General features: G+C 43.1%; 1 protein-coding gene across 1 annotated transcript; it reads right to left on the bottom strand.

The window, feature by feature from the left end:
* Positions 1-40,118: 40,118 nt before the first annotated feature.
* Positions 40,119-190,198, bottom strand: NBDY (negative regulator of P-body association). Its single transcript, XM_039475655.2, has 3 exons — positions 189,856-190,198; positions 186,648-186,787; positions 40,119-40,383 (listed from the first exon to the last, which is right to left on the bottom strand). Exon 1 carries the CDS (start codon positions 190,089-190,091, stop codon positions 189,885-189,887), a length of 207 nt encoding a protein of 68 aa, XP_039331589.1. The 5' UTR covers positions 190,092-190,198; the 3' UTR covers positions 40,119-40,383; positions 186,648-186,787; positions 189,856-189,884.
* Between the last annotated feature and the right edge of the window lie 75,106 nt (positions 190,199-265,304).

The following is a 265,304-nucleotide window of genomic DNA, read 5'->3' as shown; positions in this document are numbered from 1 at the left end:
CATATGTGTGTGCATTTGTAGAACAAATTTTAGCTACAAGATCCACTATATACACATATATATATGTATAAATATACATATATACATATGGATACATGTATATTGAAAATGAAAGTATGCTTCACAGTGTGGGATTTTATATATATACATGCACATACACATGAACATACATATATGTACACATATACAGTCTATGCATGCACATACATATATACATATACATACATATGTGTGTGTGTGTATATATATATATGAAATAAAAACATTGAAACAGAAAGGGATGTTGAGGGACATGACCTAGAGCATAACAAGCTGGAAATTGTAGTAAATGCTGCAGGAGTAGTAAACAGTGGAAGTGGAAAAGAACCCAGTGTTACGGGACTTTTCCTTAGTTCAGCTAAAGACAGGGTTCTTTGTCCTGCAGCCACAAAAATTCAGGCTCGCAGACAATTTACGTGGTAAGACAGGGTTTTATCGGGAAAAAAGGAAGAAAAGGGGGAAACAGAGTCTCGCAAAGCCAGAGTCCCTCCGCTAGAGTGCTTCCTGCCCACTGTATGAATCCCAGGATCCACCCAGGAAGAGGAGCAGCCCAGCTCCTTCCCACTGCAAAGGGTGGGAACTTCTGTGGCTCCACTCCAGGGGGCAGGCTGATTGGAGTTTCTCTAGGGACCCCCTGCCACCTGTCTGTCTCATTTCCCACTCTAAAGAAGTACATCTAACTGCCATTAGATTAAGGATAAGGACAAAGACTGATCTTAACTGCTTCCTGCTGACAGGGTGTGCTGTTTTGGGGAAACAGCAGTCAAAGAGTCAGAGCTCCCTCAGAGGCCTATCCTAAGGGTTCCCAGCAGAAAGGGCCGTTGTCAGATGCTTGGGTTGTGTTTGTGTGACTGGGGTTTGATGGCCTAAGGGCAAGAAATTAGAAATCAAGTTATTAGAAATCATGTATCAAAACGAAACAAGGGGGAGATAAGGACAGCTCAAAAATTCGAAGGCCTTTTTCTGGTTTGCAAAAGCAAAGGAGGGACAAAAGCCCGACTGATAAAAACAACTTTACCCTTTTGCTGGCTTGTTGGTCTTCTGGGTTCCCTTCCCCTGAGCCCAATCCTGAGCCAACCAGTTTAAGGCTTAGGAAATTAATTCTTTCCAGTTTGGAGGATGCATCTGAGGGGAGTGTCCCATAGTACGGAGACACAATTACCTATCAGTGAAGAGAGGACTATCATTGAAGAGAGGACCGAGAAGGAGAAAGGAATAAAAAATGGCACTTTTTAAAGGAGTCCCAGGGGTTTAGGATGCATTTGAAAGCGGTATAGACTGAAGATGAATAGCTACCCATCCAGAAAGAGGGGAGCAGGCATCCCTGGTTCCCCTCACTTCCTAGCAGATACCTGGGGGTAAGTGAGGGAGAGAGTGAAGAGCATCCTCTTTTCCTCTTCCATCCTTGCATCCCCGAGTCCCGGTTACCTTGTCAGGTCCCGCTATGAGTACCAAAGCAGCTTGCACCCATGAAGCAGGGGGCCTAGAAAATAGGAATTATCTATTCTCGTCTATGTCTCTTTCCCACCTACTGTCAGTAGCCTTGGATTTCCCTAGACCTTATTTATGCCATGGATATTAACGTGGCCTTTATCCATGAAACAGGAAGCTTGGGGTTGGCTTATTTGGCAGGAATCAGCCACGCTCACTGGTGCTGTGCCTTTTAACCTCTATCGTGATTTGCCTCTGGATCTCAGATCCAGTTTTCCTTCCTAGGGTTTTAACCTGAAGCTTGGTATTGAGTTTGGGACAAAAATGTGTCTCAGGGCCGTGTTGCATGGACTCCTTAGCCGAATGCTAAGGTGCAACTGTGGAACTGAGTCTTCTTCCAGCAAGGGAGAGAAAGGGATGTCTTGTGACACACCCAGATAACTGGTAGCTATAGTTAGGCTTGCTAAGATTTGGGTGCATGGTGCTTGGCTTTGGTTATTTTTCTTGGTCTTACTTTCCCAAAAAGGAAACCCTCTCATGATGCACATTCTATTTATTCCTATCACCTGGCAGAATTTGAAGGATAATTGCTCAGAAGTAGGATACTGATTCACATTTTCACATTACCAAATCCTCTTGTTCTTTCTGAGCTGCAGCTGGAAATTGCTTGTTGGTTCACAGGAACAAGCAGGGTTAGTCTAAAGTATAGGGGAAAACAAAAAGAACTAGTGAGTTTAGAATTTAATGACAAATATATGATAAGTTTTAAAACATGATTTCTCTCTCAAGTTTTCATTTTTGTTAAAAGATCATAGAACTGAATGGTTTGAAAAATAGACTTTAGTCTTATACATGGCCTGATTATCTGCATAAACTGAAGCAAGGATAATTATTTCTACATAGGCTTTATAGATTGGCCTTAATGGATGTTTGTTCCACAAGGAATCTTAAATAAGACCTTTTAAAACTGAGCCCAGCCATAGGTTTATATCCTTAAATACCTGTGAGTTGGGTGATCCTCTCCTTGTAAGTTCCCAAGATAAACTTGGAGCTCCTGGCCTCTTAGAAAGTGATATTCTTTACTGACCACAGGTCAGGAATCCTGTACAGAGACTGTGTAGATGAGTGTATGAGGCCAGTTTCCCCACGGGGTTTTATTGGCTCTGCAAGTTGAGATTGACTCCTTAAAGGAAAGCATACCCTTCCAGTTAAAGCCTTGGTAAAATTAACAGTTTTTCCAGCCGGGCGCGGTGGCCCAAGCCTGTAATCCCAGCACTTTGGGAGGCCGAGGCAGGTGGATCACGAGGTCGAGAGATCGAGACCATCCTGGTCAACATGGTGAAACCCCGTCTCTACTAAAAATACAAAAAACTAGCTGGGTGTGGTGGCGCGTGCCTGTAATCCCAGCTACTTAGGAGGCTGAGGCAGGAGAACTGCCTGAGCCCAGGAGGTGGAGATTGCGGTGAGCCGAGATCGTGCCATTGCACTCCAGCCTGGGTAACAAGAGCGAAACTCCGTCTCAAAAAAAAAAACAAAAAACAGTTTTTCCAGTTGTGTCCTGTTGCAAAAGAAAACAATTATTATTAGTATTATTAGTATTTCTGAGATGGAGTCTTACTCTGTTGCCCAGGCTGGAGTGCAATGGCTCTATCTCGGCTCACTGCAATCTCTGTCTCCCAGACTAAAAGAATTCTCTTGCCTCAGCCTCTCAATTAGCTGGGAATACAGGCGCCACCACCATGCCTGGCTAATTTTTATATTTTTAGTACAGATGGGGTTTCACCATGTTGACCAGGGTGGTTTGAACTCCTGACCTCAAATGATATGCCCATCTTGGCCTCCAAACATGCTAGGATACAGGCGTGAGCTACTGCACCCACCTGGCCTGAAAAATGGATCTTCATTGCACTGATGCAAACAATTATATTGTCATAAGTTAAGAATACTCAGTTTCCAAGTTCTGCAGGAACCAGGCAGAGAGAAGCAAACATACTCCAAATTTTATTCATAAGAGTATAGCTTACTTAATTATTAAAGGCTATAAATCATTCAAAATAAGTTTCTTTGACTCTGAAAACAAGGATTAGTAATATTCCAAGCGAAAGTCAGAAAGGTTGCTTCAGCTGAGTTCAATTTAGTTAACTCTTGTTTTCCTTTTATTTGTGAACATTTCAGCTCTTTATGAGTCCTGTACATCTTCCTTTATTCCAATGTTACAATCTCTAAAGTTATCACAAGCCTGTATTTGAGAGTACTGGTTAAAGTTCTATAACCATGTTTGAAAAGGATTAAAACATGACAACAATTGCCTGTGAATAGCAAAATGTCCAAGGTAGTTACAGTTAGAAACACAATTAACAAAAAATTTGATTATCTTCGTTGTTTACAATAACTTCAAAACCTTAATTATGATTTATAGCACGTAGACATTAGAATTTTAGAAATCTCATACAATTTTGGAACATACATTAGCATTATTCACAAAAATACAACCTAAAGATTGAACATCACTTTGGCAATCCTATGTACCTAAACATATCAAATAATCCTGTTTACCTCTCTTTTCTGCACACATCAGGGGCCCTCTAAAGTATTCAAAAAGCCAAGTGCCCAGGAAGACAATTTTGAAACTGAAGTTTGATTTTGAGATGCCTTTTAAATATGTTTAAAGCACTCGATATTATGAAATAGAGTTCCAGATTTCAATAAACTATTTTCCAAAAATGATGACAGAAATTTTAAAGAAGCAAAAACATTTTATAACCCTTTTTAATTTTGTTAATATGTTCACACAGAGAACCTCTTCTGCAAGATTAATTTCCACAACTTTTCCACCACTTGTTTGAACCTTCAGCTTTCTCTATCTAACTCAAAGAATCCTTTAACCCTAGGCAAAAGTTTACATTTCCATGCCTACTTATAACCTTCTTATATAAAAACACATTACTGTTCTTATATCCTTTCCATGGAAATTTATTTTTGATAGTTTCAATTACATGTTATAGCCGTAATTCCTAGCAATTTTTTTTAATTTTTATTTTTTTGAGATGGAGTCTCTCTCTGTCACCAGGCTGGAGTGCAGTGGTGCAATCTTGGCTCATTGCAACCTCCACCTCCCGGGTTCAAGCGATTCTCCAGCCTCAGCCTCCTGAGTAGCTGGAACTACAGGAGCCCAACATCACGCCTGGCTAATTTTTGCATATTTAGTAAAGACTGGGTTTCACCATGTTGGCCAGGATGGTCTCAATCTCCTGACCTCATGATCTGCCCACCTGGGCCTCCCAAAGTGCTGGAATTACCGGCGGGAACCACTGTGCCCAGCCAATTTCTAGCAATTTTTAACTTTAAGGTAAAACTTGGTAAGTTGCTTTAATTGTGAGCTAAATGCAGCCAAGGTTTGCCTTCTTAGTTAAGGGTGTGATTAGTTACATGTGTCCCCAGCCTTACCAATTGTGAAGCCCTGAAGTCAAGTAGTTTTCAAAATCAAAAAAGCAGTTTGTTACCTCAAAACACTTAGCAAACCTTGCATCTGACCTGCATTTTACCAACAGTCTTTAGGGCTGTTTTTATTACTTCTGTGGCTCCACCCCATTATACAGGCCCTTGGAGTTTCTCTAGAGATCCCTTCCCACTTGGCTGTCTTACCAGGTCTTGAAGGTCTTTAGTTGTCAGACTGAAAAAGTGGATTTTATTCAAAAGGGAAGCATTTTAAGAGTGTCCTGCAGGGCAGAGACCTCCTGGGGTGCAGTCTGACCTAGAAAGTTTGAATTCACACATTGCTTTTCCTCTTCTGTTTTGTGACACCATCAATTATTAGTATCGCGACAGGCGCGGTGGCTCAAGCCTGTAATCCCAGCACTTTGGGAGGCCAAGGCGGGTGGATCACGAGGTCAAGAGATCGAGACCATCATGGTCAACATGGTGAAACTCCGTCTCTACTAAAAATACAAAAAATTAGCTGGGTATGGTGGCGCGTGCCTGTAATCCCAGCTACTCAGGAGGCTGAGGCAGGAGAATTGCCTGAGCCCAGGAGGCAGAGGTTGCGGTGAGCCGAGATCGCGCCATTGCACTCCAGCCTGGGTAACAAGAGCGAAACTCCGTCTCAAAAAAAAAAAAAAAAAAAAATTATTAGTATCATATCAATTAGTATCATACTAATATATTAATAGTCACAGCTTTTTTGGATGGCGCCACCACAATGGACACATGAATATACGGATGGATTTTTCAGATGCACTAGCAGAGCAAATACCAATTTTATACAAAAAGTCAGCAGAGCCAATTGGAGAAATGTGAAGGAATGCTTCTAACTCCTTTATTATATCCTAATCACAAAAGCAGACAGGACAATAGATAAAGACAAAAGCAAATGCAAGTTATCACAGTCTGGTCCTATACAGCTACTAGGACAAGAGAGGAAGGAGAAAAGCAGGCCTAGGTCAGTTTAAAAATGCCATGTGAGTCAGGTAACCTTGAAAACAATCATAGGCTTTGTGTCAGCAAGGCTGAAGCCGCCTTTGCAAAAATTGTAACTGAGGAAATTATGACAGTTAAAGAGATCAGACCTAACTCACTCTCACTCCATCTCGCTTCTAACCTTTAAGCTGTCCTTGTTCACTCCTGGGCATAGGCCGAACTAAGCTTGGGAAGGAATTTAGTTTATAGTTTAACTTTTAAAAACCATTAATCGCCCTTTCCTGAAGGAGAAAGCGAAACAAAACAAATCACCCCTTCTCGCCTGAGGACCAGTCTAAGTCTGCCTTAGTAGGACTAACAAATCAGCTATAAGATTAGAAATTATGGTTTGGGGCCATGAAGTCTCTGGGTGCAAGAGTGTGAACCTCCCCAAATTGCTCCTGGAATAACATCACTATTGTAAAACCTAATATCAATGTTTGAGATATTTTGCAGACCCTGCACTCCAGGCACCAGCTGACCCCACCCAGACTGGTAATATGGCTCAACCAGTTCTGTGATCACCCAGGAACAGAAGGCAGCAAGAGAAACTCACTTCGATCCCTTATGAGTCCCTCCCCACTTCCGGAACTCCTCATAACCAAATTATCCTTAAAAACTCTGATCCCAGCCAAGGCTTGGGGAGAGTGATTTGAGTAATAATAAAACTCCAGTGTTCCACACAGCCTCTCTGCGTGAATTACTCTTTCTCCATTGCAATTCTGTCATGATAAATCGGTTCTGCCTAGGCAACAGGCAGGGTTTCTAGGCGGGCAAAGTGATCACGTTGGGCGGTTTCAAGGCTCCTTAGGGAACTCTATTTTAAGTACAAAACCGGTAGGGCGCGGTGGCTCACGCCTGTAATCCCAGCACTTTGGGAGGCCGAGGTGGGTGGATCACGAGGTCAGGAGGTCGAGATCAGCGTGACCAACATGGTGAAACCCCGTCTCTACCAAAAAAAAAAAAAAAAAATTAGCCGGACCTGGTGGTGCATCCTGTAATCCCAGCCACTCAGGAGGCTGAGGCAGGAGAATCGCTTAAACCCGCGAGGCGGAGGTTGCAGTGAGCCAAGATCGCGCCACTGCACTCCAGCCTGGGCAACAGAGTGAGATCCCTTATCAACAACAATAACAACAAAAATAAAAAACAATCTGATACACAAAACAGATTTGTGCCCAAAGGTAATTGGCACAGTTACTTGGACTAGTACTGCCTCGGAATAGCTCATCATGAAGGAAGTCTCTAGGTAAACCAGAATCTGTCTATCTGATGGAATGGCACATGGGCAGTTCCATAAACCTTGGGAGGAAAAGCAACACTATAAAGTGAAAAAGGAAGAACCCGAGGTGTTTGCTGAACTAAGGAATGACAGGTATCTTGACCGGCTAGCCTTTTAAGTGTGCCTTTCCTCTGCGAAGACTGTTGAGAAGCCCGTTGCCTTCTCCTGCTTGCTCTGCCCTTCCCTCTGCCGGTCGCAGCTAGTAAATTCAGGGGCGGTTGGTTCGTGGCCGCCCGCAGGCAATCTGAACTTGGGTGAACATTTGCGCCGCCGGGGATCACAAACCCTCTACGCTGGAGAAGCCTGAAAATGGGTAGTTTTCAAGGGACAAAGTCCAGATTTTCCCTAAATATTTCAAAGGAGCCCATATCCCCAGTTTAAAACAAACAAACAAACAAACAAATAAATAAACAACAAAAACCTTGCCCTAGAACCAATAGGGAGGAGGCCGGGATGGGGGCAGAAGGGAGAGAACTAACAAATTAGCTCGGATTCCGGCCTCTCTCCGCTTTTTTCCAACTAGGAATCGCGGGAACCTTCTGGCAGCAGATGAGGCCCTTAGGCCCGCCCCTGCTTCCTTTTCCTCGGCGCGCTGGCCCACGGGAAATCGGCTTTCAACCGGTGCACTGGGCTCCATTGTGTCGTAAATTCCCCAGGTAGGGGCAAAGGCCAGCCGACAGTACCCTCAGAGAAACACCGTCTGATTGGCTGAGCCCCAGCGTTTGCACGGGGGATTGATTGGTTTGTTCTTGTGTTTGGACGATGAGGATGGAGGGTGTGTGAAGACGTGGGCGGGGTTTGTTGAGTGGATGGGCGGGAAATAGAGGTGGAAATAGAGCCCGAGGTTGTGTTTGCTTGGTGCCCAGGGTATGGGGGTTGGGGGATAGTTTATTCTTTTATGGGCAAAGATGACCTCAGGAATGAAAGCCCTGGGTGTGGCTAGATGGTAAGGGTAGACTGGTGCTCTGCAGAGCCAGTTGCTAGCCGGTAGAGGCGGCTTGGGTTTGGAATTACTGCCTAGGCCATTTGCTGTAGAAATGCTCCCCCACTCGTGGTGGGCAGTGAAGGGTCGGAAGAACCGCGGTTTTATGTTTTGTCGTTTTCACTTTCCCCTATGTCTGTTTTTGCATAATGCTTATGGCTGGTGATTTTGGTTGCGGAAAAGAATGACTGGTCTGCAGTGCTACAGTAACTGGAGACATAAAATTCTTAATGTTTTCTGTTGTCTCTTTAAAAGTCTCTGTATGAGCCTTGATGCTGAGGTCTATTGCGTGTGGGAAGTGTGACTGCCTTTACTTTCATTACTATTAATATTTCCCTGGATCCTAACTATGGCGCAGGAGATAGTGAAAGAAAAATATTTTTCTTTCTTGGAATTTCTCAGCTTTGTCCATTGTGCGGGAAAGAGCTGAGAAGGTGGGAAAAGCCAGATGGTCACAGAAATCACTTTAACTTAGTAGATTGTTAGGACTGGAAAGGTGATTAGGGAAGCACATTCGCGGTAATCTATGAAGACGAAAAGTAATGTGTGTTTAAAATTCCTAGCAATTGCTGCACTAACGGGATCATAGGAGGTTGAGGTCACAGACGAGGAAGGAAAAAGGAAATGAATGTTGTAGAGGAGGCTTCATATTAAAATAAGTGTCAGTTTCTCATTTGATTTTGATACAAACGTGTAAGGCAGAATGTTGGAATTATCACCAAGTCTGGTGTGATAAAAGAACTTTTGTCTGAGGAACGGGATTTATTTTAAATTATCAGTCCCAGAGAGGTATTAACATGAGACAGCAATCACATCCTAGTGCAGTTTCCTTTGGAGCAATTTCATCTCTTGAAACTGCTATTGCCACTGGTAGCTATAAATTAACCTAATAATGCCACACCCTACACCTAAACAACGTATAGCCCATCAATAGTATGTATCATTTAATGTAAATTCTTGGTAAACAAAACAAAACAAAAAACAGGAACCACTTCTTTCCATTTAAAAATCCACTGGTAACTGGTGTTAATAGGGGTTTATATTTAGGGCAACTTGAATCTGTGGTCCTGGATTGCAGTCCTTAAGCTTGGCCCAAATAAACTATTCTGTTAATTTTGCCACAGCTTCTTCATTTTAGGTCAAGGGTGACTTCACCCTTTGTTATCTCAATACTACCCTACCTTGCACAGTTTCAGAGGCACCAGCTGTCAAAAGGAAATTTGTAACACTTTCACTGTGTTTTTTCACCTAGATAAGAGTAGTGTTAAGTCAGTACACATGTGTGTAAGACACTGCAGGTAGCATGAACAGCATGAACAAAAAGGTACGAAGGCCAGATAGTATAGGCCATCCTTTGGAATGGCAATTAAGTCACTGGAGTTGGAAATTCAGGAAACGAGTGATGGGGAAATCAGTTGTTTAAGATGAACCCAGGGTTCACAGCCACAGCACCATTCTTGGAAGCATAAGATACTTCTGGGGAAAAGGAAGAAAAGAAAGAGAGACGGAAGAAGTTAAAAAAAATTCATGGGGTTTATTTATTAATAACCTTTCATTCTCTTCACTCAGCACATTGTCTTATCAGCCTGTGTTCACTTATCGATCAGTAGTTATTTATGAAGAACTGATCATATCCTCTATTCTGTCTTGGCTGCAATGGAGGAAACAAGACAAATATTCAAGAAAATTGTAAACTGGCTGGGCACAGTGACTCATACCTTTTATCCCAGTACTTTCGCAGCCAAGGAGGGAGGATGGCTTGAGGCCAGGAGCTTGAGACTAGCCTGGGCAACAAAGTGAGACCTCATCTCTAAAACAAAAATTAAAATTAAGCTGGATATGGTGGCAGCTGCCTGGTGTCCCAGCTACTCAGGAGGCTGAGGCTGTAGGATTGCTTGAGCTCAGGAGTTGGAGGCTTCAGTAAGCTATGATCACACCACCGTACTCCAGCCTGGATGACAGAAGGAGACCCTGTCTCAAAAAAGGAAGAAAAAAAAAAGACAAAAGAAAGTTGGTGTCTTTGAGGAAGTGATTATGTGATTTTGGAGGCGAAACTTGCACATCTGAAACAACTTAAGGAATTGTTACCTGCACCGCCCCCCCACCCCCCACCCCGTGACGTTAGCAGCTCAGTTAGGGTCCAGAAAAGGGAACAGTAACATGGGATTATAAATGAAAATATATCTGAGACAGATCTTAATCAATTTAGAAGGTTAATTTTGCGAAGGTTAAGGACATGCCTGTTACACAGCCTCAGAAGGACCTGATGGCATGTGATCAAGGTGGTCAGGCACAGCTTGGTTTTATACATGTTAGGGGGACATGAGACATTAGTCAATGTATGTAAGATATACATTGGTTCAGTCCAGAAAGGTGGGACAACTGGAAGCAAGGAGGGGGTCTTCCAGATCATAGGTAGATAAGAGACAACCAATTACATTCTTTTGAGTTTCTGATTAGCGCAATTTACAGGAATAGTCATTTATGCCTTAATCTGGCTTAGGAAAACAACAGGACAAAGGAAACAATCATCTGATTGTATGCATTTGTCTCATATGAACAGAGGAATGACTTTGAGTTCTGCTTTTCTTTGTCCACGAGGAATTTTCCTGTTGGCATATTGTCAGAATGGTACACAGCTTTTTAGAAATCTTTGCAGCTGTCTTATTTAGGAATAGAATGGGAGACAGGTTTGGCTGATACAGTTCTAAACTTGACTTTTCCCTTTCACTTAGTGATATTGGAGAGATTTATTTTCCTTTTATAGGATCGAGTAGTCAAAGAAGCTGAAATAACCTGAGACAGTAGATGACTAGGCTTAGGAGGGAGACAGCTCTTGGAGGGAAGAGTATGGATCAAACAGTAAGAAAAACAATGGCTGATTTTCTGGAAAACTGGTGGTATGTATGAGATGTAGTGGCCATTTTCCAATCTACAGCAAACTTGGTTGAAACTAGTGCAAGAACAAATCAGTGGCTCAGAAGGATCAATCCAGAAATAGACTCTAGATCATAAAGAAGCACTCTATCTATGATAGAAGAATGTATTAGAAACTAATCAGAAAAGATTGTTTGTTTGCTTGTTTGTATTTTTATTTATTTTTTTATTTTTGAGATTGAATTTTGCTCTCGTTGCCCAAGCTGGAGTGCAATGATGTGATCTCGGCTTACTACAACCACCACCTCCTGGGTGATTCTCCTGCCACAGCCTCCCTAGTAGCTGGGATTACAACAAGCATGTGCCACCACACCTGACTAATTTTGTATTTTTAGTAGAGACGACGTTTCTTCACATTGTCATGCTGGCCAGGCTGGTCTCAAACTCCAGGCCTCAGGTGATCTGCTTGCCTTGGCCTCCCAAAGTGTTGGGATTACAGGCGTGAGCCACCGCACTGGGCCTAAAATAGCTTATTTAATAATCTGTGCTGAGGCAGTTGGATAGCTACTTGAATGGGGGTGCATTTAAATTTTTTCATCATATACACACAAAAATAAATTATAAATGGTTCACAGAATTAAATGTAGGGAAAATATTTTCAAGCAAAATGGTAAAATGTCTGGAAAGTCCTTTTTTATTTTATTTTTTTGAGATGGAGTTTCATTACTGTTCCAGGCTGGAGTCCAATGGCGCCATCTAGGCTCACCACAACCTTAGCCTCTCCGATTCAAGCGATTCTCCTGCCTCAGCCTCCCAAGTAGCTGGGATTAGAGGCAGGTGCCACTGCCCAGCTAATTTTTGTATTTTTAGTAGAGACAGGGTTCCTCCATGTTGGTCAGGCTGGTCTCAAACTCCCGACCTCAGGTGATCTGTCCACCTCGGCCAACCAAAGTGCTGAGATTACAGATGTGAGCCACCGCACCAGGCCGAAAGTCCTTAAAATAATCCACAAGTTCTCATTCATAGGTGGGTGTTGAACAATGAGAACACGTGGACACAGAGAGGGGAGTATCACACACCCAGGTCAGTTGGGAGGTGGCTAGGAGAGGGATAGTAGGAGGGAGGGTGGGGAGGGATAACGTGGGGAGAAATGTCAGGTATAGGTGATAGGGGGATGGAAGCAGCAAACCACCTTGCCATGAATGTACCTATGCAACAGTCTTGTATGATCTGCACAGGTACCCCAGAATCTAAAGTACAATAAAAAAAAAAATAATCCACAAAAGTGAAAAAGAGGAAGACAGATGAAACAGAAATGGCATCCCCTCAAGTGTCTGGGTCCCTGCTACCTTACTAAACTGCAGTTCATTAATTCTCTTAGTAAAAGGCTTAGAATTCTCTTAGAATTACCCCATGACATACTATCTAGTGAACGAAACAGCATACATGCAAAGAAACAAACATTTTCAGTAGGAAAAAATACCCATAATCCTATCTCTATCACCATTGTTTGCTTGGGCTACTTCTCTAATTCTCTCCCCACCCTTAAAAAAAAAAAAAAAAAAGATAGAGAGCCGGGTGCGGTGGCTCAAGCTTGTAATCCCAGCACTTTGGGAGGCCGAGGCGGGTGGATCACGAGGTCAAGAGATCGAGACCATCCTGGTCAACAAGGTGAAACTCCGTCTCTACTAAAAATACAAAAAATTAGCTGGGCATGGTGCATGCCTGTAATCCCAGCTACTCAGGAGGCTGAGACAGGAGAATTGCCTGAACCCAGGAGGCGGAGGTTGTGGTAAGCCGAGATCGTGCCATTGCCCTCCAGCCTGGGTAACAAGAGCGAAACTCTGTCTCAAAAAAAAAAAAAAAAGAATTATTTTAGTATGGATAGTGTGCCACTTACTAATGTAACTACATTCTTATGAGCATTGGGATATAAATTAGCTATGTCTTGCCATTTTGTCTTACTATTCATTATTTTTTCTCAAAATGTTACTTCAAATAAATTTTCATCTTCCTAGAAGAGTTGACATATGCTCCCTATTAAGTTTTTGAATCTCTCTGTGTGGAAGTTAGATACTAGGACTTGGAATGACCTTTAGAAATAAAACACAATTTGTACCACATTTGGATCCAGGATTTGACATTTTTTGGATCACACACCTAACCCAATCTGTATTGCAATTCAGTATATGGGGCTTTAACCAAAATTGTTTAAACAAAATGAAAACACATGTAATGCATGCTTGCTTTTTGTTCACAGAGCCAGTACTAAGTATGAAAATGTTGCCTTCTGGTTTCTTTTTATTTTTATTTATTTATTTATTTATTTTTGAGATGGAGTTTCACTCTTGTTACCCAGGCTGGAGTGCAATGGCGCAATCTCGGCTCACCACAACCTCCACCTCCTGGGTTCAAGCAATTCTCCTGCCTCAGCCTCCTGAGTATCTGGGATTACAGGCACGTGCCACCATGCCCAGCTAAGTTTTTGTATTTTTAGTAGAGACGGGGTTTCACTATGTTGACCAGGATGGTCTCGATCTCTTGACCTCGTGATCCACCCACCTCAGCCTCCCAAAGTGCTGGGATTACAGGAGTGACCCACCGCGCCCGGCGCCTTCTGGTTTCTATATGAATTGAGTAATAATAGTAGCTCAGAGTTGTTGAACATATACTATTTGCCAGGCACACATATATTTTCTCATTAACACCTAACAGTGAAGTAGGTTCTGATAGTGTGTTTGATGACAGATGTAGGAATAGATGATGAGCATATGAGTCCTGGGATGGAGGTCAGCGTCAAATACTAACTTAGCATTTGAGTTATACCAAAATGTTAAGGTATGTCTTATTGCTACACTAGCAGTATGTACAGCAGGCTACAGGAACATATACAATTATATTTTGAAAAAAACTTAGGTGAGCAATCATGGGTGTTTTTGTGTTTTTTTTTGTTTGTTTGTTTTGTTTTCGTTTTTTGATTTTTGATATGTGTGGACTTTTTGTTTGGGAAGGATTTCTATTTAAATAACAAAAATGAAAATTACAAGGAAGAACAAATACACTGTTTTCTCACCATCCAGAAGAAGTGATTGTTAACATTTTATCTTACTTGACTTGTTTTTGTAAATATGAGAAAGAAAACATAAGTTCGCATTTAACTTGCCAGCCCATTCCCATTTCTCTCTCTTCACAAAGACAAGAATTGTCATAAATTTATGATTCTTTTTACAAAAACATGTACATAGCAACATATGAGTCTATGAGCAATATATGATACAAGGTAAATACTTTTAAAATAATATACATTATAGTTCTTCTGTATCTTGTTTTTTGAACTTAATATTGCCTTTTATGATTTATCCATATTGATAACTAGAGAGCTACATGATTTATTTTTACTGCTGTCTTATATTTATTTGTATGTTTTATTTACACTCCAATATCCTGTTCATGGACATTTGGGGTTTATTGGTTATTCTTTAGTTTGTTTTTGTTTTTTGGCTAGTATGAACAGTAATTGCTATGAACATTCTAGAACATATCTCCTACTGTACATGCACATTTTTCTTATATATGACTAAGTTATATATAACTTATATAACTAAGTTATATATAAGTTATATATATAACTTAGTTATAACTAAGTTATATATATATATAAGTTATATATATATATAACTAAGTTATATATACATATATAACTATATATAACTTAGTTATATATGAATAACTATATATAACTTAGTTATATACGACATATATAGTTATATATAACTATATATTTTTTCTTATATATAACTATATATAAATATATATAACTATATTTTTTTCTTATATATAACTAAGGAGAGGAATTGCTAGGATACATATATTAATTCTTGCTGAACACTCTCACACTTAGTTCCAAATATATATACATATTTTTTTTTTTAACTTGTATTTTTGGCTCAGAGATACATGTGCAGGTTTGCTATGTAGGTAAATTGTGTGTTGTGGGGATTTGGTCTACATATTATCTTATCTTCCAGCTAATAAACATAGTACCCCACAGGTAGTTTTTCAAACCTCATCCTGTTCCCACTCTCCACCCACAAGTAGGCACCAGTGTCTGTTGTTCTCTCCTTTGTGTCCATATGTACTAAATGTTTAGCTCCCACTTATGGATGAGAACATGCAGTATTTAATTTTCTGTTCCTGCATTAGTTTCCTTAGGATAATGTTCTCCAACTCCATCCATACTGCTGCAAAGGACATGATCTTATACATTTTTTTATGCCTGCATAGTTTTGCATGGTGTGTATGTACCACATTTTCTTTATCCAGTCTACCTTTGATGGGCACTTAGGTTGATTTCAGGTCTTTGCTTTTGTGAATAGTGCTGAGATGAGCATACAGGTACATGCATCATTATGGTAGAATAATTTATATTCTTTTGTGTGTATACCCAATAATGGGATTGTTAGGTCAAACGCTGATTTTGTTTTAAGTTCTTTGAGAAATCGCCAAACTGCTTTTCACAATGGCTAAACTAGTTTCAGTTTTGCCAACAGTACATAAGCATTTATTTTTCTCCACAACCTCACCAGTATCTGTTATTTTTGAATTTTTAGTAATAGCTATTCTGACTGGTATGAGATGGTATCTCATTGTGGTTTTGATTTGCATTTATCTTATGATTAGTGACGTTGAGCATTTTTTATGTGCTTCTTGACCACATGAATGTCTTCTTTTGAAAGGTTTCTGTTCATAGCATTTACCCACTTTTTAATAGGGATTTATTTTGCTTATTAGTTTACGTTTCTTATAGATCCTGGATATTAGACCTTTGTTGGATGAATAGTTTGCAAATATTTTCTTTTATTCTGTAGGTTGTCTATTTGCTCTGTTTATAGTTTCTTTTGCTGTGCAGAAGCTCTTTAGTTTGATTAGGTCCCATTTGTCAATTTTTTGTTGTTGTTGTTGTAATTGTTTTTGGCATCTTTGTCATGAAGTCTTTGCCAGCTCCTATGTCCAGAATGGTATTTCCTAGGTAATCTGCCAAGTTTTTTATAGTTTTTGGTTTTAGATTTAAGTTTTTAATCCATCTTGAGTTAATGTTTGTGTATAACATAAGGAATGGGTTCAGGTTTAATCTTCTGCATATTTCTAGCAAGTTATTCTAGCACCATTTATTGAATAGGGAGTCCATTCTGCATTGCTTGTTTTTGTGGCGTTTGTCAAAGATCAGACGGTTGTCAGTGTGCGGCAATATTTCTGGGCTCTCTATTTTGCTCTGTTTTTATGTCAGTGCCATTCTGTTTTCGTTACCATAGCCTTGTAGTATACATTAAATCTGGGGAATGTGGTGCCTCCAGCTTTGCTTTTTCCTTGGCCTAGGATTGCCTTGGCTATTCCAGCTCCTTTTTGGTTCCACATGAATTTTAAAGTATTATTTTTTCTAATTCTGTGAAGAATGTTATTGATAGTTGGATAGGAATAGCATTGAATCTGTAAATTGCTTTTGGCAGTGTATTAGTCCATTCTCACACTGCTATAAAAAAAGCCCAATACTTGATAATAAAGAGATTTAATTGACTAACAGTGCCACATGGCTGGGGAGGTCTCAGGAAACTTACAATGATGGCAGAAGGAGAAGAGGCACATCTTTTACATGGTGGCAGGCAAGAGAGAGTGGATGTGTGAAAGAGGAACTGTCAGAAATATAAAATCATTGTATCTTGTGAGAACTATCTTGCTATCATGAGAACTACATGAAGGACACTGCCCCCATGAACCAATCACCTGCCACCAGGTTTCTCCCTCAAAACATGGGGATTATGGGGATTACAATTCAACATGAAATTTGAGTGAGGAAACAAAGCCTAACCATGTAATTCTACCCCTGGCCCCTCCCAAATCTCATGCTTTCACATTTCAAAACCAATCATGCCTTCCCAACAATGCCCCAAAGTCTTAACTTATTTCAGCATTAACCTAGAAGTCCAAGTTTGAAGTCTCACCTAAGACAAAGCTAGTCCCTTCTGAACAGAAGTCTGTGAAATCAAAAGCAAGTTAGTTACTTCCAAGATATAATATGGGTACAGGCTTAGGATGAATGCTTCCATTTCAAATGGGAGAAACAAAGGGGCTACAGGCCCCATGCAAGTCTGAAAACCAGCAGAGTAGTCATTAAATCTTAAAGCTCTAAAATGATCTCCTTTGACTCCTTGTCTCATATCTGAGGCATGCTGATGCAAGAGATGGGTTCCCATGGTCTTCAGTCGCTCTGCCTCTATGGCTTTGCAGGGTACAGACCCCTTCCTGGCTGCTTTTACTGGCTGGTGTTGAGTGTCTGTGACTTTTCAGGCACACAGTACAAGCTGTTGGTGAATCTGCCATTGTGGGTTTTGGAGGATGGTGGCCCTCTTCTCACAGCTCCACTAAGCAGTGACCCAGTGGGGACTCAGTGTGCTGGCTGCAACCCCATATTTTCCTTCCACATTGACCTAGCAGAGGTTGTCCATGAGGGCTTAACTCCTGCAACAAACTTCTGCCTGGAAATCCGGGAACTTCCATACACCCTCTGAAATTTAGGTGAAGATTCTCAAACCTCAACTTTTGACTTATGTGCACCTGTAGTCCCAACACCACATGGAAGCCACCAAGCTTGGGGCTTCCACCCTTTGAAGCAATGGCCTGAGCTGTATGTTGACCCCTTTTAGCCATGGCTGGGACATAGGACACCAAGTTGTGAGGCTTCACAGAGCATCTTATTATATAAGATAATAAGTGCTATAATGTCTGATTTTAAGAAAGTGGCAATGTCTCAACCAAACCATCTTCAAAAAATTATCTATATTTACATGTACACACACACACACACACACACACACACAGACACACAGTCAGGTAATGTAGAACATTTTTTTCAACCATGGACTACAAATATGATGGTGGTCCCGTAAGATTATGATGGCGCTGAAATACTTCGGTCACCTAGTGACATTGTAGATTTTATAATGTTGTAGCACAACCCATTACTCATATATATGTAATAATGCTGGTGTAATAGAATTTACTGAGCTGCCAGTTGTATAAAAATATGCTACGTGTAATTATAGCACATAATAATTTACAATAAGCAACTATGTTACTGGTTTGTGTATTTACTGTATTATAACTTTCATTATCTTAGAGTGTATTACTTCTTATTTTTAAAAAATTGTATTTTTAGTAGAGACAATGTTTCACCATGTTGGCCAGGCTGGTCTCGAGTTTGTGACCTAAGCTATCCAGGAAGCTGAGGTAGGAGACTTGCTTGAGCCCAGGAGGGGGAGGCAGAGTTTGCAGGAAGCTGAGATCATGCCACTGCACTCCAGCCTGGGCAACAAAGCAAGACTCCACCTCAAAAAAATAAATAAATGAATAAATATTAAAGCATAAAATGAAATTAAAAGCTTAACTGTTAAAAAGCCTCAGGTGGGTCCTCAGGAGATATTCCAGGAGAAGCATTGTTATCATAGAAGGTGATAACCTCATACATTTTATTACCCCTGAAGATATCCCAGTGAGACAAGATATGAAGGCCTGAATCTGTATAGGCCTATATTAATATGTGTTTATGTCTTACTTTTTTAATACAAAAAGTATGAAAAGTAAAATTTTAAAATGAAAAATGGGAAAAAGCTTATAGAATAATGGTATAAAAAAGAAAATATTTTTGTACACCTCTACAACGTATTATGGTTTTAAGTAAGGTAGTATTACAAGAGTCAGAAAATTTAAAAAAATAAAATATTTATAGAGTAAAAATCTTTTTTTTTTTTTTTTTGAGACAGAGTTTCACTTTTGTGACCCAGGCTGGAGTGCAATGGCGCGATCTCGGCTCACCACAACCTCTGCCTCCTGGGTTCAGGCAATTCTCCTGCCTCAGCCTCCTGAGTAGCTGGGATTACAGGCACGCGCCACCATGCCCAGCTAATTTTTTGTATTTTTAGTAGAGACGGGGTTTCACCATGTTGACCAGGATGGTCTCGATCTCTTGACCTCGTGATCCACCCACCTCGGCCTCCCAAAGTGCTGGGATTACAGGCTTGAGCCACTGCGCCCAGCCATAGAGTAAAAATCTTACAGTAAGTTAAGGTTAATTTACATTTTTTCTTCGTTAGTGTCCATATATACATATGTGTGTATATATGTATACTCTTTAAGTTATATATATATATATATATATACTCTTTAAGTTATATATATATATATACTCTTTAAGTTATATATATATATATATACTCTTTAAGTTATATATATATATATATATATATACTCTTTAAGTTTTATATATATATATATATATATATATATATATATATATATTCTTTAAGTTCCAGGGTACATGTGCAGATTACGCAGGATTGTTACATAGGTATACACATGCCATGGTGGTTTGCTGCATCCATTCCCTCTGCTCACCTACATTAGGTATTTCTCCTAATGTTATCTGGCCCCAATCCCCTCACCCTCTGCTATCCCTCCCCCAGGACCCCCTACCCACCAAAAGGGCCCAGTGGTTGATGTTCCCCTCCCTGTGTGCATGTGTTCTCATTGTTCCACACCCACTTATGAGTGAGAATATGCAGTGTTTGGTTGTCTGTTCTTGTGTCAGTTTGCTCAGAATGATGGTTTTCAGTTTCATCCATGTCCATGCAAAGGACATGAACTCAACCCTTTTTCATGGCTGTGTAGTATTCCATGATATATATGTGCCACATTTTCTTTATCCAGTCTATCATTGATGGGCGTGTGGGTTGGATCCAAGTCTTTGCTCTTGTACACAGGGCTGCAATGAACATACTTGTGCATGTGTCTTTATAACATAACAATTTCTAATGTTTTAGGTATATAGTCAGTAATGGGATTGTTAGGTCAAATGGTATTTCTATTTCTAGATCCTTGAGGAATCACCACACTGTCTTCCACAATGGTTGAACTAATTTACACTCTCAAAAACAGTGTAAAGGCATACCTATTTCTCTACATCCTCTCCAGCATCTGTTGTCTCCTGATTTTTTAATGATTGCCATTCTAGCTGGCATGAAATGGTATCTCAATATGGGTTTGATTTGCATTTCTCTAATGACCAGTGATGATGAGCATTTTTTATATGTTTGTTGGCTGCATAAATGTGATCTTTTGAGACTGTCCGTTCATCTCCTTTTGATGGGGTTGTTTTTTCTTACAAATTTGTTTTAGTTTTTCGTAGATTCTGGATATAAGCCTTTTGTCAGATGGGTAGCTTGCAAAAAATTTTCCTATTCTGTTGGTTGCCGGATCACTCTAATGACTGCTTCTTTTGCTGTGCAGAAGCTCTTAAGTGTAAATAGATCCCATTTGTTTATATTGGCTTTTGTTGCCATTGCTTTTGGTGTTTTAGTGATGAAGTCCTTGCCTATACCTATATCCTGAATGGTATTGCCTATGTTTTCTTCTAGGGTTTTATGGTGTTAGGTCAAATCTTTAATCCATCTGGAGTTAATTTTTGTATAAGGTGTAAGGAAAGGGTCCAGTTTCAGCTTTCTGCACATGGCTAGCCAGTTTTCCCAACACCATTTATTAAACAAGGAATCTTTCTTCATTACTTGTTTTTGTGAGATTCGTCAAAGATCAGATGGTTGTAGGTGTGTGGCATTACTTCCAGGCTTCTGTTCTGTTCCATTGGTATATATCTCTGTTTTGGTACCAGTATGGTGCTATTTTGATTACTGTAGCCTTGTAGTTTGAAGTCAGGTAGCGTGATGTCTCCAGCTTTTTTTTTTTTTCCCCAATAGGATTTTCTTGGCTATGCAAGGCTCTTCTTTGGTTCCATATGAAGTTTAAGGTTGCTTTTTCCAGTTCTGTGAATAAGATCAGTGGTAGCTTGATGGAGATAGCATTGAATCTATAAATTACTTTGGGCAGTATGGCTATTTTCACGATATTGATTCTTCCTAACCATGAGCATGGAATGTTTTTCCATCTGTTTTTGTCCCATCTTATTTCCTTCAGCAGTGGTTTGTAGTTCTCCTTGAAGACATCCTTTACGTCCCTTGTTAGTTGTATTCCTAGGTATCTTATTCTCTTTGTAGCAGTTATGAATGGGAGTTCGCTCATGATTTGGCTCTATTTGTCTGTTGGTATATAGGAATGCTTGTGATTTTTGGATGTTGCTTTTGTATCCTGAGACTTTGCTGAAGTTGCTTATCAGCTTAAGGAGATTTTGGGCTGAGACGATGGGGTCTTGTAAATATACAGTCATGTTGTCTGCAAATAGACAGTTTGACTTCCTCTTTTCCTAATTGAATACGCTTTATGTCTTTTTCATGCCTGATTGCTCTGGCCGGAATTTCGAATACTATGTTAAATAGGAGTGGTGAGAGGGTGGCACCCTTGTCTTGTGCTACTTTTCAATGGGAATCCTTCCAGGTTTTGCCCATTAATTATGATATTGGCTATGGGTTTGTCATAAATAGCTTTTATTATTTTGAGATACATTCCATCAATAGTTAGCCCTTTATTGAGAGTTTTTAGCATGAAGAGCTATTGAATTTTGTCAAAGGCTTTCTCTGCTTCTATTGAGATAATCATGTAGTTTTTGTCTTTGGTTCTGTTGAACCAGCCTTGCATCCCTGGGATGAAGTTGACTTGTTCGTGATGGGTAAGCTTTTTAATTTGCTGTCAGATTCAGATTGCGAGTACTTGACTGAAGATTTTTGCATCAGTATTCATCATGGATATTGACCTGAAATTTTCTTTTTTATTTATGTCTCTGCCAGGTTTTGGTATCAGGATGATGTTGGTCTCATAAAATGAGTTAGGGATGATTCTCTCTTTTTGTATTGTTTGAAATAGAAGGAATAGTACCAGCTCCTCTTTGTACATATGGTAGAATTCATCTGGTCCTGGACTTTGCTTGGTAGGCTATTAATTGCTGCCTCAACTTCAGACCTTGTTATTGGTCTATTCAGTGATTCAACTTCTTCCTGGTTTAGTCTTGGGAGGGTGTAAGTGTCCAAGAATTTATCCATTTCTTCTAGATTTACTGGTTTATGTGCATAGAGATGTTTGTAGTAATCTCTGATGGTGATTTGCATATCTGTGGAATTGGTGGTGGTAAACCCTTTATTATTTTTTATTGTATCTATTCAATTCTTCTTTTTTTTTTTTTATTAGTCTGGCCAGTGGTCTATCTATTTTGTTTATCTTTTCAAAAAACTAGCTCCTGGATTCAATGATTTTTCTGAAGGGTTTTTTGTGTCTCTATCTCTTTCAGTTCTTCTCTGATCTTAGTTATTTCTTGTCTTCTGATAGCTTTTGAATTTGTTTGATCTTGCTCCTCTAGTTCTTTTAATTTTGATGCTGGGTACCAATTTTAGATCTTTCCTCACTTCTTATGTGGGCATTTAGTGCTATAAATACCATCTAGACACTGCTTTAAATGTGTTCCAGAGATTCTGGTACGTTGTGTCTTTGTTCTCTGGTTTTGCAGAACATCTTTGTTTCTGCCTCCATTTCATTATTTATTCAGTAGTCACTCAAGAGCAGGTTGTTCAGTTTCCATGTAGTTGTGCAGTTTTGAGTGAGTTTATTAATCCTGAGTTCTAATTTGATTGCACTGTGGTCTTGTTGTTGTGATTTTCATTATTTTGCATTTGCTGAGGAGTGATTTACTTCCAATTATATGGTCAACTTTAAAGTAGGTGTGATGTGGTGCTGAGAAGACTGTATATTTTGTGGATTTTAAGTGGAGAGTTCTGTAGATGTCTGTTAGGTTTGCTTGGTCCAGATCTGAGTTCAAGTCCTGGGTATCCTTGTTAATTTTCTGTCTTGTTGATATGTCAGATATTGACAATGGAGTGTTAAAGTCTCTCATTATTGGGGAATGCTGGGAAGATGGCCGCCTAAGAACAGCTCAGGACTTCAGCTCCCAGTGAAAGTGCAGAGAGTGAGTGGACGCCATATTTCCAGACAATTTTTATTGCCCACAGACCAGGAGATACCCAGGCAGAGAGGTCGCCAGCACCGCAGTTCTGGCCGGTGAACCTGTTTTGGCCCCCGTGGGGCTGATTTGGCCCGCGCGGCTGCTGTGACCACGCCCTGTCACGGCGGTTCTCCGTACAAAAGCCACTGGTCTGGGAGCCCTCTTAGCTGGTGATCGGAGCCCTGAGACGGCAGAGTTGCCCATTCATCTGAAATAGCGAGCCAGGCCAGGAGATTCCTAGGCAAAAAATCCACCAGGAGTCAGCTCCGCTATTTGAGCTGACTCAGTGAGTCGCAGCACAGGAGATCCCCGTGCCTTTTCAACAAGCGACTGGAACGCGGGGTCGTTCAACTTAAAAGAAAAGACTCTGAGTCAGGGAGCCAGGTGATAAGGCTCGGTTGGTCCCAGCCCCGGGGAGGGATGTCCGCCATTACTGAGACTCTCCACCGCTACAGAGGCAGGCCACATCGCCAACGCAACCCGCCATTGCTGAGGCAACCTGCCACAACAGAGAGAGTCCTCCATAACAGAGGTGGGGCCACCATTGCCGAGACAATTCTAACTATGCCCATATAAACAGGACTGCAGGGAAGAGCACAGGGCAGCTGGGCGGAGCCCACAGCAGCTCAGTAAAGCCTCTGCAGGCAGGCAGTGGCTAGGAGTGCTGCTATCTGGGCGGGTCAGACCTGAAAGAAAAATCAAAAAAGGCAGTAGTGCAACGGAAACTCATAAAGCCCCAACTCCCCAGGACAGAGCACTTGGGAACAAAAAGTGCTTTATGAGTTCAGCTGCAGCAGACCTAAATGTACCTGCCCAGCAGCTCTGAACGAACAACAGAGCTCACAGCTCAGGACTTAAGCCCCAATAAAAGATAGACTGTCTCTTCAAGTAGCTCCCTGACCACCATAGACCCAAAGACTCGCCTCATAAAGGAGAGAACGGACTGACAGTAGGCGAGCATCTTTCTGGGACAAAGATAGCAGAAGAGGAAACTGGTAACAACCCTTACTGTTCTGCAGCTGCTGCAGGTGATCCCCAGGCAGGCAGGGCCCAGAGAGGACCTCAGCAGTCCTACAGCAGAGGGGCCAGACTGTTAGAAGGAAAGCTTCAAAAAAAAAAAAAAAAGAAAGAAAAAGACAAAGAAAAAAAAGAAGTAACTTCAGCATCCATGAACTAGAAGCTCACTCAGAGACCCAATCTGAAAGACAGTAACTACAAAGACAACAGGTGGATAAACCCACAAAAATGGGAAGAAACCAGTGCAAAAAGGATGAAAACTCCCAAAACCAGAACACCTCTCCTCCTAAAAGGGATCACAACTCCTCACCAGCAAGGGAACCAGACCGGATGGAGAAGGAGGGTGATGAAATGACAGAATCAGACTTCAGAAGGTGGGTAGTAAGAAACTACAGTGAGCTAAAAGAACATATTCTAACCCAATGCAAAGAAACTAGGAACCTTGAAAAAAGATTGGACGAAATGCTAATGAGAATGGATAGCATAGAGAGGAATATAAGTGAATTGATGGAGCTGAAAAACACAACACGAGAACATCGTGAAGCATGCACAAGCTTCAACAGCCGAATTGACTAAGCAGAAGAAAGGATATCAGAGGTCGAAGATCAACTCAATGAAATAAAAAGAGAAGGCAAGAACAGAGAAAAAAGCACAAAAAGGAAGGAACAAAATCTTCAAGAAATGTGGGACTATGTGAAAAGACCTAATCTACATTTGATAGGTGTACCTGAATGTGATGAAGAGAATGAATCCAAGCTGGAAAATACTCTTCAGGATATTATCCAGGAAAACTTCCCCAACCTAGCAAGGTAGACCAATATTCTAATCCAGGAAATACAGAGAACACCACAAAGATATTCCTCAAGAAGAGCAACCCCAAGGCACATAATCGTCAGATTCACCAGGGTTGAAATGAAAGAGAAAATGCTAAGGGCAGCCAGAGAGAAAGGTCGGGTTACCCACAAAGGGAAGCCCATTAGACTCACAGCAGATCTCTCAGCAGAAACCCTACAAGCCAGAAGAGACTGGGGGCCAATATTCAACATCCTTAAAGAAAAGAACTTTCAACCCAGAATCTCCCATCCAGCCAAACTAAGCTTCATAAGTGAAGGAAAAATAAAATCCTTTGTGAACAAGCAAGCACTCAGAGATTTCATCACCACCAAACCTGCTCTACAAGAACTCCTGAAAGAGGCTCTACACATATAAAGGAACAACCAGTACCAGCCACTCCAAAAACACACCAAATGGTAAAAGAGCATCAACACAATCAAGAATCTGCATCAACTAACCAACAAAACAGCCAGGTAGCATCAAAATGACAGCATCAAATTCACACATAACAATACTATCCCTAAATGTCAATGGACTAAATGCCCCAATCAAAAGACACAGACTGGCAAATTGGATAAAAAACCACAACCCATCAGTGTGCTGTATCCAGGAAACCCATCTTACATGCAAGGATACACAAAGGCTCAAAATAAAGGGATAGAGGAAGATCTACCAAGCAAATGGAGAGCAAAAGAGAGCAGGAGTTGCAATTCTCATCTCTGATAAAATAGACTTTAAAGCAACAAAGATCAAAAGAGACAAAGAAGGACATTACTTAATGGTAAAAGGATCACTGCAACAAGAAGAGCTAACGATCCTAAATTTATACGCACCCAATACAGGAGCACCCAGATACATAAGGCAAGTTCTTAATGACTTACAAAGAGACTTAGACTCCCACACAATAATAGTGGGAGACTTTAACACCCCATTGTCAATATTAGACAGATCAACCAGACAGAAAATCAACAAGGATATCCAGGACCTGAACTCAGACCTGGAACAAGCAAACCTAATAGACATTTACAGAAGTCTCCACACCAAATCCACAGAAAATACATTCTTCTTAGCACCACATCACACCTACTCTAAAATTGACCACATAATTGGCAATAATTCACTCCTCAGCAAATGCAAAAGAACGGAAATCATAACAAACAGTCTCTCAGACCACAGTGCAATCGAATTAGAACTCAGAATGCAGAAACTACCTCAGAACCGCACAGCTTCATGGAAACTGAACAACTTGCTCTTGAATGTTTACTGGATAAACAATGAAATGAAGGCAGAAATAAAGATGTTCTTCGAAACCAATGAGAATGAAGACACAACATACCAGAATCTCTGGGACACATTTAAAGCAGTCTCTAGAGGAAAATATATAGCAATGAGTGCCCACATGAGAAGAAAGGAGAGATCGAAAATTGACACCCTATCATCAAAATTGAAAGAGCTAGAGGAGCAAGATCAAAAAAACTCAAAACCTAGCAGAAGACAGGAAATAACTAAGATCAGAGCAGAACTGAAGGAAATAGAGACACAAAAAACTCTTCAAAAAATCAATAAATCCAGGAACTGGTTTTTCAAAAAGATCAACAAAATAGACAGACCACTAGCCAGATTAATAAAAAAGAAAAGAGAGAATAACCAAATTGATGCAATAAAAAACGGTAAAGGGGATATCACAACAGATTCCACAGAAATCCAAAACATCATCAGAGATTATTACAAACAACTCTATGTACATAAACTAGTAAATCTGGAAGAAATGGATAAATTCCTGGACACCTGCATCCTCCGAAGCCTAAACCTGGAAGAAGCCAAAACCCTGAATAGACCAATAAAAGGTGTGAAGTTGAGGCAGCAATTAAGAGCCTACCACCCAAAAAAAGCCCAGGTCCAGATGGGTTCACAGCTGAATTCTACCAGACATACAAAGAGGAGCTGATACCATTCCTTCTGAAACTATTCCAGACAATCCAAAAAGAGGGAATCCTTCCCAAATCATTTTATGAGACAAACATCATCCTGATACCAAAACCCGGCAGACTCAACAAGAAAAGAAAATTTCAGGCCAATATCCATGATGAACATAGATGCAAAAATCTTCAATAAATTACTGGCAAACCGATTGCAACAGCATATCAAAAAGCTCCTCCACCATGATCAAGTAGGATTCATCCCGGGGATGCAAGGCTGGTTCAACATATGCAAGTCCATAAACGTAATTCACCACATAAACAGAACCAAAGACAAAAACCACATGATTATCTCAATTGATGCAGAGAAGGCCTTTGACAAAATTCAACAGCCCTTTATGCTAAAAACCCTCAATAAACTAGGTATTGATGGAACGTATCTCAAAACAATAAAAGCTATTTACGACAAACCAACAGTCAATATCATACTGAATGGGCAAAAACTGGAAGCATTCCCTTTGAAATCTGGCACTAGACAAGGATGCCCTCTCTCACCACTCCTATTCAATATAGTACTGGAAGTTCTAGCCAGAGCAATCAGGCAAGAAAAAGAAATAAAGAGTATTCAAATTGGAAAGGAGGAAATCAAATTGTCTCTATTTGCAGATGACATGATTGTATATCTAGAAGACCCCATCATCTCAGCCCAAAATCTCCTGAAACTGATAAACAACTTCAGCAAAGTCTCAGGATACAAAATCAACTTGCAAAAATCACAAGCATTCCTATCCACCAGTAACAGACTTAAAGAGAGCCAAATCAAGAACGAACTGCCATTCACAATTGCTACAAAGAGAATAAAATACCTAGGAATACAACTAACAAGGAACATAAAGGACCTCTTCAAGGAGAACTACAAGCCATTGCTCAACAAAATAAGAGAGGACACAAACAGATGGAGAAACATTCCATGTTCATGGTTAGGAAGAATCAACATCATGATAATGGCCATACTGCCCAAAGTAATTTACAGATTCAATGCTATTCCCGTCAAGCTACCAATGACCTTCTTCACAGAACTGGAAAAAAGCACCTTAAACTTCATATGGAACCAAAAGAGAGCCCGCATAGCCAAGTCAATTCTAAGCAAAAAGAACAAAGCAGGAGGCATCACACTACCGGACTTCAAACTATACTACAAGGCTACAGTAATCAAAACAGCATGGTACTGGTACCAAAACAGAGACATAGACCAATGGAACAGAACAGAGGCCTCAGAGGAAATACAACGTACCCACAACCATCTGATCTTTGACAAACCTGACAAAAACAAGCAATGGGGAAAGGATTCCCTGTTTAATAAATGGTGTTGGGAAAACTGGCTAGCCATGTGCAGAAAGCAGAAACAGGACCCCTTCCTGACACCTTACACCAAAATTAACTCCAGATGGATTAAAGACTTAAACATCAGACCTAAAACCATAAAAACCCTAGAAGAAAATCTAGGCAAAACCATTCAGGACATAGGCGTAGGCAAGGACTTCATGACCAAAATGCCAAAAGCAATGGCAACAAAAGCCAAAATAGACAAATGGGACCTAATCAAACTCCACAGCTTCTGCACGGCAAAAGAAACAGTCAGTAGAGTGAATCGGCAACCAACAGAATGGGAAAAAATTTTTGCAGTCTACCCATCTGACAAGGGGCTGATATCCAGAATTTACAAAGAACTAAAACAGATCTTCAAGAAAAAAACAAACAAGCCCATTCAAAAATAGGTGAAGGATATGAACAGACACTTTACAAAAGAAGACATACAGGAGGCCAACAAACATATGAAAAAATGCTCGTCATCATTGGTCATTAGAGAAATGCAAATCAAAACCACATTGAGATACCATCTCACACCAGTTAGAATGGCGATCATTAAAAAATCTGGAAACAACAGATGCTGGAGAGGATGTGGAGAAATAGGAACACTTTTACACTGTTGGTGGGAATGTAAATTAATTCAACCACTGTGGAAGACAGTGTGGCGATTCCTCAAGGACCTAAAAATAGAAATCCCATTTGACCCAGCAATCCCATTACTGGGTATATATCCAAAGGATTATAAATCATTCTACTACAAGGACACGTGCAAACGAATGTTCATTGCAGCACTGTTTACAATAGCAATGACCTGGAACCAACCCAAATGCCCAACGATGATAGACTGGATAGGGAAAATGTGGTACATATACACCATGGAATATTACGCAGCCATCAAAAACGACGAGTTCACGTCCTTTGTAGGGACATGGATGAACCTGGAAACCATCATTCTCAGCAAACTGACACAAGAGCAGAAGATGAAACACCGCATATTCTTACTCATAGGCGGGTGTTGAACAATGAGAACACATGGACACGGGGAGGGGAGCACTACACACTGGGGTCTGTGGGAAGGGGGGAAATTGGAGTGGGGCGGGGGGGGTGGGGAGGTGGGAAGAGGTAGCATGGGGAGAAATGACAGATACAGGCGAGGGTACGGAAGGCAGAAAACCACACTGCCATGTGTGTACCTATGCAACAATCTTGCATGTTCTTCACATGTACCCCAAAACCTAAAATGCAATAAAAAAATAACAATTAAAAAAATTCACAGGATTAGGCAGATTAAAACACTAGAATATCCTTGCATTTAAGACTTAATCACCCACATTGTAAGAGTCTAGAAAATATAACTTACACCATTGCTTTGAGAAATAGATTTGTGAGGGGATCCCCAGCATCCTTGAAGAGCTCCATGATTTCTTTTCTCTGTAGGACAGACCTTATGGTGATACCTGCAATCACTCAATTGGAAAACTTAAATGCAATAGGTATAATTGTATCTTGAGATAGCAGGAGTGAAGTGAGGTCACACCATCATTAAAAGGAAGGTGGGTGTAATTGCTGTAATGAATAGCAGAGTAAAATCCCCAATAAGAATAATCTAACTCATGCAGACTGATGGTGTTGGCTGGTTGATTGTTGTAGTCCCATAAGTGCAATAGACAAGAAAGCTACTAAATCTTTACTTGATCTGTATTAGCAGAAAATGTCCAGGTCAAATAAACAAAAGCGTAATTTGAATCATAAAAGAAAAAACAATTAATTTTTAGGTTTCAGTCAGTTTACAAACCCAGAACTCCTTGAATAAAGGGGTGGCTCCCTAGTCAGAGTAAGGACCTATGAAGGTCAGGTGATCAATGATCTCTTTGCTGAGATCTATCTTGCAGTGAGACCAGTGGGTCACTTAACCCATTCTGTTATTATTTCTCTACTTCCAGAATGCATAATTAGAATAGAAATAATGAGCAGCTAGAAGAATCTGAACACTGGTTTTTTTTTTTTTTTTTTTTTTTTTTTTTTTTTTTTTGAGATGGAGTTTCGCCCTTGTTACCCAGGCTGGAGTGCAATGGCGCGATCTCGGCTCACCGCAACCTCCGCCTCCTGGGTTCAGGCAATTCTCCTGCCTCAGCCTCCTGAGTAGCTGGGATTACAGGCACGTGCCACCATGCCCAGCTAATTTTTTGCACTTTTAGTAGAGACGGGGTTTCACCATGTTGACCAGGATGGTCTCGATCTCTCGACCTCGTGATCCACCCGCCTCGGCCTCCCAAAGTGCTGGGATTACAGGCTTGAGCCACCGCGCCCGGCCTGAACACTGGTTTTCTAATCAGACAAGTGAAAGCTATTATAGTGAGAAAGGCCAAAGAGAAGCAATTAGAGTTGTCTATACCAAGGAAAATAGTAAATCAAAAGCAATACTGCATCTCTAGAAGGATCGTAGATATTAATGCCACCGTCAAAACTTGAAAGATTCAGACGGTGATTTCTACCACATTCCCCATTCAACTCTTCTATTTCACCTGTGCAGAAGACAGATAGATCTTGGAATTTTACAGTAGAGTATCATAAACTTAAGTAAGTGGTGATTCCAATGGAAGCTCCTCTACAAGATGTGGATTTACTGCTTGAGCAAATTAACACATCTCCTGGTACCTGCTAGGCAGTTAATCTGGCAAATACCTTTTCTCCAACCTGTCCATAATGTCCACCAGAAGCAGTTTTCTGTCAGCTAGAAAGAGCAGTAATAATCTTTATTGTACTATTTCAGAGTGTCTTAACTCTCTAGCATTATGTCAAAATTTTGTTTAAAGGGATCTTGATTACTTTTCTTTTCCACAAGATATTACACAGACCTATTACATTGAAGACATTTGCTGACTGGACTTAATGATCAAAAAGTAAGAAATACTTTAGACTTACTGGTAAGACATTTACATTTCAGAAGGTAGAAAATAAATCCAACTAAAATTCAGGAGACTTTAACCTCAGTAAAATTTCTAGGGGTTATGTGGTGTGGTGCATGCCAAGATGTCCTTCCTAAGGCAGAGAATAAGTTGTTGCATCTGATTTCTTCTGTAACCAAGAAAGAGGCAAATTGCCTAGTGGGTTTATGTAACTGGTCCAAACTACCCAGAAGAAGTTGAACTACTATACACTAGTGGAGGTAAGAAAGAGTATTTCTGGAATACAGAAGATCTTCTAGGGTGTCTCTTAATATTACCACACTCTATGATTAAGGGTCAGTGTAAAACTACAATGACCCAATCCAGGCAGAACAACAAATGGCCCAAACCCTTTGGGAATGAAGGTTTAGATCACTCCAGCAGATAAGGAATTACAACCAGCTGAGGTGCTTGCTAAAAGCAAAGAGAATACAGAATGGGTTGTAGAAATAGGTTGTTTAAAATACCAGCTACGACCACATGACCTGTTAAGAAAATAAAGACCGTAATTGTCATGAGTATTTCCTTTCTATGTGTTAAAAATAAGATTATATATATATAATATATATATTATATATACATATAATATATATACATATAATATATATACATATATTAAGCAAATATATTTGTTTCATTTATATATACATATATTAAGCAAATATCTTTGTTTCATTTCCTGTCTTATTCTTTTATCATGTAACAAAAGACATAGTGACTTTATATCAGTATGTAAGCGTTGTTTTTTTTTTTTTTTTTTTTTTTTTTTTTTTTGAGACGGAGTTTCGCTCTTGTTACCCAGGCTGGAGTGCAATGGCACGATCTCGGCTCACCGCAACCTCCGCCTCCTGGGTTCAGGCAATTCTCCTGCCTCAGCCTCCTGAGTAGCTGGGATTACAGGCAAGCACCACCATGCCCAGCTAATTTTTTTTGTATTTTTAGTAGAGACGGGGTTTCACCATGTTGACCAGGATGGTCTCGATCTCTCGACCTCGTGATCCACCCGCCTCGGCCTCCCAAAGTACTGGGATTACAGGCCTGAGCCACCGCACCCGGCCTTGTAAGCGTTGTTAATTTACATTATCGTATTTAAGTTAGAGAATATCAGGAGAAAAGTAAACAGTGAGTTTACCTCTCTTTATAGGAAGGGATTAATATGTTTATATTTTCATATGTTTATGTGTTAACAATTAGCATATTTTTCTTTCAGATTAAATAACTCCCTTTAGCATTTCTTGTAAGATAGATCTGGTGGTAATGAACTTCTTAAGGTTTGTTAGTCTGAGAATGTCTTTATCTCTTCTTCATTTCCGGAGGATAGCTTTGCTAGTTATAACATTCTTTTTTTTTTTTTTTTTTCTCAGACGGAATTTCCCTCTTGTTACCCAGGCTGGAGTGCAATGGCACGATCTCAGCTCACCGCAACCTCCGCCTCCTGGGTTCAGGCAATTCTCCTGCCTCAGCCTCCTGAGTAGCTGGGATTACAGGCACGCGCCACCATGCCCAGCTAATTTTTTGTATTTTTAGTAGAGACGGGGTTTCACCGTGTTGACCAGGATGGTCTTGATATCTTGACCCCGTGATCCACCCACCTCGGCCTCCCAAAGTGCTGAGATTACAGGCTTGAGCCACTGCACCCGGACAGTTATAACATTCTTGGTTAGCAGGATTTTGCTTTCGTTTTTGTTTCTTTTTTTTTCGCTTTTTTGTTTGTTTATGTTTACTACTTGGCATATATCGTCCCACTCTCTCCTGGCCTGTAAATTCTCTGCTGAAAGATTCACTTTTAGCCTCACTGAAACTCCCTTCTATGCTGTTTGTTTCTTCCTCTTGCTGCTTCCAACATCCTCTCTTTGTCCATAATTTGTAACAGATTCAATATAATATAACTTAGTCTTCTTTAGACTGAATCTCATTGGACACTTTTCACCTTCTTGTTCTTGGATATTTATTTTTTTCACAGATTTGAAAAGCTTTCACTGTTGTTTATTTAAATAAAATTTCTACCCCTTTGTCTTTTTCTGCTCCTTTAAATCATATCACATAAAGTCTTCTTTTGATGTTGCCCTATAAAATCTTTCATCTTTCGCCAGGCGCGGTGGCTCAAGCCTGTAATCCCAGCACTTTGGGAGGCCGAGGCGGGTGGATCACGAGGTCGAGAGATCGAGACCATCCTGGTCAACATGGTGAAACCCCGTCTCTACTAAAAGCGCAAAAAATTAGCTGGGCATGGTGGCACGTGCCTGTAATCCCAGCTACTCAGGAGGCTGAGGCAGGAGAATTGCCTGAGCCCAGGAGGCGGAGGTTGCGGTGAGCCGAGATTGCGCCATTGCACTCCAGCCTGGGTAACAAGGGCGAAACTCCGTGTCAAAAAAAAAAAAAAAAAAAAAAAAAAAAAAAAAATCTTTCATCTTTCTTTCTTTCTTTCTTTCTTTTCTTTTTTTTTTTTTTTGAGATGAAGTTTTGCTCTTGTTTCCCAGGCTGGAGTGCAATGTCGTGATCTTGGCTCACCACAACTTCCACCTACCAGGTTCAAGTGATTATCCTGCCTCAGCCTGCCAAGTAGCTGGGATTATAGGCATGTGCTACCACACCTGTCTAATTTTTTGTATTTTTAGTAAAGACAGGGTTTCTTCATGGTGGTCAGGCTGGTCTTGAACTCCTGACCTCAGGTGGTCTGCCTACCTTAGCCTCCCAAAGTGCTGGGATTACAGGCATGATACACTGCATCTGGCCTTCTTAATTTCTTTTTTTTTTTTTTTTTTTGAGACGCAGTTTTGCTCTTGTTACCCAGGCTGGAGTGCAATGGCGCGATCTCGGCTCACCGCAACCTCCGCCTCCTGGGTTCAGGCAATTCTCCTGCCTCAGCCTCCTGAGTAGCTGGGATTACAGGCATGCGCCACCATGCCCAGCTAATTTTTTGTATTTTAAGTAGAGACGGGGTTTCACCATGTTGACCAGGATGGTCTCGATCTCTCGACCTCGTGATCCACCCGCCTCTTCCTCCCAAAGTGCTGAGATTACAGGCTTGAGCCACCGCGCCCGGCCTCTTAATTTCTTTTTATTCTTTTCTGCCTGTATATTTTCAAACAACCTGTCATCTAAATCACGGGATTCTTTCTTCTGCTTCATAGGTTATGCTGTTCATGTTCTTTATTTCATTTTTCACTTTATTCATTGTATTTTTCAGCCACATAATTTATGGGCTTTTAAAAATAATTTCAGTCTCTGTTAAACTTCTCATTCAGATTATTTATTTTCTGAATTTATTGAATTATTTATCTTTTTTTTTAAATTTGCTAAATTTTCTTAAAACAATTATTTTCAACTCTTTTTCATACAGTTCACATATCTCTATTTTGGTTTCAGCTAATGGGAGATTGTATTCTTGTGATGATGTTATGTCTCCCTGGCTTTTCCTATTTCTTATTGCCATATGTTTATTTCTACACATCTGAAGAGCCTGTTCTAGTACTTGCAGACTGGCTTTATCAGGTAAAAATCCTTCAGCGGTCAGTCTATCCAGGGATTCTGTGCAGGCCATCTGGTAAAGTTTGAGGGTGAGCTTGCTTCTGGAGTCCTCAGGCATGTAGTTCTTGTACCTGGGTCAGCAGGCAGCTGGGTATGGTGGCTGAGTCTGTGGTGTTGGGCCTGATACTTGAATCCAATTGAGTAGACTTCAACAAGGGGGAGGTTTGCAGGGAAGCACCTGGAGTCTGGGTCCATGAGAGCAGACATAGAACCTGTATCTATGATGATCAACCTCAAGCCTAAGTTCACAGGGGCTGACCTGGAGCTGAGGTGAGACTTAACCCTGAGTCTGTTGGGGCTGGCCAGGCACTTTGGCATCTGTTTCTACTGGGATGAGTCTGAAGTCTGAGTCCACAGGAACTAACTGACACTGGACCAGTCAGGAACCTAAGGATGCAGAAGTAGGTGTGGATCTTGGATCCGCAGAATTAGGTCTGGATCTTGGATCCACAGAAGCTGACCTGGATTCTGAGTCTACAGGGGTGTTCTTGGAGCCTCAGTCAAAGGGGTATGGTCAGGCATGACTGTATACAGGAATAGGCCTGAACCCTGGGTCTGCTGAGACATGCCTGGACCCTGAGTCCTCTGAAGTGTAAGTCCACAGGAACAAGTTTAGAACCTCAGGCTGGCATATTGCTAACTCTAGTGTGGAGCCTGGGTCTGAAGGGGCTGGTCTGGAGCCTGGGAATATGGGGGCAAGCTTGGAGTCGTGTCCGATGATATCAGTCTAGAGACTGAGTATGGAGTTGCTAGCCTAGATTCTAGGACAGCATATCTGGCCTGGGTCCTGAGGCATTGGGTACTTGTCCTGGTATATGGGTACACAGGGGCAACTCTGGAGTCTAAGGCCATGAGTGCCTGTCCAGCACTGAGGTCTATTTGAAAGGGCCTAGACACTAGATCAGCTGAAAGGTGAGACCATAAGACCAGCCTGGCACTGGGAAGGCATTGAGCATGTCTTCATGGGTTGCCACCGGGTGTTTGAGGCCAGTATGTTAACCTGGAACTGGGACAGATCTTTAGTCTGGTGCTGGTACCAGTCTAAGTCCTGGAGCCACTGGAGCCAACCTGGTGCTAAGGCAGTCTTGGAGACAAAGTCTATTTTGCAGGTGCCAAGGTGGGTCTGGAGGATCAGTCCGCATGTACCAGCCTGGAGCCTGGGGCTGTGGGGGCCTCTCTGGTGTAAGATTTTACTGGAATGGGCCCAGTTTGGGGATCTGACAGTCCAGTGCCCAGTGCTCAGTTTTGTTTTGTTTTTCTTCCCCTCATAGATGGATATCTTTCTCCATGCTGTGCTACTTAGAGTTGGGGGAGGGGTGATGTGGGTAATGTAAAACTGTAATTTCGTCACTTTTTTCCCCACTTTAGAAATGGAGTCTTGCTCTGTTGCCCAGGCTGAAGTACAGTGGCAGGATCTCAGCTCACTGCAGACTCTGCTTCACAGGTTCAAGTGAATCTCCTGCCTCGGCCTCCTGAGTAGCTTGGATTACAAGCACCTGCCACCATGCCTGGCTAATATTTGTATTTTTAGTAGAAACGGGGTTTCACCATGTTAGCCAGCCTGGTCTCAAACTCCTGACCTCAAATTATCCACCCTTTCTCCACTCTCAAATGCATTTTTCTTTATTTACTACACCCAGGTGCTGTAATGTCTCACCTGCTTTTTTTAGCTCTTGTAAAGGTAATTTTGTGCATGAACAGTTGTTCAGATGGATACTTCTGTAGGGTGATGAGTGTTGAAGAGTCCTATTTTGCCCTCTTGCTACATAGGAATTTAATAGTTTGGGAGAGGCTGCCTTGAGAGCTGCTAGCCAGACATCTATTATTTTAAACACCATGAGATATGCACATATAGTACAATACATTATTTAAAGTGTACAATTCAATGGTTTGGGATATTTATAGATATGCATAGATATGTGTAAATATCACTACTGTCAATTTTATGCATTTTCATTAACACTGAATAAAATCAAGCACTCCTTAAACATCAATTCTCAATCATAACTTAAGGAAAACACATCCTTAAGCAAATAGCAATTTTTTCTGACACTATAGATTTGCCTCTTGTGAACATTTTATTTATATGAAATTATATATGTTACTGTGTGACTGGGTTCTTTCACATAGCATAATGCTTTTGCTTTTCCAAGACCACCAGGCAAGATTTTTTGTTTTCCTTTTTCTTGTCTTTTTTTTTTTTTCTTTTTTGGCATAATGCTTTCAAGGTTTATTCTGGCAGTATATATGTATACTTTCCTGTTTATGGCCAAACTAATATTTCATTGTATATATACATATATTTATATACATTTTGTTTTCCTTTCACCAGTTGAAGTGCATCTGAATTGTTTCCATGTTTTCCTAGTATAAATGTGTCTGCTCTAAACAGTCCTGTACAATTTTTGTTTGAACACCTGTTTTTTAGTTATTTTGGCTATGTATCAGTAGTAAAATTGCTGGGTAGCATGTTATTTTTATGTTTAACTTACAGAAGAACCACAGAATTGTTCTGCCCCATGACTGCATCATTTATCATTACCACCAACAATGCCGTATGTTCCTGTTTCCCCACATTCTCTCTAACATGTATTATTTTGCTTTTTTATTAAAAAAGAAAAACTATCCTACTGGGTATAAATTGGTATCGCTTTGTGGTTTTGATTTGCATTTTTTTGATGACTAATGGTGTTGAACATTTTCTCATGTGCAATTTGTGATTTGCATGTCTTCTTTACAGAAGAATCTATTCAGATCCTTTCATCGTTATAAAATTGGTTTATTGTTTGTTTTACTATTTAGCTGTAATTACATTTTATTTTAGTTTAGTTTAGTTTGGTTTTTGAGAAAAAGTCTCGCTCTGTCACCCAGACTGGAATATGCAGTGGTGCGATCTCTACTCACTGCAACCTCTGCATCCCAGGTTCAAGTAATCCTCCCACCTCAGCCTCCCAAGTAACTAAGATTACAGGCATGCACCACCATACCCGGCTAATTTTCTTTTTGGTATTTTTTAAAATTAAATTAAATTTTTTTGAGATAGAGTCTCACTCTGTCTTCCAGGCTAGAATGGAGTGACATGACCTCCGCTCACTGCAACCTCTGTTTCCCAGGTTCAAGCAATTTTCCTACCACAGCCTCCCAAGTAGCTGGGACTACACACATGTGCCATCATGCCCGGCTAATTTTTTTGTATTTTTAGTAGAGATGGGATTTCACCAAGTTGGTCAGGCTGATCTCAAGCTCCCTTACCTCAGATGATCCGCCCGCCTTAGCCTCCCACAGTGCTGGGGTTTATTGTTTTCTTTTGTTTTGTAGTAGAGACAGAGTTTTACCATGTTGGCCAGGCTGGTCTTAAACTCCTGACCTTAAGTGATCCACCCACCTTGGCCTCTCAAAGTGCTGGGATTACAGGATAAGCCACCGTGTCTGGCTTTTTAGATACAAGTCATGAGATATATTATTTGCAAAAATATTCTGGCATTCTGTAGCTGTCTTTCAACTTTCCTGACTGTGTTCATTGAAGCAGAAGTTGTTTTTCTAATTTTAATTATATCCAATTTATCCATTTTTTTCTTATCAAATTGTGCTTTTGGTGTAAAAATTTAAAATCCAGCCGAGCACGGTGGCTTAAGCCTGTAATCCCAGCACTTTGGGAGGCTGAGGCGGGTGGATCACGAGGTCAGGAGATCGAGACCATCCTGGTCAACATGGTGAAACCCCGTCTCTACTAAAAATACAAAAAAAAAAATTAGCTGGGCATGGTGGCGCGTGCCTGTAATCCCAGCTACTCAGGAGGTTGAGGCAGGAGAATTGCCTGAACCCGGGAGGCGGAGGTTGTGGTGAGCCGAGATCGTGCCATTGCACTCCAGCCTGGGTAACAAGAGCGAAACTCCGTCTCAAAAAAAAAAAAAAAAAAATTAAAAATCCAATGCATAATTCAAGGACACATAGATTTACTCTATATTTCCTCCTAAAAGTTTTGTAGTGTAAACCTTATATTTGAGTCTTGGGCTTATTTTCAGTTAATTATTGTATTTTTCATGAGGTAGGGGTGTAATTTTCTTTTTGATTTATTTATTTTTTGCATATGGGTACCAAGTTGTCCAAGCACCATTTGTTGAAAATAGTTGGTTCCCCTTTTGTCTTGCCTCCCTTGTCAGAAGTTAATTGGCTGTAAATTAACTTCTGTGAGTGTTTATATCTGGACTTTAAATTTTATTTCATTGATCAATATTTATATCCTATGCCAGTGCCAGCTTTGTAATAAGTTTAAAAATTTGGAAATGTGACTCTTCAAACTTTGTCTATTTCAATATTGTTTTGGCTATTCTGGGTCCATTACATTTTTATATAAATGTTAGAAACAGGTTGTAAATTTCTTCAAAGTAAGCAACCTTAATTTTGACAGGGCTTGCATTGACTATTTAGATTATTTTGAAGAGTGCTGTCATCTTTATAATATTGTGCCTTCTGATGCATAAAATGCCTTTTATCAGATGTCATTTTGAAGAAGTCTGTGATTACTGCTTTTGATGTTCAGGTTGGCTCAAAAGTTTTAAAACTCTAATGTGTGATTAGTAATATTATACCATCTTTAAATAATTATCTGTAATTTATTAACTGTGCAGAACATAACTCTAGAATATACATAAATGTCACCATACCTTCATTTGTGGTTTTTGAGATCCTTTAATTCGGATGCCAGGGGCTAATTTCAGAAGACTGTGTAAAATACTCAGGTGTCATAATCTCTCTAAATATTCATTTTACAATGTCAGCTTTAATTACTTATTTGAACAAATTGTATATTTTAATTTATAGGCTAAGTTTATCTGACATTTTCAGATATATGCTTTCTAATCTGTTTATTTTTTATTACAATTCAGAGGCAGAAGTTTTATTTTTTATATCCCTGGCAATCATTATAGTCTATAATTTTTTTCTGTAAATCTCTAATTCCTGAAAAATTTGTGAACTATATGAAATATTAAAAGCTGCTATCTAATGTTTTTCCATTATACTTGCATTTTTTACCCTAATATTTATTACTGTTTTTAATTAGGATATTCTATTTGTACAGTACTAAGCATTTTAGAAAGAAAGTAGAAAATTATTTTTTAAAAAGCACACCAACCATTTTAATCAGGGAAATAGTTAAGATGTAAAATAATATGATGAGGATTAGAATAAAAAGATGTAGATTCCATGAAAAAATTGGCAGCAAAGAAAGTGTACTGGAAACTTAATTCTTTTTTAGATTAATCCTTCCTCTCTTTTCCTTATATTTTTCACTAAAATAAATGAATAAAAAGACATAAATAAATGAATAAATGTAGGAAGAAGGTCATATTTTGATACCAATTTTAGTAATGCTTTATATATGGCATTCTTATAAAATATTTACTTAAAATTCACAATTTACTAGATGTAGTCATATAGATCTAACGCAGCACTTAGAGACAAACTTTATTGAGGCCTTCATGGATTTATAGGAATATAAAGTTATACAACAAGAACTGGATGTCACAAAAAGAATGCACTGGTTGGCTGCTGCAGGACCATCTCACAGGTGTTATTTGCTTTGGTAAATTCATCATGATCCAGGCCATGGCTGCAAATCTTAGAGGTTTCACAACCCGATCTTGCCCACATCCTAGAATTTATCCAGATTCATGAGGTGAAATCACGCTGATTACATCATAAGCCTGAAAGATACAGAAACAGAAGGAAAGTTTATTGATTTATAATGAGAAATACCATTATCATACAAGTCAGATATGTCTGTTGAGCAGAAAACACCCCAAGTTCCCAATTAAGCAGGTTAAAGAGAATGCAAAATTATTAGATGAGTTCTTAGTAAACATTAAATCAAAGGCATACAATGCTGAGTAACCTTCATCTTGTTGGTATCTAATGGATTTGAAAGCAGAATAATTTATCTGTCAGGTGGACCAGCTGTTTCTATTATCCTAGTCATATTTCTCCCCCCAAAAGTGCAGGAATGTCTACCACTGTTACTCTTGTTTCACTAGGCTTCCAAAACTGATCATTCAGCCCCATGGTTCCCTTATAGCCCCTTGACAAACTCCTATATTCCTTGGAAATTTTATATGTATTTATTTACACAACTAATACATGAATAAAATATAACTTTATATAATTCAAAGAACATAGACACAAATCTTCTTACCACTAAACTTTTAACATTCTTCAATCCTTCTATTTCCAGAAGAAAACATAGATATCATTTCTGTCTAGACCTTTTTCTATTTAAATGTACACATACATAGTATTTATAATAATATAATAATTCAGATTTGGAGCTTATAATATAAATTAAACCATAATAATATACTTCGGTAATTTATTTTTATTCACTTATAATGTGTTAATAATTTTTAATATAAAAATAGTCTCAATAGTTCAGTGGCTTCAAAATACTGCATTGTATTACAGTGTAATTTTAAAATCATTTTTTTGAAAGATATTTAACATACATTTAAGATATTTACAAACAATATTTAAGATATTTACAAACAATAAAGCCAATTTGTTCATATATACAATTATTTCCATATATTATACAAATAAAACATAAGTCAAAATTTATAAACATTAAAATAATGATACAGATACAATACTTTAAAAATGTATAATTTTACAGATAGTAGATATTTAATCAAATCCTTTCTAAGACAGAATTCTGGAGACTTTTGATTGTGGCAACTATGATGACCTAACATTAAAGTCAACTACATTTATTATGATTATTAGCCATATATTTTTTGTCTTCTAAGAATTGTCTGTTCTTTGACTATAATTCTATCAGGCTTTCTTTCTGTATTAATATAAAGGAGTGCATTATATATTCTAGGAACTAGTGACATCCATTATATATCTTTTAAATGGAACCACACTATATATAAATAGTCTTTAAGTTTATTTATGATGCTTTTCTTCATATAAAGTTTGCATGTTTTATAAAAGAAGATCATATTTAGAAATATAATACAAAGGCATTGAAATGAGGAAAACAATATAAAATGTATAAAAGAGAAGATTAATAATTTTGTCCAAAAAACAATTCCAAATCCACGGAGGTTAAAAGATGTTAGAAATATAGAATAAATGCCTCACAATTTTTTCCCATAACAATCAAAGACACATGTACTTACAAACATGCAAAACTTTGTTTGTTGTTACAAAAAAATGAGTTTGTATTAGACACATTACTCCAGACATGTTTTCTTTATTTAATAATATCTCATAGTAACCACATAAATATTTTAAAAGTATCTGCACAAAATTCCACCAAATGTTTTCACCAAAACTTAGTAATTCTCAAAATGAACAGAATTGAGACAGTTTCCAATTGTTTTCACAAATATGCAAATATACTTTCAGCTGGTATAAAAAAAATTGAACAATTTGTGGATTACTATTTAAATGTTGCAGTAAACAGTTGTCCACACATCAATGTATAAGAGACAAGCTAAGCACCTCAATAAGAAATACCTGTTATCATAGTTTAAATTTCTATGAATGATAAAGGAAACATGGCATATATTTGATTTATTGTACCTTAATAGAATTATAAAGTTGACAATTTTTTAAGAATTTAGTGATCCACTTTTGCACTGTTGGTGGGAGTGTAAATTAGTTTGACCATTGTGGAAGACAGTGTGGTGATTCCTTAAGGACCTAGAACTAGAAATTCCATTTGACCCAGCAATCCCATTACTGGGTATATATCCAAAGGATTATAAATCATTCTACTATACGGACACATGCACACGAATGTTCATTGCAGCACTGTTTACAATAGCAAAGACCTGGAACCAACCCAAATGCCCATCGATGATAGACTGGACAGGGAAAATATGGTACATATACACCATGGAATATTATGCAGCCATCAAAAACGATGAGTTTGTGTCCTTTGTAGGGACATGGATGAACCTGGAAACCATTCTCAGCAAACTGACCCAAGAGCAGAAAATCAAACACTGCATATTCTCACTCATAGGCAGGTGTTGAACAATGAGAACACATGGACACAAGGAGGGGAGCACTACACACTGGGGTCTGTTGGGGGCAATGGGGGAGAAACGGGGTGGAGAGGTGGGGAGAGATAGCATGGGGAGAAATGTCAGATATAGGTGAAGGGGAGGAAGGCAGCACATCACACTGCCATGTGTGTACCTATGCAACAGTCTTTCATGTTCTTCACATGTACCCCAAAACATAAAATGCAATTAAAAAATTAATTAATTAATTAATTAAAAAAGAATTTAGTGATCCAAAACTTTTTACTCATGATAATCTCCTCATTCTGATACAGAAAAAGAAATTTTCACTTAAATGAATCTCTATAAATGGTCATTGTATATGCATTATTTTAATAATCTTTGCAACATAGGTTTAAATCTATTTATCAGATATTATACTATGTTTTGGTTTGAAATTAAGTGTTTTTAACATTTTTATTAAAATATTTTATTATCAAAGAGTAAAGAATTTATTGATGACTTTCCAGTTTTCCTGATTCCTCAGAAACATCTATTTAAGCCAAGTCATATAGTCTATGAAATCATGAATTTATATTAAAATGAGTTGATTTATCACTGCTTTAAGAATACATTTCTCGCCAGGCGCGGTGGCTCAAGCCTGTAATCCCAGCACTTTGGGAGGCCGAGGCGGGTGGATCACGAGGTCAAGAGATTGAGACCATCCTGGTCAACATGGTAAAACCCCGTCTCTACTAAAGGTGCAAAAAATTAGCTGGGCATGGTGGCGCGTGCCTGTAATCCCAGCTACTCCGGAGGCTGAGGCAGGAGAATTGCCTGAACCCAGGAGGCGGAGGTTGCGGTGAGCCGAGATCGCGCCATTGCACTCCAGCCTGGGTAACAAGAGCGAAACTCCGTCTCAAAAAAACAAAACAGAAAAAAAAAAAAAAAAAAAAAAAAGAATACATTTCTCAATGTAGTAAAAATTGTGTATAAGATATGATGAAAATGCAATAAATATTGAATGTGGTAAAGTTTAAATATATATATTACAAAAATACATTCACTGTTAGCTATTCCTATGAGACATAAAATATGAAATTTCTTACTATCACATTTGATCAATCTAAAAAGGAAATACCCCAAAATATGATCAAGAGACTAAGGTGAACAGCAAAAGAAAAGATGTGGTTCAGAACGTGGGTCACTTAAACAGGAAGCAAGAGAAAACTAAAACATATGATGCAAAAGGGAAATGATCTTCCCCAAATAAAAACATAATAATCCCTCATTGGTATATAATCAACACTAATAAAACTAAGTTTTTTAAATGCCCTGAAAAGCCACAAAAAAGTTACAGAGTAAAATAAATGGAGAAAAAATATTTCATATAACAATAAAGCCATTCAATAACCACTCCAAAACGACTCAATGGAAAAAGACACAAAAACAACTAAAATAAAAAAAGATAAAACATTACTATGAATTCACCACTTGGGAAAAGAAATTAATCACCTAAAATGCCTAACTTTGGTCCAGAAAAAAAAAAAAAAGAAAGAAAGAAAATACCAAAATCAATTCAAATCTCAAAGTACTAAATAAAAAAGTAAAACAAGAGAAAATGCTAAGGGCAGCCAGAGAGAAAGGTCAGGTTACTCACAAAGGGAAGCCCATTAGACTCACAGCAGATCTCTCAGCAGAAACCCTACAAGCCAGAAGAGATTGGGGGCCAATATTCAACATCCTTAAAGAAAAGAACTTTCAACCCAGAATTTCCTATCCAGCCAAACTAAGCTTCATAAGTGAAGGAAAAATAAAATCCTTTGCAAACAAGCAAGTACTCAGAGATTTCATCACCACCAAACTTGCTCTACAAGAACTCCTGAAAGAGGCTCTACACATATAAAGGAACAACCAGTACCAGCCAGTCCAAAAACATACCAAATGGTAAAAGAGCATCAACACAATCAAGAACCTCATCAACTAACCAACAAAACAGCCAGGTAGCATCAAAATGACGGTATCAAATTCACACATAACAATACTATCCCTAAATGTCAATAGACCAAATGCCCCAATCAAAAGACACAGACTGGCAAATTGGATAAAAAGCCAAAACCCATCAGTGTGCTGTATCCAGGAAACCCATCTTACATGCAAGGATACACAAAGGCTCAAAATAAAGGGATAGAGGAAGATCTACCAAGCAAATGGAGAGCAAAAAAAAGCAGGAGTTGCAATTCTCATCTCTGATAAAATAGACTTTAAAGCAACAAAGATCAAAAGAGACAAAGAAGGACATTACTTAATGGTAAAAGGATCACTGCAACAAGAAGAGCTAACGATCCTAAATATATACGCACCCAATACAGGAGCACCCAGATACATAAGGCAAGTTCTTAATGACTTACAAAGAGACTTAGACTCCCACACAATAATAGTAGGAGACTTTAACACCCCATTGTCAATATTAGACAGATCAACCAGACAGAAAATCAACAAGGATATCCAGGACCTGAACTCAGACCTGGAACAAGCAAACCTAATAGACATTTACAGAAGTCTCCACCCCAAATCCACAGAATATACATTCTTCTCAGCACCACATCACACCTACTCTAAAATTGACCACATAATTGGCAATAATTCACTCCTCAGCAAATGCAAAAGAACGGAAATCATAACAGTCTCTCAGACCACAGTGCAATCGAGTTAGAACTCAGAACGCAGAAACTACCTCAGAACCGCACAGCTTCATGGAAACTGAACAACTTGCTCTTGAATGTTGACTGGATAAACAATGAAATGAAGGCAGAAATAAAGATGTTCTTCAAAACCAATGAGAACGAAGACACAACATACCAGAATCTCCGGGACACATTTAAAGCAGTCTCTAGAGGAAAATATATAGCAACGAGTGCCCACATGAGAAGAAAGGAGAGATCTAAAATTGACACCCTATTATCAAAATTAAAAGAGCTAGAGGAGCAAGATCAAAAAAACTCAAAACCTCACAGAAGACAGGAAGTAACCAAGATCAGAGCAGAACTGAAGGAAACAGAGACACAAAAAACTCTTCAAAAAATCAAGAAATCCAGGAGCTGGTTTTTCTAAAAGATAACAAAATAGACAGACCGCTAACCAGATTAATAAAAAAGAAAATTGAGAATAACCAAATTGATGCAATAAAAAACAATAAAGGGGATATCACCACAGATTCCACAGAAATCGAAAACCATCATCACAGATTATTACAAACAACTCTATGCACATAAACTAGTAAATCCAGAAGAAATGGATAAATTCCTGGACACCTGAATCCTCCCAAGCCTAAACCCGGAAGAAGCCAAAACCCTGAATAGACCAATAACAAGGTCTGAAGTCGAGGCAGCAATAAAGAGCCTACCACCCAAAAAAACCCCAGGTCCAGTTGGGTTCACAGCCGAATTCTACCAGATATACAAAGAGGAGCTGCTACCATTCCTTCTGAAACTATTCCAGACAATCCAAAAAGAGGGAATCCTTCCCAAATCATTTTGTGAGACAAACATCATCCTGATACCAAAACCCGGCAGAGACTCAACAAGAAAGGAAAATTTCAGGCCAATATCCATGATGAATATAGATGCAAAAATCTTCAATAAAATACTGGTAAGCCGATCGCAACAGCATATCAAAAACCTCATCCACCATGATCAAGTAGGATTCATCCCGGGGATGCAAGGCTGGTTCAACATACACAAGTCCATAAACGTAATTCACCACATAAACAGAACCAAAGACAAAAACCACATGATTATCTCAATTGATGCAGAGAAGGCCTTTGACAAAATTCAACAGCCCTTTATGCTAAAAACCCTCAATAAACTAGGTATTGACGAAACGTATCTCAAAATAATAAAGGCTATTTATGACAAACCAACAGCCAATATCATCCTGAATGGGCAAAAACTGGAAGCATTCCCTTTGAAATCTGGCACTAGACAAGGATGCCCTCTCTCACCACTCCTATTCAATATAGTAATGGAAGTTCTAGCCAGAGCAGTCAGGCAAGAAAAGGAAATAAAGGGTATTCAAATTGGAAAGGAGGAAATCAAATAGTCTCTATTTGCAGATGACATGATTGTATATCTGGAAGACCCCATCATCTCAGCCCAAAATCTCCTGAAACTGATAAACAACTTCAGCAAAGTCTCTGGATACAAAATCAACGTGCAAAAATCACAAGCATTCCTATCCACCAGTAACAGACTTAAAGAGAGCCAAATCAAGAATGAACTGCCATTCGCAATTGCCACAAAGAGAATAAAATACCTAGGAATACAACTAACAAGGAATGTAAAGGAGCTCTTCAAGGAGAACTACAAGCCACTGCTCAATGAAATAAGAGAGGACACAAACAGATGGAGAAACATTCCATGTTCATGGTTAGGAAGGATCAACATCGTGAAAATGGCCATACTGCCCAAAGTAATTTACAAATTCAATGCTATTCCCATCAAGCTACCAATGACCTTCTTCACAGAACTGGAAAAAAGCACCTTAAACTTCATTTGGAACCAAAAGAGAGCCCGCATAGCCAAGTCAATTCTAAGCAAAAAGAACAAAGCAGGAGGCATCACACTACCAGACTTCAAACTATACTACAAGGCTACAGTAATCAAAACAGCATGGTACTGGTACCAAAACAGAGATATAGACCAATGGAACAGAACAGAGGCCTCAGAGGAAATACAACATATCTACAACCATCCGATCTTCAACAAACCTGACAAAAACAAGCAATGGGGAAAGGATTTCCTGTTTAATAAATAGTGTTGGGAAAACTGGCTAGCCATGTGCAGAAAGCAGAAACAGGACCCCTTCCTGACACCTTACACCAAAATTGACTCCAGATGGATTAAAGACTTAAACATCAGACCTAACACCATAAAAACCCTGGAAGAAAATCTAGGCAAAACCATTCAGGACATAGGTGTAGGCAAGGACTTCATGACCAAAACGCCAAAAGCAATGGCAACAAAAGCCAAAATAGACAAATGGGACCTAATCAAACTCCACAGCTTCTGCACAGTAAAAGAAACGGTCAGTAGAGTGAATCAGCAACCAACAGAATGGGAAAAAATTTTTGCAGTTTACCCATCTGACAAGGGGCTGATATCCAGAATTTCCAAAGACCTAAAACAGATTTACAAGAAAAAAACAAACAAGCCCATTCAAAAATGGGCGAAGGATATGAACAGATACTTTACAAAAGAAGACATACGGGAGGCCAACAAACATATGAAAAAATGCTCATCATCACTGGTCATTAGAGAAATGCAAATCAAAACCACATTGAGATATCATCTCACACCAGTTAGAATGGCGAACATTAAAAAATCTGGAAACAACAGATGCTGGAGAGGATGTGGAGAAATAGGAACACTTTTACACTGTTGGTGGGAGTGTAAATTAATTCAACCATTGTGGAAGACAGTGTGGCAATTCCTCAATGACCTAAAAATAGAAATCCTATTTGACCCAGCAATCCCATTACTGGGTATATATCCAAAGGATTATAAATCATTCTACTATAAGGACACGTGCACACGAATGTTCATTGCAGCACTGTTTACAATAGCAAAGACCTGGAACCAACCCAAATGCCCATCGACGATAGACTGGATAGGGAAAATGTGGTACATATACACCATGGAACATTACGCAACCATCAAAAACGATGAGTTTGCGTCCTTTGTAGGGACATGGATGAACCTGGAAACCATCATTCTCAGCAAACTGACACAAGAGCAGAAAATCAAACACCGCATGTTCTCACTCATAGGCGGGTGTTGAACAATGAGGACACATGGACACAGGGAGGGGAGCACTACACACTGGGGTCCGTTGGGGGGAAATGGGGGAGGGACGGGGAGGTGGGGAGGTGGGAAGAGGTAGCATGGGGAGAAATGACAGATACTGGTGAGGGGAAGGAAGGCAGCAAACTACACTGCCATGTGTGTACCTATGCAACAATCTTGCATGTTCTTCACATGTACCCCCAAACCTAAAATGCAATTAAAAAAAAAAGTAAAACAACAAATTGAAAAACACAAAAGATAAAAATAACTGAAAGTGATATCAATTATGTTAAAAATAATGTAAAGCAGTGAAAGTAAAAACAGAAAAAGAAAGACAAAAGAATCAGACTGAAAAGAAGGAATGAAAATGAATAGGAGTGAAGTGACAAAGATACAGCAGCGATATCCTCATGAAAAAACATGCAACCAAGAAGCTTTGTGATTATGGGATCCTTTCTGAGTATAAGTTTTTAAGCAGTTTGGCCAAGAAAGCTCCAGTTTCACACCCACTGCTGGGACCTATCTGATAACAGATTTCCTGCATTTATTCTCAAAAGAAGGCCCAAGTTACCCAATCAATGGCATGACGACCCAGGCCTAGAGACAGGAAAACTCGCAGTTCAGAGCCTGTATGGGAGAGCCTGTGGACAGTTTTATGCCTTGTGGGGGTGCGTGTGTATGTGTGTCTGTGTGGGATAACAGTTGGGCCCGCACCCTTGTGTCTATGTGAGGTTTCTTGTGTGTGTTGTGATTATGTTTCTGGGTGTGGGGTCCCTGCTTGTGTGTTTTTGATTATGTTTCTGGGTGTCGGGTCCCTTCCAGTGTGTGTATGTGTGTCTGTGTCTGTGGTCTGTGGATATCTGCCTGTGTGAGTGAGAGTGGGCAAATGGGCACATGACAGAGACAGCCTGTCTGTACACACTGAAATGCAGATTGTTGTGGTCACAGGGCTGGCCTGGAAAGAAAGGCAACAGGACACAACTTGCCGAGGCTCCCACTGGCTCATAATTGGACATTTACATCATCCACAAGGAGAATGGGGAAAAACAGCAAGCCAAGAGGTACTGGGAAAGCCATAAATTCATGACGACATTTTACTTAAAAGTAACACCTCGGGCCGGGCGCGGTGGCTCAAGCCTGTAATCCCAGCACTTTGGGAGGCCGAGGCAGGTGGATCACGAGGTCGAGAGATCGAGACCATCCTGGTCAACATGGTGAAACCCCGTCTCTACTAAAAATACAAAACATTAGCTGGGCATGGTGGCATGTGCCTGTAATCCCAGCTACTCAGGAGGCTGAGGCAGGAGAATTGCCTGAACCCAGGAGGCGGAGGTTGCGGTGAGCCGAGATCGTGCCATTGCACTCCAGCCTGGGCAACAAGAGCGAAACTCCGTCTCAAAAAAAAAAAAAGTAACACCTGGGTGGCTTTTTGAAGCACCAAAGAAACTGAACTGGTGACCTTCATTTCTGCTCCTTTAAGAACAAAAGTGAAGCTTCCTTCCAGGCTTAGTGCTGCAAAGGGGCACACCCATCACCAAGAAGCAGTAGAAGAAGCAGTCTCCATAGAACACTTGTCCCTTCAAGAGCCAAAAGTGAAAGAAAAAAAAGAAGAAGAAAGGAGGAGGATGAGGAGAAGAAGAGGCGGAGGAGGAAGAAGAAGGAGAACAACAACAACAAGTGGCAGCTTCATGTTACTGCAGCTGCCCTGAAAGATCTAGTTCAGGGATACATCACTGCTTGATGACATACACAAGTGGCAAAGGACACAAGTGACGTCCCAGTGAAAGGACACACCACTGAAAAGCTTCTTGTCATTGGGATCCTTTCTGATTGGGATCAAAGGGCCGGATCCAGAAGTAGGCCTGGATGAGCAAAAGAGAAAAAAAGGGCCGGGCGTGGTGGCTCAAGCCTGTAATCCCAGCACTTTGGGAGGCCGAGGCGGGTGGATCACGAGGTCGAGAGATCGAGACCATCCTGGTCAACACGGTGAAACCCCATCTCTACTAAAAATACAAAAAATTAGCTGGGCATGGTGGCTCGTGCCTGTAATCCCAGCTACTCAGGAGGCTGAGGCAGGAGAATTGCCTGAACCCGGGAGGCAGAGGTTGCGGTGAGCCGAGATCACGCCATTGCACTCCAGCCTGGGTAACAAGAGCGAAACTCCGTCTCAAAAAAAAAAAAAAAAAAAAAAAAGAGAAAAAAAGGTGCAGGCAACATACTGCAAGGGGCCACCAAGCCCCTAGTCCATAAGGCCAAGGCAGGGAGGGACCCTGGAAATGAGACGAGAGATTTAAAAAGTGGAGAGAAACCGGACACCAGGAAAAGCAAGTAATCAGCCACCTATGGCAATAGGGAGAGAGGGCAGAAAGAGGAGGAGGATTCTGATTATGCACCTCAGGGGTCAGCCAGGGTCTTTCTAATTTCCTTGGGGAAAATAAGCATGTTCTCCCTAATGATGTGCCCATGCCCAGCTGACCAGAAGTGGACTAAAAGACAGTGAAGACTAAAAATGTGAAGGGAGAAAAACTCCAACAGTACACAAAAAATACAACTGAGCAATAAGGATGAGAACAGGTGGACAGGTAGCAACCCAAGTGGCTTCCTGGGGCCTCACAGAGGTGGAAGAGCCACCAGCCAGGAGAAAATGTCAGCCCCTTAGGCCCAGGTCAGCACCACATTGGCACAGAGGCCTGTCAAGCCTGGAGGCTGCCCTGCTCTCTACTACCCCTATCCCCACACACCCCATCCCACACCATCCACCAGCAAATATTGGAAAGCCACACAGATAGGGACAAGAAAGACAAACAAGAGAGATCCTGGAAGCTTAGAGTTGCCTAGACAATGGGACCGGGTTTGAGAAGTGGTGCCTGGGCATATGCTCGTGAGTGACTATGGGGGAGGATACATGTATGTGGCTAAGGATGTATGGAAGCACAAATGAAGACAGGAAAAAGGTTAGACGTGATCGGAGTTAAATGTTAAGAACAAGGTCCTCTGACATTCAGACTCCCAATGCCAACCCTAAGAATGCAGTCCAGATCTTTCTTCATTCCTTTCTTCCTGCGTTTTTCTTAGGCAGGCAGCAGAGGTGCCCCCATGGTGATTACTACATATGAGAAAAGGATCGACAATAGTTGACAAGTGACTGAAAGTGGGTGACTCCTGTTCCACGGTAATGTTGCCCTTCTTCCTGGAATGCCCGGACAGTGCAAGTCCATGCATGAAATTGATGTTTCTGAGAGTGGGGCATACAACCCGAGTGTGGGAATCATAACCCATGGGGTGAGAGGGGAGACCCCCTTGCCTCCTTCAGTTTCACCTCCTCCTCTCCCCTTCCAGATGGGAAGGAGGGTAAAGAAGAAAAAAAATGAAATAAAATACTAAGGAGCTGGGAAAATGACTCCCTTTTTAGTTCCCAGTGTCTCTGCTATCTGTTAACCTTGAAAGAGCTGCAAATGAATGCTATCTCTGCAGGCTGGAGCCCGGCACTGGGTCATACCCCCACATCTCCATGGACCAGTCTCCCTACTGGAATCACCTCTACCAACAGCTTGTTTCTTTTGTCTTGTCTCTGTAAGCCCCCTCCCCTGCCGGTCCCCACTCACTCTCCATATGAATTAGCAAATCAATGAAGCCAAAAGACTGTAAGGTTGGACGTCCAGCAAATGGACAATGACATAGTTCCATCTCAGTTTCCCCTTTAGCATTGTAAGCCTATAAAAGGGGAGAGAAGCTGCAGCTCGGGGAGCTCAGTGAATGAGGCTGTAGCCCACACAGCTTCCAGCTGAATAAAAAGCCACTTCCTTCCTCAGTTCCATGTTTGAGAGGTTTGTTCCCTGCCACTCCTGCTACAGGGTAAATTTTCTGTCCTATGAAGCTCTGGCCATTCTCAGTGCGACCTACACATCCAGAAAGACTTGTAACAAATGAAGACAGAAAACATTTGCAATATTCTGTGTTGTGTTCCATGCTGCTCTCCAGTCACTGAGTGGCCTTGGTAAGACATGCAACATTTAGAGCAATGTGGCCACAGCTTTGCTTCCCAACATGGGCTCTCTATAAAGGACCCATGCCCGCCTTTCCCATTTCTGCCTGGAGACCCAAAAGGGGGGGCATAATTGGTCCTTCACTGTCTCATCCATTTTCCAGGCTGAATATCTGACAAGCAACATAATTCAGCTTGAGGAGCCCAGATGGCTTTGTATCAAACCAAGGCACAGCCACCTCACCACCTACACAGACATGCCAGCCTCAGCCTTTAGTTCCATGTCCAGCACAGGAACACAGAGGAGGCCCTGGTGAAAATAAATATGGCCAGGGCCTGGATATCCATGTACTTGGCAGAATGGCCAAGGTGCCCAGGGAACTAACTGGTGAGCTACCACGTTCAGTGAGTATGCATGCTCCATCAGATTTGCCACTTAGAATACCCTCCCACTCCTGGGTATGGATGAGTGCCTAGGCTCCAGTGAGAAAGGTAGCTGCTGAAGGCCTTAGACAGGTGTCCGACCTGTTGAGTCCCATCCTGAGAGACACCTGGCCTGACTCCCTTCTACTAGAAGGGTGAACAATCTGTGGATGCCTGTTGGACTTGGCTGCTTTTGATCCAAGCTTTCATCCCTTCCCCAAGAGTGTGCTGCCTATTGACAAGTGCGTTGTGCACAATCAGGCAGCTCAGTCTCCTTAGGAGGCTTGTACAGATTCAGAAAAGGAATTTGTAATGGCCCACAGGCAGGCCCATGCATTCACACACCTCTCCCCCTGTACCCCCTCACACTGTCCCCAGTGTGACCTACCAGACCATGCCACAGCCCCAAGGGTGACATTTCTTGAGGATAGTCTTTTCTGGTTCACTGGGACTTCTGCCCAGAGAAGAATCCAGAGGGAAGGAGGGAGGCAGAGAGCCCTCTGACTGTCAGTTTTCCCCAGAGACCACGTAGATAGGAGCCCTGCTGTGGGTGAGGTGGATGCTCTTTGGCTGGTTTCTTTCTGTCTTTGTTTTTTGTTTTATTGTTGTTTGTTTTGTTCTGTTGGCAGCAAAAGGAGAAAGAGGAATACAAGATGGGGAGAGGGAAATAAGTGACTGCCATTTCTGGAGCCACACTTCCATCCAGTGGCAGTTGCTTCTGAACACTACAGGCTGAAGGGACACTTGCTTTCTGACAGGCACAGACTTTAGCAAGAATATGTTGGACTGGGTGGACTCTGACTAAGCCAGGGTTTTCCCCTCCGTGGTTCAGAGCCCTTGAAGAAAGTTTGCCTCCCATTTGGACCCCATGGAGATGGAGAAGCAGCTATACTAGAGGTCCAGGGACAGAGCATCCAGGCAGCCCCAAGACCAGTCAGCCCAGGGGGAGGAGCTGCCCAGGCAGCCATCTAGAGATGGGCTTAAGGGAAGCCACTGGCCACTGATGGCTGGGACTGGGTTTGTTTACTCTGGTCTCTTGTATGGGGAGTTCTGGGGTGCCCTTGGCTGGGGCCACACTGGGTCCAGAGGTCCTCTATCCTCTCCCTGAAAAAAGAAGTTTCGGGGTGCTGTGGGTGGGATGACATGCCTGGTAATTTCTGGAGATGGCCAAGGAAACCCATGGTGGGCCGCCCCTGCCTGCCCTTTTTTTGGAGAAGGCTGTGGAGCCTGGGCACCATTGTGGGAATGAGCAAAGGGCCAGCCAGGAGTTCCTTTCTCATCCAGCTTCAGTCATGTCTTCTGTGCTCCTGAGATTTCTCCGGCACTCGTTCCCAGCTGCCTTCTGTTTTCAGAAACAGATTCCACTCAATGGCAGTATGGCTTTACAGATGCCAACTATAACCTTAACCCTTCCCCTCCAATCCGGCAGCTTCTGTCCTTTCCAATGTAAAAAAGAGGAAGGAGAAATTTAAAAAGACAGGGAGAATAAAGAGAAACCAGCCACCTGGTCTCAGGTTAACCAGTTATGACCTAGAACCAGTAGGCTGGAGACACTGTGGGAATCCCCTTCATGCAGCCAAACTTTGACTTTTTTTTTTTTTTTTGGACCTCTCCAGGTTTCATGGCTCATGCTCATACAGAAAAAAAGAAGACAAAGGGTGCATAATCATGACCACTGTGAAACCAGAGGAAGACTGGGATCATAGGGATGCTGCCCCAGGACAAGGTGCTGTCTTACACAAGGTTTTGTTGCAGGACCGTTGGTTCTCCCAAAGCCTGGAGCTCCAGGTAGAGTTTACCACCTTGGGTTGACACGTAGAGGTCGCCAGAACGGGCAGATGGCTCAATAGGCAGTCACAGGGCTTGAAACAGGAATCTCTCTCAGAGGTGATACTCAGCAACTCACTCAAGTCTGGCTCTGTGTGGGCTGTCCTGGCTTTCGCACAGGGAGTAGGGGGTAAGAGGAGGGTGGCTTAGGGTAGCTGGGGAAGGCCACCACACAACACTGATTCCATGACATCACAGAAGGCCAAGGTTCCCAAGGGGACTCTCTCTGCCTCTACCCCAAAGTGTTGTCCCTTTTTAAGCAGGATGACCCAGGAGGCTCCAGTTTCACACTAGCTGCTGGGGCCTATCTGATAACGAACTTCTCACATTCATTCTCAGGAGAAGGCCCTAGTTGCCAAATCAATGGCATAATAATCCATTCCTGGAGCCAGTAATCCCATTGCCTATGGCCAACTGAGAGCCCCTATGGAGAGTTCATGGGCAGTCTCATGCCTGTGGCAATGTGTGTGCATGTGCATGTGTGTGGGAGAATGATTGGGTCCACATCCCTGGACCTGCGTGAGGGTTTTGTGTGTGTGTGTGTGTGTGTGTGTGTGTGTGTGCTACTGTACCTGTTTGTGTCTGTATATGTATCTCCCTGTGCATGTATGTTTGTGATTGTTTGTGGTTGTGGGGTGAACAAAGATGAACAAAAGAAAACTGGGAGGCTGAAGTACCCTGTGAGTGTATGCAAGTGTGTCTGTGTCTGTCTTCTCTGGGTGTCTGCCTGTGTGAGTGGGCAAATGGGCACATGGCAGAGAGAGCCTGATGGCACACACTGAAATCTGAATTGCTGTTTTCACATGGCTGGGTTGAAAGGAAAGGCAAAGGGGGACAGGTTGCTGAGGCTCCTACTGGCTCAGAGTTACACATTTAGAACATCCACAAAGAACAGGGAAGACCGGTGAGCCATGAAGAACAGGGTAAGGGGTGGGTTCATGATGACCTTTCATTAAAAGTAACACATGGGGGCCTTGGTGGAGCACTAGAGGGGTTGAACTGGTAACCTTCGTCTCTGCTCCTTTAAGAACAAAAGTGAGGCCGGGAGCGGTGGCTCACGCCTGTAATCCCAACACTTTGGGAGGCCAAGGCGGGTGGATCACGAGGTCAAGAGATCGAGACCATTCTGGTCAACATGGTGAAACCCTGTCTCTACTAAAAATACCAAAAAAAAAATTAGCTGGGCATGGTGACGCGTGCCTGTAATCCCAGCTACTCGGGGGGCTGAGGCGGGAGAATTGCTTGAACCCAGGAGGCGGAGGTTGCGGTGAGCCGAGATCGCGCCATTGCACTCCAGCCTGGGTAACAAGAGTGAAACTCCATCTCAAAAAAAAAAAAAAAAGAACAAAAGTGAGGCCTTTCTCATTTGTGTTCTGCAAAGGGGCATTCCACATCACAAGGAGCAGAGGAAGAAGCAGTCTCGGTGTAATGCTTGACCGGCCAAGAGCTGAAAGTGAAAAGAGAGAAGAAGAAAGAGGAGTAAAAGAAGAAAGAGAAGGAAGGACAAGAAGAAAGAAGAGGAGGAGGAGGAGGAGGAGAAAGAGAAAGAAGAACCAGAAAGAGAATAAGAACAAGAAGTGGCAGCTTCATGCCACAGCAGCTGTTCTGAAGGACCTAGTTCAGGGGTACCTCACTGCATGGTGACATACACAAAACGTGGCAAGGAGAAACCAATAATGTCCCAGTGAAGGAACACAATGCCAAGAAGCTTCTTCTTGATGGGATCTCTTCTGAGTGGGATCAAGGACTTTGATCTACAAATAGACTTAAAGACGCTACAGAAGACAGAGGTGCAGGCTGAACCATGCCCTTCAGATGTCATCAGCACACTGCAGGGGGCCATGAGCTTCTAATCTACAAGGCCTAGGCAGGGAAGTATCCTGGAAATGGGTGGGAGGAGAGATGAAAAGCTGGGAGGAAATGAACACCAGAGAAAAGATGTAATGAGCCACCTATGGCAATACTGAGAAAAGGCAGATAAGGGAGGGGAATGCTGCTTACTCCCCCAAGGGTCAGCCGGGGTCCTTCTGACTTCCTTAGGAAATGTAGGCTTATTCTCCCTACGGGCATTCTGTGCCAAAGACCCTGCTTTTGCAGGCTGATTCTGACATCCCAAAACCGTAAGTGAACAAAAAGTAAAGACAGTGAACAAGAAAAAAGTGAAGCAAGAAAAACCAAAAGTACACAAAGAATCAGCATGAACAATGAGGATAAGAGCAAACTGAAATGCAGGATGTTCCGTATGCAAAGATGGCTGCCCAAATGGCCTCCTGTGCCCTGATACAAGAAGAGCCACGTGCCAGGAAAAAGCATTAGACTCTGAGGCCAGGATTTGTACTGGGTCTGCACAAAGGCCTGAGGAGCCAAGAGGCTTCCCTCCTCCCCACTTCCCCTACCCCCATACCATCCCACACTCTCCGACAGTAAATATTGAGAAGCCAGATAGAAAGGGAAAACAAAGATGAACAAGAGAAAACTGGGAGTCTGAAGAACCCTGCCCATTAAAAGTTACCTAGACGTGGAGATCTAAGTGTGAGGTGAGGTGCCTGGGCAGACACCTTTTAGTGAGTATTGATGAGGATACATGTATGTGTCTGAGGACATAGAGCAGTGCAGATAGATACAGGGAAAAAAGTGAGATGAAATGGGACTTAAATGTTGAAAACGAGGACTTCCCACACTCAGAGTCACATTGCCACCCCTAAAGATACAGTCCAGATCTTCCTGAGTTCTTTTCTTTCTGTGTTTTCCCTAGGCAGGCATCGGTCCCCTTCGGAGGATGCCTGAGCAGATTCATAGAAGAATCTGCAGTGGCCCACATGCAGGCCTACAGAACCACACATCCCTCCTGCTGTACCCCCTCATACTGCCCCCAGTGGGACATCCCCCTCTGAGTCCACAGAAAAAGAGTAACATTTTTTGAGGATAGGCTTCTCTGGGTCACTGGGACCCCCTGCCCAGAGAAGAATCCAGAGAGGAGGGAGGCAGAGATCCCTCCTACTGTTACAGGTTTCCCTGAAGTAACCATGTGGGTGAGGAGCCCTGCAGTAGGTGAGGTGAATGCTCCCTGGGCAGTTTCCTTCGTTTCTTTGATTTTTTGTTTTTTGGTGTTTGTTTTGTTTGGTTGACAGCAAAAGGAGAGAGAGGAATACAAGGTGAAGGAAGGAAAGGGGTGACCGCCATTTGTGGAGCCACAGTGCCGTCCAGCAGGTGGTTCTTTCTTTTTATTTTTAATTGTATTTTAGGTTCTGGGGTACATGTGTAGATCATGCAGGATTGTTGCATAGGTACATACATGGCAAGGTGGTTTGCTGACTGCATTCCCCCATCACCTATATCTGGCATTTCTCCCCATGTTATCACTCCCCAACCTCCCAACCATACACTGTCCCTCCACTAGGTCTCCCTGCAACAGATCTCAGTGTGTGATGCTCCCCTCCTTGTGTCCATGGTTTTCATTGTTCAGCATCTGCCTATGAGTGAGAACATGCGGTGTTTAGTTTTCTGTTCTTGTGTTAGTTTGCTGAGAATGATGGTTTCTATCTTTATCTATGTCCCTACAAAGAACATGAACTCATCGTTTTTTATGGCTGCATAGTATTCCATGGTGTATATGTACCACATTTTCTTTGTCCGGTGTATCATTGTTGGGCATTTGGGTTGGTTCCAGGTCTTTGCTATTGTAAGCAGTGCCACAATGAACACACATGTGCATGTGTCTTTATAATAGAACAATTTATAATCCTTGGGTATATACCCAGTACTGGGATTGCTGGCTTAAATGGAATTTTTATTTCTAGATCCTTTAGGAATTGCCACACAGTCTTCCACAGTGGTTTAACTAATTTACACTCCCACCAACAGTGTTAACATGTTCCTAATTCTCCACATCCTCTCCAGCATCTGTTGTCTCCAGATTTTTTAATGATTGCCATTCTAAGTGGCATGAGATGGTATCTCAATGTGGTTTTAATTTGCATTTCTCTAATGACCAGTGATGATGAACATTTTTTCATATGTTTGTTGGCCTCATAAATGTCTTCTTTTGAAAAGTGTCTGTTCATATCTTTTGCCCACTTTTGAAGGGATTTGTTTGTTTGTTTGTTTGTTTCTTGTTAATCTCCTTTAGTTCTTTGTAGATTCTGGATATTAGCCCTTTGTCAGATGCATAGATTGCAAAATATTTTTCCCATTCTGTTCGTTGCTGGTGTACTCTAATGATTGTTTCTTTTGCTGTGCAGAAGCTCTTAAGTTTAATGAGATCCCATTTGCCTATTTTGGCTTTTGTTGTAATTGCTTTTGGTGTTTTAGTCATGAAGTCCTTCCCTATGCCTATGTCCTGAATGGCTTTGCCTAGGTTTTTTTCTAGGGTTTTTATGATGTTAGGTTTAATGTTTAAACCTTTAATCCATCTGGAGTTAATTTTAGTGTAAGGTGTAAGGAACGTGTTCAGTTTTAGCTTTTTGCACATTGTTCAGAAGGTGTTTTAGAACAGGACAACAGGCTACAGGGACACTTGCCTTCTTCCAGCACAGATAGCAGCAAGGATGTGCCAGGCTGGGTAGACTGTGTCCAAGCCAGGGTTTCACCCATTGGGGTTCAGAGCCCTTAAGGAAGTATACCTGCCATTGGAACCTTGTGAAGAAGCAGGTAAATTACAGGCCTGGGGACAGAGCAGCCAGGCAACCCCAAGACCAGTAGCCCAGTGGGCAGAGCTGATCCGTCTTGGAATGGGTTTAAGGGAAGCTACTATCCACTGATGGCTGAGACTGGGGTCATTTACTCTGACCTCTTTTGTGGAGAGTTCAGTGGTGTCCTTGGCTGAGACCATGCAGGGTCAAGGGGCTCCCTATCCTCCCTGCAAACAAAGAAGTTTTGGGATGCGTGGCGGGGCAACTCATGCCAAGCAGTCTCTGGAGACTGCCAGGGGAACTCATGGTGGGCCACCTCTGCCTGTCCGTTCTTACAGAGAGAGCTGTGGAGGAAAGGTGCAATTCTGGGAATGAGCATAGGCCATGGGCCAGCCAGGAGTTCTTCTCTCAACCAGCTTTAGCCTGAGAGCTTCACCCTGCCATCTGTCTAGTGCTCTTGGGCTTTCCTCAGCACCTGAGCTCAGGTGCCTCTCATTTCCAGAAACAATTTTGACTTGATGGCACTATGGCCCCACAAACTCCAAGTACAATTGTAACCCTGTTCCTCCACCTCGAGGGTCTCTGACTTTTCCAATGTGAACAAATAAATAGAAAGGAGAAAGAGAAAAAGATGAGGGAGAGAAAGGAATCAGCCACCTGATTCCAGGTTGACCACCAAAGTCGGAAGTCCAAGTGACCAAGAACCAGTAGGCTAGAGACCCTGTGGGAATCCTGTTTAGGAAGCCAGCCTTTGGCCTTCCTTTGGCCCTCTCTAGGTTTCATGGCTCCTGCTCCTGCAGAAAATAAAAGACAAAGGACACATAATCATGGGCACTGGGACACTACAAGAGGCTTGGGATCACAGGGCTGTGGTTACAGGACAAGGTGTTGGTCACCCAGCTGACTTACACATGGTTTTACTGCAGGACTGGGTGTCCTCCCAAAGTCTGGAGCCCTAGGTAGAGTTTCCCACCTTGGGCTGGCACATGGAAGTCACCAGAATGGGAAGATTGCTCAAGCAGGAGCCATAGGACTTGAGGTAGGACTATCCCTTAGAGAGCACACTCAGCAACTCATCCAAGTCTGACTCTGTACAGGCTGTCCTGGCTTTCACACAGGCAGGGGTGAGAGGAAGGTTGCTTAGTGGGACTCAAAAAGGCCACCACACACCACAGATTCCCATGACATGACACAGGGCTAAGACTCCCAACAGGTCTCTCTCTGCCTCTACCCAAAAGGGGGGTTTGCTTTTAAGCAGGTTGACCCAGCATGCTTGTTTCACACTCTCTGCTGTGGCCTATCTGATAACAGACTTCCCGCATTCATTCTCAGGAGAAAGCCAAGTTGCCCAATCAATGGCATGAGGACCTAGCCCTGAAGCCAGAAATGATTGCCCATAGCCCATTGCTTGTCAGCGAATGAGAGCCCATAGGAGAGACTTTATGGGTAGTCTCATGCCTGTGGCTTTGTGTGTTTGTTTGCCTCGGAGTGAGAGAATGCTTGGGCCTGAACCCCTGTGCCTTTGTGAGGTTACCTGTTTGTTTGTCTGTGTGTGTGTGTGTGTGTGTGTGTGTGTGACTATGTGTATCACTGTGCTTGCATGTGTGTGTGTCTGCATGTGTGTTTCTGCCTGCATCTGCATGTATCTCCGTGTGTGTATGGGTTTGCAATTTTATTTCTGGTTGTGGGGTTTCTTGTGAGTGCGTCCATGTGTTCTGTGTCTGTGGTCTGTGGGTTCCTGCCTGTGTGAGTGAAAGTGGGCAAACTGGCACGCGGCAGAGACAGCCTGACTGTACGCACTAAAATTCATATTGTTTTATTCACATGGCTTGACTGAAGAAAAGACAATGGGGGACAACGTGACAAATTGCCAGGCTCCTACTGACACAGAATTATACCTTTAGAAGGTCCACAAAAAGAAAAAGAAAGAATGGCAAGCGAGGAGGTATAACATTTTACTTAAAAGTAACACTTGGGCAGCTTATAGGTGAACAAAAGAAACTGAACTGGTGACCTTCACTGATGTTTTTTTTTTTTTTTTTTGAGACGGAGTTCCGCTCTTGTTACCCGGGCTGGAGTGCAATGGTGCGATCTCGGCTCACCGCAACCTCCACCTCCTGGGTTCAGGCAATTTTCCTGCCTGCCTCAGCCTCCTGAGTAGCTGGGATTACAGGCACGTGCCACCATGCCCAGCTAATTTTTTGTATTTTTAGTAGAGACAAGGTTTCACCATGTTGACCAGGATTGTCTCGATCTCTCGACCTCGTGATCCACCCGCCTCGGCCTCCCAAAGTGCTGGGATTACAGGCACTGATGTTCTTTCAAGAGAAAAAGTGAAGCCTTTCTTGAGGCCTAGTGTTGCAGAGGAAAATCCTCAATCACCGAGGAGTAGAAGAAGAAGCAGTCTCCTAGAACACTTTTCCGGTACAGAACTGAAAGTGAAAGAAAAAAACAAGAAAAAAAAAAGGTGAAAATGAAGAAAGAAAGAAAAGACAAAGGACAAAAAAGAAGAAAAGAAGAAGAGAAACAGAAACAGAGATACAACAAAGAAATAAAAAGAAGACCAAAAAAGAGAAGAAAAAAAAGGGAGGAGAAGAAGAAAAAGAAGAAGGAGGAGGAGGAGGAGAAGGAAAAAGAGGAAATGAAGGAGAAAGAGGAGGAGGAGGAAGAGGAGGAAGAAGAAGATGAAAGACAAGGAAAAGGAGAAGACAAAGAAAGAGGAGTAATAGAAGAAGAGAAAGAAAAAATGAAAAGAACAAAAAAAGACTGAGATGGAGAATAAAGAAAGAAGAAGAAGACTGAGATGGAGAAGAAAAAGGAAGGGAAAAGAGAAGACTGTGAGAAGGAGTAGAAATAAAGAAGAAGGAGAAGGAGAAAAAGACTGTGAGGAGAAGGAGAAGAAGATGATGAGAAGGAGGAGGAAGAGGAGGAGAAGAAGAAGAAGGAGAAGAGGAGAGTAAAAAGAAGGATGAGAAGGAGAAAAAAGAGGAGGAAGAAGATGATGAAAAATACTGCAAATAAGGAGGAAAAGAAGAAGACAAAGGCAAAGAAGGAAAAGAAGACAAACAAAAAGAAATAGGAGAAGAGGAAAGAGAAAAAAGAAGAAAAAGAACAAGAACAAGAAGAGAAAAACGAAGCCAAAGAAGAAAAAGAAGTAGAAATAGAAGAAGAAAAACAAAAAGAAGAAAAGGAGAGAAGACAAAGGTGAGAAGCAAAAGGAGAAAAAGAAGAAAAAAAGAGGAATAGGAGGAGAAAGATGAAAAAAAAAAAAAAAAGAGGAACAAGTACAGGAAGTGAGAGGTCCATGCCATTGTAGCTCTCCTGAAGAATTTAGATCAGGGGAGCGTCAATGCGTGGTGATATATACAATAAGTAGCATTGAGACACCAGTGATGTCCCGCTTAAAAAACACACCGTAAGGAAGCCTCTTGTCCATGAGATCTTTCCTGAGTGGAATCAAAAGCTTTGATACACAAATAAGCCTGCAGAACTTATAGACGACACAATTGCAGGCTGAACCATGATCTGCGGATGTCAGCAGAAGACTACAAAGGGCCACCGATTCCCAAGTCTACAAAGCCCAGGCAGGGACGGACCCCCAAAAGATGGGAACATGAAAAATGAGGAGGAAATGGACATGAGGGTTCTGCTGGGGTCCTTCAAGTTTCCTTAAGAAAAGTAATCCTGTTTCCACTAAGGGTGTTCCTGTACTCAGCCAACACTGCCTCCAGGCTGATCCTGACCTCCCCAAACATAAGTGTACAAGAAGTAAAGACAGTGAAAAAGAAAAAGGTGAACAGAGAAAAACTCAAAAAGTACACTACAAATCAGAGTAAACAATGAGATTAAGAGTGAAGTGAAATGCAAAGTGCCCCAGGTGGACAGCTGACAGCTTGAGGGGCCTTCTGTGGCCTCACAGAGAAAGAGCCACAAGGCAGAAAAAAGTGACAGCCTTTTAAGCACTGCATCTGCACAGAGGCCTGTTGGGCCAGGAGTCTGCACTGTTTCCCGCTGCCCCCACACCAACCCAACATGCACACTCTGCTGGCAAATGGCAGAAAGTCAGATACAAATGACAAGAAAGAGGAGCAAGAGGGAAGTAGAAATCTGAAAAACTACCCACTCAGAGTTGCCTAGATGACCCAGCATGCGTGTGAATGAAGGTGTCTGGCCTGATGCTTGTGAGTATGGGTGGTGATTTGTGTATGTGCAACACTACCTATGGAGGCACAGATAAAGATAGAAAAAAGTTGAGATATGATGGGAATTAAATGTTAAAAATGAGGACCTCTGACACTCAGAGTCTCAGTGACACCGCTAAAGATGCAGTCCAAATCTTCCTGAGTTCTTTTCTTCTTGTGTTTTCCCTGGGCAGGGCCAGAGATGCCCCATGGTGGAGGCAACCTACATGTGAGGAAAGGAACCACATTTGTTGGCAAATGACAGAAAGGAAGAGACTTCCCTTCCATGGTCATGTTGGTCTTCTACCCCAAATGCCTTTAGAGTACAGCCCAATGCACGAGATTGATGTTCCTCTTGTGAGAGTCATTCACATACACCTGAGTGTGGGAATCATTACTTATGGGGTGAATTTCATGTCCTATGAAGCTCTGCCCATTCCCAGTGCAATTTACACATCCAGGAAGACTTGTAACAAGCAAAAACAAAAAACATTTGAAATATTCTGAGAGTGCTGTGTTCCCTGCTGCTTTCCAGGCACTGAGCAGAATGGGTAGCATATGGAACCTTTAGAGCAGGCATCCCCAAACTTTTTACACAGGGGGCCAGTTCACTGTCCCTCAGACCGTTGGAGGGCCACCACATACTGTGCTCCTCTTACTGACCACCAATGAAAGAGATGCCCCTTCCTGAAGTGCGGCGGCGGGGGGGTGGTGGTGGATAAATGGCCTCAGGGGGCTGCATGCTGCCCGCGGGCCGTAGTTTGGGGACGCCTGCTTTAGAGCAACATGGTCATGGCTTTGCATCCCATCATGGGCTCTGTATGATGACCAGCATCAGACATCTTTATGTCTGCCTGTAGACCCTAAAGGGGTGGTGTAATTTATCCCCCGCTATCTCATTAATTTTCCAAGCCGAATATCCCACAGGCACTAGAGTTTAGCTTGAGAAGCCCAGAGAGCCATGTATCAAACAAAACCACAGCCACCCAACCAATCCACAAAACTCTCCAGGCTCAAGCACCACTTCTATACCTAGCACAAAAACACAAACAAGGCCCAAGCAAAAGCAAACACAATCGGTGACCAGGCTACCCATGTTCTTCGGCAGAATGACCACCATGTCAGAGCAACTAACTGGTGAACCACCGCATTCCAGTGAGCATGCATGCTCCATCAGACATGCCAAGTGGCTCTCTATCCAGAAGAGCCATCTGTGAAACCCATCCAGAATACTCATCCCACTACTGGGCACAGATGAGTGCCAGGGCTCCAGCGAGAGAGGTAGATAAAGGCCTCGGACATGAGTCCATCCCATCCACTCCCATCTGGCCCAACTCCCTACTGCTAGATGAGTCAACAATGTGTGGATGCCTATTGGATATGGCTTCTTTCGACCCAGGCTTTGGTCCCATCCCCAAAGGGAGACTGCTGCCTAGGGACAAGTGTGGTGTGCACAAGCATCTGGCCTTATCTCTTGCTTAGGAACCCCACACCCAAAATCCCTGGCCGTGAACCCCTGACACTGCCCCAGTGCCAACTACCCCACCATACCACAGCCCTATGGGTGTGATTTCTTGAATACAGCCTCCTCTGGTTAACTGGGGCCCCTGCCCAGAGAATAATCCAGAGGGAAGGAGGAAGGCAGAGATCCTCCTTACTGTTGCAGGTTTCCCCAAAGTGACCACATAGATGGGGAGCCCTGCAGTAGGTGAGGTGGGTGCTCCTTGGCCGGTTTCTTTCTTTCTTCACGTGTGTGTGTGTGTGTGTGTGTGCGTGTGTGTGTGTGTGTGTGTGTGTGGCGGGGGGTGTATGTGTTTTGTTCCATTGGCAGCAAATGGAGAAACAAAAGGCAAGGTGGGGGAAGGAAAAGACGTGATCACCATTTGCGGAGCCACAGTGACATCCAGCAGAAGTTGTTTCTGAACATTACAACAGACTACATAGATACGTGCCTTCAACCAGGAACAGAGATCAGCAAAGACAGGCAGGGCTGGGTGGACTCTGCCTGAGTCAGGATTTCCCTGACTGGGGTTTAGAGCCCAAGAATAAAGTGTACCTGACATTGGGACCCCGTGGAGAAGCAGCTACTCTAGAGGCCTCGAGACAGAGCAGCCAGGCAGCTCCAAAACCAGTCAGACCACAAGGCGGAGTTACCCGGCAGCCATTTTGAGATGGGCATAAGGGAAGTCACTGACCATTGATGACCAAGACTGGGGTCATTTTCTCCAGCCTCTTTTGTGAGCAGTTCCAAAGTTGCTCTTGGCTGAGGACACACTGGGTCCAGGGAGCCCCTCTCTTCCTGGAGAACAAAGGAGCTTCAGGGTGCTGAGTGTGGGGCAATTCATGACCAGTTGTTCCTGGAGATGGCCAGGGGAACCCATGGCAGGCTGATCTGCCTGCACTTTCTTAAAGACAGCTGCGGCTCCAGGGCACCATCCTGGGAATGAGCCCAGGCCAAGGGCCAGCCAGGAGTTCCTCTGTCATCCTGCTTCAGTCTTGGGGCCCCACGCCGTCATCTCTTTGGAGCTCCTGGGCTTTGCCCAACACTTGTGCCCAGCTGTCTCTCATTTCGAGAAACAGTTTCCACTGGATGGCAGTATGGCTCCACAAACGCCAATTACAACCTTAACCCTGCCCCTCCAAGCTGATCGCCTCTGCCTTTTGCCGTGTGAAAAAAGCGAAGAGGAAAAAAAAAAAAAACAAAAACAGACAGGGAGAAGAGAAAGGAATCAGCCACCTGGGCCCAGGTGGACCACCAAACTCAGGGGACCCTAGGACCAAGAAAGAGTAGGTGGGAAACGCTGAGGGAATGCTGTTCAGCCAGCCAGCCTTTGATCTTCCTTTGGCTCTAACCAGATTGCAGGGCTCCCACCGAGGCAGAGAGTAAAAGACAAAGAACACAATATTGGCCACTGGGTAACCACCAGAGGACTGGGATCATAAAACTGCTGCCCAAAGACAAGGCACTGGCCACCAAGCTGGCTTACACAAGGTTTTGCTACAGGACTGGGGAGTCCTCCCACAGTCTGGAGCGGCAGGTAGCGTTTACGACCACGGGATGCCACATGGAGGTCACCAGAAAGGGCCGACAGCTCAACAGAAACTCACAGGGCCTAATACAGAAGTCGCTCTCACAGGGCACACTCAGCAGCTCACTCAAATCTGACTCCACACCGGCTATCTTGGCTTTCACACAGGTGTGGGTGGGAGGAGGGTGGCGCAGGGAGGCAGGGGAAGCCCACCATGCCCACAGATTCTCATGGCATCACACAGGACCAAGGCTCCCAAGAGGACTTTCTCTGCCCCTACCACAAAGCGGGGTCCCTTTTAAAGCAGCCTGACCCAGGATGCTCCTTTCACACCTGCTGCCTGGGCCTATCTAATAACAGACTTTCCACATTCATTCTCAGGAAAAGACCCTAGTTGCCAAAGAAATAACATGATGACCCGGGCCTGGAGCCAGAAATGCTCGCCTGACTCTGCTTTACCTTTGCACGTTTAGAGCTTGTGTGGGAGAGATTGTGGGCAATCTTGTGACCGTAGTGATGTGTCTGTGTCTGTATGAGATAATGTTTGGGCCTGCACCCAGGTGCCCGTGTGAGCTTACTTGCACGTGTGTGTGTGTGTGTGTGTGTGTGTGTGTGTGTGTATGTGTGTGTGTGTCTGTGTGTGTCTGCGTGGGCATGTGTAAGTGTGTGAGTTTGTGTCTGTGTGTGCATGTCTCAGTGTGCATGTGTTTGTGATTTCATTTCTGGTTGTGAGGGTCCCTTGTGACTGTGTACATATATGGCTATGGCTGTGGTCTGTGGGTGCCTGCCTGTGTGAGAGTGGACAAATGGGCCACATGGCAGAGACAACCTCCCTGTACACACTGAAATCTGGATTGATGTTTTCTCTTGGCTTGACTGAAATGAAAGGAGAAAGGGTACAACTTGAAAAGGCTCCCGCTGGCTGAGGATTTCACACTTAGAGCATCCAGTAGGAGAACAGGATGTAATGGTGAGCCATAAGGTACTGGGTAAATGGATCATTTACCATGACATTTCACTTAAGAGTAAAACATGGGGAGCTTTTTGGTGGAACAGAGGGACTGAACTGGTGACCTGCATGTCTGCTCCTTTAAAAACAAAAGTGAAGCTTTCTGCAAGCCTGGTGCTGCAGTGAGACATCCCCCATTACCAAGGAGTGGAAGAAGAAGCAGTCTCCTAGAACACTTGCCCGCCCATGTCCAAAAGTGAAGACAAGAAGAGAAGGAGAAACACAAGCAAAAGCAAAAGCAGGAAGAAAGAGAACAAAAGGCAAAATAGGAGAAAGAGAAGACGAAAGAAAAGAAAAAGAAACAGAAAAAGAAGAGGAAGAAGCAGCAGCAGTGGAAGCCAACAAAAAAGGAGAAGAAGAAGAAAAGAAGAGCAAAGAGAAGACAAAAATAATGAAGGAGAAGAAAGAAGAAAAACAAGAACAAGAATAAAGAGAAGATGAAACAGAAGAATCAGAAGCAGATCAAAAAAGCAGAGCTGACGCAGAATCAGAAGAAGCAGAAACGGGGAGGAGGAGGTGGAAAAAGAAGAGAAGAAGGAGGAGGAAACAAGAGCAGTAGGAGGAGAAAGAGGAAGAAGAACCAGAAGTAGAACAAGAACAGAAAGTGGAAGGTTCATGCCACTGTACTGTCCTGACGGATCTACTTTGGAAGGGCCTGAATGCATGCCAACATAATGAGTGGCAAGGAACCACCAGTGATGTCCTGCATAAAGGACACACCACCACCGAGCTTCTCATCACAGAGAAATAGGCACCGTCCAGGAAAAAGCATCAGCCCCTTAAGCCCGGGTCTGCACAGAGCCCTGTGGGGCCAGGAGGCTGCCTGCTTCCCATTGCCCTTCCCCCAACCCAACACGCACACTCCATCAGCAAAATTGGAAAGCCAGACAGAAAGCAACAAGAAAGATAAACAAGAAGGAAAGGGAAACCTGAAAAACTCCCCATTCAGAGTTGCCGAGACCACCCGACACGGGTGTGAATGAAGGTATCTGGGCAGATGCTTGTGAGTATGGGTAAGGATACATGTATGTGCCTGAGGACCTACGAAAGCACAGATGAAGACAGGAAAGAGTTGAGGCATGATGGGAGTTAAATGTTAAAAACAAGGACATCTGACACGCAGAGTCTCAAAGCCACCCCTCAAGACGCAGACCGGATCTTCCTGAATTCATTTCTTCTTGAATTTTTCCTGGGCAGGATCAGAGGTGCCTCATGGAGGATGCTACCTACATATGAGGAAAAGATCCGCATTTGTTGACAAGTGACAGAAAGGGGGTGACTCCTGTTCCATGCTCATGTTGGTCTTCCTGGAATGCCGTGAGAGCGCAGCCCCACGCACGAGATTGGCGTTCCTCTTGTGAGAGTCCTTCACACACCCCTGAGTGTGGAAATCATGACCCATGGAGTAAATTTTCTGTCCTGTGAAGCTATGCCCATTCCCAATGTGGCCTGCACATCCAGGAAGACTTGTAACCAGCAAAGACAGAAAACATTGGCCATATTCTGACAACGTTGTGTTCCACGTTGCTCTCCAGGCACGGAGCGGCATGGGTAGCATATGTAATCTTTGGAGCCACATGGTCATGGCTTTGCATCCCAACATGAGCTCTGTATGATGACCCACATCAGGCTTTCTTATGTCTGCCGGGAGACCCTAAACGAGCAGCATAATGTGTCCTCCACCGTCTCATTCATTTTCAGGGTTGAATATCTGGCAAGCACCAGAGTTTAGCCTGAGGAGCCCAGAGAGCCCTGTATCAAACCAAGGCACACCCCCCACCCCCAAAACAATCCAGGCTTAACCTCCACTTCCACACCCAGCACAGGAACATAGACTTGGCCCAGGCAATAGCGAGCACGATCAGTGGCCAGGCTACCCATGCACTTTGGCAGAATGACCACCACACGGGGGCAAGTAACTGGTGAACCACCACATTCCAGTGAGCACGCATGCTCCATCAGACATGCCAAGTGGCTCTCTCTCCAGGAGAGCTATCTGTGACACTCACCCAAAATACCCCTGCCACTCCTGGCCATGGATGAGTGCCTGGGCTCCAGTGAGGGAGGTACCTGAAGGCCTCGGACAAGAGCCTTTCCCATCGGCTTCCATCCCTACAAACACCTGGCCCAACTCCCTGCTGCTGGATGGGTCAACAGTGTGCAGATACCTTTTGGACCTGGCTGCTTTTGATCCAAGGTTTGGTTTCTTCCCCAGGAGGGAGAGTGCTGCCTAGGGACAAGTGCATACAAGCATGTGGCCAGGTCACTTGCTTAGGAGGCCTGTGCAGATTCATAGAGGAATCTGCAGTGCCATGCACGCAGAGCCACACACCCACACACCTCTCCCGCTGAACACCCTCACACTGACCCCAGTATGAACAGCTGCCACCGTGCCACAGCCCTAAGGGTGTGATTTCTTGAGGATAGGCTTTTCTGGTTCACTGGGACCCCTGCCAAGAGAAGAATCCAGAGGGAAGAAGGGAGGAAGAGATCCATACTACTGTGGTAGGATTCCCCAAAGTGACTTAGTGAAGGTGGGAGCTCTGTGCTAGGTGAGGTGGGTGATCCTTAGCCAATTGCTTGCTTGCTTTCTTTTTCTTTCTTTCTCTTTTTCTTTCATTTGTTCTTTCTTCTTTCCTTTTCTTTCTTTCTTCTTTCTCTTTCTTTTTTCTTACTTTCTTTCCTTCTTTCCATCTTTCTTTGCTCTTGTTTTGTGTGTGTTTTTGTGTGTTTGTTTTCGTCCATTGGCAGTAAATAAAGAAGAAGGCAAGATGGGGGAGGAAAACGCGTGACCGCCATTTGTGGAGCCACAGTGCCATCCAGCGGAAGCTGTTTCTGAACGTGGCAACAGGCTGCAAAAACACTTGCCTTCAGCCAGGCACAGAGATCAGTGAGGATGTGCGGGACTGGGTGGGTGGACTCTGCCTGAGCCAGGCTTTCCGCAACTGGGATTTAGAGCCCAAGAACAAAGTGTACCTGTTATTGGGACCCCTTGGAGAAGCAGCTACTCTAGAGGTCCCGAGAGAGAGAAGCCAGTCAGCCCACAGGGCGGAGCTGCCTCAGCAGCCATTTTGAGATGAGCATAAGGGAAGCCACTGGCCACTGAAGTCCAAGACTGGAGCTGTTTACTCTGGTCTCTTTGTTGGCAGTTCTGGGGTGCCCTTGGCTGGGGCCTCGCTGGATCCAGAGAGCCCCCATCCTCCCGGGGAACAAAGGAGCTTTGGAGTGCTGAGTGTGGGGTGACTCACGACTGGCTGTTCCTGGAGATGGCCAGGTGAACCCATGGCAGGCCAACCAGCCTGCCCTTCCTTAAACATACCACAGGTGCCGGGCACCACGGTATGGCCAAGGGCCAGCCAGGAGTTCCTCTGTCATCCTGCTTCAGTCTTGGGGCCCCACGGCACCATCTCTTTTGAGCTCCTGGGCTTTCCCAGCACTTGCACCCAGCTACCTCCCATTTCCGGAAACAGTTTCCGCTTGATGGCAGTATGGCTCCACAAACGCCAACTACAACCCTAACCCTGCCCCTCCAAGCTGAGGGCCTCCGCCTTTTGCCGTGTGAAAAAAAGGAAAGAGAAAAAGGGAACAAAAACAGATAGACAGAAGGGAAAGGAATCAGCCACCTGGGAACAAGTTGACCACCAAACTCAGGAGACCCTAGGACCAGGATCCAGCAGACAGGAGACCCTGTAGAAATGCTGTTGAGACAGCCAGTCTTTACCTTCCTTTGGCACCTCTCCTGATTGCATGTCTCCCTTCCGTGCAGAGAGTAAAAGACAAAAGACACACAAACTTGGCCACTGGGAAACCCCCATAGAGCTGCTGCCCCAGGATAAGGTGCTGGCCACCAAGCTGGCTTACACAAGGTTTTGCTTGAGGACTGGGGGGGTCCTCCCAAAGCCTGAAACTGCAGGTAGAGTTTACCACCTTGGGGTGCCACATGGAGTTCACCAGAAAAGGCTGACGGCTCAACAGGAAGTCACAGGGCCTGAGACAGGAGTCTCCCTCACAGAGGACACTCAGCAGCTCACTCAACTCTGACTCTGCTCAGGCTATCTTGGCTTTCACACAGGCAGGGGTGGGAGGAGGGTGGCTCAGGGAGGCGGGGGAAACCCACCAGGCACCACAGATTCTCATGGCATCACACAGGGCCAAAGCTCCCATGGGGACTTTCTCTGCCCCTACCACAAAGCAGGGTCCCTTTTTCAGCAGCTTGACCCAGGATGCTCCTTTCACACCTGCTGCCTGGGCCTATCTAATAACAGACTTCCCACATTCATTCTCAGGAAAAGGCCCCAGTTGACAAAGAATTAACATGATGACCCAGGCAGGCCAGGAATTCTCGCCTATCTCTACTTTCCCTTTGCTCATTAACACCGCATGTTCTCACTCATAGGTGGGTGTTGAACAATGAGAACACATGGACACAGGGAGGGGAGCATCACACACTGGGGTCTGTCGGGGGGAAAATAGGGGAGGGACAGCAGGGGGTGGGGAGTTGGGGAGAGATAGCATGGGGAGAAATGCCAGATATAGGTGAAGGGGAGGAAGGCAGCAAATCACACTGCCATGTGTGTACCTATGCAACAATCTTGCATGTTCTTCTGTCTGTGTCTGTGGGATAATGCTTGGGCCCGCACCCTGTGCCCATGTGGGCTTAAGTGTGTGTGTGTGCGCGTGCACACATGCACATTGTGTGTAAGCATGTGAGTTTGTGTCTGCATGTTTATGTGCCTCAGTGTGCATGTGTTTGTGATTTTATTTTTAGCCATGAGGATCCCTTGCGACTGAATGTGTATGTGGCTGAGGCTATGGTCTGTGGGTGCCTGCCTGTGTGTGGGTGGGCAAATGGGCATGTGGCACAGACAGCCTGCCTGTAAACACTGAAATCCGGATCGATGTGTTCACATGGCTTGACTGAAATGAAAGGAGGCCGGGGACAACTTGCTGAGGCTCCTACTGGCTCAGGATTTCACATTTAGAGCATCCACAAGAAGAATGGGCATCTCTGCTCCTTTAAGACCAAACGTGACGCTTTCTCAAGGCCTACTGCTGCAGTGGAACATCCCTCATTACCAAGGAACAAAAGAAGAAGCAGTCTCCTAGAACACGTGTCCACGCAGATCCGAAAGTGAAAACCAAAAGAGAAGAAGAAGCTCAAGCAGAAGCAACAGCAGGAAGAAAACAAAAAGGAGGCAAAAAAGGAGGAGGTTGAGGAGTAGCAGAAACAAGAAGAAGAAGAGGAGGAGGAGGAGGAACAAGAAGAAGAGGAAGAAGAGGAAGAAGGAGGAGGAGGAAGAGGAGGAGGAGGACAAAAGAAGAGAATAAAGAGAAAAGGAAAAGAAGGGTAAGATAATGATAATGAAGAAGAAGAGAAGAAAGAAGAACAAGAACAAGAATAAAAAAGATGAAGCAGAAGAAGCAGAAGCAGAACAAAAAGAGCAGAGGCAGAATCAGAAGAAGCAAAAGAAGGGGGAGGAGGAGGTGGACCGAGAAGAGTAGGAGAAGAAGGAAAGAAGAGGAGTAGAAGGAAGAAGAGGAAGAGAACCAGAAGGAGACCAAGAAGAAAAAGTGGAAGGTCCATGTCACTGTAGCTGTCCTGAAGAATCTACTTCAGGGGAGGCTGAATGCATGCTGACAGAAACAATGAGTGGCAAGGAGCCACCAGTGATGTCCCGCATAAAGGACACACAACCAGGGAGCTTCTTGTTACAGAAAAAGAGGCACCAGCCAGGAAAAAGCATCTGCCCCTGAAGCCCGGTTTGCACTGCATCTGCACAGAGGCCTGTTGGGCCAGGAGGCTTCCCTGCTTCCCCTGCTCTTACCCCAACCCAACATGCACAATCCAACAGCAAATATTGGAAAGCCAGGCAGAAAGCTACAAGAATGATGAATCAGAATCCTGAAAACCTGCCCATTCAGAGTTGCCAACTCGATTCCACACGGGTATGGATGAAGGTGTCTGGGCAGAGGCTTCTGAGTATGGATAAGGATAGGTGTATGTGCCTGAGGACCTACGAAAGCACAGATGAAGACAGGAAAAGGTTTGGGACCTGATGAGAGTTAAATGTTAAAAACCAGGACATCTGACACGCAGAGTCTCAAAGCCACCCCTCAAGATGCAGACCAGATCTTCCTGTATTCTTTTCTTCTCACATTTTTTCTGGGCAAAACCAAAGGTGCCCATGGTGGATGCTACATATATACAAGGAAAAGACCTGCATTTGTTGATGAGTGACAGAAAGGGGGTGACTCCTGTTCCATGCTCAGGTTGGTCTTCTTCCCAGAATGCCATGAGAGTGCAGCCCCAAGCACGAGATTGGCATTCCTCTTGTGAGACTCCTTCACACACCCCTGAGTGTGAGAATCATGGCCCGTGGGGTAAATTTCCTGTCCTGTGAAGCTCTGCCCAATCCCAGATTGGCCTGCACATCCAGGAAGACTTGTAACCAGCAAAGACAGAAAACATTGGCAATATTCTGACAGCCTTGTGTTCCGTGCTGATCTCCAAGCACCAAGAGGTATGAGTAGCACATGTAACCTTTGGAGCAATGCGGTCATGGCTTTGCATCCCAACATGAGCTCTGTATGATGACCCGCATCAGGCTTTCTTATGTTTGATTGAAGACCCTAAACAAGCAGCATAATTTGTCCTCCACCATCTCATTCATTTTCAGGGTTAAATATCTGGCAAGCATCAGAGTTTAGCCTGAGGAGCCCAGAGAGCCCTATATCAAACCAAGATAAAGCCCCCCACCACCCCCAAAACACTCCAGAATCAACCTCCACTTCCACACCCAGCACAGGAGCACAGACAGAGCCCAGGCGATAGTGAGCACAGTCGGTGGTCAAGCTACCCATGCATTTTGGCAGAATGACCACCACTCCAGGGCAACGAACTGGTGAACCACCACATTCCAGTGAGCACACATGCTCCATCAGACATGCCAAGTGGCTCTCTCTCCAGGAGAGCCATCTGTGACACTCACCCGGAATATCCCTGTCACTCCTGGGCATAGACGAGTGCCTGGGCTCCAGTAAGAGAGGTAGCTGAAGGCCTCGGACAAGAGTCCGTCCTGTCCAGTCCCATCCCAAGAAACATCTGGCCCGACTCCCTGCTGCTGGATGGGTCAACAATGTGCAGATGCCTGCTGGACCTGGCTGCTTTTGATCCAAGGTTTGGTCCCTTCCCCAGGAGGGAGAGTGCTGCCTAGGGACAAGTGCATACCAGCAAGTGGCCAGGTCACTTGCTTAGGAGGCCTCTGCAGATTCATAGAGCAATCTGCAGTGCCATGCACGCAGAGCGACACACCCACACACCCCTCCCATTGAACCTTCTCACACTGCCCCAGTGCCACCTACTCCTGGTGTGCCACAGCGCTGACAGTGTAATATCTTCAGGGTAGGATTTCTGGTTTACTGGTACTCCTGCCCAGAAAAGTAATTTGAGGGAAAGAGAGAATCAGAGATCCCCCCTACTGCTGCAGGTTTCCCCAAAGTGACCACCTAAGTGGGAACCCTGTAGTAAGCCAGGTGGGTGATCCTTGGACAATTTCTTTTTCCCTTCTCTCCCTCCTTCCCTCTTTCTTCCTTTCTTTCCTTTCTTCCTGCCTTCCTTCCTTCCTTTTTCTTTCTTTCTTTCTCTCTCTTTGCTTTAGTTTTTATTTGTGTGTGTATGTTTTCTTCGATTGGCTGCAAATAAAGTCAGACGAAGGCAAGGTGGCGGAAGGAAAAGACGTGACCACCATTTGTGGCGGCACAGTGCCATCCAGCGGAAGTTGTTTCTGAACATGACAACAGGCTGCAGAGACACTTGCCTTAGGCCAGGTACAGAGATCAGAGAGGATACACGCGGCTGGGTAGAAGAGGGTTTCCCCAACTAGAGCTTAGAGTCCAAAAACAAAGTGTACTTGCTTTTGTGATCCCTTGGAGAGGCAGCCACTCTAGAGGCCCTGAGACAGTGCAGCCAGGCAGCCCCCAAGACCAGTCAGCCAAGGGGGTGGAGCTGCCCCGGCAGCCATTTTGAGATGGGCATAAGGGAAGCCACTGGCAACTGATAGCGACACTGAAGACATTTACTCTGAACTCTTTAGTGAGCAGTTCTGGGGTGTCCTTGGCTGAGGCCACGCAGTGTCTGGAGAGTCCCTATCCTCCTGGGGTATGAAGGATCTTCCGGGTGCTGAGTGTGGGCCGACTCACGATACCGTCTGTTTCTGGAGACAGCCAGGGGAACCCATGGTGGGCTGACTTGCCTGCCCTTCCTTAAAGACGGGGAATGAGCCTAGGCCAAGGGCCAGCCAGGAGCTCCTCTGTCATCCTGCTTCAGTCTTATAGCCCCGTGCCTCCATCTCTTTTGTGCTCAGGTACTTTCCCAGCACTTGTAAGCAGTTACCGCCCATTTTCAGAAACAGATTCCGCTTGATGGCAGTATGGCTCCACAAACGCCATCTACACCCTCAACCTTGGCCCTCCAAGCCGAGTGCCTCCGCCTTTTGCCATGTAAAAAAACTAAGGAGGAAAAAGAAACAAAAACAGACAGGAAGAAGAGAAGAGAATCAGCCACCTGGGCCCAGGCTGACCACCAAATTCAGGGGACACTAAGACCACGAAACAGTAGGCCAGAGAACCTGCCGGAATGCTGTTGAGGCAACCAGGCTTTGTCCATCCTTTGGCTCTCACCAGACTGCATGGCTCCTGCCCTTGCAGAGAATAAAAGACAAAGGACACCTAATTATGGCCACGGAGTAACAACCAGAGGACTGGGATGATAGAGCTGAAGCTCCAATACAAGGCGTTGGTCACCAACATGGCTTACCCAAGGTTTTGCTATAGGACTGGGGGTCCTCCCAAAGCCTGGAGCTGCACATAGAGTTTACCACCTCGGAATGCCACATAGAGATCATAAGAAAAGGCTGACACCTCAACAGGAAGTCACAGGGCCTGAGACAGGAGTCCCCATCACAGGGGACACTGAGCCGTTCACTCAAGTCTGACTCTGTTCAGGCTGTCTTGGCTTTCGCACGGGTGGGGCTGGGAGGAGGGTGGCTGAGGGTGGCGAGGGAAGCCCACAACACACCACAGATTCTCATGGCATCACACAAGACCACGGCTCCCAAGGGGACTTTCTCTGTCCCTACCACAAAGTGGGGTCTGTGTTTAAGCAGCTTGACCCAGGATGCTCGTTCCACACCTGCTGCCTGGGCCTATCTAATAACAGACTTCCCACATTCATCCTCAGGAAAAGACTGTAGTTGCCCAAGAAATAACATGATGACCCGGGCCTGGAGCCAAGAATGTTTGCTGTCTCCCTTTTCCCCTTGCACTTTGAGAGCTTGTGTGGGAGAGATGGGCAGTCATGTGCCTGTGGCAGTGTGTCTGTGTCTGTGTCTGCGTCTGTGTTTGTGTGGGATAATGCTAGGGCCCACAACCCTGTGCCAGTGTCAGCTTGTGTGTGTGTGTGTGTGTGTGTGTGTGTGTGTGTGTGTTTGCATGGTAGTGTGTAAGCATGTGAGTTTGTGTCTGCGTGTGCATGTGTCTCAGTGTGCATGTGTTTGTGATTTTATTTCTGGTTGTGAGGGTGCCTTGTGACTGTGCATATGTCGCTTTGGCCGTGGCTGTGGTCTGTGGATGTCTGCCTATGTGAGTGAGAGTGGACAAATGGGCAGGTGGCAGAGACAGCCTGTCTGTACACACTGAAATTCAGATTGATGTGCTCACATGGCTTGACTGAAAGAAAGGAGAAAGGGGACAACTTGTCGAGGCTCCTACTGGCTCAGAGTTTCACAATTAGAGCATCTACCAGATATAACGGCGATCCATGAGGTACTGGGTAAACGATGCGTTTATGATGACATTTTACTTAAAACATAACAGGTGGGTAGCTTTTTGGTGGACCAGAGGGAATAAACCGATGAACTTCATCTCTGCATCTTTAAGAACAAAAGAGAAGTTTATCCATGCCTAGTGCTGCAGTGGGGCATCCCCCAATACCAAGGAGTGGAAGAAGAAGCAGTCTCCTAGAACATTTGCCCACCCAGATGTGAAAGTGGAAAGAAGAGAAGGAGAAACACAAGCAGAAGCAAATGTAGAAAGAAAAAAACAAGAGGCAAAAAAGAGAAGGAGGAGGAGGAATAAAAGAAAGAAATCAAAGGAAAGAATAAGAAGAGGAGGAGAAGAAGAGGAAGAAGGAGTAGGATGAGGAAGGAGGAGGAGAAGAAGAAGAAAGAAGAAGAACAAAAAGAAAAAGAAGGAGGAGGAGAAGGAGAAAGAAGAGCTAGAATAAAAAGAAGACAAACTAACTGGTGAAATACCACCTTCCAGTGAGCACCCAAGTTTCATCTGACATGGCAAGTGGCTCTCTCTCTAGGAGAGCCATCTGTGAAACCCTCCCAGAACACCCCTACCACTTCTGGGCACAAATGAATGCCTAGGCTCTAGTGATAGAGGTAGCTGAAGGCCTCACGCAAGTCTGTGCAGTCCAGTCCCATTACAAAAAACAACTGAACCAACTCCCTGCTGTTGGATGAGTCAACAATGTGCAGATGCCTGTTGGACTTGGTTGCTTTTGATCCAAACTTTGGTCCCTTCCTCAGGAGGAAAAGTGTTGCCTAGGGACAAGGGTGGTGGGTACGAGCATGTGGCCTGGTGTCTTGCTTAGGAGGCCTTGCTGATTCATAGCAGAATCTGCAGCACCACACAAGCAGGCCCACACACTCACACACCCACCCACCCCTCCCACTGAACTCCATCATACAGCCCCGTGTGCCACCCATGACCACTATGCCACAGACCTAAGCATCTGATTTCTTGACCACAGTCTCCTCTGGTTCACTGGGATATCTGTCAAAAGAAAAATCCAGAGAAAAAGAGGGAAACAGAGACCTTCCCTACTGTGGCAGTTTTCCCCAAAGTAACCATGTAGGTAGGAGAAAAGCTGTAGGTGAGGTGGGTGCCCCTTGGCAAGTCTCTATCCTTCTTAATTTGATTTTGTTTTTATGTGTCTGTTTCTTAGGAAGTAAGCAGAGAAAAAGTAAGGCAAGGTGGGGGAGGAAAGGATGTGAACACCATTGGTAGAGCCACAGTGCCATCCAGAGGACGTTGTTTCTAAACATGACAACAGGCTGCAGAGACACTTGACTTCAGCCAGGCACTGAATTCAGGGAGGATGCGTGAGGCTGGATGGACTCTGCCTGATCCACGCTTTCGGTGACTGTGGTATAGAGCCCGACAAAGTGTACCTGACATTGGGACCCCTTGGAGAAGCAGCTACTCTAGAGGCCCCGAGACAGAGCAGCCAGGCAGCCCCAAGGCCAGTCAGCCCACAGAGCGGAACTTCCCCAGCCGCCATTTTGAGATGGCCATAAGGGAAGCCACTGGCCACTAACGACAGAGAATGGGGCCTTTTACTCTGGTCTCTTTTGTGAACAATTCCAAGGTGCCCTTGGCTGGAGCCACGCTGGGTCCAGAGAGCCCTTATCTTGGTGGGGAACAAAGGCGCTTCAGGGTGCTGAATGGAAACCAACTCAAGAACCGCTGTACCTAGAGACAGCCAGGGAAACCCATGGTGGGTCGACCTGCTTGCCCTTCCATAAAGACAGCTGTGGTGCCATGACCCCATCCTGGGAATGAGCCTGGGCCAAGGGCTAGCCACCAGTTTCTCTCTCTTCCAGCTTAGTTTCGGGTCCCAGGCGGCCATCTCTTTTGTGCTCCTGGGTTTTTCCCAGCACTTGTGCCCTGCTGCCTTACATTTCCAGAAACAGTTTCCGCTTGATGGCAGTATGTTTCCACAAATGCCAAGCAAAACTATAATTCTGCCACTCCAAGCCGAGGGCCTCCGCCTTTGCCATGTGAAAAAAGGAAAAAGGAAAAAGAAACCAAATCATACAGGGAGAAGAGAGAGGAATCAGCCAGCCGAGCCAAAATGGACCACTAAAGTCAGGGGACCCGAGGACCAAGAACCAGTAGGCGGGAGACCCCACGAGAATTCTGTAGAGACAACCAGCCTTTGCCCTTCCTTTAGCTCTCTCCAGATTGCATGGCTCCTGCTAGTGCAGAAGGTTCACAGGCTTGATGACAAGGAATGACAAAGGTGACAACTTGCCGAGGCTCCTAGTGGCTCAGAGTTTCACACTTAGAGCATCCACAAGGAGAACAGGATATACAGCATGTCATGAGGTACTGGGAAAATGGTGCCTTTACTGTAACATTTCACCTCAGAGAAACAAGTGGGCAGCTCGCTTGTAAACTAGGGGGACTCAGCCGGTGACTTTTATCTCTGCTCCGTTAAGAATGAAAGTGAAGTTCCACCAAGCCTAGTGCTGCACTGAAGCATCCCCACTACCAAGGAGCAGCAGATGAAACAGGTTCCTAGAACTCATGCTGCGCAGTACCGAAAGTGAGAGGAGAAAGAGAAAGGGATAAAGAAGCACAAGCAAGGCCGGGCGCGGTGGCTCAATCCTGTAATCCCAGCACTTTGGGAGGCCGAGGCGGGTGGATCATGAGGTCAAGAGATCGAGACCATCCTGGTCAACATGGTGAAACCCCGTCTCTACTAAAAATACAAAAAATTAGCTGGGCATGGTGGCGAGTGCCTGTAATCCCAGCTACTCAGGAGGCTGAGGCAGGAGAATTGCCTGAACCCAAGAGGCGGAGGTTGCGGTGAGCCGAGATCGCGCCATTGCACTCCAGCCTGGGTAACAAGAGCGAAACTCCGTCTGAAAAAAAAAAAAAAAAAAAGAAGCACAAGCAGAAGCAAAAGCTAGAAGAAAAAAAACAAGAGGCAAAAAAGCATCAGGAGGAAGAGGAGTTCCAGAAAGAAATGAAAAAGAATAATAGGAAAAAGAATAGAAAGAAGATAAGAGGGAGGAGGAGGAGGAGGAGGAGGAGGAGGAGGAGGAGGAGGAGGAGGAGGAGGAGGAGGAGGAAGAAAGAAAGAAAGAAAGAAAGAAAGAAAGAAAGAAAGAAAGAAAGAAAGAAAGAAGAAGAAAGAAGAACCAGAATAAAAAGAAAACGGACTTACTGGTGAACCACAACATTCCAATGAGTCCCCATGCTCCACCTGACATAGCAAGTGGCTCTCTCTCCAGGAGAGCCATCTCTGAGCCCCACCCAGAACACCCCTTCCACTTCTGGCCACGCATGAGTGCCTAAGCTTTAGTGATTGATAGAGGTAGCTGAAGGCCTCACACAAGAGTCCATCCAGTCCTGTCCAATCCCAAAAATACATGTGGCTGGACTCCCTGCTGCTGGATGGGTCAACAATGTGCAGATGCCTGTTGGACCTGATTGCTTTTGATGCAAATTTTGGTCCCTTCCACAGGAGGGAGAGTGCTACATAGGGACAAGTGTGGTGCTTACAAGCATGTAACCTGGCCTCTTGCTTAGGAGGCCTTGCAGATTCATAGAGGAATCTTCAGTGCCACACAAACAGGCCCACACACTCACACACCCACCCATCCCTCCCACTGAGCTCCACCACACATCCTCCAGTGCCACCCATGACCACTATGCCACAGCCCTAAGAGTCTAACTTCTTGAGGACAGCCTCCTCTGGTACACTGAGATGCCTACCCAGAGAAGAATCCGGAGGAAACAAGGGAGACAGAGATCACCCTTACTGTGTCAGGTTTCCCCTAAGGAACCACGTAGGTAGAAGCACTGCTGTAGGTGAGGTGGGTGCTCCTTGGCCGGTTTCTTTATTTCTTACTTTGCTTTTGTTTGTATGTGTGTGTGTCTTTCTTTTGTTCCATTGGCAGCAAATGGAGAAAAAGTAAGGCAAGGTGGGGGATGAGAAGACGTGATCAGCATTTGTGAGGCCCAGTGTCATCCAGTTGAAGGTGTTTCTGAGCATGATAACAGTCTGCAGAGACACTTGACTTCTGCTAGGCAATAAATTCAGCAAGGATGTGCGAGGCTGGGTGGACTCTGCCTGATCCAGGCTTTCCATGACTGGGGTTTAGAGCCCAAGAACAATGTGTACCTGACTTCGGGACCCCTTGGAGAAGCAGATACTCTAGAGGCCCCAAGACAGAGCAGGCAGGCAGCCCCAAGACCAGTCAGCCCACAGGGAGGAGCTACCCTGGCAGCCATTTTGAGATGGGCATAAGGGAAGCCACTGGACACTGACAGCAGAGAATGGGGCGTTTACTCTGGGCTCTCTTGTAAACAGTTCTGAGGTGCCCTTGGCTGGAGACTCACTGGCTCCAGGGATCCCCTGTATTAGCAGGGAACATAGGAGCTTCAGGATAGTGAGTGTGGAGTGACTCAAGTCCGGCTCTTCCTGGAGAGAGCCAGGGGAACCCATGGTGGGCCAACCTGCCTGCCCTTCTTTAAAGACAGTAGTGGTGCCAGGGTGGCTTCCTGGGTATAAGCCCAGGCCAAAGGCCAGCCATAAGTTGCTCTCTCATCCTGCTTCAGTCTTCGGACCCCACGCCATCATCTCTTCTGCACTCTTCGGCTTTCCACAGCACTTGTGCCCAGCTGCCTCCCGTTTCCAGAAACAGTTTCTGCTTGGTGGCAGTATGGCTCTACAAATACCAAGTAAAACCATAACTCTGGCCCTCCAGGCCGAGGGCCTCTGCCTATTGCCATATGAAAAAAGTAAAGAGGAAAAAGAAAGAAAACTATACTCGGAGAAGAGAAAGGAATCAGCCATCTGGGCCAAAATGGACCAGGAAACTCAGGTGACCCTAGGACCAAGAACCAGTAGGCAGGAGACCTGCAGGAATGCTGTTGAGACCAGCAGCCTTTGCCCTTCCTTTAGCTCTCTCCAACTTGCATGGCTCCCGCTAGTGCGGAGTGTTCATAGGCTTGACTGACCAGAAAGGAGACAGGCGACAACTTCTTAATGCTCCTAGTGGCTCAGAGTTTTACACTTAGAGCATCCACAAGTAGAACAGGATATACTGTGTGTCATGAGGTACTGGGTAAAGGTGTGTTTACCATGACACTCACCTAAAAAAAAGACAAAAAAAAACAAAAACAAAAAAACATGTTGGCAGCTTTTTGGTAAACTAGAGGGTCTCAACTGCTGATTTTTATCTCGACTTCATTAAGAATAAAAGTTATGTTCCACCAGGCCTAGTGCTGCACTGAACCATCCCACACTACCAAGGGGCAGCAGATGAAAGTTTCCTTGAACACATTCCTGCACAGATCTGAAACTAAAAAGAGAAACGGAAAAAGAAGCACAAACAGAAACAAAAGCAGGAAGAAAAAGAAGAGGCAAAAAAGCAGCAGGAGGAGGAGGAGTACCAGAAAGAACAGAAGAGGAAGAATAGAAAAAGAAGAGGAAGAGAAAGAGAAAGAGGAAGAGGAAGAAGAGGAGGAAGAAGCAGAAGCAGAAGAAGAAGGGGAAGAAGGGGAATAGGAGGAGGAGGAGAAGGAGGAGGAGGAGGAGGAAGAAAGAAGAACTAGAATAAAAAGAAAACAAACTGGTCAAACATGACATTCCAGTGAGCACCCATGCTCCACCTGACATAGCACATGGCTATCTCTCCAGGAGAGCTATCTGTGAGACACACCAGGAACACCCCTCTCACTTCTGGGTACACATGAGTGCGTAGGCCCTAGTGATAGAGGTAGCTGAAGGCCTCACACAAGAGTCAGTTCGGTCCAGTCCCATTCCAACAAACCTGTGGCCCGACTCCCTGCTGCTGAATGGGTGAACAATGTGCAGATGCCTGTTGAACCTGGTTGCTTTTGATCCAGACTTTGGTCTCTTCCTCAGGAGGGAGAGTGCTGCCTAAGGACAAGTGTGGTGCGTACAAACATGTGGCCTGGCCTCTTGCTTGGGAGGTTTTGCAGACAGAAGCAGGCCCACACACTCACACACCAAACCACCCCTCCCACTGAACTCCATCACTCAGCCTCCAGTGGCCCCCATGACCACTGTACCACAGCCCTAAACTCTACTTTCTTGACCACAGTCTCCACTGGTTCACTGGGATCCCTGTTCAAAGAAGAATTCAGAGGAAGGGAGGGAGGCAGAGATCCCCACTACTGTGGCAGGTTTCCCCAAAGTGACCATGTAGGTAGGAGCAAAGCTGTAGGTGGGGTGGGTGCCCCTTGGCTGATTTCTTTCTTTCTTCTTTTTCTTTTCTTTCTTTTTTTTTTTTTTTCCTCTGTGTGTGTTTCTTTCTTTTGTTCCTTTGGAAGCAAATGGAGAAAAAGTAAGGTAAGGTGGGGGAGGAAAAGACTTGAACGCCATTGGTAGAGCCACAGTGCCATCCAGCGGAAGTTGTTTGTGAACATGACAACAAGCTGCAGAGACACTTGACTTCTGCTAGGCACTCAATTCAGGGAGGATGCGGGAGGCTGGATGGACTCTGCCTGATCCAGGCTTTCTGTGACTGGGGTTTAGAGTCCAAGAACAAAGTGTAACTGACATGAGGCGCCTTGGAGAAGCAGCTACTCTAGAGGCCCTGAGACAGAGCAGGCAGGCAGCCCAAGACCAGTCAGCCCACAGGGTGGAGCTAGTCCGGCCGCCATTTTGAGATGGGCATAAGGGAAGCCACTGGCCGCTAATGACAGAGAATGGAGCCATTTACTGTGGTCTCTTTTGTGAACAATTCCGAGGTGCCCTTGGCTGGAGCTAAGCTGGGTCCAGCGAGCCACTATCTTGGCAGGGATGAAAGGTGCTTCGGGGTGCTAGGTGTATAATGACTCAAGATCCGTTGTACCTAGAAATAGCCAAGGGATCCCATGGCAGGCTGACCTGCCTGGCCTTCCTTAAAGACAGCTGTGGTGCCAGGGCACCATCATGGGAATGAGCCAGGGCCAAGGACCAGCGAGCAGTTCCTCTTGTTCAGCTTTAGTCTCGGTTTCTATGCAGCCATCTCTCTTGTGCTCTTGGGATTTTCACAACACTTGTGCCCTTCTGCGTCCCGTTTCCAGAAACAGTTTCCGCTTGATGGCAGTATGGCGCTACAAATGCCAACCACAAGCATAATACTGCCTCTTTAAGATGAAGGCCTCCACCTTTTGCCATGTGAAAAAAGTAAAGGGAATAAAGAAACAAAACCATATAGGGAGAACAGAGAGGAATCAGCCACCTGGGCCAAAATGAAACTCTAAAGTCAGGGGACCCTAGGACCAAGAACCAGTAGGCAGGAGACCCCACGGGAATTCTGTTGAGACAGCCAGCCTTTGCCCTTCCTTTAGCTCTCTCCAGATTGCATGGCTCCCACTAGTGTGGAGTGTTCACAGGCTGGACTGACAAGGAAGGACACAGGCGACAACTTGCAGAGGCTCCTAGTGGCTCAGAGTTTCACACTTAGAGCATCCACAAGGAGAATACGATATACACCATGTCATGAGGCACTGGGTAAACAGTGCCCTTACTATGACATTTCACCTCAGAAGAGCAAGTGAGCAGCTTATTGGTAAACTAGAGCGACTTAAACGGTGACTTTTATTTCTGTTCCTTTAAGAATGAAAATGAAGTTCCACTAGACCTAGTGCTGCACTGAAACATCCCCACTACCAAGGAGCAGCAGATGAAAGTTTCCTAGAATACATGCTGTGCAGTACGGAAAGTGAAAGGAGAAGGGATAAAAAAGCACAAGCAGAAGCAAAAGCTGGAGGAAAAAGACCAACAGGCACAAAAGCAGCAGCAGGAGGAGTTCCAGAAAGGAACAAAGAAGAAGAATAGAAAAAAGAAGAATAGGAAGAAGATATGAGGAAGAAGAAGAAGGAGGAGGAGAAGAAGGAGGAGGAGGAGGAGGAGAAGGCAGAGGAAGAAAGAAGAACCAGAATAAAAAGAAAATGAACTAACTGGGGAACCATGATATTTCAGTGAGCACCCATGCTCCACTTGACATAGCAAGTGGCTCTCTGTCCAGGAGAGCCATCTCTGAGACCCACTCAGAACACCGCTCCCACTTCTGGGCACGCATGAGTGCCTAGGCCCTAGTGATAGAGGTAGCAGAATGCCTCGCATGAGACTCCATCCAGTCCTGTCCAATACCAAAAACATCTGGCCCGACTCCCTGCTGCTGGATGGGTCAACAATGTGCGGATGCCTGTTGGACCTGGTTGCTTTTGATCCAAACTTTGGTCCCTTCCTCAGGAGGGAGAGTGCTGCCTAGCGACAAGTGTGGTGCTTACAAGCATGTGGCCTGGCCTCTTGCTTAGGAGGCCTTGCAAATTCATGGAGGAATCTGCAGCGCTACACAAGCAGGCCCACGCACTCACACACCCACCCACCCCTCCCACTGAACTCCCTCACACAGCCTCCAGTGCCACCGATTACCACTATGCCACAGACCTAAGCATCTGATTTTTGATGACAGTCTCCTCTGGTTCACTGGGATATCGGTCCAGAGAAAAAGAGGGAGGCAGAAATCCCCCCTACTGTGGCAGTTTTTCCCAAAGTAACCATGTAGATAGGATCAAAGCTGTAGGTGAGTTGGGTGCCCCTTTGCAGGTTTCTATGGTTTCTATCCTTCCGACTTTGCTTTTGTTTATTTTTGTGTGTCTATTTCTTTTGTTTCTTTGGAGGCAAATAGAGAAAAAGTAAGGCAAGGTGGGGGAGGAAAAGACATGAACACCATTTTTAGAGCCACAGTCTCATAAAGCGGAAGGTGTTTCTACCATGACAACCGGCTGCAGAGACACTTGACTTCAACCAGGCACTGAATTCAGGGAGGATGTGCGGGTCTGGGTGGACTCTGCCTCAACCAGGTTTTCAATAACTGGGATTTAGTGTGACAACAAAGTGTACCTGCCATTGGGACCCCTTGGAGAAGGAGCTACTCTAGAGGCCCTGAGACAGAGAACCCAGGCAGCCCCAAGACCAGTCAGACAACAAGCAGAAATTCCCCGGCAGCCATTTTGAGATGGGCATAAAGGCAGCCACTGGCCACTGATGACAGAGAATCGGGCCGTTTACTCTGGTCTCTTTTGTGAACAGTTCCGAGGTGCCCTTGGCCGGATCCACGCTGGGTCCAGGGAACTCCTATCTTGTCATGTAACAAAGGCGCTTCAGGGTGCTGAGTTTCCAGCAACTCAAGACCCACTGTTCCTAGAGACAGCCAGGGGAACCCATGGCGGGCCGACCTGCCTACCCTTCCTTAAACACAGCTGTGGCGCCAGGGCACCATCCTGGGATTGAGCCCGGGCCAAGGACCAGCCAGCCAGCGGTTCCTCTCTTGTCCAGCGTGAGTCTCAGATTCCATGAGACCATCTCTTTTGCACTCCTGGGTTTTTCCCGGCACTCGTGCCCACCTGCCTCTCATTTCCAGAAACAGTTTCCGCTTGGTGGCAGTATGGCTCTAAAAACGCCAAGCACAACAATAAACCAGCCCCTCCAAGCCAACGGCCTGTGCCTCTTGCCGTGTGAAATAAAGTAAAGAGAAAAAAGAAACAAAACCATACAGGGAGAAGAGAAAGGAATCAGCCACCTGGACCAAAATGGAACTCTAAAGTCAGGGCACCATAGGGCCAAAAACCAGTAGGCCAGGAATGCTGTTGAGAAAGGCAGCCTTTGCCCTTCCTTTAGCTCTCTCCAGATTGCATGGCTCCCACTGGGATTCCTGCCCAGAGAAGAATCCAGAGGAAAGGAGGGAGGTAGAGATACCCTTACTGTGTCAGGTTTCCCCAAAGGAATCATGTAGGTAGGAGCACTGCTGTAAGGGAGGTGGGTGCTCCTTGGCCAGTATGGAGTGTTCACAGGTTTGACTGACAATAAAAGAGACAGCTGACAACTTGCCAAGGCTCCTAGTGGCTCAGAGTTTCACGTTTAGAACATCCACAAGAGAATGGGATATACGGCTTCTTGTGATGTACTCAGTAGGCGGGTTTACAGTGACGCTTCACCTAAAAAAACACGTGCACTGCTTTCTGGTCAACTGCAGTGTCTCAACCAATGACTTATCTCTGCTTCTTTAACAACAAAACGTAAGTTCCACCAAGCCTAATGCTGCCCTGAAACATCCCCAACTACCAAGGAGCAGCAGAAGAAACCGTTTCCTAGAACACATGCCTGAGCAGATCTGACAGTGAAAGGAGAAAGGGAAAGAGAAGCACAAGCAGAAGCAAAGCCGGAAGAAAAGAGTAAGAGGCCATAAAGCAGCAGGAAGAGGAGGAGTACCAAAAATAAAAGAAGAGGAAGCATAGGAAATAGAAGAACAGGAAGAAGAAGAAGAAGAAGAGGAATAAGGAGGAGGAGGAGAAGACGGAGGAGGAGGAGGAGCAGGAGGAGCAGGAGAAGGAGGAGGAGAAGCAGACGCAGAAAGAAGAAGGAGAAGGAGAAGGAGAAGGAGAAGGAGAGGAAGAGGAAGAGGAAGAGGAAGAGGAAGAAGAAGAAGAAGAAGAAGAAGAAGAAGAAGAAGAAGAAGAAGAAGAAGAAGAAGAAGAAGAAGAAGAAGAAGGGGAAGAAGGGGAAGAAGACAAGAACTAGAATAAAAAGAGAATGAAATAACTGGTGAGCCACCACATTGCAGCAAGCCCCAATGCTCCATCTGACATGGCAAGTGGCGCTCTCTCCAGGACAGCCATCTGTGAAACCCACCTGAAATACCCCTCCCACTTCTGGGAACCTATTTGAACCTGGGCTCTAGTGATAGAGGTAGCTGAAGGCCTCGCACAAGAGAACATCCAGTCCAGTCCCATAGCAACAAACATCTGGCCCGACTCCCTTTTGCTGGATGGGTCAACATTGTGCACATGACTGTGGACCTGGTTGCTTTGATCCAAATATTGGTCCCTTCCTCAGGAGGGAGAGTGCTGCCTAGGGACAAGTGCAGAGCATACAAGCACGTGGCCCGGCCTCTTGCTTAGAACACCTTGCAGATTCATAGAGAAAACTGCAGCACCACAGACAGGCTGAAACACCCACACACCCCTCCCACTGATCTCCCTCACACAGACCCCAGTGCCACCCATGAACACCATGCCACCGCCCTAAGAGTCTAATTTATTGAGGACAGCCTCCTCTGGTGCACTGGGATTCCTGCCCAGAGAAGAATCCAGAGGAAAGGAGGGAGGTAGAGATACCCTTACTGTGTCAGGTTTCCCCAAAGGAATCATGTAGGTAGGAGCACTGCTGTAGGGGAGGTGGGTGCTCCTTGGCCAGTTTCTTTATTTTTTACTTTGCTTTTGTTTTCTTTTGTGTTTGTGTGTTTCTTCTGTTCCATTGGCAGCAAATGGAGAAAAGGAAAGACAAGGTGGGAAAGAAAAGAGGTGATCACTGTTTGTAGAGACCCAGTGCCATCCAGTTGAAGATGTTTCTGAACATGACAACAGGCTGCAGAGACACTTGACTTTGGTCAGGCAATGAATTCAGCAAGGATGTGCGAGGCTGGTTGGACTCTGCCTGATCCAGGCTTTCCATGACTGGGGTCTGGAGCCTGAGAAGAAAGTGTACCTGACATTGGGTCCCCTTCAAGAAGCAGCAACTCTAGAGGCCCCCAGACAGTGCAGCCAGGCAGCCCTAAGACCAGTCAGCCCACAGGGCAGAGCTACCCCGGCAGCCATTTTGAGATGGGCATAAGGGAAGCCACTGGCCACTGACAGCAGAGATTGGTGCGTTGACTCTGGTATCTTTTGTAAACAGTTCTGAGATGTCCTTGATGGAAGCCACACTGGCTCCAGGAAGCCTCTGTCTCGGTGGGGAACAAAGGAGCTTCAGGTTGCTCAGTGTGCAGCAACTCAAGACCTGCTATTCCTGGATACAGCCAGGGGAACTCATGGCAGGTGACCTGCCTTGCTCTTCCTTAAAGAGAGCTGTGGCACCAAGGCTCCATCCCGGGAATGAGCCAGGCCAAGGGCCAGCCAGCAGTTCCTCTCTCATCCTGCTTCAGTCTTCGGAAGCCACGCCGCCATCTCTTCTCTCTTCCTGGGCTTTCTGGAGCACTTGTGCCCAGTTGCCTCCTGTTTCCAGAAACATCTTCCACTTGATGGCAGTATGGCTCCACAAATGCCAAGCTGAACCATAACTCGGCCCTGCCACTTGGAGTGCCTCTGCCTTTTGCCATGTGAAAAAAGTAAAGAAGAAAAAGAAACAAAACCATACACGGAGAAGAGAAAGGAATCAGACACTTGGGCCAAAATGGACCACTAAAGTCAGGGAACCCTAGGACCAAGAAGCAGTAGGCAGGGTACAGTATGAGAATTCTGTTGAGGCAGCCAGCCTTTGCCCTTCCTTTAGTGCTCTCCAGATTGTGGGGTTCCCACTAGTGCGGAGTATTCACAGGCTTGACTGACAACAAAGGAGAAAGGCCACAACTTGCCGAGGATCCTAATGGCTCAGAGTTTCACACTTTGAACATCCACAAGAAAAACTGGATATATAGTGTGTTGCGAAGTACTGGGTAAATGGTGCGTTTACCGTGGCACTTCACCTAAAAGAAACACGTGGGTAGCGTTTTGGTAAACTAGAGAAATTCAACCAGCGACTTTTATCTCTGCTCCTTTAAGAATGAAAGTGAAGTTCCACCAGGGCAAGTGCTGCATTGAAATATCCCAGACTAGCAAAGAGCAGCAGAAGAAAAGGTTTCCTAGAACGCATTTCTGCGCAGATATGAAACTGAAAAGAGAAAAGGAAAAAGAAGCACAAGCAGAGGCAAAAGCAGGAAGAAAAAGAACAAGACGCAAAAAAAAAAAGGAGGAGGAGAACAAGAAAGAAAAGAAGAGGAAGAAAAGGAAAAAATAAGAATATGAAGAAGAAGAAAAAGAAAAACAACAGGAGAAGGAGGAAAAGGAGGAGGAGAAAAGAATAATAAGAATAAAAAGGAAACAAACTAATGGTGAACCACGATATTCCAATGAACACCCATGTTCTACCTGACATAGCAAGCGGCTCTCTCTCCAGATGAGCCATCTCTGAGACCATCCCAGTATACCTCTCCCACATCTGGGCAGTGCCTAGGCTCTAGAGATAGAGGTAGCTGAAAGGCGTCGCACAAGAATCTGTCCAGTCCAGTACCATCTCCCCGCAAAAAAATCTGGCCCGACTCCCTACTTCTGGATGGGTCAAAAATGTGCAGACGCCTGTTAGATCTGGTTGCTTTTGATACAAACTTTGGTACCTTACTCAGGAGGGACAGTGCTGCCTAGGGACAAGTGTGATGCAAACAAATACATGGCCCGGCCTCTTGTTTAGGAGGCCTTGCAGATTCATAGAGGAATCCACAGCACCACACAAGCAGGCCCACACACTCACACACCCACCCAACCCGCCCACTGAACTCACTCACACAGCTTCCTGTGCCACCCATGACCACTATGCCACAGACCTAAGCATCTGATTTCTTGACCACAGTCTCCTCTGGTTCACTGGGATATCTGTCAAAAGAAAAATCAAGAGAAAAAGAGGGAAACAGAGACCTTCCCTACTGTGGCAGTTTTCCCCAAAGTAACCATGTAGGTAGGAGAAAAGCTATAAGTGAGGTGGGTGCCCCTTGGCAAGTCTCTATCCTTCTTAATTTGATTTTGTTTGTTTTTGTGTGTCTGTTTCTTTGGAAGCAAATAGAAAAAAAGTAAGGCATGGTGGGGGAGGAAAAGATGTGAACATCATTGGTAGAGCCACAGTGCCATCCAGCGGACGTTGTTTCTAAACATGACAACAGGCTGCAGAGATACTTGACTTCAGCCAGGCACTGAATTCAGGGAGGATGCGTGAGGCTGGATGGACTCTGCCTGATCCACGCTTTCGGTGACTGTGATATAGAGCCCGACAACAAAGTGTACCTGACATTGGGACCCCTTGGAGAAGCAGCTACTCTAGAGGCCCCGAGACAGAGCAGCTAGGCAGCCCCAAGACCAGTCAGCCCACAGGGCGGAACTTCCCCGGCCGCCATTTTGAGATGGGCATAAGGGAAGCCATTGGCTACTAAGGCCAAAGAATGGGGCCATTTACTCTGGTCTCTTTTGTGAACAATTCTGAGGTTCCTTTGGCTGGAGCCATGCTGGGTCCAGAGAGCCCCTATCTTGGTGGGGACCAAAGGCGCTTCAGAGTGCTGAGTGTATAGTGACTCAAGAACCGCTGTACCAGGAGACGGCCAGGGAAACCCATGGTGGGCCGAGCTGCCCGCCCTTCCGTAAAGACAGCTGTGGCACCAGGGCACCATCCTGGGAATGAGCCCAGGCCAAGAGCCAACCAGCAGTTCCTCTCTCATCCAGCTTCAGTTTTGGGTTGCATGGGGCCAGCTCTTTTGTGCTCCCAGTCTTTTCCCAGCGCTTGTGCCCTGCTGCTTCCCGTTTCTAGAAACAGTTTCCGCTTGATGGCAGTACGGCTCTACAAATGCCAACCACAAGTATAATTCTGCTCCTCCAAGCCTAGGGCCTCTCTCTTTTGCCATGCAAAAAAAGTAGAGGAAGAAGAAACAAAACCATATAGGGAGAAGAGAAAGGAATCAGAGACCTGGGCCAAAATGGACCAGTATAGTCAGGGGACCCTAGGACCAAGAACCAGTAGGAGGGAGACCCTAAGGGAATGCTGTAGAGACAGCCAGCCTTCGCCCTTCCTTTAGCTCTCTCCAGATTTCATGGCTCCCACTAGTGAGGAGTCTTCACAGGCTTGACTGATAAGAAAGGAGACAGGTGACAACTTGCTGAGGCTCCTAGTGGCTCACTTTCACACTTACAGCATCCACAAGGAGAATGGGATATACGGCATGTAATGAGGTACTGGGTAAACGGTGCATTTACCATGACATTTCACCTCAGAGGAACAAGTGGGCAGCTTGTTCGTAAACTAGAGGGACTCAAACAGTGACTTTTATCTCTGCTCCTTTAAGAATGAAGGGGAAGTTCCACCAGGCCTAGGGCTGCACTGAAACATCCCCACTACCAAGGAGCAGCAGATGAAACAGTTTCCTAGAATACATGCTGTGCAGTATGGAAAGTGAAAGGAGAAGGGATAAAAAAGCACAAGCAGAAGCAAAAGCTGGAGGAAAAAGACCAACAGGCACAAAAGCAGCAGCAGGAGGAGTTCCAGAAAGGAACAAAGAAGAAAAACAGGAAAAAGAAGATTAGGAAGAAGGTAAGAGGAGGAATAAGGAGGAGGAGGAGGAGAAGGGAGAAAGGAGAAGGGAGAAAAAGAAGGAGGAGGAGGAAGAGAAGAAGAAGTGGAAGAGGAGGAGGAGGAGGAAGAAAGAAGAACCAGAATAAAAAGAAAATGAACTAACTGGTGAATCAGGATATTTCAGTGAGCACCCATGCTCCACCTGACATAGCAAGTGGCTCTCTGTCCAGGAGAGCCATCTCTGAGACCCACCCAGAATACCCTTGCCACTTCTCAGTATGCATGAGTGCCTAGGCCCTATCAGTAGAGGTAGCTGAAGGCAACAGGAATCTGCAGCACCACAGACGCAGGCCCACACACTCACACACCTATCCACCCCTCCCACTGAACTCCATCACACAGCCTCCAGTGCTACACATGAACACTATGCCACAGCCCTAAGCATGTGATTTCTTGATGACAGTATCCTATGGTTCACTGGGATACCTGTCCAGAGAAGAATCCAGAGAAAAGGAGGGAGGCGGAGATCTCCCGTACGGTGATAGTTTTCCCCAAAGTAACAACGTAGGTAGGAGCAAAGCTGTAGGTGAGGTGGGTGCTCCTTGGCTGGTTACTATCCTTCTTACTTTGCTTTTGTTTATATTTCTGTGTCTGTTTCCTTTGTTTCTTTGGAAGCAAACAGGAAAAAAGTAAGTCAAGGTTGCGGAGGAAAAGACATGAATGCGATTTGTGGAGCCACAGTGCCATCCAACCGAAGTTGTTTCTGAACATGACAACAGGCTGCAGAGACACTTGACTTCAGCCAGGAACTCAATTCAGGGAGGATGTGTGAGGCTGGATGGACTCTGCCTGATCCAGGCTTTCCGTGACTGGGGTTTAGAGTCCCAGAACAAAGTGTACCTGACATTGGGGCCCCTTGGAGAAGCAGCTACTCTAGAGGCCCCGAGACAGAGCAGCCAGGCAGCCCAAGACCAGTCAGATCACAGGGCGGAGCTACCCCGGCAGCCATTTTGAAATGGGTATAAGGGAAGCCACCAGTCACTAATGACAGACAATGGGGCCGTTTACTCTGGTCTCTTTTGTGAACAATTCCAATGTGCCCTTGACTGGAGCCAGGCTGGGTCCAGGGAGGCCCTGTCTTGGCCACGAACAAAAGCGCTTCGAGGTGATGTGTGTGTAGTGACTCAAGACGGGCTGTTCCTTGAGACAGCCAGGTAACCCATGATAGGCTGACCTGCTTGTCCCTCCTAAAGACAGCTGTGGTGCCAGGGTGCCACCCTGGGAATGAGCCCAGGCCAAAGGTCAGCCAGCAGTTCCTCTCTCGTCCACCTTTAGTATTCAGGCTCCAGGCGACCATCTCTATTGTGCTCCTGGGTTTTTCCCGGCACTTGTGCTCAGTTGCCTCCCGTTTCTAGAAACAGATTCCGCTTGATGGCAGTATGGCTCTACAAACGACAACCACAACCATAACCCTGCCCCTCCAAGCCGAGGACCTCCACCTTTTGCCATTTGAAAAAAGGAAACAGAAAAAAGAAAGAAAACGATACAGGTAGAAGAGAAAGGAATCAGGCACCTGGGCCAAAACAATCCATTAAATTCAGGGGACCCTAAGAACAAGAACCAGTATACCAAAGATGCTGCAAGAATGCTGTTGAGACAGCCAGCCTGTGCCCTTCCTATAGCTCTCTCCAGATTGCATGGCTCTTAGTGCAGAGTGTTCACAGGCTTGACAACAAGAAAAAAGACAGGGGAAAATTTGTCAAGGCTCCTAGTGGCTCAGTGATTCACACTTAGAGCATCCGGGAGGAGAATGAGATATATGGCATGTCGTTGTGTCATGAGGTAATCTCTAAACGGTTCATTTACTATGACATTTCACCTTAGAGGAAAGAGTGGGCAGCTTATTGGTAAACTAGAGGGACTCAACTAGTGACTTTTATCTCTGCTCCTTTAAGAATGCAAGGGAAGTTCCACCAGGCCTAGGGCTGCACCGAAGCATCCCCACTACCAAGGAGCAGCAGATTCCGCAGTTTTCTAGAACACATGCTGCACAGTACTGAAAGTGAAAAGAGAAAGTGAAAAAGAAGCACAAGCAGAGGAAAAAACACGAAGAAAAAGAAGAAGAGGAAAAGGCAGGAGGGGGAAGAGGAGTAGCAGAAAGAAAAGAAGAAGAGCCAGAAAAGCAGCAGGAGGAGGAGCAAAAGAAAAGAAGAAGAAGAAGAAGAAGAAGAAGAAGAAGAAGAAGAAGAAGAAGAAGAAGAATAAGAAGAAGAAGAAGAAGAAGAAGAAGAGGAAAAGTACAAGAAGAAGGAAAAATGGAAGAGAAGAAGAAGAAGAAGGAGAGAAGAAGGAGAAAGAAGAACTAGAATATAAAGAAGACGAACAGGCCGGGAGCGGTGGCTCAAGCCTGTAATCCCAGGACTTTGGGAGGCCGAGGTGGGTGGATCACGAGGTCAAGAGATCGAGACCATCCTGGTCAACATGGTGGAACCCCATCTCTACGAAAAATACAAAAAATTGACTGGGCATGGTGGCGCGTGCCTGTAATCCCAGCTACTCAGGAGGCTGAGGCAGGAGAATTGCCTGAACCCAGGAGGCGGAGGTTGCGGTGAGCCGAGATCGCGCCATTGCACTCCAGCCTGGGTAACAAGAGCGAAACTCCATCTCAAAAAAAACAAAAAAGAAGAAGAAGAAGAAGACGAACAAACTGGTGAACCACCACATTCCAGTGAGCCCCCATGCTCCATCTGACAGGGCAAGTTGTACTCTCTCCAGGAAAGCCACCTGTGAAACCCAACCAGAACACCCCTCCCACTTTTGGGCACGCATGAGTGCCTAAGCTCTAGTGATAGAGGTAGCTGAAGGCCTCACACAAGAGTCTGTTCAGTCCAGTCCTATCTCAACAAGCATCTGGCCCAACTCCCTGCTGCTGGATGGGTCAATAATGTGCAGATGCCTGTGGACCTGGTTGCCTTTGATTCAAACTTTCGTCCCTTTCTCAGGAGAGAGAGTGTTGTCTAGGGACAAACGTGGTGTATACAACCACCAAGCCTGGCTTCTTGCTTAGGAGGCCTTGGATATTCATAGAGAAATCTGCAGGGACACACAAGCAGGCCCACACACTCACACACCTACCCATTATTCCAACTGAACTCCATCATACGGCCCCCAATGCCACCCATGACTGCTGTGCCACAGACCTAAGCATCTAATTTCTTGACCACAGTCTCCTCCGGTTCACTGGGATCCCTGTCCACAGAAGACTGCAGAGGAAGGGAGGGAGGCACAGATCCCCCCTACTGCGGCAGGTTTCCCCAAAGTAACCATCTAGGCATGAGCAAAGCTATAGGTGAGGTAGGTGACGCTTGGCAGGTTTCTTTCTTTCTTACTTTTCTGTGTGTGTGCGTGTGTGTGAGAGAGAGAGAGAGACAGAGAAAGAGAGAAAGAGAGAGTGTGTGTTTCTTTTGTTCTTTGTAAGCAAATGGAGAGTAAGTAAGGCAAGCTGTGAGAGGAAAAGAAGTGAACGCCATTTGTAGAGCCACAGTCTCATCCAGCGGAAGTTGTTTCTGACATGACAACAGGCTGCGAAGACGCTTGACTTCAGCCAGGCACTGAATTCAGGGAGGATGTGCGAGGCTCGATGGACTTTGCCTGATTGAGGCTTTTCCTAACAGGGGTTTAGAGTCCAAGAACAAAGTGTAGCTGACATTGGGATCCCTTGGAGAAGCAGCTACACTAAAGGCCTTGAGACAGAGCAGCCAGACATATCCAAGACTAGTCAGACCACAGGGCGGAGCTACCCTGGCAGCCATTTTGAAATGGGCATTGGGAAGCCACTGGCCACTAGCCACAGAGAATGGGGCCGTTTACTCTGATCTCTTTTGTGAACACTTCCGAGGTGTCCTTGGCTGAAGGCACGCTGGGTTCGGGAGCCCCTGTCTTGGTGGGGAACCAAGGCGCTTCAGGGTGCTGAGTGTGGAGCGACTCAAGACCTGCTGCTCCATGAGACAGCCAGGGGAACCCTTGGCCGGCCCACCTGCCTGCCCTTCCTTAAAGACAGCTGTGGGAATGACCCAGGGCGCCATCCTGGGAATCAGCCCCAGCCAAGGGCCAGCAAGCAGCTCCTCTCTCGTCCAGCTTCAGCCTTGGGCTTCTCGTGGCCATCTCTTTTGCACTCCTGGGTTTTTTCCAGCACTTGTGCCCAGTTGCCTCCCATTTTCAGGTTTCCACTTGATGGCAGTATGGCTCTACAAAGGACAACCACTAGCATAACTCTGCCCCTCCAAGTCTAGGGCCTCCGCCTTTTCTCATGTAAAAAAAGCAAATAGGAAAAAGAAACAAAACCATACAGGGAGAACAGAAAGGAATCAGCCACCTGGGGCAAGATGGATCACTAAATGTAGGGGACCCTAGGACCAAGAACTAATATGCAGGAGACCCCACAGGAATGCTGTTGAGACAGCCAGCCTTTGCCCTTCCTTTAGCTCTCTCCAGATTGCCTGGCTCCCCCTAGTGTGGAGTGTTCACAAGCTTGATTGACAGGAAAGGAGACAGGGGACAACTTGCCGAGGCTCCTAGTGACTCCGAGTTTCACACTTAGAGCATCCACAAGGAAAATGGGATATACGGCGTGTTATGAGGTACTGGGTAAACGGTTCATTTACCGTGACATTTCACCTGAAAGAAACACGTGGGCAGGTTTTTAATAAACTAGAGGGACTGAACCGGTGCCTTTTATCTCTGCTCCTTTAAGAACGAAAGTGAAGTTCCACCAGGTTTAGTGCTGCACAGAAACATCCCCCATTACCAAGGAGCAGCAGATTCAGCAGTTGCCCAGAACATGTATCTGCACAGATCCGAAAGTGAAAAGAGAAAGTGAAAAAGAACCACATGCAGAAGCAAAACAGGAAGAAAAAGAAGAGGGAAATGCAGGACGAGGAAGGGAACTCGCAGAAAGAAAAGAAGAGGCAGAAAAGCAGGAGGAGGTGGAGTAGCAGAAAGAAAAGAAGAAGAGAGAAGAAGAGGGATAAGAAAGTAGGAGGAGAAGAAAAAGGAGAAGAAGAAGAAATACAAATGAGAATAAAAAGAAGATGAACTGACTCGTGAATCACTAGCTTCCAGTGAGCCCCCACGATGCATCTGACAGGGCAAGTGGCTCTCTCTCCAGGAGAGGCTCCTGTGAAACCCACCCAGAATACCACTCTGGGCATGCATGAGTGCCTAGGCTCTAGTGATAGAGATAGCTGAAGGCCCGGCACAAAAGTCTGTCCAGTCCTGTCCCATCCCAACAAACATCTGGACAGACTCCCTGCTGCTGGATGGGCCAATACTGTGCGGATTCCTGTTGGACCTGGTTGCTTTGATCCAAGCTTTGGTGTCTTCCTCACGAGGGAGAGTGCTACCTAGGGACAAATGTTACCCGCACAAGCATGTGGCCTGGCCTACTGCTTAGGAGGCCTTGCTGTTTCCTAGAGGAATCTGCAGCACCACACAAGCAGGCCCACACACCCACACACCCAGACCTCCTACTGAACTCCCTGACACAGACCCTAGTGCCACCCATGACCACTGTGCCATAGCCCTGAGGGTCTGATTTCTTGATGAAGGCTCCTCTGCTTCACTAGAATCCCTGCCAAGAAAAGAATCCAGGAAAAAAAGAGGGACCCATATATCCCCGCTACTGTGTCAGGTTCCTGAAAATAAACATGTAGGCAGGAGCACTACTGTAGGTGAGGTGGGTCCTCCTTGGACACTTTCTTGCTTTCCTAGTTTGGTTTTACTTTGTGTGTGTGTGTGTCTACCGTTCCTTCGGCAGCAAATGGAGAAAACTAAGTCAAGGTGGGGGAGTAGAAGATGTGAACGCCATTTGTAGCGCCACAGTGCCATCCAGCGGACCTTGTTTCTGAACAGGACAACAGGCTGCAGAGACACTTGAATTCGGACAGGCATTGAGTTCAGCAAGGATGTGTGAGGCTAGGTGAACTCTGCCCGATCCAGGCTTTCCTTGACAGGGGTTTAGAGCCCAACAACAAAGTGTAGATGACATTGGGACCCCTTGAAAGAGCAGCTACTCTAGAGGCCCTGAGACAGAGCAGCCAGGCAGCCCCAAGACCATTCAGCCCACAGGGCGGAAGTACCACGGCAGCCATTTTGAGATGGGCATAAGAAAAGCCGCAGGTGACTAGTGACAGAGAATGGGATCCTTTACTATGGTCTCTGCTTGAACACTTCTGAGATGCCCTTGGCTGGAGCCACGCTGGGTCCAGGGAGCCTTCATCTCGGCGGGGAACAAAGGCGCTTCGGGCTGCTGAGTGTGCAGCGACTCAAGACCGGCGGTTCCTTGAGACAGCCAGGGGAACCCATGGGGGACCGACCTGCCTGCCCTTCCTTAAGGACAGCTGAGGCGACAGGGCACCATCCTGGGAATGAGCCCAGGCCAAGGACCAGTGAGCAATTTCAGATTCGTCCAGCTTCAGTTTTCGGGCTCCATTCAGCCATCTCTTTTGTGCTCCTGGGTTTTTCCCAGCATTTGTGCCCAGCTGCCTCTCGTTTCCAGAAACAGTTTCCGCTTGATGGCAGTATGGCTCTACAACCACCAACCACAAGCAAAACCGTGGCCCTCCAAGCCGAGGGCCTCCGCCTTTTGCCTTGTGAAAAAGTAAAGAGGAAAAAGAAAGAGAACCATACAGGGAGAACAGAAAGGAGTCAGCCACCTGGGCCAAAATCCACCACTAAACACAGGGGACCCTAAGACCAAGAGGCAGTAGGCGGGAGACCCCGAGAAAATGCTGTGGAGACAGCCAGCCTTTGCCCTTCCTTTAGCTCTCTCCAGACTGCGTGGCTCCCGCTAGTGCGGAGTGTTCACAGGCTTGACTGGAATGAAAGGAGACAGGGGATGACTTGCTGAGGCTCCTAAAGGCTCAGAATTTCACACTTAGAGCATCCACAAGGAGAACGGGATATAAGGCTTGTAGTCAGGTAGTGGGTAAACGGTGCGATTACTGTGACATTTCACCTCAGAGGAACAAGTGGGCGGCTTATTGGTAAACTAGAGAAACACAACCGTGACTTTTATCTCTGCTCCTTTAAGAACAAAACTGAAGTTCCACCAGGCCTAGTGCTGCACCGAAACATCTGCCACTACCAAGGAGCAGCAGAGAAAGCAGTTTTCTAGAACACATGCTGCGCACATCCAAAACTCAAAAGAGAAAGTGAAAAAAGAGCGCAAGCTGAAGAAAAAACAAGAAGAAAAAGAAGAGGAAACACAGAAGGAGGAAGGGGAGTAGCAGAAAGAAAAGAAGAGGCAGAGATGCAGGAGGAGGAGCAGTAGCAAGTGAAAAGAAGAAGAGAAGAAGAAGAAGAAGAAGAAGAGGAAGAGGAAGAGGAAGAGGAAGAAGAAGAAGAAGAAGAAGAAGAAGAAGAAGAAGAAGAAGAAGAAGAAGAAGAAGAAGAAGTACAAATAGGAAGAAGAAAGAAAGAAGGAGAAGGAGAAGGAAGAAGTAGAATATAAATGAGACGAAGTAACTGGTGAACCACCACATCCAGTGAGCCCCCATGCTCCATCTGACATGGCAAGTGGCTCTCTCTCCAGAACAGCCATCTGTGAAACCCACCCATAATGAAGGAGTGCCTAGGCTCTTGTGATAGAGGTAGCTGAAGGCATCGCACAAGAGTCTGTCCAGTCCAGTCCCATCCCAGCAAACATCCGGCCCCACTGCCTGCTGCTGGATGGGTCAACAGTGTGCAGATGCCTGCTGGATCTGGCTGCTTTTGATCCAAACTTTGGTCCCTTCCTCAGGAGGAAGAGTGCTGCCTAGCGACAAGAGCGGCGCGTACAAATATGTGGCCTGGCCTTTTGCTTAGGAGGCCTTGCTGATTCACAGAGGAATCTGCGGTGCCACACAAGGAGGCCCACACACGGACACACCTACCCGCCCCTCCCTCTGAACTCCATCACACAGCCTCCAGTGCCACCCCTGACCATGTCGCAGCCCTAAGCATTTATTTTCTTGACGACAGTCTCCTCTGGTTCACTGGGATCCCTGTCCACAGAACAACCCAGAGGAAAGGAAAGAGGCAGAGACCTCCCCAGTGTGGGAGCTTTCTGCAAAGTAACGATTTAGATAGGAACAAAGCTGTAGGGGAGGTGGGTACCCCTTAGCCGGTTGTTTTTTTCTTATCTTGCTTTTGACTTTCCTTTGTGTGAATGTTTCTTTTGTTCCTTTGGAAGCAAATAGAAAAAGTAAGTCAAGGTTGGGGAAGAAAAGGCATGATAAGCATTTGTGGGGCCCCAGTGCCATCCAGTTGGACGTGTTTCTGAACATGACAACGGGCTGCAGAGACACTTGACTTTGGCCAGGCAATAAATTCAGCAAGGATGTGGGAGGCTGGGTGGCCTCTGCCTGATCAAGGCTTTCCATGACTTGGGTTTAGAGTCCGATTACAAAGTGTAGCTGACATTGGGACCCATGAAGAAGCAGCTACTCTCGAGGCCCTGAGACAGAGCAGCCAGACAGTACCGAGAGCAGTCAACCAACAGGGAGGTACTACCCCGGCAGCCATTTTGAATGGGCATAAGGGAAGCCACCGGACACTGACAGTAGAGAATGGGGCGTTTACTTTGGTCTTTTTGTGAACAGTTTTGAGGTGACCTTGGCTGGAGTCATGCTGGCTCCAGAGATACCCCATATTCGTGAGGAACCAGGGAGATTTGGGTTGCTTGGTACGGAGCAACTCAAGTCCGGCTGTTCCTTGAGACAGCCAGGGGAACCCAGGGTGGGCCGACCTCTCTTCCCTTCCTTAAAGACAACTGTGGTGTCAGGACGACATTCAGGGATTGAGCCCAGGAAAAGGCGACCCGTAAATTCCTCTCTCATCCTGCTTCAGTCTTTGAACCCCAAGCCGCCATCTCTTCTGCGTCCCTGGGCTTTCCCCAGCAATTGTACCCAGTTGCCTCCTGTTTCAAGAAACATTTTCCACTTGATGGCAGTATGGCTCCACAAACCCCAAGCACAACCATAACCCTTCCCCTCCAGGCGAAGTGGCTGTGCCTTTTTCCATGTGAAAAAAGTAAAGAAGAAAAAGAAATACAACCATGCAGGAAGAAGAGAAAGGCATCAGCTACCTGGGCCAAAATGCACCACAAAACTCAGGGGACCCTTCGACCAAGAACCAGTAGGTGGGAGACCTGCAGGAATGCTGTCCAGACCAGCAGCCGTTGCGCTTCCTTTAGCTCTCTCCAGATTGCATAGCTCCCGCTAGTGCGGAGTGTTCACAGGCTTGACTGACAAGAAAGGAGGCAGAGGACAACTTGCCGAGGCTCCTAGTGACTCAGAGGATCACACTTAGAGCATCCACAAGGAGAATGGGATATATCGCTTGTGAGGTACTGGGTAAATGGCGGGTTTACAGTGACAATTCAATGAAAGGAACACGGGCACTGATTTTTGGTACACTAGAGGGTCTCATCCAGTGACTGTTACCTCTGATTCCTTAAGAACAAAAGTGAAGTTCCCCCCAGGCCTAGTGCTGCACTGAAACGTCCCCAACTACCAAGGAGCAGCAGAGGAAACAGTTTCCTAGAACACATTCCTGTGCAGATCTGAAAGTGAAAAGAGAAAGGGAAAAGGAAGCAGAAGCAGAAGCAAAAGCAGGAAGAAAAAGAAGAGGCAAAAAAACAGGAGGAGGAAGAAGGGTACCAGAGAGAGAAGAATAGCAAAACAAAGAAGAGGAAGAAGAGGAAGGAGGAGGAGGAGCAGGAGGAGGAGGAGGAGGAAGAGAAAGAGGAAGAGGAAGAAGAGGAAGAAGAAGAACGAAAAAGAGGAAAGAGAAGGAGAGTGAGAAGAAAAGGAGGAGGAGGAGGAGGGAATAGAAAGAAGAACTAGAGGGCCGGGCGCGGTGGCTCAAGCCTGTAATCCCAGCACTTTGGGAGGCCAAGGCGGGTGGATCACAAGGTCAAGAGATCGAGACCATCCTGGTCAACATGGTGAAACCCCGTCTCTAATAAAAATACAAAAAAATTAGCTGGGCATGGTGGTCCGTGCCTGTAATCCCACCTGCTCAGGAGGCTGAGGCAGGAGAATTGCCTGAACCCAGGAGGCAGAGGTTGCGGTGAGCCGAGATCGCACCATTGGACTCCAGCCTGGGTAACAAGAGAGAAACTGCGTCTCAAAAAAAAAAAAAAAAAAAAAAAGAAAGAAAGAAAAAGAAAAGAAAAGAAAGAAAGAAGAACTAGAATAAAAAGAAAATGAATTAACTTGTGAACCACAACATTCTAATGACCACCAATGCTCCACCTGAGATGGTCAGTTGCTCTCTCCAGGAGATCCACCTGAGAGACACACCCAGAATACCCCTCCAACTTCTGGGCACGCATGAGTGCCTAAGCTCTAGTATAGAGGTAGCTGAAGGTCTCGCACAGGAGTCTGTCCAGTCCAGTCTCCTCCCAACCAACATCTGGCCCGACTCCCTGATGCTGGATGGGTCACGAATGTGCAGATGCCTGTTGGACCTGGTTGCTTTTGATCCAAAATTTGGACCCTTCCTCAGGAGGGAGAATGCTGTCTAGGGACAAGCGTGGTGCATACAAGCACGTGGCCTGGACTCTTGCATAGGAGGCTTTGCAGATTTATAGAGGAATATGCAGCGCCACACAAGCAGGCCCACACACTCACACACCTACCCACCCCTCCCACTGAACTCCATCACACAGGCCCCTGTGCCAACCATGACCACTATGCCACAGCCCTATATGTCTAATTTCTTGACCACAGTCTCCGCTGGTCACTGGGATCCCTGTCCAGAGAAGAATGCAGAGGAAGGGAGGGAGGCAAAGATCCCTCTACTGTGGCAGGTTTCCGCAAAGTAAACATGTGGGCAGGAGCAAAGCTGTAGGTGAGCTGGGAGCCCCTTGGCAGGTTTCTTTCTTACTTTTCTTTCGTTTTGTGTGTGTGTGTGTGTGTGTGTGTGTGTGTTTCTTTTGTTCTTTGAAAGGAAATGCAGAAAAAGTAAAGTAAGGTTGCGGAGGAAAAGACGTGAACACCATTTGTAGAGCCACAGTGCAATCCAGTAGTTGTTTCTGAACGTGACAACACGCTGCAGAGACACTTGACTTCAGCCAGGCACTCAGTTCAGGGAGGATGTGTGAGGCTGGATGGACTCTCCCTGATCCAGGCTTTCCGTGACTAGGGTTTAGAGTCCCAGAACAAAGTGTACCTGACATTGGGGCCCCTTGGAGAAGCAGCTACTCTAGAGGCCCCGACACAGAGCAGCCAGGCAGCCTAAGACCAGTCAGATCACAGGGCGGAGCTACCCCGGCAGCCATTTTGAGATAGGTATAAGGGAAGCCACCGCTCACTAATGACAGACAATAGGGCCGTTTACTCTGGTCTTTTTTGTGAACAATTCTGAGGTGCCCTTGACTGGAGCCAGGCCGGGTCAGGGAGCCCCTGTCTTGGCGGGGAACAAAGGTGCTTAGGGGTTTTCCGTGTGCAGTGACTCAAGACTAGCTGTTCCTTGAGACCCCCAAGGAAACCCATGGTGGGCTGACCTGCCTGTCCCTTCTAAGGATAGCTGTGGTGCCAGGGTGCCACCCTGGGAATGAGCCCAGGCCAAAGGTCAGCTAGCTGTTCCTCTCTGGTCCAGGTTTAGTCTTCAGGCTCCAGGTGGCCATCTCTATTGTGCTCCTGGATTTTTCCCAGCACTTGTGTTCAGTTGCCTTCCGTTTCTAGAAACAGGTTCCGCTTGATGACAGTATGGTTCTACAAATGACAACCACAAGCATAACCCTGCCCCTCCAAGACAAAGACCTCCACCTTTTGCCATTTAAAAAAGGAAACAGAAAAAAGAAACAAAACCATACAGGGAGAAGAGAAAGGAATCAGCCACTTGGACCAAAACAATCCATTAAAGTCAGGGGACCCGCCGGGCACGGTGACTCAAGCCTGTAATCCCAGCACTTTGGGAGGCCGAGGCGGGTGGATCACGAGGTCAAGAGATTGAGACCATCCTGGTCAACATGGTGAAACCCCGTCTCTACTAAAAATACAAAAAAGTTAGCTGGGCATGGTGGTGCCTGCCTGTAATCCCAGCTACTCAGGAGGCTGAGACAGGAGAATTGCCTGAACCCAGGGGGCAGAGTTTGCGGTGAGCCAACATCGCGCCATTGCACTCCAGCCTGGGTAACAAGATTGAAACTCCATCTCAAAAAAAAAAAAAAAAAAAGTCAGGGGACCCTAGGACCAAGAACCAGTTTGCCGAAGACACTGTGGGAATGCTGTTGGGATAGCCAGCTTCTGCCCTTCTTTTAGCTCTCTCCAGACTGCATGGCTCTCACTAGTGCAGAGTGTTCAGAGGCTTCACGACAAGAAAAAAGACTGGGGACAATTTGTCAAGTCTCCTAGTGGCTCAGCGTTTGACATTCAAAGCATCCAGGAGGAGAACAAGATATAGGGCGTGTCGTCCTGTCATGAGGTAATCTCTAAACGGTTCATTCACTGTGACATTTCACCTCAGAGGAAAGAGTGGGCAGTTTGTTGGTAAACTAGAGGGACTCAGCCGGTGACTTATACCTCGACTCCTTTCAGAACGAAAGTGAAGTTCCACCACGTTTAACGCTGCACCGAAACATCCCCACTACCAAGGAGCAGCAGATTCAGCAGTTTTCTACAACACATGCTGCGCAGTACCGAAAGTGAAAAGAGAAAGTGAAAAAGAACCACATGCAGAAGCAAAACAGGAAGAAAAAGAAGAGGGAAAAGCAGGACGAGGAAGGGAACTCGCAGAAAGAAAAGAAGAGGCAGTAAAGCAGGAGGAGGTGGAGTAGCAGAAAGAAAAGAAGAAGAGAGAAGAAGAGGGAGAAGAAAGTAGGAGGAGAAGAAAAAGGAGAAGAAGAAGAAATACAAATGAGAATAAAAAGAAGATGAACTGACTCGTGAATCACTAGCTTCCAGTGAGCCCCCACGATGCATCTGACAGGGCAAGTGGCTCTCTCTGCAGGAGAGGCTCCTGTGAAACCCATCCAGAATACCCCTCTGGGCATGCATGAGTGCCTAGGCTCTAGTGGTAGAGGTAGCTGAAGGCCTGGCACAAGAGTCTGCCCAGTCTTGTCCCATCCCAAAAAACATCTGGCCAGACTCCCTGCTGCTGGATGGGCCAATACTGTGCGGATTCCTGTTGGACCTGGTTGCTTTGATCCAAGCTTTGGTGTCTTCCTCACGAGGGAGAGTGTTACCTAGGGACAAATGTTACCCGCACAAGCATGTGGCCTGGCCTCTTGCTTAGGAGGCTTTGCTGTTTCCTAGAGGAATCTGCAGCACCACACAAGCAGGCCCACACACCCACACACCCAGACCTCCTACTGAACTCCCTGACACAGACCCTAGTGCCACCCATGACCACTGTGCCATAGCCCTGAGGGTCTGATTTCTTGATGAAGGCTCCTCTGCTTCACTAGAATCCCTGCCAAGAAAACAATCCAGGTAAAAAGAGGGACCCATATATCCCCGCTACTGTGTCAGGTTCCTGAAAATAACCAGGTAGGTAGGAGCACTACTGTAGGTGAGGTGGGTCCTCCTTGGACACTTTCCTGCTTTCCTAGTTTGGTTTTACTTTGTGCGTGTGTGTGTCTACCATTCCTTCGGCAGCAAATGGAGAAAACTAAGTCAAGGTGGGGGAGTAGAAGATGTGAACGCCATTTGTAGCGCCACAGTGCCATCCAGCGGACCTTGTTTCTGAACAGGACAACAGGCTGCAGAGACACTTGAATTCGGCCAGGCATCGAGTTCAGCAAGGATGTGTGAGGCTAGGTGAACTCTGCCCGATCCAGGCTTTCCTTGACTGGGGTTTAGAGCCCACAACAAAGTGTAGATGACATTGGGACCCCTTGAAAGAGCAGCTACTCTAGAGGCCCTGAGACAGAGCAGCCAGGCAGCCCCAAGACCATTCAGCCCACAGGGCGGAAGTACCACGGCAGCCATTTTGAGATGGGCATGAGAAAAGCCGCAGGCAACTAGTGACAGAGAATGGGATCCTTTACTATGGTCTCTGCTTGAACACTTCTGAGATGCCCTTGGCTGGAGCCACGCTGGGTCCAGGGAGCCTTCATCTCGGCGGGGAACAAAGGCGCTTCGGGCTGCTGAGTGTGCAGCGACTCAAGACCGGCGGTTCCTTGAGACAGCCAGGGGAACCCATGGGGGACCGACCTGCCTGCCCTTCCTTAAGGACAGCTGAGGCGACAGGGCACCATCCTGGGAATGAGCCCAGGCCAAGGACCAGTGAGCAATTTCAGTTTCGTCCAGCTTCAGACTTCGGGCTCCATGTGGCCATCTCTTTAGTGCTCCTGGGTTTTTCCCAGCATTTGTGCCCAGCTGCCTCTCGTTTCCAGAAACAGTTTCCGCTTGATGGCAGTATGGCTCTACAACCACCAACCACAAGCAAAACCGTGGCCCTCCAAGCCGAGGGCCTCCGCCTTTTGCCTTGTGAAAAAGTAAAGAGGAAAAAGAAAGAGAACCATACAGGGAGAACAGAAAGGAGTCAGCCACCTGGGCCAAAATCCACCACTAAACACAGGGGACCCTAAGACCAAGAGGCAGTAGGCAGGAGACCCCGAGAAAATGCTGTGGAGACAGCCAGCCTTTGCGCTTCCTTTAGCTCTCTCCAGACTGCGTGGCTCCCGCTAGTGCGGAGTGTTCACAGGCTTGACTGGAATGAAAGGAGACAGGGGACGACTTGCTGAGGCTCCTACAGGCTCAGAATTTCACACTTAGAGCATCCACAAGGAGAACGGGATATAAGGCCTGTAGTCACGTAGTGGGTAAACGGTGCGATTACTGTGACATTTCACCTCAGAGGAACAAGTGGGCAGCTTATTGGTAAACTAGAGAAACACAACCGTGACTTTTATCTCTGCTCCTTTAAGAACAAAAGTGAAGTTCCACCAGGTCTAGTGCTGCACCGAAACATCTGCCACTACCAAGGAGCAGCAGAGAAAGCAGTTTTCTAGAACACATGCTGCGCACATCCAAAACTCAAAAGAGAAAGTGAAAAAAGAGCGCAAGCTGAAGAAAAAGCAAGAAGAAAAAGAAGAAGAGGAAACACAGAAGGAGGAAGGGGAGTAGCAGAAAGAAAAGAAGAGGCAGAGATGCAGGAGGAGGAGGAGTAGCAAGTGAAAAGAAAAAGAGAAGAAGAAGAAGAAGAAGAAGAAGAAGAAGAAGAAGAAGAAGAAGAAGAAGAAGAAGAAGAAGAAGAAGAAGAAGAAGAAGAAAAAGAAATAGGAAGAAGAAAGAAGAAGGAGAAGGAACAAGTAGAATATAAATGAGACGAAGTAACTGGTGAACCACCACATCCAGTGAGCCCCCATGCTCCATCTGACATGGCAAGTGGCTCTCTCTCCAGGACAGCCACCTGTGAAACCCACCCATAATGCAGGAGTGCCTAGGCTCTTGTGATAGAGGTAGCTGAAGGCATCGCACAAGAGTCTGTCCAGTCCAGTCCCATCCCAGCAAACATCCGGCCCCACTGCCTGCTGCTGGATGGGTCAACAGTGTGCAGATGCCTGCTGGATCTGGTTGCTTTTGATCCAAACTTTGGTCCCTTCCTCAGGAGGAAGAGTGCTGCCTAGCGACAAGAGCAGCGCGTACAATTATGTGGCCTGGCCTTTTGCTTAGGAGGCCTTGCTGATTCATAGATGAATCTGCGGTGCCACACAAGGAGGCCCAACACTGACACACCTACCCGCCCCTCCCTCTGAACTCCATCACACAGCCTCCAGTGCCACCCCTGACCATGTCGCAGCCCTAAGCATTTACTTTCTTGACCACAGTCTCCTCTGGTTCACTGGGATCCCTGTCCACAGAACAACCAAGAGGAAAGGAAAGAGGCAGAGACCTCCCCAGTGTGGGAGCTTTCTGCAAAGTAACGATTTAGATAGGAACAAAGCTGTAGGGGAGGTGGGTACCCCTTGGCCGGTTGTTTTTTTTTTCTTATCTTGCTTTTGACTTCCCTTTGTGTGAATGTTTCTTTTGTTCCTTTGGAAGCAAATAGAAAAAGTAAGTCAAGGTTGGGGAAGAAAAGGCATGATAAGCATTTGTGGGGCCCCAGTGCCATCCAGTTGGACGTGTTTCTGAACATGACAACGGGCTGCAGAGACACTTGACTTTGGCCAGGCAATAAATTCAGCAAGGATGTGGGAGGCTGGGTGGCCTCTGCCTGATCAAGGCTTTCCATGACTTGGGTTTAGAGTCCGAGAACAAAATGTAGCTGACATTGGGACCCATGAAGAAGCAGCTACTCTCGAGTCCCTGAGACAGAGCAGCCAGACAGTACCGAGAGCAGCCAACCAACAGGGCGTGGCTACCCCGGCAGCCATTTTGAATGGGCATAAGGGAAGCCACCGGACACTGACAGTAGAGAATGCGGCGTTTACTCTGGTCTCTTTGTGAACAGTTTTGAGATGACCTTGGCTGCAGTCATGCTGGCTCCAGAGATACCCCATATTGGTAAGGAACCAAGGAGATTTGAGTTACTGAGTGCGGAGCAACTCAAGTCCGGCTGTTACTTGAGACAGCCAGGGGAACCCATGGTGGGCCGACCTCTCTGCCCTTCCTTAAAGACAACTGTGGTGCCAGGACGACATCCAGGGAATGAGCCCAGGAAAAGGCGACCCATAAATTCCTCTCTCATCCTGCTTCAGTCTTTGAACCCCAAGCCGCCATCTCTTCTGCGTCCCTGGGCTTTCCCCAGCACTTGTGCCCAGTTGCCTCCTGTTTCAAGAAACATTTTCCGCTTGATGGCAGTATGGCTCCACAAACCCCAAGCACAACCATAACCCTTGCCCTCCAGGCGAAGTGGCTGTGCCTTTTTCCATGTGAAAAAAGTAAAGAAGAAAAAGAAATACAACCATGCAGGAAGAAGAGAAAGGAATCAGCTACCTGGGCCAAAATGCACCACAAAACTCAGGGGACCCTTCGACCAAGAACCAGTAGGCGGGAGACCTGCAGGAATGCTGTCCAGACCAGCAGCCGTTGCGCTTCCTTTAGCTCTCTCCAGATTGCATGGCTCCCGCTAGTGCGGAGTGTTCACAGGCTTGACTGACAAGAAAGGAGACAGAGAACAAGTTGTCGAGGCTCCTAGTGGCTCAGAGTTTCACACTTAGAGCATCCACAAGAAGAAGGGGATATATCACTTGTGAGGTACTGGGTAAACGGCGGGTTTACAGTGACAATTCACTGAAAGGAACACGGGCACTGCTTTTTGGTACACTAGAGGGTCTCAGCCAGTGACTGTTACCTCTGATTCCTTAAGAACAAAAGTGAAGTTCCCCCTAGGCCTAGTGCTACACTGAAACATCCCCAACTACCAAGGAGCAGCAGAGGAAACAGTTTCCTAGAACACATTCCTGTGCAGATCTGAAAGTGAAAAGAGAAAGGGAAAAGGAAGCAGAAGCAGAAGCAAAAGCAGGAAGAAAAAGAAGAGGCAAAAAAACAGGAGGAGGAAGAAGGGTACCAGAGAGAGAAGAATAGCAAAACAAAGAAGAGGAAGAAGAGGAAGGAGGAGGAGGAGCAGGAGCAGGAGGAGGAGGAGGAAAAGGAAGTGAAAGAGGAAGAGGAAGAAGAGGAAGAAGAAGAAAGAAAAAGGAAGAAGAAGGAGAGTGAGAAGAAAAGGAGGAGGAGGAGGAGGGAATAGAAAGAAGAACTAGAATAAAAAGAAAATGAATTAACTTGTGAAACACAACATTCCAATGAGCACCAATGCTCCACCTGAGATGGTCAGTTGCTCTCTCCAAGAGAGCCACCTGAGAGACACAACCAGAATACCCCTCCCACTTCTGGGCATGCATGAGTGCCTAAGCTCTAGTATAGAGGTAGCTGAAGGCCTCGCACAAGAGTCTGTCCAGTCCAGTCTCCTCCCAACAAACATCTGGCCCGACTTCCTGCTGCGGGTTGGGTCATGATTGTGCAGATGCCTGTTGGACCTGGTTGCTTTTGATCCAAACTTTGGACCCTTCCTCAGGAGGGGGAGTGTTGTCTAGGGACAAGTGTGGTGCATACATTCACGTGGCCTGGCCTCTTGCATAGGAGGCCTTGCAGATTTATAGAGGAATCTGAAGCTCCACACAAGCAGCCCCACGCACTCACCCACCTACCCACCCCTCCCACTGAACTCCATCACACAGGCCCCTGTGCCAACCATGACCACTATGCCACAGCCCTATATGTCTTAATTTCTTGACCACAGTCTCCGCTGGTCACTGGGATCCCTGTCCAGAGAAGAATGCAGAGGAAGGGAGGGAGGCAAGATCCCCCTACTGTGGCAGGTTTCCCCAAAGTAACCATGTGGGCAGGAGCAAAGCTGTAGGTGAGCTGGGAGCCCCTTGGCAGGTTTCTTTCTTACTTTTCTTTCGTTTTGTGTGTGTGTGTGTGTGTGTGTGTGTGTGTGTGTGTGTGTGTGTGTTTCTTTTGTTCTTTGAAAGGAAATGCAGAAAAAGTAAAGTAAGGTTGCGGAGGAAAAGACGTGAACACCATTTGTAGAGCCACAGTGCAATCCAGTAGTTGTTTCTGAACGTGACAACACGCTGCAGAGACACTTGACTTCAGCCAGGCACTCAGTTCAGGGAGGATGTGTGAGGCTGGATGGACTCTCCCTGATCCAGGCTTTCCGTGACTAGGGTTTAGAGTCCCAGAACAAAGTGTACCTGACATTGGGGCCCCTTGGAGAAGCAGCTACTCTAGAGGCCCCGACACAGAGCAGCCAGGCAGCCCAAGACCAGTGAGATCACAGGGCGGAGCTACCCCGGCAGCCATTTTGAGATAGGTATAAGGGAAGCCACCGCTCACTAATGACAGACAATAGGGCCGTTTACTCTGGTGTCTTTTGTGAACAATTCTGAGGTGCCCTTGACTGGAGCCACGCCGGGTCCAGGGAGCCCCTGTCTTGGCCGGGAACAAAGGTGCTTTGGGGTGTTCTGTGTGCAGTGACTCAAGACTGGCTGTTCCTTGAGACCGCCAGGGAAACCCATGGTAGGCTGACCTTCCTGTCCCTTCTAAAGATAGCTGTGGTGCCAGGGTGCCACCCTGGGAATGAGCCCAGGCCAAAGGTCAGCCAGCAGTTTCTCTCGTCCACATTCAGTCTTCAGGCTCCAGGCGGCCATCTCTATTGTGCTCTTGGGTTTTTCCCAGCACTTGTGTTCAGTTGCCTCCCGTTTCTAGAAACAGGTTCCGCTTGATGGCAGTATGGCTCTACAAACGACAACCACAAGCATAACCCTGCCCCTCCAAATCGAGGACCTCCACCTTTTGCCATTTGAAAAAAGTAAATAGGAAAAAGAAAGAAAACCATACAGGGAGAAGAGAAAGGAATCAGCCACCTGGGCCAAAAGGATCCATTAAAGTCAGGGGACTCTAGGACCAAGAACCAGTTTGCAGAAGACACTGCGGGAATGCTGTTAAGACAGCCAGCCTCTGCCCTTCCTTTAGCTCTGCTGATTGCATGGCTCCCACTAGTGCAGAGTGTTCACAGGCTTGACAACACGAAAAAAGACTGGGGACAATTTGTCAAGGCTCCTAGTGGCTCAGCGTTTTAGACAGCAGCCAGGAGGAGAACGGGATATATGGCGTGTCATCGTGTTGTGAGGTAATCTCTAAACGGTTCATTTACTGTGATATTTCACCTCAGAGGAACAAGTGGGCAGCCTGTTGTTAAACTAGAGGGACTGAACCGGTGACTTTTATCTCTGCTCCTTTAAGAACGAAAGTGAAGTTCCATCAGGCCTAGGAGTGCACCGAAGCATCCCCAATACCAAGGAGCAGCAGATTCCGCAGTTTTCTAGAACACATGCTGCGCAGTACCGAAAGTGAAAAGAGAAAGTGAAAAAGAGCACAAGCAGAGGAAAAAAAACACGAAGAAAAAGAAGAAGAGGAAAATACAGGAGGAGGATGCGGAGGAGCAGAAAGAAAAGACGAAGATTCAGAAAAGCAGCAGGAGGAGGAGCAAAAGAAAAGAAGAGGAAGAAGAAGAAGAAAAGAACAAGAAGAACGAAAAACTAAGGAGAAGAAGAAGGAGAGAAGAAGGAGAAAGAAGAACCAGAATATAAAGAAGACGAACAAACTGGTGAACCACCACATTCCAGTGAGCCCGCATGCTTCATCTGACAGAGCAAGTTGCTCTCTCTCCAGGAAAGCCACCTGTGAAACCCAACCAGAATACCCCTCCCACTTCTGGGCACGCATGAGTGCCTAAGCTCTAGTGATAGAGGTAGCTGAAGGCCTCACACAAGAGTCTGTCCAGTCCAGTCCCATCTCAGCAAACATCTGGCCCGACTCCCTGCTGCTGGGTGGGTCAACAATGTGCAGATGCCTGTGGACCTGGTTGCCTTTGATTCAAACTTTCGTCCCATCCTGAGGAGAAAGAGTGTTGTCTAGGGACAAGTGTGGTGCACAGAAGCACTTGGCCTGGTCTCTTGCTTAGGAGGCCTTGCAGACTCATAAAGGAATCTGCAGCACCACACAAGCAGGCCCACACACTCACACACCCACCCACTCCTCCCACTGAGCTCCATCATACAGCTCCATGTGCCACCCATGACCACTATGCCACAGACCTTAGCGTCTAACTTCTTGACCACAGTCTCCTCTGGTCATTGGGATCCCTGTCCACAGAAGACTGCAGAGGAAGGGAGGGAGGCAGAGATCCCCCCTACTGTGGCAGGTTTCCCCAAAGTAACCACGTAGGTAGTAGAAAAGCTGTAGGTGAGGTGGGTGTCCCTTGGCCAGTTTCTTTCTTTCTTTTCTGAGTGAGTGTGTGTGTGTGTGTGTGTGTGTGTGTGTGTGTGTCTGTTTCTTTTGTTCCTTTGTTAGCAAATGGAGAGTAAGTAAGGCAAGCTGTGAGAGGAAAAGAAGTGAACACCATTTGTAGAGCCACAGTCTCATCCAGCGAAGTTGTTTCTGACATGACAACAGGCTGCGAAGACGCTTGACTTCAGCCAGGCACTGAATTCAGGGAGGATGTGCGAGGCTCGATGGACTTTGCCTGATTGAGGCTTTTCCTAACAGGGGTTTAGAGTCCAAGAACAAAGTGTAGCTGACATTGGGATCCCTTGGAGAAGCAGCTACACTAGAGGCCTTGAGACAGAGCAGCCAGACATATCCAAGACTAGTCAGACCACAGGGTGGAGCTACCCCGGCAGCCATTTTGAAATGGGCATTGGGAAGCCGCTGGCCACTAGCCACAGAGAATGGGGCTGTTTACTCTGGTCTCTTTTGTGAACGGTTCCGAGGTGCCCTTGGCTGAAGGCACGCTGGGTTTGGGAGACCCTGTCTTGGTGGGGAACCAAGGCGCTTCAGTGTGCTGAGTGTGGAGCGACTCAAGACCCGCTGCTCCATGAGACAGCCAGGGGAACCCTTGGCCGGCCCACCTGCCTGCCCTTCCTTAAAGACAGATGTGGGAATGACCCAGGGCGCCATCCTCAGAATCAGCCCCGGCCAAGGGCCAGCAAGTAGCTCCTCTCTCATCCAGCTTCAGTTTTCGGGCTTCTCGTGGCCATCTCTTTTACACTCCTGGGTTTTTTCCAGCACTTGTGCCCAGTTGCCTCCCATTTTCAGGTTTCCACTTGATGGCAGTATGGCTCTACAAAGGACAACCACTAGCATAACTCTGCCCCTCCAAGTCTAGGGCCTCCGCCTTTTCTCATGTAAAAAAAGCAAATAGGAAAAAGAAACAAAACCATACAGGGAGAACAGAAAGGAATCAGCCACCTGGGGCAAGATGGATCACTAAATGTAGGGGACCCAAGGACCAAGAACTAATATGCAGGAGACCCCACAGGAATGCTGTTGAGACAGCCAGCCTTTGCCCTTCCTTTAGCTCTCTCCAGATTGCCTGGCTCCTGCTAGTGCGGTATGTTCACAAGCTTGATTGACAGGAAAGGAGACAGGGGACAACTTGCCGAGGCTCCTAGTGACTCCGAGTTTCACACTTAGAGCATCCACAAGGAAAATGGGATATACGGCGTGTTATGAGGTACTGGGTAAACGGTTCATTTACCGTGACATTTCACCTGAAAGAAACACGTGGGCAGGTTTTTAGTAAACTAGAGGGACTGAACCGGTGCCTTTTGTCTCTGCGCCTTTAAGAACGAAAGTGAAGTTCCACCACGTTTAGTGCTGCACAGAAACATCCCCCATTACCAAGGAGCAGCAGATTCAGCAGTTGCCCAGAACATGTATCTGCACAGATCCGAAAGTGAAAAGAGAAAGTGAAAAAGGACCACATGCAGAAGCAAAACAGGAAGAAAAAGAAGAGGGAAATGCAGGACGAGGAAGGGAACTCGCAGAAAGAAAAGAAGAGGCAGAAAAGCAGGAGGAGGTGGAGTAGCAGGAAGAAAAGAAGAAGAGATAAGAAGAGGGAGAAGAACGTAGGAGGAGAAGAAAAAGGAGAAGAAGAAGAAATACCAATTAGAATAAAAAGAAGATGAACTGACTGGTGAATCACTAGCTTCCAGTGAGCCCCCACGATGCATCTGACAGGGCAAGTGGCTCTCTCTGCAGGAGAGGCTCCTGTGAAACCCACCCAAAATACCCCTCTGGGCATGCATGAGTGCCTAGGCTCTAGTGATAGAGGTAGCTGAAGGCCTGGCACAAGAGTCTGTCCTGTCCAGTCCAGTCCCATCCCAACAAACATCTGGACAGACTCCCTGCTGCTGGATGGGCCAATACTGTGCAGATTCCTGTTGGGCCTGGTTGCTTTGATCCAAGCTTTGGTGTCTTCCTCAGGAGGGAGAGTGCTACCTAGGGACAAATGTTACCCGCACAAGCCTGTGGCCTGACCTCTTGCTTAGGAGGCCTAGCTGTTTCCTAGAGGAATCTGCAGCACCACACAAGGAGGCCCACACACCCACACACCCAGACCTCCTACTGAATTCCCTGACACAGACCCTAGTGCCACCCATGACCACTGTGCCATAGTCCTGAGGGTCTGATTTCTTGATGAAGGCTCCTCTGCTTCACTAGAATACCTGCTAAGAAAAGAATCTAGGAAAAAAGAGGGACCCATATATCCCCGCTACTGTGTCAGGTTCCTGAAAATAAACATGTAGGCAGGAGCACTACTGTAGGTGAGGTGGGTCCTCCTTGGACACTTTCTTGCTTTCCTAGTTTGGTTTTACTTTGTGTGTGTGTGTGTCTACCGTTCCTTCGGCAGCAAATGGAGAAAACTAAGTCAAGGTGAGGGGGGTAGAAGATGTGAACGCCATTTGTAGCGCCACAGTGCCATCCAGCAGACCTTGTTTCTGAACAGGACAACAGGCTGCAGAGACACTTGAATTCGGCCAGGCATCGAGTTCAGCAAGGATGTGTGAGGCTAGGTGAACTCTGCCCGATCCAGGCTTTCCTTGACTGGGGTTTAGAGCCCAACAACAAAGTGTAGATGACATTGGGACCCCTTGAAAGAGCAGCTACTCTAGAGGCCCTGAGACAGAGCAGCCAGGCAGCCCCAAGACCATTCAGCCCACAGGGCGGAAGTACCACGGCAGCCATTTTGAGATGGGCATAAGAAAAGCCGCAGGCGACTAGTGACAGAGAATGGGACCCTTTACTATGGTCTCTGCTTGAACACTTCTGAGATGCCCTTGGCTGGAGCCACGCTGGGTCCAGGGAGCCTTCATCTCGGCGGGGAACAAAGGCGCTTCGGGCTGCTGAGTGTGCAGCGACTCAAGACCGGCGGTTCCTTGAGACAGCCAGGGGAACCCATGGGGGACCGACCTGCCTGCCCTTCCTTAAGGACAGCTGAGGCGACAGGGCACCATCCTGGGAATGAGCCCAGGCCAAGGACCAGTGAGCAATTTCAGTTTCGTCCAGCTTCAGTTTTCGGGCTCCATTCGGCCATCTCTTTTGTGCTCCTGGGTTTTTCCCAGCATTTGTGCCCAGCTGCCTCTGGTTTCCAGAAACAGTTTCCGCTTGATGGCAGTATGGCTCTACAACCACCAACCACAAGCAAAACCGTGGCCCTCCAAGCCGAGGGCCTCCGCCTTTTGCCTTGTGAAAAAGTAAAGAGGAAAAAGAAAGAGAACCATACAGGGAGAACAGAAAGGAGTCAGCCACCTGGGCCAAAATCCACCACTAAACACAGGGGACCCTAAGACCAAGAGGCAGTAGGCGGGAGACCCCGAGAAAATGCTGTGGAGACAGCCAGCCTTTGCCCTTCCTTTAGCTCTCTCCAGACTGCGTGGCTCCCGCTAGTGCGGAGTGTTCACAGACTTGACTGGAATGAAAGGAGACAGGGGACGACTTGCTGAGGCTCCTACAGGCTCAGAATTTCACACTTAGAGCATCCACAAGGAGAACGGGATATAAGGCCTATAGTCACGTAGTGGGTAAACGGTGCGATTACTGTGACATTTCACCTCAGAGGAACAAGTGGGCGGCTTATTGGTAAACTAGAGAAACACAACCGTGACTTTTATCTCTGCTCCTTTAAGAACAAAAGTGAAGTTCCACCAGGCCTAGTGCTGCACCGAAACATCTGCCACTACCAAGGAGCAGTAGAGAAAGCAGTTTTCTAGAACACATGCTGCGCACATCCAAAACTCAAAAGAGAAAGTGAAAAAAGAGCGCAAGCTGAAGAAAAAACAAGAAGAAAAAGAAGAAGAGGAAACACAGAAGGAGGAAGGGGAGTAGCAGAAAGAAAAGAAGAGGCAGAGATGCAGGAGGAGGAGGAGTAGCAAGTGAAAAGAAAAAGAGAAGAAGAAGAAGAAGAAGAAGAAGAAGAAGAAGAAGAAGAAGAAGAAGAAGAAGAAGAAGAAGAAGAAGAAGAAGAAGAAGAAAAAGAAATAGGAAGAAGAAAGAAAGAAGAAGGAGAAGGAACAAGTAGAATATAAATGAGACGAAGTAACTGGTGAACCACCACATCCAGTGAGCCCCCATGCTCCATCTGACATGGCAAGTGGCTCTCTCTCCAGGACAGCCACCTGTGAAACCCACCCATAATGCAGGAGTGCCTAGGCTCTTGTGATAGAGGTAGCTGAAGGCATCGCACAAGAGTCTGTCCAGTCCAGTCCCATCCCAGCAAACATCCGGCCCCACTGCCTGCTGCTGGATGGGTCAACAGTGTGCAGATGCCTGCTGGATCTGGTTGCTTTTGATGCAAACTTTGGTCCCTTCCTCAGGAGGAAGAGTGCTGCCTAGCGACAAGAGCGGCGCGTACAATTATGTGGCCTGGCCTTTTGCTTAGGAGGCCTTGCTGATTCATAGAGGAATCTGCGGTGCCACACAAGGAGGCCCACACACTGACATCCCTACCCGCCCCTCCCTCTGAACTCCATCACACAGCCTCCAGTGCCACCCCTGACCATGTCGCAGCCCTAAGCATTTACTTTCTTGACCACAGTCTCCTCTGGTTCACTGGGATCCCTGTCCACAGAACAACCAAGAGGAAAGGAAAGAGGCAGAGACCTCCCCAGTGTGGGAGCTTTCTGCAAAGTAACGATTTAGATAGGAACAAAGCTGTAGGGGAGGTGGGTACCCCTTGGCCGGTTGTTTTTTTCTTATCTTGCTTTTGACTTTCCTTTGTGTGAATGTTTCTTTTGTTCCTTTGGAAGCAAATAGAAAAAGTAAGTCAAGGTTGGGGAAGAAAAGTTATGATCAGCATTTGTGGGGCCCCAGTGCCATCCAGTTGGACGTGTTTCTGAACATGACAACGGGCTGCAGAGACACTTGACTTTGGCCAGGTAATAAATTCAGCAAGGATGTGGGAGGCTGGGTGGCCTCTGCCTGATCAAGGCTTTCCATGACTTGGGTTTAGAGTCCGATTACAAAGTGTAGCTGACATTGGGACCCATGAAGAAGCAGCTACTCTCGAGGCCCTGAGACAGAGCAGCCAGACAGTACCGAGAGCAGCCAACCAACAGGGCGGGGCTACCCCGGCAGCCATTTTGAATGGGCATAAGGGAAGCCACCGGACACTGACAGTAGAGAATCGGGTGTTTACTTTGGTCTCTTTGTGAACAGTTTTGAGATGACCTTGGCTGCAGTCATGCTGGCTCCAGAGATACCCCATATTGGTGAGGAACCAAGGAGATTTGAGTTGCTGAGTGCGGAGCAACTCAAGTCTGGCTGTTCCTTGAGACAGCCAGGGGAACCCAGGGTGGGCCGACCTCTCTGCCCTTCCTTAAAGACAACTGTGGTGCCAGGACGACATCCAGGGAATGAGCCCAGGAAAAGGCGACCCATAAATTCCTCTCTCATCCTGCTTCAGTCTTTGAACCCCAAGCCGCCATCTCTTCTGCGTCCCTGGGCTTTCCCCAGCACTTGTGCCCAGTTGCCTCCTGTTTCAAGAAACATTTTCCGCTTGATGGCAGTATGGCTCCACAAACCCCAAGCACAACCATAACCCTTACCCTCCAGGCGAAGTGCCTCCGCCTTTTTCCATGTGAAAAAAAGTTAAGAAGAAAAAGAAATACAACCATGCAGGAAGAAGAGAAAGGCATCAGCTACCTGGGCCAAAATGGACCACAAAACTCAGGGGACCCTTCGACCAAGAACCAGTAGGCAGGAGACCTGCGGGAAACCTGTCAAGACTAGCAGCCTTTGCCGTTGCCCTCTTCCTTTAGCTCTCTCCAGACTGCATGGCTCCCGCTAGTGCGGAGTGTTCACAGGCTTGACTGACAAGAAAGGAGACAGAACAACTTGCCGAGGCTCCTAGTGGCTCAGAGGTTCACACTTAGAGTATTCACAGGGAGAATGGGATATATCGCTTGTGAGGTACTGGGTAAATGGCGGGTTTACAGTGACAATTCAATGAAAGGAACACGGGCACTGATTTTTGGTACACTAGAGGGTCTCAGCCAGTGACTGTTACCTCTGATTCCTTAAGAACAAAAGTGAAGTTCCCCCCAGGCCTAGTGCTACACTGAAACATCCCCAACTACCAAGGAGCAGCAGAGGAAACAGTTTCCTAGAACACATTCCTGTTCAGATCTGAAAGTGAAAAGAGAAAGGGAAAAGGAAGCAGAAGCAGAAGCAAAAGCAGGAAGAAAAAGAAGAGGCAAAAAAAACAGGAGGAGGAAGAAGGGTACCAGACAGAGGAGAATAGCAAAACAAAGAAGAGGAAGAAGAGGAAGGAGGAGGAGGAGCAGGAGCAGGAGGAAGAGGAAGTGAAAGAGGAAGAGGAAGAAGAAGACCGAAAAAGAGGAAGAAGAAGGAGAGTGAGAAGAAAAGGAGAAGGAGGAGGAGGGAATAGAAAGAAGAACTAGAATAAAAAGAAAATGAATTAACTTGTGAACCACAACATTCCAATGAGCACCAATGCTCCACCTGAGATGGTCAATTGCTCTCTCCAGGAGAGCCACCTGAGAGACACACCCAGAATACCCCTCTCACTTCTGGCATGCATGAGTGTCTAAGCTCTAGTATAGAGGTAGCTGAAGGCCTCGCACAAGAGTCTGTCCAGTCCAGTCTCCTCCCAACAAACATCTGGCCCAACTCCCTGCTGCTGGATGGGTCATGAATGTGCAGATGCCTGTTGGACCTGGTTGCTTTTGATCCAAAATTTGGACCCTTCCTCAGGAAGGAGAGTGCTGTCTAGGGACAAGCTTGGTGCATACAAGCACGTGGCCTGGCCTCTTGCATAGGAACCCTTGCAGATTTATAGAGGAATCTGCAGCGCCACAGAAGCAGGCCCACGCACTCACACACCTACGCACCCCTCCCACTGAACTCCATCACACAGGCCCCTGTGCCAACCATGACCACTATGCCACAGCCCTAAATGTCTAATTTCTTGACGATAGACTCCTCTGGTCACTGAGATCCCTGTCCAGAGAAGAATGCAGAGGAAGGGTGGGAGGCAAAGATCCCCCTACTGTGGTAGGTTTCCCCAAAGTAACCATGTGGGCAGGAGCAAAGCTGTAGGTGAGCTGGGTGCCCCTTGGCAGGTTTCTTTCTTTCTTACTTTACTTTCGTTGTGTGTGTGTGTGTGTGTGTGTGTCTGTGTGTCTGTGTGTGTGTGTGTGTGTGTGTGTGTGTCCTTCTTTTGTTCTTTGTTAAGGAAATGCAGAAAAAGTAAAGTAAGGTTGCGGAGGAAAAGACGTGAACACCATTTGTAGAGCCACAGTGCAATCCAGTCGAAGTTGTTTCTGAACGTGACAACACGCTGCAGAGACACTTGACTTCAGCCAGGCACTCAATTCAGGGAGGATGTGTGAGGCTGGATGGACTCTGCCTGATCCAGGCTTTCCGTGACTGGGGTTTAGAGTCCCAGAACAAAGTGTACCTGACATTGGGGTCCCTTGGAGAAGCAGCTACTCTAGAGGCCCCGACACAGAGCAGCCAGGCAGCTCAAGACCAGTCAGATCACAGGGCGGAGCTACCCCGGCAGCCATTTTGAGATAGGTATAAGGGAAGCCACCGCTCACTAATGACAGACAATAGGGCCGTTTACTCTGGTGTCTTTTGTGAACAATTCTGAGGTGCCCTTGACTGGAGCCACGCCGGGTCCAGGGAGCCCCTGTCTTGGCGGGGAACAAAGGTGCTTTGGGGTGTTCTGTGTGCAGTGACTCAAGGCTGGTTGTTCCTTGAGACCGCCAGGGAAACCCATGGTAGGCTGACCTGCCTGTCCCTTCTAAGGATAGCTGTGGTGCCAGGGTGCCACCCTGGGAATGAGCCCAGGCCAAAGGTCAGCCAGCAGTTTCTCTCTCGTCCAGGTTTATTCTTCAGGCTCCAGGCGGCCATCTCTATTGTGCTCCTGGGTTTTTCCCAGCACTTGTGTTCAGTTGCCTCCCGTTTCTAGAAACAGGTTCCGCTTGATGGCAGTATGGCTCTACAAACGACAACTACAAGCATAACCCTGCCCCTCCAAACCGAGGACCTCCACCTTTTGCCATTTAAAAAAGGAAACAGAAAAAAGAAACAAAACCATACAGGGAGAAGAGAAAGGAATCAGCCACTTGGACCAAAACAATCCATTAAAATCAGGGCACCCACTGTGTGCGGTGACTCAAGCCTGTAATCCCAGCACTTTTGGAGGCCGAGGCGGGTGGATCATGAAGTCAAGAGATTGACACCATCCTGGTCAACATGGTGAAACCCCGTCTCTACTAAAAATACAAAAAGTTAGCTGGGCATGGTGGTGCGTGCCTGTAATCCCAGCCACTCAGGAGGCTGAGACAGGAGAATTGCCTGAACACAGGGGGCAGAGGTTGCGGTGAGCCGAGATCGCGCCACTGCACTCCAGCCTGGGTAACAAGAGCGAAACTCCATCTCAAAAAAAAAAAAAAAATGTCAGGGGACCATATTAGCAAGAACCAGTTTGCCGAAGACACTGTGGGAATGCTGTTGGGATAGCCAGCTTCTGCCCTTCTTTTAGCTCTCTCCAGATTGCATGGCTCTCACTAGTGCAGAGTGTTCAGAGGCTTCACGACAAGAAAAAAGACTGGGGACAATTTGTCAAGTCTCCTAGTGGTTCAGCGTTTGACACTCGAAGCATCCAGGAGGAGAACAAGATATAGGGCGTGTCGTCGTGTCATGAGGTAATCTCTAAAAGGTTCATTTACTGTGACATTTCACCTCAGAGGAAAGAGTGGGCAGTTTGTTGGTAAACTAGAGGGACTCAGCCGGTGACTTATATCTCGACTCCTTTCAGAACGAAAGTGAAGTTCCACCACGTTTAGTGCTGCACCGTAACATCCCCACTACCAAGGAGCAGCAGATTCAGCAGTTTTCTAGAACACATGCTGCGCAGTACCGAAAGTGAAAAGAGGAAGTGACTAAGAACCCCATGTAGAAGCAAAACAGGAAGAAAAAGAAGAGGGAAATGCAGGAAGAAAAAAGGGCTTCACATAAAGAAAAGAAGAAGAGGCAGAAAAGCAGCAGGAGGTGGAGCAGCAGAAAGAAAAGAAGAAGAGAGAAGAGGGAGAAGAAAGTAGGAGGAGAAGAAAAAGGAGAAGAAGAAATACCAATTAGAATAAAAAGAAGATGAACTGACTGGTGAATCACTAGCTTCCAGTGAGCCCCCACGATGCATCTGACAGGGCAAGTGGCTCTCTCTGCAGGAGAGGCTCCTGTGAAACCCACCCAGAATACCCCTCTGGGCATGCATGAGTGCCTAGGCTCTAGTGGTAGAGGTAGCTGAAGGCCTGGCACAAGAGTCTGTCCAGTCCTGTCCCATCCCAGCAAACATCTGGCCAGACTCCCTGCTGCTGGATGGGGCAATACTGTGCATATTCCTGTTGGACCTGGTTGCTTTGATCCAAGCTTTGGTGTCTTCCTCAGGAGGGAGAGTGTTACATAGGGACAAATGTTACCCGCACAAGCCTGTGGCCTGGCCTACTGCTTAGGAGGCTTTGCTGTTTCCTAGAGAAATCTGCAGCACCACACAAGCAGGCCCACACACCCACACACCCAGACCTCCTACTGAACTCCCTGACACCGACCCTAGTGCCACCCATGATCACTGTGCCATATTCCTGAGGGTCTGATTTCTTGATGAAGGCTCCTCTGCTTCACTAGAATCCCTGCCAAGAAAAGAATCCAGGAAAAAAGAGGGACCCATATATCCCCACTACTGTGTCAGGTTCCTCAAAATAGCCATGTAGGCAGGAGCACTACTGTAGGTGAGGTGGGTCCTCCTTGGACACTTTCTTGCTTTCCTAGTTTGGTTTTACTTTGTGTGTGTGTGTGTCTACCCTTCCTTCGGCAACAAAAGGAGAAAACTAAGTCAAGGTGGAGGAGTAGAAGATGTGAACGCCATTTGTAGCGCCACAGTGCCATCCAGCGGACCTTGTTTCTGAACAGGACAACAGGCTGCAGAGACACTTGAATTCGGCCAGGCATTGAGTTCAGCAAGGATGTGTGAGGCTAGGTGAACTCTGCCCGATCCAGGCTTTCCTTGACTGGGGTTTAGAGCCCAACAACAAAGTGTAGATGACATTGGGACCCCTTGAAAGAGCAGCTACTCTAGAGGCCCTGAGACAGAGCAGCCAGGCAGCCCCAAGACCATTCAGCCCACAGGGCGGAAGTACCACGGCAGCCATTTTGAGATGGGCATAAGAAAAGCCGCAGGCGACTAGTGACAGAGAATGGGACCCTTTACTATGGTCTCTGCTTGAACACTTCTGAGATGCCCTTGGCTGGAGCCACGCTGGGTCCAGGGAGCCTTCATCTCGGTGGGGAACAAAGGCGCTTCGGGCTGCTGAGTGTGCAGCGACTCAAGACCGGCGGTTCCTTGAGACAGCCAGGGGAACCCATGGGGGACCGACCTGCCTGCCCTTCCTTAAGGACAGCTGAGGCGACAGGGCACCATCCTGGGAATGAGCCCAGGCCAAGGACCAGTGAGCAATTTCAGTTTCGTCCAGCTTCAATTTTCGGGCTCCATTCGGCCATCTCTTTTGTGCTCCTGGGTTTTTCCCAGCATTTGTGCCCAGCTGCCTCTCGTTTCCAGAAACAGTTTCCGCTTGATGGCAGTATGGCTCTACAAACACCAACCACAAGCAAAACCGTGGCCCTCCAAGCCAAGGGCCTCCGCCTTTTGCCTTGTGAAAAAGTAAAGAGGAAAAAGAAAGAGAGCCATACAGGGAGAACAGAAAGGAGTCAGCCACCTGGGCCAAAATCCACCACTAAACACAGGGGACCCTAAGACCAAGAGGCAGTAGGCGGGAGACCCCGAGAAAATGCTGTGGAGACAGCCAGCCTTTGCCCTTCCTTTAGCTCTCTCCAGACTGCGTGGCTCCCACTAGTGCGGAGTGTTCACAGGCTTGACTGGAATGAAAGGAGACAGGGGACGACTTGCTGAGGCTCCTACAGGCTCAGAATTTCACACTTAGAGCATCCACAAGGAGAACGGGATATAAGGCCTGTAGTCACGTAGTGGGTAAACGGTGCGATTACTGTGACATTTCACCTCAGAGGAACAAGTGGGCAGCTTATTGGTAAACTAGAGAAACACAACCGTGACTTTTATCTCTGCTCCTTTAAGAAGAAAAGTGGAGTTCCACCAGGCCTAGTGCTGCACCGAAACATCTGCCACTACCAAGGAGCAGCAGAGAAAGCAGTTTTCTAGAACACATGCTGCGCACATCCAAAACTCAAAAGAGAAAGTGAAAAAAGAGCGCAAGCTGAAGAAAAAACAAGAAGAAGAAGAAGAAGAGGAAACACAGAAGGAGGAAGGGGAGTAGCAGAAAGAAAAGAAGAGGCAGAGATGCAGGAGGAGGAGGAGTAGCAAGTGAAAAGAAAAAGAGAAGAAGAAGAAGAAGAAGAAGAAGAAGAAGAAGAAGAAGAAGAAGAAGAAGAAGAAGAAGAAGAAGAAGAAGAAGAAGAAAAAGAAAAAGAAATAGGAAGAAGAAAGAAAGAAGAAGGAGAAGGAACAAGTAGAATATAAATGAGACGAAGTAACTGGTGAACCACCACATCCAGTGAGCCCCCATGCTCCATCTGACATGGCAAGTGGCTCTCTCTCCAGGACAGCCACCTGTGAAACCCACCCATAATGCAGGAGTGCTTAGGCTCTTGTGATAGAGGTAGCTGAAGGCATCGCACAAGAGTCTGTCCATTCCAGTCCCATCCCAGCAAACATCCGGCCCCACTGCCTGCTGCTGGATGGGTCAACAGTGTGCAGATGCCTGCTGGATCTGGTTGCTTTTGATCCAAACTTTGGTCCCTTCCTCCGGAGGAAGAGTGCTGCCTTGCGACAAGAGCGGCGCATACAATTATGTGGCCTGGCCTTTTGCTTAGGAGGCCTTGCTGATTCATAGAGGAATCTGCGGTGCCACACAAGGAGGCCCACACACTGACACACCTACCCGCCCCTCCCTCTGAACTCCATCACACAGCCTCCAGTGCCACCCCTGACCATGTCGCAGCCCTAAGCATTTATTTTCTTGACCACAGTTTCCTCTGGTTCACTGGGATCCCTGTCCACAGAACAACCAAGAGGAAAGGAAAGAGGCAGAGACCTCCCCAGTGTGGGAGCTTTCTGCAAAGTAACGATTTAGATAGGAACAAAGCTGTAGGGGAGGTGGGTACCCCTTGGCCGGTTGTTTTTTTCTTATCTTGCTTTTGACTTTCCTTTGTGTGAATGTTTCTTTTGTTCCTTTGGAAGCAAATAGAAAAAGTAAGTCAAGGTTGGGGAAGAAAAGACATGATCAGCATTTGTGGGGCCCCAGTGCCATCCAGTTGGACGTGTTTCTGAACATGACAACGGGCTGCAGAGACACTTGACTTTGGCCAGGTAATAAATTCAGCAAGGATGTGGGAGGCTGGGTGGCCTCTGCCTGATCAAGGCTTTCCATGACTTGGGTTTAGAGTCCGATTACAAAGTGTAGCTGACATTGCGACCCATGAAGAAGCAGCTACTCTCGAGGCCCTGAGACAGAGCAGCCAGACAGTACCAAGAGCAGTCAACCAACAGGGCGGGGCTACCCCAGCAGCCATTTTGAATGGGCATAAGGGAAGCCACCGGACACTGACAGTAGAGAATGGGGCGTTTACTTTGGAATCTTTGTGAACAGTTTTGAGATGACCTTGGCTGCAGTCATGCTGGCTCCAGAGATACCCCATATTGGTGAGGAACCAAGGAGATTTGAGTTGCTGAGTGCGGAGCAACTCAAGTCCGGCTGTTCCTTGAGACAGCCAGGGGAACCCAGGGTGGGCCGACCTCTCTGCCCTTCCTTAAAGACAACTGTGGTGCCAGGACGACATCCAGGGAATGAGCCCAGGAAAAGGCGACCCATAAATTCCTCTCTCATCCCGCTTCAGTCTTTGAACCTCAAGCAGCCATCTCTTCTGCGTCCCTGGGCTTTCCCCAGCACTTGTGCCCAGTTGCCTCCTGTTTCAAGAAACATTTTCCGCTTGATGGCAGTATGGCTCCACAAACCCCAAGCACAACCATAACCCTTCCCCTCCAGGCGAAGTGGCTGTGCCTTTTTCCATGTGAAAAAAGTAAAGAAGAAAAAGAAATACAACCATGCAGGAAGAAGAGAAAGGCATCAGCTACCTGGGCCAAAATGCACCACAAAACTCAGGGGACCCTTCGACCAAGAACCAGTAGGCGGGAGACCTGCAGGAATGCTGTCCAGACCAGCAGCCGTTGCGCTTCCTTTAGCTCTCTCCAGATTCCATGGCTCCCGCTAGTGCGGAGTGTTCACAGGCTTGACTGACAAGAAAGGAGGCAGAGAACAAGTTGCCGAGACTCCTAGTGGCTCAGAGTTTCACACTTAGAGCATCCAGAAGGAGAAGGGGATATATCGCTTGTGAGGAACTGGGTAAACGGCGGGTTTACAGTGACAATTCACTGAAAGGAACACGGGCACTGCTTTTTGGTACACTAGAGGGTCTCAGCCAGTGACTGTTACCTCTGATTCCTTAAGAACAAAAGTGAAGTTCCCCCCAGGCCTAGTGCTACACTGAAACATCCCCAACTACCAAGGAGCAGCAGAGGAAACAGTTTCCTAGAACACATTCCTGTGCAGATCTGAAAGTGAAAAGAGAAAGGGAAAAGGAAGCAGAAGCAGAAGCAAAAGCAGGAAGAAAAAGAAGAGGCAAAAAAACAGGAGGAGGAAGAAGGGTACCAGAGAGAGAAGAATAGCAAAACAAAGAAGAGGAAGAAGAGGAAGGAGGAGGAGGAGCAGGAGGAGGAGGAGGAGGAGGAAGAGGAAGTGAAAGAGGAAGAAGAAGAGGAAGAAGAAAGAAAAAGAGGAAGATGAAGGAGAGTGAGAAGAAAAGGAGGAGGAGGAGGAGGGAATAGAAAGTAGAGTAAAAAGAAAATGAATTAACTTGTGAATCACAACATTCCAATGAGCACCAATGCTCCACCTGAGATGGTCAGTTGCTCTCTCAAAGAGAGCCACCTGAGAGACACACCCAGAATACCCCTCCCACTTCTGGGCATGCATGAGTGCCTAAGCTCTAGTATAGAGGTAGCTGAAGGCCTCGCACAAGAGTCTGTCCAGTCCAGTCTCCTCCCAACAAACATCTGGCCCGACTTCCTGCTGCGGGATGGGTCATGATTGTGCAGATGCCTGTTGGACCTGGTTGCTTTTGATCCAAACTTTGGACCCTTCCTCAGGAGGGGGAGTGTTGTCTAGGGACAAGTGTGGTGCATACAATCACGTTGCCTGGCCTCTTGCATAGGAGGCCTTGCAGATTTATAGAGGAATCTGAAGCTCCACACAAGCAGCCCCACGCACTCACCCACCTACCCACCCCTCCCACTGAACTCCATCACACAGGCCCCTGTGCCAACCATGACCACTATGCCACAGCCCTAAATGTCTAATTTCTTGACCACAGTCTCCTCTGGTCACTGGGATCCCTGTCCATAGAAGAATGCAGAGGAAGGGAGGGAGGCAAGGATCCCCCTACTGTGGCAGGTTTCCGCAAAGTAACCATGTGGGCAGGAGCAAAGCTGTAGGTGAGCTGGGAGCCCCTTGGCAGGTTTCTTTCTTACTTTTCTTTCGTTTTGTGTGTGTGTGTGTGTGTGTTTCTTTTGTTCTTTGAAAGGAAATGCAGAAAAAGTAAAGTAAGGTTGCGGAGGAAAAGACGTGAACACCATTTGTAGAGCCACAGTGCAATCCAGTCAAAGTTGTTTCTGAACGTGACAACACGCTGCAGAGACATTTGACTTCAGCCAGGCACTCAATTCAGGGAGGATGTGTGAGGCTGGATGGACTCTCCCTGATCCAGGCTTTCCGTGACCGGGGTTTAGAGCCCCAGAACAAAGTGTACCTGACATTGGGGCCCCTTGGAGAAGCAGCTACTCTAGAGGCCCCGACACAGAGCAGCCAGGCAGCTCAAGACCAGTCAGATCACAGGGCGGAGCTACCCCGGCAGCCATTTTGAGATAGGTATAAGGGAAGCCACCGCTCACTAATGACAGACAATAGGGCCGTTTACTCTGGTGTCTTTTGTGAACAATTCTGAGGTGCCCTTGACTGGAGCCACGCCGGGTCCAGGGAGCCCCTGTCTTGGCCGGGAACAAAGGTGCTTTGGGGTGTTCTGTGTGCAGTGACTCAAGACTGGCTGTTCCTTGAGACCGCCAGGGAAACCCATGGTAGGCTGACCTTCCTGTCCCTTCTAAAGATAGCTGTGGTGCCAGGGTGCCACCCTGGGAATGAGCCCAGGCCAAAGGTCAGCCAGCAGTTTCTCTCGTCCACATTCAGTCTTCAGGCTCCAGGCGGCCATCTCTATTGTGCTCTTGGGTTTTTCCCAGCACTTGTGTTCAGTTGCCTCCCGTTTCTAGAAACAGGTTCCGCTTGATGGCAGTATGGCTCTACAAACGACAACCACAAGCATAACCCTGCCCCTCCAAATCGAGGACCTCCACCTTTTGCCATTTGAAAAAAGTAAATAGGAAAAAGAAAGAAAACCATACAGGGAGAAGAGAAAGGAATCAGCCACCTGGGCCAAAAGGATCCATTAAAGTCAGGGGACTCTAGGACCAAGAACCAGTTTGCAGAAGACACTGCGGGAATGCTGTTAAGACAGCCAGCCTCTGCCCTTCCTTTAGCTCTGCTGATTGCATGGCTCCCACTAGTGCAGAGTGTTCACAGGCTTGACAACACGAAAAAAGACTGGGGACAATTTGTCAAGGCTCCTAGTGGCTCAGCGTTTTAGACAGCAGCCAGGAGGAGAACGGGATATATGGCGTGTCATCGTGTTGTGAGGTAATCTCTAAACGGTTCATTTACTGTGATATTTCACCTCAGAGGAACAAGTGGGCAGCCTGTTGTTAAACTAGAGGGACTGAACCGGTGACTTTTATCTCTGCTCCTTTAAGAACGAAAGTGAAGTTCCATCAGGCCTAGGAGTGCACCGAAGCATCCCCAATACCAAGGAGCAGCAGATTCCGCAGTTTTCTAGAACACATGCTGCGCAGTACCGAAAGTGAAAAGAGAAAGTGAAAAAGAGCACAAGCAGAGGAAAAAAACACGAAGAAAAAGAAGAAGAGGAAAATACAGGAGGAGGATGCGGAGGAGCAGAAAGAAAAGACGAAGATTCAGAAAAGCAGCAGGAGGAGGAGCAAAAGAAAAGAAGAGGAAGAAGAAGAAGAAAAGAACAAGAAGAACGAAAAACTAAGGAGAAGAAGAAGGAGAGAAGAAGGAGAAAGAAGAACCAGAATATAAAGAAGACGAACAAACTGGTGAACCACCACATTCCAGTGAGCCCGCATGCTTCATCTGACAGAGCAAGTTGCTCTCTCTCCAGGAAAGCCACCTGTGAAACCCAACCAGAATACCCCTCCCACTTCTGGGCACGCATGAGTGCCTAAGCTCTAGTGATAGAGGTAGCTGAAGGCCTCACACAAGAGTCTGTCCAGTCCAGTCCCATCTCAGCAAACATCTGGCCCGACTCCCTGCTGCTGGGTGGGTCAACAATGTGCAGATGCCTGTGGACCTGGTTGCCTTTGATTCAAACTTTCGTCCCATCCTGAGGAGAAAGAGTGTTGTCTAGGGACAAGTGTGGTGCACAGAAGCACTTGGCCTGGTCTCTTGCTTAGGAGGCCTTGCAGACTCATAAAGGAATCTGCAGCACCACACAAGCAGGCCCACACACTCACACACCCACCCACCCCTCCCACTGAGCTCCATCATACAGCTCCGTGTGCCACCCATGACCACTATGCCACAGACCTTAGCGTCTAACTTCTTGACCACAGTCTCCTCTGGTCATTGGGATCCCTGTCCACAGAAGACTGCAGAGGAAGGGAGGGAGGCAGAGATCCCCCCTACTGTGGCAGGTTTCCCCAAAGTAACCACGTAGGTAGTAGAAAAGCTGTAGGTGAGGTGGGTGTCCCTTGGCCAGTTTCTTTCTTTCTTTTCTGAGTGAGTGTGTGTGTGTGTGTGTGTGTGTGTCTGTGTTTCTTTTGTTCCTTTGTTAGCAAATGGAGAGTAAGTAAGGCAAGCTGTGAGAGGAAAAGAAGTGAACACCATTTGTAGAGCCACAGTCTCATCCAGCGAAGTTGTTTCTGACATGACAACAGGCTGCGAAGACGCTTGACTTCAGCCAGGCACTGAATTCAGGGAGGATGTGCGAGGCTCGATGGACTTTGCCTGATTGAGGCTTTTCCTAACAGGGGTTTAGAGTCCAAGAACAAAGTGTAGCTGACATTGGGATCCCTTGGAGAAGCAGCTACACTAGAGGCCTTGAGACAGAGCAGCCAGACATATCCAAGACTAGTCAGACCACAGGGTGGAGCTACCCCGGCAGCCATTTTGAAATGGGCATTGGGAAGCCACTGGCCACTAGCCACAGAGAATGGGGCCGTTTACTCTGGTCTCTTTTGTGAACGGTTCCGAGGTGCCCTTGGCTGAAGGCACGCTGGGTTTGGGAGACCCTGTCTTGGTGGGGAACCAAGGCGCTTCAGGGTGCTGAGTGTGTAGCGACTCAAGACCCGCTGCTCCATGAGACAGCCAGGGGAACCCTTGGCTGGCCCACCTGCCTGCCCTTCCTTAAAGACAGATGTGGGAATGACCCAGGGCGCCATCCTCGGAATCAGCCCCGGCCAAGGGCCAGCAAGTAGCTCCTCTCTCATCCAGCTTCAATTTTCGGGCTTCTCGTGGCCATCTCTTTTACACTCCTGGGTTTTTTCCAGCACTTGTGCCCAGTTGCCTCCCATTTTCAGAACGTTTCCACTTGATGGAAGTATGGCTCTACAAAGGACAACCACTAGCATAACTCTGCCCCTCCAAGTCCAGGGCCTCCGCCTTTTGTCATGTAAAAAAAACAAATAGGAAAAAGAAACAAAACCATACAGGGAGAACAGAAAGGAATCAGCCACCTGGGGCAAGATGGACCACAAAATGTAGGCGACCCAAGGACCAAGAACTAATATGCAGGAGACCCCACAGGAATGCTGTTGAGACAGCCAGCCTTTGCCCTTCCTTTAGCTCTCTCCAGATTGCCTGGCTCCTGCTAGTGCGGTATGTTCACAAGCTTGATTGACAGGAAAGGAGACAGGGGACAACTTGCCGAGGCTCCTAGTGACTCCGAGTTTCACAGTTAGAGCATCCACAAGGAAAATGGGATATAGGGCGTGTTATAAGGTATTGGGTAAACAGTTCGTTTACCGTGACATTTCACCTGAAAGAAACACTTGGGCAGGTTTTTAGTAAACTAGAGGGACTGAACTGGTGCCTTTTATCTCTGCTCCTTTAAGAATGAAAGTGAAGTTCCACCACGTTTAATGCTGCACTGAAACATCCGCAATTACCAAGGAGCAGCAGATTCAGCAGTTGCCCAGAACATGTATCTGCGCAGTACCGAAAGTGAAAAGAGAAAGTGAAAAAGAACCACATGCAGAAGCAAAACAGGAAGAAAGAGAAGAGGGAAAAGTAGGACGAGGAAGGGAACTCGCAGAAAGAAAAGAAGAGGCAGAAAAGCAGGAGGAGGTGGAGTAGCAGAAAGAAAAGAAGAAGAGAGAAGAAGAGGGAGAAGAAAGTAGGAGGAGAAGAAAAAGGAGAAGAAGATGAATTGACTGGTGAATCACTAGCTTCCAGTGAGCCCCCACGATGCATCTGACAGGGCAAGTGGCTCTCTCTCCAGGAGAGGCTCCTGTGAAACGCACCCAGAATACCCCTCTGGGCATGCATGAGTGCCTAGGCTCTAGTGGTAGAGGTAGCTGAAGGCCTGGCACAAGAGTCTGTCCAGTCCTGTCCCATCCCAGCAAACATCTGGCCAGACTCCCTGCTGCTGGATGGGCCAATACTGTGCGGATTCCTGTTGGATCTGGTTGCTTTGATCCAAGCTTTGGTGTCTTCCTCAGGAGGGAGAGTGCTACCTAGGGACAAATGTTACCCGCACAATCATGTGGCCTGGCCTCTTGCTTAGGAGGCCTTGCTGTTTCCTAGAGGAATCTGCAGCACCACACAAGCAGGCCCACACACCCACACACCCAGACCTCCTACTGAACTGCCTGATACAGACCCTAGTGCCACCCATGACCACTGTGCCATAGCCCTGAGGGTCTGATTTCTTGATGAAGGCTCCTCTGCTTCACTGGAATCCCTGCCAGGAAAACAATCCAGGTAAAAAGAGGGACCCATATATCCCTGCTACTGTGTCAGGTTCCTCAAAATAGCCATGTAGGCAGGAGCACTACTGTAGGTGAGGTGGGTCCTCCTTGGACACTTTTTGCTTTCCTAGTTTGGTTTTACTTTGTGTGTGTGTGTGTCTACTGTTCCTTCGGCAGCAAATGCAGAAAACTAAGTCAAGGTGGGGGAGTAGAAGATGTGAACGCCATTTGTAGCGCCACATTGCCATCCAGCGGACGTTGTTTCTGAACAGGACAACAGGCTGCAGAGATACTTGAATTCGGCCAGGCATTGATTTCAGTAAAGATGTGTGAGGCTAGGTGAACTCTGACCGATCCAGGTTTTCCTTGACTGGGGTTTAGAGCCCAACAACAAAGTGTAGATGACATTGGGACCCCTTGAAAGAGCAGCTACTCTAGAGGCCCTGAGACAGAGCAGCCAGGCAGCCCCAAGACCATTCAGCCCACAGGGGGGAAGTACCACGGCAGCCATTTTGAGATGGGCATAAGAAAAGCCGCAGGTGACTAATGACAGAGAATGGGACCCTTTACTATGGTCTCTGCTTGAACACTTCTGAGATGCCCTTGGCTGGAGCCACGCTGGGTCCAGGGAGCCTTCATCTCGGCGGGGAACAAAGGCGCTTCGGGCTGCTGAGTGTGCAGCGACTCAAGACCGGCGGTTCCTTGAGACAGCCAGGGGAACCCATGGGGGACCGACCTGCCTGCCCTTCCTTAAGGACAGCTGAGGCGACAGGGCACCATCCTGGGAATGAGCCCAGGCCGAGGACCAGTGAGCAATTTCAGTTTCGTCCAGCTTCAGTTTTCGGGCTCCATTCGGCCATCTCTTTTGTGCTCCTGGGTTTTTCCCAGCATTTGTGCCCAGCTGCCTCTGGTTTCCAGAAACAGTTTCCGCTTGATGGCAGTATGGCTCTACAACCACCAACCACAAGCAAAACCGTGGCCCTCCAAGCCAAGGGCCTCCGCCTTTTGCCTTGTGAAAAAGTAAAGAGGAAAAAGAAAGAGAGCCATACAGGGAGAACAGAAAGGAGTCAGCCACCTGGGCCAAAATCCACCACTAAACACAGGGGACCCTAAGACCAAGAGGCAGTAGGCGGGAGACCCCGAGAAAATGCTGTGGAGACAGCCAGCCTTTGCTCTTCCTTTAGCTCTCTCCAGACTGCGTGGCTCCCGCTAGTGCGGAGTGTTCACAGGCTTGACTGGAATGAAAGGAGACAGGGGACGACTTGCTGAGGCTCCTACAGGCTCAGAATTTCACACTTAGAGCATCCACAAGGAGAACGGGATATAAGGCCTGTAGTCACGTAGTGGGTAAACGGCGCGATTACTGTGACATTTCACCTCAGAGGAACAAGTGGGCAGCTTATTGGTAAACTAGAGAAACACAACCGTGACTTTTATCTCTGCTCCTTTAAGAACAAAAGTGAAGTTCCACCAGGCCTAGTGCTGCACCGAAACATCTGCCACTACCAAGGAGCAGCAGAGAAAGCAGTTTTCTAGAACACATGCTGCGCACATCCAAAACTCAAAAGAGAAAGTGAAAAAAGAGCGCAAGCTGAAGAAAAAACAAGAAGAAAAAGAAGAAGAGGAAACACAGAAGGAGGAAGGGGAGTAGCAGAAAGAAAAGAGGCAGAGATGCAGGAGGAGGAGGAGTAGCAAGTGAAAAGAAGAAGAGAAGAAGAAGAAGAAGAAGAAGGAGGAGGAGGAGCAGGAGGAGGAAGAGGAGAAGGATTAGAAATAAGAAGAAAGAAAGAAAGAAAGAAAGAAAGAAAGAAAGAAAGAAAGAGGCCAGGCGCGGTGGCTCAAGCCTGTAATCCCAGCACTTTGGGAGGCCGAGGCAGGTGGATCACGAGGTCAAGAGATCGAGACCATCCTAGCCAACATGGTGAAACCCAATCTCTAGTAAAAATACAAAAAAGTAGCTTGGCATGGTGGCGCGTGCCGGTAATCCCAGCTACTCAGGAGGCTGAGGCAGGAGAATTGCCTGAACCCAGGAGGCGGAGGTTGCGGTGAGCCGAGATCGGGCCATTGCACTCCAGCCTGGGTAACAAGAGCGAAACTCCGCCTAGAAAAAAAAAAGAAAGAAAGAAAGAAAGAAAGAAAGAAAGAAAGAAAGAAAGAAAGAAAGAGGAGAAGAAGAAAGAACTAGAATATAAATAAGACGAAGTAACTGGTGAACCACCACATCCAGTGAGCCCCCATGCTCCATCTGACATGGCAAGTGGCTCTCTCTCCAGAGCAGCCAGCTGTGAAACCCACCCATAATGCAGGAGTGCCTAGGCTCTTGGGATAGAGGTAGCTGAAGGCACCGCACAAGAGTCTGTCCAGTCCAGTCGCATCCCAGCAAACATCCGGCCCCACTCCCTGTTGCTGGATGGGTCAACGATGTGCAGATGCCTGCTGGATCTTGTTGCTTTTGATCCAACCTTTGGTCCCTTACTCAGGAGGAAGAGTGCTGCCTAGCGACAAGAGCGGTGCGTACAATTATGTGGCCTGGCCTTTTGCTTAGGAGGCCTTGCTGATTCATAGAGGAATTTGCAGTGCACACAAGCAGGCCCACACACTGACATCCCTACCCGCCCCTCCCTCTGAACTCCATCACACAGCCTCTAGTGCCACCCCTGACCATGTCGCAGCCCTAAGCATTTACTTTCTTGACCACAGTCTCCTCTGGTTCTCTGGGATCCCTGTCCACAGAAGAATCCAGAGGAAAGGAAAGAGGCAGAGACCTCCCCAGTGTGGGAGCTTTCTGCAAAGTAACGATTTAGATAGGAACAAAGCTGTAGGGGAGGTGGGTACCCCTTAGCCGGTTGTTTTTTTCTTATCTTGCTTTTGACTTTCCTTTGTGTGAATGTTTCTTTTGTTCCTTTGGAAGCAAATAGAAAAAGTAAGTCAAGGTTGGGGAAGAAAAGACATGATCAGCATTTGTGGGGCCCCAGTGCCATCCAGTTGGACGTGTTTCTGAACATGACAACGGGCTGCAGAGACACTTGACTTTGGCCAGGCAATAAATTCAGCAAGGATGTGGGAGGCTGGGTGGCCTCTGCCTGATCAAGGCTTTCCATGACTTGGGTTTAGAGTCCGATTACAAAATGTAGCTGACATTGGGACCCATGAAGAAGCAGCTACTCTGGAGGCCGTGAGACAGAGCAGCCAGACAGTACCGAGAGCAGTCAACCAACAGGGCGGGGCTACCCCGGCAGCCATTTTGAATGGGCATAAGGGAAGCCACCGGACACTGACAGTAGAGAATGGGGCGTTTACTTTGGTCTTTTTGTGAACAGTTTTGAGGTGACCTTGGCTGCAGTCATGCTGGCTCCAGAGATACCCCATATTGGTGAGGAACCAAGGAGATTTGAGTTGCTGAGTGCGGAGCAACTCAAGTCCGGCTGTTCCTTGAGACAGCCAGGGGAACCCATGGTGGGCCGACCTCTCTGCCCTTCCTTAAAGACAACTGTGGTGCCAGGACGACAACCAGGGATTGAGCCCAGGAAAAGGCGACCCATAAATTCCTCTCTCATCCCGCTTCAGTCTTTGAACCCCAAGCCGCCATCTCTTCTGCGTCCCTGGGCTTTCCCCAGCACTTGTGCCCAGTTGCCTCCTGTTTCAAGAAACATTTTCCGCTTGATGGCAGTATGGCTCCACAAACCCCAAGCACAACCATAACCCTTACCCTCCAGGCGAAGTGCCTCCGCCTTTTTCCATGTGAAAAAAAGTTAAGAAGAAAAAGAAATACAACCATGCAGGAAGAAGAGAAAGGCATCAGCTACCTGGGCCAAAATGGACCACAAAACCCAGGGGACCCTTCGACCAAGAACCAGTAGGTGGGAGACCTGCAGGAATGCTGTCCAGACCAGCAGCCATTGCCCTTCCTTTAGCTCTCTCCAGATTGCACGGCTCCCGCTAGTGCGGAGTGTTCACAGGCTTGACGGACAAGAAAGGAGACAGAGGACAACTTGCGGAGGCTCCTAGTGACTCAGAGGTTCACACTTAGAGCATCCACAAGGAGAATGGGATATATCGCTTGTGAGGTACTGGGTAAACGGCGGGTTTACAGTGACAATTCACTGAAAGGAACACGGGCACTGCTTTTTGGTACACTAGGGGGTCTCAACCAGTGACTGTTACCTCTGATTCCTTAAGAACAAAAGTGAAGTTCCCCCCAGGCCTAGTGCTGCACTGAAACATCCCCAGCTACCAAGGAGCAGCAGAGGAAACAGTTTCCTAGAACACATTCCTGTGCAGATCTCAAAGTGAAAGGAGAAAGGGAAAAGGAAGCAGAAGCAGAAGCAAAAGCAGGAAGAAAAAGAAGAGACAAAAAAACAGGAGGAGGAAGAAGGTACCAGAGAGAGAAGAATAGCAAAACAAAGAAGAGGAAGAAGAGGAAGGAGGAGGAGGAGCAGGAGGAGGAGGAGGAGGAGGAGGAGGAAGAGGAAGTGAAAGAGGAGGAGGAAGAAGAGAAAGAAGAAGAAAGAAGAGGAAGAAGAGGAAGGAGGAGGAGGAGCAGGAGCAGGAGGAGGAGGAGGAAGAGGAAGTGAAAGGAGGAGGAAGAAGAGGAAGAAGAGGAAAGAAGAGGAAGAAGAAGAAGAAAGAAAAAGAGGAAGAAGAAGGAGAGTAAGAAGAAAAGAAGGAGGAGAAGGAGGGAATAGAAAGAAGAACTAGAATAAAAAGAAAATGAATTAACTTGTGAACCACAACATTCCAATGAGCACCAATGCTCCACCTGAGATGGTCAGTTGCTCTCTCCAGGAGATCCACCTGAGAGACACACCCAGAATACCCCTTCCACTTCTGGGCATGCATGAGTGCCTAAGCTCTAGTATAGAGGTAGCTGAAGGCCTCGCACAAGAGTCTGTCCCGTCCAGTCTCCTCCCAACAAACATCTGGCCCAACTCCCTGCTGCGGGATGGGTCATGATTGTGCAGATGCCTGTTGGACCTGGTTGCTTTTGATCCAAACTTTGGACCCTTCCTCAGGAGGCGGAGCGTTGTCTAGGGACAAGCGTGGTGCATACAAACACTTGGTCTGGCCTCTTGCATAGGAGGCCTTGCAAATTTATAGAGGAATCTGAAGCGCCACACAAGCAGGCCCATGCACTCACCCACCTACCCACCCCTCCCACTGAACTCCATCACACAGGCCCCTGTGTCACCCATGACCACTATGCCACAGCCCTAAATGTCTAATTTCTTGACCACAGTCTCCTCTGGTCACTAGGATCCCTGTCCAGAGAAGAATGCAGAGGAAGGGTGGGAGGCAAAGATCCCCCTACTGTGGTGGGTTTCCCCAAAGTAACCATGTGGGCAGGAGCAAAGCTGTAGGTGAGCTGGGTGCCCCTTGGCAGGTTTCTTTTTTACTTTTCTTTCGTGTTGTGTGTGTGTGTGTGTGTGTCTTTCTTTTGTTCTTTGCAAGGAAATGCAGAAAAAGTAAAGTAAGGTTGCGGAGGAATAGACGTGAACACCATTTGTAGAGCCACAGTGCAATCCAGTCGAAGTTGTTTCTGAACGTGACAACACGCTGCAGAGACATTTGACTTCAGCCAGGCACTCAATTCAGGGAGGATGTGTGAGGCTGGATGGACTCTCCCTGATCCAGGCTTTCCGTGACCGGGGTTTAGAGCCCCAGAACAAAGTGTACCTGACATTGGGGTCCCTTGGAGAAGCAGCTACTCTAGAGGCCCCGACACAGAGCAGGCAGGCAGCCCAAGACCAGTCAGATCACAGGGCGGAGCTACCCCGGCAGCCATTTTGAGATAGGTATAAGGGAAGCCACCGCTCACTAATGACAGACAATAGGGCCGTTTACTCTCGTGTCTTTTGTGAACAATTCTGAGGTGCCCTTGACTGGAGCCACGCCGGGTCCAGGGAGCCCCTGTCTTGGCGGGGAACAAAGGTGCTTTGGGGTGTTCTGTGTGCAGTGACTCAAGACTGGCTGTTCCTTGAGACCGCCAGGGAAACCCATGGTGGGCTGACCTGCCTGTCCCTTCTAAGGATAGCTGTGGTGCCAGGGTGCCACCCTGGGAATGAGCCCAGGCCAAAGGTCAGCCAGCAGTTTCTCTTTCGTCCACGTTCAGTCTTCAGGCTCCAGGCGGCCATCTCTATTGTGCTCCTGGGTTTTTCCCAGCACTTGTGTTCAGTTGCCTCCCGTTTCTAGAAACAGGTTCCGCTTGATGGCAGTATGGCTCTACAAACGACAACCACAAGCATAACCCTGCCCCTCCAAACCGAGGACCTCCACCTTTTGCCATTTAAAAAAGGAAACAGAAAACAGAAACAAAACCATACAGGGAGAAGAGAAAGGAATCAGCCACTTGGGCCAAAACAATCCATTAAAGTCAGGGGACCCTCTGAGCAGGGTGGCTCAAGCCTGTAATCCCAGCACTTTGGGAGGCCGAGGCGGGTGGATCACGAGGTCAAGAGATCGAGACCATCCTGGTCAACATGGTGAAACCCCGTCTCTACTAAAAATACAAAAAGTTAGCTGGGCATGGTGGTGCGTGCCTGTAATCCCAGCTACTCAGGAGGCTGAGACAGGAGAATTGCCTGAACACAGGGGGCAGAGGTTGCAGTGAGCCGAGATCGCGCCATTGCACTCCAGCCTGGGTAACAAGATTGAAACTCCATCTCAAAAAAAAAAAAAAAGGTCAGGGGACCCTAGGACCAAGAACCAGTTTGCCGAAGACACTGTGGGAATGCTGTTGGGACAGCCAGCTTCTGCCCTTCTTTTAGCTCTCTCCAGACTGCATGGCTCTCACTAGTGCAGAGTGTTCAGAGGCTTCACGACAAGAAAAAAGACTGGGGACAATTTGTCAAGTCTCCTAGTGGCTCAGCGTTTGACACTCAAAGCATCCAGGAGGAGAACAAGATATAGGGCGTGTCGTCGTGTCATGAGGTAATCTCTAAACCGTTCATTTACTGTGACATTTCACCTCAGAGGAAAGAGTGGGCAGTTTGTTGGTAAACTAGAGGGACTCAGCCGGTGACTTATATCTCGACTCCTTTCAGAACGAAAGTGAAGTTCCACCACGTTTAGTGCTGCACCGTAACATCCCCACTACCAAGGAGCAGCAGATTCAGCAGTTTTCTAGAACACATGCTGCGCAGTACCGAAAGTGAAAAGAGAAAGTGAAAAAGAACCACATGCAGAAGCAAAACAGGAGAAAAAGAAGAGGGAAATGCAGGACGAGGAAGGGAACTCGCAGAAAGAAAAGAAGAGGCAGAAAAGCGGAGGAGGTGGATTAGCAGAAAGAAAAGAAGAAGAGAGAAGAAGAGGGAGAAGAAAGTAGGAGGAGAAGAAAAAGGAGAGGAAGAAATACCAATTAGAATAAAAAGAAGATGAACTGACTGGTGAATCACTAGCTTCCAGTGAGCCCCCACGATGCATCTGACAGGGCAAGTGGCTCTCTCTGCAGGAGAGGCTCCTGTGAAACCCACCCAGAATACCCCTCTGGGCATGCATGAGTGCCTAGCCTCTAGTGGTAGAGGTAGCTGAAGGCCTGGCACAAGAGTCTGTCCAGTCCTGTCCCATCCCAGCAGACATCTGGCCAGACTCCCTGCTGCTGGATGGGGCAATACTGTGCGGATTCCTGTTGGATCTGGTTGCTTTGATCCAAGCTTTGGTGTCTTCCTCAGGAGGGAGAGTGCTACCTAGGGACAAATGTTACCCGCACAATCATGTGGCCTGGCCTCTTGCTTAGGAGGCCTTGCTGTTTCCTAGAGGAATCTGCAGCACCACACAAGCAGGCCCACACACCCACACACCCAGACCTCCTACTGAACTCCCTGACACAGACCCTAGTGCCACCCATGACCACTGTGACATAGCCCTGAGGGTCTGATTTCTTGATGAAGATTCCTCTGCTTCACTAGAATCCCTGTCAGGAAAAGAATCCAGAAAAAGGGAGGGACCCATATATCCCCGCTACTGTGTCAGGTTCCTCAAAATAACCATGTAGGTAGGAGCACTACTGTAGGTGAGGTGGGTCCTCCTTGGACACTTTCTTGCTTTCCTAGTTTGGTTTTACTTTTTTTGTTGTGTTTCTACTCTTCCTTTTGAAGCAGATGGAGAAAACTAAGTCAAGGTCGGGGAGATGTCAATGCCATTTGTAGAGCCACAGTACCATCCAGCTGAAGTTGTTTCTGAACATGACAACAGGCTGCAGAGATACTTGAATTCGGCCAGGCACTGAATTCAAGGATGTGTGAGACTAGGTGAAGTCTGCCCGATCCAGGCTTTCCGTGACTGGGGTTTAGAGCCCAACAACAAAGTGTACCTGACATTGGGACCACTTGAAAGAGCAGCTACTCTAGAAGCCCTGAGACAGAGCAGCCAGTCAGCTCCAAGACCATTCAGAGCACAGTGCGGAACTGCCACGGCCGCCATTTCAAGATGGGCATAAGGGAAGCCACTGATCACTGATGGCAGAGAATGGGGCGTTTACTCTGGTCTCTCTTGTTAACAGTTCTGAGGTGCCTTTGCCAGGAGCCATGCTGGCTTCAGGGAGCCCATAAGTTGGCGGGGAACAAAGGAGCTTTGGGGTGCTGATTGTGGGGTGACTTATGACTTGCTTTTCCTGGAGATGGCCAGGGGAATCCATGGTGGGCTGACCTGCCTGCCATTCCTTAAAGACAGCTGTGGCCTCAGAGCTCCATTCTATGAATGAGCCAAGGCCAAAGGGCAACCAGGAGTTCCTCTTTTCCTGTTTCAGTCTTTGGGCCCCAGGCGGCTATCTATTTTGCACTCCTGGACTTTCCCCAGCACTGTTGCCCAGTTGCCTCTCATTTCCAGAAACAGTTTCCGCTTGATGGCAGTATGGCTCCACAAACTCAAACCACAAGTATAACCCGGCCCCTGCAACCCGAAGGCCTCCACCTTTTGCTACGTGAAAAAAAGTAGAGGAAAAAGAAACAAAAACAGGGAGAAGAGAATGGAATCAGCCACCTGGGCCAAAATGGAGCACTAAAATCAGGGAACCCTAGGACCAAGAACCAGTAGGTGGGAGACCCTGCGGGAATGCTGTTGAGACAGCCAGCCTTTGCCCTTCCTTTAGCTGTCTCCAGACTGCATGGCTCCTGCTAGTGCGGAGTGTTCACAGGGTTGACTGAAATGAAAGGAGATAGGAGACGACTTGCTGAGGCTCCTACAGGCTCAGAGTTTCACAGTTAGAGCATCCAGAAGGAGAACGGGATATAATGACTTGTCATGACATACTGGGTAAAGGATGCATTTACCATGACATTTCACTTAAAGGAACACGTGGGCATCTTTTTGGTGGACGACAGGGACTAAACCGGTGACCTTAATCTCTGCTTCTCTAAGAACAAAAGTGAAGTTTTCCTCCATGCGTAGTGCTGGAACATCCCCCACTACCATGGAGCATCCGACAAAGCAGTTTCCTAGAACACAGCCTGCACAGATCTGAAAGTGAAAAGAGAAAGAGAAGGAGAAACAGAGGCAGAAGCAGAAACAAAAGCAAAAGCAGGAAGAAAAAGAAGAGGCAAAAAAGCAGGAAGAAGAGGAGGAGTAGCAGAAAGAAAAGAAGAAGGGGCAAAAAAGCAGGAGAAGGAGGAGTAGCTGAAAGAAAAGAGCAAGAAGGAGAAGGAGAAAATAAGAAGCAGCAGAAGGAGGAAGAACAAGAATAAAAGAAGATGAAGTAACTGGTGAACCACCACATTCCAGTGAGCACGCATGCTCCATCAGACATGCCAAGTGACACTTTCTCCAGGAAAGCCATGTTTAAAATCCACTCAGAATACCCCTCCCACTTCTGAGCATGCATGAGTGCCTGAGCTCTATCTAGTTAGGGAGGTAGCTAAAAGCCTCAGAAAAGAGTCCGTCCAGTCCAGTCTCATCCCAACAAACACCTGGCCCGACTCTCTGCTGCTGGATGAGTCAACAATGAGCAGATGCCTGTTGGACCTGGTTGCTTTTGATCCAAGCTTTCGTCCCTTCCCCAGGTGGGAGTGTGCTGCCTAGGGACAAGTGTGGTATGCACAACCATGGGGCCTGGCCTCTTGCTTAGGAGACCTGTGCAGATATATAGAGGAATCTCCTGGACCATGTAGGCAGGCCCACACCCTCAAATCACCTTCATTTAAACTCCTAACACTGCCACCAGTGCCACCTACCCCTACCGTTCCACAGTCCTAATGGTGTGATTTCTTGAGGATAGGCTCCTCGGTTCACTGGGACCCTTGCCCAGAGAAGAATCCAGAGGGAAGGAGGAAGGCAGAGATTCCCCCTACTGTTGGAGGTTTCCCCAAAGTGAACAGATAGGTGGGGAGACCTGCTGTAGGTTAGATGGGTGTTCCCTGACTGGTTTCTTTCTTTCTTTATTTGCTTGTGTTTTTTCCTTTTTTTTCTCTCTCTCTCTCTCTGTGTGTGTGTGTGTGTGTGTGTGTGTGTGTGTGTATGTGTGTTTGCTTTGTTCCATTGGCAGCAAATGGAGAAACAAAAGGCAAGGTGGGGGACGGAAAAGATGTGATCGCCATTTGCGGAGCCACATCCAGCAGAAGTTGTTTCTGAACATTACAACAGACTACATAGATACGTGCCTTCAACCAGGAACAGAGATCAGCAAAGACGGGCAGGGCTGGGTGGACTCTGCCTGAGTCAGGATTTCCCTGACTGGGGTTTAGAGCCCGAGAACAAAGTGTACCTGGCATTGGGACCCCGGGGAGAAGCAGCTACTCCAGAGGCCCTGAGACAGAGCACCCAGGCAGCCCCAAAACCAATCATCCCAGGGGGTGGAGCTGCCCCAACCGCCATTTTGAGATGGGCACAAAAGAAGCCACTGACCACTGAGGGCCGAGATTGGGTCTATTTGCTCTCGTCTCTTTTTGAGCAGTTCCGGGGTGCCCTTGGCTGGAGCCACGCTGGGTTCAGGGAGCCACTATCCTCCCGAAGAACAAAGGAGCTTTGGAGTGCTGAGTGTGGGGTGACTCACAACCCGCTGTTCCTGGAGACTGCCAGGGGAACCCATGGCAGGCCGACCTGCCTGCCCTTCCTTAAAGACAGCTGTGGTGCCAGGGCGCCAACCTGGGAATGAGCCTAGGCCAAGGACCAGACAGGATTTCCTCTCTCATGCTGCTTGAGTCTTCGGGGCCCCATACCGCCATCTCTTTTGCTCTCATTTGCATTCAGCTGGGATTTCCCCAGCACTTGTGTCTAGCTGCCTCCAGTTTCCAGAAACAGTTTCCACTTGATGGCAGTATGGCTCCAGAAACGCTGACAACCCTAACCCGGCCTCTCCAAGCCGGGGGCCTCCGCCTTTTGTCATGTGAAAAAAAGTCAAGAGGAAAAGAAACAAAAACAGGGACATGTAAATGGAATCAGCCATTGGGGCCCAAGTGAACCACCAAACTCGGGAGACCCTAGGTCCAGAATCCTGCAGGAAGGAGACCCTGGGGGAATGCTTTTGAGGCAGCAAGCCTTTGCCCTTTGGCTCTCTCCAGGGCTCCCACCAGCGCAGAGGGTAAAAGACAAAGGACCATTAATCATGGCCACTGAGAAACCACCAGAGGACTGGGATCATAGGGCTGCAGCCACAGGACAAGGCGCTGGCCACCAAGCAGACTTACAGAAGGTTTTGCTTCACGACTCAGGGTCCTCCCAGGGCGTAAAGATTCCGGTAGAGTTTACTAACTTAGGATGCCACATGGAGGTCACCAGAAAAGGCTGATGGCTCAACAGGAAGTCGCAGGGCCTGAGACAGGAGTCTCTCTCACATGGGACACTCAGCAGCTCACTCAAGTCTGACTCTGCTCTGACTGTCTTGGCTTTCACACAGGCGGGATGGGAGAAGGGGGGCGCAGGGAGGCAGGGGAGGCCCACCATGCACCATAGATTCTCATGGCGTCACACAGGACCAAGGCTCGAAGGGGACTTTCTCTGCCCCTACCACAAAGCGGCATCCCTTTTTAAGCAGCTTAACCCAGGATGCTTGTTTCACACCTGCTGTCTGGGCCTATCTGATAACAGACTTTCCACATTCATTCTCAGGAAAAGGCCCTAGTTGCCCAAGAAATAACATGATGACCCGGGCCTGGAGCCAGGAATGCTTGCCTGACTCCGCTTTCCCCTTGCACATTTAGAACTTGTGTGGGAGAGATTGTGGGCAATCTTGTGACTGTGGTGGTATGTCTGTGTGGCATAATAATTGGGCCAGCACCTTTGTGCCCAGCAGGGAGAGTGCCGCCTAGGGACAAGTGTGGTGCGCACAAGCACAAGGCCTAGTCTCTTGCTTAGGAGGCCTGTGCTGATTCGTAGAGGAATCTGTAGCACCACCCATGTAGCCCCATAGGCCCACACACTCCTCTGCCCAAATCCCCTCACCCTGTCCCCAGTGCCACCTAACCCACCATGCCACAGCCTGAATGGTGTGATTTTTTGAGGATAGGCTCCTCTGGTTCACTGGGACCCTTGCCCAGAAAAGAATCCAGAGGGAAGAAGGGAGGCAGAGATCCCCCCTACTGTTTTAGGTTTCCCCAATGTGACTAGGTAGGTGGGGAGCCCTGCAGAAGGTGAGGTGGGTGCTGCTTGGCGGGTTTCTTTCTTGCTTTCTTTAATTTTGTGTGTTTTTTCTTGTGTGTGTGTTCGTGTTTTTTGTTTCGTTGGCAGCAAATAGAGAAAGATGAAGGCAAGGTGGGGGAAGGAAAAGATGTGACCGCCATGTGTGGAGCCACAGTCCATTCAAGCAGAAGTTGTTTCTGAACATGATAACAAGCTGCAGAGACACTTGCCTGCAGCCAGGCACAGAGACCAGCAAGGGTGTGCGGGACTGGTTTGACTCTGCTGAGCCAGGCTTTCCCCGATTGGGGTTTAGAGCCTGAGAACAAAGTATACCTGACATTGTGACCTCTTCAAGAAGCAGCTACTCTAGAGGCCCCGAGACAGAGCAGTCAGGCAGCTCCAAGACCAGTCAGCCCACAGCGTGGAGCAGCCATTTTGAGATAGGCATAAGGGAAGCCACTGGCCACTGACAGCAGAGACTGGGGACGTTTACTCTGGTCTCTTCTGTGAGCAGTTCCAGCGTACCCTTAGCTGGGGCCACACTGGGTCCAGGTAGCCCCTATCTTTGTGGGAAACAAAGACACTTTGGGGTGCTGAGTGTGGGGTGACTCACGACCGGCTGTTCCTGGAGACAGCCAGGGGAACCCATGGTGGGTGACCTGCTTGCCCTTCCTTAAAGACAGCTGTGGCTCCAGGGCACCATTCTGGGAATGAGCCCACGCCAAGGGCCAGCCAGGAGTTCCTCTCTCGTTCTGCTTCAGTTTTGGGGCCCCACACCGCCATGTCTTTTGCGCTCCTGAGCTTTCCACAGCACTTGCACCCAACTGCCTCCCATTTCCAGAAACAGTCTCCGCTTGATGGCAGTATGGCTCCACAAACGCCAAGTAAAACCATAATCCTGCCCCTCCAGGCCGAGGGCCTACACCTTTTGTCATGTGAAAAAAGTAAAGAGGAAAAAGAAACAAAAACAGAGAGGGAGAAGAGAAAGGAATCAGCCACCTTTACCCAGGTGGACCACCAAGTTCAAGAGACTCTAGGACAAAGATGGAGCTGGGACACCCTGTAGGAATGCTGTTGAGACAGCCAGCCTTTGTTTGCCCTTCCTTTGGCTGTCTCCAGATTGCATGGCTCCTGCTAGTGCAGACAGTAAAAGACAAGGACATCTAATCATGGCCAGTGGGAAACCACTGGGGGACCGGGATCAGAGGGCTGCTGCCCCAGGACAAGGCCTTGGCCACATAGCTGGCTTACAGAAAGTTTTGCTCCAGGACTGGGGTTCCTGCTAAAGCCTGGAGGTAGAGTTTAGCACCAGATGGAACATGGAGGTCACCAGAATGGGCGGAGAGCTCATGAGGCAGCCACAGGCCCTGAGGCAGTAATATCCTTCACAGGGGACTCTCAGTGACTCACTCAAGTCTGACTCTGCTCAGGCTGTTTTGGCTCTCACACAGTTGGGGGTGGGAGGAGTGTAGCTTGCGGAGGCTGGGTAAGGCCACCACGCACTAGAGATTCCCATAGCATTACACAGGTGCAAGGCTCCCTAGAGGACTGTGCCTCTAACACAATGTGGGGTCCACTTTCAAGCAGCTTGACCCAGGATGCTCCAGTTTCATTCCGGTTGATGGGACCTATCTGATAACAGACTCCTGGCATTCATTTTCAGGAGAAAGCCCAAGTTGCTCAATCAATGGCATGAAGACCCAGGCCTGGAGCCAGAAATGCTTGCCCATCGCCAGTCACCTGTCAGCAATTGAAAACCCCAGTGGGAGAGTTTGTGAGCTGTCTCGTGCTTGTGCCGGTGCATATGCCTGTGCATCTGTTTGGGAGAATTCTTGGTCCCACACCCTAGTGCCTGTGTGAGGTTTCTTGTTCGTGTGTGTGTATCTGTGTCTGTGTCTTTGTGCCTGCATGTGTGTGGTGTCTGCATGGGTGTTTGTGTCTGTATCTGCGTGTGTCTCCCTGTGCGTGTGTTTATTGTTTCATTTCTGATTGTGGGGTTTCATGTGTATGGGTGCATCCATTTCCGTGTCTGTGGTCTGTGAGTGTCTAATTGTGTGAGTGAAAGTCAGCAAATTGGCACGTGGCAGAGACAGCCTGCCTGTACACACTGAAATCTGGATCGTTGTGTTCACATGGTTGGACCGGAAGGAAAGGCAATGGGGACAACTTGCCTAGGTTCCTAATGGCTCAGGATTACACTTAGAGCATCCATAAGAAGAGCGTGGAAGAAGGGTGAGCCATGATGTACTGGGTAAGGGGTGCGTTCACCATGACATTTTACTACAAAGTAACACGTGAGTGGCTTTTCAGAACACCAGAGAGACTGAACTGGTGACCTTCATCTCTAATCCTTTAAGAACAAAAGTGAAGCTTTTTTCCAGGCCTAGTGCTGCAAAGGGACATCCCCAATCATCAAGGAGTAGAAGAAGCAGTCTCCGTAAAACCCTTGTCCTGGCAGGAGCCAAAAATGAAAAGAAAAAGAGGAGAAAGAGGAGGAAGTGAAGGAACAGGAGGAGGAGGAGGAAGAGGAGAGGAAGAAGGAGGAGAAGAGTGAGAAGGAAAAGGAGGAAAAAGAAAGAAAGAAAAAGAAAAGAGAGAAAGAGAAGAAAGAACAGGAGGAAGAAGGAGAATCAGAAGGAGAACAAGAAGTGGCAGCTTCGTTCCACTGCAGCTGTCCTGAAGAATCTAATCAAGGGATTTCTAACTGTGTGCTGACTTAACAAACTAGTAGCATGGATACAACAGTGAAATTTCGGTGAAAGGACATACCACCAAGAAGCTTCTTGCCAATGGGATCCCTTCTTAATGGGATCAAGGGCATTGATTCACAAGTAGGCCTGCCCAAGATACAGAGGACAAAGGTGCAGGCTGAACCATGCCTCCAAATGTCATCAGCATGCTGCAAGGGGCCAGGAGCCCTTAGTCTAGAAGGCCAAGGCAGGGTAAGACCCCGAATATGGGACACATGAAAAAGGGAAAGGAACCCGACATCAGGGAAAAGAGGTAATCAGCCACCTATGGCAGTAGGTGGCTGATTTTCATGTCTGATGGAACCCATGCTCTATCAGACATGAAAAGTGGCTCTCTCTAGGAGAATCGCCTGTGAAACCCACCCGGAATACCCCTCCCACCCCTGGGCACCTATGAGTGCCTGAGCTCCAGTGAGAGAGGTAGCTGAAGGCCTCAGTGGAAAGGAGTCTGTCCAGTCAAGTACCATGCCAAAAGACACCTGGTCCAACTCCCTTCTGCTGGATGGGTCAATAATGTGTGTATGCCTGTTGGACATGGTTGCTTTTGATCCAAGCTTTGGCCCCTTTCCCAGGAGGGAGAGTGTTGCTTAGGAGCAAGTGAGATGCACACAAGCATGTGGCCTGGTCTGTTGCTTAGGAGGCCTGTGCCGATTCACAGAGGAATCTGCAGTGGCCATACACAGGCCCACAGCCACACACAGCCCTCCCTCTGCACCCCCTCACACTACTTCCAGTGTGACCTACCCGGAACATACCACGGCCCCAAGTTTGGGATTTCTTGAGGATAGGCTCTTCTGGTTTACTGGGACCACTGCCCGTATAAGAATTCAGAAGGAGGAAGGGTGACAGAGGGCCCTCCTACTGTTGCAGTTTCCCCAAAGTGACCACATAGGTGGGAAGCCCTGTGGTAGGTGAGGTGGGTGCTCCTAGGCCGGTTTCTTTGTTTGCTTTTTTTTTTTTTTTTTTTTGGTCGTTGTTTTTTGGTACCAAAAGGAGACAGAAGGAGAGAAGGTGGGGGAAGGGAAAGACAAGACTGCTGTTTGTGGAGCCACAGTGCCATCTAGCGGAAGTTGTTTCTGAACAGGACAGGCTTCGGGGACACTTGCCTTCTGCAAGGCACTGAAGATCAGTGAGGATATGCCGGGCTGGGTGGACTCTCCCAGAGCCAGGATTTCTCCCACTAGGGTTCGGGAACCCTTGAAGAAAGTGTACCTGCCATTGAGACCCCTTGGAGAAGCAGCTACTCTAGAGGTCCCGAAACAGAGCAGCCAGGCCAGCCCCAAGACCAGTCAGCCCAGGGAGCGGAGCTGGTCAGCCATTTTGAGATGGGCACAAGGGAAGCCACTGGCCACTGACGGCCGAGACTGGGGCTGTTTACTATGTGTCTTTTGTGGAGAGTTCCGGGGTTTCCTTGGCTAGAGCCACCCTGGGTCCAGGGGGCCCCTATCCTCCTGGGGATCAAAGGAGCTTTGGAGTGCTGGAGGCGGGGCGAGTCATGCCCGGCTGTTCCTGGAGACTGCCAGGGGAACCCATGGTGGACCGCCTCTGCCTGGCTTTATTTTTGAAGTTAGCTGTGGAGCCGGAGCCCATTCCTGGGAATGACCACAGACTAAGCGCCAGTGAGTTCTTATCTCGTACAGCTTCAGCTTGGGTGTCCACGTAGCCTTTTTTGCGCTCCGGTGCTTTCCCCAGCACTTGTGCGCAGCTGCCGCCCATTTCCAGAAACAGTTTCCGCTTGATGGCAGTATGGCCAAACAAACGCCAACTACAACCACACCCTGCCCCTCCAAGCTGAGGGCCTCTGCCCTTTCCCGTGTGAAAAAACAAGAAGAAAGAAAAAGACAGGGAGAAGAGAAAGGAACCAGCCACCTGGTACAAGGTTGACCACCAAACTCAGGGGACCCTATAACCGGGGACCAGTATGCAGGAGACCTTGCGGGAATTCTGTTTAGATAGCCAGCTTTTGCCCTTCCTTTGGCCCTCTTCAGGTTTCATGGCTCCCGCCAGTGCAGGAATTAAAGACAAAGGACACATAATCATGGCCACTGGGAAATCACTGGAGGACTGGGATGATCCGGGCTGCCACCCCGCGACAAGTAGTGGGACACCCAGCTGGCTTACACAAGGTTTTGCTGCAGGGCTGGGGGTCTTCCCAATGGCTAGAAGTCCAGGTAGAGTTTATCACCTTGGGATGGCACATGGAGATCACCAGAATGGTCCAAAGGCTCAACATGCAGTCACAGGGCCTGATGCAGGAGTGTCCCTAACAGGGGACACTCAGCAACTCACTCAAGTCTGACTCTGAAGGCTGTCCTGGCTTTTACACAGAGCGGAGGGTGGCTTACGAGGGCTCGGTAAGGCCATCATGCACACAGATGCCCATGGCATCACACAAGGTCAAGGCTCCAAAGGGGACTCTCTCTGCCTCTACCCCAAAGTGGGGTCCCTTTCTAAGCAGCTTGACTGAGGAAACTCCAGTTTCACACCCGCTGCTGGGGCCTATCTGATAACAGACTTCCCCCATTCCTTCTCAGAAGAAGGCCCATATTTTCCAATCGATGGCCGATGACCCGGGCCTAGAGCCAGGAATGCTTGCCCGTTGCTCTTTGCCCTTTGCCACATAGCACATCACCGATTAATAGCCCCTAAGGCAGAGTTGGTGAGCGGTCTCCTGCCTGTGGAGGTCTGTGTGTTTGCATCTGTGTGGGAGAATGCTTGCACCTGCAATCTTGTGACCCTGTAAGGCTTTCTTTGAGTGTGTGTATGTCCATGTGTGCATGTGTCTGCATGTGCATTTGTTTCTGTGTGTGTTTGTGTCTTTGTGTGCATGTGTGTTTGTGATTACATTTCTGGTTGTAGGGATCCCTCATGAGTACATGTGTGTATGACTGTGTCTCTGGTCTCTGGGCGCCTGCCTGTGTGAGAGTGGGCAAAAGACACGTAGCAAAGACAGCCTGCCTGTACACACTGAAATCAGATCGTTGTTTTCACATAGCTGGACTGAAAGCATATGCAGCGGGGACACTTGCCTAGGATCTGACTCGCTCAGGATTAACATTTAGAACATCTACAAAGAGAGCGGGGAAGAGTGGTGAGCCGTGAGGTACAGGATGACCTTTCACTTAAAAGTAATACCTGAGCGGCTTTTTGGAGGACCAGAGTAACTGAAGTGGTGACCTTCATCTCTGCTCCTTTAAAAATGAAAAAAGACCTGCCGGACGCAGTGGCTCAAACCTGTAATCCCAGCACTTTGGGAGGCCGAGGCGGGTGGATCACAAGGTCAAGAGATCGAGACCATCCTGGTCAACATGGTGAAACCCCGTCTCTACTAAAAATAAAATAAAATAAAAATTAGCTGGGCATGGTGGCGCGTGCCTGTAATCCCAGCTACTCAGGAGGCTGAGACAGGAGAATTGCCTGAACCCAGGAGGCAGAGGTTGCGGTGAGCCGAGATCACGCCATTGCACTCCAGCCTGGGTAACAAGAGCGAAAGTCCATCTCAAAACAACAACAACAACAACAACAACAACAACAACAAATGAAAGACCTTTCTCTAAGTTCTGTGCTGCTAAGGGGCATCCTCCATGACCAGGAGCGGAAGTAGTCTCTATGAAACACTATTCCCTCCAAGAGCCAAAAGTAAAGGGAAAAAGAGAAGGAGGAGGAGGAAGAGGAGGAGGAGAAAAAAGAAAAAGAGAAGGAAGGAGAAGGAGAAAGGAAAAGAAAAAAGAATGAGAAATAGAAGTAGAAGGAGAAGAAGAAGAAAGAAAGGGAAGAATAGGAGGAAGAGGAAGAAGTACCAGAAAGAGAACCAGAACAAGTGGCAGCTTCTGGCCACCGCAGCTGTCCGAAAGCATGTAGTTAAAGGGTGCCTCACTTCGTGATGACATACACAAGAGGCAGGGAAACACTCCAGCGATGTCCTGGTGAAAGGACATACCACCAAGAAGCTTCTCGTCCATGGGATCTCTTCTGAGTGGGATCGAGGGCTTTGATCCACAAGTAGGTCTGTGGAAGCCTCAGACGACAAAGGCGCAGGCTGAACCATGCCCTCCAGATGTCATCGGCACACTGCAAGGGGCCATGAGCCCCTAGTCTACAAGGCTGAGGCAGGAAAGGATTCCAGATATGGGAGGGAGATAAAAAACCGGGAGGAAATCGACACCAGAGAAAAGAGGTAATGAGCCACCTGTGGCAATATAGAGAGAGGGCAGATGGGGGTGGGGGGATGCTGCTTACTCTCTCCAGGGGTCAGCCTAGGTCATTCTGATATACTTAGAAAAAATAGAGTTCTTCTCCCAAAGGGGGTTCCTGCACCCACCTGACCCTGCCTTCCTGGCTGATCCTGACCTCCCCAAACCAGAAGTCAACCAAAAATAAAGAAAGTGAAGAAGAAAAAGGCAAGGGAGAAAAACTCGAAACGTACACTAAGAATCAGAGTGAGCAATGAGGATGACAGCGAACTGGAATGTAGAATGTCCCAGGTGGACGGCTGGCAGCCTGATTGTCCTCCTATTGCCTCACAGTGGAAGAACCACCAGCCAGGAGAAAGCATCAGCCCCTTAATCCCAGGTCTGCCCTGCATCAGCACAGAGGCCTGTTGTGCCACCAGGCTGCCCTGCTCCCTGCTGCCCCCACCTGCATCCCATTCTGCACATTCTGCCAGCAAATATTGGGAAGCCAGACAGAAAGGGACAGGAAAGAGGGAACAAGGTGAACAAGAGGGAACCGGGAAGCCGAAGAACCCAGCCCACTGAGAGTCGGCTAGACAATGGGACCCGGGTGTGAGCAGAGGTGCCTGGGCAGATGCTTGTTAGTGAGTATGGGTGGGGATACATGTATGTGCCTCAGGACGTATGGAAGTACAGACGAAGACAGGAAAAATGCAAGATGAAATGGGAATTAAGTGTTAAAAACGAGGACATCTGATACTCAAGAGTTGCAATGCCACCCCTAAGGATGCAGTCCAGATCTTCCTGCATTCCTTTCTTCCAGCGTTTTCCCTAGGCAAGTGATGGAGGTGCTCCTGTGGCAGATACTACATCTGAGGAAAGGATCTGCATTAGTTGACAAGTGACAGAAAGGGGATGACTCCTGCTTCATGTTAATGTTGCCCTTCTTCCTGGAATGCCCCGAGAGTGCAAGTCCATGCACAAGACGGACATTCCTCTTGTGAGAGTCGGTCATACACCTCTGAGTGTGAGAATCATTACTGGTGGGGTGAATTTTCTGTCCTATGAAGTTCTGTCCATTCCCATTGTGGCCTACACATCCAGGAAGACTAGTAACAAGTGACATAACTAGTAACATAAACATTTGCAATATTCTGAGAACGTTGAGTTCCATGCTGCTCTACAGGCAGTGAGGGCATGGGTAAGACACAGAACCTTTAGAGCAACGCAGACACTGCTTTGCATCTCAACAAAGGCTCTGTGTGAAGGCCGAGCACCAGGCTTTCCCGTGTCTGCCTGGAGACCCTAAAGGGGTAGCATAATTTGTCCTCCACCTTGTCATTCATTTTCTGGGCTGAATATGTATCAGGCACCAGAGTGTAGCTTGAGGAGCCCAGAGAGATCTGTGTCAAACCAAGGCACAGCCCTTTCCACCACCCCCAAAACACTTCAGGCCCAATCTCCACTTCCACTCCCAGCACATGAACACAGAAGGCGCCCAGGTGAAAGCGAGTACCATGGTTACCCACGCACTTGGGCAGAATAACTAAGATGCTGGGCAACTAACTGGTGAACCACCCATGTTCCAGTGAACACACATGCTCCATCAGACATGCCAAGTGGCTCTCTCTAGGAGAGCCTCCTGTTTAAGCCACCTGCAATACCCCTCCCACCCCTGGGCATGAATGAGTGCCTGGGCTCCAGTGAGAGAGGTGACTGAAGGCCTCAGACAGGAGTCCTCCTGTCCAGTCCGGTCTGACAGACACCAGGTGCGATTCCCTTCTGCTGCATGGATGAACAATGTGCGGACAGCTCTTGGACCTGGCTGCTTTTGATCCAAGCTTTGGTCCCTTCCCCGGAAGGCAGTGTGCTGTCTAGGGAGAAGTGCTGTGGCACAAACGAACGGCCTTATCTCTTGCTTAGGAGGCCTGTGCAGATTCACAGAAGAATCTGCAGCACCATGCATGCACACCCACACACCCACACACCTCTCCCCCTGTACCCCCTCACACTGCCTCCAGTGCCACCTACCCCCACCATGCCACAGCCCTAAGGGTGAGATTTCTTGAGGATAAGCTCCTCTGGTTCACTGGGACCCCTGCCCAGAGAAGAATCTAGAGGGAAGGAGGGAGGCAGAGATCCCCCCCCTACTGCTGCAGGTTTCCCCAAAGTGACCACGTACGTGGGGAGCCCTGATGAAGGTCAGGTGGGTGCTCCTTGGGCAGTTTCTTTTCTTTTCCTTTCTTTCTTTTTTTTTTTTCTTTTTTTCTTTTTTTTTTTTTTTGGTGGTTTCGTTTTGTTTTATTGGCAGCAGGAGGGAAAGCAAGGCACCATGGGGGAAGGGAAAAAAATGACTGCCATTTCTGGAGCCACAGAGTCACTCAGTGAAAGTTGATTCTGAACACGAAAGGCGGCAGGCACACTTGCCAGGCACGGAGATGAGCGAGGATGTGCTTAGACCACGTCTAAGTCCGGGTTTCCCCCACCGGAGTTCTGAGCCCGTGAAGGAAATGTACCTAGCATTGAGACCCCTTGGAGAAGCAGCTACTCTAGAGGTCTCGAGACAGAGCAGTCGGGCAGCCCCAAGACCAGGCAGCCCCGGGGGCGGAGCTGGCCGGGCAGCCATCTTCAGATAGGCATAATGGAAGCCACTGGCCACTGACGGCCGAGACTGAGGCTGTTTACTCTGGTGTCTTTTGTGGGGAGTTCCGGGGTTCCCTTGGCTGGAGCCACATGGCGACGAGGGTTCCCCTATCCTTTCAGGTAACAAAGGAGCTTCGGGGTGCTGGGGGCGTGGTGACCCATGCCTGGCAGTACCTGGAGACGGCCGGGGAACCCATGGCGGTTTGCCCCTGCCTGACCATTTTTTTTTTGTAGAGAGTTGTGGACCCAGTGCTCTATCCTGGAAATGAGCACAGGCCAACGGCCAGCTTGGAGTTCCTCTCTTGTCCTGCTTCAGCCTGGGGGCCCCACGCCGCCATCTCTTTTGCGGTCTGGGGCTTTCCCCAGCACTTGTGCCTAGCCGCCTCCAATTTCTAGATACAGATTCCACTTGATGACAGTATGGCTCCACAAATGCCAACTACAACCGTAACCCTGCCCCTGCAAGCCCAGGGCCTCCGCCTTTTCCTATCTGAAAAAAAGTAAAGAAGCAGGAGAAACAAAAACAGAGAGGAGAGAAGGGAACCAGTCACCTGGTTTGAGATTGACCACCAAATTCAAGGGACCCTACGACCAAGGACCAGGAGGCTGAAGAACCTGTGGGAATCCTGTTTGTCTAGGGAGCTAGCCTTTGCCCTCCCTTTGGCTCTCTGTGGGTTTCGTGCCTCCTGCCCGTGCCAAAAGTAAACAACAAGGGACACATGATCATCGCCACTGAGACACCACAGGAGTAATGGGATCATAGGGCTGCTGCCCCAGGAGAAGGTGCTGGTCACCCAGCTGGCTTACACAAGGTTTTGCTGAAGGGATGGGTGGACAGCTCAGCTGGAAACCACAGGGCCTGAGGCAGGAGTATCCCTCAAAGGGGACACTCAGCAACTCCCTCAAGTCTGACTCTGCTCAGCTGTTCTGGGTTTCACACAGATGAGGAGATGAGGTGGGGGGAGGGTTGCTAGGGATGGGGGAAGGCCACAACACACCACAGATTTTCATGGTATCACACTATGCCAAGGCTCCCCAGGGAACTCTCTCTGCCTCTACCACAAAGTGAGGTTCCTTTTTAAGCAGCTTGACTCAGGATGCTGCAGTTTCACACCGGCCACTGGGTCCTATCTGATAAGATTTCCCGCATTCATTCTCAGGAGAATGCCAGAGTTACCCAATCAATCAATGGCATAATGGCCCAGGCCTGGAGCCAGGAATGATCTCCTGTCACCCGTTGCCCGTTGTGAATTGAGAGCACGTATGGGGGAGATTGTGGGCAGTTTCGTTGTCTGTGGTGGTGCGTGTGCATGTGTCTGTGTGGGGGAATGCTTGGGCCCACACCCCTGTGCCCGTGTGAGGTTTCTTGTTTGTGCTTGTGTGTCTATGTGTAGGTTTGTATGTAACTGCATCCGTGTATGTCTCTGTGTGTGTTTGTGATTTCATTTCTGGTTCTGGGGTCCCTAGTGAGTGCATGTATGTGTATCTGTGTCTATGGTCTGTGGCTGCTTTCCTCTGTGAGTGAGAGTGGGTAAATTGACACAAGGCAGAGACAGCCTGCCCGTATACACTGATATTTGGATAGTTGTGTTCACGCGGCTTGACTGGAAAAAGAGGAGACGGGGGACAACTTGCTGAGGACCCTACTGGCCAGGATTACACTATTAGATCATCCTCAAGGAGAACAAGGTAAAAGGACGAACCATGAGGTACTGATAAGGGCTGTGTTCAAGACAACATTTCACTTAAAAGTAACTCATGGCTGGCTTTTTGGAAGACCAGAGGGACTGAACAGGTGACCTTCAGCTCTGCTCCTTTAAGAACAAAGCAAAGTTTTCTCCATGCCTAGTGCTGCAGAAGGACATACCCTATTACCAAGGAGCAGAACAAGACGAAGTCTCCATAGAAAACAGCCTGACAAGATCTGAAAGTGAAGGGAAAAAGAGGAGGGGAGGAGGAAAAGGAGGAGGAGAAGGAAGAAAGAAGAGGAAGAGGGAAGAAGGAAAAAGGAGAAGAAGAACAGAGGAGGAGGAGGAGAAAGAACCAGACGGAGAATAAGAACAAGAAGTGGCAGCTTCGTGTCACCTCAGCTGTCTTGAAGGGTAGAGTTCATGGGTGCCTCAATGCATGGTGACATACATAATGAGTGTCAGAGACACCAGTGATGTCCTGATGAAAGGACTACCACCAAGAAGCTTCTTGTCGATGGGATCTGTTGTGAGTGGGATCAAAAGCTTTGATCCACAAATAGATCTGCAGGGGCTACAGCAGGACAAAGATGCAGGCTAAACCATACCCTCTGGATGCCATCTGCAAACCGCAAGGGGCCATGAGCCCCTAGTTTACGACGCCAATGCAGGGCAGCAAACCAGAAATGTGAGGAGAGAGGAAAACTAGGGAGGAAAAGGACACCAGGGAAAAGAGGTAATCAGCCACCTATGGCACTAGGGAGAGAGGGCAGAAAAAAGAAGGGCACTCCGATTACACCTGGCTGGAGTCAGCTGAGGTCTTCCTAACTTCCTTAGGAAAAGAAAGCATGTTCTCCCTAAAGACGTTCTGTCGTCAACCCAACCCTGCCTTCCAGGAGAATCCTGACCTCTTGAAACCGAAGCGAACAAGAAGTAAAGACAGTGAAGAAGAAAAAAGTGAACGGAGAAAAACTTCAAAAGTACACTGAGAATCAGAGTGAGCAATGAGGATGACAGTGAACTAGAATACAGAATGTCCCAGGTGGACAGATGCCAACCCAAGTGGCCTTCTGTGACTAAACAGAGGAAAAGCCACCAGCCAGGACAAAGTGTCAGCCCGTTACGCCTGGGTCTGCACCGAGTCCACACAGAGGCCTGTTGGGCCGGGAGGCTACCCTGCTCCCGGCTGCCCCCATCCCCACCACATCCTGCACGCTCCGCCAGCAAATAAGCAGCCAGATAAAAAGGGACGAGGAAGATGAACAGGAGGGAGCCGGGAAGCTGAAGAACCCTGCCCACTGAGAGTTGCCTAGATGACGGGTGTGAATGGAGGTGCCTGGGCAGGCGCTCGTGAGTGAGTATGGGTGGGGATACATATATGTGCCTGAGGACATTTGGAGACACAGGTGAAGACAAGCAAAAGTTGAGATGTGATGGGAGTTAAATGTTAAAACCGGGGACCTCTGACACTTAAAGAGTCACAACGCCACCCCTAAGGACACAGTCCAGATCTTCCTGCATTCTTATCTTCCCGCTTTTTCTCTAGGCAGCCACCAGTCTCCTTCTTAGGAGGCCTGTGCAGATTCATAAAGGAATCTGCAGGGGCATGCACACATGCACCCTACATACCCACACACCTGCTCCCCTGTACGCCCTCACACTGCCCCCAGTGTGACCTCCCTCCATCACGCCACAGCCCCAGGGGTGGGATTTCTTGAGGATAGGCTCTTCTAGTTCACGAGGATCCCAGCCCAGAGAATAATCCAGAGGGAAGGAGGAAGACATAGAGCCCTCCTACAGTTGCAAGTTGCCCCAAAGTGACCACATAGGTGGGGAGCAATGCTGAAGATGAGGTGGGTGCTCTTTGATCTGTTTGTTCTTTGGTTTGTTTTTTGGAGTTTGTTTGGTTTGGTTGCCAGCAAAAGGAGGGAGAGGAAGGTAAGGTGGGGGAAGGGAAAGGGGTGACGGCCATTTGTGACGCCACAGTGCCACCCAAGTGGAAGTTGTTTCTGAACATGACAACAGGCTGCAGGGACGCTTGCCTTCTGCCAGGCGTAGACATCAGTGAGGATGTGCCAGGCTGGGTAGAATCAGCCCAATGCAAGGTTTCCCCCATAGGGGTTCAGAACCCTTGAAGGAAGTGTACCTGCCTGGGACCCCATGGAGAAGCAGCTACTCTTGAGGCCCTGGGGCAGAACACCCCGGCAGTCCCAAGACTAGTCTGTCCAGTGGGCAGAGACACCCTGTCTTATAATGGGCATAAGGGAAGCCACTGGCCACTGATGGCCGAGACTGTGGCCGTTTACTCTGGTCTCTTTTGTGGGCAGTTCCAAGGTGCCCTTGGCTGGGTCCACGCTGGGGACAGGGGGTTCTTATTCTCCCTGGGAGCAAAGGAACTTTGGGGTGCCTGGCAGTCCCTAGAGACTGCCAGGGGAACCCATGGTGGGCCGTCCCTGCTTGTCCTTTTTTTCGGAGAGAGCTGTGGAGCCAGGGTGCCATCCTGTGAATTAGCACAGGCCAAGGGCTAGTCAGGAGTTCCTCTCTCCTCTAGCCGCAGCCTGGGGACTGCCCACTGCCGTCTGCTTAGCGCTCCTGGGCTTTCCCCAGCACTGGTGTTCAGCTGCAGCCCATTGCCAGAAACTGTTTCTGCTTGCTGACAGTGTGGCTCCACAAATGCCAACTACAACTGTAATCCTGCTCCTCCACCCCGAGGGCCTCCGCCTTTTCCCATGTGGAAAAAAAAGGAAGGAGAAAGAGAAAAAGTGGGGAGAGAAAGAAAACCACCACCGGGTCCCAGGTTGGCCATCAAACTCAGGGGTCCCAGTGACCAAGGACTGGTAGGCTGGAGACACTGCGCGAATCCTGTTTAAGCGGCCAGCCTTTGCCCTTCCTCTGATCCTCTCCAATTGTCACGGCTGCTTCTAGTGCAGAAAGTAATGACAAAGGAGACATAATCATGGCCACTGGGCCACCACAAGTGGACTTTGATCATAGGACTGCCATTCCAGGACAAAATGCTGGCCACCCAGCTGGCTTACACAAGGGTTTGCTGCAGGACTGGGGGCCTAGGTAAGCGTGGAGCTCTGTGTTGAGTTGACCACCTTGTCTTGGCACATGTAGGTCACCAGAATGGGCCAATGGCTCAACAGGCAGCCACAGAGCCTGAGACAGGAGTAAGCCTCAGAGGAGACATTCAGCAACTCACTCAAGTCTGACTCTGCACAGGCTGTCCTGGCTTTCAGAGAGGCAGGGGTAGGAATAGGGTGACTCAGGGGGTCTATGGAAAGTCACTTGCACCACAGATTCTCACAGCATCACACAGGTCCAAGGCTCTGAAGAGAACTCTCTCTGCTTCTACTACATAGTGGGGTCCCTTTTTAAACAGCTTGACCTAGGATGCTCCATTTTTACACTCGCTGCTGGGGCCTATCTGATAACAGACTTTCCACATTCATTCTCGGGAAAAGGTCTGAGTTGCCCAGTCAATGGCATGATGACCCTGACCTGAAGCCAGGAATCCTCACCTGTTGCCTGTCACCAGTGGCTGATTGAGAGCCTGTATGGGAGAGTTTGTGACCAGTCTCATGCCTGTGGCCATGTATATGCATGTGTGTCTGTGTGGGAGAATGCTTGGGCCTGCACCTCTGTGCCTATGTGAGGTTTTGTACGTGCATGCGCGTGTGTCTGTGTGTGTCTAGGTGTGTGTGTGTTTCTGCGTTTGCCTGTGCCTGTGTTTGTGATTATGTTTCTTGTTGTGGAGTCCTTTGTGAGTGCGTGCATGTGTGTCTGTGTCTGTGATCTGTGGATGTCTGCCTGTGTGAGTGAGAGTAGACAAATGGGCAGGTGGCAGAGACAGCCTGTCTGTACATACCAAAATCCAGATTGTTGTGTTCATGTGGCTGGACTGGGAAAAAAGGCAACAGGGGACAAACTTGCCAAGGCTCCTACTGGTTGAGCATTTGATATTTAGAGCGTCTACAAGGAGAACAGGGTAGAACAGCAAGCCATGAGGTGGTGGCTAAGGGGTGCATTCATGATGACATTCCACTTAACACTTGGGCGGCTTTCTGGAGCACCAGAGGGACTGAACTGGTGACTTTCATCTCTGCTCCTTTAAGAAGGAAAGTGAAGCCTCCCTCCAGGCCTATTGCTGCAAAGGACCATCCCCCATCACCAAGGAGCAGCAGAAGAAGCAGTCTCCATAGATCACTTGTTCTGCCAAGAGCTGAAAATGAAAGGAAAAAGAAAAAAGAAAGAAGAAGAAAGAAGGAAGAAGATGAAAAGAAGGAAGGAAGGAAGGGAGGGAGGGGAGGGGAGGGGAGGGGAAGGGAGGGAGGGAGAGAGGAAGGAAGGAAGGAAGGAGAGGAGGAGTAAGAGGAGGAGGAGGAAGAGGAAGAGGAAGAAGAACCAGAAGGAAAACAAGAAGTGGCAGCTTCATGCCACTGCAGCTGTCCTGAGGGATGTAGTTCAAGGGGGAGCTCAATGCATGGTGGCATACACAATGAGCAACAAAAAGACACCAGTGACATTCCAGTTAAAGTACACACCACCAAGAAGCTTCTTGTTGATAGGATCCCTTCTGAGTGGGATCAAGAGCTCTGATCCACAAGTTGGCCTGTAGGAACTACAGAGGACAAAGGTGCAGGCTGAACCATGCTCTCTGGATGTACTCGGCATACGGCATGGGGCCACCAAGCCCCTAGTTCACAAGGCCAAGGCAAGGAAGGACCCTGGAATTGAGAGGAGATGAAAAATGGAAAGGAAACAGGCACCAGGGAAAAGAGGTAATCAGCCACCTATGCTCTAGGGAGATAGGGCAGTGAGGAGGGTGGGATGCTGGCTACTCCCCACAGGGGTCAGCTGGGGTCCTTCTGATTTCCTTAGGAAAAGTAAGCGTGTTCTCCCTAAAGATGTTCCCATCCAGGTGGATGTTGACCCTCACAAACCTGAACTGCCCTAAAAGTAAAGAAAGTGAAGAAGAAAAAAGTGAGGGGAGGAAAACTCCAAAAGTACACAAAGAATCAGAGTGAGCAATGAGGTGGAGAGCGAACTGAAATGCAGAGTGTCCCAGGACAGCTGGCAGCCCGAGTGGCCACCTGAGGCTAGACAGAAAGGAAAAAAAAGATGAACAAGAGGAAACCGGGAAGCTGAAGAACCCTGCCACTTAGATGATAAGTCCCAGATTTTTCTAAATTTCTTTCTTCCTGTGTTTTCCTTAGGCAGGGCTGGAGGTGCCCTGTGGTGGATACTACATATGAGGAAAGGATCCACATTAGTTGACAAGTGACAGAAAGGAGGTGACTCCCGTTCCATGGTAATGTCACCCTTCTTCCTGGAATGCTCTGAGACTGCAAGCCCCAGGCACAAGATTGACGTTCCTAAGAGTCGGTCATACACTCCTGAGTATGGGAATCATTACCCGCGCAGTGAATTTTCTGTCCTATGAAGCTCTGCCCATCCCCAGTGTGGCCTACGTATCCAGGAAGACTAGTAACAAAGACAGAAAACTTTTGCAGCATTCTGAGAGCATGTGTTCCATGCTGCTTTCCAGGCACCAAGTGGTATGAGTAGGGCATGCAACCTTTAGAGCAACGAAGCCATGGCTTTGCATCCCAACTTGGGCTCCGTATGAAGGCCCCAAGCCAGGCTTTTGCATGTCTGCCTTGTGACCCTAAAGGGGTGCCATAACTTATCCTCCACTGTCTCATTCACTTTCTGGGCTGAATAACTGTCAAGCACCAGAGTTTAGCTTCAGGAGCCCAGAGACCTCTGTATCAAACCAAGGCACAACCGCCCCACCAGCCCCTAAAACACTCCAGGCTCAACCTCCACTTCCACATCCAGCACGGGAACACAGAGGGGCCCAGGCGAAACCAAGCATGACTGGGGACCTGGCTACCCATGCACTTCGACAGAATGGCCAAGGTGTTGGGGGAACTGGTAAGCTATCACATTCCAGTGAGTAGGCACACTCCATCATCAGATATGCCAAGTAGGTGTTTCTAGGACAGCCACCTGTGGAACCCATCCTGAATATCTCACCCACCCCTGGGCATATATGAGTGCCTGGGTTCCAGTCAGACAGGTAGCCAAAGGCCTCGGACAAGAGTCTGCCTTGTCCTGTCCTGCCCCATCCCGACAGACAACTTTTCCGACTTTGTTCTGCTGGATGCGTCAACAATGTGTGGATGCCTGTTGGACCCATCTGCCTTTTTGTTTCCGAGACAGTCTCACTCTGTCGCACAGGCTGGAGTGCAGTGTCAGGATCTCAGCTCCCTGCAACCTCTGTCTTTCAGGTTCAAGCAATTCTCTTGCCTTAGCCTCCCAAGGTAGCTGAGATTACAGGCATGTGCCACCACACCTAGCTGATTTTTGTAATATTAGTAGAGATAGGGTTTTGCCATATTTGCTAGGCTGGTCTTAAACTCCTGGCCTCAAGCGATCCACCCACGCTGACCTCCCAAATTGCTGGGATTACAAGCATGAGCCACCTCGCCTAGCAGACCTGGATGCTTTTGATCCAAGCTTTGGTCTCTTCCCCAGGAGACAGTGTGCTGCCGAGGGACAATGTGGTACGCACAAACAAGTGGGCTGTTTTCCTGTTTGTGAAACCTGTGCAGATTCATAGAAGATTCGGCAGCCACCCCACTCCAATACCCACACACACCTCCCTGGTTTCCTGGCAATACAAACTCCCCTCACCATGCTACAGCCCCAATGGTTGGATTTTTTGAAGATAAGCTTTCTTTTCTTTTCCTTTTCTTTACTTTTCCCTTTTCTTTCTTTCCTTTCTTCTTTCCTTCCTTTCTCTCTCCTTCCTTCCTTCCTTTTTCCCTTTCAGAGAGAATAATCAAGAGGGAATAATGGAAGCAGAGAATCCTACTTTGCAGGTTTCCCAGTGTGATCAAGTTCGTGGGGGAGCCCTGCTGAAGTGAGATGGGTGCTTTTTAGTTGGTTTCTTATTTTGTTTTCCAGGTTTTGTTTCATTTTTTAGATGTCAAGTGCTCACTGCAAAGGGCCACTGAATTGGTGGTGCATGAGGTGAAGGAAAGGATGCCCGGAATTCAAGGTTGTTTAGTGATTACAACTTTTGTGATTTATGAAATCACAATGACTAGTTATATGTAGTTGCTGTGAAATCAACCCTTGCTTCTTATGTAATCAACATGAATTTTAAAATTAACCCAACAAATCTTGAGTTCATTTGTCATCCTATTCCTCTGCAGAGTACAAGATGCACTACTACAAACCTTCAGAAAAATCTAATATAAGGAAAGATAGTAATGTATTATGAAGTGGAACATGTCTCCTGTGGACACTCAATTCTTATAATTAGAATTTGCAATTAACAACTTCCTAAAGTTCTTTAGCAATATATTCTAATTCTGATCATATTTGATAATTATATTTTTCAAAAGCCAATCTCATTTATGTTTATCATTGCTATTACAAGCAATAGTTTATCATTGCTATTACACACACACACACACACACACACACACACACATATATATATATATATATACACTTTTTCCAGACAGGGTTTCACACTTGTCATTCAGGCTGGAGTGCAGTGGCCAAATCTTGGCTCACTGCAACCTCCGCCTCCTGGGTTAAAGTGATTCTCTTGCCTTTAATCAGTTTAATCAGTCCCATTGTATTAAATCATTTACATTATCCAAATACTAAAAGGTGTCTAGGGTCATTTTCTTTTCTTTTTTTGTGTCCCCCAGAGTCTCACTCTGTCACTCATGGTGGAGTGCAGTGGCTTGATCTCAGCTCACTACAACCTCTGCCTGCTGGTTGAAATGATTCTCATGCCTCAGTCTCCAGATTCACCAGGATTACAGGCATGCACCACTAAGCTTGCTAATTTTTTGTAGAGACAAGGTTTCACCATGTTGGCCAGCCTGGTCTCGAACTCCTGACCTCAAGGGATTTGCCCACCTCGACCTCCCAAAACACTGGGATTATAGGTGTGAGCAATCACACCTGGCCATTTTAGTTTTCCTATATTTATTTTTTTAAATCTTACACATTTTTTCCCCACTTGGCTGTTGCCTTCTGTAATGCACTTCACTAACATGTAATTCTTTTTTTTTTATTGACAGAGGCAATTTTTTTACATACATTATATGCGAACTCTTTCTTATAACCTGATCTTGGTCTGCTTATGCTTTATTTCAGTATAAGTATTTTCTTTATTTAGGTTGTCAATTGTGTTCCTTGTTTTTCCTTTTCTAGCTTTTGTCTCAGGTATCAGGCTTAAATAGGGTGCATCCTTTTCCAGATAAATCTTTTGTTTTTTATTTAGCTGTGGAGAAATTAATATAGTATAAATTTAACCATTTTAAAGTGAACATGTCAGTAGTACTTAGTGCATTAACAATATTCAGGAGCCACCACCTGTAGGTAGCTCAAAAGCATTTTTTTTTTATGACTCCAAAAGATTCTTTAAGTAGTCTCTAACATTTCCATACTGTGTTGCAGCCCCTAGCAACCATGCATCTGATTTCTGTCCGTATGGACTTACCTAATTTAAATATTTCTTAGCAACAGAATCATACAATATGTAACGCTTTCCATCTGTCTTTTTATTCAAGGTTAATCCACAGCACAGCATGTACTTCATTTCCCTTTTGGATGGATATTAGAAGATCTAACTTTATGTATACACCTCAATTTTTGAATCAATTAATCCATTTATTTGGGCTGCTTCAACGTTTTGGCTATTGTGATCAGTGCTCCTATGAACAGTAGTCTACAGGTATTTGAGTCCCTGTTTTCAATTCTTCAGAGTATGTACCTAGGGATGGAATGGTTGGATCATGTGGTAATTCTATGATAACTCTTTAAGGAACCATCAGACTCTTCCATTGCATCTGCATTGTTTTACATTCCCACCAGTAATGTATCAGAATTCCAATGTCTCCATATCCTCACCATCACTCCTCTCTTGTTAATTTTAATTATAGTCATCTTAGTGGGTTTGTGGGTTTTGCATTTAAATTTGCATTTTCCTAATGTTAATGATGTCCACAATGTTTTCATGTTTTTGTCGGCCATTCTTTTTTTCCCAGACAGGGTTTCACTCTTGTCATCCAGGCTGGAGTGCAGTCACACAATCTCGGCTCACTGCAACCTCCACCTCCTGGTTTAAAGTGATTCTCTTGCCTCAGCCTCCCAAGTAGCTGGGATTACAGGTGCTCATCATCATGTCTGGCTAATTTTTGTATTTTTTGTAGAGACGGGGTTTCACCATATTGGCCAGGCTGGTCTTGAACTCCTGACCACAGGTGATTCACCCGCCTCAGGCTCCCAAAGTACTGGGATTACAGGCATGATCCACTGCACCTGGCCTGTTACGCATTCCTTAGAAAAATATTTGTTCATGTTCTCTACTCTTAATTGGATTGCCTTTTTGTTTTTGAATTGCGTGTCAGATATAGATCTTTATCACATATATAATTTGCATTCATTTCATCCCAGTTCCCTATGTTTTCACTTTCTTGATAATGTTGTTGGGCACACAAAAGTAAATTTGATGAAGTCAAGTTTATATTTTACTTTCGTTGCTTGTGTTTTCAGAGTAATATTCAAACACCATCGCAAATATTTACACCTATGATTTTCTTTAAGCTGTATGGTTCTAGGTCTTGTAATTAGGCCATTAATCCACTCTGAACTGATTTTTTAATAACGTGAAGTAGAGATCTAACTTCATTCTCTTGCATGTGAATACCCAGTTTTCTCAATACCATCTGTTTGAGAGACGGTCTTACGCCAGGCATGGTGGCTCAAGCCTGTAATCCCAGCACTTTGGGAGGCTGAGGCAGGTGGATCACGAGGTCGAGAGATCGAGACCATCCTGGTCAACATGGTGAAACCCCGTCTCTACTAAAAATATAAAAAACTAGCTGGGCTTGGTGGCGCGTGCCTGTAATCCCAGCTACTCAGGAGGCTGAGGCAGGAGAATTGCCTGAGCCCAGGAGGCGGAGGTTGCGGTGAGCTGAGATCGTGCCATTGCACTCCAGCCTGGGTAACAAGAGCGAAAACTCCATCTCAAAAAAAAAAAAAAAAAAAAAGGAGAGACGGTCTTTTCCCTATTGAGTGGTCTAGATACCCTCAGTTAAAGATTCTTTCATCATATATGCAAGGGTTTATTTCTACACTCTCTATTCCTCTCAATTGTCTTTGTGTCTGTTTTTATAACAGTACCACACTGTTTTGATTATTGCAGCTTTGTAATGTGTTTTGAAATCAGGAAGTGTGAGTCCTTCATTTTTGTTCTTCTTTTCCAAAATTGTTTTGGCTATTGTGGGTCTTTTGAGGTTCCATGTGAATTTTAAGATTAATTTTCCTATTGCTGCATAAAAAGTGCCATTGGGATTTTGAGAGGGATTGTGTTGAATCTATAGATCACTTTGCATAGTGTGGACTTCTTAATAATATTGTCTTCCAATCCATGAATGCAAGCTTTCTTTGCATTTATCTGCATCTTTCATTTCTTTCAGCAATGTGTAGTTTTTAGTATACAAGTATTTTGTTTTCTTGGTTAAGTTCATTTCTAAGTATTTTATTCTTTTTGATGCTACTATAAATGAAATTGTTTTCTTAATTCCCTTTTTCAGATTGTTAGTGTACAGAAATGCAAGTTATTTTTGTATGTTGATTTTGCACACTGTAACTTTGCTGAATTCATTGATTAACTACAGTATATTTTTGTGAGTCTTTCAGTATTACATATATATAGGATTGTGTTATCTGTGAATAAAGATAGTTTTGTTTCTTTTCCATTTTGAAAGCCTTTTATTTCTCTTTTCTTCATAATTGCCCTGTCTAGAATTTTAAGTACAAGCAGTGTTGAAAATAAGCGTTCTTTCTTTCTTTGTGATCTTCGGAAGAATCTTCAAGTTAATCAACATTAAGGATGATCCAGTTGTTTATTGTTCATAAATGCTCTTAATTATAATGAGGAAGTACTGTTTTTGAATTGATATGGCACATGACATTGATTGACTTTCATATGTTGAGGCACCCTTTTATTCCTGAGATAAATCCTACTTGTTCATAATGTATAATCCATGTATACATATTTACATATAATATGCTGTTGAATTCTATTTGCTCATATTTTAATATGTTTTTTACATTTATATTCATAAGGAATATGTATCTGTAGTTTCATTTTCTTGTGGCATCTTTGTCTGGCTTTGGATGTGTTCTCTCCTGTTCCGTTTTGTGGAAGAATTTGAGAATGACTGGTGTTAACTATTCTTTAAATGTTTGATAGAATTCACCAGTGAAACCATCTGTTCCCAGGTTTTTCTTTGTTGGTAGGTTCTTATTCAATTACTTTTCTAATAAATCTCCTCAGATTTTCTTTTCTTCTTGAGTCAGTTTCAGTAATTTGTGTGCATCTAAGAAGCTTTCCATTTCATCTAGGTTATCTAGCCTGTTCGTGTGCAATTGTTCACAGTATTGTCTTATAATACTTTTATTGTTGTAAGGTAATCCCATCTCCATTCTCATTTCTGATTTAGTTATTATTTCAAGTATTTGGTAAAGTTTTGTCAATTTTGTTGATATTTAAAAAAACAATTTTGGTTTCAGTTTTTCCCTTTATTGTTTTTCTATTTTCGATTTTGTTTATCTCCACTCTAATCTTTATTATTACCTTCTTTCTTCTAGCTTTGGGCTTGTTTTGCTATTATTTTTCTTTTTCCTCTAGATGTAGAGTCAGGTTTCAAGATTTACTTTTCTAATGTTGATGTTTACACCTACAAATATTCCTCTGAGCACTGATCTTACTGTGTCCCTTAAATTCTGTCATGTTTTCATTTTCATTTATTTCACAATATTATCTAATTTCCCTGAATAATTCTTCTTTAAACCATTTATTAAGAATGCGTTATATGATTTTAGTTTTTTTCTGTTAATGGTTTTTAGATTCATTCCATTGTGGTTGTAGAAGATATTGTATGACTTCAATCTTTTTAAATTTATTGAAGGTTGTTTCGTGGGCTAACATATGACCCATCCTGGAGAATGTTCCATGGCACTTGGGAAAAATGTGTATATTCTTGTTGTTAGAGGAAGTGTTCTATACATGTCTGTTAGATCTATGGGACAGTGCTGTTAGGTCTATACAGTCTATTAGGTCTATTGATTTACAGTGCTGCTCAAGTCCACTATCACTTTATTAACTTCTGTCTACATGTCCTATCCATTATTGAAAGTAAGGTATTTAAGTCTCCAACTATTATTATGGAACTGTTTATTTCTCCCTTCAATTCTCCACCTCTCCTAAGGAATACTCTTCCACCTCTGCTCTGGATCCTATATAATCTAATTTTCTTCAAACTATTCATTCTACGCACTTTTCCCTCTCTCTTCAGCTACTCCTCTCTATTGATCTTTCCCATTGACATTTAAACAAATTTAAATCTTTTCCATTTTAAAAGATGATTCCTTTAACCATGTTTCTTCCTATTATAACTCTCTTCCTTTTTTTGCTACTCATCACAGCTCAAATTCCTGAAAGCACCCTCTTCCCTATCTTCACCCGCTTCTTCACACTCCTTCGTGCACTCTTCAATCCACGACAATCTTTTTATTTGTCCCTTCTATGCCAATAAATCTTCTCTTACCAAAGTCACTAATAAAGGATCTCCTTTGATAAGTCAATATTTTTTTTGTCCTCCCTTCTGTTCACATCAACAATGGATTTTTTTTTTTTTTTTTTTTTTTTTGAGACGGAGTTTCGCTCTTGTTACCCAGGCTGGAGTGCAATGGCGTGATCTCGGCTCACCGCAACTTCCACCTCCTGGGCTCAGGCAATTCTCCTGCCTCAGCCTCCTGAGTAGCTGGGATTACAGGCACCCGCCACCATGCCCAGCTAGTTTTTTGTATTTTTAGTAGAGACGGGGTTTCACCATGTTGACCAGGATGGTCTCGATCTCTTGACCTCGTGATCCACCTGCCTCGGCCTCCCAAAGTGCTGGGATTACAGGCTTGAGCCACCGTGCCCGGCTAACAATGGATGCTTTTAAATCCTTCTCTTACAAAAATATTTGACACTGTTAGCCACGCCCTCTTTCTTGAGATAGTCTCTTCACTTGCGTTTCAGGACACCTCATTTTCTGCTTTCTTTTTTACTTTTTTTGACAATCTAGTCTCCTTTCCAGTACCCACTTCTTCTCCCAGTCATTTCAATGTTTGTATTCTTCGGAATTTTCTTCTTGGCGATTTTTTCTCTCACAATATACACTTTCCCCTGCCTTCAACTCTCATATATGCTGGCAACTCTCATCTATATGCTGATTATCATCCAAGTCTACATTCTTTTCCCATATTTCTGACATTCTAGTGGACATCTTCACTTGAATGTCTCACAGGTACCTGAAATTCACATGACTGAAAACTAAATACCTTGCCAACTTTCTTCACCTGAATGCCTCCCACTTACAATGTAAGTTTAATTCAAGCACTATATCTTCCAAGAAGCCTTCTCTGTCTGGGATCACTATCCATCCTTTGTGCTTCCTAGCTTTAGCTTCTTCCTTACAGAATGATTTTGTCTCCAGCATTAGACTGAGTGGTCTTCAGGAACAGGTGCATGGTTTAGTAACATAGGTGTCCCCTTTGTCTCATATAGTTCCTGACACAGCAAGCTTTCAGTAAGTGTTGACTAATTTCAAATGAACACCCTTTCTTTCTTGGAAACATTTTAAGATCTATTCCTCCCAGTCTCTTCAAATTTCTGTATAATTCATTTTGCCTTCAAGTAGATAACGTGTTACAACATTCTATTTCACTGTAAGGACACCCATCTAAATAATCATAGACTTTTTGATTTTAGTGATTCAAGAGTTGTTGAAGCCTTGCCTCCCTCTTGAAGCATTCCCTCAAGAGCTGTTTCCACATCTCTTTCCTCACAGATACCGTTAGGGTGCAGCAGAGTTTTAAGGTACTGATAAGGCTTCAAATAAAAACCTATTTGACAAAAGAGTACAATCCCGTGAAGTGTGAATCAAAACCACAATAAGAAAACATCTCACACCAATCAGAATGGCTACTATAAAAAGACAAAGAACAATAGCTACTGGTGAGGCTACGGAGGAAAGGGAACACATATACATTGTTGGTGTGAATGCAAATTAGTTCAGCCATGGTGGAAAGCAGTTTAGATTTCTCAAAGAACTTAAAACGGAGCTACGAATCAATCCAAAAATCACATTACTGTATACATAATCAATGATAATTAGATCATTATACAAAAAAGACACAAGCACTCATATGCGTACTACTGTACTAATCACAATAGCAAAGACCTAGGTGTCCATTAAAAAAATCAAGCTAGCCGTATAGTAGTGGTAGACCAGATAAAGAAAATGTGTTTCATTTACACCATGGAATACTATGCAGCCACAGAAATCAGTGAAACCATGTCCTTTGAGGCAATATGGATGGAGCTGGAGGTCATAATTCTAAATGAATTAATGCAGAAACAGAAAACCTAATACCACGTGTTCTCACTTATAAGTGAGATCTAAACATTGAGCACATATGGATATAAACATGGGAGCAATAAACATTGCAGATTACTGAGGGGGAGGGAGGGGGTGCCGGTGCAATATGTCCATGTAATAAACCTGCATATGTAGCCCCTACAAGTAAAATGACCAAAGTTTAAATTTTAAAAAGTGTACATATTCTGTCATTCCATTTATATAAAGTTCAAAAATAGGTGAAACTAATTAATGTTAACAGAAGTTAGAATAGTGGTTACTTTTTGTGGATGTTAACTTGAAAAGGACACAAATGTGCTTTCTAGGGGATATTGGAAATGTTCTATATATTTTTTTCTGTTTTTCTATTGCATTTTAGGTTTGGGGGTACATTTGAAGAACATGCAAGATTGTTGCATAGGTACACACATGGCAGTGTGATTTGCTGCCTTCCTCCCCATTACCTATATCTGGCATTTCTTCCCATGCTCTCTCTCCCCAACTCCCCACCCCCAACTGTCCCTCCCCTATTTCCCCCCAACAGACCCCAGTGTGTGATGCTCCCCTCACTGTGTCCATGTGTTCTCATTGTTCAACACCCGCTTATGAGTGAGAACATGCGGTGTTCGATTTTCTGCTCTTGTGTCAGTTTGCTGAGAATGATGTTTTCCAGGTTCATCCATGTCCCTACAAAGGACATGAACCATCGTTTTTGATGGCTGCACAATATTCCATAGTGTATATGTGCCACATTTTCCCTGTCCAATCTATCATCGATGGGCATTTGGGTTGGTTCCAGGTCTTTACTATTGTAAACAGTACTGCGATGAATGTTCTATATTTTGATCTACATGTTGATTACACTAGTATATATGTACAAATTCATTGAGCTACATGCTTAAGATTTATGTACTTTACTATCAATTATGCCACAATAAAAAGCAAAAACCTAAAAACAAACCAAATAACTTCAGCTGTGTGTTGAAATTCTTTTTTAAATCCCTAATCAACTAGATGAAAGGTACTACACTGAGAATTCAATGTACATTCACCAAGTCATTGTTTGACATGTGCAATAACAGACAACTACCAGGCACAGAAATAGTAAAGAGGAAGCAATTATTTCTAGAAGCTGAAGACATAGGATGAGGAAAAAAAATTCTTGAGGCTATGACAAATGAGCAGAATTTGAAGAATGAAGTTCACGAGGTAAACAAGGTGTTAGAGGGAGTCAAATGTACAAAGAAATCTGCATGAAATAATAACATGTTCAAGAAAACCCTAGTGGCACATAAAATACAAAAAAAAAGTTGTGTGAGTTTGAGATGATATGTAGGAATAGGTGGTAATAGATAAGTCTCGAGTAAGAGGTGTGTCACACAGAATCTTTCTGGTCACGCTAAGCCTTTAGATATTATCATAGAAAGCAAGAAATCATTAAAGGATTTTCATAGAAAGCAAAAAAAAAAATCATTAATGGATTTTAAGTAGGGGAGCAATGTGATCAGATATTTGTTTTAGAGGCCATTCTAAAGGTTGTGCCAAAAGTCACTAGGCAGTACTGGAGGCAGGGAATCAGTCAGAAAACTATTACTGTCATTCAGGAGAAAAACGGTGGTGCTCCAAACCAGGGCATGGGACTAGAGTTTTGGAAATGAAAAACAGAATTAAAAATCATGGGATATTTTGAAGAAATAACCATTATGACTTGGTGACAGATTAAAAAGTGGAGGTTAAGAGAGAGAAGAAATGTGACCTACACCCTAGTTTTTGCCTTAGGAGTACTGGTACCAACGATAAAGAATAAAGAGGTTTGTGGTGCTGCTGGTGGGGTGATGAAGCGTCCAGTTTTGGTTACATTCAGTTTAAGGTGATAAGGCAATCACAGAGAAAGAGTTAGCGGGCAGATGGCTACATGAGTTTGAGCCTGGTATAAAGCCTGTGCTAGAAAAGTCATCGGCATATATCTTTTTTATTTAACCCAGGACAGTGGGTGAGATTGCCAAGCAGAAGTGAGAATTGAAATAGGAAGATTCAGGAACCACTCAATTTAAGGATCTAGGCCGAGGAGGTATTGGGAAAAAGATAGTTAGAAACAATGGCCAAATATGTAAAAGGAGAACCAGAAGAGAAGTATGTTGCAGAAAGGAAGAAAGCAGAGAATTTTAAACACTACGGAAGGATCAAGATAAATCCTGAAATCTAGTCACTGGATTTGGGAATTAGAGCTATGGTAAGCTCTACCACAAAGCACAATGAATTAGCCATTGTCAAAAATATCTTCACTGTTGTTTAAAACATCAACAGTTATACTCATTCTTATCCTATTTCTCCTGTGCCAATGGTTTCCAATTCTATATGGCTCCCTTTCTTAAATATTTTAATGCTTACTGTATTATATGAAAATAAAAATTTCAAAAAAACCAATTTCTATAATATGTAATAGAAATGAGAAAGTAATTTTTAATAAAATAGAATGCATTTTAAGATGTAACTGTGCAGCTGGGCACAGGAGGTTCATGCCTGTGATCCTAGGACTTCGGGAGGCAGAGTCGGGCAGATCACCTAAGCTCAGGAGTCTGAGATCAGCCTGGATAATACGGAGAAACACCATTTCTACAAACAATCCAAAAATTAGCTGGGCATGATGGCATATGCCTGTGGTCTCAGCTACCTGGGGGCTAGAGGCAGGAGGATCGCTAGAACCCAGGAGTTCAAGGCTGTGGTGAGCTGGGATTCTGACACCGAACTCCAGCCCAGGTGTCAGAGTGAGTAAATGTGGGGACATGACAACACTAGAAAACAATGAGTTATGCAAAAAATATACAGAGAATGCCTATAAATGTGGTGGCTACAATTACTGACTGATGCGTGTGTATTATCTGGATTTCAAATATTCAAGAGCAGCATTTTTGTAGGTATCACGATGTTCCAAAATGATAAACATTCTTGATAAGATTCTGAATAAAACAAAGGTTTTGACTTTGGATTACATGGTAGTTGCACTCCTGGAGAAGTCAGTGTATATCAAAACTTGCTTATTTATATATAAAACTGAGTTCAATTCAAGGTCTAGAAGAACATACGTTTTTCACCTATGTGAACATCCAATGATACATTCAAAAGTTGTATGGAATATAGAAAATTACTTTGTGCAGACTGTCTTGCATACTGCAGGTTATTTAGCAATATTGACCCTGCCCACAATATGTCAGGAAGCCCTTCAATAATGATTATCTTAAATGCCTTTCACAAACTTTCCAATCACTCTCTCAGGAATATACTACCTCCACTGAGTACCAATACCCTAGTCTCATCCAAAGAAGGAAACACGTCCTTCTATTGGCACTGCGTCCTCTCCAACAACTAGGCCTATTTATTTTCTTTCTCAGTAACTTTGAATTCTCCTCTCCTATTTCATCTGTCTCTACCCTTTTTCTTGTTACTTTAAGTCAATGAAATTGTGCAAGTTCATATCATTATTTTTAAATACTCCCTTGGCTCTTAATCTTCTTGTTATCATTTAATTATAAAGTATTGTTCAGTTTTTATCCTCCATTCTCATCCAATCTCCCATGTATGAGTGGGCTATGCCAGCTACCCTCAACTTGGCATTTCCTAGTAATACTTCAACTCACTGTAATCTGGCCTCAGCTCTCATAATATGGAAAACATTAATGCTAAATTCACCAATAAGCTTAATTTACACATTAATGAATATTTTTCAGTACTGAACCCTCTAATGTGTATGATGCTGCTGTTCACTATATTTTTCTTAATCAGGGTATCAAACTCTTTCAGAGTTTCTCAAACTCTTTGAGATTTTCCCCCTCATCCTATTACTCCTTTATCTGTTCATCTTTCTCTAGATAATCCTTAAATGTTAGTGGTCTCCAGAATTTCCTTCTCACTCCATAACTTTTCTCAAAAAAACCTTCTAGATTATTTAATTTAATCCCCTGGTTTTATCTCTTACTTTTATGTTGATGGTTTCCTAAATCTATTTATATGGACAACACTCCTCTTGCAATATCAGATCTTTACCTGCTTGCCAGGAACCTCCATCTAGGTATCTTAACGAAAATGTTGAAAACCTGCTCCTTCTCTTGTATTCTATAACTCAGTTAGTGATTTCATTTAATACTCAAGCCACAAACTTGAGAACCGCCTTCTATTGTTCTGTTTTCCTTGACATCCCATCTGTCTTTTGATATGCCAATTTGGCTAGGCTAGAGTCCCTAGCTCTTCAATTTAACTAGGTTTTGCTGTGAAGTTATTTTGTAGATGTGATTACTGTCTATAATCAGTTAACTTTAAGAAGATTATCCTAAATAATCTGGGTAGATCTGATTCAATCAGCTGACAGACCTTAAGACCAGAGCTAAGGCCTCCCTGAAGAAATTTAACCTGAGGACGTCGGCTTCACCCCACATCCAAGAGTTCCAATCTGTACTTCCTGAAAGCCCACTCCACAGATTTCAGACTTGCCTACATAGCCCCCACAAGCCAATTCTTTACAATACATTTATTAATATATATCTCCTACTGGTTCTGTTTCTCTGGTTGAATCCTGATTGATATACCATCTCATCAATAATACTTCAAAAGCCTTTCTCATATCCACTCATCTGTGCTCCATCCCAACTACCATGGGCTGAGTTTAAGCCTTCATCACTTTTTGTCGGGATTTTCATGCAAGCATCTTAAATGATCTTCTTACCCCAATTTTGTTCTACTATACTATCCTCCACATGGCCATTAGCGTGATCTATGTAAAATATAAATGTGAGCACAGCATGCTCCTTCAAGATTGTCAGTGACTTCCCATCTCCCACAGAGCTATCCTGAGCCTTTGTAGCATGGCACACAAAGTTCATGTTTATGCTTCAGCTTGCTGATCTAGTTCCATCTCTCCACTCCAGGAAGGCTACCTACCATACATCTCCACAACCTCCCAAAAGCAGCCTATCTTTAGTTCTGTAACTTTGGTCATTATTTTCTCACTGCTTGAAGTTCTTTATCCATCTACAATCATCCATCCTTACTTAATACCTCACTCCATTTCAAAGACTGAGCTTAGATACTGATTGATACAGGAGGCCATTCCAGGCTCTCTAGTCTTGCTCATATGCCTTCTTATATTCTCTTATAGAACTCTGTGCCACTATCTATCTACAGAACTTACCAAACCAGTTTCTGAACTGCTTGGTGAGTTAGATGTTATATTTTTGTAACTTTGGCACAGAAAACAATGCCTGGAATTTAATACATGCTCAATTTAACAGGCATTCTTTAATATTTGTGTTGGTTGAATAAAGGAATGGATGAATCATACACTGGGTATCCGGTTATGGCTTGCTGCTATAATAAAATCTGTGGTAGACAAAATGATGGCCACCCAAAGATGTCCATACCACGATTTCAAGATTCCATGACTATGTTATTTTACAAGGCAAAAGGAACTTTACTAATATGATGAAGTTAGGGATCTTGAGATGGGGGAGAATATTCTGAATTATTTGGGTGGGCACACTCTAATAATCTCATGTTTCTTTAAAAGCAGAGGACCTTTCTCCAGCTGAGTCAGTGAAAGATGTAATGACAAAAGAAAATGGAGAAATTCTAAGTATGAGAGGGACTCAATCTGCCATAGTTGGCTTTGAAGATGAAAAAAGATTACAATCTAAGGAATACAGGTGACTTCTAGAAGTTAGGAACAGCTCTCAGCTGACAGCCAGCAAGAAAGGGATCTAGGATCTACAGTGGCAAGGAACTGAATTCTGCCAATAACCAAATGGGCAGTACACAGATTCCCCCCTAGAGCCTCTAGAAAGGAATGCAGTCAGCCAACAGCTTGACTACTCATCAGGTCTGTTGAGACCCATAACAGACTTCTGGCCTGTAACTATAAGATAATAAATATGTGGTTTTAAATTTCTAAATTTGCAATCAATTTCTTATGGTAGAAACATAAAACTAATACAGAGTCCATGCAATAAAATCTGGTTTATTTTCCGAAAGAGACAAAAGACCTAGATGCTATGATAACATGTGACGAGGTAAGATTATCAGGAGAGGAACTTGATCATATCATAACTGCCTCTTAATAATGATCAATATAGAGTAGTATGAGAAAGTCCTTATAAAATGAGAGGGGAAAAAGTGACCAAGTCGTAGGAAAACTACTTAAGGAGACTATAGATGAAGCTGCTGAAAAAAACCTTTATTTCCTACTGAGTTGATTGTGGAAGTTTGTGAGACAGACAATGAGTTGGACTAACTAAATGCTCTGAGGTAGCAAAATATAATGGCAGAATAGATATAAAAACTCCTCTTAATGCTGAGCATTTCTGGAAACAGGTAACCTAGACAGGGAATATGGGGCAAATTATAAACCATAATTTCACCTGTGTCCAAAAAAGTAACTTTTCTAAGGGGGGAAGTAAAAATACCTACCTAGCTATCCATGTAGTCTTCTTGCTAAAAATGCTTACGCTAATCATGGGAAAACAATTCGACACATTTCATATTATGAGACATATAGAGGACAACTACCTGGACTCATCAAAAATGCCAATGTCACAAAAAACATACAAGAAAAAAATGAGAGAGTGCTCTTCTAGATTTTAAAAGGCTAAAGGAGCATGATAACGAAATACGATGCACGACCTTTGACTGGATTTTGGACCAAAACAAATAAAAAGCTATAAAGGATATTGTTAGGAAAATTGTGGGAACTTGATATAGTATATTAGGCAATAGTATTGTATCAGTGTTAAGTTTCTCTGGGTGTGGTAGTAGTTTCATTGTTCTTAAGAGATACATGATTTAGTGAATAGAGTTGAAGTGTAATGATATCTGCAATTTACTTTCAAATGGCTCAACAAAAACTGTGTATATGTATACAGTATTTAGAAAGACAGATAAGCCGTATGTAGCCAAATTGATACACTGATGAATCTAAAGTAGTCCCCTCTTATCCACAGTTTCAGTTACCCATGATTAACTGCAGTCTGAAAATATTAAATGGAAAATTCCAAAAACAATTTGTAAAAGTTTTACATTTCACACCATTTTGAGCAGTGTGAAGAAATCTCGTGTATGCTCTAGATGTCAATCAGCCCTTTGTCCAGCACATCAATGCTGTATTCCTCACCTGCCTATCAGTCACTTGCTAGCCATCCTGGTTATCCAATAAACTGTTGCAGTATCACAGTGCTTACGTTCAAGTAATCCTTATTTTACTTAATAGTAGCTCCAAAGTGCAAGAGTAATAATGCTGGCAATTCACATATGTTAAATAGAAGCTGTAAAGTGCTTCCTTTAATTGAAAAGGAGAAAGTTTTCGATTTAATAAGGGAAGAAAAAAATCATATGTTGAAGTTGCTAAGACATATGGTAAGAATGAGTCTTCTGCCCATGAAACTGTGAATATTGTAATAATTATTCTATTTTATTAATATTGTTAATATTGTATTATGCCTAACTTATAAATTAAACCTTATCATACGTATGTATGTGTAGGGAAAAAAACATAGTGTCTATAGGATTAATTACTCTTCATGATATCAGGCATCCACTGGGGGTTTTGGAACATATTCTCTGTGGATAAGAAGAGCACTACAGTACATGAAAGGTATATTTTGACTTTTCTGTAGAGTTTAAATTTTATAAAATAAAAAGGAAAAAATAATGTTTGGATATATAAAGCTTATCGTTAATACTAATTATAAATTCTATTGGTAAATTCACAAACAAACAAATCAATGTATTAATTTTTGGGCAGAACACGTTGGACTATAAATGTTCTGATAAAAGATAAAACGATAAAAGAAATAAAAAAGCGAGCAAGTAAAATCATGGAAAAAGAAATACCACCAAAAAAGGAAAGCCGGAGTGGCTATGTTAACAACAAAGAAACATTGGACTGGTCTTTCAAACAGAAAATCAACAAAGACTTAATCTGTATTAGAGACCAAATGAACCTAACAGGTGTTTACAGAACATTTCATCCAACAGCTGCAAGTACACATTTTTTCCCTCAGCACATGGATCATTCTCTAAAGCAGGCCACATGTTAGTTCACAATATAAGTCTTAAAACACTCAAATAAATGAAAATAATATTAAGCATCTTTGACCACAATGGAAAAAAAATAAAATCAATAACAAGAAGAAATTTGGAAACTATACGAATACCTGGAAATTGAACAATATGTTCCTGAATAAGCAGTGGGTCAGTGAAGAAACCAAGATGAAAATTGAAAAATTTCTTGAAACAAATTAATGGAAACACAACATACAAAAACTTATATGATACATAAGAGCAGTACTAAGAGAGAAGTTTATAGCTATCAGTTCCTAAATCAAAAAAGAGGTAAATTTAAAGAACCTAATAATGATTCTTAAAGAACTAGAAAAGCAAGAGCAAACTAAACCCAAAATTAAGAGGAATAAATAATAAACATCAGAGCAGAAATAAATGAAATTGGAATGAAGGAAACAATATAAAATAAGTAAAATAAAATAAAAAGTTGGTGTTCTGAAAAGTTAAACAAAATAGACAAACTTTTAGCCAGACTAAGAAAAAAAGATGGAAGATTCAAGTAAATAAAACCAGAGATGAAAAAGGAGACATTACAACTGATACTGCAGAAATTCAAAGGCTCATTAGTGGCAACTATGAGCAACTATATGCCAATAAAGTGGAAAATCTAGACTAAATAGAGAAACTCCTTTACACATATGACATATCGAGACGGAACCATGAAGATAATCCAAAACCTGAAAAGACCAGTAACAGGTAACATGATTAAAGCCATAATAAAAAGTATTCCAGTAAAGAAAAGCCTGGGACCCAGTGGTTTCACTGCTGAATTCTAACAAATATTTAAAGAAGAACTAATACCAATCCTACTCAAACTATTCTGAAAAATACAGGAGGAAGGGATATTTCCAAACTCATTCCACGAGGTATGATACTACAATCAGGCAAAAACAAAACAAAACAAAAAAAATACAGGCCAATAACTCTGATAAATATTGATGCAAAAATCCTCAACAAATTACTAGCAAACAAATTCAACAATATATTACAAAGATCATTCATGATGACCAAGTGAGATTTACCCCTGGAATGGAAGGATGGTTCAACAATAGTGATACATAATATCAACAGAATGAAGGATTAAAACCATATGGTCATTTCACTTGATGCCGAAAAATCATTGGATAAAGTTCAACATGCAATCATGATAAAAACCTTCAAAAATGGGTATAGAAGGAACATGCCTCAACATAACAAAACCCATATATAACAGACCCACAGCTAGTATCATACCAAATGGGGAAAAACTGAAAGCCTTTCCTCTAAGATCCGAAACATTACAAGGATATCCTTTGCCACTGTTGTTATTCAACCTAGTACTGCAAGTCCTAGTTAAAGCAATCAGACAAGAGAAAGAAATTAAGGGCATCCAAATTGGAAAAGAAGAAGTCAAATTACCCTTGTTTTCAGAGGATTTGATCTTGTGTTTGGAAAACCATAAAGACTTCACAAAAAAACTATAAGAACTGATAAATTCAGTAAAGTTGCAGGATACAAAATCAACATACAAAAATTGGTACCATGTCTGTATGCCAACACTGGCCAATCTGTAAAAGAAATTTAAAAATAATTCCACATAATAGCCAAACATAAAATTAAATACCTAGGAATTAACCAAAGAAGTGGGAGATCTCTACAATAAAAACTGTAGAACACTGATGAAAGAAATTGAAGAGGACACCAAAGTATGGAAAGATGGTCCACATTAATGGATTGAAAGAATCAATATTGTTAAAATGTCCATACTATGAAAAGCAATCTACAGATTCAATGCAATACTTATCAAAATACAAAAAACATTCTTCACAGAAATAGAAAAAAGACGATCCTAAAATTTATATGGAGCCACAAAAGACCTAGAATAGCCAAAGCTATCAAAAGCAAAATTAACAAAATTGAAGGAATCATAGTACCTGACTTCAAGTTATACTACAGAACTACAGTAATCAAAATAGCATGGTATTGTCATAAAAACAGACACATAGACCAATGGAAAATAATTGAGAACCCAGAAACAAATCCACACACCTAAAGAACTCATTTTCCAAAGGTGCCAAGAACATACACTGCGGAAAAGACAGTCTCTTCAATAAATGGTGCTGGGAAAACTGGATATCCATATGCAGAAAAATGAAACTAGATAGATATTTCTTGCCATATACAAAAATCAAATAAAAATGTGTTAAAAATTTAAGTTTAAGACCTCAAACTATGAAACTACAACAAGAAAATATGGGAAAAATCTCCAGGACATTGGTCTGGGCAAAAAATTATTAAGTAATACCCCACAAGCATAGGCAATCAAAACAAAAATGAACAAATGGGATCACATCAAGTAAAAAAGCTTCTGCACAGCAAAGGATACAGTCTACAAAGTGAAGGTGCAATGGGAAAAAATATTTGCAAACTCCCCTTATGACAAAAAATTAATAACCAAAATATGTAAGGAGCTCAAACAACTCAATAGGAAAAAATCTAATAATTTGATCAAAATTGAGACAAAGATTTGAACAGACATTTTTCAAAAGAAGATACACAAATGCCAAACAGGCATGTGGAAAAGTGCTTAATGTAGTTGATTATCAGGGAAATACAAATCAAAACTACAATGGGATGTTATTTCATTTCAATTAAAATGACTTATATCCAAGTGACAGGTAGTAACAAATGCTGGGGAGAATGTGGAGAAGAGGGATTGCTTGTACACTGTTGGTGGGAATGTAAATCAGCACAACCACTATGGAGAGCAATTTGGAGATTCCTCAAGAAAGTAAAAATTGACCTACCATATGATTCAGCAATCCCACTGCTGGGTATATACCCCAAACAAAGGAAATCAGTATATGAAAAAAATATCTACACTCCCTTGTTTGTTGCAGCACTGTTTGCAATAGCTGAGATTTGGGAGCAACCTAAGTGTTCATCAACAGACATATGAATGAAGAAAACATGGTACATATACACGGTGGAGTAATAATCAGTCATAAAAAAACCAATGAGATCCAGTCTCCTGCAACAGCATGGATGGAAGTGGAGATCATTATGTTAAGTGAAATGAGCCAGGCACAGAAAGATAAATGTCACATGTTCTCACTTATTTATGGAATCTAAAAATCAAAACAATTGAACTCAATGGAGATAAAGATTAGAAGTATGGTTACCAGAGGCTGGGAAGGGTAATAGATGATGGAGAAGAGTGGGGATGGTTAATGGGTAAAAAGAAAGAATGAATAAGGTCTATTATTTGATAGGACAACAGGGTGACTACAGTCAATAAGAATATAATTGTATATTTTGCAAAAACTAAAAGAGTAGAATTAAATTGTCTGTAACAAAAGGATAGATGCTTGAAATGATGGATACCCCATTGTACATGATGTGATTATTACACTTTGCATGTATGTATCAAAACATCTCATATACTCCATAAATATATACACCTACTAGGTACCCAGAAAAATTTTAAAAATTTAAAAAGACTCAGCAAACAAAAAAATTTACATTCAAAAAGACAAAAAGAGTTCATAAGATTATAAAACATGTATCTAGTCTAGACTTGCATATACATACTAACAATGCCTCAAGTATACAAAGCAACAATTGTCAAAAGTATAAGAATCTGACAAATCCACAATTACAGTGGAAGATTTTAACTCTCTCGGTAACCGATAGGTCCAGCAAACAAAAAAATTAGTAATAAAGAAGATTTAAACAACATAATTAAATTTAATGAACAGAACACTACATGCGAAAATTAGATACACAATCTTACCAGGCATACATAAAACACTAGTTGATCATGTTCTCTAGGACATAAAGCAAGTTTCAACAAACTCTAAATAATCATTATATAAACAATATTGTCTTTTAAATGGAAAACAATAACAAAATGTTAAGCTAAAAAACAGTCATATACGATGACTTAGTTTCTAAATACTGTCTCCTTTAAAGATAACAGAGGTCTGTAGAGAAATGAGTAACGGGGTAGGAAGTACACGACAAGCTTGAAAGTAAGGAAGTAAAGAAATTTTAAAGTAAGTAAAAACATGTGTTGAACAATGATAAGACATGTCAAAAGACAGGGGAGCCAACTTTAACAGGCAGCCACTCACTAAATCTGAGACAATTTGAGCATTAAAATAAATAACAATAGGGTATTTAAAAAATAAATATCTATGTGTCCAAACTAATAAATAAATAAACGGAGAAAAACCTCTACCTTGATGTAGAATATAAACTAATAAATGTAGTAAAAATGATGGAGTTTGAAAATTACCATTTTGCATTCATCATGGTAATATCTGATTCAGTCAAGAATTGTCAATGGATTTGAAAACTAGTGGATGATAGTATAATGAGGAACAGGATAGGCACATAGTCTCAAAGTATCCCCAGCAAAATCATCAATTATAAAAAGGAAAATGGTAATTGTAAAGTGGATTAATCTAGCAACTATTCACAAGGTTAACGAAGTAATCAAAGTTAACTTTACTCCTAAGGGGTCAAACCAGCATCAGGTGCCACCAACATGATGTCCTGAGAACACCACATTATTCCTTTGATGTTTTTGCTCATATGCATACTCTAAATATAATAATGGGGATATGGCACACAAATTTAAATTGAAGGACAATCTATGAAATAAGTATCCTGTATTTACACAACTGTCAATTGTTGATGTGTGAGATGTATATATATATATATATATATATATATATATATATGTTTTTGTCCATGGTTCCTGGCTCATAACTCCCAAAGCTCTTGTTATTTCCTAAGTGACTAAAACAACAGGCATATCTTTTGTTTAAGTATTTGGTCTTTTGTCTTTGGTTCCTGAAGCAGCTTTGAAACAGCTTCAGAGAAATAAAGGTGAGAGACAGTCAATATGTGTGTATGTGTATGTGTGTGTATAATGTATCTGTGTGTGGATATGTGTATACATATGTATAATGTTGGAGCATTTTAGGCTTCCGAAATCATAATCTCTTTTTGACTTTCTCCGGCCCTCCTTTTACGTTCTTTTCTTTCTCCTGAAGGCAAGCCATAGTAACTAAAAATATAGTCTAAACTTCACCCGACTTTCTGTCTTGGAGCTGGCCGTGAAGTAATTCTCTGACCTACCTAGTTTGACTATGGGTCATAAGACTCCCATTTTGGAAAGAGTCCTGCCCCATACCCAGGAGGAAGGAACACTGCACAGAGAAGCCAAGAAGAATCTGAACAGGCAAGGCTTGCTGGGTTTCTCCATTGAATCTATTGGTATTAGATCATGCCCTTCTAGCCCAATCACATTTCTACATGGTTTTCCATGCTTCAATAATGCCTATCAAATGAAGTCTTCATAAAAAGCACAAGAGGATTAAGTACAGCTGAATTTGTGGAGGCTTATAGAAGGATGAATAAGAACTCATCCACATGCCGGGAGGATGGCATACCCCAACTCCACAGGAATGGAAGCTCCTGTGCTGAATACCCTTCCAGACCTCACTCTATGCATCTCTTCATCTGGCTGTTTATTTGTAGCCTTTAAAACGTCCTTTATGAATAAATAGGTACATGCAAGTAAGTGTTTCCCTGAATTCTGTGTGCTGTTCTAGCAAATTATGTGAGCCTAAAAAGAGAGGTCATGGGAACCTTAACTTGAAGCTGGTCAGTTAAAAGTTCCAAAGGCCCAGAATTGAAACTGATGTCTAAAGTTGGGGCAGTCCTGTGGGACTACGCTCTCAATCTGTGGAATCAGATACTTTCTGCAGGGAGATAGCTTCAGAACTGAATTGGATTGGAGCACACCCAGCTGATGTCCACTGTAGAATTGCTTATTTGCTTGTTGGTGAGAAGAAATCCCAATATATTTGGCCACGAGTTTTCTGTGTTGGTTGTTGTCGTGCAAGAGCCAAAGAAAACCTGTTTTTTTCCCACACAATCAGTGTCAGAAGTGGGGTTGTGAGAATATAATGAGAGAAACTGAGTTTGTTTTTCTACACACATAAAAGACAAAGAAAGGTGAAGGAACTGTTCTATATTAAAAACTGGAGAGGCATGACACTAAATGTAATGCATCATCTTGGATGAGCACTTTGAACAAGGAAAGAAAATAACGATAAAAGACATTATTGGGACAACTGGTAACATCAGAATATGGATTCGATTATAATACCAGAGCAATATCAAATTTCTTGATTGTGACACATTTACTGAGAATGTATGAGGAAATCATCATTCTGAAGAAATAAACACTGACATATTAAGAGGTAAAGGAGAATAATTTGACATTTGGCAAATTACTATTTGCAAATACAGTCAAATAGGAGAGGGAGAAGGAGAGGAAGAGAAGAACAGAATAATAAGGCAAATGTGATAAAGTGTTAATTGGTGAATGTGGGTAAAGTGTATTATGGGAGTTCTTTGTAATATTCCCAGTTTTTCAAGTGTAAATTAAATAAAAATTTTAAAAACATAAGTATAAAATTCAACAGCAACAACATCAATAAATATCAGAACCATACTTTTGCTATGTATTTAATCAAAGAAAATGTTTTATATTGCCAAACTCTGCCGGGAAGAGCAGCCAATGTATAATTTTGTATCTTGTTATAAGAAGGATTAAAAAAATTTAAAGCAGAAAAAAAGATAAAGTAGAATGGGGTTAATGATTTCATAATACAATTTTTTAAAAAGGAATCCCATATGGTTAGAAATTTAAAAAAAAAACATGGGTCAGAAAATAGTAAGAGAAATTTAAAAATAATATTGAATGATAAAAATACTAAATATAAAAACCTGTGAACTATTTCTAAGGTGGCAGAAGAAATGTATAGTTCTAAATTCTTATCTTACAGAAGAACATTGAAAATCAAGAAGCTAAAGATCTAACTCAATAAATTAGAGAGAAAACAAAAGAAGAATGTTCAAAATAAAAAAATAAAAATTATTAAAATAGAAAACAAAATATCCAATGGTGAGGCTTGATGAAAGCAAAAGCTAGAAATATATTAGAAAATTGATTATTGTAATTTATCACATTGTCACACTGTGATATTCATGGTAGAAAAAGGATATGAAAATGTCAATACATATAGATGGGAAGAAACTTCATAATATTTGTAATAAAAACTCTCAGCAGATTAGGAATATAAAGAAACTTGCTTAACTTGAGAAAGACAATCTACTAAAAAAGGTGAAATTTTGTAGAATTTCGGAACAAAGTAAGGAAATCCTCCACCAATGCTCTTGTTCCTCTTTGAACTAAAGATCCTAGGTAGCACAGTAATACAAGCTAAAGAAATATTGGAAAGAAACTGTCATTATTCAAAATACAATTAATTAACAGATAATCCAAGAAATCTATAAATTATTAGAATAAACAGAATTTATGAAGGCTACAGAATATAAAATCAATATACAAAAATGTCAATCATGTTCCCATTTACCATAAATAATTAGAAAATGTAATTAAAAAGATGATCTATTTCACAGTAATAATATAAACTCTAAGGTAATTACAAGTGAATCTAACAAAACATTTATTTAGATTACATTATTATGAGTATGTTTTCATATAATGGAGAATGTAGTTTCAGTGTTTTGTTTGGCTACTTTCTAATGTGTCAAAACCAACTTATTTCCTCCTCCTCCTCTTAATAGTTTTTGGTAAAGAGATTACCTTAAGAAGCACAACTTCCAGGTGCAGGACATCAGAAAAAGCAGGGTAGCATTGTAAATAATCATCTTCATTGTTTTCATCAAGTGAACTACTACGCGAATGCACCAGGGAAATGGAGTCATACTGCAATCCCTCAAAGACTGAAAAATAGTAAAAAAATATTGTGACTTTTTTTTTCTGTTTCTGTCCATCTCTTTGTCTCCTGGTCTCCTCAAGTCATTATCCTTTCCTTACCTCAATTTCAATGATATATTCCTATAAAACAGTTGTATACATAGCATTAGAAGAGATGTATTACATAGCAGTTTAGAGCACGAACTCAAATCAAATGTTCCGGGTTTAAAGCTCAGCTCAGCCACTTCGTGCTGTGTAATTTGTGGCAACTCATACAACTTCCCTTGGCCTATACAAACTTCTCTAGTAGAGTTGTGATTACATAAATTATAACATGCAAAGCTCTTTAGAAAACTGGCACATAGACTGGGCACAGTGGCTCACGCCTGTAATCCTAGCACTTTGAGAGGCAGAGATCACGAGGTTAGGTGACCAAGACCATCCTGGCCAACATGATGAAACACTGTCTCCACTAAAAATACAAAAATTAGCTGGGTGTGGTGGCGCACACCTGTAGTCCCAGCTACTCAGGAGGCTGTGGCAGGAGAATCACTTGAACCCGTGAGGTAGAGGCTGCAGTGAGCCAAGATTGCACCACTGCACTCCAGTCTGGGCAACAGAGTAAGTCTTTGTCTCAGAAAAAAAAAAAAAAAAAGAAAGAAAGAAAGAAAGAAAGAAAGAAAGAAAGAAAGAAAGAAAAGAAAATTGGCACATAAATCTTTAGTAAATATTGGCTATTATTACAATTTTCAGTGACTTGAATCACTTGGGGGGAAATTACGGAACTCTTGCACTTCTTTTCTTTGTTTTTTTTTCTCTCTCTCTCTCTCTTTCTCTCTCTCTCTCTCTTTTCTTTCTTTTTTTTTTTTTTTTTTTTTTTTTTTTTTCCCCCGGAGTCCTGCTCTGTCTCCCAGGCTGGAGTGCAGTGGCGTGATCTTGGCTCACTGCAACCTCTGCTTCCCGGGTTCAATCCATTCTCCTGCCTCAGCCTCCCGAAGAGCTGGGATTACAGGTGCCCACCACCATTCCTGGCTAATTTTTTTTTTTTTTTTTTTTTTTTTTTTTCAGTTTTAGTAAAGACAGGATTTCGCCAAGCTGGCCAGGCTGGTCTCGAACTCCTGACCTCAGGTGATCCACTAGCCTCAGTCTCCCAAAGTGCTAGGATTATAGGCGTGAGCCACCGCGCCCGGCTGCTCTTTTGTTTTCTGTCTCCGAAATATTCACCCTACGCCCTGCAACCCCTTCACTCCACTACCCTTTTGAATAAAGGTAAACATGTGAGATAGAAGTAGAGCTGTATGGAATGACAGGGAGATGCTTTCAAGCAAAATAGACCTCACTCTTTTTCTATGCATTACCACCAAACCCAATGTCTATAACTTCTTTGGTGACCAGTGTTGTCCCATCATTCATTGATTTATTTATTCAAAATATGTTTCACTCCTATTATGTACTAGGCACTACCTTGGCCATCCATCCCCTACAGCTCTCAGAATAATTTCTACCCATTGCAAGGGCTTCATAAAGGTTTACTGCACAAATGATGTTTCTTTCCTTTGGATAAAAAGTATCTATAAAATTTGTGTCAGATTCAGTTTTATTTTTTACATTCTATAAAGTTCATCCAAATTAATATCAGAGATTGCTTTTCTGATAGTAAGAACTGGAATCCTAAAATACAAATAGTATCACTTGCTGGATATTGGAATGAATTATATGCTCAGCATAACATTTAAGGCCCTGAAGCACTTTATCTTCCCCTTTTGGTCCTTCTTACAGATTCAAAATTCAAAATTATAGCCAAGCTGTTTCCAGAAGAGCTCTGCCTTTTGTTCTGGAAAGCCTCGGCCTGGAAAACATTCCCTGCCCCTCCACGTGGCATATGTCACTCACCCTTTAAGGCCCACCCAAAGTTCCTCCTTCTTTTTTTTTTTTTTTTTTTTTTTTTTTTTTTTTGAGACGTAGTTTTTGCTATTGTCGCTCAGGCTGAAGAGCAATGGCGCAGTCTCGGCTCACTGCAACCTCTGCCTTCCAGGTTCCAGTGACCGTCCTGCCATAGCCTCCAGAGTTGCTGGGATTACAGGCGTCCACCATCATGGCCGACTAATTTTTGTAACTTTAGTAGAGACCTGGTTTCATCATGTTGGCCAGGCTAGTCTCGAACTCCTGACCTGATCTGCTCGCCTCGGCCTCCAAAAGGGCTGGGATTATAGGCCTGCACCACCATGCCTGACCCCCACTCTTTTTTTTTTAGTTGATGGCTCACGATTACTACCAGGCAGTGACTTGATCCATCCTCCACGCTTCCTGAATACCTTGAAGAAGCAAATGTTATGGCACTTGGATTTGACTATCACATTGTAGCTTAAAATATATACATAATTAACTCTCCTGCCTTACACAGAGAAAGACGTACACTTCTGAAGGCTCACCTTACACTTCTCTCTGTTAACACAGTTCTGGACATAGGTGCTTGTTATTGGTCTTGAACCAGGCATTTTTTTTTTTAAATAAAAATTTTTCAAATGCACGCAAAAGATGCTTGTTTCAATAGATGCTTGCTATTGGTCTTGAATAATAACACAGAGAAAGACGTACACTTCTGAAGGCTCACCTTACACTTCTCTCTGTTAACAAAGTTCTGGACATAGGTGCTTGTTATTGGTCTTGAATCAGGCATTTTTTTTTTAAATAAAAATTTTTCAAATGCACGCAAAAGTGGAGAGAATAGTATAATAAATTCCCACAAATACATCACCTAGCTTTAAATTATCAACTCATGAACATTTTTATTATACCTTCCCTCCACCTTGGCACCAATGAATTACTTTCAAACAAATCAAAAGATTCAAGTCTATGTCTTAGAAAATATAACTACAATTATTTCATCTAAAATATTTAAAATAATTATTTAATGTCATTAAATATGCATCATTTCATTCAAGAATATTTTTTGAAAGAGCCGCTTAATGCCTGCATGTTATTTCTTCTATTTTGAAATCGTGGGAAGAACAGGGAAAAGGGGAAGGAGATCTTTGAGAATGCATAATAAGTTTCAAAGAGCCTAGATGTCCTAGATGAGAAAGAATCTGACCTGGTTTAGGGTGGGAGAGATTTATTTCTCTACTTCTCCGGAGGAGGAGGGTGAGACTTCAGGCCGGCTGATGGAGGAGGAGGTGCGGAGGGGAGAGTGGTACTACCTCCGTTGGGAGTTCCTTCTGGATAATCCCACCGCGGAGCTAGGAGGCAGCGCTTTTTTGGAGGCTTGGCTTCCCGTGTGTTTCCAGGTGGGAGAGTGGATCTCCCGGAGGCACAAGGTTGATCTCCCATAAGGATTACAGAAACGGGGCGTCAGTTTTCTCCGGTGGGCCCTGGCAAAGCCAAGAGACCTGAGATGGCGGCGGGTCCCCTCCAGGCACTGAGCTGGCTTCCTCCTGTTTCGCTCTTACCGTATTTCCTGTATCCTGAGACGTACATCCCTTCTCCGCCTCCACCCCTCCTCCCTACCCCATCCGATTTTAACGTTTCTACCAGGATGGGTGTTAAAAAGCGAGGTCGTTATTTAATATAGTGTTTTTTCATCGCTCCCCACTCCCACTAAATGTAAATAAATTTATGGAGAATTTAATATAATTTATGAAATTTTAAGATGAGAAGAAATTCAAGTTTATCTTTAAGTGGTAAACTCTGAATGGCTTATATGTGTAGGAGGGACGCGGGGGTGGGCGGTAACCAAAGAAGAGCTTTACAAGCCAGCTGCAGATGCACATCACAGATCTGTGAAACTAGCTACGATCATTTAAAAAGCACTATGCAAACATGTAAGTTGACTAAAGTGCAGAACAGCACACCAGCACTGACCATGGAAATTGAATGTGGAAAATGAATTCGCCGTATGTCACAGAATCTAAGATCAATTTTTCTTTATATTTTTTAAACAAATTGTAATTTTTGAAGGCTTACTGTATTTTTTTCCCCACATTTGAACATCTAGGAAATCTCTGCGACCTGACAATTGATGATACACTATACTTTAGTTGACAACTTATTTTTTCTTTCTTGTAGGTGTGGAAAATAATGACCCATCTTACCACTGATGACATGCTATATTCTACGATTTATGGTAACCAGAAGACAGTACCATGCGTCTCAGAAGAAAAGGCTTCTGGAACTTCTTAGACCTTCATTATTAATATAGCCTACACATTCATATCCCTTTAGCTATGGACAAACTAGATCAGACTTTTCAGGGTTGTCCTCAGTGGTTTTTGTTTGTTGGTTTCTTTTTTATTGTTGTTGTTGTTGTTGGTTTTAATGGAGTTTAGTCCTTAATGTAAGAGAAGTGGCTGTTAAACTGCTGTTTACAAGCTCTGCGCTTGTAATCAATTCTTAAATTAATTAAATTCTTGGAACTTTGCTTTCAAGGCCATAATTTTTTTCCTTGCAAAACTGTTGCCATAACCAGGGATAATACATGTAAGGCATTCACTGCTGTAACTATCTCTTATCTCCACCCTTGCTACCTTCCTCCAAGTACACAGCACAGCCCTTTATACAAATTAGTTACTCAGTAAATGTCTGGGAAATAAATGACCCTGAGGTTTTGTACCAAATGCTACTATGAAAGACAGAAAGGTCAGATGTAGCTGTAGCTTAATGAAAAGATGTGAGGGAGGTATTGAGAAAGGCAATATTTTAGAGCTAGAAGAGTATTTGAAACTAGACATACTGATGTGGGAGTCAGCAACATAGAGGTGATTGTTAAAGACAAGGGAATGGATGATATCCCCAAGGGAAAATCAAGAGAAAAGATAATTGACCTAAAAACAGAATATTGGGTAATTAGAGACAGATAGAAGAAAAGAAGCCTGCTACAAAGGCTGAGAAAAAGTGGTCAAAGTCAGCGAAGAAGATTCTAACCCAGTGTTTCTCAACCTTGGTGCTAGACATTCGAGGCCAAATCAATCTTTGTAGTGGTGGCCAGAGTTTACCATTCAGCGATGTCTTAAGCCAATCCTCTGCCAACTATATGCCAGTACTACTCCCCACTCCCCGAGTTGTGATAACCAAAAAGATTTCCAAACATTATCGGATGTCCCCTTGGGTACAAAATTGTCTCCAGTTGAGAACCATTGGTCTATTCTTCCATCAGATTTGCTTCTTTCCTAGGTTTTTTTCTTTCATCTTAGTGAGTGCCTTTCAGTTGGATACACAAATCAAAACTTGGAGTCTTTATTTTTAGAAACTGAAGAATATTTTATTATTTATTAAAGCAAATAAAGTAACATTTTCACAATATTTTTACATGAGTCTCTAAATCTTCAAGACTAAAGACATTAAGAGTTGCAATTAAGTTGTTCTATAGTTATAGTTTTAGTAAATTAAGAGAAATATGTGCCTAGTTAGTAAAATGACAGGAATTAAAAATTTTATCAACTCCAGCTAGGTTTAATTTGTGGTAAACATTTGACTTCAGGTGAAAACAGTCCCAACTTAGAGCTGCTTCTATCAACATGGACTATTTATACCACAATTAGATGTATTTCCTTATCTGTGTTTGTTTGTATGCTTTGTGGTAAAGCATACATAATATAAGCTTTTCCACCTTAGCATTTTTTAAGTGTACAGTTCAATAATGTAAAGTATATTCTCATTGTTGTACAACCAATCTCCAGAACTTTTCCATACCTATCAAACAACAACTCTGCGTTTTACCCTCCTTTCAGCTGCTGGAAACAACCATTATACTTGCGATTGGACTTTTGTTCATTTTTGTTATATTTAAAAGGAGAGCTAAAGCCTTTATTATGCCAGGTTTCAGAACAGTTTTTTTTTTTTTTTTTCCACCATCTTCACGTTAAACTTATTTTCATCAGTGAACCAGCTGAATGTGAATCATGAAGCCAGGAGAGGGCACTCTTAGGTTGAAGGAACATAGAGGCCGATTTGAGAAGCGCTATAGTTCTGAATTTCTTTCATAATTTACAATGCTCAAAAGATGACAACAGAAAATAAAACTAAACCCACCTCTGAGTGATAGTAAACTGTTTCCATTTAGTTTTTTAAATTGAGATGTTGGTTGATTAATTCGATTTGTTTTGAAAATTAGCTTTATTTTTTATTTTTTAATTAATTTTTTTTTTATTTCTATGGGTTTTTGAGGAGCAAGTCGTATTTAATTGCACGAGTAAGTTCTTTCGTGGTGATTTGTGAGATTTTGGTGCACCTATCACCCGAGCAGTATACATGGAACCCAATTTGATTTGTAGTCTTTTATCCCTCACACCCCTCCCACCCTTTCCCCTGAATCCCCAAAGTCCATTGTCTTCCGAGGCCTTTGCATCCTCATAGCTTAGATCCCACTTATAAGTGAGAACATACGATGTTTGATTTTTCATTCCTGAGTTACTTCACTTAGAATAATAGTCTCCAGTTCTGTCCAGGTTGCTGCAAATTCAATTAATTCATTTGTTTTTATGGCTGAGTAGTATTCCATCATATATATATATTAAACCCACCTCTGTGTGATAGTAAACTGTTGTCATTTAATTTTTTAAATTTAGAAATTGTTTGATTAATTTGATTTCTTTTGAAAATTAGCTTTTCTTTTTTATTTTTTTAATTTAATTTTTTTATTTCTATAGGTTTTTGGAGAACAAGTGATATTTAATTACATGAGTAATTATATAATTAGATATATAATATATAATTACTTATGTAATTATATATGTAATCTACATACACACACATATATATATCATAATTTTGTAATAGACTCATTGTGCGATGGCATTTGGGCTGGTTCCATAGTTTTGCAATTGTGAACTGTGCTGCTATAAACATGCATGTGCAAGTATCTTTTTCATATAATGACTTTTCCTCTGAGTATATATGTAGTAATGGGATTGCTGAATCAAACTGTAGTTCTACTATTAGTTCTTTCAGGAAACTTCAGACTGTTTTTCATAATGTTTATACTAGTTTACATTCCCTACAGCAGTGTAGAAGTGTTCCTTTTTCATGGCATCCAAACCAAAATCTATTTTTAAAAATTTTTTGATTATGGTAATTTCTGCAGGAGTAAGGTGGTATTGCATTGTGGTTTTGATTTGCATTTCCCTGATCATCAGTGATATTGAACAGTTTTGTATATGTTTGTTGGCCATTTGTGTATCTGCTTTTGACAATTGTCCTTAGCCCACTTTTTGATGGGATTGTTATTTTTTCTTACTGATTTGAGTTCATCGTAGATTCTGGATATTAGTCCATTGTTGAGTGTATGGATTGTGAAGACTGTCTCCCACTCTGAGATGTCTGTTTACTCTGCTCACTCTTCCTTTTGCTGTGCAGAGGCTCTTAAGTTTAATTAAGTTCTACCTATTTATCTTTGTTTTTGTCGCATTTGCTTTTGGGTGAAAATGAAATGAATTCTTTGCTAAAGCCAATGTATAGAAGGATTTTATCAATATTATCTTCTAGAATTTTTATAACTTCAGGTCTTAGATTTAAGTCCTTGATCCATCTTGAATGGATTTTTATATAACCTAAGATGTGAGGACATTTTCATTTTCCTACACGTGATTTGCCAATTATACCAGCACCATTTGTTGAACAGGGTGTCCTTTTCACAGTTTATGCTTTTGTTTGCTTTGTTGAAGACCAGTTGGTGTAAGTATTTGGGTTTATTCTGGATTCTTTGTTCTGTTCCATTGGTCTATGTGCCTATTTTTATACCGGTACCATGCTGTTTTGGTGACCGTGGCATTACAGTATAGTTCTAAGTCAGTTAATGTGATGTCTTGGGATTTGTATTTTTTACTTAGTCTTCTTTTGGCTATGAAATTACCATTTAAATCTTGCTGCTTATTATTGGTCTCTTCAGGGTTTCTAACTCTTCCTGATTTAAGCTTGAAGGGTTGTATATTTCTGGAAATTTTTCACCTCCTGTAGGTATTCTAGTTTGTGCGTGTAAGTGTTTTCTAGTTCCATATAAATTTTAGGATTTTTTTTCTAGTTCTGTGAAGAATGTTGATGTTATTTGGATGGGAATTGCATTGAATTTGAACTTGCTTTTGGCAGTATGGTCATTTTCACAATATTAATTTTACCATCCATGAGCCTAGGATGTGTTTCCACTTATTTGTGTCATCTATGATTACTTTCAGCAGTGTTTTGCAGTTTTCTTTGTAAAGGTCTTTCCTTGGTTAGGTATATTTCTAAGTATTTTGCTTATTTATTTATTTATTTATTTATTTATTTTGCAGCCACAGTGAAGAGGGTTAAGTTCTCGATTTGGTCCTCAGTTTGGTTGCTGTTGGTGTATAGCAGAGCTACTAATTTATGTACATTAATCTTGTACCCCGAAACTTTGCTGAATTCATTTATCAGTTCTAGGAGCTTTTTGGAGAAATCTTTAGTCTTGGTATACAATAGTCTTTCTCAGTATACAATTATATCATCAGCAAACAGTGGCAGTTTCACTCTCTTTTTACTGCTCCGGATGCACTTTCTTTCTCTTGTCTGATTGCTCTGGCTAGAACTTTCAGTACCATGTTGAATAGAAGCTGCGAGAGTGGAATTCCTTGTCTTGTTCCAATTCTCTCAGGGAATGCTTTCAACTTTTCTCTGTTCAGTATTATGTTGGCTGTGGGTTTGTCATAGATGGCTTTTGTTATGTTGAGGTATGTCTCTTGTATGCTGATTTTGCTGAGGGTTTTAATCACAAAGATGTTCTGGATTTTGTCGAATGATTTTTCTACATCTATTGAGATGATCATGTGATTTTTGTTTTTAATTCTGTTTATGTAGTGTATCACATTTATTGACTTGCCTATGTTAAAGCATCCCTTCATCTTTGGAATTAAACCCACTTGATCATGGTGGATTATCTTTTTGACATGTTGTTGAATTTGGTTAGCTAGTATGCCTGGCTAATTTTGGCAATTTTAGTAGAGACGGGGTTTCACCATTTTGGCCAGTCTGGTCTCAAACTCCTGACTGCAGGTGATCTGCCTGCCTCAGCCTCCCACAGTGCTGAGATTACAGGCATGAGCCACAATGCCTGGCTGGTTAACCAGTATTTTCTTAACTATTTTTGCATGTATACTCATCAGAGGTATTGATCTGTAGTTTTCTTTCTTTCTTATGTCCTTTTCTAGTTTGGTATTAGGGTGATACTGGCTTTATGGAATGATTTAGGGAGGAGTTACTCTTTATCTTGTAGAACAGTGTCAATAGGATTGGTACCAATTCTTTTTTGAATGTCTGATAGAATTCAGCTGTGAGTCAGTCTATTCCTGGACTTTTTTTGTTGGCAATTTTTAAAATTACCATTTCAGTCTTGCTGCTTATTATTGGTCTGGTCAGGATTTCTAATTCTTCCTGATTTAAGCTTGGAGAGTTGTATATTTCCAGAAATTTATCCATCTCCTGTAGGTATTCTAGTTTGTGCACATAAATGTTTGCATAGTAGTCCTGAATGATCTTTTGAATTTTTGTAGTGTCAGTTGTAATATCTCTTATTTTGTTTTTAATCGAGCTTATTAGAATTGTCTCTCTTTTTTTCTTGGTTAATCTTGCCAATAGTCCATCAATTTTATTTATCTTTTCAAAAAACTAGCTTTTCGTTTCATCTGTCTTTTGAATTTTCTTCTTTCAATTTCTTTTTGTTCTGCTCTGATCTTCATTACTTCTTTTTTACTACTAGGTTTTAGTTTGGTTTGTTCTTCTTTCTTTATTCCCTTGAGGTGTGACCTTAGATTGTCTATTTGTGTTCTTTCAGATTTTTTGATATAGGCATTTAAGGCTATAAACTTTTCTCTTAGCGCCATCTTTGCTGTATTCCAGAGGTTTCGACAGATTGTGTCACTATTATTGTTGAGTTCAAAGAATATTTTAATTTTCATATTGATTTCATTATTGATCCAATGATCATTCAGGACAAGGTTAGTTAATTTCCATGTATTTGCATAGTTTTGAGGGGCCCTTTTGGAGTTGGTTTTCAATTTTATTTCACTGTGGTCTGAGAGAATACTTGATTTAATTTCAGTATCCTTAAATGTATTGAAGCTTGTTTTTTGGCCTATCATATGGTCTATCTTGGAGAAAGTTCCATGTGTTGATATATAGAATGTATATTGTGTGTGGCTGTTGGGTAGAATGTTCTTAAACATTTGTTAAGTTTATTTGTTCTAGGGTATAGTGTACATGTATTGTTTCTTCGTTGCCTTTCTCTCTTGATGACCTGTCTAGTGCTGTCAGTGGAATATTGAAGTCCCCACTATTATTGTGTTGCTGTCTATCTCATTTCTTAGGTCTAGTAGTAATTGTTTTATAATTTTGGGAGCTCCAGTGTTAGGTGCAAATGTACATAAGATTGTGATATTTTCCTGTTGGACAAGGCCATTATATAATGTCCCTCTTTGTCTTTTTAAATTGTTGTTGCTTTAAAGCTTGTTTGCCTTTGATGTCCATTTCCACAGAATATCTCTTTCCATCCCTTTACCTTAAGTTTGTTTCCTTATGGGTTAGGTGAGTCTCTTGAAGGCAGTAGATAGTTGGTTGGTGAATTCTTATCCATTCTGCGATTCCATTATCTTTTAAGTGGATCACTTAGGCCATTTACATTCAACGTTAATATTGAGATGTGAGGTGCTATTTCATTCATTGTGTTTTGATGCCTAAATGTCGTGGTTATTTATTTATTTACTTATTTATGTGTTGGATTTATTTTTTAAAGAAGTTCTGTTTTTTGATATGTCGCCAAGACTTGTTTCAAGATTTAGAGCTCCTTTTATGAGTTCTTGTAGGGCTGGCTTGGTAAGACTGTATCTATCTTTCATTTATGAAGCTTAGAGTCACTGAATACAAAATTTTTGGCTGGTAATTGTTTTGTTTAAGAAAGCTGAATAGAGGGCCCCAGTCCCTTCTATCTTATAGAGTTTATGCTGAGAAATCTGCTGTAAATCTTATAGGTTCTCCTTTAGAGATTACCTGGTTCTTTTGACTTACAGCTCTTGGGAGTCTTTTCTCATCTTTACTTTAGATAAACTCATGACTATGTGCCTAGGCAATGATCTTTCTGTGATAAAGTTTCCAGGTGTTCTTTGAGCTTCTTGTATTTAGATGTCTGGATCTCTAGCAAGGCCAGGGATGTTTTCCTTGATTAATCCCTCAAATATGTTTTATAAACTTTAAATTTCTCTTCTTTCTCAAGAATACCAATTGTTCTTAGGTTTGCTTATCTAACATAATCTGAAACTTCTTGGAAGATTTGTTCATTTCTAAACATTCTTTTTCTTTGTCTTTGTTGGATTGGGTTAATTTGAAAACCGTGTACTCTAGCTCTGAAGTTCTTTCTTCTGATTGATTCTGTTGCTAAGACTTTCCAGTACATTTTGCATTTTTCTAAGTTTTTTCTTTATTTCTGAATTTGTGATTGTTTTATATTTATACTGTCTATTTCACTGATGATTTCCTTAAGTTGGACTTTCTCTAATCGACCTTCTGCATTATTTTTCTGATAATTCAGGGATTTTTTTCTTGGTTTGGATCCATTGCTGGTGAGCTAGTGTGATTTTGGTGGGGCTTAAAGAATCCCCCAATGTAATATGTCATGTTACCAGAAATTTTTTTCTGATTTCTTGTCATTTGAGTAGGCTATATCTGAAAGAAAATCTGAGATTTTAGGCTGCTATTCAGACTCTTTTGTCCCATGGGGTGCTCCCTTGATGTAATACTCTCTCCCTTTTCCTAGGGGTATGTCTTCCTGAAAGCTCAACTTCCTGAAAGTAATTTTTATTTTTTCAATAATTTTTATTATTTTATTATCTTCTGGATCTAGCCACCCAGCAGAGCTACCATGCTCTGGGCTGGTACTGGCAGTGACGGGGAGGGGAGAGTGTCTGCAGAGTCTTGTAATATAAACCATCTTCAGGTCTCTTAGCTGTGGCTACCCACACCTTCTCCAGTGGAGGTGGCAGGAGAGTAAATTGGACTCTGTGAGGCTCCTTAGTTGCAGTTGTTTAATGCACTAGTTTTGTTTTGTTTTTGTTTTTGTCTTGAAACATATAAAAATATTTAAGTCCATGAATTCATATTTTGTTGAAATATGAACTTTGCATAATACTAAATAACCAAATAATTATTGCTTCATTTCCTTTGCATAATACTAAAGAACCAACTAATCTCTCTGGAAACTAATAAATAGAAAAAACATTAAGCATGTATTCTGTTATTCTTATGTAAACAGTACATCTGGGTAGCCAAATAGTTGATGAAGTAAAGTTTATCTTGGTAGATATGTTTTAGGTAATTATTTTTTGATGTGTTTATTTTATTTATTTCTTATTATTATACTTTAAGTTTTGGGGTACATGTGCAGAATATGCAGGTTTGTTACATAGGTATACACATGCCATGGTGGTTTGCTGCATCCATTTCCTGGTCATCTACATTAGTATCTCCTAATGCTATCCCTCCCCTAATCCCCCACCCCCTTCTATCTCTCCCCTAGCCCCCACTCCCAACAGGCCCCAATGTGTGATGTTCCCCTCCCTATGTCCATGTGTTTTCATTGTTCAACACCCACTTTTGAGGGAGAACATGCGGTGTTTTGTTTTCTGTTCTTGTGTCAGTTTGCTGAGAATGGTGGTTTCCACCTTTATCCATGTCACTGCAAAGGACATGAACTCACTCCTTTTTATGGCTGTGTAGTATTCCATGGTGTATATGTGCCACATTTTCTTTATCCAGTTTATCACTGATGGGAATTTGGATGGTTCCAAGTCTTCGCTATTGAGAACAGCTATTGTGAACAGTGCTGCAATAAACATACATGGGCATGTGTCTTTATAATAGAACAATTTCTAATCTTTTGGGTATATACTCAGTAATGGGATTTCTAGGTCAAATGGTATTTCTGGTTCTAGATCTTTGAGGAATCATTACACTGTCTTCCACAATGGTTGAACTAGTTTACACTCCCACCAACAGTGTAAAAGCATTCTTATTCCTCCACATCCTCTCCACCATCTGTTGTCTACTGATTTTTTAATGATTGCCATTCTAACTGGCATGAGATGGTATCTCAATGTGGTTTTGATTTTCATTTCTCTAATGACCAGTGATGGTGAGCATTTTTTCATATGTTTGTTGGCTGTATAAATGTCTTCTTTTGTGAAGTGTCTGTTCATATCTTTTGACCACTTTTTGATGGGGGTGTTTGTTTGTTTCTTATAAATTTAATTTCTTTGTAGATTCCAGATATTAGCCCTTTGTCAGATGGGTAGATTGCAAAATTTTTTTCCTATTCTGTTGGTTGCCAGTTCACCCTAATGATAGTTTATTTTTTCTGTTAATGCACTAGTTTTGTACTGGTTGGCCTCCTGCCTGAAGGTAGTATTTCCAAGAGAGCAGCAGCTGTGGTAGTATAGGGGAGGATCAGGTGATTGGCGCGGAACCTTAGAACTCCCAAAAGAATGTGACCTTTGTCTTCAGCTACCAGCATGGGTAGGAAATGATCATCAGGAGGAGGCAGGGTTAGGCCTGTCTGAGCTCAGCTTCTCCTTGGGCAAGGCTTGATGTGGCTTCTGTGGGGAATAAGGCTGTGGTTCCCAGGTCAATGGAGTTGTGTTTCCAGAATTATGGCTGCCTCTTTTGTGTCATGCAGTTTGTCTGGGAAGTGGGGGGAAAGATGGCAGTTATAAGCTTCACCTAAAAGCCACACAACCCAAAAGGCTAGTGTCACTCCCACCATGCCCCCCAGCCCTCACAGCACTGAGATTTTTTTCTAGGCAGTGAGCAAGGAAGGCTGAAAACTTGCCCCAGGCTACCAGTCTCCCAGCTGAGAAAGCAAACAGGGCTTTCATGCCTCCCTATCTCTGTCAAGTCTGCACAAGAGATTCATGCCTTTTCCTGAATTTGGTTGGAACTGTCACAAAGTTTAGCTGGAGATTTTCTTCTTCCTGTGTTTTTTTCCCAGTTTATTTGGCAGTCCTCCCCAAGGACTCCTGAGAGACAAGTTATAAATGGCTTCCCTGGGGACCCAGAGAGCCCACAGGGCTTTTCTTGCTGCTTCCTCTATCCCTGCATTTTGTTCAGTTCTTTAAATTGTCTCAGGTCCAGGTAAGGTCAAATCCTCTCATGATCTGGACCTTCAGGTTCCCCAATGAGGATGTGTGTTCGAGGGTGGACAATTTCCCTTTTCCACTCTCACAGTTTGGCCACTCAGAGTACTTGGGCTGTCTCCCAGGTCCTGCAGGAGCAATTTGCTGCTTTCAAAGGGTCTGTTGATTCTCACAGCTTTCCTGGTATATTCCTGCAGTTGTTCTCGGAGGAAAAGTTAAAAATGTGGGTCTCCACATGTTGCTCCATCCATCCGAGTGGGAGCTGCAATTTAGTCTGCCCTCCTACCTGCCATTTTTGTAAATCATTTGTTGAATTTTTTAAAATATGCTTGTTGGCTGCATGTATGTCTTCTTTGGAAAAGTGTCTGTTCATGTTCTTTGTTCAATTTTTAATGAAATTGTTTGTTTTTTCTTTGCCAATTTATTTAAGTTTCTCAGAGATGCTTGATAGAAGACATTTGTCAGATGCATAGATTGCAAAAATTTTCTCTCATTCTGTGGATTATCTGTTTACTCTGCTGACAGTTTCTTTTGCTGTGCAGAATCCCTTTAGTTTAATTAGATCCCATTTGTCAATTTTTGCTTTTACTTCAATTGCTTTTGTCATCTTTGTTATGAAATATTTGCCCATTTCTATTTCCAGAATGGCATTGCTTAGGCTGTTGTATTAGTCTGCCCTCATGCTGCTGATGAAGACATTCCCAAGACCAGGTAATTTATAAAGAAAAAGAGGCTTAATAGACTCACAGTTTCATGTGGCTCAGGAGGCCTCACAATTATGGCAGGAGATGAAAGGTACATCTTACATGGCAGTAGGCAAGAGAGAAATGAAAATAAGTGAAAGGGGTTTCCCCTTATAAAACCGTCAGATCACATGAGGCTTATTCATTAAACCCCAGAACAATATAGGGGAAACTGCTGCAATGACTCAATTATCTCCTATTGGGTCCCTCCCACAAAATGTGGAATTATGGGAGCTACAGTTTAAGATGAGATTTGGGATGGGACACAGTCAAACCATATCAGTTGTTTTCCAAGTCTTTATAATTTTGGGTTTCACATTTAAGTCTTTAATCCATCTTGAGTTAATTTTCTTGTATGGTGTAAGCAAAGGCTCCAGTTTTCATCTTCTGCACATGGCTAGCCAGTTATCCCAGCACCATTTGTTGAATAGGGAATCATTTCCCCATTGTTTTTTTTTTTGTCAGATTTGTCAAAGATCAGATAGTTGTAGGTGTGCGGTCTTATTTCTAGGTTCTTTATTCTGTTCCATTGGTATATGTGTTTGTTTTTGTACCAGTACCATGCTTTTTTTGATTATTGAGGCCCTGAGAATAGTTTAAAGTTAGGTAATGTGATGCATACAGCTTTTCCCCCCTAGTTTTGTGAAGAAAGTTCAATGGTAGTTTAAAAGGAATAGCATTGAATCTATAAATTGCTTTGGGTAGTACGGCCATTTTAATGATGTTAATTATTCCCATCCATGAGCATGAGGTGTTTCTCCATTTGTTTGTGTTATCTCTTATTTCTTTGAGCAGTGTTTTGTAGTTCCTCTTGTAGAGATATTTCACTTTCCTAGTTTGCTGTATTTTTAGGAATTGTATTCTTTTTATGGCAATTATGAATTGGACTACATTTCTAATTGGGACCTCAATCTGATTGTTGTTGGGATATAGAAATGCTAGTAATTTTTGTACATGCATTTTGTATACTGAGACTTTGCTTAAGTTCTTTATCAGCTGAAGAAGCTTTTGGGTCAAGACTATGAACTTTTCTATATATAGAATTATGTCATCTGGAAACAGGCATAATTTGCCTTTCTCTCTTCCTATTTGGATGGCCTTTATTTATTTATCTTGCCTGATTGTTCTGGCTGGGATGTTCAAAATTGTGTTGAACATGATTAGTGAGAGAGGACATCCTTGTCTTGTGCCAGTTTTCAAAGAGAATGCCTCCAGCTTTTGCTTATTTGCTATAATTTTGGCTGTGGGTTTGTAATACAAGGATCTTATTTTTTTTGGTTACTCTTATTTTTTTAAAAAAACAAGAAGGGGTGTTGATGACTGGGAGCAGTGGCTCACTCCTGCAATCCAAGCACTTTGGGAAGCCAAGGTGGATGGATCATGAGGTCAAGAGTTTAAGACTAGCCTGACAAATATGGCAAAAGCATGTCTCTACTAAAAATACAAAAATTAGCTGGGTGTTGTGTCGTGTGCCTGTAATCCCAGCTATTCAGGAGGCTGAGGCAGGAGAATCACTTGAACCCAGGAGGCAGAGGTTGCAGTGAGCCAAGATCATGCCACTACATTCCAGCCTGGATAGCAGAGTGAGACTTTGCCAAAAATAAAAATAAAAAAAAGGAAGGGGGTTGAATTTTATTAAAAGACTTTTCTGCATTTATTGAGATAATCATGTGGTTTTTGACTTTAGTTCTGTTTATGTCATGAAATGCATTTATTGATTTGCACGTGTTGAACTAACCTTGCATCACAGTGATAAAGCACACTATATCATGGTGGATAATCTTTTTAATGTTCTGCTGGATTTGGTTTTGAGTAGTTTATTGAGAATTTTTGCATTGAGTTTCATCAAGGATATTGGCCTGAAGTGTGTGTGTTTGTGTGTGTGTGTGTGTGTGTGTGTGTGTGTGTGTGTGTGTGTGTTGCCTGCCATGTTTCGGTATCATAGAATACATTAGAGATGTGTCTCTCCTTCTCAATTTTTCAAAACAGTTTCAGCAGGAATGATACCAGCTCTTCTTTGTACATCTGGTAGAATTCAGCTGTGAATTCCTGTGTTCCTGAGTTCGTTTTGGTTGGTAAACTATGTATTACTAATTTAATTTTAGAGCCTGTTATTGTTCTGCTCAGGGATTCTATTTCTAACTAATTCAGTCTTGGGAGGGTGCATGGGTTCAGGAACTTATTTTTGTTCTATATGTTTCACTTTATGTGCATAGAGGTGGTCATATTATTCTCTGATGGTTGTTTTTATTTCTGTGCAGTCAGTATTTATATTTTTCATTTCTAATTTTGCTTATTTGGCCTTTCTTTCTTTTCTTCTTTGTTAGTCTAGCTAGTTGTCTACTTGTTATTTTTTTTCAAAACAACCCCTCTTGGATTCATTGAGTTTTTGTGTTTTTTTTTTTTTTTAATTTTATTGTACTTTGGGCTCTGGGGTACATGTGCACATCCTGCATCCTGCAGGATTGTTACATAGGTGCATACATACCGTGGTGGTTTGCTGTCTCCATCTCCCACCCCCACCCCCCATCACCTACATCAGGCATTTTTCCAGGTGTTATTCCTCCCCATCATCCCCACTCCTCGCTGTCCCTCTCCTCCCTTCCCCTCCACCCCACATGGTGTCTCAATTTCCTTCAACTCTGAGTTTGGTTATTTCTTGTCTTCTGCTAGCCTTGAGGTTGGTTTCCTCTTGGGTCACTAGTTCTTTTAGTTGTGATGTTAGCTTAGTAAATTGAGATCTTTCTAACTTTCTGATGAGGACATTTTGTGCTATAAATTTCACTCTTAACACTGCCTTAGCTTTGTTCCAGAGATTCAGGTATTCTATTTTGTTTGTCTCATTAGTTTCAAAAAACTTGATTTCTACCTTAATTTTATTATTTACTCAAAAGTCATCATAAACAGGTTATTCAATTTCGATGTAACTGTATGGTTTTTAGTATATTTCTTAGGGTTGTTTTCTAATTTGATTGTGTCTGATAAATTGGTTGTTATAATTTCAGTTCCTTTGCATTTACTGATGAGTTTTCTTTAAATCAGATTATGTAATTGATTTTGAAGTATGTGCCATGTGGCAATGAGAAGAATGTGTATTCTGTTCTTTTTGGGTGGAGAGTTCCATAAGTTCTGTAGATGTCTGTCAGGTCCATTTGATTCAGTGCTGAGTTCAGGTCCTATCTTGGTTAATTTTCTGCTTTGATCATCTGCCTAATGCTGTCTGTAGGGTGTTTAAGTCTCTTACTATAATTGTGTGGGAGTTTAATTCTCTTAGAAAGTCTCTAAAAACTTGCTTTATGAATCTGAGTTATCCTGTATTTGGTGTGTATATATCTAGAATAGTTAGGTCTTCTTGAATTGAAGTATTTTCCATTATGTAATGCTCTTCTTTGCTTTTTTTGATCTTTGTGGGTTTAAAGTCTGTTTTGTCTAAAATTAGAATTGCAATCCCTACTTTGCTGTTTTCCATTTGTTTGGTATATATTTCTTCATTCTGTCATTCTCTGCCAGTGGGTGCTATTGCATGTGAGACGGGTCTATTAAAGACAACATATCAATGGAACTTGCTTCTTGATTTAGCTTACCACTATGTGCCTTTTAATTGATGCATTTAGCTTATTTAAATTCAAGGTTAGTATTGATGTATGTGGATTTTTTCTTGTCATCTTGGTGTTTGCTTGTTCTTATGCACACTTGTTTATGTGGTTTCTTTATAATGTCACTGGTCTGCGTGCTTAAGCGTATTTTTGTAGTTGCTGTAATGGGCTTTCTTTTCCATATTTAATGCTTTCTTCAGGAGCTCTTGTAAAGCAGGTCTGGTGGTAACAAATTTCCCCAGCATTTGTTTGTCTGAAAAAGGTCTTAATTGTCCGACTTATGAAGCTTAATTTAGCTGAATGTAAAATTCTGGTTTGGAGTCCATTTTCTTTAAGAATGTTGAACATTAGACCCCAATCTCTTCTGGCCTGTAGGATTTCTTCTGAAAGGTCTGTTGTTAGTCTAATAGGCTTCCCTTGGTAGGTGACCTGACCTTTATTTCTAGCTGGCTTTAACATTTTTTTCTTTTATTTTGACTTGGGATAATCTGACAATAATTTGCCTTGGGGATTACCTTCTTGTGTATTATGTTGGTGCAAAAGTAATTGCAGGTTTTGCCATTACTTTCAGTGGCAACACTGCATTACTTTTGCAACAACCTAATGGTATCTTATTGGGGTTCTCTGCATTTCTTAAATTTGATTGTTGGTTCTTCAGCTAGTTTGGCAAAGTTCTCATGGATGATATTCTGAAATGTTTTCCAAGCTGCTTACACTCTCCCTGTCTTTTTTCAGGGATACCATTTACCTCTTTACATAACCTCATATTTCTCATAGGTTTTGTTTATTTCTTTTTCTTTTTTTCTCATTTATTTTCTTGGTATCTTATTTTAGAGAGCTAGTCTTCAAGCTCTGAGATTCTTTCCTCCATTTGGTGTATCTGCTGTTAATACTTGTAGTCACAAGACTGCATAATGAAATTCTTTTAGTGTATTTGTCAGCTCTATCAGGTACGTTTTGCACTTTCTATACTGGCTATCTTGTCTGTCATCTCTTGCCTCATTTTAATGTAATTCTTAGCTTTTTTGGATTGGGTTTCAACATACTCTTGCATCTCAATGATCTTTACTTTTATCCATATTCTGAATTCTATTTCTGGCATTTCAGTCTTTTCAGCACAAGAATTCTTGATAGGGAGGTGGTATAACCATTTGAAAGAAACAAGGCACTCTGGCTTTTTAAGTTGTCAGAGTTCTTGGATAGGTTATTTCTCATCTTTGTGGACTTATATTCCTTCAGTTTTTAAAGTTTGTGACCTTTCATGGGCTTCTTTTTTGGTCCTATTTGATAACCTTGAGGATTTGATTGTAGTATAAGGTAGATTCAGCTGGTTAGCTTTATTTCTGGGAGATTTTAGGGGGGCAATGCTGAGTTTCCAATCCCTGGACTGCATGCTCTAATTCTAGGGGACTGATACTGGTCCCCAACTTTGTTCTTTGGCTCCTCACGGTTAAGAATTTATGGTGCTGTGTGGACTGAGGTGTTCCCAGATCATTGGTTATTACACTCTGATGGGTGGTGTCATACAAAGCATTTCATAGTGACATCCTTGTTCACAAATGTAATTAGCACAGCCTTGGAAGCACAGCATAATGCACACTCATTGACTATGTCAGGGTGCTAGCAGGTGCCAGGGTGTCTGCCTCTGTGCAGGATAAAGTTACCTCAAAGGACATTTGCACAACTGGGTATTTATAAGCATTGATAAAATAATGTTAAGTCTGTTAGGTTAAATACAACACTGTTTAAAATCCTACAGGGAAATAAACTATACTCCTTGGGGTAATTTTTATAACCAGACAAAAGTCCACAAGTTAACATGTGACCTAACAGAGTCTAGGCTCTAATTGACATCAAATAGCAAAGTCAAAATTAGGTATATACACTGAGAGAATCAAACAATTTGGTGGGCCTATTTAACAATGCTTTATTGAAAGAAAGTATCTTCTTTGTATTTTAAAGTTTTGTATTTTTTTTTCTTTTACTAACACATGTATCACCACAAGGCAGGCTTTTTGCTTGATGTTGTTTTGTTTGCTCTCTCAATTCTACAGCTGCAATCTCTGAATGATATTAAAACGCAGCATCTCAGAGGCCAGCATTGGTGATGGCTTCATGAATCAGAATTTAATTCTCATCTTTTTATATCAAAGCACATTATTTTTAGGACACCTGATTGAATTCTAGGACTGACTCACTCCAAGAAAATCAAGTGAGCAACCTATAAAAAAGACTACAAAGTTAGTGATTCCATTGAGAAACACATTTGCCGAATAGATTTTCAATCTCTAAATAGTGCATTCATCCATTTATAATCAGTTGGAAGTCACTATGTGTGGATTAACAGGAAGGAATTAGTTGATTGTATTAATGGATGGTGTGATTAGTCAAAAACAAGAGGAAAACTAAGATGAATAGAGTTTTGCAGCTTAAGGAAACCAACATTATTATTTCATAGTTTCTGTGGCTTAGAAATTTAAGTGTATCTTGGCTATACTTTGTCTCCAGGTTTCTTATGAGGTAGCAGTCAAACTGTCAGCTACATCTGCTGCCATATCTAAAGGTTAGATTGGTGGCATATCCTCCTCCAAGATGACTCATGTGGTTATTTCAAGCCTTGATCTCTTGCCACATGGACCATTCTACAAGGTTGCTGGAAGCTCTGGCTTTTTCCAAGGTGGGTGATTAGAGAGAAAATGACAGCACTAATGATTAAAGCTCCAATCTTTTTATAAGTTAATTTTACAAGTGATATCCCATTACTTCCAGCATATTCTATTAATTAGAAGTTAATCACTAGATCAAACCTACACTCAGAGAAAGGAGATTGCACATGGTCATCAATAGCTGAAAGTGAGTTCACTGAAGACCATCTTCAAAGGTTCACAAACATGAACATACATTCTTTGAAAAGGAAAAAACAGACTGTCCAATACTAGAAAGTATGGAACCAATAAGTTGTCAAATAAATGCAAATTTTTAAATTTGTATGTCATAATTGTATATATTTATGGAATACATGTAATGTTTTGATATATCTATACAATGTGGAATGATTCAATGAACCTAATTAGCATATTAATCACTTTGTTTACCTATCATTTTTATGGGGAGACATTTACAATGTACTCTTTTAGTTATTTTAAAATGTATATATTATCATTGACTATAGTCACCCAGCTGTGCAATTGATCTTAAAACTTATTCTTGAGTGAGGCCTCTGCAGGAAGACTGTCAAATAGATTCCCTTCTTGCTAAGAGGGCATCTCAGAATAGAAAGACGGCAGCCAATCAGGGACTTACAAAGTCCCCACTTTTCTAGAACAGAGCACCTGGGAAAAGGGGTGATTGTGGGTTGTGCTTCAGCAGACTTAAACATTCCTGCTCAGCAGTGCTGAAGGGAGCTATGGATCCCCTAGCACCGTGCTTAAGCTCCATTAAGGGATAGGCTGCCTTTCAAGGGCCTCCCTGACCTCTCATATATCCTAACTAGGAGACATGTCATAGAGGAGAGCTCTGGCTGACAGGTGCCATTTTGGGACGAAGCTATGAGAGGAAGGCAGCAATCTTTGCTGTTCTGCAGCCCCTGTCGGTGATTCCCAAGCAAGTAGGGTCTGGAGTGCACCTCCAGCAAACTCCAGCAGACCTGCAGCAGAAAGCCCTGACTGGTAGAAAGAAAACTAACAAACAGAAATAAATAGCTTCAACATCAACAGAAAGGATGTCTACTCAGAAACTCCACCCAAAAGTCACCAACTTCAAAGACCAAAGTTAGATAAATCTACAAAGATGGTAAGGAACCAGTGCAAAAAGGCTGAAATCACTAAAAGTAAAAACACCTCTTCTTCTCCAAGGGACAACAACCCCTCACCAGCAAGAGAAGAAAACTGGATAAAAATGAGTGTGCCAAATTGACAGAAGCAGACTTCAGAAGGTGGGTAATAAACTCTGAGCTAAAGGAGCAAGTTCTAACCCAAGGCAAGGAAAGTAAGAACTTTGAAAAAACGTTAGACAAAATGCCAAATAGAATAACCAGAATGGAGAAGAACATAAACGACATTATGATACTGAAAAACACAGCACGTGAACTTCATGAAGCATACACAAGTTTCAATAGCCAAATCGATCAAGCAGAAGAAAGGATATTAGAGATTGAAGATCAATTCAATGAAATAAAGCAAGAAGGCAAGATTAGAGAAAAAGGAGTGCAAAGGAATGAACAAAGCCTCCAAGAGATTATGTGAAAAAACCAAATCTACATTTGATTGGTGTACCTGAAAGTGATTGGAAGAATTAAATCAAATTGGAAAACACTCTTCAGGATATTTTCCAGAATTTCCCCAACATAGCAAGGTAGGCCAACATTCAAAATCAGGAAATACAGAGAATGCCACAAAGGTATTACTTGAGAAGTGCAACCCCAAGGCACATAATCGTCAGATTTACCAGGGTTGAAATGAAGGAAAAAATGTTAAGGGAAGCCAGATAGAAAGGTCAGGTTACCCACAAAGGGAAGCGATCAGACTCACAGCAGATCTCTTGGCAGAAACCCTACAAACCAGAAGAAAGTGAGGGCCAATATTCAACATCTTAAAAGAAAATAATTTTCAACCCAGAATTACATATCCAGCCAAACTAAGCTTCATAAGTGAAGGAGAAATAAAATCCTCTACAAACAAGCAACTGCTGAGAGATTTTACCACCACCAGCCCTGCCCTACAAGGGCTTCTGAAGGAAGCACTAAACATGGAAAGGAACAACCAGTGCCAGCCACTGCAAAAACATACCCAACTGTAAAGACCATCCACACTAGGAAGAAACTGCATCAACTAACGGGCAAAACAACCAGCCAGTATCAAAATGGCAGGATCAAATTCACACATAACAATATTAACCTTAAATGTAAATGAACTAAATGCCCCAATCAAAAGACACAGACTGGCAAATTGGATAAAAAGTCAAGACCCATTGGTGTGCTGTATTCAGGAAACCCATCTCACGTGCAGAGACACACATAGGTTAAATAAAGGAATGGAGGAAGATTAACCAAGTAAATGGAAAGCAATAAATAAATAAATAAATAAAGCAGGAGTTGCAATTATAGTCTCTGATAAAACAGACTTTAAATCAACAAAGATCAAAAGAGACAAAGAAGGGCATTATGTAATGATAAAGGGATAAATGCAACAAGAAGAGCTAACTATTCTAAATATATATGCAGCCAATACAGGAGCACCCAGATACATAAAGCAAGTTCTTAATGACCTACAAAGAGACTCAGACTCCCACACAATAGTAGTGGGAGACTTTAATACCCCACTGTTAATACTAGACAGATTAACAAAACAGAAAATTAACAAGGATATCCAGGACTTGAACTCAGATCTGAACCAAGTTGACCTAATAGACATCTACAGAACTCTCCACCCACAATTCACAGAATATACATTCTTCTCAGCACCACATCGCACTTATTCTAAAATTGACCACATAATTGGAAGTACAACACTCCTCAGTATATGCAAAAGAAAGGAAATCATAGCAGTGTCTCAGACCACAGTGCAATCAGATTAGAACTCAGGATTAAGAAACTCACTCAAAACTGCACATCTACATGGAAACTAAGCAATAATGAAATAAAGGCAGAAATAAAGATGTTCTTTGAAACCACTGAGAATGAAGACACAATGTAGCAGAATCTCTGGGACACATTTAAAGCAGTGTCTATCAGAAAATTTATAGCACTAAATGCCCACAAGAGAAGTGAGGAAAGACAAAATTGACACCCTAATGTCATGATTAAAAGAACTAGAGAAGCAAGATCAAACAAACTCAAAAGCCAGCAGAAAGCAAGAAACTACTAAGATCAAAGCAGAACTAAAGGAGATAGAGAAACAAAAAAATCCTTCCAAAAACATCAATAAATCCAGGATCTGGTTTTTTGAAAAGATCAACAAAATAGATAGATTCTCAATGGAATCACTAACTTTGTAGTCTTTTTTATAGGTTGCTCACTTCATTTTCTTGGAGTGAGTCAGTCCTAGAATTCAATCAGGTTTCCTAAAAATAAAGTGTTTTGATATAAAAAGATGAGAATTAAATTCTGATTCATGAAGCCATCACCAATGTTGCTAAAATGATATTCCTGAGACTATATAATTTATAAAAGAAAAGGTTTAATTGACCTACAGTTCTGCAGGCCTGGTGAGGCCTCAGGAAACTTACAATCACTCCATAGTGGAAGCAAGCACATCATTTTTGCAGTTCAGTCAGCTTAGATGTTCCAGCCTGCCAACTTTGGAGAACACAAATGGTCAGGACAAGAACAGGTGCCCTCAACATAGCACACTTGGCCTGCCATAGCAGCCAGATTGCTTATTTAAGCAAGTATCTGATCCATTTCCTCTTGACTATGTGAGACTTCTGAACAGGGGTCTCCAGCCACTTCATACTGGTGCATTCAGGCCAGGAAAACGTCAGCACCACGGTGGGATAGAGATTCCAGTTAAAGAAGCTGGCTGCCAACTTTGCAGTTTTGCATATTTCATTGGTGATCCCTCCTGGAATGAGAAGAACTGAGGCAACTAGGGTCTGGAGTGGACCTCCAGAAAACCACAGCAGTTCTCTGGTAGAGTGGCCTGACTGAAAACAAAACAAAACAAAACAAAACAAAAAATAACAAACAAACAAACAGAAAGATACCGAAACAATATGAAGAAAAAGGATTCCACAAAAACCTCATCCGAAGGTCAGCAATTTCAAAGTTTGCAGGTAGGTAAGCCCAGAAAGATGAGAAACAATCAACACAAAAATGCTGAAAACTCAAAAATCAGAGTGCCCCTTTTTCTCTAAGTGACAACAACATCTATCCAATGAGGGCACAGAACTGGGCTGAGGTTGAGATGGCAGAATTAACAGAAGTAGGCTTCAGAAAGTAGGTAATAACAAATTTTTTGAGCTAAAGGACCATGTTGTAACCTAATGCAAAGAAGCTAAGAATCATAATAAAATAATACAGGAGCTGATAGCCAGAATAGCCAGTTTTGAGAAAAATATAAATAACCTGATGAAGATGAAAAGCACAAGAACTTCACAATGCAATCAGAAGTATCACTAGTAGAGTTGACTAAGCCAAGGAAACAATGTTAGAGCTTGAGGATTATTTTTCTGAAATGAGACAGGCTGACAACAACCAAAAATAATGAAAAAAAAAAAAGAATGAAAAGGTATGAACAAAACCTCTGAGAAATATGAGATTATGTAAAGAGACTAAACCTATGACTAATTGGGAGTACTTGAAAGAGATGGGGAGAGTGGAACCAAGTTAAAAACACACTTTAGGATATCATCCAAGAGAACTTCCTCAGCATAGAAAGACAGGCCAACATTAGAATTTACGAAATGTCAAAAACCTCAGTAACTGATTCCACAAGTAGATCAACACCAAGACACATAATCATCAGATTGTCCAAGGTCAAAATGAAAGAAAAAATGTTAGTGGCATCAGACAGAAAGGCCAGCTCACCTACGAAGGTAAATCCTTCAGACTAACAGTAAACCCTAGGGGCCCAGAAATTAAATAAATTTTATATGCAGAATTTTATATGCAGCCAATTAAGCTTCATAAGCAAAAGGAAAATAAGATTCTCTTCAGAGAAGCAAAGTCTGAGGGAATTTGTCACCACCAGACCTGACTTACAAGAGCTCTTGAAGGAAGAACTAAATATGGAAAGGAAAATCCATTATCAGCTACTACAAAAACACACTAAAGTACACAGAAAAGTAAAACTACGAAGCAATCACATAAACAAGTCTGCAAAATAAACAGTTAACATCAGGATGACAGAATCAAATTCACACATTACAACACTAACCTTGAATGTAAATAATCTAAATGCCCCAATTGAAAAACATAATGGCAAGCTAGATAAATAGACAAGACCCATTGGTATGGTCTCTTCAAGAGACCCATCTCACAGGCAAAGTTTCAAAATAAAGGGATGAAAAGAAATTTACCAAGTGAATGGAAAACAAAAAAGAAGGAGATGCAATTCTAGTTTCTGACAAAACCAGTTTTATACCAACAAAGATCACAAGACAAAAAATGACATTGCATGGTGGTAAAGGGTTCAATTCAACAAGAACAACAAGAACAGCTAACTATCCTAAATATATATGTGCCCAATACAGGAGCAGCCAGATTTACAATGCAAGTTTTTAGAGATTAATAAAGAGACTTAGATTTCCACACAATAATAATGGGAGACATTAACATGCCCACTGACAATGTTAGACAAATCATTAAGACAGAAAATTAACAAAGAGATTAAAGACCTGAATGCAGCTCTGGATCAAGTGGGTCTGATAGATATCTACAGAACTCTCCACCTAAAACCAAAAGAATATAAATTATTCTCATTGCCACACGGTACTTACTTTGAAATTAATCACATAATCGAAAGTCAAGTATTCCTCAGCAAATGCAAAAGAAATGATATTATAATAGTCTCTCAGATCATAGCAAAATCAAATTAGAATTCAAGATTTAAAAAATTCAGTCAAAACCAAACAACTACATGGACACTGAACAACATGCTCCTGAATAACTTTTGGGTCAATAATAAAATTAACACAGAAATAAAGAAGTCCTTTAGGATATTCAGGACTTGAACTCAGCTCTGGGCCAAGCAAACCTAATAAACATCTACGGAACTCTCCACCCCAAATCAAGAGAATATACATTCTTTGCAGCACCACGTTGCACTTATTTTAAAATTGACCACATAATTGAAAGTAAAATACTCCTCCACAAATGCAGAAAAACAGAAATTATAACAAACAACCTCTCACACCACAGTGCTATCAAATCAGCACTCAGGATTAAGAAATTCACTCAAAACTGCACAACTATAAGGAAACTGAACAATCTGGTTCTGCATGACTACTGAGTAAATTAAAAAATTGAAGCAGAAATAAATAAGTTCTTTGAAACCAATGAAAACAAAGCCGTGGGACACAGGTAAGATAATGTTTAGAGGAAAATTTATCACAATAAATGCCCACAGGAGAAAGCAGGAAAAATTTAAAATCGACAGCTTAACATCACAATTAAAGGAACTAGAGATACAAGAGCAAACAAATTTCAAAGCTAGGAGAAGACAAGAAATAACTACGATCAGAGCAGAACTGATAAAGATAGAGACACAAAAAGCCCTTCAAAAATTAACAGATCTGGAGCTTGCTTTTTGAAAAGATTAACAAAATAGACTGCTAGCCAGATTAATACCGAAGAAAAGAGAACATGTGGTGTTTGCTTTTCTGTTCTTTTGTCAGTTTGCTGAGAATAATCGTTTTCAGTTTCATCCATGTCCCTGCAAAGGACATGAACCCATCATTTTTTATGACTGCATAGTATTCCATGGTGTATATGTGCCACATTTTCTTCATCTTGTCTATCATTGAAGAGCATTTGGGTTGGTTCCAAGTCTTTGGTGTTGTAAACAGTGCTGCAGTAAATATACGTGTGCATGTATCTTTATAATAGAATGATTTATAATCCTTTGGGTGTATACCCAGTAATGGGATTGCTGGATCAAATGGTATTTCTGTTTCTTGATCCTTGAGGAATTGCCACACTGTCTTCCACCATGGTTGAATTAATTTACACTTCCAGTGTAAAAGTGTTCCTTTTTCTCCACATCCTCTCCAGAATCTGTTGTTTTCTGACTTTTTAATGATCATCATTCTAACTGGCATGAGGTGGTATCACAATGTGGTTTTGATTTGCATTTTTCTAATGACCAGTGATGATGAGCTTTTTTTCATATAGGGGAACATCACACACTGGGGCCTTGGTGGGGACTAGGATAGGAATAGCAAGGGGTGGGGGGATTAGGGAGGGATAGCATTAGGAGAAATACCTAATGTAGATGATTGTGCGATGGATGCAGCAAACTACAACCATGGCACATGTATACCTAAGTAACAAACGTGCACGATCTGCACATGTGCCCCAGAACTTAAAGTATAATTAAAAAAAAAGAGAGAAGTATCAAATAAACACAACAAAAAATGATAAAGGAGATATCATCACTGAGCCCAAAGGTATACAAACTACCATCAGTGATACTAAATCTAGAACTAAAGTATAAATTGCTGGACACATACACCCTCCCAGGCCTAAACTGGGAAGAAGTGGAATCTCTGCATAGACCAATAACAAGTTCTGAAATTGAGGCAGTAATTACTAGCCTATCAACCAAATAAAGGCCAGAACCAGATGGATTCACAGTCGAATTCTACCAGAGGTACTCTTAAACCATTATGTCATGCCCTTCTTTGTCTTTACTTTTGTCAATTTAAAGTCTGTTTTCCCTAAAATTACAGGGACAACCTCTGTTTGTTTTTCCACTTGCTTGGTAAATTTTTCTCCATCTCTTTATGTTGAGTCTATGAGTGTCATTGTATGTATGATAGATCTGTTGAAGACATCATACATTTGAGTCTTGCTTCTTTAATGAACTTGTCACTTTACCTTTAAATTGGGAAATTTACATTTGAGATTATTATTGATTTGTGCAAACTTGGTCCTGTTCATTTTGTGTTTGCTCTTTTGTTTCAATGGTCTATATACTTAAGTGTGTGTTCTGGTGGCCAGTAATGGTCTTTTATTTCCATACATAGCACTCCCTTTTAAAGGACCTCTTGTAAGGCAGATCTGGTGGTATAAATTCCCTTAGAATTTGTTTGTCTGAAAATATCTTATTTCTTCTTCATTTATGAAACTCAGTTTGGCTGGATATGAAATTCATGGCTGGAATTTATTTTCTATAAGAATGTTGAATATGGGCCTCCAAACTCTTCTGGCTTGTAGTGTTTCTGCTGAATGGTCTGTTGTTAGACCGAGGGTTTTCTTTTTGGGTGATCTGCTCACCACTCTAGCTGCCTTTAATTTTTTTCTTTTTTCACATTGACCTTGCAAAATATAACTATAGGTCTTGCAGATTGTTGTCCTGTATGTAATGTCACAGGGCTTCTCTGCATTTCCTCAGTTTGAATGTCGGCCTATCTAGCAAGGTTGGGGATATTTTCATAAACAAAATCCTGAAATATAATTTTCAAGTTGCTTGCTTTCTCTTCCTCTTTTTCAGTGATGCCAGTGAGTCATAGGTTTGGTGTCTTTACATAATCCCACTTTCCTTGGAGGTTTTATTTATTCTTTATCCTTATTATGTTTTTGCCTGACTAGTTGATTTGAAGAACTAGCCTTTGACTTCTGAGAATCTTTCCTTAGCTTGAATTATTCTGCTGTTAATACTTAGGAATGTATTATGAAATTCTTGAAGTGTGTTTTTCAGATCTATCAGCTCAGTTTGTTTTGTCTTAAAATGGCTACTTTATCTGTATTTTCAGTCAGTTCATGGTTTGTGTACCTTTCATGTAAGCAAGTAATGACTTAAACATTTTTGAGCACACAAAATGGTATTTAGACCACTATATTGAATCTCTCAGAAGCTTAGATTCAAGGGCAGGTATTGCTGAGCACATTATGATGTAAGTGTGCAATATTTACCTAATTTTTTTTTTTTTACTTTTGTTACCATACAGCCCCTAGTCCTACTGCATGACATTGATGCATTCATGCAGGAAGTTATTTATTTGTTTATTTATTTATTTATGCAGTAAGTATATATCAATCACCTAGTAGGTGCCAGGCATTAGAAATAAAATGATGAACAACAACAATATCTATTTTCATGGGGTCTAAAATCTTGTGGTGGAAATAAGTTTGAATCAGATTTCAAAATCATACTATTATTAACTATTTAATGTTGCAAATGAAAGTTGTTAGAATCTGTAAGAGTGGAACAGGAGGTCCCGATCTACTCTTGGTAGTGAGATGTTAGATATTCAGTGAATGTTTTTTGAAAAAGTGGATAAATAATTAATCACAGCTTCTCTAAATTCAGATTCAACAACAGTGAGACAGAGACTGTTAGTTATCTCTCAATAATTGTTCTCCCTTTCTACAAAAGTAGACATCTTAAGCAGGCATATGGCAACTCAGGGGACAAAGAAAGATTGTTTTCCAGACTTCTTTGAATACTGATGTGATTACGTGACTAGGTTATTGACAATATCATGAGAAAAAACAATGTGTGAAGCTTCAGAGTAGTATTCTTAAGGTGGAAGGGGCCACCCCTCCTTTCTCCTTCTCCCCACTGACTTTAATTCTACTGTGGCTATCTTGAATCATGGGTGATAAAGAGAATACCATAGCAATGGTAGAACCACAAGGAAAACAAAACAAAACAAAAAACCTGGGCCCCTCATGTCTTTGCAGAACAGAGGAACATGCCACCTTGGAATGGACTTGGAGTTTTTACAGGTGTGATAAACTTTTTTTTTTTTTTTTTTGCATTTTAGGTTTTGGGGTACATGTGATGAACATGCAAGATTGTTGCATAGGTACACACATGGCAGTGTGCTTTGATGCCTTCCATCCCCTCACCTGTATCTGTCATTTCTCCCCATGCTATCTCTTCCCACCACCCCACCCCACCACCCCTCCCACATTTCCCCCCAACGGACCCCAGTGTGTAGTGCTCCCCTCCCTGTGTCCATGTGTTCTCATTGTTCAACACCCGCCTATGAGTGAGAATATACGGTGTTTGATTTTCTGCTCTTGTGTCAGTTTGCTAAGAATGATGGTTTCCAGGTTCATCCATGTCCCTACAAAGGACGTGAACTCATCGTTTTTGATGGCTGCGTAATATTCCATGGTGTATATGTACCACATTTTCCCTATCCAGTCTATCATCGTTGGGCATTTGGGTTGGTTCCAGGTCTTTGCTATTGTAAACAGTGCTGCAATGAACATTCGTGTGCACGTGTCCTTGTAGTAGAATGATTTATAATCCTTTGGATATATACCCAGTAATGGGATTGCTGGGTCAAATGGGATTTCTATTTTTAGGTCCTTGAGGAATCTCCACACTGTCTTCCAAAATGGTTGAATTAATTTACATTCCCACCAACAGTGTAAAAGTGTTCCTATTTCTCCACATCCTCTCCAGCATCTGTTGTTTCCCGATTTTTTAATGATCGCCATTCTAACTGGTGTGAGATGGTATCTCAATGTGGTTTTGATTTGCATTTCTCTGATGACCAGTGATGATGAGCATTTTTTCATATGTTTGTTGGCCTCCTGTATGTCTTCTTTTGTAAAGTATCTGTTCATATCCTTCGCCCATTTTTGAATAGGCTTGTTTGTTTTTTTCTTGTAGATCTGCTTTAGTTCTTTGTAAATTCTGGATATCAGCCCCTTGTCAGATGGGTAGGCTGCAAAAATTTTTTCCCATTCTGTTGGTTGCCGATTCACTCTACTGACTGTTTCTTTTGCCGTGCAGAAGCTGTGGAGTTTGATTAAGTCCCATTTGTCTATTTTGGCTTTTGTTGCCATTGCTTTTGGCGTTTTGGTCATGAAGTCCTTGCCTACGCCTATGTCCTGAATGGTTTTGCCTAGATTTTCTTCTAAGGTTTTTATGGTATTAGGTCTGATGTTTAAGTCTTTAATCCATCTGGAGTTAATTTTGGTGTAAGGTGTCAGGAAGGGGTCCTGTTTCTGCTTTCTGCACATGGCTAGCCAGTTTTCCCAACACCATTTATTAAACAGGGAGTCCTTTCCCCATTGCTTGTTTTTGTCAGGTTTGTCGAAGATCAGATGGTTGTGGGTATGTTGTATTTCCTCTGAGACCTCTGTTCTGTTCCATTGGTCTATATCTCTGTTTTGGTACCAGTACCATGCTGTTTTGATTACTGTAGCCTTGTAGTATAGTTTGAAGTCCGGTAGTGTGATGTCTCCTGCTTTGTTCTTTTTGCTTAGAATTAACTTGGCTATGTGGGCTCTCTTTTGGTTTCATATGAAGTTTAAGGTGTTTTTTTCCAGTTCTATGAAGAAGGTCATTGGTAGCTTGATGGGAATAGCACTGAATCTGTAAATTACTTTGGGCAGTATGGCCATTTTCACGATGTTGATTCTTCCTAACCATGAACATGGAATGTTTCTCCATCTGTTTGTATCCTCTCTTATTTCGTTGAGCAATGGCTTGTAGTTCTCCTTGAAGAGGTCCTTTACGTTCCTTGTTAGTTGTATTCCTAGGTACTTTATTCTCTTTGTAGCAATTGTGAATGGCAGTTCGTTCTTGATTTGGCTCTCTTGAAGTCTATTACTGGTGTATAGGAATGCTTGTGATTTTTGCACGTTGATTTTGTATCCTGAGACTTTGCTGAAGTTGTTTATCAGTTTCAGGAGACTTTGGGCTGAGATGATGGGGTCTTCCAGATATACAATCATGTCATCTGCAAATAGAGACAATTTGATTTCCTCCTTTCCAATTTGGATACACTTTATTTCTTTTTCTTGCCTGATTGTTCTGGCTAGAACTTCCAGTACTATATTGAATAGGAGTGGTGAGAGAGGGCACCCTTGTCTAGTGCCAGATTTCAAAGGGAATGCTTCCAGTTTTTGCCCATTCAGTATGATATTGGCTGTTGGTTTGTCGTAAATAGCTTTTATTGTTTTGAGATACGTTCCATCAATACCTAGTTTATTGAGGGTTTTTAGCATAAAGGGTTGTTGAATTTTGTCAAAAGCCTTCTCTGCATCAATTGAGATAATCATGTGGTTTTTGTCTTTGGTTCTGTTTATGTGGTGAATTACACTTATGGACTTGCGTATGTTGAACCAGCCTTGCATCCCCGGGATGAATCCTACTTGATCATGGTGGATGAGCTTTTTGATATGCTGTTGCAATCGGTTTGCCAGTATTTTATTGAAGATTTTTGCATCTATGTTCATCATGGATATTGGCCTGAAATTTTCTTTTCTTGTTGAGTCTCTGCCGGGTTTTGGTATCAGGATGATGTTTGTCTCGTAAAATGATTTGGGAAGGATTCCCTCTTTTTGGATTGTCTGGAATAGTTTCAGAAGGAATGGTATCAGCTCCTCTTTGTATGTCTGGTAGAATTCAGCTGTGAACCCATCTGGACCTGGGCTTTTTTTGGGTGGTAGGCTCTTTATTGCTGCCTCGACTTCAGACCATGTTATTGGTCTATTCAGGGTTTCGGCTTCTTCCAGGTTTAGGCTTGGGAGGATGCAGGTGTCCAGGAATTTATCCATTTCTTCCAGGTTTACTAGTTTATGTGCATAGAGTTGTTTGTAATAATCTCTGATGATGGTTTGGATTTCTGTGGAATCTGTGGTGATATCCCCTTTATCGTTTTTTATTGCATCAATTTGGTTATTCTCTCTTTTTTATTAATCTGGCTAGTGGTCTGTCTATTTTGTTGATCTTTTTAAAAAACCAGCTCCTGGATTTATTGATTTTTTGAAGAGTTTTTTGTGTCTCTATTTCCTTCAGTTCTGCTCTGATCTTAGTTATTTCCTGTCTTCTGCTAGGTTTTGAGTTTTTTTGATCTTGCTCCTCTAGCTCTTTCAATTTTGATGATAGGGTGTCAATTTTAGATCTCTCCTTTCTTCTCATGTGGGCACTCATTGCTATATATTTTCCTCTAGAGACTGCTTTAAATGTGTCCCAGAGATTCTGGTATGTTGTGTCTTCGTTCTCATTGGTTTCGAAGAACATCTTTATTTCTGCCTTCATTTCATTGTTTATCCAGTCAACATTCAAGAGCAAGTTGTTCAGTTTCCATGAAGCTGTGCGGTTCTGAGTTAGTTTCTGCATTCTGAGTTCTAACTCGATTGCACTGTGGTCTGAGAGACTGTTTGTTATGATTTCTGCTCTTTTGCATTTGCTGAGGAGTGATTTATTGCCAATTATGTGGTCAATTTTAGAGTAGGTGTGATGTGGTGCTGAGAAGAATGTATATTCTGTGGATTTGGGGTGGAGAGTTCTGTAAATGTCTATTAGGTTTGCTTGTTCCAGGTCTGTATTCAGGTCCTGGATATCCTTGTTGATTTTCTGTCTGGATGATCTGTCTAATATTGACAATGGGGTGTTAAAGTCTCCCATTATTATTGTGTGGGAGTCTAAGTCTCTTTGTAAGTCATTAAGAACTTGCCTTATGTATCTGGGTGCTCCTGTATTGGATGTGTATATATTTAGGATCGTTAGCTCTTCTTGTTGCAGTGATCCTTTTACCATTATGTAATGTCCTTCTTTGTCTCTTTTGATCTTTGTTGCTTTAAAGTCTATTTTATCAGAGATGAGAATTGCAACTCCTGCCTTTTTTTGCTCTCCATTTGCTTGGTAGAAAAATTTGGAAATTTCTAGAAACATGTTGAATGGTTTTGGCTGTAATGCTGACAGTGATAGGGACAATGAAGTCCAGGCTGAGGTGATCTCAGATGGAGATGAGGAAGTTATTGGGAACTGGAGCAAAGGTCACTCTTGTTATGCTTTAGCAAAAAGACTGGCAGCATTTTGCCCTTGCTGAAGAGATCTGTGAAACTTTGGACTTGAGGGAGATGATTTAAGGTATTCAGTGGAAGAAATTTGTAACCAGTAAAACATTCAAGATGTGACCAAGCTGTTTCTGAAAGTGTACACTCATATGTGTGAACAAAGAGATTATTAGAAATTACATGTTATATTTAGTAGAAAAGCAGACAATGAAAGTTTGGAAAACTTGCAGCCCAGTCATGTGCTCACTTTCTGGTAAGAAATTCAAGCCTGATGCAGAAATTTGCAGAAGTAAAGAGAAACTGAACATTATTAGCCAAGACAACGAGGAAAAGGTCACCAGGGCAGGTCAGAGACTTTTATGGTAACCCCTCCCATCACAGGCCCAGAAGCCTAGGATAGAAAAATGTTTTATTTGGCCAGGACTAGGCTCAGCTGCTCTATTCAGCCTTGAGATGTGGCACCCTGCATTACAGCCATTCCAGCTCCAGCTATGGCTAAAGGGGCAAAGGTATAGCTCAGGCTATGGCCTTAGAGGGTGTAAGGCCCAAGCCTTGGCAGCTTCCATGTGGTGTCGGGCCAGCAGGTGCAGAGAAGGCAAGAGTTGAGGTTTGGAAACCATATTATTAGTCAGGATTCCATAGAACAGAACTCATAGAATATATGTATATAGAAAAAGGAGTTCATTAAAGAATATTGACACACACAATCACAAGGTGAAGTTCCACAATAGGCTGTCTGCAAGCTGAGGAACAAGAAAGCCAGTCTGAGTCCCAAAACCTCAAAAAGAGGGAACCTGACAGAGCAAACTTCAGTCTGTGACTGAAGGCCCAAGAGCTCCTGGCAAACCACTGGTGTAAGCCCAAGTTCAAAAGATGAAAAACTTAGAGTCTGTTGCTTGAGGGCAGATAGCATGCAGCAAAGGAGAAAGATTAAGGCCAAAAGACTCAGCAAGTCTAGTCCTTCCAACTTCTGCTTTCTTTATTCTAGCTGTGCTGGCAGCTAATTAGATAGTGCTCACCCAGATTCAAAATGAGTCTGCCTCTCTCAGTCTGCTGACTCAAACATTAATCTCCCTCAGCAATACTCTCACAGACACACTGAGGAACAGTACTTTGCATACTTCGATTCAATCAAGTTAACCCTCAATATTAACCATCACAGGAACCTCCACCCAGATTTCAGAGGATGATGAAAACGCCTGGATGTCCAGGCAGAAGTCTGCTCCAGGGGTGGAGCCCTTGTGGCAACCTCTACCAGGGCAGTGCAGAAGGAACATGTGGGGTTGGAAACCCCGTACAGAGTCCCTACTGGGGCACTGCTTAGTGAAGCTGTGATAAAAGGGCCACCATTTTCCAGACCCCAGAATCGTAGATTCACTGACAGATTACCCCATGCACCTGAAAAAGCTGCAGGCTTTCAATGCCAGCTCATGAAAATAGCCACAGAGGCTGAACCCTACACAGCCACAGGGGCAGAGGAGCTGCTCAGGGCCATGAGTGACCATTCCTTGCATCAGTGTGGCCTGGATATAAGACATGGAGTGAAAGATTATTTTAGAGATATAAGATTTAATAACTGCCCTGTTGGATACTGGACTTCCAAGGGGCCTGTAGCCCCTTTGTTTTGGCCAATTTCTCACTTTTCAAATGAGAGAATTTACCCAGTGTCTGTACCAACATTGTATCTTGGAAGTAATGAACATGTCTTTGATTTTACAGGCTCCTAGGAAGAAAAGATTTGCTTTGCCTCAGCTGAGACTTTGTACTTGGACTTTTGAGTTAATGCCAGAATAAGTTAAGACTTTGGCGACTATTAGGAAGGCATATTTGGTTTTGAAATGTGAGAAGAATGTAAGATTTTACAGGTCCCAGGAGCAGAATCATAAGGTTTGGCTCTATGTCCTCACACAAATGTCATGTCAAATTTTCTCAATGTGGAGGGAGAAACCTGGTGGGAAATGATTGAATCATGGGGGCGAATGTCCCCATGCTCTTCTTGTGATAGTAGTGTGTTCTTACACGGTCCGATTGTTTAAAAGTATGTGGCAGTTTCCACCTCACTATCACTCTCTCCTGCTGTCATGAGAAGGTGCTTGCTACCCCTCTCCCTTTCTGCTATAAACGGAAGTGTCCTGAAGCCTTTCAGCCATGCTTTCTGTGAAGCCTGTGGAACTGTGAGTCAATTAAATATATTTTCTTCATAAGTTACCCAGTCTCAGGCAGTTCTTTATAGCACTGTGAGAAGAAACTAATAAAACTCCTCTTTAATTGAATTATTTGAGTAATTTCTGTTGAGTTTCTTACATATTCTGCATTGGTCTCTTGTGAAACAAATAATTTTTGAGTGTTTTCTTCTATTCAAAAGGTTCCCTCCTCACTTGATTGTGTGCTTTCCTATGCAGAAGGTTTTTAGTTTAACATACTTCAATTCATCTATTTTTGTTTTCATTGCCTGTACATTTGAGGTCTCAGCCATAAAATCTTTGCCTAAATCAATGTCCTGGAGTGATTCCTTTATGTATTCTTGTAATAGTTTTATAGCTTTGAATCTTATATTTGAGTCTTTAATACATTTTAAGATGATGTGTGTATGTAGTAAAATATATGGGTCAAGATTTATTGTGTTGCTTAGCCATATCCATTTTTTTCAGCATCATTTACTGATGAGAAAGTGTGTATTCCGCTCCCCTCCCCCCGCCAATTTATGTTCTAGTTGCCTTTGCCAAAATGGCTGATATGTAGATTTATTTCTAGGTTCTCTATAGTGTTTTGTTAGTTTATGTATCTGTTTTTATACTAATACCTTGCTATTTGGGTTACTATAGTCTTCTAATATATTATGAAATCAGATAGTATGATGCTTCCAGTTTTATTTTTGTTCAGAATTACTTTGGGTACATTGGCTATTTTTTGGTTCCATGCAAGTTTTCAGATTTCTTTGTGTTTCTAGGGGAAAAAATCATTGGTGTCTTCAGGGGGATTGCTTTCAATTTGTGGGCTGCTTTGTAAAGTAATGTTATGTTAACAATATCAATTCTTCAAATTCACGAGTGTGGGTTTTCTATCCACTTGCTTATGTTCTATTCAATTTCTTCTTCAGTGATTTGTAATTTTCCATATTGATGTCTTTTAATTTTCTTTTTCTTTTTTTTCTTTTCTTTTTTTTTTTTTTTTTTTTTTTGAGACAAAGTTTCTCTCTATCACCCAGGCTAGAGTGTAATGGCATGATCTCTGCTCACTGCAACCACCTCCTGGGTTCAGGCAATTCTCCCTGCCTCAACTCCCTGAGTACCTGGTATTACTGGTGCCCGCCATCATACCCAGCTAATTTTTGTATTTTTTTTTTTTTTTGTAGAAAGTGATTTACTTAAATGGAGAAACAAGAGAAGGAAAGAGAAACAGCTAGCTCTCACACTGACTGAGGGAAGGAAAAGCCACTCTCGCACTGAGTGAAAAAGGTGGCCAGAGGAAGAAAACCAGAGAAGGAAAACTCTCCTCACACTGAGAGAATCCAGAAAAACGGAATCCAGGAGAGGAAAGACAGCTTCCACACTGGGTGGAAGGGGACAGAGAGATGGAGTTTAGGAGGGGAAGACAGGCTTCCACGAGAGAGTGTGGAAGGGGACCCCAGAGGGGATAATTTTGGTATTTTTAGTAGAAACAGGGTTTTGCCATGTTGGCCAGGCTGGTCTTGAACTCCGGACCTCAGGTGATCCACCCACCTTGGCCTCCCAAAGTGCTGGGATTACAGACATGTAATCCCACCATCTCGCCCAGCCTTACATTCTTACTTTTACCTGTATTAGGCCTTTTTGTAGGTATTGTAAACAAGATTTCCTTCTTGATTTCTCTTTAGACTAAATCATTGTTGTATAAAAACACTACTAATTTGTGCATCTTAATTTAATATTCTGCAACATCACTAAATTTGTTTGCCAGTTCTGAAAATTTATTGGTATAGTTTAAAAAATATTTTTGTGGGGGTATTTACCTTTTTCTAAATGTAAGATTATGTTGTCTGCAAAGAGAAATAATTCGACTTCTTCTTTTCAAATGTGGATGCCTTTTATTTCTATATCTTGACTAATTGCTGTGGATAAAACACTGAGTACAATGTTCAATGGCAGTGGTGTAAGTGAGCATACATGTCTTGCTCCAGTTGTGGGGAAAAAAACTTTCACAATTAGGCTGGGAGGCAAAATGGCTGATGAGATGCAGAAAACAGAAATATATGCCACTGAGGTACCAGGACATTGGAAAGACTGGCAGGCTCCAAGCAGATATGTGGAGGGAAGACATTGATAGTGGACAAAGGGAAGACAAAAATACTGAGCTGAAGTTCGAGAAAGCTGGAAACTCAACATGAGGCACCACACATTGGGACTCGTTTCGGGCCCTCAATGACTTCTGGAGAAGGGGTAAGTTGAGCAGATAAGATGTAACCCACTCTCACCATGAACCTTTTGAATCCTGGCAGCAGGAAAACTCATGACCCTCACAGACACTTGAGTTGTCAGGAAGAGCTACTTGGAGAGGTGGTAGAGGCAGAACTCTAGCCAGTGTGAAGCCCAGAGGGTTTAGAGTGGGATAGTCTGTGGTGGAACACAACCAGAGATTCCCATCTTACAAGGGTTTAACATCTAACCCCAACTTTGCCACACCACAATGGCTGCCACTGTGAAATCCTGAATATAGAAACAACACTAAAGTTGAGTCCAAATTTTGGCTATTGTAAACAGTGCTGCAAAAAAAATGAAGATATCTCTTTAATATATTGATTTTCTTTCTATTGGGGATATACCCATAAGTGCAATTGCTGCATTATATGGTAGTTCTGTATTAGTTTTGTGAGAAACTCAAAACTGTTCTTCATAATTATACTAGCTTACATTCTCATGAACAGTGTACAAGGATTCCCTTTTCTTTACATCCTCGCCAGCATTAGTTATCAATTGTCTTTTGGATATAAATTATTTTAAATGGGGTGAGATGATATTACATTGTAGTTTTGATTTGCATCTCTGATGATCAATGATGTTGAGCACCTGCTCATATGGCTGTTTGCCACTTGTGTGTCTTTTTTTTCTAAATGTCTATTTTTTTTTTTTTTTTTTTGAGACAGAGTCTTACTCTGTCACCAGGCTGCAGGCTGGAGTGCAGTGGCACTATGTCGGCTAACTATAACCTCTGCCTCCTGAGTTCAAGCGATTCTCCTGACTCAGCCTCCGGAGTAGCTGTGACTACAGGCACACGCCACCATGCCTGGATAAATTTTTTATTTTGGTAGAGATGGGCTTTCACTATGTTGGCCAGAATGGTCTCGATCTCTTGACATTGTGATCCTCCCACCTTGGCCTCCCAAAGTGCTGGGATTATAGGCGTGAGCCACCACACCTAGCCTTTTTTTTTTTTTTTTAAATAATTGCTTAAGCTTTTTATATAGTCTGATTATTAATCCTTTGTTACAGGGGTATTTTGCAAATATTTTTTTCTATTCTGTGGGTTCTCTTCACTTTGTTGATTGTTTCCTTTGCTCTACAGAAGCTCTTTCACTTGATGTGATCCTATTTGACCATTTTTGCTTTGTTTGTCTGTACTTGTGAAATATTACTCAAGAAGTTCTTGCTGAAACCAACGTCCTGAAGATTTTCCCCAATGTTTCCTTGTAATAGTTTTATAGGATGAGGTCCTAGATTTAAGTCTTTAATCTGTTTTTATTTGATTTTAGTACTTAGAAAGAGATATAAGTTTAGTTTCATTTCTCTATTTAGAATATACAGTTTTCCTACCATCATTTTCTGAAGACTGTCTATTTCTTAGTGTATGTTTGTGACACTTTTGTCAAAAACGAGTTCAGTGTAGGTATGTGGATTTATTTCTGGGATCTCAATTCTGTTCTATTAATCTATGTTTCTGTTTTTATGCCAGTAACATCCTTTTTTGATTACCATCACGATATAGTTTAATCTGAGCCAGTTAATGTAATTATTCAAGGTTTGTTCTTTTTGCTTTGGGTAGTTTTGCTTATTCTGGGTCTTTTGTGATTCCATTTAAATTTTAAGATTTCTTTTCTGTTTCTGTTAATAATATTTTTGGTTTTTTGATAAGGATTGCACTGAATCACTGATCACTTTGGGTAGTATAAACATTTTAACAATATAAAATTTTCTAATTTATGGACAGGAAATATCTTTCATTTTTTGAGTGTGTCCTCTTCAGTTTCTTTAATCAATGTTTTATAGTTGTCATTATGGAGATCTTTTACTTCTTTGGTTAATTACTAGGTATTTAATTTCATTTATCACTATTATAACCAGGATTACTTTTAATTTCTTTTCTTGAATTGTCCATTGTTGGCATATAAAAATGTTAATATTGAAGTCGATTTTTTTTATCCTGCAATTTTAATTTATGAGTTCTAATTATTTTTTGTGCAGTCTTTATGGTTTTCAAAACACAAGATTATATCCTCTGCAAACAAGGGTAATTTGACTTTGTCCCTTTTCAGTTTGAATGCCCTTTTGCCTTCTCTTGTCTGATTGCTTTAGCTAGGACTTCCCTTACTGTGCTGACTAAGAGTAATGAATATGAGCATAGTTGTAATGTTCCTGATCTCAGATCTTAGAGGCAAGCCTTTTAGTTTTTCCCCAGTCAGTATGATACTAGCAGTGGGTTGGTTTTATATGGCTTTTATTATGTTTAGGTATGTTTCTCTTGAGAGTTTTTATCATGAAAGGATGCTTAATTTTATCAATTTCTTTTTCAGCATCAATTGAAATGACCATGTGATCGTCCTTCATTCTCTTGATATAATGTATCAAATTGACTGATTTGCTTATGTTGAACCATGCTTGCATCCTAGGGATAAATCCTGGATTTAGTGTTAGGGTAAAACTGACCTCATAGAATGAGTTTTGAGGTATTTCATCCCCCTTTATTTTCTGAATTACTTTGAGTAGGATTGTTCTTACTTATTTTTAAATGTTTGATAGAATTCAACAGTGAAGCCAGTGGGTCCTGGGATTTTCTTTACTGGGAGTATTTTTATCATGATGACTTCGATATTGTTACTTGTTAGTTTGTTTTAAATATTTCCTGTTTCAATTGTAGTAGGTTTTATGTATCTAAAAATTTGTCTATTTCTTCTAGATTTTTCAATTTTTTTGGCTCAAAGTAGCCTAAGATGATCCTTTGAAATTTTACAGTATAAGTTACAATTTCTCTTTTTCATCTTTAATTTTATTTATTTTTATATTTGCACCTTTTTTTCTTAATTTGGCTATAGATTTGTCAGATTTGTTTAACAATTTTTTTTATTTTGTTTTGCTTTAATTTTTTAAAAATCTTTTTTTTTTTTTTTGAGACGGAGTTTCGTTGTTACCCAGGCTGGAGTGCAATGGCGCCATCTCAGCTCACCGCAACCTCCGCCTCCTGGGTTCAGGCAATTCTCCTGCGTCAGCCTCCTTAGTAGCTGGGATTACAGGCACACGCCACCATGCCCAGCTAATTTTTTGTATTTTTAGTAGAGACGGGGTTTCACCATGTTGACCCGGATGGTCTCGATCTCTTTACCTCGTGATCCACCCGCCTCAGCCTCCCAAAGTGCTGGGATTACAGGCTTGAGCCACCATGCCCGGCTAAAAATCTTTTTAAGTTTAGAGGTACATGTGTAAGGTTTGTTATATAGGTAAACTCCTGTAGAGTTTTCTGTTTTTTTTTTTTTTGGACAAATTATCTTGTCACTCAGATACTAAGACTAGTACACAATTGTTAGTTTTTCTGAGCCTATTACTCGCTTTATTATCTACCTTTACATAGGCCCCAGTGTCTGTTGTTCCTTTCTTTTTATTCATGTTTTCTCACATTTAGCTTCCACTTATAAGTGAGAAAATGGAGTATTTGCATTTCTGTTTCTGTGTTAGCTTGTTATTAATAATGTCCTACAGCTTCATCCATGTATCTTCAAAAAACATAATCTCATTCTTTCTTATGGCTGCATAGTATTCCATGGTGTATATGTACCATTTTTTTTTTAAATCAGTGTACTGTTGATTGGCCTTTATGTTGATTTCATGTCTTTGATGTTGTAAATAATGCTGCCACGAATATACACATGCGTGTGTCTTTATGGTAGAATGACTTATATATTTTTGGATACACACACATCCATTGCTGGGTGGAATGGTAGTTTTGTTTTTAGTTCTTTGAGGAATCACAACACTTTCCATAATGTTCGATTTGCATTTCTCTAATAACTAGTAATATTGAGATTTTCAAATATACTTGTTGATTGCATAACTGTCTTCTTTAAAAATCTGCCCACTTTTTAATACGGTTGTTTGATTTTGCTTGTAAATTTGTTTAAGTTTTTTTTTTATAGGTGCTCATTATTATACCTTTGTGAGATGTGTCATTTGCAAGTATTTTCTCCCATTCTGTAGTGTGTCTGTTTGGTCCGTTGATCATTTCTTTTGCTGTGCAGAAGCTCTTAAGTTTAGTGAGATCTCATTTGTCAATTTTTATTTTTGTTGAGATTGTTTAGGTGTCTTTGTCATAAAATCTTTACCAGTTTCCATGTCATGATGGTATTGTCTAGGTTGCTTTCCAAATGTTTTATAGTTTTAAGTTTTATATTTAAATCTTTAATTCATTTTGAGGGTTTTTTATGCAGTGTAAGAAAGGCGTCCAGTTTCAGTCTTCTGCATGTGGTTAGTGAGTTTTCCCAGCATGTTATTGAACAAGAAGCTCTTTTCACATTTCTTGTTTTGAATCTTTGTCAAAGATTCCATGATTGTAGATGTGTGGCCTCATTTTTGGGCTTTTTATTCTCTTCTAGTGGTCTATGTATTTGTTTTTGTATCAGTACTATGCTGTTTTGGGTACTGTAGCTCTGTAGTATGGTTTGAAGTTGTGTAATTTCATGCCTCCAGCTTTGTTCTTTTTGCTTAGGATTGCCTTGGCTTAGGCTCCTGATTGGTCCTATATAAATTTTCAAATAGATTTCTCTAGCTCTATGGAGAGTGTCATTGGTAGTTTGATAGAAATAGCATTTAATTTGTAAATTGCTTTGGACAGCATGACCTTTTTAATAATATTAATTCTTCTCATCCATGTGCATGAAATGTTTTCCATTCATGTCATCTCTGATTTTTTGAGCAGTGTTTTGTAGTTCTTCTTATACCAATCCATCACCTTCCTGGTTGGCTGTATTCTAAGACACTTTATTCTTTTTGTGGTCATTGTGAATGGGTTTGCGTTTCTGACTTGGTTCTTGGCTTGGCTGTTGTTGGAATAAACATATGCTAGTTATTTTTGATGATTTTATCTACAAACAGTAGTTTGACGTCCTCCCTTCTCTTTGTATGTTCTTTATTTGTTTCTCTTGCCTGATTGCTTTTACTAAAACTTCAAATACTATGTTGAATAGGAAAGGGGAAGAGAGGGCATTCTTGTCTTGTGCTGGTTTTCAAGGAAAATGATTCCATCTTTTGCCCATTTATTATAATTTTGGCTATGGGTTTGTCATATATTGTTCTTATTATTTTGAGATCTGTCCTTCAGCTAGTATATTGAGAGTTTTCAACATGAAGGCATGTTGAATTTTTTCAAGTCTTTTCTACATCTATTAAAATAATCCTGTGGTTTTTGTCTATAGTTCTGTTTATGTGATGAATCACATTTTTTGTTTTATGTATGTTTAACAAATCCTTCATCCTGGCGAGGAAGCCAAGTTGATCATGTTGGATAATTGATATGATTAGGCTTTGAGTTTCTACCCAAACCTTGTCTTGAATTATAATCCCCATAATTCCCATAATCCCCACAGGTAGGTTTTATGTATCTTAGATGGAGATAATTGAATCAGGAGGGTGGTTTCCCCCATGCTGTTCTTATAATAGTGAGTTCGTACGAGATTTGATGATTTTATGAGTAGCTCTTCCCTACCTTCACTCAGCACTTCTCTTTTCTGCTGCCTTGTGAAAAAGTCTTGCTCCTTTACCTTCTCCTATGATTGTAAGTTTCCTGAGGCCTCCCTAGCCATGAGAAACTGTGAGTTAATTAACTCTTTTTTCTTTATAAATTATCCAATCTTTGGCAGGTCTTATAGCAGTGTGAGAAGGAAATAATACGATACATTTTGTGATGTGCTGCTGGATGCAGTTCGTGAGTATCTTATTGAGAATTTTTTCATTAATCTTCATCAAGGATATTGGCCTGAAGTTTTCTCTTTCATTGTTTCTCTGTAAGGTTTTGGTATCAGGATAATACTGGTCTCATAGAAAGAATTTAATCAAAGTTCCTTCTCAATTTTAAAAATAGTTCCAGTAGAAATGGCACCAGGTCTTCTTTGTATATCTTGTAGAATTTGACTTTGAATTTGTCTGATGTTTGTCTCTTTTTTGTTGGTACACTATTTATTGCTGATTCAGTTTGAGAGTTCATTTTTTGTCTGTTTAGGGAATACATATACATTTTTTTTTTCCTGAAGTTGTATGCATTGAGAAATTTGTCCATCTCTTCTGTATTTTCTAGTTTGTTTTTGTAGAAATGTTTGTAGTAGTCTCTGATCATTGTATTTCTGTGGGGCCAGTAGTGAAAACTTTTCCATTTATTTTATTTGCATATAAATTGTGTTTATTTGCATCTGCTCTCCTTCCTTTAGTTTAACTAGTAGCTTATCTTATTAATTTTTTGAAGAAATTAATTTCTGGATTCATTCATGATTAGAGTTATTTTCTTGTCTTTATCTCCCATTCAGCTCTGATTTTGATTATTTCTTGTCTTCTGCTAGCTTTGGGGTTAGTTTGCTCTTATGCTGTAGTTCTTTCAGTTGTGATGTTAGGTTGTTAATTTGAGATGTTGCTATCTTTCTTTGATTGAGCATATAGTGTTATACATTTCCTGTTTATGCTGCCTTTGTGTTTTGCCAAAAGTTTTACTTTTGTTTTGAGCTCAATTCTCTGCAAGAAAACCAAACCACAATATTACACTCAAATGCAGCTAAAAGTTTAATGACCAACATAGCAAAAAACTATAGTGATAAACTTAGCAAAGATTAAATTGGGAGAAAAAGGAAAATTTTTTAAAAAGAGAAAAATATATATACATATGTATATATGTATTCAATAAATTGGGGAGAATACATACATCCAGATCAAACAGTGCTGGGAAGTCCAAAAAATAACAATCTGGAGTCCCAGTTAAAATGGTCCCAAGCAGTGCATTCACTTCAATAGTGCAACCTCAGAGAGCAGTCAGAGGGTCCCAGCTTATATTACCAAACCACTAGCTGAAATTACCAGCTAATATGCAAATATGCAGCTCCAAAGGTTTAATCCCTAATGCTTAATCTTTTACTTTGTTTGTCTTAGGATGTTCTGAAATTTAGAGAATTGGCCAGATTTGAAAGGTTTGAGAAGTTCCACAACACACTCTCTTTTTTCTCTAATGTTTCTTCGGACTGGTGGGTGTTTGCCTTTCTTATTGGCATGTAGCCACATGGGGTCATTTGTTGTTCAGAGGCCTAACATTGCTCCTGAAGCCTAAACAAGACTAATCCAAATTTAAATTCCTTACACTTGTCTGGGTTCTAGATATTACAGTATTTTGCATCTTTCTCATCATTCAGAAGCAGGTTATAAATTTTGTATGTAATTAATGATTTTGAGCAATTTTTTTTTAGTCTTTATGTCTATTTTATTGAGCTATGGTCTGAAAGTATGTTTACTATAATTTTAGCTCTTTTGAATTTGCTGAGGATTATTTTAAGACTGGTTATATGATAGATTTTAGAATATGTGACATGTGGCAACAAGAAGAATGTATATTCTGTTGTTTTGGAGTGAAGAGTTCTGTAGATGTCAATCAATTCCGTTTAGTTCAATGTTGAGTTCAGGTCCTGAATATTTTTCTTAATTTTCTGCTTCACTTATCTGTCTAATACTATTAGTGGACTGTTGAAGTATCCCATTATTATTGTGTGGGAGTCTAAGTCTTTTTGCAGGTCTGTAAGTACCTGCTTTATGAGTCTGGGTGCTTCTGTGTTTTGTGCATATACATTTGAGGTAGTTACATCATCTTGTTGAATTGAAAAGCCTTTGCCATTATGAATGCTGTTCTGTGTCTTTTTTATCTTTGTGGATTTAAATTCTGTTTTGGCTGAAATAAAGATTGCAACCCCTGCTTTTTTAATGTTTGCCATTAGCTTGTTATACTTTTCTTTAGCCCTCTATTTTGAGCCTATTGGGAATATGGGTCTCCTGAAAACAGCATACTATCAGATGCTCTGTGTGTGTGTGTGTGTGTGTGTGTGTGTGTGTGTGTGTGTAGTATTTTAGGTTCTGGGGTACAAGTGCAGATTATGCAGGATTGCTGCATAGGTACATACATGGCAGTGTAGTTTGCTGCCTCCATCCCCCCCATCACCTATAACCGGCATTTCTTGCCATGTTATCTTTCCCCAACCTCCACACCCACTGCTGTCCCTCCTCTAGGCACCCCCAACAGACCCCAGTGTGTGTTGCTCCCCTCCATGTGTCCATATGTTCTCATTGTTCAACACCCACCTATGAGTGAGATTTTCTGTTCTTGTGTCAGTTTGCTAAGAATGATGGTTTTCAGATTCATCCATGTCCCTACAAAGGACATAAACTCATCATGTTTTATGGCTGCATAGTATTCCATGGTGTGTATGTGTCACATTTTCTTTATCCAGTCTATTATTAATGGGCATTTGGGTTGGTTCCCAGTCTTTGCTATTGTAAACAGTGCTGCAATGAACATACATGTTCATGTGTCCTTATGATAGAACGATTTAAAATCCTTTGGATATATACCCAGTAATGGGACTGGTGGATCAAATGGAATTTCTACTTCTAGGTCCTTGAGGAATTTGCCCCACTGTCTTCCAAAATGTTTGAACTAGTTTACACTCCCAACAACAGTGTAAAAGTGTTGTTATTTCTCCACATCCTCTCCTGCATCTGCTGTCTCCAGATTTTTTGGTGATTGCCATTCTAACTGGCATGAGATGGCATCTCAATGTGGTTTTGATTTGCATTTCTCTAATGACCAGTGATGTTGAGCATTTTTTCATATGTTTGTTGGCATCATATATGTCTTCTTTTGAAAAGTATCTATTCATATCCTTTGCCCACTTTTGAATGGATTTGGTTTTTTTTCTTGTAAATCTGTTTTAGTTCTTTGTAGATTGTGCATATTAGCCCTTTGTCAGATGGATAGACTGAAAGATTTTTTCCCATTCTGTTTGTTGCCAGTTCAGTCTAATGATTGTTTCTTTTGCTGTACAGAAGCTGTGGAGTTTGATTAGGTCCCATGTGTCTATTTTGGCTTTTGTTGCCAATGCTTTTGGTGTTTTAGTCATGAAGTCCTTGCCTATGCCTATGTCCTGAATGGTTTTGCCTAGGTTTTCTTCTAGAGTTTTTTTTGGTGTTAGGTCTTAAAGACTTAAACATAATACCTAACACGATATAAACCCTAGAAGATCTTGCTTTTTTATCCAGCTTGCCAGTGTCTGCTTTCCAAATGGGTTATTTAACACATTTACATTTAATATTGACATTAAAATGTATCAGTTTGATCCTGTTATCATGTGCTTAGCTTGTTATTATGCCAGTTTGTTTGTGTGGTTGCTTTATAGTGTCATTAGTCTGTGTACTTAAGTCTGTTTTTGTGTTGGATGATAACAATTTTTTCTTTTCATGTTTAGTGCTCCCTTTAAGATCTCTTGTAAGGTGGTTCTGGTGCTAGCAAGCTCCCTCCGTATTTGCTCTCTGAAAAGATCTTCTTTCTTTCTTTCTTTCTTAGAAAGCTTAGTTTGATTGGATATTAAATTCTTGGTTGAAGTTTTTTTTTAAGAATATTGAACATACACCACCAATGTCTTTTGGCATATACGGTTTCTACTTAGAGGTTTGCTGTTAGCCTGATGACATTTACTTTGTAGATGACCTGCCCTTTTTTTCTAGCTGCCTTTACCATTCTTTCCTTCATTTTGATCATGAAAAATCTGATGATTATGTGTCTTAAGAATGATCTTCTTGTGTAGAGCCTTGCCAGGATTTTCTGTGTTTCCTAAATTGTACTGTTGACCTCTCTAGTGAGGTTGGGAATATTTTTATGGACAATATTCTAAAATATGTTTTCCAAGTTTTTTCATTCAGTCTCTTAGAGGAATGCCAATAATTTAATTATTTAGCCTTTTTACATATTGCCATATTTCTCAGAGGTTTTCTTCATTCCTTTTTGTTCTTTTATTTTTGTCTGCCTTATTTCAGAGAGCTAGTCTCCAAGTTCTGTGATTCTTTTCTCAACTTAGTCTATTCTACTATGAATACTTGTGATTGCACTGTAAAATTTTTGTAGTGTATATTTCAGCTCTACTATATCAGTTAGCTTCTGTTTTATACTGGCTATTTTATCTGTTAGCTCCTGTATTGTTTTATTGTGATTTTTACTTTTATTTGATTGGGTTATGCTGTGTCTAGAAGCTCAATAGTCTTCATTCCTATTCCTATTGTGAATTCTATTTCTGTCATTTCAGTCAACTCAGCCAGGTTAAGATTCTCTTTTGGAAAACTAGTACGGTTATTTGGTGGACATAAGATACTCTGGCCATTTGAGCTGCCAGAGTTCTTGTGCTAATTTTTTCTCATCTCTGCATGTGAATGTTCCTATTACTGCTAGGCTGCCTCTAACTGAAGTAGTCAGTTTAGAGAAGTATGGTTGTGCTGGAGTACCAGGTCAGACAGCCCCGCCCAGTGAAGAGAGATGAGGTCTGGAACCTGCATGGAGAATAGTATGGCCATTCTTCCATGGAGTGTATGCTCTGTGCCAGGGGTCTGGACAAGCTCCTGGTCCCTGTGGACTTTCCAGAGCCTAGTGGCAGCAAGGGTGAGGGCTGCAATATAATAAACATGGCAACTCACTCCTCACAGTGACAGTTCTAGTTCTGGAAGTTTGCAGAGCTGCTACTAGCTCAATAGCCCCAGCAGGGGCTGGCTGGAGACCAAGGCCAGGAGGACTTGCTTAGCAAGTAGATATGGGATCAGAGGCTCATGTAAAAAACAGTCTGGCTGCTTTACTATGGGGCTGCTACAGTATGCTGTGGGTTCACTGCAGACCCTGGTCACCTCCAATTTTCCAGCATCAGAAGGTATCAACAGTGGAGGCTGCAAAACAGCAAAGATGGCAGCCAGCACCTCCCTCTAGGAGCCCTATCCCAGGGAGGTACAGACCTGTTGCCAGCCTGAACACACCGGAGTAGTTGCAGACCTTAGTCAGGAGATTCCATCCACTAACTAGAAACACAGTCTGGAACCCATATGAAAATACAGCTTGGGTGGTTCTCTTTAGAACTTCCGAACTGTGCCGGGGTACTGCTTCAGTATCTAGTCACCTCATATTTCCTATATCCCTAAGATAAAAATGGGTAAAGCAGCAAAACAGTAAAGATGGAGACATGTCCCTTTCCCTCAGAGTTCTGTTCTAGAAAGGTTTGAGACCACTGCCAGCTGGAAAATACCAGTGAGGTTGACTAGGGACCCTGGTTGGAAGGGTTAGTCTTTTATACTCTTTCTTCACCTTTCCAAAGGCAGAGGAGACTCACTCTGTGGCAACTACCATCAAAGGTCCACAGGGAGCACTGTCAAACTACTGATAATATTCCTGGCCCAGGGAGGGTCCAGAAATGCCATTCAATTTTCAAGGCCTGGGATCAGAGGCCCCAAGAGCCCAGCTCGTGTTTTACACTTCTGTGGTCAAACTGGTACCTAAGGTGCAAGACAAAGTCCTCTTTACTTTTTTCTCCACTTTTGTCAAGCAGAAGTCTCATCCAATAGCCGTCACTGCTGGGATTTTACTGAGGTTCACCTGAAGCCAGCAAGGCTGAGTCTCACTCATGGTCCTCACCATAGGACCTGTGTATTGCTGCCAGTTATTCAGGGCCCAAGGGCTCTTCAGTTAGCAGGTGATGATGTCTGCAAGGACTGGATTCTTCCCTTCCAGTCAACTGGTTCCCTTCCACTCTAGCATGTGTCTAGAAATGTCATCTGAGAGCTAGGACTTTCTAAGAAAGTCTCATATCTCTGACAGTTTCCTATCTTGTTGTGGCTTAGTATCCAAGACGCTAATGTCTTCCCCACTCTTGCCTGTTCTCTCCTCAAGCAAAAGGAAAGGATCTCCTTTGGAGCCTTGAGATGTGCAGCCTGGGGTTAGTGGAGGGGGCATGTCTGAACCTTCTCAGTGGCTTCAGGTGGTGTCTCAGTAGGTTGCATGCCCCTCAGACTTCTGGCTCTGGGCCCAGTTGTGCTTTAGGACTCCCTTAAAATTTGCAGTCCTTGTGGCCTAAGTTGCCTTCCAGGTATTTTTAGAACCCAAGTACACTTTAACCTGTGCCAGCAAGGTTTGTGGAAACTCAAGTTCCAACTACTGGGATTAGTACCTTTTTTTCTGGTTAGGGCTGGTTTCAATGCTTTCTCCATCCATGGATGGGTGTCAGCTGAGTGTGCCTTTGTGTGTGTGTGTGTGTGTGTGTGTGTGTGTGTACTGAGTGTGCTTTTTTCTGCTTTAACAGGGCAACACTGAAAACACTGAACTCAATGCTTCACAATTGTGTTCTCTTTCTCTCCAGTGCACAGAAATGTTCTTTACACCATGCTGCCCCTGCATTGGTTTGGGGAAGGGGTGCCATAGGTGATTCAAGATCATTTTTTTCTACCTATTCAGTGCCTCTTTCAGTGATATATAGTTAAAACTAGGTACTATGAATTCTTCAAAATACTTATTTTCATTTTGTTATACTATAGGTAGAAATCCATGAGCCCCACACATTGGGCACCAGAATGTAGGGATCCAGGAGCCTCACAAGTTTAGTGCCAGAATGTAGAGAACCAGCCCTATATTACCTGTAGGTACCCCACGTTCGGTGGTGACAAAGAAATGAGAAAAAGACAGATTAAGAGAGACAGTGGGACCAGGGAGGGTATCACTTATTACTTTGGAGGAGATAGCGAAGGCCTTGAGCTCTGATCATCCACATTATTTATTGATTACAATCACTTTGATCTATAGGGTAGGATGGAGTGATGGTGGAGTGAATCAGTGAGCAGGAAGTGAATCAGTGAGCCAGAACTGGTGTGTCATCCTAAGAATTGATAACAGTGGCAGTTTGAGAGTTTCACAAAACAAGAACATGTGGTTATCTTTAACTTATTATCTATGTGCAGCTGGTGGAACTCGGGCCTTACAAGGAGCCTACAAGTCTGGCTACATCATAGTGCTATGAAGGGATTTTACATCCTTGAGCACAATGTTTATGGTAACAGAGCCAAGGTCACCCTGCACCAGAACATGAGGCATGGAGAGGTCTTCCTCCTCAGAGGCCTCCTGCGGCCTTCTGCAGTTTGTTGTTCCTTGTTTATATGTTACTCATAACCAAGTTATGTAGGCACTCTGTAAGTCCTTTCTCCTTTGCTGCTTTTCCCAACACTATATAATAATATATAGATATGTGTTCTTTTCTTAGGGTATTACAGATGTAGTTAAATATTTCTCGACGTGTATCTTCCATGCTGAAGTCCCAAATACTTCTTCCAGCCAAAGGAAACCACAATTATGAGGTTGGGGCAGGTGTTTCAAGGTATCTTTGAACATCAATCATACTTTTAAATGTGTCTCTCAATATCAATAGAAAATATATTTTATCATTTCGTGTGCTTTTGTAGAAACTGTATTTTCTTGTACATGCTATTTTACTACTTGCTTTTTATGCATAATTATTTCTTTGAGATCTATCCATGTTGATATAAATATATAAAAGCTCCATGTTATACAAAATATGCATTTGTACATCTTTTTATAGAGAAATGTTTATTCAAGTTCTTTGCCCATTTTACAGGCCTACATACAATATTGTTTATTTTGTTTTGTTTATTTATTTTATATATGTTTTACATTTTCTGCAATAAAACACGTATAAAAAGACAAAGTTGATCTACAATGTTAGCTCTTGCACAAAGAAAGTGGTTGCCAGAAATTCAGGTCCTATTTCGAGGTTAAACAAGTGTGTTCACTTTGTAATTTTTTTTATTGCATTTTAGGTTTGGGGGTACATGTGAAGAACATGCAAGATTGTTGCATAGGTACACACATGGCAGTGTGATTTGCTGCCTTCCTCCCCATCACCTATACCTGGTATTTCTCCCCATGCTATCTCTCCCTACCTCCCCACCCACCATCCCTCCCCCATTTCCCCCCAACAGACCCCAGTGTGTAGTGCTCCCCTCCCTGTGTCCATGTGTTCTCATTGTTCAACACCCACCTATGAGTGAGAACATGCGGTGTTTGATTTTCTGCTCTTGTGTCAGTTTGCTGAGAATGATGGTTTCCAGGTTCATCCATGTCCCTACAAAGGACATGAACTCATCATTTCTGATGGCTGCATAATATTCCACGGTGTATATGTACCACATATTCCCCGTCCAGTCTATCATTGATGGACATTTGGGTTGGTTCCAGGTCTTTGCTATTGTAAACAGTGCTGCAATGAACATTCGTGTGCACATGTCCTTATAGTAGAACGATTTACAATCTTTGGATGTATACCCAGTAATGGGATTGCTGGGTCAAATGGAATTTCTATTTTTAGGTCCTTAAGGAATCGCCACACTGTCTTCCACAATGGTTGAACTAATTTACACTCCCACCAACAGTGTAAGAACGTTCCTATTTCTCCACATCCTCTCCAGCATCTGTTGTCTCCAGATTTTTTAATAATCGCCATTCTAACTGGCGTGAGATGGTATCTCAATGCAGTTTGTATTTGCATTTCTCTAATGACCAGTGATGATGAGCACTTTTTCATATGTTTGTTGGCCTCATGTATGTCTTCTTTTGTAAAGTGTCTGTTCATATCCTTTGCCCACTTGTCAATGGGCTTCTTTGTTTTTTTTCTTGTACATCTGTTTTAGTTCTTTGTAAATTCTGGATATCAGCCCTTTGTCAGATGGGTAGATTGCAAAATTTTTTTCCCATTCTATTGGCTGCCCATTCACTCTAATGACTGTTTCTTTTGCTGTGCAGAAGCTGTGAAGTTTGATTAGGTCCCATTTGTCTATATTGGCTTGTGTTGCCAATGCTTTTGGTGTTTTCGTCATGAAGTCCTTGCCTACGCCTATGTCCTGAATGGTTTTGCCTAGATTTTCTTCTAGGGTTTTTATGGTGTTAGGTCTTATGTTTAAGTCTTTAATTCATCTGGAGTTAATTTTAGTGTAAGGTGTCAGTTTCTGCTTTCTGCACGTGGCTAGCCAGTTTTCCCAACACCATTTATTAAACAGGGAATCCTTTCCCCATTGTTTGTTTTTGTCAGGTTTGTCAAAGATCGGATGGTTGTAGATATGTTGCGTTGCCTCCAAGGTCTCTGTTCTGCTCCATTGATCTATATCTCTGTTTTGGTACCAGTACCATGCTGTTTTGATTACTGTAGCCCTGCAGTATAGTTTGAAGTCCGGTAGTGTGATGCCTCCTGCTTTGTTCTTTTTGCTTAGGATTGACTTGGCTATGTGGGCTCTCTTTTGGTTCCATGTGAAGTTTAAGGTGGTTTTTTCCAGTTCTGTGAAGAAGGTCATTGGTAGCTTGATGGGGATAGCATTGAATCTGTAAATTACTTTGGACAGTATGGCCATTTTCACGATGTTGATTCTTCCTAACCATGGCCATGGAATGTTTCTCCATCTGTTTGTGTCCTCTCTTATTGCGTTGAGCAGTGGCTTGTAGTTCTCCTTGAAGAGGTCCTTTACGTTCCTTGTTAGTTGTATTTTTAGGTATTTTATTCTCTTTGTAGCAATTGTGAATGGCAGTTCGTTCTTGATTTGGCTCTCCTTGTCATTTTCTTTTTATTTTTTTTTTCCTCCTAAGTTATTGAAGTCCATGTGGTATTTGGTTACAAGAGTAAGTTCTTTAGCGGTGATCTATGAGATTTTGGTGCACCCATCACCTGAGCAGCACACACTTCACTCACAGAGTGCAGGAAACACTTCTACACTGATGGTGAGAATGTTAACTAGCACAACCATTATGAAAACAGTGTGGAGATTCTTTAATTAATTAAAAGTAGAACTACCATTTTATCCAGTAAAACTACTACTGGGTATCTACCCCAGAGAATAAGTCATTATACTATATGTATATACATATATTTTATATACATATATATATTATATATATGTATATATATACATATATGTATATAAAATATAATAGAATGGAATAGAATATATATGTATTAGAATATAAAACCAAATGTTGTATGTTCTCACTGATATGTGGGAGCTAAGCTACGAGGACACAAACGCATAAGAATGATACAATGGACTTTGGGGACTTGGGGAGGGAAGGGTGGGAGGGAGGAAAGAAATAAAAGCCTACAAATATCTTTTTGGATAATATAAAAGAGTACATGTATATGTAAAATGACCATACTGCCAAAAGCAATAGATTTAACGCTATTCCTATGAAACACTACCAATGTCATTTTTTACAGAGTTTTTTCTGTCAACTTCGTCAAAGATAAGATCGTTGTAAGTATGTGGCTTTATTTTTGGTTTCTCTATTCTATTTCATTGATTCTTGTGTTTGTTTTGTGCTAGTATGATGCTGTTTTGGTTATTCTAGCCTTATAGTGCATTTTAAAGCTGGGCAAGGTGATCTCTCTCTCTCTCTCTCTCTCTCTCTCTCTCTCTCTCTCTCTCTGTGTGTCTCTCGTCTCTCTCTCTTGGTTTTGCTTATTATTGCTTTGGCTGTTTGGGGTCTTTTTGGGTTTCATATAAATTTTAGAATAGCTTTTTCTAATTCTGTAAAAAATGACATTGGTATTGTTTCACAGGAATAGCGTTAACTCTATTGCTTTTCACAGTATGGCCATTTTAACGCTATTGACTGAGTTATAGTTCTTTGTATATTCTCTCTATTAATTCCTTATCAGTTGTATGATCTGTAAATATTTTCTCTCATTCAGTATGTTGTCCTGTCACATCTTTGACAGTAATCTTGGATGGATGAAAGTTCTTAATTTTGATGTATCTCAACTTATATATATTTTTGTTGTTCCCTGAGTTTTTAGTGTCATGAGTCAGTGAAAAATATTTTAATTACTAATTTCCCTTTTATTGTATGCTTAAAATAGTTTTGTTGTGGCTCCAGAGATCTAAAGAAGGATAAAGATCAGACCCTGTTATTGTACATTGGAGTTAGATCAGACCCTGTTATTGTACACTCCAGTGTACAATAACACTGGATCTTTATCATTCATCAGTGTACAATAACACTGATCTTTATCATTCATCCTGGAATGAAAAAAAAACAACCAAACAAAAAATAGACAAGAAATCAAATGAAAAGTAAAACAGAATATTAAAAATTCAGTTATAAGAGCTGGGAAGGAATTCAGGAGATAACTAGCTTAACCTCTAACTTAAGGTAGGCAAAACATGATTACACCTACTAATACACAAAATTACTAATGCCTCAAGTGGTCATTTCAATGAAATAAACATATTTTGTGTTTTACTTATATTTGAAGTGTTTTCCTGGCAATGAGTTAAGGGAATGACCCAGAGGCCCCATGACTATTATTCCAAAAGCCCGGGAAATTGTTCAAAAACTTCTGACAATTTTTCACAAAAATCTTAGCAACAGACCCTACTGTTATTTTAAGACAGAAGACATTCTGATAAAATGTAGTGCAATTCTCTTTCTGTTGGTTCTTTAATTAAGTCTTAGAGGCTACTACCTATAGGTAAACTGGAGGAGATTTAATTTTTTTCATTGATACTTTATCTCAATATTCTATATTGATATTTTATTATTGTCACCATAAACTACTTGATCTTAGACACCTTAACTTGGAAATTCTCTTTTTCTAACCACAAACACATACTTATATTGTTTTGTTACTCCTTCTAGTCCCTTGACCCAACACTTTTATTCTATTGCTTGTTTTACATTAATAGTTTTCTTAGTTAGCATTAAACGAGTACTTATATCTTATATACTAGATGTTTAATACATTTTTTATTTAATTTACAAAAATTCCTGCAAGGTAGTTATTAGTACTTAAATATGAGGAAGTGACATATTCAAAGTCAGAGAGTGAGTAAATAAACATTTTCCAATTATAAAAAGAAATATGCTCAGAGTATTCTGTTTCACTTAGGACTGTCCTCAAGAGAAACTATTTACTAATCAACTTGGAGGAAACTGAATGCCCAACTGCAGCCCCTAATAATCTTTTTGCCTTGCCAAAGAGGAGAAAAAAAATAACTAAGAAGTATATGTCAGAGTCACAAGCTGGGGACACAGGTTCACTAAAAGCCTCAGATCTAATTATAGGGCTATAAAATGTAGTTCTCATCCACTTCCACTTTACCATTACGTCAAAAGGGCTGCTGTATAGTGATAGGGAGATACAACTGAAGGAACTGCATATCTCAGACCTTATTTATAAATCATGCCATATAATTTTACATTGGATCAATGTAGAATATTTTTTATGCAGATATGCCACATGGCCCATTAAAATTGTAAAATCACTTTAAAATTGACATATACTTCAACAGCATATAGGGGTATAGAATGTAGTCCCCACCCACCTTCACTTTACCTCCATAAATGACATGAAGGTAGAGACCTTTGTGACTTTTACTGCTTTACAATACAACGTTAAGCAACCCCATTAGAACATAATCAATAGTAGTCAATCAAATCTCATATCTCCATGTTAGCCTTTCTATGGAAGGTGTACTTTCTGTTTGACACCTCTATTTTGTCTGTATAAGTGGTTCTTATTTTTTCCCATACCAGGAACACTGATCAACATTCTTTGGTATAGCTTTGCCCCCTCAGTATCCACCCTCACACTTTGCACTTGAATAGATTCTGTTTAAATCAGGTTCTAATTATTTTGGTCATTTTAGGTTTACAAACGGAAGAAGAGACTTTTCAGATAAAATTAAGGTTTCAGACCTTGAAACAGAGAGATTACCCTATATTATCCCCTGAGTCTCATCTACCATGTGAGCTCATAAAAAGAGAACTTGCTCAATCTGTAAGTAGGAGAGATATGGTAGAAGACATAGGAAAGATGGAAGAAGAGAAATTAGAGAGATTCAAAGCATGAAAGGGACTAAATTGTTCCAGGAAAGCATGCCACATGAAAAGCATTAGAAGAAATGAGAGCAGCCTCTAGCATCTGACAGCAATTAAAAGGAAATTGGGACCTCCATCCTACAACTTCAAGGAACTGAATTTAGCCAGCAGCCAAAATAAACTTGGAAGCAGATTCATCTTCAGAGCCTCTAGGAATGGCACAGCTTTTGTGACAAAAGTCTCATTTCAGCACTCGGAGACTTTTAACGGAGGACCCCAGATGAACCATTCTGTACACAGGACTCTGATTTCGTTACTCAAGGAAACTTTTGTTTACTTTACTGGCATAGTAAAGTCAAACTTCTACACTGTATCAGTCTGTTTTCACACTGCTGATAAAGACAGCCGAGACAGGGAAGAAAAGGAGATTTAATTGGATTTATGATTCCAATGTGCTGGGGAGGTCTCAGAATTATGGTAGGAGGTGAAAGGCACGTCTTACATGGCAGAAGCAAGAGAAAATGAGGAAGAAGCAAAAGTGGAAACCTCTGGAAAACCACTCAGATCTTGTGAGACTTATTCACTATTATGAGAATAGCACAGCAAAGACCAACCCCCATGATTCAATTATCTCCCCCTCAGTGCCTCCCACTACAAGTGAGAATTCTGGGAGATACAATTCAAGTTGGAATTTGGGTGGAGACAAAGCCAAACCATATCATTCCATGCCTGGCTCCTCCAAATCTCATGTCCTCACATTACAAAACCAATCATGCATTCCCAACAGCCTGTCAAAGTGTTAATTCATTTCAGCATTAACCCAAAAGTCCACAGTCCAAAGTCTTATCTGAGACAAGGCAAGGCCTTCCACCTATGAGCCTGTAAAATCAAAAGCAAGCTAGTTACTTTCTAGATGCAATGGAGGTGCAGACATTGGGTAAATAAAGCCATTCCAAATGAGAGAAAGTGGCCAAAACAAAGGGGTTACAGGGTCCATGCAAGTCCAAAATATGGTGAGGCAGTCAAATTTTAAAGTTTCAAAATGATCTCCTTTGACTCCAGGTCTCACGTTCAGGTGAGGCTCATGCAAGAGGTGGGTTCCCATGGTCATGGGCAGCTCCACCCTTGTGGCTTTGCAGGGTACAGACTCTACCCCAGCTGCTTTTACAGGCTGCCATTGAATGTCTGTGGTTTTTTCAGGCTCACAGTGCAAGCTATCAGTGGATCTACCATTCTAGGGGCTGGAAGATGATGGCCCTCTTTTCACAGATCCACTGGGTAGTGCCCTAGTACAGACTATGTGTGAGGGTTCTGACGTCATATTTCCCTTCTGCACTGCTCTAGCAGAGGTTCTCCATGAGGTAGCCATCCCTACAGCAATCTTTTGCCTAGGCATGCAAATGTTTTCATGTATCTGAAATCTAGGTGGAGGTTCCCAAACCTCAGTTCTTAACTTCTGTGCACTAATAGGCTCAACACGACTTGAAGTTGCCAAGACCTGTGGCTTACACCTTCTGAAGCCACAGCCTAAGCTGTAAAATTGGCCCCTTTCAGCCATGACTGGAGCAGCTGGGAAGGAGGGCACCAAGTCCCTAGGCTGCATACAGCAATGGAACCTTGGGCTCAGCCCACAAAACCACTTTTTCCTCCTGGGCCTCTGATGTGAGGGGCTGCTATAAAGGTCTCTGACATGGCCTGGAGACATTTCCCCCAAGGTCTTGGAGATTAACATTAAGATCCTTGCTACTTATGCAAATGTCTGTAGCCAGCTTGAATTTCTCCCCAGAAAATGGGTTTTTCTTTTGTATTGCATAGTCAGGTTGCAAATTTTCCAAATTTTTATGCTCTCCTTCCTTTATAAAACAGAATGCCTTTGACAATACCTAAGTTACCTCTTGAATGCTTTGCTGCTTAGAAATTTCTTCCACCAGATACCCTAAATCATCTTTCTCAAGTTGAAAGTTCCACAAATTTCTAGGGCAGGGGAAAATGCGGCCAGTCTTTTTGCTAAAACATGAGAGCCACTTTTGCTCTAGTTCCCAACATGTTGCTCATCTTGATCTGAGACCACCTCAGCACCTTATTGTCCATATTGCTATCAGCATTTTGGGCAAAGCCATTCAACAAGTCTCTACGAAGTTTCAAACCTTCCCACATTTTTCTGTCTTCCTCTGAGCCCTCCAAACTGTTCTGTCCTCTGCCTGTTACCCAGTTCCCAAGTCAATTCCACATTTTCTGTTATCTTTTCAGCAACACGCCACTTTGCTGGTACAAATTTGCTGTATCAGTCTGTTTTCATGCTTCTGATAAAGACATAGCCAAGACTGGGAAGAAAAGGGGGTGTAATTTGACTTACAGTTCCACATGGCTAAGAAGACCTCAGAATTATGTCAGAAGGTGAAAGGTGCTTCTTACATGGCAGCAGCAAGAGAAAATGAGAAAGAAGGTAAAGCAGAAATCCCTGATAAACCCATCGGATCTCGTGAGACTTATTCACTATCACGAGAATAGTACAAGAAAGACTGTCCCCCATGATTCAATTACCTCCCCCTGTGTCTCTCCCACAACATGTGGGAATTCTGGGAGATATAATTCAAGTTGAGATTTGAGTGGGGACACATCCAAACTATATCATACACTGAGGTCTTGCAGTCAGAGAAAAAAGGGTGTTTATTTGCAGGGCATCAATCAAGTATAATCGGGAAACTCACATTAAGATCTGACCTCCATAATTACTTACAAACAAGAGTTTTCAGGTCCGGCACAGTGGCTCATGCCTGTAATCCCAGCACTTTGAGAGGAAGAGGTGGGCAGATCATATGAGGTCAGCTTTGAGACCAGCCTGGCCAACATGGCAAAAACGCATATCTACTAAAAATACAAAAGTTAGCCAGGCATGGTGGCACATGCTTGTAATTTCAACTACTTGCGAGGCTGAGGTAGGAGAATCACTTGAACCTGGGAGGTGGAGTTAGCAGTGAGCCGAGATTGTGTCACTGCACTTCAGCCTGGGCAATGAGTGCAAAACTCCACCTCAAAAATAAAAATAAAATAAAACAAACAAACAAACAAACAAACAAACAAAAAACACAAGAGTTTTTAAAGGCAGAGGTAAATTTCAGGAAGGCAGAAGTTACAGGCAAAACTGTAAATCAACACATGAAGATTATGCATTGGCTTGGCTGAGAAGAGTAAGATATCTTCAGGTTATAGGTGAACTCAGAGATTCTTTGACTTTGTATTGGTTAAGGAAGGGAAGCTTCATCTAAAATCTTAGGGTCATCAGGGAGAAATGTTAAGATCCTGTCTGTGGGTGTGACTGTCTCCAAGACCCTTAGGAAGAAATTTGGAACAAAGAATGGAAGTCAGAATTAGTTCTTATCTGAGGTCTACATGCCAGCAGATGGCATTTTCCAGTTAGTGACAGTCTGGGTTTCTGAAAAACAACTCAGGGACATATGTTGAGATGTTATTTTTAGTTTCTATAGGAAACCAGTGATCTTATGGCTCTAATTTTCTTGGCGATTGCTTTAATCTATTATTACTTTCTTGCTTATCAGGTTGCTCATTTAGTTCTCAAGGCTATCTAGATGTCTTCAGTTTTCCTTGAAGGAACTCAAAGTTTTCTTTTATTTTGATACTTAGGGTGTGGGCTGTCAGGCCGTTAAGTGGGATCTCTATTCTATCTGTCCCCTGTCTTTTATCATTTCTCATTACTGAGGAATACAGGGATGCATAACGCTTTGGTTACTTCTTGTAGAATTTGGAAGATTGGGGACTGGGATATAAGAAGAGAAAGCTCCTAGCATGAAGCTTGAAATATTCATGGGTTCTGGGCATTTCTTCACGGTTTTGAACTATCATTATATTGGTTCCTTCAATTACTATTTTATTACAACATTTTAAGACACATTTGGCTACAATATAAAGTATAAGCAAAAATAGCAAGACCGACATGCCTAACTTTGCAATCCAGAAAACATGACTGTATTTCTTGAGGAATCCAAGAAATTAAAAAGGGAACCAGTTTTCGGGAACAGTCATGGAGACCCACCCATTGTGACCAAGTTGCCTGCGCTCCAATTTTTCTTAGATAATTGTCTATCTCTTTTGTTTCATTTATCTAAGTAGATTATGTGGCATTTGCAACCATACACACTAATCCCCACTCAGCTAAAATGTAATTCCGGGGTATCCTATTAGCTAAGACAACCAAAGCCAGTGAATTAACACTTCTCAGCTCGGTAGTTTTTTCCAATGCACCTCTTAGTAATATTTTATCCACTGACTCCACCCTGATCTTTGGCTATAAATTTCTACTTGCCATACCATATTGGAGTTGAACTTAATCTCTCTCCAACACTAAAAAATTTGATTGCACTGGTTCTCATACCTGTTACAATAGTACCCTACTCCCTTGAGTAAAGTCTGTCTTACATGCTTTAACAATTATTAATATGTTTTTTCTTTAACAGTAGGGGTTGTCAACAGTATTATATGCTGCTTGTTGTTACTTCTGCCGCCCAACTATTTTCTTCAAGCTCAGTGGCTGTGGTTTTCTTTCTTGTTTTTGTTTTCTTTCTAATCCTATTGTAAGTCTTGATAAATATAGGTGATAATGTGCTCAAGTGTTCAGTAAATTCTTGTTGATCAACAAACCATAAACTGTTAATTATTTTGTCATTATATATGTGTTCAGTTAAACTTGATTTAGAATTAGTTAACTTTCTATGTTCGGTAGTTGTAGCATTTATAGTTAACCCTAACTAGCTATTTCTTGAATGCTTATTATCTGGGTGAGAAAATAGTGCTAAATTAACCAAAATGATCTTTTACTGTAAATAAAACAGTGCTAATAATACACAAAAATACTTGTAACTAAACAATGCAGACAAAATGTCTTGGGGGCACAATTCATTCAATTAACTAATAATAACAAAAGAACTGCTAGCTAAATACTTGCACTTTGCATACCTTTAGCACTGTGCTAGGCCTAGGTGTTAAATAAGTTTTATTTTTTATTTAATCCCACAACAACCTTATAAATAAAGTATTATTGTTACTTCCATTTTACAGATAGGATAAAGTAGGCATATCAAGGCAAAGACACTTGTTCAAAGATCCATAACACATACAGCTCAGAAGATTAAAACTATAAATCCATATGTTTGATCATTATGTGAAAGAGCATTTATTAAATATTTGCCTTGTAGGCATACATATTCATTGTATTCCTGAAAAAAAAAAACTTACTCATTACATATTTATCCATGGTTTCTGAAATACAAGCTGAATATTTTAAAAAATATTTGTATTTCCATTTATGTAATCAACTTAAGGTTGTTTTGGCATATCCTTGAGGCATTTGGTTTTTCTTTTCATAGGATCTTTTAAATTTATTTTTTCAGAATCATTATCTAATTAAAAGCAAACAGAAATCAATATAGCTTGTCAAAGAAATACTAACCATTCATGGGATAAATTATAATTACAATGACAACAATGTCAAAAGCAAAATCCTTTTAAATAACCTATAATTACTTTATTGTTTATAATTTGTTAACTCTACTTTAGGCTTGGTTGAATATGTAGATTTTTTTACACAGGTAAACACGTGTCATGGGGGTTGTTATACATACTATTTTATCACGCAGGTATTAAGCCTAGTACCCAATAGCTGTCTTTTCTGCTCCTCTCCTTTGTCCCACCCTCTTCCATCAAGTAGACTCTGGTGTCTGTTGTTTGCTTTTTTTGTGTTAATGTTATTATCATGTAGTTTCTGCTTAAAAGTGAAAGCATGTGGTATTTCGGTTGCTGTTTCTGCATTCATTTGCTAGAGATAATAGCCTCTAGCTCCACCCATGTTCCCACAAAAAAAAAAAAAGACCTTATTTTTTTATGGCTGCATAGTATTCCATGGTGTATATGTACCACACTTTCTTTATCCACTTTGTCATTGATAGGCTTTTGGGTTGAATCCTTATCTTTGTTATTGTGAATAGTGCTGCAATGCACATTCACATGCATGGGTCTTTATGGCAGAATAATTTATATATATCTGGGTATATATCTAGTAATGAGATTGCTGGCTTGAATAGTTCTCCTTTTACCTGTTTGAAAAATTGCCATATTGTTTTGCACAATGGTTGAACCAATTTACACTCCCATCAAGAGTGAACAAATGTTCCCTTAACTCCACAACCTAGCCAGCATCTTTTATTTTTTGACTTTTTAAAATTAGCCATTCTGAATGGTGTTTGATGGTATCTCATTGCAGTTTTGAATTGCATTTCTCTAAAGATCAGTAATACCAAGTTTTTTTTTTTTTCATATGATTGTGGCTGCCTGTATGTCTTCTTTTGAGAAGTGTCTGTTCATGTTCTCTGTCCACATTTTAATAGGGTTATTTTTCTCTTGCAAATTTTTTTTTTTTTTTGAGACGGAGTTTCGCTCTCATTACCCAGGCTGGAGTGCAATGGCGCGATCTCGGCTCACCGCAACCTCTGCCTCCTGGGCTCAGGCAATTCTCCTGCCTCAGCCTCCTAAGTAGCTGGGATTACAGGCACGCGCCACCACGTCCAGCTAGTTTTTTGCATTTTTAGTAGAGACGGGGTTTCACTATGTTGACTAAGATGGTCTCGATCTCTCGACCTCGTGATCCACCCGCCTCGGCCTCCCAAAGTGCTGGGATTACAGGCTTGAGCCACCGCACCCGGTCTCTCTTGTAAATTTTTTTAAGTTCCTTGTAGGTGCTAGATATTAGAACTTTGTCAGATGCATAGTTTACAAATATTTTCTCCCATTGTGTAGGTTATCTGTTTACTCTGTTGATAGTTTATTTTGCTGTACAGAAGCACTTAAGATTACTTAGATTCTATCTGTAAATTTTTGCTTTTGTTGTGATTTCTTTGGGTGTCTTTGTCATAAAATCTTTGTGTTTTCATGTACAAGATTGTATTGTCCAGGTTGTCTCCAATAATTTTTATAGTTTTAAGTTTTACATTTAAGCCTTCAATGTACCTTGAGTTGATTTTTGTATATGGTGTTAGGAAGGGGTCCACCTTCCTAACATATGTCTAGCCAGTTACCCAAGCATCTTTTTTTTGAATAAGAAGTCTTTTCTCCAATAGTTTTTGGTCACCAGCTCAATATTATTATTGTCATTTTAATATTTAGAAGTAAATCTTGAGAGGTGACCAGTCCAACATAATAAACTCTGTATTGAAGCTTGGATGGAAAATGGTAGTCATTATAGCATTCACCTGATAGAGTTATTATAAAGATTAAATAATATGCTTGAAAATCTGGGAACAGAATGTGTCACAGAGGAAGCACTAAGAAAACATTTATTTGTTATTATCGTTGTTATTCCTACTATGACTAACTCTCAGTTCTTACTGATTGTTACCATGTCGAAATGCAATCTAGAGTTGTCAGATATTTTTTAAAAAATAAAATTTTTGATGGCCAAATAGGAACAGCTCTGGTCTGTAACTCCAAGTGAGATCAATGCAGAAGGCGAGTCATTTCTGAATTTCCAACTGACATACCTGCCTCATCTCATTGGGACTGGTTAGACAATGGGTGCAGCCAACAGAGGGCAAGCTGAAACAGGGTGGGGCGTCACTTCACTTGGGAAGCGTAATGGGCTGGAGAACCGACCCCATAGTATCTGGGCCAGAATGCTGCATTCTGGCCCAGATACTATGCTAGCTGCATTCTGGCCCAGATACTATGCTTTTTCCACAGTCTTCACAACCCACAGACCAGGAGATTCCCTCAGGTGCCTACACCACCAAGTCCCTGGGTTTCAAGCATAAAACTGGGTGGCCATTTGGGCAGACAACAAGTTAGTTGCAGGAGTTTTTTTTTTTTTTTTTTTTTTTTTTGTATACTCTAGTGGCACCTGGAATGCCAGCAAGACAGAACCACATTAACTCCCCTGGAAAAGGGGCTGATGCCAGGGAGCCCAGTGGTCTAGCTCAGCAGATCCCACCCTAACGGAGCCAAGAAAGCTAAGATCCACTGGCTTGAAATTCTCAGTGCCAGCACAGCAGTCTAAAGTCGACCTGGGATGCTTCAGCTTGGTTGGGGGAGGGGTGTCCACCATCACTGAGGCTTGAGTAGGCGGTTTCCCCTTCACAGAGTAAACAAACCCCTTAGAACATATGAACTGTATGGAGCCCATCGCAGCCTGGCAAAGCTGCTGTAGCCAGACTGCTTCTCTAGATTCCTCCTCTCTGTGCAGGGCATCTCTGAAAGCAATACAGCAGCCTGAGCCAGGGACTTATAGATAAAACTCCCATCTCCCTGGGACAGAGCACTGGGGGAAGGGACAGCTGTGGAAGCAGCTTCAGCAGATTTAAATGTTCCTGCCTGCCAGCTCTGAAGAGAACAGTGAATCTTTCAGCATAGTCCTCAAGCTCTGCTAAGAGACAAACTACCTCCTCAAGTGGGTCCATGACCTCATGTCTCCTGAGAGACACCTCCCAGAAGGGGTCCACAGACACCTCATACAGGGGGGCTCTGGTGGGTATCTGGTGGGTGCCCTTCTGAGACAAATCTTCCAGAGGAAGAAATAGGCAGCAATCTTTGTTGTTCTGCAACCTCCACTGGTGATACCCAGGCAAACAAGAGTCTTGAGTGGACCTCCAGCAAGCTTGAGCAGACCTGTAGCAGAGATGCCTGTTAGAAGGAAAATTGATAAACAGAAATAAATAGCATCAACATCAACAAAAAGGACGTCCACACAAAAACCCCATCCGAACATCGACATCAAAAACCAGCTGTAGATAAATCCATGAAGATAAGAAAAAACCAGCAAGAAAAGTATGACAATTTCAAAACCAAAATGCCTGTTCTCCTCCAAAGGATCACAACTCCTCTCTAGCAAGGGAACAAAACTGGATGGAGATTAAGTTTGATGAATTGACAGAAGTAGGCTTCAGAAGGTTGGTCATAACAAAACTCCTCCAAGCTAAAGCAGCATGTTCTAACCCAATGCAAGGAAGCTAAGAACCTGGAAAAAAATTAGAGGAATTGCTAAGTAGAATAAATAACCAGCTTACAGAAGAACATAAATTACTTGATGGAGCTGAAAAACACAGCACGAGAACTTCATAAAGCATACACAAGTTTCAATAACCAAACTGACCAAGCAGAAGAAAGGATATCAAAGATTGAAGATCAACTCAATGAAATAAAGTGAGAAGACAAGATTACAGAAAAAATAATAAAAAGGAACAAAAAAAGCCTCCAAGAATTAAGGAACTATGTAAAAGGAAAAAAAGTAAAAAGAACAAAAAAACCTACATTTGATTGATGTACCTGAAAGTGATAGGGAGAATGGAACCAAGTTCAAAAACACTCTTCAGGGTATTATCCAGGAGAAATCCCCAAACTAGAAAGAAAGGCCAACATTCAAATTCAGGAAATACAGTAAACACCACAAAGATACTCCTCAAGAAGAGCAACCACAAGACACATAATTGTCAGATTGACCAAGGTTATGGGCAGACAGAGAGAAAGGTCAGGTTACCCACAAAGGGAAGCCCATCAGAACTAACAGCAGATTTCTCTGCAGAAATCTTACAAGCCAAAAGAGAGTGGTTGCCAATATCCAACATTTTTAAAGAGAATAATTTTCAACCTAGAATTTCACATCCAGCCAAACTAAGCTTCATAAGCAAAGGAGAAATAAAGTCCTTTACAGACAATCAAATGCTGAGAGATTTTTGTCACCACCAGGCCAGCTTTACAGGAGCTCTTGAAGGAAGCACTAAATATGGAAAAAGAAAAATGGTACCAGGCACTGGAAAAACATACCAAGTTGTAAAGACCATTGACACCAGGTAGAAACTGCATCAACTAATGGGCAAAATAATCCACCTAGCTTTATAATGAAATAATCAAATTCACATATAACAATATTAACCTTAAATGTAAATGGGCTAAATGCCCAAAGTAAAAGACAAAGACTGGCAAACTGGATAAATACTCAAGACCCATCAGTGTGCTGTATTCAGGAAACCCATCTTACATACAAATATACACATAGGTTCAAAATAAAGGGATGGTGGAAGATTTACCAAGCAAATGGAAAGCAAAAAAAAAAAAAAAAAAGCAGGGATTGCAATCCTAGTCTCTGATAAAATAGACTTTAAACCAACAAAGATCAAAAGAGACAAAGAAGGGCACTAAATAATGGTAAAGGGATCAATGCAGCAAGAAGAGCTAACTATCCTAAATATATATGCACCCAATACAAGAGCACCCAGATATATAAAGCAAGTTCTTAATGACCTACAAAGAGACTTAGACTCCTATGCAATAAAAGAGGGAGACTTTAACACCCCACTGTCAATATTAGACAGATCAACAAGACAGAAAATTAACAAGGATATTCAGGACTTGAACTCAGCTCTAGACCAAGCAGACCTAATAAACATCTACAGAACTCTCCACCCCAAATCAACAGAATATACATTCTTTTCAGCACCACATTGCACTTACCACAAAATTGATCACATTAATGGAAGTAAAACACTCCTCAGCAACTGTAAAAGAAGAAAAGTCATAACAACCGATTTCTGAGACCACAGTGCAATCAAATTAGCCCTCAGGATTAAGAAACATACTAAAATCTGCACAACTACATAAAAACTGCTCCTGAATGACTACTGGGTAAATAACAAAATGAAGGCAGAAATAAAGAAGTTCTTTGAAACCAATGAGAACAAAGACACAACATACCAGAATCTCTGGGACACATTTAAAGTAGTGTTTAGAGGGCAATTTATAACACCAAATGTCCACAGGAGAAAGCAGAAAAGGTCTAAAATCAAGACTCTAACATCACAATTAAAAGAACTAGAGAAGCAAGAGCAAACAAATTCAAAAGCTAGCAGAAGACAATAAATAATTAAGATCAGAGCAGAAATGAAGGAGATAGAGACACAAAAAAACTTTGCAAAAAAAATGAATAAATTGAGGAGCCGGTTTTTTGAAAAGATTAACAAACTAGATAGACTGCTAGCCAGACTAATAGAGAGAGAGAAGAAACACATAGACAAAATAAAAAATGGTAAAGGGGATATCACCATTGATCCCAAAGAAATACAACCTACCACCAGAGAATACTATAAACACCTCTATGCAAATAAACTGGAAATCTAGAAGAAACGGATAAATTCCTGGACACATACACTCTCCCAAGACTAAACCAGGAAGAAGTTGAATCCTTGAATAGACCAATAACAAGTTCTGTATTTGAGGCAGTAATTAGTAGCCTACCAATCAAAAATCCCAGGACCTGATGGATTCACAGCCCAATTCTACCAGAGATTCAAAGAGGAGCTGGTACAATCCCTTCTGAAACTATTCAAAACAAGAGAAAAAGAGAGACTCCTCCCTAACTCATTTTATGAGGCCAGCATCATCCTGATACCAAAATTTGGCAGAGACACAACAAAAAAAGAAAATTTCAGGCCAATATTCCTGAAGAACATTGAAGCAAAAGTTCTCAATATAATACTGGCAAACTGCATCCATCAGCACATCAAAAGTTTATCCACTACAATTAAGTTGGCTTCATCCCTGGGATGCAAATCTGGTTCAACATAGGCAAATCATTAAATGTAATCCATCGCATAAACAGAACCAATGACAAAAACCACATGATTATCTCTATAGATTCAGAAAAGGCCTTCAATAAAATTCAACACCCTTCATGCTAAAAACTCTCAATAAATTAGGTATTGATGGAATGTATCTCCAAATAATAAGAGCTATTTATAACAAACCCACAGCCAGTATCACACTGAATGGGCAAAAACTGGAGACATTCCCTTTGAAATCTGCACAAGACAAGGATGCCCTCTCTCACCACTCCTATTTAATATAGTATTGGAAGTTGTGGCCAGGGCAATCAGGCAAGAGAAAGAAATAGAGAATATTCAAATGGGACGAGAGGAAGTCAAATTGTCTCTGTTTGTGGACGACATTATTGTATATTTAGAAAACCCCATCATCTCAGTCCCAAATCTCCTCAAGCTGATAAGCAACTTTAGCAAAGTCTTAGGATACAAAATCAATGTGCAAAAATCACAAGCATTCCTATACACCAATAACAGACAAACAGCCAAATCATAAGTGAACTCCATTCACAATTGCTACAAAGAGAAGAAAATACTTAGGAATACAACTTACAAGGGATGTGAAGAACCTCTTCAAGGAGAACTACAAACCACTGCTCAGGAAAATAAGAAAGTACACAAACAAATGGAAAAACATTCCATGCTTATGGATAAGAAAAATCAATATCATGAAAATGGCCATACTGCCCAAAGTAATTTATAGGTTCAATGCTATCCCATCAAGCTACCATTGACTTTCTTCACAGAATTAGAAAAAAACTACTTTAAATTTCATATTGAACCAAAAAGTGTCTTGTCTATTTGACTGTATAGACAAGACAATCCTAAGCAAAAAGAGCAAATCTGGAGGCATCATGCTACCTGACTTCAAACTATACTACAAAGTTACAGTAACAAAAACAGCATGGTACTGCTACCAAAACAGATATATAGGCCAATGGAACAGAGCAGATACCTCAGAAATAACAGCACACATCAACAACCATTTGATCTTTGAGAAACCTGACAAAAGATATGGGAAAAGGATTTCCTATTTAATAAATGGTGTTGGGAAAACTGGCTAGCCATATGCAAAAAACTGAAACTGGACCATTTCCTTATGCCTTATTCAAAAATTAACTCAAGATGGATAAAAGACTTAAACATAAGACCTAAAACCATAAAAACCCAAGAAGAAAACCTAGGCAATATCATTCAGGACGTAGCCATGGGTAAAGACTACATGAGTGAAACACCAAAAGCAAAAATTGACAAATGAGATCTAATTAAACTAAAGAGTTTCTGCACAGCAAAAGAAACTATCATCAGAGTGAACAGCCAACTTACAAAATGGGAGAAAAATTTGCAATCTATCCATCTGACAAAGGGCTAATATCCAGAATCTAGAAAAAAGCTTATACAAATTTATAAGAACAAAACAAACCACTTCATCAAAAAGTGGGTGAGGGATATGAACAGACACTTCTCAAAAGAAGAAATTTGTGGCCAACAAACATGAAAAAGAAAAAGCTCATTATCATTCATCATTAGAGAAATGCAAATCAAATCTATAATGAGATACCATCTCATGCCAGTTAGAATGGCGATCATTAAAAGGTCAGAAAACAACAGGTGCTGGAGAGAATGTGGACAAATAAGAAGGCTTTTTCACTGCTGGTGTGAGTGCAAATTAGTTCAACCATTGTGGAATACAGTGTGGTGATTCCTCAGGGATCTAGAACCAGAGATACCATTTGACCCAGCAATCTCATTTCTGGGTATATACCCAAAGGATTATAAATCATTCTATTATAAAGACACATGCACACATATGTTTATTGCAACACTGTTCATAACAGCAAAGACTTGAAACCACAAATGCCCATCAGTGATAGACTGGATAAAGAAAATGTGGCACACATACACCATGAATACTATGCAGCCATAAAAAAGATGAGTTCATGTCATTTCCAGAGGCATAGATGAAGCTGGAAACCATCATTCTTGGCAAATTAACACAGGAACAGAAAACCAAACAACACACATTCTCACTCATAAGTGAAAGTTGACCATGAGAATACATGGACCCAGGGAAGGGAACATCACTTACCTGGGTCTGTCGGCAAGTAAGGGGTTAGGGGAGGGATAGCATTAGGAGAAATACCTAATGTAGATGACAGGTTGATGCGCGCAGCAAACCACCATGGCACATATATACCTATGTAACAAACCTCCACTTTCTGCACATGTATCCTAGAACTTAAAGTATAATAAAAAACAATTTAAAATGGGATCTAATTAAACTAAAGAGCTTCTGCATAGCAAATGAAATTATCAACAATCAGACCACCTACAGAATCAGAGAAAATGTTTGACAATTATGCATCTGACAAAGGTTTAATATCCAGAATCTGTAAGAAAATCAAACAAATCAACAAGCAATAAACAGAGAACTCCATTAAAAATGGGCAAAGGACATGAGATTAAAAAAAAAAAAAAAAAAGACATACATGCAGCCAACAAGCATATGAACAAAATGCTCAACATCACTAACAACTAGAGAAAATGCAACTGAAAACCAGAATGAGATATCATCTCAAAGCAGTCATAATGGTAACTTGTAAAAAATCAAAAAATAACACATGCTGGCAAGCTTGTAGAGAATTGAAGGCTTATGCACTGCTGGTGGGAATGCAAATCAATTAATCTATTGTGGAAAGAAGTTTGGTGTTTTCTCAACATAAAAAGTACTACCATTCTACCCAGAAATCCCATTATTGGGTATTTACCCTAAGGATTATAAATCATTCTACTATAAAGACACATGCATACATACGTCATTGCAGCACTATTCACAATAGCAAAGACATGGAATTTACCAAAATTCTCATTAATGGTAGTTTAGATAAAGAAAATGTGGTACATATGTATCATGGAATACTATACAGCCATTAAAAAAATGAGACCATGTCCTTTCCAGCAACATTGATGGAGCTGGAGGCCATTATCCTAAGCAAACTAATGTGGCAACAGAAAAACCAAATACTTCATATTCCCATTTGTAAATGTGAGCTGAACACTAAGTATACATGGATACGCAGAAGGCAACAAAAGACACCAGGGCCTATTTGAAGGTGGAAGGTAGGAGGAGGGTGAAGATCCAATAACTACCTATCATATACTACGCTTATTACCTGGTTAACAAAACAATTTGTACACCAAACCCTTGTGACATGCAATTTAACCATATAGCAAATCTGCACTTGTACCCCTGTACCTAAAACAATGGCAAAAAAGAGAAATAAAAGAAAGTGTCAGAAATAACAAAAATGTGAAGACTTGAGGAATAAAGTCTTTTAAACTTTAAAAGTTTAAAAGTCATTAAAATAGCATTCAGAGTAGCAGATCATTGTATCCTCCCCTTGGCCCTCAAATATTTAACTGGGGTTTGTTACCTGTGACACTCCTGTATAGATTAATTAGCTGGATTTCAGGGAAAAAGGGAGAAGGGTACTGAACACTGACCTTTGTGAATTCCGAGTTTCCCATACCACCTATATACCGATCAACCTTGATGTATGAATGTAAGCAGTTGGTAAAAACCTGGTGCACATAAGATGATAATTAAGAACAAAGCAAAAAAATATGTTAATGCACAAATTCCAAATGAAATATAGCAAATCAAACATAGGAATATACTTCAAGAATAAGACCCCATGATGAAATTTAGGCCAAGAGCACAAGGATGAGTCAACATACAAAGAAACTAATTTAACACATTAATATGTCAAAAAAGAAAGTATATATATTTTATGTATGTATGTGTGTGTATATATATATATGTTTATTCTGATAGATGACCAAAAACTTTTAAGAAAATTGACTATCTCCCTAATTTGAAAAAAAAAAATGTAGCTGTGGAATTTCAAAAAGTAAATTATTTTACAAATAGCATTTATGTGAGCTCAAGTGCAAATATATTATATTTAAAGTTAAAATACGAAATTCATTTCTAATAAAAACAAGAGAAAAGAAGGATGTTTCCTTTTCACTCTACTAGATAACACTGTTCTGAAAGCTATAATATAATACAAAAAAGGAAAATAAGAAAGATAAATTCAATCAATGAATATCAACATTTCTATATACTAGCAATAACCAAGTAGAAAATGTAATAAGGAGAAAAGTTGTCATTATCACCAACAGCTATAACATATCTAGAGCTAATCCTGAGAAATCCTAACAACATAAAGGTGAAAAAAATATATAAAGAACACTATAAAACTTAAGGACATAAGAGAAATGTAGAAACTTATCATATCCCTTGATGAGAAAACACAATTCTGCCAGAATCTTAATTCTTCCTATATCATTCTACATATTTAATACAACTTCTCGCAGAATCCAATGTTCGGAAAGAAATAAGAATTCTACATTTTGGGGGGTCAGGGTCTAAATGATTATAGCCATTCTAAAGGACAATTTGGTATTAACTATTTTTTAAATGCGTAAATATTTTTACCTAGAATTTAATTCTAGAAATTTATCTAACAAAAATAACTAAAGAAATTACTTGAGTTGAATGTAAAATTATAACAAACAGAGCCATGTTTATCACCAAATTTAGAGCAATAGCCTAAAGGTTCACTAATAGAGATTAATAAATGATGATGTATTCATGCATTGAAATATTTCTCATATAATATTATTATGTAACTACTTGAATGAAGCTAATCTCTACTGACTTGGAAAAAATATACATATATGTTAATTAAGTGTTAACATGTTCCCCTCACTTTTCGCCTTGCTCTAGGAATTGAATGTGGGTGAGGAAAGAGATTGGAGACACTATGAGGGAAAGACACTGGGAAATGCTGTGGACATTTTCCCAGACCCAGAATTGAGAGCAGGATGCCACTTTAATACGAGTGCATACAAACTCAGCCATTCTTTGGTGATCCAGCAGCATGTCTGCACAGGCATTTCAGTCTCGGGCCAGAGACTGGAGTACCGGCTCTGGAGCAGGATATGGGCCTCCACAGACAGAACTGTGGAAAGCTCCTCAGCACTAGGTGCTGGAATTGTGCTGTCCCCCTTACTAGTCTGGATGCGAAGAGAATTATAACAGCTGTAGTTTCTCCTGGACAGTGAGATGCAGCCAGGGACTGCTTGACAACCTGAAACTGATCTGCGTGTGCCATTTCTGGGTCCACCACCCTACTCCCCTGAGATCATGGTGCAGAGAAGCATCTCTGCTCCACAACCAGGCAGAACTCCAGGCATAGGGGACACTTGTATACCTGATTCAGCAGCCTGAACTACCCTACCCTTCTCAGACATAGATCTTGGTGCAATGTGGCTCTCTCTTCTCCATGACCAGGAAGACCTCCAGGCATTAAGAGCACTTGTTCACCTCGTTCAGCAGCCTGAACTGCCCCACCCTTCCTGAACATAGAGCATGGTTTAGCAGGGCTCTCTCTGCTCCACACCCAGGCAGATCTCTAGGCATTTGAAGCACCCATTTGCCTGGTTCAGCAGCCTAAGCCACCCCATCCTTCATGGACATAGACCTTGATGCAGTAAGGCTCTGTCTGCTCCATGCCCAGGCAGATCACCAGGCATCTAGAGCACTCACTCTCTTGGAATAGAAGCTTAGGCCACTGCTTATCCCCATGAAGAATATCTGGAGCCAAAGAGGTTTCCCAGCTCCATGCCTAAGCAAACCTTTGGGAGCCTGCTGGCCACTCACTGTACTTTCCTTTGGCACTGGTGCTTGTGCCTGCCATCAGGGACTAGCATATGAACTGCCCAGTTTGGCTTCACCATTCATGGCTCTCCCTCGACTAGGGCTAAGCAGGGATCTCAGATCTCTGTGCAGTGTACAAATCAGCCCAATGCTTGAGGCCACGGAGAGCTTCTGCCAGTAAACAAGGACTAAGTATATACCTAGCCTCCTTGGCTACAGCTGACTCTTACCTATAAGTGCCACCTACAGGCTTGTAGGACAAACTGCACAGCCCAATATAAAGCCTCCTAAAGGGAGTGCACAGGGCTATAGAAGCAAAGTCAAAAGACCTTACCTAGCATTCTCTACAATCAGGGGGAAAAAAATTTTAAATATAGGGAAAGAAAAAAACGTATCCCAAAATTAGAAGTGCCAGAATCTCCAAATGAAAAGGAACCAGCAAAAGAATCCTAGCACTATGAAAAATCTGACTGTAATGACACCACCAAAAGATTGTGCTAGTCCTTCAGCAATGGTCCTTAACCAAAATGGAAACTCAGAAGTGACAGATAAAGAATTCAAAACATGGCTGGGCACGGTGGCTCATGCCTGTAATTCCAGCACTTTGGGAGGCCGAGGCGAACGGATCACGAGGTCAGGAGATCAGGACCATCCTGGCCAACATGGTGAAACTCCATCTCTACTAAAAATACAAAAAAATTTAGCTGGGCATGGTGGCGCATGCCTGTAGTCCCAGCTACTCGGGAGGCTGAGGCAGGAGAATCGCTTGAACCCAGGAGGTGGAGATTGCAGCGAGCCGAGATCGCGCCACTGTACTACAGCCTGGGTGACAATGAAAGACTTGGTCTCAAAAAACAAACAAACAAAAAAAAGGATTCAAAACATGGATGACAAGAAAGCTCAATGAGATGCAAGGCAAGGTTGAAAATCAGTAAAAAAGAAACTTCTAAAGCAACTCAGGAAATGAAGGAAGAGATAAATATCTTAAAAAGAAATAGATCAGAGTTTCTCAAATTGAAAAACTCACTTAAGGAATTTGAAAATACAACTGAAAGCTTTATTAATAAGCTGGACCAAGCAGAAGAAAGAATTTGAGAGCTTGAAGATTGTTCTTTTGAAATAACCCAGTCTGATAAAAATGAAAAATATATTTAAATAAGCAAAACCTTCAAGAACTATGGGATTATGCAACATTACCAAATCTACAAATTATTGTAATCCCTGAGGAAAAAAGAGAAGAAGCAAACAACTTGGAAAATATATTTGTGGAAATAATTGAAGAAAATTTTCATTATCTTGCTAGAGAAGTAGACATCCAGGTACAAGAAATCCAGAGAACACCTGTGAGACAGTAAACACCACAAAGGCATATAGTAACCAGAATGTTCAAGGTATACAATAGAGAAAAAATCTTGAAAGAAGTTAGAGAAAAAGAGCAGATCACATAAAAAGGGAATCCCCTCAGGCTAAGAGTGGACTTAGCAGAAACCTTATATGCCAGAAGAGATGGGGGGACTATTTTCAGCATTTTTAAAGAAAATAAAATCCAAAAAACAATTTCATATTCCAGCGAACTAAGCTTCATATCTAAGGAGAAAGAAAATATTTTCCCGACAAGCAAGCACTAAGAAAATTTGTTACTACTGGACCATACTTACAAGAGACCCTGAAGGGAGTTCTAATCATGGAAAGCAAAGTATCACACCCACTACCACAAAAATATACTTAAGTACAGATTCTATAAAGCAAAACCAAATAGAAACTATAGTCAGCTGACAATCTCATGATAGAATCAAACCTCACATATCAACATTAACCATGAATGTAAATGGTCTAAATATCTCACCTAAAAGGCATGGAGTGACAAGTTGGATAAAAAACAAGAGGCATCCATCTGCTATTTTGAAGAGACCCATCTCACATGTAATGACACCCAAAGGCTTAAAGTAAAGAGTTGAAAAAGCATTACAACATAAATGGAAAAACAAAAAGAGCAGACATCACTATTCTTGTATCAGGTAAGATATACTTTAACAATAAGAAAAAGGACATTACATAATAATAAAGGCCTTGATTCAAAAAGATGACTTAACTATTCTAAACATATATGCACTCAACATTGGAAAATCTCAATTTATAAAAGAAGGACTTTTAGACCTACAAATAAACTTACAAAGACACACAATAATAATAGTAAACTTGAACACTCCAAAGACAGCATAAGACAGATCGTTGAGACAGAAAACTAACAAAGAAATTCTGAACTTTAGTCATTTGACCAATTGGACCTAATAGAGGTCTACAAAATATTCCACCTATCAACCACAGAATCTGCATTCTTATCTGCACATAGAACACATTTCATGATTAACCACATGCTCAGCCATAAATCAAGCATTATTGAATTCAAAAAAATCAAAATTATACAAACTATACTCTTGTACCACAATGGAATAAAAATAGAAATTAATACCAAGAAGATTTCTCAAAGCCACTCAATTACATAAAAATTAAACAATGTGCTCCTAAATAACTTTTGAATAAACAATAAAATCAAGGTAAAAATGAAAAAATTAGTTGAAATAAATGAAAACAGAGACAGAACATACCAGAATCTCTGGATGCAATAAAAGCAGTTTTAAGAGGAAAACTTATAGCATTAAATGCCTACCACGAAAGTTAGAAGGATCTCAAAACAACAATCTAACATCACACCTAGAAGAACTAGAAAAACAAGGAAAAAACTGAAGCCCAAAGCAGAAGAAAAGAAATAACTAAAACCACAGTGGAGCTGAATAAAACTGAAACCAAAAAATTCATACAGAGAATCAACAAAACCAAAAGTTGGTTCTTTGAAATGACAGGCTGCTACCCAGATTAACAAGGAAAAAAAGAGAATATCCAAACAATTAGAAACAACAAAAATTACATTATAACTGATCCCACAGAAATACAAAAGAAAATCCTCAGAAACTATTAAAAATTCCTCTACACATACAAGCTAGAAAATGCAGAAAAAAATATTAATTACTGGAAACACAATCTCCCAAGATTGAATTAGGAAGAAATTGAAACACTGAACAAACCAATATCGAGTTCCAAAATTTAAC

Source organism: Saimiri boliviensis, chromosome X (genome assembly GCF_048565385.1).
Source record: "Saimiri boliviensis isolate mSaiBol1 chromosome X, mSaiBol1.pri, whole genome shotgun sequence".
In the NCBI taxonomy this organism is placed as follows: domain Eukaryota; kingdom Metazoa; phylum Chordata; class Mammalia; order Primates; family Cebidae; genus Saimiri; species Saimiri boliviensis.
Note: the sequence above shows the minus strand (reverse complement) of the source record. Positions and strands in the feature narration are given on the sequence as shown.

What these genes read in the sequence shown, in the direction of transcription:
- NBDY (XM_039475655.2), bottom strand. Translation starts at nt 190,091, where the DNA reads ATGGGAGATCAACCTTGTGCCTCCGGGAGATCCACTCTCCCACCTGGA.